The following is a 243,793-nucleotide window of genomic DNA, read 5'->3' as shown; positions in this document are numbered from 1 at the left end:
TCTAAAAGATTAGTCATCATGATGTAACCAAACTTCAAAGTGGGTAAAAGCAAAGGAGAAAAGAAATCCCCTGTTTTATTCAGTTAACCAAACCTAGAAGATGGTGTTTTGGCCTCTTTAGATAATTCTGTTTTCAGAACTACGTTTCGTAGAAACACCCTTCATTTCAAGACCTGATAAGTCCATATCCATGAAGTCTTTTCACTGTCTAACTTCGTTCAAGTTAAGCATGATGATAACAACAGTTACTCCAAACCTCAAGTCATATCCCCCTAAAAGACAAAATATTCTGTCACCATTGCTCAGTGGCCTTGGAATTGTCCTGTCAACAGTTTTAGAGAGAGGGATCTGCAGAACAGAGTCCTGTCAGGATATCCTGTCATTCAGTTAAGAAGGGTTTATTCAGCTTTGCAGTGAAAACTTCCAGCAAAGGCCCCACATTTTGGATTTTTTTTCCTGTCTGAGGGCAAGTTTCATATGCTGTGTTTTTCAGTCCAATGCTTTCTTCAGGAAAAGGAGGGAAGAATCATTTCAGTCTTTGCCTAAGAATGCAGTAAAGTAGGAAAGCTAACAAAACTCTGGACATTTTCTGCCATAACATTATTACTCATGAGTGAAGTTTTCTGAAGAGAAAAAAAAAATCAACAACTTTTCATAATGGGAAAAGATCTGGCTATTTTATTCTTGGTGTTTCCTTTGGTTGCAAAGAGCCTGTATTCACCATCACAAACCACAGATCAGGTAAGAAAAGTCTTGCATTTAATTTTGTATCAATTTATCCAGATAATGAAATATAAATAATCATATAAATAATAACAGAATTGTTCTGTATTATTTTTACTACTTTTATATAGATAGTATATCATATCATATATTGTATCTTAGGGGGAAAAACAGTGAATTGTTTATTATTGATTATGTGCTATTTGCTCTTAAATAAATAGATACCTATCCTCAACTGTGTGTATCACAGAATAGCCATACTGAAATCAGTGAAATTTTTATACCAGCTTTAAAATCTGGCACACTGTTTGCCCAGTGCAAAAGATACCTCTACATCAGGGAAACTGGCAATAGATTATATTTGACACACAAACCAAGAGCAACAGAAATACTAGATTTGCATCATATCAAGAGTTGAAAGCCATTTTGCTACAATAAACAACTCGCTTTATTTTTCCCCAGCAAGAAAAGCTATTTTAGACAAGTGAAAAAACAGCCTAGAGAATTTAGCCACTGTAGAAAATGATAATAAAGTAACAAATTTGCCTTGTGATTAGCAGACTATGAAAACTGATGCATGTATCATGCAAATACAGATTTCATGGATTTCTAGAATTTTACAATGCGTTTTGCAACACATATTTTTTGAAGTTATAATAAGTAAGCATAACAATAAGAATTAGTCAACAAAAAGATGTATTTGTTTAAACGAGGAGTTTCAAACATACAGACCATTGTCCAGATCCAGCCCAGGACCAACTTTGAGTTTGACACCCCTGGTTTAAACAAATACATCTTTTGTTTTGCCATTTGCAAAACTTCATTTTTTATGGGGAAAAATGTGTTTCAGTGAATTAATATCAGCTATCCACAAATCCTACTGCTTTATGATAGATTGCCTGTTGCAAGTGAATCTGTTACACATAAAACCAAATCCCATGGACTTTACAATTACAGTAACTTCCTCTGCTCAACTTTGCAAATCAAGAATTAAAAATCATAACACATGAGGAACACCAGTGTTGAAATAAACCGTTTAGTAAGCATTCTGCACTTAAAATGAACTCTCTTGTTCCTTCAGTGTTAATTTACATAGTTGAATCCATGGGATTATTCATGGGAGTAATTCATGGCTGGATTGAGTCCTTTATGTTGAAGTCCTTTATATCTGGCTTTTATTTGTTGCATAAGAACATTGTTTTAAGTGTATTTTTTTCAGATAATTGAATGGGTTGTGTATTTGCAGACTTGAAGCAGTTTGTGGGTATGCACACATGCAGAGTCCCCCTAACTGGGGCACTACAAAGTCTCCTTAAGGCATGCTCTCCAGCCAGGGAGAAAACTACGGCTCCTACATTATTCCCCCACCCCCAAGGGAACCTTTCAGAGAGATACAGATAATAGAGAAGCTGCTTCCAGTTGCAACATTGGCAAAATCATTTTGAGGTAGCACTCTGTCACTACCACACACAATAGTGGCATCAACTATTGGAGCTGCCTCATTGCAGTAGCAGCCCTCTCTGCCACCCCATTGTTGATACTCATGAAGTGCTACATGTAACTATCCACACATCACATGTGGTGCTACAAAACGTAGCACTACAAAAAAGTTCCTCTTTGAAAGAGAAATATTTCTATGGCAGATCCACCATTTTTGTGGTGCTACAACTGTGTGGACGCTCACTTTTTGTAGTACTACAAAGGCTTTTGTAGCACTACAGATGTAATGTGTCCATGGCTTAAAGGTGATTCCATTGCATCCTGTTCAAGTCCTTGAAAAAATCATTCATGCAAAAAGAAAAAGGATCCTCCTTCTGTTCGCCACTTTTTGAGACTGTCTAGAAAAAGAAATTACACATAAATCAGTAACAGTGATCAAAAACCAGTCTAAACCTGTAAAAGAACAGAAGTTCAGTGTACATAAACCAGTTTCAAAATGGCAGAATCAAGTTTAAGATAGACCCGGATGGATGTAGTATCAGATTTAAACACTTTAGTTTAGACCCGTCTATCGAACTTCTGTTCCAGATCCTCTCCCGACCCAAGTTAGGTCACAATCTCCCCTCCTGCCTTATACCCCTGCCACTAACTCCCCCATACATGGTGGGCAGGCCAGCCTCTGCCCCCCCTTGTCTGCTGTGGCTGAGCTGCGTAGCTCAGCCCCCAGGCTGCCACAGAACTGAGGCAGCAAAATCTCTGCTCCCCAAACCAGCCACAGGGGGTGGGCAAGTGAGGGAACATACCCCCATTTACCTCTCCCTCCCTTGCCTCCCTTCCCTCTGCATAGTGAGGAAGAAACCCCTAAGGGGGGGATCCACTCCCTCTATCTGCCTCCCCCGTTGCTGAGAGGCAGGGCTGGACTGTTGCAAGGGAAATCCAGGGTGGGAGCTTCCCCACCCACTGTGCTGACCCCAGCTGAGGAGGGAGGGAGGGTGGCTGGGGCAGAGGATCCATTCCTCCCTTGCCCCCTGCTCAATGGCTGAGAGGCAGAGGGCTAGTGAGGTGGTGGGGCTAGGGCAATTACAGCCCAGCGGAGCCAGGAAGCATGCGGGAGTGCCCCCAACCTTCTGGCCTGGCCAGCGTAGGCATCTGGTTGCCTTGGCCAACCAAAGAGTGAACGTGAGTTCTGTTCACTGACCGTCGAATCTATGCAGTTTAAAGAAACCTGCATAGATGTGATTGATCGTGCTGCAGCTTTTTTTTTTGATTGTCTGTACTTAGTCTGTCTTAAGGCTAACATGATGGTTTGTTACAGAAATAGGCATATTAGCATTTTTTCATAGACTCAAGCAGAGCGGAATGGGCTCAAAATTAGGGCTGCTTGCAAACGTTAGAAAAAACCCCCCCAAAATGGTGCTTTACTTTAAACGTCAATATAGATTGAATCAGCTATTAGATAAAAGTCCCAAAAAGCCCAGCTGAAGTGCCTGATCTATACAGATGCTGTGGAGCCAAGTCAAACAAATGGACTGCTGTTTATGCTAAAACATGTTTGCTTGGGAGGGTTGTTTTTTTTAAAACAACTGCAAGCAGCCAAGGTGCGTAAGTCCATTCATGTGACTAATAGCTGGACTACAAATCAGGGCCAGTGTGTTTTAAATGAGATTACCAGGAAAATTTGAAAGGTGTGGTCTGTTAGGGTCCTGACACATGTTCAAATTAAAGCTGGATAGAAACCAGCTATAGAGTTGTTACATATTTTTAGTACTAACTTTGTAGCTCGTTGACTCTTTATGGCTAGATAGTCACTCCCGGCTCCATGCTGACACTGCCCAGTGATCCCAGCTTTTCCATGGAGACTGCCCTGGGACCTATGAGGTCAAGACGCACTCAGCCAGGCAGATGGGATGGGGCTGCAAGCAGGCAGGAAGCAGGGTGGGTGGATAGGGCCAGGTTTGGGATCAGAATTGTAGGGCTGTGACAGCACAGGGCCAGAGCAACAGCTCACCAAAACTCCCTAAGTGGTCCTCCAACGCAAATAATTGCCCACCTCTGAGTTACATGGTAATCATAAAATCATAGAAAGAAGGACCGGAAGGAGCCTGTAAGATCATCCTGCCATAGGCAGAAGGTAATGGGCTCAAACGAGCTCAACGAAGTGCTTGTCCAGCCTCCTCTTGAACACTGACAGGGATGGCGACTGCACCACCTCTGCTGGAAATGTGTTCCAGATTCTAGATACCCTTACAAAAAATAAGTTTTTCTGTACATCTAGCCTAAACTTTTCCCCGACTAGTTTGTGCCCATTGGTCCTCGTCCTCCCAGGGTCTGCTTTTCTGAAAAGCTGCTCCCCAGATCCTGGTGTTCTGCATTGACATATTTGTAGGTGGCTATCAAGTCACCCCTCAGCCTCTTTTTACTCAGACTGAACAAACCCAGGTCCTAAAGTCTCTTCTCATAAGGCCTATCCCCCAGGCCCTTGATCATGTGAGTGGCTGTTCTCTGCACCCTTTCAAGCCTGTCCGCATCCTTCTTGCAATGTTCTCACAATCTATCAATACCTGCATGAGGAAAGGAAATCTGATAATGAGGAAAGAACAAATTTACAGACCAGCAGTTCCCAATCTGCTGATCGCTTCAAGGCTGCAAAATTATAGTGAATGGTCCATGAATCACACGATGCCCTCGCCTTTTTCAGCTAAAAGTTTGATGATAAAGGTGAAAAATGGTAAAGGTGATGGTTTGTGAAAAACGTTGGGAGATGTCAAGGGAGTGTGTGGTCCAAAAAGTCTGGGAGCAACTGTAGCAGTTAAAATTTTAATACAAGCAATGACTAGAATTTGAAAGTAGATACATTCAGATTAGGAGCAAATTTTTAACAGAGAGAATAAACAACTATCAGGAACAGTTTTATTAATAGCTGCAGATTCTCCAACCACAGATTTTAAAATCAAGACTGCACATTTTTCTAAAAGACGCATGTTCTTATTCCAATGGGGATTAATTCAAGGAAGTCCTTGGTTATGTGTTATACAGGAAGTCCTTTCTGGCTCTATAATCAATAAAACTAGATGTTTCCTTCTTTCGTCATTATTATTTCAGGGTAAACATGTCAATATGGATGCTGCTAAACAGAGCTTGTTCACCGGGCAGGTGCAGTTGCCTTAAACAAACAGTTCATATTTCCTCACACTGCTCTTGCAATTATTCAACCTTATTTTCCCATCTCTGAGTTGACTCCATCATACCCTCTTCCTTGCAGTTAACTGAAATTGTACTGCACTGCTTAAGGGTACTTAGGAGCTGGTAACTGTTACTTAGAGATAAACTAAGAGGAAAGCATTTTTCCATATTTAGTAAATAATTAGTTTAGAATGAATAACCATTAAATGAGCTTAAATGAGAAAAGGCAATGTTAGATTTTACTACTTTCCTGGCATTTATTGTTGTTTATAAATTGTAAAACTGATTATTTTGAGGGAATTAGTAGGACCAGTTAGACAGAAGGGGAGAGGTACATTCAAAGTAATACGAGATGTCCATTGAAGATCTTTTAATTTTAAATGTGCTTTCTATCATCCATCAATGATACTTCAGTGACAAATATAGCGGTTTTATGGACAATCTCTTACTAAGTCTACAGAACCACTGATTTATTAACCCCAAGACGTCTGCACAAAAAACTCAAGCAGCATTTTCTCTCTTTTGTTTGCCATTTTGTCCCTGCATTTTCTTGCAATAACAATAAACTCTGCAGAGCTAACAACAAGTTTGGAATCTGGGACCTGTGAAGCTAGAAGGGGGAGCCTATCATTTGAGCTAAAGAACTAAGGGCAGGTTTCACAAGCTGTATGTTATAGTCCTGGGTGGCCAACCTGCAGCATGCACGACATGAGTGGCACAGCAGTGTGGGTCACAGCAGACCCTGAAGGAAGCAGGGAACACAGTGATAGGCAGGGCAGGAAGCAGAAAGCAGAGCAGCAGTCAGGCAGGAAGCACAGGGCAGGAAGCAGAGAGCATAACAAAGATCAAGTAGAGGAAGGTGATCAAAACAGCACTCAGGGTGGGTATGGGGCTAATTTGTGACTTACCTACCAAAAGGGTTGATCCCCACTATGATAGCCCATTGCTTTCTTCAGAGAAGGAAGCTGTTTTGTTTTTTCCAAAGTGCCTAAGGGAATTAATTACCCAACCACCCCAGAATGTGATTTGGGTGCCTTATTCCCTTATGTAAGTTTGAAAACTCCGGTCTTAGTCCATTAGCTAGAAGCAGTAGCACTGATAACAGGAAAGCAGCCCTGAGACAAAGGAACTCAACCTCCATTATACTAGCAGAGCAAACGTGTATCTGCTTCCATAGCTAATGATTAGGTTTAGCAGAGAATGAAGATGGTACCTGCCAGCACTGTACTTCTCTGGCCTGCTTGGCAAATTGAAGCCAGCTTCATAATTAATGACCCATTCACTGAGATTCTCTCAGTGGTCTGGCTTTGGCTTCCATGCTGAACTGAGCATATATTGGTATCAGACTTAGTAACAGTGGCCAAAAATATTATCATGTTCCCAGCAGGGATACAGAACATGGATGGCAGGAAGGAAGGAGAGGGATTCAGCTGGCAGAGTTTATAAAGTTCTCCTGCAGGAAAGATTGTGGTAACACCATGTGGTCTGGCCCCATGACCTGTTTTAGCCCTGAAGCAAGCTAACAGAAGTGAAAAAGTGAATTTTAGCTCCAGAACAATGATGGGGATGTGTGGTAATAAAAAGCAGACCGTCTGAATTAAGGTCAAGATTTACCATTGACTGGGAAGATACTTACAAAGCACAGTTGAAAACCCCACCCTAAAGATTTTAACCTATCTGTGTGCTTTTCACAGGCTAAGAAAAGATGTGATGAGAAGCTGCTTGTTACTATGAAAACTGAATGCCAATCTTGTTTTCTAAACCTTGAAATGGACTGTCCTGCTGGTTATATGAAAATTACAAATGGGTCTGGGATAAGAGATTGCAGGTATTTCTTCTGTCAGAATTGTTCAATGCAGATACTGTTAACTACTTTCATTTTCTAACCCCCACCTTCAAAGTGTGCCATAGACTTTTGTGGAGTGAAGATTCCACACAGATTATTTTATATCCAGAGTTACTTTTAAATACAGTTGGTAATGATGTAAATATTGGTATAGATGATATAGAGACAAACTGTCATAAGAAGTATTGTAAAATTACTCCTATAGCTAGCTATTCTGGAGTTACTGTAGCACTGCAGCAATAAGATTTTGTAGTTTGGTTGGTGAATTTAAAAAAAAAAATCAATTTGGGTTAAATTGTGTGAATCTAAAAAGAATAATTTCATGTTGGGGCAAATGAAACATTTTTTGAACCAAATGAAAATTTTTTTTGTTTTTTTTCCTAAGCTATATAACTTCATTGATGTTTTATTTTTTTAAAATAGGTCCTTATCAAAATTAAAATGTCACATTAATTAAAACAAAAAGTTCAAACATTTATATAGAATGTCAAACAAAATCATATGAATTTTTTTTAAATCTCCCCCATCCTGGCCTTCTCTGCCAAATAAACTGCCAAATTAAATCCAATGCCCTTGGTCCCCTTGAAACTGCATTTTTCATACAATTTATCTTTTGCCAAGAGATGGTTTGTCCTGCTTTCATTACAACCAGGCATATCTTGGGGCATGGAGCTCCCATATTTAATTTGTCATTCATTAATCCAGTATCCAAAAATCCTATGAGACAAATACTAAAAAAAAAAATGGAGTTTCAAAATTAATTAGTGATGTCCCATGCTAAGTTAATAATCTTTGTCCAACTTCCTTTATGCTAGTTTAGATTTATGAAATTAAAAGGAACTGTGGAGTATTCATATTACAGATAATAAAATGGCAAGTACATTATAGTAGGGTACAGTGCAGTACTATACTAGAAAAGACTGCCACGATGCTTTTTGACTGCAAGAAAAGATGCTTTTTGACTGCAAGTGGGAAAAATCTCATCTTTTACATGAAAAAATGTATATGAAAACTAAGGCTGTCAACTAATCATGGTTAACATGCACAATTACTGTGTTAATTGCTGTTCATGTTATTTGTTTTTAAACACATTAATCGCAAATGTGGTTTTGAAGCCCATGCCCAGGCTCCACTCCGCCACCATCACTGCCACCTCTGGGCCACCCTGCAGGGCAGCAGTGGCAGTGCAGAGGACTGCAGGGAAATGCAGGCACAGGTTCCGGGTGGCTGCAGTGGGGCTGGGGGGAGGGCCATGCATAGGCACAGACATACAGCTGCAGGCAGCCCTGAATGCAGCCCAGTTTCATGTGGAGCAGCACCCAGCGGGCAAGTCTATGAAGAGGAAGGGTGTGGGGGGGGCACGTGAAGACCCCCATGGTGAGGGAGGGAGTGGAGCAGAGGCAGGGGCAGGGGCTAGGGTGAATGGAGCCCTGAGGCTGGGACAGGTTGTGGGACAGAGCCATGGGTGGCTCATCCAGGGGCACAGAGGGGCTCCTACCACTGTGTACACCACCGGGAGAGGCATGTGCATGGGGCAGAGGCAGGCTGCCGCTCTGGGCTGGGGCTCTGTGCCCCACTGCCTTTGCCCCAGGAGTTATACACTGACTGCACTGCATCTCTTGCCTGCCAAGCAACAGGAGGCATATCATGGCATCACATGGCTCCCTGGGCAATGGCAGTGGGGCGCAGAGCCCAGCTAGCAGTGGCAGCCTGCCACCACCCCACACACAAATCCAGGGGGCACATGCCCCCCTTGCCTCCCTTGGAGGTCCGCACAGTGGTAGAAGTGCCCCCCCATGCCCCTGGATGAGCCGTCCATAGCTCTGTCCCATGACCTGCTCCAGTCCCAGAGCCCCATTCACCCCTGCCCCTGCTCTACTCCCTCCTTCACTGTAGGGTCCTAAACCTGCCCCCCACACTCCTTCTCTCCCCAACACACCTTTCCCTTCACAGACTTGCCTGCTGGGCGGTGTATGTGTGTCTATGTCTGTGTCAGTCTGGCCCTCAATCCCAAGCCACAGCTTCCCCAGCCCTGCTGCTGCCCCTCACTCCTGACCCACAGTACCCCACATCCTGCCAAGCTATGCAGCATCCCCCTTCCCTGGGCTCCACACACCCACAGCCCCCCACACCTTCACAAATTCCCCTTACCCACACACACCCCACATCCACACCAACCATACAAAGTACCTACATAATTTTGCATAACTTTGAGTTTTTCTGCACACAACTTTGAGTTTTTAGCTGTGCAATTAAAATCGTGACTAATTGCAACTAATTGTTCTAATCGCACAACTAATCATGATCAAATTTTTTAATCTTTTGACAGCCCTAATGAAAACTTCCGAGTCTAATTTTAAAGTACAGTTATCTGGCATTAAAAGAAATTAAGGTTACAAACTTCATTTGTTTGTAGAGGCTTTAAGGCTTTTTAAATAGTCTAACGCAACTCCAATCTCTTATGTTCAGGTATTATCTTGCAATTGAAATCAAGACCTACACTTTATCTCTTCCTGGCTGTCGGCATATCTGTACAAAGGAATTTCAACAACCCGAGTGCTGCCAGGGATATTGGGGCCCAGACTGTATGGGTAAGCCCTTTTCTTGCTATTTATTCTGTCAGTGTATAACAATCACTTTTCTTTTGTCACAAATAATTTTCATAACATATGATTAATTTTCAAAATATATTAAGGATAGAACTGAGTGAAATATTTTAGCCAAGATTTTGGTGACTTCGTGCATTGTGTTTTCTGCATTGCTCATTCCCCTAAAAATGGAAAACATTCTAAAATGTCATAATGCTGTGCACTTCAAAAAGTGTTTTTCATGTAGAAATTCCCTTTTCATTTATATTTAAATAAATAAAGCTTTAAAAAAAATCTAAATGAAATGTTATATTTCAGGTCAAACAAAATACTTCATTTGACCCAAAACATTTCCTTAATTTAGCAGCAGCTGCAGAGCCAAGAAAGGCTTAACCTGGCTCTTCATTGCAACACAACTTCTCACAGCAGTGTCCTTCCTCTGCCCTGCTTTGCATCAGCCCGGGGCTGGGAAGGATTGCAGCCCCACCCCCCCCTTCCCCTCCCTGCCCTGAGGTTTTCCCCAGCACATCTGCAGTCAGGAGTGCCACTATGCCAGATACTCCTTGTTTAGCATGTATGCTTCAGAGTAGGGCCAGAGGGGCCCTAAGCTAGGGGTTCCCAACCTTTCTATGCCACGGCCCAGCAAACTGCAGACCGGGAGCGGCCATGACCTGGCAAACTGTAGACCACCATGCGGAGCCCTGCAGCTGGAATTTCCGACCAGAATGCAAGTAAAAATACTTCCACCCCCTGGGCATGGGGGCAGGCACAAACCTCAACTGCAACTTCTGTGGGCCCTGTGGGAGGAGTCCTTGAAGTGATAGGCTACAGGGCCTCTCCACCCAGCTCTGCAGGGCTGGAGTTTGCCAGTCCACAGTCACTTCTGGTCCGGCAGCTGACCCTTCATGGCCCAGGGGTTGGTTTAGAGGCCCCTCATAATGTGAGGCCCTAAACTGAAGTTTAATTAGCTTATGCCTAAACCCAGCACTGCTTCAGAGTCTTATATCAAGGATGGAAAGCTTTCCCCCATGGGTTTAGTGCCTTTCACAGCACTGGTGAACTGGATCACTAACTATTCTATTAGAAGAGTCCTGAGAAGACCTTCACATTTAATAGTTTACAGTTTGGAGTGCTCCATTCATTGCATAATATATTAGCCAGGTATCCAGGTTCTAGCCGTATTGGTCTAGAGGAAAAGGCAATCAGGACTCTAATGTTGCTAATATATGATAATATATTAGCAACATTTCTGGGTGAGGCTAAGTGTTTCTTTCTGTTTTTAGTTAAATGATTCAGGGCCTGATACAACTATCCAAAGTCATGCCACTGACCAAGTAGACAAAAAAATATATATATATATTAGCAGAATCTCATGTAGGAATAGGAAAAGCTATAGGGAAGAACCAACCACACATATTGACAGTACAGTTCTAACCCTAAAAAGAGGGTAATGCAAATTTGCTCTTTTTAACTGAAGTATTGAATCAGACACTAAATGCACAATGGTAGAACAAAGGCAATATAATAGTTAATTAGTTGCACTGTATTCCATGAGCCTGGGTTTGGAAATGGAGACATTTTATAGTATGAAAGAGTTCACTGTGTTCCAAAAAGGACAGTGTCAGAATTTCTGCCCACGTGAATTAGGAGGCCCCCGTTTTCCTTCTAGTAAACTTCCTGGCCATCAAAAAAGAGCAGGGGGGAAGGAGTTTAAGAATCAAGGTCCAGGCATTGTTTCTCCCATCACTTCAGGGTAGAAAACAGCACTTCTCTTTATCATAATCTGCTTAAGAACATTGTCACGGAGTCACGCAGGTGCCCCGTGACTGTGAGGGTGATTGGCAGAGCTGCCAATCACCCAGGCAGCTCAGGTGCCGGTTGCCTGGGTGACCAGCTGGGTCACGTGGCCAGAAGGGGGCAGGGCCCGGCCTTTATAAACAGCTTAGGCCGGAGCCTGCCTCACAGTTCCCTTCTGGCTGCCGCAGGAGCTCTGCGGCTGAGCTGAGCAGCCCGAGGCAAGTGGGGCAGCTTTACCAAACTCACCGGCTGCGATGATGCAGGGAACAAGATCACCTTCAAGGGCAGGTAGATTCGGAGGACCGGGTGAGGCTATTGGGGAGCGAGAAGGCCTCAGCAGGGCCCCCCCCCCAACAGCTTGGGGGGTTCTGGAAGAAGGTGCCAGGGAGGCACAGGCCCCAGGTGCGCGGTATTGGGCCCCAGAGGGGGGCGAGGCCCCAGGTGCGCGGTATTGGGCCCCAGAGGGGGGCGAGGCCCCAGGTGCGCGGTATTGGGCCCCAGAGGGGGGCGAGGCCCCAGAGGGGGCGAGGTACAGAGGCGATAGCGCCGGCCCAATGGCGCCGAGACCAGGGTGGCGGTAAGGCCGGCCCAAGGGCGCCAAGAGTTGGGTGGCGGTGGCGCTATAGGCCCCGTGGGGCGCCAGGTGGCCGAGAGGCACCCGCAGTGATAGCGCCGGCCCAATGGCGCTGAGACATCAAAGTCGTGGCGGGCGAGATTCTGAGGGTGCTACGTTCACCCTAACGTGACGGTGAGTGGCGCTAGGGAGTTTCACGGCCACCCTTAGCTTTGACATGTTAGAGGAAAGTAGTTCGTTCCTATGGCTAGATGAAAAATCCCTGACTAGCAGCACATTTCACCTTTTGCACTTGAGGGTGATGACAACATGTACTCTTAAATAGCACTTTTATTTCCTTGAAGTGATAGGCTACACTGGAACAACTGGTAGTGTTCAGTCTTTCACTCATATGCTGCAGAACTGCAGTGTGGTAAAGCTTCCAAGTTAAATGATCTACACTCTGGGACATTCAATCCAAATATAAACGACTATGCAAAAAAACCAAAAGAAAACAAACCCCAAGTCACTGGCTACAATTCTGCAGATAAGTTGAACTGAATCATTTTTCACTAAGAACTTTTGCTTTTTTTAGGCTTAAAAAAACTAAGATGAAGATAGTCAAAGCTAACTAGTTACAGCTAGAAACCTAAAGCCATATCCAATCGGTGGCCTGAAACAACTTAGACAGCATTTAAAGACCTAAGTCACAGTAAACAGATCAATCTCACCCCAGAGTTCTCAGAACTGCATGAGGCTCCGTGAATCATCAGGCATCCCCATTTTAGCCTGTAGAGTTTCCTAGGCAAACAGCTAGGCACCCATGTCCCACAGGGCACTTCTACTCATGTAATAAATGCTCAGAAAGCTTACTGCACAGTACACTTTCCATGAGTGCACAACTACAGCCATCAGAGGCAAATTTGCTCCTGATGGAAACAGTTCAGTGTAGGAATACTCCTGCCCTGCTCTGCTAATATATGGCAGGCAAGGGGAGCTCTAGACTCCCCTGGGTGCCAGCCCCAGGCTGACAGAGGGCACCAGAGTTAGGCCTGGGCTCTGAGGGGTGAGGGGAGCTGTCCAACCTCCAGGGCAGCTGTCACCTACCCCCACTCCTGCCCCAGGCAGCTGCTTGCTGCCTAATCTCTGCTCTGATCCCTGAGATGGGGCAGGAACAATGTTCCCTGCAACAGGCAACTCCTGGCCCCCAGCTCCAAGATCAGGGCTGGGGACTGAGACATTGCCCCCAAGAGCTGTCTCCTGCTGAGGCTGGCTCTGATTGTGACCTTTCTGGGAGAGGAAGCACACAGGCATTCAGTCTGAAGCGGCCCTCTCTGCTTTGCTCTCCCCATCTTCTCCAAACCAGGGTGAACACTATCTGGGGAAGGCACAGGGAACAGTGCCTGCTCCACTCCTCCCAGTCCCCAGACCAGGGTCTGGGGAACAGGCAGTGAGGAGTTTCCTCCACTCTGCTCCCAAATTGAGGATAACTGGCAAAGCCCCCAGACCAGGCAGTGCCCAGTTTAGGGAAGAGGCAGAGAGTGGAGGTGGCTGCTCCAGCAAAGGTGAAGTTGGGCAAAGCCTCCACACTGGTTCCCCAGACCAAGAACCCTGGTCTAGGAAGTGGGCGGGGAGTAACAAACAGCTGCTCCTCTGCCCTGCTCCTGGTCTCAAGGTGCAGAGCAGAGGAAGAAGTAAGGCCACCCCCACCCACTTCTCACTCCAGGACTTCAGTGTTAGATCCAGGCAGAGGGTATCCCTGCTCCCTCCATTTAGTTCCCAGGCACCAAAAGCCAAATGGACTGAGTCTCATGGCAAATCCATTGCTCTCTCCAGTTACTCCAGTGTGAGGAATGGGTGGGTGCTTTGCTCTGCTGCCCAGGCGAGAGCCTTGCCAAGCCCTATCACCAGCCCTGCCAGCTTCTCCTTGCTCCCTGTACCACACCCCCCACACAAAAAAAGCTGATTTTATTTTCAGTTACTATGCAAGCCCCTCATCTCAAAAACATCAATCAGGACAAAAATATTTTTGAAGGAAAATTAAAGTTATAGTAAATGTGTGACTTTAATATATGATTTGTTTTTTATTTATATTTTAGTAAAATTATATCTTCTGAAAGATTTTGTGTGTGTAGCTCACCAAAACTTGTTAAGTGGCCCACCAGCCGAAATAATTGCTCACCCCTGTTCCAGCGTATCTACTCCACCACACAGCTTGGTGTCATCCACAAACTTGCTGAGCCATTGATTACTACCCTTTGAGCCTGCAAAATCCAGCCATTTTTCTATCCACCTTACAATCCACTTATCCAACCCATGCTTCCTTAGCCTGCTTGTGAGAATGTTGTGGGAGACTATATCAAAAGCCTTGCTAAAGTCAAGGTATATCACGTCCACTGTTCTCCCCACATCCACAGAGCCAGTCATCTTGTCGTAGAAGTCAGTCAGGTAGTCAGGCATGATTTGCCCTTGGTGAATCCTTGTGAACTGTTCCTGATCACCTTCTTCTCCTCCAAGTGTTTAGAAATAGATTCCTTGAGGCCCTGATCCATGATTTTTCCAGGGACTGAGGTAAAGCTGACCAGATCCTCCTCCTTCCTTTTCTTAAAGATGGGCACTATATTTGCTCTTTTCCAACCATCCAGGACTTTTCCCAATCATCATGAGTTTTCAAAGCTAATGGCTAGATGCTCTGCAATCACATCAGCCAACTCCCTCAACAGTCTCAGGTGCATCCCATCTGGTCCCAAGAACTTGTACATGTTCAGTTTTTCTAAATGGTCCCTAAGTTGTTCTTTCACTACTGTTGGCTCCTCACCTCCCCAAACTGTGCTGCCAGTTGCAGTAGTCTAGGAACTGACCTTGCCTGTGAAGACTGAGGTAAAAAAAGCCTTGAGTACTTCAGCCTTTTCCACAACATCCGTCACTAGCAGGGACATCAATCACTTAGTAAGGGACGCACACTTTCCCCTTATTGCTGACAAACTTGTAGACACCCTTCATGTTACCCTTCACAACCCTTGCAAGCTACAACTTCAGCTGTGCTTTGTCCTTCCTGATTTCATCCCTTCATTCCCGAGCAATACTCTTACACTTCTCCCTAGTCATTAGTCCAAGTTTCTACCTCTTGTAAGCTTCTTTTTTGTTTTACTTCATTGAAGAGTTCCCTGCTAAGCCAAGCTGGTCTTCTGCCATACTTGCTAGTCTTCCTGCCCACGTAGCGGGATGGTTTGTTACTGTGCCCTCAGTATGGTTTCTTTAAAATACAACCAACTCTCCTGGCTCCTTTCTTCCTCACACCGGCTTCCCAGGGAATCCTGTCCATCAATTCCCTGACCAAGGCAAAGTCTGCTTTTCTGAAGTCCAGGATCCTTACTCTGCTGCTCTCCTTCCTTCCTTTCATCAGGATCCTGAACACCATTATCTTGTGGCTGCTGCTGCTGCCCAAGTTGCCATCCATTTCTACAATCATCACCAAGTCTTCCCTGTTTGTGAGCAGCAGGTAAAGAGCACGGCCCATAGTTGGCCACTCCAGCACTTGCACCAGGAAGTTGTCCCCAACTCTCTCCAAAAACTTCCTAGATTGCCTGTGCACTGCTGTATTGCCCTCCCAGAAGATGTCAGGGTGATAGAAGTCCCGCATGAGAACTAGGGCCTGTGATTTGGAAACTTCATTAGCTGTTCGAAGAAAGCCTCATCCACCTCATCCTCCTGGTCTCATAGCCTGTAGCAAACATTCACCACAACATCACCCTTGTTGATCTCCCTTCAGACCATAAGCCCTGAGCAATTATACAGCTCTTTTACATAAAAAATTGCAACTCCTCCTCTTCTCTCTTGCCTGTCCTTCCTGAACAGTGTATACCTGTCCATGACAGTATACCAGTCATGCAAGCTAAACTACTAAATGCACAGGGAAAATAAAATAAAGAGAGTGACAGATTTATCAAACTGCTAAAAAGTTTTGCTGGCTGCCAATTGGGGAACAGTCTGGCAGCCAAAAGCATTCTTCTTCCTGTTAAGTTTTAAAATTATCTGGGTTTTGGGCGGTTTTTGACTTTTCAGTAGAATTTGTTTTCTTTATTTTTGCAGTTCTCTAGTTACAAAACAGATTTAAAAAATATCTGGAGATTCAAAAATTAAATAAAAACTGTTGTGAATTAGGGTACCAGAAGTCTGAAAGGTGCTGAGTTCCCAGATATTTCCCATTTTATGTTCAGATAAGTAGATAGAATTCACACTACTTTCTCAGAATATTAAATTGGAAAATACATCTACTTTAACATTGTTTTAAACATACACATCTCTGTTGAACACAAAGAGCTAGATTCTCCACTCTGTTCCATTAGTTTTATGTCATCCTTACAACAATGAAGTATAGTAGTCTTACACAAGTATAAAACTGTACAATAGTGTAGCAACTCAGGGAGTGGTAAATGCAGATCAGTGTCTTCTGGAATATAGCGATCATGAAGAAGTGTTTTATGTAACTAAAGTTGTAGAACAATACAATAATTTGCTGAGTGACTGAAAAAGGGACTGGTTGTCCCTTAATGGTGGGATCAAAACAAGAGGCAAAAGTGGTGGTAATGACAAACGGAAGTGGAATGAAATCAGCAGCTGGAGAATTGTTTTGACAGCAACTTTTAATATGTGATTTCCTAGAATTTTGCTCGAACCATAAATCCTGTGGTCTTCCTCCTTGTGTATTTGCTACCCTTGTACCTTTAACAGAGGTGCTAGTACAGCCAATAGGCAAAAATAGTATATGCATTGCATAGATTAGCTGATTTGTTTCAGTCTTAACCCTAAGGCTAATTTTTACCTGCTAACAAACAGCTTGAAAAACAAGGGTTTCACTAGACACTAGCATTAATATGTATTTATTGCCTTGCCTCAAGTTATTTGATCTCAAATCTCAATACCACATTATGATGCCAATGTGTCTGGTGTATATTGGACTGAAATTATATCTGTAACATACTGATTTGCAAAAGAAACTTACAGCAGTACACATTAAATTATTGATTAATCTTAAAAGGATGGATTAAAAAAATATGGCTTGCAGCCAAAGTTTTCACAAAAATAATGTGTATGCATGTGTCCACCCACTTTATTTGCTCACTACTCAAACCAGGTGAAATACACCTTTATACAGAGGAACAGGACAAACCTCCTGCATCACTAAAACTCTTGAAATCTAGATTAAATTACCTGAATGGTTGGTAACTCTTCTGCTGACCCTTTGAGCAGGAAATATTCCACTCCTACTATGTAGGATCAGGAAAGTCTCTCTACACTATGGAACAGGGTTGCCAACCCAGGAAATTTGTTTTTAATGACAATCTGCAAAGTTTTTTTTTCTTTTTTTCTTTTTTTTACAAGTAACCAATTTTTTTATTTTTTTTTACTAATGTAAATTTTACATGATGTAATTTTTTTTGCCAAGCTTTGCCCTTCTTCCAGGTCCCAGTTAGAAAGGCTGGATTCAAATTTAGATGTATAACACCAACCATAGCAAAAAAAAGTAAAAAAAAGATTGGTTGTCAGTAAAAAGTGCAGTAGAAAAAGTTATTGGGCTAATAACCCTGCTTGATGGCAGCAATGGGTTTACAACATGCTTTCCCAACCCTATGGGTAATCTAGTCACCCCCACACTCTGATGCCCCTGACCATACCCTATGCCATGCTGCCTCCCCCCAGTCTCACCACTCTGGCCTCATTCCCCATCCCAGCCTACCTGTGACCCAACAGTAGCATAGGCAGCCAACAGGATGCAGCAGCAGCATCATATTGCTAGGAGGGATGGGTTCACAAATCTCTGAGAGGCTTCATACAGGAGGATATGTTCCAGCTCAGACACCAGGTGGTGCTGGTGTGCACCCAGTTTCTTTCCAACCAGGGATCTTTCAAGTTCTCATTGCTTAGATTTTTTTTTTTTTTTTAAACAGACATCATGGACTGGCATTTTTAGTCCTATTTTTTACTGACTATCCATAAATTTATGGACAGTCAGAATGGATACCTAGCAACCCTGCTGTGAAGGACAAGAAGTGAAGTTGGGTGGGCCCCCTGAAGGTAAAACAGCACACAGTAGGGCTTCCCTTTTGTACATGCCTAATGCTTTAATAGGGTAAGCTCCAATTAGGCTGGCAGAGAGAAGTTTGAGCAGGAGATTGAAGGAGGGGGTCACAAACTGTACATTTCCACAAAGGAAGAGTTGCCACTGAGATGTTGCGTTTAGAACTGGCAAGAAAAATCAAGGACTTTTTCATGGATAATTCTGACAAAATAAAAATAAAAAACATCATAGTCTGAATTTTCCATGGGGAAAAAATATTTTTTCCATTGAAAATGTGAATATTGGGAAATGCAGCAAGTGCATCTCATTCCTTTCTATGGGTTAGACTTGGTCTCTCAGGATGCATCATGATCGATCATCATGATGAGGAAAGCCACTGCATCATAGGAAATATAATCTGACTGGGAAGTCTGAGACCATAGAGAAGAATGGAACAGGGACTAAAAATTTCAACTCCCCTGAGGCACAGCAGCAGCATATCCAAAAATATCAATTTTCAGGTTTTCAGTACTTCATTGGGGGAAAAAAACAACTCCTGTGGAAAGCAGGTACAATGGAGAAAAAAACACAGTTTAATCCAAAACCCAATTTGCAAACCCAGTTTAACAGCAAATTTTTGACCAGTCTAAGCTGGTTGGGTGGCCTGCACAGACCCAACATAAACACTTTCTTAGAGTGTCTGCCAAGAGAGGTGGATTTCACACCCACCTGGAAACAAAAAGTTAAATTAGCCATATTGAAACCATGCTGAACAAGAAACCTATTTTGTCACCATTTTGTTTATAGTGACAAAATAAAGTAAACAGACCATAGCTGGGAGATGATCTAAATGAGCTGATGTTTTTTTCCAGATATTAACTCAAGGAATTGGAGAAGTTGTATCACATGGGCGCATCTTTTCTAGAAAATGGGGCATCATCCCCTCCTAGTACACACATCAGGAGTACTGGCCAAGAGTTTCTAAACTAAAAGCCTAAAGCTGAGCTCTTAAATCCTTAGGTAGAAACTCAAAGAATGGCCAGATTTGTTGATCAGAAATTACCTATTCAAGTTACTAAGAACTGGGGAAAACAGTCTTCAAATACCAGAAGGTCAATTACAAGAGAGGGTGGAAATGAGTTTCTCTCTGTGGCTGTAAGGGCCAGAACTAGGAGCAATGGCCTATAACTATAGCAGAGGGAATCTAGGTTGAAAATTAGGAGCAACTTTCTGATTATGAGGGTGGTCCAGCATTGGAAGAAATTACCTACAGAAATTGTGGAATCTCCATCATTGGAAGTTGACTGTCTGTACTTAGCCTTCAGGTACTCATTTGAACTGAGTGCCCAAATCCATTGAGAGCCACCATCACTAACGTAGACAAACTTGTGAGTGTAGTCACCATGATTTTTTTGATTTCTCATGTGCTTTCACTCTACAGCATGTCCAGGAGGAGCCACATCACCCTGCAACAACAGAGGGCGCTGTTCTCAGGGTATAAATGGAGATGGAACATGTGCTTGCCAAGTATGCCCTTCCATTTTTTTAATAATATATTGTACAGTAGTAAGAGCCAGGTACTACTGTATATTTAGCTAGAACAGGGAGCATAAAGGGAGAATATTCCAGGAAGAATCTAACAACATGATTTTGTTGATGATTTTTTTTTGAGCACTACTTGCCAAAAAAAAAAAAACTTTAGCTCCAGTACAGAGATCGAAGCATTCATTCATAGCTGTTGTCTTACCTATGCTATCAAAATGTTTCCATTTCTTAGGCAGCTCAGGTTGTCCTATACTTATGCAGGCAGTGTTTTTCCACAACTCTTCCCCTACATTGTCTCCTTCAGACAAGCATTTTAAGTATTCTTTATCAATTAGAGCACATAACTTCTTGTCCTCAGGTTTAGCAAGGTTTTTAGTATTTCATTTTGTACTCCCATCTAATGGGCAAATCTGATGGGTAAAATAAAAGGTCATATTAATTTGATCCACCTCATCTACCACTGATTCCCCTCCAGATTTGCGGAAAAGCACTTCTTTTTTGGTACCTGGGGGTGGGGATGAACAATAAGGCCTAGGGTAGAAGTGAGACTTTTGTTATTTTCTGCTGTCACAATTATTATAGTGGCATGGACAGTCCATTATGTTCTATTGTACCTCTTGATTATATTGCAGCTTGTAGTTTTGTACAAGTATGTAGAGTTTTTGATAAAAGCATAATACCATAGCTAGAAACTAATAGAAATCAAATCAAATATATAAACATCTCAGGGGAATGAAAGGCCAAAAGAAATTTTACTTGAATTTTTTTTTTCCTTGGGGGAGAAAATGTTTCCACACCCCAACTTGCCATCTTCAGTCCTTTCACCATTATAAGATTTTCCAGTGGTGTAAGTCAGGGGGACAACACGGGCACCAGCCCTTGCTGACAAGTTGGTAGGGGGACAACAAAAATAGCAGCCACTGTACTGCCAGTACAGTTACTGCTACCAGCAGCCCAGCTACTGACACTGCCCAGGACACAAGTGCTCAGGCTTGCAATTGAGATTCTCTAATTTTCAAACTATTAGCTACTTAGCTGCTTTATTTCCCTTCTGTGTTCTGTAGGGAGGATTTGGTGGGACAGCTTGTGAAACATGTGCTGGAGATGACTTATTTGGACCCAACTGCACGTCAGGTATCTCTAGTCTAGATTCCTTTTAATGCAGTGTATTAGTGCAGTATGGACTGCAGATTAAATCCTGCATGCAGCATTGTGAAAAATGGAAGCCTTAAATATATTTGTTTTATCACACCATCAACTTAAGATGAAAATTACCCAACAGCCTCTGGGAAATCCTGTGAAAAAGAATATCCTTTGTTTTATCAGACAGTCAAATGAGCTAGAGATTAGAGAAGACTTGGTAGATAAGTGTTGCCTCATAAATCAGGTAGCAAAGATTCCTTCCATATATTTCCTAGCTAACACTGCAATGCCACAGAATATAATCATACACCAAACTGTTACGAAAAAGTCAAATGAATAACATGTCCTTGATGCGTTAACAGTTACTTGCCACAGTACATGGGCCCTATCTTAAATAATCTGTACTAACTTTTGTACTACTGCTGTTTCAAAGGCATGTTTTTTTTTGTAACAGTTGTCCACTGGATGCCAGTGTTGACTCATGTTGAGTCAAAATGAGATGCTTGAACCAATTCAGTATCTTTTAATGTAATTATCTTCAAAGGCAGTTCAAAGGGTCAACTGCATATTTATTTAATGATTATTTGGGGTTTAAGCCTTCAGCCATATCATCAGTTCAGAATTCTCTAAGGTACATTTGCAGACCTGGCAAAAATATATGTCTTTCAAAAAAAAAAACAAAAAACCCTCCCATGTATCTTAGATAATAAGGGACTTAGACAATAAGGGCTTGTTGACATTAAAAAAAAAAAAGTACCAGTATACTGATCTAGTTAAAATGGTACTACCTAGATTATGAATGTAATTATGTCAGTATAAAAGGTATTTATGCCAGTATAGCTTATACCTGTATGGAAAGAGGAATAATCTATACATAGAGGTGTCACATTTGTAATGACAGAACTGTGTCTATCCTAGGGCTTCTACTACAATATGTTCTCTATAAAAATAAAATAGAAATCCATGCCAAATTGAAATAGTTATACACGTAAAGCTTTTACATGTACACCAGGCCAATGGAACAAATCTTCAAAAGGGAGCTTCAAGTGCTGCTTGGAGTTTGTGAATGTACACCTTGGTATATGCAAATGATATGCCACAAAAGTTGTTTAGGAAAGCTTATGCCCAGAAATGACTGGCTACAAACACAGGAAGAACAAAATAAAATCTTCTTCAGTGTGGGGAGTATACAGAAAATAATCTTTAGTTATTTATATGACAAACATTCTCCTCTCTCTGCTCCTTGATATTAGCATATGAACTGTTCAATTTATGTTTGAAAGGCTCAATATTCAAAGCACAGTAAGTGTAGGCCAACCAGATCTTCATCAACTCCCACAAATCAGCTCCTGTAGAACAAAATGCCAGCAGCCTATTGCAGTTTGCAGTTAGGGGATTTAAGCAGCCCATTATCAAGCCCATAAACTAAACTAACATTTGAGAACTGTGCCCTCTGCATCAGGAAACATAGTATTTAATAACAATGACTAAAACGTTATTGGTAAGAAAAAAAGTCACTTGAGAATTCTTTTCAAACCCATGGTGATTTACTAAAACTAATCCATTTCTGCACAGTTTGCAGCTGTATCCATGGAACCTGCAACAGTGGAATTACAGGGGATGGTAGATGCACCTGTTTCTCTGGATACAAAGGGATCAACTGTGATGAGCGTAAGTATAGTGTTTTTACCTCAGAACATATCCAACAACTTCTTTATGGTGATGGCTGATGGCAGCCGAGTACACTGTCTTAACAGTAATGAAAAAATAGCAGCAATATATGTACCCAAACTCAATCCCCATTACATCCACACATGAAAAAGTCCCATAATCATTCATGAAGCATCACCACATCCTCAGTCACCACTAATAATAGTTCCATAACTGTAGGCAACCGGTTCTTGCCAAAGACGCTCTTAAATGGTAAGTATACAACAGTAAGGTGTGCATAATATTCACTAATATGATATTCAGCCATTCTATGACCTTTCATCCTCCTTTTCCAGCACTGCCCAGCTGTGAAGCTTTGCAGTGCCCTGAAAATTCCCGATGTTCGACTTCTCCTGATGATGAAACAAACTTGGAATGTGCATGTCTTCCCAATTACCAGGGAGATGGTAAAACATGTGAACGTAAGTAGCTGTGAAGCCCAGTGGACCCCTTTGAAGAGTGAAGGTATGATCATCTAGTCAGCAATTAATTTTATGTAAGCAAACTAGATGTTGAACAAGGATTTACTAAGTAGGTTTGTGTCATATGGCTTCATGACAGAACCTGTGTCCCTCCATGCAGCCAAATCAGGAGCCAGTGCACCCACCAGATTGGGCCCACTGGCTGAACCCAGCCCACAGATGAACTGGGCCCCACCCATTGAGACAATGGAGCAGAAAAATCGAGCATCATCAGCCTAAATCAAGAGTCCTAAATCCCTTAAACCTGATGAACACCTAAGTTAACATGGGAAGCATAGTGGACAGAGCAATGTACTAAGACTAAAGTAAGAAAATGGACTAAAGCACTAATGCTCAGTCTTTTGGCCCTGTAAGCCAGATGAATGGTGTGGGGCCAGTCCAAACCTCATATGCTAGGATTAAACCAGCATGCCATATATCTTATTGCATATACCTTAATATAACAACTAAGGTAAACTATGGTAAACTACCAGTGATATCAGCACCATTACAACCATCATTTTGCTTTGGTAAAGAGGACATAAGCAACTAATGGTTTATACCTACCTGATATACAATGTCCTTTTAGAGAAGATAAAAATGCAGCTGAAAATCCACGTAGCTAGAGTTAGTGAATAAGCCTTATGCCACCCCCTTGCAGCCTTGCATTCTGGGATTGAGGCCCCACACCACCCTCCCTCCCAGCTCCACACTCAGGGCCCTGTACCACCTCTGTCTGGTCCCTCATGCCACGATTCGGGTCCTGTGCCACCCCTGCCTGGTCCCGTGAACTGGGATCAGGGCCCCATGTCAGCCCCCACCCAGTGCCACATGCAGGGATCAGGACCCCACGGCCCTGTGTCACCTCCATCTAGCTCCACACTGCCCTGTATGCCCAGTCTACCACACAGGGCCACAGCTTGTGGCCTATAGGCCATGTGGCACAGCAACAAATTAAAGCAACTCACTGGCCAGTCCTCCAGGAATTAGCAGTCATGATATAAAGTTATCCAGTGACATGAAAGATATCTGCAGAGACCTCTGGTTCAAAAGGTTCATTCTTTTGAGGGTATTTATTTCACCTCAAGTCACTTCAGCTTCACCTGAATCCTCTAAGATAAAATTCACCAGAAAAGGGGGAAACTGGGGATAGTTTTGATTTTTGTTTAATCGATTGCATTACTGTAGATATAAGCAAGTAATAGCTCAATATGCCAAATTTAAAGATCATCTCTGTATGAGAACAAACCCAGTTTGCTGCTTTGTTAATATAAACACATTCTGGTCTTCTGTCTCCATGTTGATGCTACGCTTTGGACTGCTGTTATAGGCAGATTACTTTATGGGCTCTGTTTGCCACCAGTAAGTTCCAGTACATCTTTGCACTCAGTTATTGTAACTTTGCAGTAACACTCTTATGTATTTTACTATTGTTTTTTTCTCAAGCTATCAACCCATGCTCCAAAGCAGTCTGTGATCCCAGTGCTTATTGCATATATCTTGGGCCTAATCGTCATAAATGCACCTGCCAAGAAGGTTACAGAGGAGACGGTCAAGTTTGCTTACCAATAGACCCTTGCCAAGGAAGGTATGGAAATTGCCCTGCACAGTCTACCATTTGCAAATATGATGGCCCAGGAAAAGTAAGTATTGAATTAGAACCCATGCCATTTCCTAGACCAACTAAGTAGGGCCAAGAATCAGCTCCCCTTCTTGGGAAGCCATTTCACCTACAGGGAGGATTAGTGGTCTAAGGCTCATCTGTCCTGGGTTCCATTCCCAGATCAGGTGGGTGACTTCAGGCAAGTCACTTCACCTCTTCTCACAGCGCATGTGTGTTGGATGGCTGGCTGACCTACTGCAAAGGTTGCTGTATTTCAGTGATGCAGTCTGAATACAAGTAGATAGCAGTATGCTCTAGAACCTCTTTTGGGATGGAGAAGATTGTTCCTACATAGATTATAAATTTGATATATCCATACTGAGTTTAATAAATTCTTCTTTCTAGCACATCTAAATAATTTAATTTTTATTTCAAAGGTTATTATTTGAAAGCCAGTAGTTTTCTACTTTGAAACCTAGAACAGCATTGAATAAATATGGATTAGCTGTACAGAAAGATTTGAAATGTGCATATCTTTGACTTTTGATGTTAACTGTTCAATTTTGGCTCTAGCTTTTGTGATAGAAAAATGCTAAAGTTAGCAATTTTTGTACGAATTGCATGTACAAACTTTTTCTCCCCCTGATTTAGTCCCACTGTGAATGCAAAGAACATTACAGAAACTTTGTACCTGGAAAAGGATGCCGTATGACAGATATTTGTGTGACTAACAACACCTGCCATAAAAATGCTAAATGTACAATGGTTGCACCAGGACAAATTACGTAAGTCTTTTTCCCCTCAGAATCTTACATTAAGATAAATTCTGTTCAGTAAATAAGTCATTAAGGCAAAAGGGATCACTGCAACTCTCATGGGGTTATCCTTAGTTTCTTAATAAAGTTATCAGTATATGGTTTTAGAATATCTGAAACTAGTGTGAGAATAAATTCTTGATATAGCATAGGAAACACAGATATCTAGTGATGGGGTGGAAAGAGAACATGCATATGGATTTGTATTTATATTTCTCATATATGGTCTGATTCACTGTCCATTGAGATCAATGGGAGCTTTCCAATAGCTTCTAAAGACTTCAGATCAATCACATATGGTACTCTCGGAGGTGGTGGCACAATGCATCAGCAAGGAATTATACAGTATGATGCTACAGGTACTATATGCTTTCACTTAATGAAAATCAGTTTAATGCACATCCTTAAAAGAATGTGTGAGGGTTGACTAAGAGACAAGCAGTCAGGACTGATTCACACTAAGGTTAGTCACAGGTACAGTTGTACTGCCAGCTTCCTGAAACTGCTACTGCAGCTTCCCAGGGAAAGTCTTTGTGGAGGGAGAAAGACCAAGGTTGAAGTTTAAAGGTCATAAAATAGCAAAAGCCTGAAGAAGTAAAGCTATTGTTATCTGCATCTCAGACAACCATGCCTTGATGCTGTATGCAAGAAGCTTCAGTTGAGGCAGAATGACAGCTACCTAATATTGCTGGTTATGGGAGGTATATTACATTGGAAGCTCTTTGGAGCTATGCCAAGCAGAACAGCCCCCAGTCCTTTCTTTCTGGCTGGATCATATAAACTTCCCTCCTGCCTGTTCTCCTTTTATCCTTTACTCCCATTTTGGCTCACCCCAAACTGAAAAGCACCAATTAAATTAATTAGTCGGGATTAATTAAATACGGGAGTTTAACTAGCAGTGAGTGATTAGGCCATAAGCTCCAGGCACTGAATCAAAGGGGGACCTCTGATGGGAGCTGGGGCAGGACTCAAGGAGGTGACAACAGCTGGGGTAGCACTCAGGGAGAGACTGGAAGTAGGTCTGGTTCAAAGGAGTGTATCTGAACTCATAGGAGATGTCACTGCTGAGGGAGGAAATGCTGCCAAATTCAATGTTTTGAGACATCCCAGTACCAGCAGGATTTGGTGGCAACGATAGGTAAACTGTGATTTATAGCATAACAACTAAGGTAAACTACCAATGATATCAATACCATTACAACCATAATTTTGCTTTGGTAAAGAGGACATAAGATACTAATGGGTAATACCTACCTGATGTACAGTGTCCTTTAGGGAAGGTAAAAGTGCAGCTGCAAATCCACGTAGTTAGAGTTAGTGAATAAATTCTTAACTCTCATATGGTCAATAAGGGCCAATAAAGACATAGAAATTTTATCTGAAAGAAACCAGAAAATCTAGCAAATAGATGTTCATTTTGGAATGGTCTGACAGAAGCATGTTTTTGCTACAATGGGGTGTGGCTTACAGGTAAGGCTTACCAATATCCCTTGCTTTCACCACATCATGTTGTGCTGGGCTAAGCCAGGACAGACAAGCAGCTACTTTGGAAAGATAAAATTACTGCTGGTCAAATAATGAATAAATGAAATGACAGCTTCATTTAATGAGTTACAGAAAGCTGATGAATCAGTCATTCATAAAATGGTATCTGATCATCTATGAAACTAGTTAAATAATGAAATAAATTTATTTGCAGAGAATGCCTGAGCTCATCAGATGAGTAGCTCATAATGATTCAATTAGATTGACAGTAGTTAAACACTGAAACAAAAGACTGTGGGTATACAATGCAAAAAGTAAATTCTTTTCTTTTTACAGGTGTACTTGTCAGAAGGGCTATGTAGGCAATGGGTTCATATGCTATGGAAATATCATGGAACGCATCAGAGATCTGAACACTGAACTAGAAGGGCAATGGCAAGGAAAGCTGACATCTGCCTTATCACTCATGGGTAGGCCCCTAAATACAAGTACACAGATTTAGTACAAAGAAGGCTCAGTAAAACCATGCCTAATTTGATACTTAGAAATGTCCATGGTCACTAAAAATGCATGATTACTCATCTGGTCCTCCAAAGTATCTAGCAGCTCATTATTTTTTAGTGAAGTATTCTGGAAAACTTTCTACTCTGCTTCAGAATGCCAAGTGATTTTAAAAATAAACACACACATACCAGCAGGGCAGGTTTTGAAATTATGAATGAAATCTCAACAATTTCTGGCTCTTCCTCCTCTAATCTCATCCAGAGCTACCTTTCTAATTGCTTTGAAAGAAAACATCATATTAGAAAGTTCCCTGTGAATCAGAAATTACAAGGAAAAACCACCACAAACCTATGTCAAGAAATAGCAAAATTAGCAAAAAACAGAAAGCTGTGAGGTCCCTGGCCCTAACTGGCATTCGCAGGGCTTCTAGGCTCCTGCTCCAGTACCAGGAGTAGAGCCTTAGGTAGAACAGAACTTGCAGGGTTTTTAGGTACTGACCCTGGATGGTCTAGAATTGTTGTCTGGCCCAGGAGCTGTGGTCTCCTGGGATCCCAACATTAGGGTTGTGCTCCTTTCATGACTACCCCAGAGCTACAAACATAGGCAATACAGAGTCCTCAGCATAGGCAGTGGAAGGCGGGGGCTAACAGGGCTTAGTCCCCTCAAACATGGGCAGCCTGGGCATGTGCTATGGGCAGCTGCAGCAGTAAGGGAGGAGCGTGCACAGAGACAGACAAGCAGCTGAAGACTGCAGGCAACTGGGAGCTCAACCTGGCCGTGTGCAGAGGAGCGCCCAGCAAGTAAATGTGTAGATGAGAAGGGGCATGGGGGAGGGAAGGGGTGTGGAGGGGGCAGATCGAGGCCCCTGCAGATAGGGGGTGAATGGGGCCCCAGGATGAGTCATGGGATGCTTGCTACCCGGGCAGCTCATCCAGTGGTGCGGGGGGGCTCCCACCACTGTCCCCTGGCAGCAGGTACAGGGTATACATGACCCCCAATCTGTGCTGTGCACAGGATGGAGATAGGGTGCTACTGGGCTATGCTCCGCACCCCACTAATGGTGCTCCAGCACCTGTGTGACATCATGTGTCTCCCACTGCTGGGAAGGCAGCGCAGCCAGCATGCAGGAGGCACATAGCACCATGCCACTCCCGGGGCACTGGCAGTGGGGTGCAGACCCCAGCCTGTAGTGGCAGCCTGCCTCCACCCAGTGCATAGATTGGGGGACACATGCCCCCTGTGCCTGCCCTGGGTGTGCATGCAGCAGCAGGAGCCCCCTACACCCCTGGATGAGCTGTCTGGGCTCTGAATGTCCCATGACCCACCCCAGCCCCTGCCCATCTCAGCCCTGCTCCCTCCCTCCCTCATCTGCCTCCCCCCACACCCCTTCTCATGACAGGCTTACTTGCTGGGGGTGGGGCTTGTGTGTGTGCACTTGCACGCGCACGCACTCAACCCCCACAAAGCATCTTTTCTTCCTCTGCCTATGGTCCTCAGTCCTGAAGCAGTTCCTGCTGAACCTTGTTTTGGATTCACCAAAAAATTCATTGAACACTAGATGTTTCAAGAGAATATTTTTACCCTGCTGAGACTTACCATTTGCTGATTAAATAGTTTCATGTGAATCATCTATTTTGCTAACAGTCCAAGTCAGATATAATGAAGCAAGGTAGAGGTGGAAAAAAGAGCTACAAACCATCTATTAGGTAATAATTTAAATCTGTTCACCAAGGCAGTTTGGAGTATTTTTAGTCTAATGTAATGCTAGCAGAAAAATATATAAACAACTGCACAAGTGAGATAAAGCTCTGGCTATTATAAAGCAGATGAGCTGCTAAAGTTGTGGCAGTACTGATATCCTGAATGCTGTAACTATAAAAGGAATGGGAGGGAGGAAATAGCTTAGTTGGAAGTGCAGGTAAACAGGAAGGATAGTGAAGAGATAGTGGAAGAGATTGTTGAGGAGAGAGAACAAAGAATTTGGGAAACAGGATGCTTTGGTCGTGTGTGTGACACAGCATTGTTTTTGTGAACAAGATGAACTGTGAGTTATCTGCAACTGTTTCCTCATGTCTGTTACCTCATAGTGTAAGCCCAATCTAGAATGCTTTTGATTTTGCTCAGTCAGACTCTGCACCAAACATGGCTTGCTTTTGCAACCTGTTCAGAAAAGTTCAGGGGCCTAAGTAAAGAGTGACAATGTTTATCATATATTGCAAGCATCTCATGAGGAGTATAACATACAAATATTGTATTTATCTCAAAAGCTTTAAAATGTGAAGCTACTTTCAAAACGATACCACACACCTGAGTTAAATACCTCAAGGCCAAGAAACACTGCTAAAGATATTATTTGTTTAAATCAATATAATTGTGATAACTTTATTGCATAAAACTATGCAAGATCCTAAATTCTTACCCAGAAAAGAATGAAAATTCTCCATATTTGGCCTCAGGATAAAATATGCTAATTTTTGCCAATAAGCCCATTTTTTTGCGGTGCATGGAGGAATATGATGCATCAGGACTACACACTGAAGGTGTACCCTCATTTGGTGTTCTCACTACATGTTTGCATGACTGCTAACGTTTTGAGATCTCCAAGTCTTGCTATAAAACAAATAATGAAGAATAACATTAATGCAAGATATCTGCTCTCTATTCATTCCTTTAATAGCCTTTTTGATCTATCAGCAGTGAGCTACTGTGATGCATACATGTTAACTGCACAGGTGACACTACTTTAACTGCATGGTAAATTCTTTCCCTCTGATCCTCACTGCCACACATTTGCCTTTCCAAAGACCTGCATTTTGCTTGTTGGGTTCTATTCTACCCAGGAGAGCACATAAAACACCAGCAAACTCTCCCTATGCCTGAAGAAGGGTGTTTGTGCCTGAAAGCTTGCAAAGAACAATTTTTCCAACTATTTGGTTGGAATAATAAAAGATATCACATCTACCTAAAGAACCTTGTCTGTAAAAACAAAAAAGAATCAGCTACACAAAGCAGTTCATGCTGTACATTTTTAAGCCAAACTATGGAGTCTTAAATTGTATTTCTTGAATTTATTTTAGAGTAGACAGTACTTGTAACTATAAGAAGAAAAAAAAGTTCTCCAAGTACCAACATTTAGAGTTATAATTTTAAACCTGTGGAAGTAGGCTTTTATATAAGAAATACTTAATGACCTTAACCTTGGCACTAGTACTATGATATGGTTGTGTCATCATGGGAAGCTTACGTAGCAGTTCATCCATTCGTATGACCTAGCTGCCTGTTCCCTGATATGTGCAGTACCAGCATAGGCAACATCCTCAGAAGCCAATTTTTTTTTAAGTAGTAATTCAGCTTTTCTGCGCAGAAACTAATGCAAGCTTAAGGAAACCCTGTTATCAAGACTTACACTGAGTTCCATGCCATGGCAGCTAGACTATCAAAATACATGTTTTTTGTCTGCATACTGAGTATACGTAGGGATGTTTGGATTCCATGAATAATTTCTTATTCATATTTCAGTGAATCACCAAGCTATTTAGCAGTTACATTTTAATAAACACCGATATTGTTAGTCTGTTGAGTGGGCACCAACAGTGCCCTTACATTGCATAGAACATAGAATATAGAAATCCTGCCTCTAGTGGCTCACAGTATACATTTTGTCTTTTGCTTTTTCCTATAAGAATATGCCTATGAATGGGCTCTAAGTAGTCTGGGACCACTTACTGTGCTATTACCAACAAACAAAGGCTTCAGAGGAATTAATGTAAGTACAGGGAATTGTGGTTGGAGGGGGTGTTTGTTTGTTTGTTATCCTTTGCCAGAAAATCAGATTTCAAATTCCACAGGCAATTATCCCTATCGGGAAATAAAAACTTTTTCCAGTGGAGTTAGTGCTTTTCATACCCATCAAGGAGTCAAAATAATATTGCTCTGATACTTGTAAAAGATTCGAAGGTCTTTATTTATGTATTTATTTATTTTGATTTGGGCCATGATGCCATGCTACTTTAAAACATTATGTTTTGTTTGTATATACTTTATGTATGTTTTGTGTACACAGCTACTTGCAATGAAAGATTAAAAATCAAGACCACACTTCCAAAATGGATGCTTCGGGTTAGGCATTTATGTAAGGCTTATCCAAAACCAAAATTTGAAATACAAAGTTTTTAACCAAAATAATTTGATTCATGTTAATGAAAAATGTTTCATTACTTATTAACAGACTATTTACCTTAACATTGTTTCAAACTGAACTTTTTCAGGTGGGGTGGGCAGGGGTGGGGAAGGAGCTTCTCCCCTTTTAGTCTCTCCTCAGTTCCCCTGACTCAGACAAGCCAGGGCAATAAGAAGGGGAGCAAAACACAATAATTAAAATCCAAACTGTTCTCATTACTTTGGAAAATAAATATTTGGAAGGAAGGAAGTCTGTCAAAGGGAAAAGACGCATTCAACGAGCTGTACCCTGGCATCAATATTTGGGTGCCTAGTAAGTGGCCTGATTTTCAAAGCACTGAGCATCAGCAACTTCCACTCAAGTCAGTGGGATACTCACATGCTTACTGTTTACCATGGGTGTTGTAAGGATGTGATCTACCCCACCTAAGTCAATAGAAGGGCTTCCATTGATTTCTATGGGTCTTGGATCACATACTATACATTCATTTCAGAACATACAGTGTTTGCACCCCACTTGGTTAATTTAGCATATAATCTATTGCAAAACTGAAAACAACATTAAGTTGTCATTTTTTTAATATAGGCTGTAATATATTGAAATAAATCGCTATTGTGTTCCTTTATCTTCTAGAAAGAAGATCTTCTCAGCAACAAAGAGAAAGCCCAGTACTTTGCAAAACTCCATATAATTGCTGGTCAGCTGGGCACCAATGACTTGAATAATACAAATACAATTTATACTTTGACTGGGAAGTCAGGGGAGATATTAAAGGGTGACAAAGTAAGAGCACCTCTAGATTTTGATATTAAAATAGCATCTGCGCATCTCCTCTATATTTATGGAGCTTTTAATTTCATAAGGAAAATGTCAGTCATACCATCTGAGTTAACATGTTGCAGACTGTGAGCTGGCTAGCTCAGGGATGCTCAACCCTTAGCCTGGGGGCTAGATCTGGCCCATGGAGCTGTGTCATCCAGCCCACTGGGCTCCCCAAGGGTCTAGAAATTTGGCACTGGGGGAGCAGTGTTAATTGTCACTTCCCTGCTGCCAAATGCCTGGGGAGGCCAGTGTAGCCCTGTGTGGAGCTGCACAGAGTGGGGCACAACCCCACAAGGTATCGGCATAGGCGGAGGAAGGGGGAGCCAACAGGGTTCAGACTCCCCAAATGCAGGGTAGCAGATATGGCAGTAGAGCAGCCCAGCCACAGACTGCTGCAGCAGGGGGGAAGCAGCACACACACTCAGACACCCTGCACAGCAAGGATCACAGATGGCCCAGCAGGCAGGTAAGTTTCTTTTTATCTGCTTTCTTTATGACTGCCTGGGCTCAGGAGAAGGGCAGATCAAGACCCTCACAGTGTAGGAGGGCGTGGGATAGGGGTAGGGGTGAATCATTCACCTCTGCACCTGCCCTGCTCCATGCTGCAATATGGGGATTTGTGCCATGACCCAGCCTAGTCAGAGCCCCATTCACCCGGGCCAGACTGTGGGACAATCGGAGCCCAGTAGCTCCTCTGAGGTCCGACACCAGGGAGCCAAGCAGTGTGGTGCAACACCATGTGCCTTGCTGCCCAGCCCGCCCAGCAACAGGACGCACATGGCGCAATGCCGCTTTCAAAGATGGTAGCAAGTGCGGAGGCAGGAAGCAGGCAGAGCCCAGCTCACAGCTGCACCCTGCCCTTGGCCCATGCAAAGATTGGAGGGCCATGTGCCCCTCTCTCGGCTCTCTGCCACTGCACTTCTGTAGGAGCTCCCAAGCTATGCCAGGCTGTTCCTGGGGGGTGACTTGGAGAGGGGTGGAGTAGCTGTGGGTGTCCCAGGGGTTCTGTCCCCTCCTGGCCCTTGGCTCCATGCCCCCCAGGTGGGGCAGGGACAGGGTTGGTGTAGGAGGCAGCTGGTGTCGGGGCAGGGTGGGGGGGTGGATTCGTGGGGGCCACTGGTGCTGGGCAATGACCCTGGGTACAGGGGAAGGGGTGGCCGCACAGGCACAGCAGGCTCCAGCTCTGATCCCCATCCCGGGCCCGGCTCTGCTCTGTTCCCTCCCAGTCCCTGCCTGGTTCCAGCCCCAATCCCAGACCCACTCCCTCCCCACCATGGCCCTTTCCCCTCCCCCTGCAGACTTTCCCACAGCGGGGAGCATGTGCATATGCATGTGCATGGTCAGCCCCCCGCCTCCCCCCAAATATCTCTCCCTCCACCTATGGGTATCAGGCCATGGACCAGCCCTATGCCATGCATCCATCCTACAGGAATAAAAGGTTGAGCACCACTGAGCTACTGTAAGCATTACTGTACAATACCCACAGTCCCAATACTGCAGAGAGTCTTGGTGAAGTTCAGGTTGCACTCAAGTCAGTGGCAAAGCTCCCATTAACTTCCTTGCAAACAGAAATTCACCATTAGACTTCTAGTAAGCTGAATGGCTAATAAATAGGCTTTTATGTATTAGAAAAGGTGTTTTCATTTTAGAAAAATCATCCTAAACACAGGGACGTACCTTGGCCTGCACAGCATGCAACCTTCTGCCTCAAGAATGGGGACACTTCAAGAATCTAAAGTCAATAGTATGAAAAATGAAGTGGCGCACTCACTTGGTGATGGAAGCTTAGTATTAAGCCTCAGCATGTAAGAGCAACTAGAGGTCATATTGCAGAACCTGTGACCTACTGGGTCACAACCAGCCCCCAATGTAAAGCTCATCCACAATGAGTTATCCATATAAATAATATAGGGCTGGATTTTTTTTAAAGAGATATGCTAATATTCATCTACTAACAATAATGTGGAATGAAACCAGGGATGACTTGACTCCATAGCTGAACAGTTGTCACTGTTTTCAATGCAGTACACTTACCCATAACCTTTTTAAGAGCAGGTAGTGCTGTTCACAGGCAGCTAATGCTCACTCAATAACTTAAGCCTGTGTGATGACTCAAAGCCAGTTTTCCTTATTTATTTCAGTAGGTCAGAGTCACCTAAGAAAATATATATATAAATTTTAAATGAAGAGTTGTTCCATTTATAACAGGAAAACACAAGTGTAGCCTATCGTTTCAGAGTTTCCTGCAGACTTCAGTACAAAGCATGATCAGCAACATTTTGGCTTTTTTTTAAACAGCTACACAATAAAAGGAAATGGTTTATATGCCCCTAAGGTTACTTGAGTTTATCCATTAGCTTCAATCACATTGTAAATTGTTTCCTGGCAGATTTTTATTAGTGCAAGCCATCAGAGTTGTATTAATGTAAAATTAGATTTTTCCTCTTACCATAAAGCTAATACTGTTCACCATTCTTTTGTCTATTCTGCACTTTGCTGTCTGGTAAACAAGTAATACAGTATGCTGAAGTCACTGGGAGCCTTTCCTTTCCTTTGCTGAGCTTTGGATAAGGCCTGAACTTCCAGATTTAATGGTCCAGGTGATGGCCCTGGATGCACTGTATTGATATAGACCAGGGCTGTCCAACTTCTACCACACACTGCATAGACCAAATGCCCCAACATCACATACAGTGCTGTGGGGACAACCCCCCTGCTACATTGCATGCACAACACCTCCCCACAATGCACTGTGCCACATGCCCTCACACACTGCATGCCCCTTTTACTGCACTGTGCCTGTACCCCCATACCATGCCTTGTGCCCCCCAACTGTACTGCATCACACCACACCCTGTCATGTGTATCCCCAACCCCTTCCCTATGACTCTCTGGTGTGCTGCAGCTGCACTGGCTTTATCATGACACATAGGGTGCCTGAGTTGTCCAAGCCCCCTGGCTGCAGGCTTTCTAAGGTCTGGGATGCCCCATCCAGCTGCCAGAGGTAGGCTCAGACAAAAGAAGCAAAAGGATGGAGGGGGAACCCAGAGACTCCAGTGGCAGCTGCTGGAGAGAGATGGAGGGAGTGCTGGCTAGTCTAGGGACAAGGGGCTGCTTTTAACTTTCCCATGGTCAGATGTGGCCCATGGGCTGCCAGGTGAATGGCCCTGGTATAGACCATAAAGCATGCATATTCTCATTGAACTTCAAATGCAAAAGCTCCCAGGAAAAGGGATTCAAGGAATTCAATATCTATTGTCTGATTTGTTTTAGGACAATCAATTAAAAATTAGACTCCAAGGGGGTAAGAAGAAAGGAAAAATCTTACAGGGGGATGTAATTGCTTCCAATGGAATTTTGCACATTATTGACAAGGCCATGGACAATGTTGAACCAACGTTTGAGAACACTAAAGAGGTGAGGCCTAATATACACAGGTGTTAACTACAGGACTTCCCATTTAAATTACTTTTCAATGAATACAGTGCTCATGAAACATGCCTTATTGACAACAACTGTACTAGTTTCCTCACTGTATCCTGCCATTGTGCTTCAACCCTGACCCTGGCACACAACTTTCAAAGTGAAAGGGGACAGGCAGTTACCATGCCATTCAGATATTTACTTCTCTATTACATGACCCATAAAGTGGTTGGATGTAATGGTGATCTGACTTGTAGATTCGTTTCCGCTGGAAAATGGACTAAAACAACCAATTCATTTAACAGAGCAGCCATTAGATGGTAGAGACTTTAGGATAATTGCCAACCTAAATATATTCAAACCAGTAATCAAAATATTAAAAGCATAGATTCTGAGAAGTGACTGATGGTTTTGGGTCCCTTCATTTTTTAGTGCCTAGCCTCAGTTGCTTTCTTGAGGCAGCTTTTCCTGCATGACCTTATGGCCAGCTACTTAATTTATCTGCCCCTCACTTCCTCATTTGGGAAACATGGATAATGCTACTTCCTTTTTTCAACCCTTTGTGTGCTTTGAGGCTATAGAATATAATTCTTTAGAGTAGCGGTCATATCTTACTATATGAAGTACAATCCCTGCTAAAATTGGGATCCCAATCTCATTCGAAGCCTCTAGATGTCATTGCAACACAAACAGTATATAAAAAGAGCAAACATACTCAAGTCCTTAATGACTAAGATCAGCAGTCAGCAGCTCATATAAGCTATGCACCGTAACAACCCAGCTCTGGTCCAGTATGGGGTAAGGGATGTTAACTGCACCTCAACAGTGGGTGTCTTCACCTGTGCCCAAGCTGGGGCCAGGCAGCTGGGAGCTAAACTCACATTGCCACCACTTCACTTTACCTCCACTCCCCAGCTGCAGTGTGGGTACAGCTTCTAGCTGGTGGGGAACTGAGCCAGGGACAGACAGTTGGAAGTTGCATGAGCACTGCCACCACTTATTCCTGCCCCCTTCCCCTGTTCTACCTTCTAGCTGTAGCACCACCAAGAGGGGACAGCAGTGCTGATGAGCTTCCAGCTGCCTGGCCCTGGTATAGCTCACCACCAGCTTAAAGGTGCATCCACACCACAGCTGGAGGGGAGCAGAGATGCAGGGCACAAGAAAAGCAGCAGTAATGTGCAGAGCCTCCAGCTGCCTAGCTCCAACCCAGGTGCAGGCACAGACAAAGCCCTCCAGCTCCATGGGCTGGATCCAGTGGCTCTGCAGGCTGGATGCAGCCCACAGACGTTATGTCGCCAACCCATGACTAAGATCGGTCCAATATTTGTAAACACTGGTTCATCAGATCCTCTGATGAATATATCTTCTGTTTGTTTAGTGACTTTGTTCTTTAATTTAAATGTAATTCAATATAAATATTAAACAAATATTCTTTTAGGAAACCATAATGTCAGTGCTTCGAGACAATGGGAAATACAGCCGATTTAGATCCTTATTAGAGGTAAGAGCCTAGAAAAGGAATTCTATAAACCTATTTTTAATGTACAAAACTGGTATATAATTTCCCTTTTTTTTCTTTCTTAAAAAAACCTAAAAAAACCCCCAAAAACCACACCTGCAGAAGACTACCCTGGCATTTGCTTTAGAACAGAATGGTGGACCTTATACAGTCTTTGTTCCAAGTAACAATGCTTTGGATAACATGCAAGATGGAGCTCTAGACTATCTCCTTTCTGCAGAGGTATTCATCTTTCGATAATGCAAATCAATACTTTATATTCTAGAATAATAACTTTGATATAGATACATCTAAATTTTTATGCTCCAGGTCTTAACTTACCTTTAACTATTAGGTGTCTTCCCATTTTCTAACATGAGAAACAGATTATCCCACACCTGTCTACAGCATAGGGTTTTTGTAGCTTCCTCAGAGATAGCTGACCATTATCAGAGACACAAGTTTGAACTACATGGACCATTGGTCTGACCCAGCATTGCATCCACGTGGAAAAGGGACATCAACACAGAAGGGATTCTTTACGTGTGTATGTTGCTGAGAACCTATGGGCAGCTTGAAACATACAGCAAATAAAGACCCACCCCACCCCCAAAAATGAAGTGAAAGTGAATGCACAAAAATTCAGACTAGATGAGTAGAACTGTTAGGCTAGGGTGCATGCCATGAGGACAGTATCATTTAGGTTCCTGATCTTTCCAGGGCTCAATTAATGGATAAAATTATTCCTTTCCTGTTGATATCATTGCAGTACAGATGAATTTTGTGTTCTCTCTTATTCTGGTTTTAAGAATAGTCCTTCCTTCATTTGTGCAGGGTTCACGGAAGCTCTTGGAGCTCATTCGCTACCACATCATCTCCTACACTCAGGTAAGTGAGATTGATTTGCTATCCTATCCTACAGATACTCTACATATCTCTAGAAAAGCATTATTTTGGCCTTCCAGAATGATTTCAAACATTCTCCATCATTGAAACCAAAGGTCTTTCTAAGCAGGGCTGCATTGAGCTAAGGCTATGTCTCCCCTGCAAAAAAAAAAAAAAAGAAAGAGAAAAAAAAGGTGCATCTTTACAGAGATTGCTAACAAGTGCAAGGGGTTGTAACCTCAGTGTGTAGGATTAACCTCAACCAACTATCCCAAAGTAAAAATTCTCTGTGTTTTGTTTCCATTAGCCTTGCAATATACACTTCAATGTAAAAAATAATATTTTTGCTATAACAACATAGCTCAAGTGAAAACAGAATATGGACCTGAAACTTCTTAGCTATTCTATTGATGCCTCAGAATGTAACAGTATTGGCTCTACAGAGAGAACAGGAATAAAATGTAGGAAAAACTTATTTTTGTCACTACAATAAGCAAATGCAATTCTGTACTTCTATTAAGAGTGTTACCTGTCTAGTTTTAAATCAGGGGTGGATTTGTTAATATCAAAACAAGTTTCCTAGCTTTTTATTACTTTTTTTTACCAGAGTCAAAAGGGAAGAAAGTAGAGTCCAAGGATGGGGGATCATCCTAGTACTTTGTCTGGATCATTGGCAGAAGGAGTAGATTGCAACTGAGATCCACTAGCTTTTCCTTATAATGTTTTTCTTATTCTTGTTGACAATCCGTTTCTAACTCCTTAACACTTTTGCTTGTTGCAGCTGGAGGTAGCCAGCCTCATCTCAATAGAACGTGTCAGGAGCATGGCTAACCAATTCATCTATTTTAACACAAGCAGCAACGTGAGTCAAAAATACATGAACCTTTCCTGATGAACTTTCCTTTCTCTGATCTAGCCATCCAGGTACTTTCAGCACAAAAAGAAAAACAGTGAACCTCTCAGGAGCAGAAACAAAGGAATTCCTCGCTGAAGTGAATGGGAAATTCACAGAACACTAATCCCAGCTCTATTTAGGAAAGATAGATGCATAATATATCTAGACTGGTTTGTCAGAAAAGCCTCTAGTATGTGTTTTTCCCCCACTAACTACAAATTGTAGTTTTCTATTTCTACTACAAATTGCAGTAATCTATTTTCCTAGATTAGGCAGGACCTGAATGAGGAATCATTGTAGTCTACAGTGATTCCTCATTCAGGTCCTGCCTAATCTAGGAAACTGGTGCATTTTAAATCATGTTCACTAACATCTTTTAATTAGCATTAACCCACTCAGGACCTAGCATAGATGTGCTTAACACCTTAAATAACATTTTCACTTGTCCTAGTGAACCCAAGCAACACATTTTTAAAAGCATTACTTAGGCACTTCATTAACTCATTTAAAGCATACCTCTTTCACTTCTTTAAATATACCCTTAGTTTTTATTCAATAGACAATCAGACAGATCTCCATCAAATTCAAAGGACATTTGTAGGAATAGGAGCAGAGTAAAACTTACTTTGAACCCCAGATTTTGGCCCACTGACAGCCAATTACTCAGAAAAAAGCTTTATGGTCAGAATTCAGATTGGGGCATCAAGATATGTCTTCTCCTATTCCACTTGCCTGGAACCCAGAAATGAGGCAAGGAAGCCACTTTAGGGAGAGCCCTGCCACCACTCATGGTCTGTCCCCAGTTCTGCCCCAGAGCAGGTACCCTACCTCATTTCCCAGTTTGGCATTTGTGGAGTGGTGGTGGCAGCAGGTGAATGGGGCATGCTCACAAGCTGCATCCACAGGAAGGCCAGGGAAGCAGTACAAATGTAATCAGAGGCCATTTGAAATGGAAACAACAATAATGATCAAGCGTATGCAACTTATGAAAATCTGCAACCTTTGGAAAATCTCCAGAATTAATGATGGCAAATATTTCAAATCAAGATGCACTCTTTAAATTAGTGAGCTGCAGATAAGTCAATTGAAACATGGTTGTTTGTGTATGGCATGGTTTTTTCAAAGAATTATCTGAGGTACTTTTAATAAGTGGAGCTAACTGCTGTATTGAACTTCTTTCTATTGTTAACGTGTATTAGCCAAGTTTTTACCTTATGCGGAAAAAAGTAGATTTATATACTTTATTTGCAAAAAGCAGATGAGTTCAAAGGCTGAGCAGATATCAAGGTGCCTGAATGAAACTATAGAGTTCTACCTCTGGCTCTTACGCCAAGGTATTCAGTGGCCTTGGAGGGAAAAATGAGAAAAAGTGTGAAATGTCCATCTGTAAAATGTATAACATCTGTAAAATGGAAATAACACTATAGACCCAACCCAGTGACTCCTGCTGTCAAAAAAAACCAGACTTCCACCATTTTAGTAATTATTAATCAGGCCCTTAGTTAGCAACTTCACAGAAGACCTGTGAGAATTAACCAGTAAAGCTCAGATGCTGCTATTAGATGTATAAGAAAGACATCAAGGAAAGGGTGTAATGTGTATATATATATGTCATCTATTAGAAGAGAAAGAGAAGACTAGGTCTTGTTTTCCTAATTGATAACCTAACAATTTTTAAAAGTAATGACAATAAAATATGCTGGGGTGGTGGTATCAATAGTTTTCAAAGATTATCTGAAATACTTTCATTCTGCAGGGACAAATCTTGGTGAACGGTGAAGAAATGGAAGAAACAGATATCGTTGCAAAAAATGGTCGAATTTACACCCTTGCAGGTGTTCTTACCCCTCCCTCAATTGTTCCTATTCTACCTCACAGATGTGATGAAGAAAGAAGTGAAATTAAAATGGTAAGGAAAGTCAGTACAAAACTCTAATTAGTAAACTTGCTTGCAACGTCAATCTCCTCTTTAGAGCAATATCAAAAAAGCAGCAAAAAAAAAATGGTAACATTTTGGATACTAATTCATTCATGAAATGCACCAACCCTGTTAACAGTACAGCATGTAAGCAGAATATTCACTTGAACAGGTACCTCACCTGGACATCCCATCCACTTCCTACAGCAACCATGTATAACTAGTTATCTTAAAGTCAGGTCAAATTCCCCACCACAGAATTCCACTTATGTATACCAATATGTGGCTACTTGTTGTCCCTTGGCAACCATTTAAAAAAATCAACATTTTCCTTTTAACCAGTTATGCAGAAAATACAGTAGGCAAATAAAGAGCATGGATTTTTTTCAGTCTTACTTTAGATTTTCTTAAGAGATAATAAATGCATATTTTGAATAATTGAGTTCCACCCAGCATGTTCATGATCAGAAGCATATTGCATATTATAAACTAAGTAGCAATCAGATGCCATTGCTGATAAGAGTGCCTGTCAGATTGAACTTATCCTTTGCAATAAACGTGGCTCCGATTATCCAGTATGTGAACATATGCAAGTACATATCTGAGCCAATAAAATTTCTGGCACAGTGAAGATACACTGATATAAACCAATTACAGTTTAATTTAGAATAATCCAGAAACAAAACTCTGTACTAGAACTTCAGTTGAACTGGATAGGCTCAAATTTTACTGAAGGAAACAGCAAGAGTTGATGATAAAAGGTTATTGCCATGGCTAATGGCTAAGTTCCATGTGCTCTCTCTAATCATAAACCTGGCAAAGCTCCAACAGCAATTTCTGGTATGAACACTGAGCAATACCTAACAAACATTAACATTTCGAATCTTTTAAAAGAAACCTGAATAGTGGTCACTTCCTGTATTGATCAATGCACTCATTCAAAAGACAGGCAATTTACAGATAGAGGGGAAGTAAGATCTAAAAGACTCTTGTTATCTGCATAAAAGAAAAAAGTAAAGTTACTTACATCTGTTGGCTCTTAAATTTTTCATGAAGGATTTATGATATAAATTGTTATATAAGATTTTAATTAGGAGACAGAGCACTGGTCCAGGAGTCATAATACCTGCCTAAATGCCACAATGCATTTGGACCTGGATTCTGTTCTTGTTCTTGCCAAATCATCCCTAAGCTTTGACAAACTCCAGAGCCACACTCCAGAGGTGTTTTCAGATGCCACCTGTGTAGGACTACTCCTCTTAAAAGCTGTCACCTGGTTCTAAAGTATAATTGCCCCCCAGTAATAAATAATCTGCCATTGCCCACCCCCAGTAGTAAATAAGCCATTTGTGACAGTAAGCCAAAAGGTGAAGAGTGTGGGTGAATATACTTGTATTTTGGCAGGGTGCAAGAATGATATGGATACAGAGAAAATATTTTTCTCTATTTACACTGTTTATATGCAACAGATCTCAAGGGGGTTATCTAAGGTTGTCTTCCTAAGAGTTACATAAGATACCATCATAGAGAGTGAAATACACAGATTGAGCCAGATCCCATTCTGTTGTAAATGCCATATATTTCCACAAACTTCAATGAATTGCACCAGTTCATCACACCAGCTGAGGCTCCACATGCATTTACGTGTGTGAGTGACGGAGAGAAAATATATACATGCTCACCACTTCCCACTGCAACCTAGATAAAAGTCTAAACAACCCAGCTCCAGTCTGACACAGGCTGGGTGGCTTTTCCTGCGCCCACATTGGGGCGAGACAGTAGGCAGTTGTTCCCACGCCACCACTGCTTCGCCTAGCCGCCTCATTCCCTGGCTGCACTGTAGGTGTAGCTTCCAGTCAGTGGGGAGCTCAGCCAAAACCAAGCATCCGCACACTGTATCCAGGCTGTAGGTGGGAATGTGAATTGGTAAGAATGAATGACAGTCCAAAGGAACCCTGATGAGGTAGGAGTCGCAGTTCCATGAACCATGATAAGTTAATGAAGACAGACAAAAAGAATGAAAACTCCTGAAGATGTATAGTGCAGATATGCCGTAAATGAGTTTCTCATCATTATTATCACCTTCCTAAAATGTGATTGTGTTGTACTGTCTCTATCCAGGGTCCCTGTGTAAAATGTTCAATGGTCTATAGGAGCACTTGTCCAAGGAACTCAAAGCCTATAGTAAGTGACTTTCCCATTGTAAGAAAGAGATGACTGTATTATTTAAACTTCTGTTAGTCTACAGTTTTCTGAGCATTGCATGTCTGATCCACTTTTCCTGTGCAGTCAAGTCAATTTACTTTGTAGGAAATGTCTTGTATCTATAACTCCTGACTATCTTGGGGATCAGAAAATTGATATGGGGTAGTACTATGTTGCAGGAATGCTGTTTTAACTTTTAAGTAAGAGAAGAGAAAGAAGAGTTGCTACAAAAACTGCTCTGAGAATTTAGATGTGAAAAATACAAAGTTACATTAACATTATGCTAGACCCAAAGCTGCCAAAGTTTCTCCTTTCCCTAACAGACCCCAAAATTAATATTTTGCCACTTCCTCCCCCAAATTTAGTGCCATAGGCCCCACTTGTTAGCACACACACACAATTGCTAGCCTCTATCTGGCCCTTCCCTTACAGTTACCCATATCACAACATGACTGGGTGGTTGTGTAGGAAAGGTACAGGTAAGGAGCTGGTTAAATGGACATATGCTTTAGAATAAACAGAAAACTGATCTGTGCACCTCTGAGAGCACAGGCATTTTGGCTGCAAATTTCTCCATATACAAGACTTGGGTATGGCTATGAAGTGATTTGGTTACAAGCATTTACCAATATTTATTGTATATGGGACAGATAGATAGTTATATATTATAGTAAAGATTCCAAAAGTCAAGAAGATTAATAGTTTACTAGAATGCAAAATCTCTTTGAAATATCAAAAGGAACAATGAAAAAAACCCCACAACCAACACTGAGATATTTCACATTGTTCTGTTAAAATATTCTCTAATGTTTTGATTGTATTGAAGTACTGAATGTCTGTGTGAAAATACTAATGTTTTTGATTTACTCATGTTCTAGTCTTTATCAAAAAGCAGATGCGTTTATGAAACCCTGAGCAATCTAGCAACTGGCTGTGCTAGATACTGCAATGTAACAATGAAGGTAAAAAGTTATATATAGTTTGCTATGGTGGGATATATTTAGAATTAGCCATTTTTCTTTGCTAACTTAATTTTTGCAGCTGAATATTATCTGAAGTTCTTCACAGCACATACTTAACCAGCAGGTGGTTTAGAAAAGAATTTCCATAGTTCTTAGAGCAAAAGTATCAGCTATATTTAGCTCTTCTGCTGGTACTTTCCCTTGCATTACATGAAAGAATGTCTTTTCATTCTCTGTGTTTATATCAACTGTATTAATGAGGTGTTGCAGCTGTTACACATGACTGTTCAGGGCTTTTTTGTGGTAAGACTCAAGTTTTTCTTTCATTTACATTTCAAACACCCAACATTTTTCATTATTTCATATGGCTGCATCCATGAAGGACTGTGCAGTGTGATAATTAGCAATACTGGTCAAATACATTTTATTAAAGATTTCACAATGCACTGTACACCAGGTGCAGCCTCACCAGTGCCAGAGTGGGAGAATCATTCCCCTTTATTTGCAAGTGATGCTCCTATTAAAGGCTAACAGCATGTCTACACTGTCTCCATGCTAAGTCCAGGAGCACTGCCAAGAAGCAGACCCTTGGCACTCATCTTGCTCAGCACATACCAAACCCCAGAAATTAGATAGCATAGTCTGTTTGGCATGGTCTTGAGCAGGAGCTGTACTCAGGCTGTCTTAGGCCCACCTTTTTGTTTTTGGTCACCCCACCCATGGCCTCACCAAGTCCCAGGAGCTCCTGGTCAACCTCCTCCTGGCCTTGGCCAAGCGGTCCCTGTACTTGACGAAGGAGGCGGCTCTGGCCAGGAGGATGCCCAGGGACTGCAAGCCCACTTTGCACTAACTTGTCTGTGCACATTTCCAGACAGAGCACCAGTGGGTGGCATCCACCAGCTCCTTGGATACCTTTAAGGACCAGTGGGTGCAACCCAAGGGGCTTTGCTCAGTGTCCCCCTCAGGTGCACTTCTTTTACATTTTAACCCTTTGACCCACACGATGCATTTTGCTGTGTTATTCATTCATTGGCCCCATGTTGTAGGGGCCACTACTTAGTTGGGTGGGCCTTAGGGCCCATGGCATTTGGGTAACACAAATAGATACGCTGTCTTAGGTGTATCTCCTGCGGCTCACAAAGGATCACGTTGAACTGACTACACTGCCCGACTACACAGACCTGAACATACACTCAGGAGAAATAAATGAGCAGGGTGGGCTTCCTCATGGTACTACCCACATCACCATAGACAGTAGTTTTGGCAGACCAGCTGCATCTAAATGCTGGTGTCTGTGGCTCCATGCTAACCACAGAGCAGGGCTATGCTGAAAGTGTACAGTCTGTGCTTGAATGCTTTGATATGTCCCTCCAAGTATTCAGATGAGCAACTAAAGTTTTATATAGTCCATACCATGCAGCAATATTTATTTTATTTCACAGGAACCTAAATGTTGCAAAGGCTTTTATGGTTCAGATTGCAGTCAATGTCCTGGAGGTTTTTCCAAGCCCTGCTCAGGAAATGGACAGGTAAACAAAAGCACTGGCAGCATACTGCACAATGTATACAGTAGAGACTGGCTGAGCCAGGGGAGTCTCCAGAGTCCCCTGAGCTCACAGTACACAAAAATATGACAGCACTTTGAGAAGTGGATGGTCAGCTTATTGTCTCTATCTAGCAACCCAGTGATACAGGGCGAAAAAAGATGGTGGAACCCTCTAGTCTTCTAAGACGGGGCTGTCCAACTTTTGAGAGTTCAGAGGCTACATATTCATTCAGGCATCCTCAGGCCTCCATGCTGTGCCTCTACCCCCTCTCCCCCCCCACCCCCGACACACACACACTACATTGCACTGTACCCAATGGACACCCTGTAAGCCACACTCAGGCTGCAGGCTCCTTGAGCCCCACAGGCCACAAGGCCCCACCTCACTCTACTCTCAGTGGCAGAGGGAAGAAGCAAAAGCTGGAGAAGGGGGGTGGGGGGAAGCCCAGAGAACATGGCAATAAGCACCTAGAAATCCCAGCAGCAGCAGCATAAGCAATGAGGGGAATGGCAACCAGATGGGAAGCCCGGGGTCATGAATTAAGCCCTCACAGGCTACATGTTTTCCACAGACCATAAGTTGGACAGCCTCATTGGTGGACCTAGGGGCAGGGGTGCAGTAACAAGAAAATCCAGTAATTTTCTAAAATTGTGAAGTAGGAGAGAAGGAATGCAGCAGTGGGGAAGAAATACCAGGAGTGTGAAAGTTTACACTAGGAAAAACAAACATTCTCCTTGGATGCATCTACATGTGGGCTTTATTGTGGAACTGACTAATTAGCTCTACAGTAAAGCATCACTGTCTTCATGTGCACCCATATTAGGGTGCAGTAAATTAACTAACTCCACTGTTGGATAGTACTGCCCAGGACAAGTACAATCCTATGGCAGAGTCATTTAGTGTTCCACAATGCACATGTAGATAGTTACCAGAGCTGGCTGGGGCACAAGTGTGCTACTGCTGCCTGGCCCTGCACAGTAGCACCCTCTTGACCCAGCCAACCCCTCCACTACTTGATACTGTGATCGGAAGCCTGGGGCTGACCCCCGAGTCCCCTGACAGGACAGTTCTGCTCCGCTCTGACCCAAACAGTTGCAGTCCCAGGCGCACTTGTATATACTGTGCCCAAGAGCAGCTGACTCTAGCACAAACTGTGCCAGAGTTTATTGAGCCAAGCTAATGGGGGTGTATCTACACATGCAATATTCCTTACATTTTAAAAGAGTAATTACATCATAATACATATAAGCCTGCATCAGTTATGCAACAACTTCTTTAGAGAGATTTATTTGAACAGTTGGATATAAATCTTATCTTTTATCTTGTAGTGTATGGATGGAATGAAAGGAAATGGAACTTGTATTTGTGCTGATGGATTTCAAGGATCACACTGTCAGTTCTGTTCTGACTCTGATAAATATGGACCTCGGTGTGACAAAAGTAAGCATGGCAGCATGTGATGAAGTTAACCTAAGTTCATAAAAGCGTCTGCTCTATATAGATCTTATTATAAGGTGCATATATATCTACCCTGCCTTCAGCATCTCATCCACCACAGTGGACAAGACAGTGTCTCGAGGCTTAACACAGTGTCTTGAGGTTTATTTGTACTACAGTGGTCAGTAGTTGATACTGATATGGTATTTTTGGAAGATGGTAGAGCTAGGCCACAGGGAATAGCCACATTAAGTGCCATCTAAGACAACTACTTGTGGGGGTTAATTATTGTATCCAAGGAAACTGGAACAGGAGTGCTCACCCTCTTGAACTTACTGCATCTGGTTATTGACAAAGGACCTTTCCAAAGCCCATTGAAGGCAGTGGACAGATTCTCACCAATTTCACTGGGATTTTGATCAAGCTTATTAACTGACCCATTTCAGTTAAATAGGTCAGCATCCTTGTAGGACAAGGACCTGACTTTTAAAAGCTTCCCCACAACACTGGGCAATTTTGTTTGATCTATTTAATCATTCAACTGCTTTTGTGAAGATCTGTCATGGCAATTTAAAGATCTGTGCTATAAAAATATATTATTGAATATATATATTTACTATATAATTATTATACAAAATATTGTGGCTGACTATGCCTAGAAGGTGGTTAAAAAGGATATGTATTTGCTAAATAAATGTCGAAAAGAACTGTTGTTCAAAAGACGTGAATTTAAAGAGACGGGGGGTAGATTTTAGGGCAGGGTGAGGAAGGAACAACATGAAATGCATCAAGAGTGTCACATAGGGACATATGCCTTCTACAAATATTTAACTTCATATTCTTCCCCCCCCAATCTATAGAATGTCCATGTATGTATGGGAAATGTAATAACAGAATAGACAGCGAAGGCGGCTGTCTGCCTGGATCATGCAGAAGTGGATATATTGGGAAATTCTGTGATAAGCATGTCATCCCATGTCAGCCTTTTGTGCAGTTTTGTCATGCACAGGCAACTTGTCAGCTCAGCAATGGCATCAGGAGGTAAGTCCATTGTTTACCTGTAGCTAGCATTAGTTGTGGTGCAGTACTATGCTAATCTTATAGTTAAACTTGAATTTTCTGTTTCAAGATAACACTACATAGTAATGCACAAAAACATTAACTATTATAAGAATACTGTGAGCTAAATAAGTACTTCTATTTTATAGAATGAGAAACTGAGGCAGAAGAGTAAAGTGACCTGCTCAAGGCCACAAAGTGAGTCAGCTGCAGACAAGGGATAAGCTTTCAGCAACTATTAATTTCTAGTTCTGTACTCATTTCTACATAGACTTTCATAGACATTAGGGCTGGAAGGGACCTTGGAAGATCATTGAGTCCAGCCCCATGCCCCAGGGGCAGGAAGTCAGCAGGGATCATAGATTCATAGAATCCCAGCAAGATAAGCATCCAGATGTCTCTTGAAGGAGTTCAAAGTAGGTGCTTGAACCACCTCTGGCGGCAGGCTATTCCAAACCTTGGGGGCTCGGACACTAAAGAAGTTTTTCCTTATGTCCAGCCTGAAATGGTCATGGACGAGTTTGTGACCATTCGACCTTGTCATCCCTTGGGGAGCTCTGGTGAACAGATGATACCCCAGATCCTGGTAGGCACCCCTGATAAACTTATAGGTGGCCACCAGATCACCCCTGAACCTGTGTTTTTCCAGGCTGAAGAGTCCCGTGGCTCTCAGCCTCTCTTCATAAGGTCTGTTTTCCTGACCTCTGATCATGCGCATGGCTCTCCTCTGTACCCTCTCAAGCTTCTCCACATCTGTTTTGAATTGTGGAGCCCAAAACTGAACACAGTACTTCAGCTGTGGCCTCAACAAGGCTGAGCTTATACCCAGCTTAACAGATCCAAAGATCAAGGAGCATGAACTTGCAGAATTATTAAAGGAGGCAATATTTTGAAGTGTCTATGTTACTTAGGAACCCAAGTCTTTCGTTTTTTCCTTCCCCCAATGTGTCTAAGTATGCTGAAAGTCAGTAAACCATGAATGCATCTGTAGAGCAACTACAGCTACATACCTTAATGAGACTTGGGTACATCCACATGTAATTGAATCATGCTGAAACACCCAAGTGAGTTTTAATCCAACTAGCTCAGGCAACAGTAGCAAGGAAATTACCACAGCATGCATAGGTACCAGCTTTTATTTTTGCCAGGGGGCGGGGGAGAGGGGCTCAAATAATGGACATATGGAAAGCTTTATGTAATTTAGATTATAACCCTCTTCCTAACGGGGGCCAGGCCCCTCAGGCCCCCAGGTACTTGGCTGTCCTGACAACATGAGCTTCAGAGCAGACTATGCAGGCCCAGAATCCTGGCTAAATACTCAGGCAGGCATAACACAGTCCTGCTGTTGCCAGCTTACGTATGTGTAGATGCATCGCAGTCACCTCACTGCAGATCAGGCAATCACTTTAGAAAATGGAGTTCAGCACTTTTGAACATATTGTCCCTATAAGAGGATATGTCTCTAGGGTTAGTAGTGACACCATCCAGTGGCAGAACTACCCCCTGCCTTGTCTAGTCTCTCCAAGTTTCTCCAAGCTAACATGTGACCTTTTCTGCCATGCCTTGATGAAATAATATTAGAAAGTTAGAGAAAATGCCATTGGAAGCCTCAGGAGCCTCTATTCCTCCTTGTTTCTCTCCTTCTCTGTGCCTTAGATGGTTGCCTCTGTCTATCGACCCCTATGACAAGGGACAGACATTACACATAAACCAATTTAAGTGATCAGAAACTGGTTTAAACCCGTAACAAAACAGATGTTCAGTGCACATAAAGCAGTTTGAAAATGGCTGGAACCAGTTTGAGATAAACCTGGTTGAATGTGGTACCAGACTTAACTGATTTGGCTCAAACTGGGGGTCGGACCTGATGATCTGTTTAGGTCCCTTCCAACTCTAAGCACTATGAAACCAGTTTATTCAATATCTGTCCCAGACCCCTTGCTGATTTAAGATAAACCAGACTCCCCCAGCATCCCAGAATGCTCTCTGGGCTGGGTGGGGCTTTTTGCTATACAGCAGGGCTAGTCTCTCCCCTCTGCCCCCTGGATAGAGCTCCAGCAGACTACAGGCATCTGTCTGGCTTCTCCCTGCTAAGCAGGGATTGTTCCCCCCACCCCTCTGCTTTACACAGAAACCTCTCAGCATTAGCTAGCAGACCATATGCTGGCTACAGTCTGTGCTGTGGGAGACACAGGCAGAAAGGCTTTTTGGAGCTAATCAACAGGTAGCTGGTAATGTTCTTCCTTGGAAAAACTGTTTAAGAGCTTGAAGTAATGGAGAGAGGCTTTGTTTTCTTAATGGGTTGATAAACACAGAGTTAAGGATGATAAACATTCCCTGCTGGGAAGGGGGTTGGACTCCCTCCCTAATCATAGCATCCTGCCAGGCCTGGCCACACATCCCTCAACTCAGTACTGTCAAAGAGAAGGGAGGGCTGCTTTAGTGCCCCCCAGGTTCTAGCCCAAGTCATTGCAGCCATGTGCCTGAATATTTTTCAGTCCAGAAGAGAAGTCTGTGCAGTTACAAACCAATTTAGTCTAACCTGCAAAGATTGAAACAGTTCAGGCTCAGGCTTTTTGAAAGTCTGTCCCTAAGCCTGTATCATTCCTTGCACTACTCAAGTAGCAAGCCAATGCCTCAGTGGCATCAGTTGTGGCCTGCTAGCTGTAAGTGTACCTTAAGTGCATCAGTCATGACCTGCAGCACCCCTTATAGTCACACCCAGGTCTTACAGGTCTAACTCCATCTCCATTCCTTGAGTCTTCCAGCTCAGACGATAAGTTCTGCCTACTCAGGTTCCAGCCCTTCTGTCCAGGCTTCAGCCCCCTTGGCCATAGTCCCCTTTTTCTGGCTGCAGCCTTCAGCCTCAGGCCATGGGCTCTGATCTCAGCTCCTCAGCCACAGCCCACTTTACACCCCTGCCCCACCCAGAGACTCCAGATTCAGAGTGCCCAGCCACCTTGCTGTGTGGCCTCCAAATCACCCCTTATAGGTGCTCCCAAGCCACTGACTGTTACTACATACACTCCTAATTGAAAGTTCTAGCCCCTGTGGGTCAACAGACAAACCAAAAATATACCCTGCTGAATGAACAAAAATAGTTCTTAACAAAAGTTTACCCCACACTCACCCACCAAGAGGGAGACTTATGCTTCCTGATAACAGCCCCAGCTGTTCCCAGAACTGTGCCCACCCCTACCAAGCTTACCTATGCTACAAAACAATTCTTTCATCCCTGACCCTACAGTTCTCCTTCTGTCCTGGAGTCATTTTATATGCTAGCCCAGCTCTACCTGTGAGTCAGCTGATCCCCGACTCCTAGCTCTCACACAGGGATTTTCTATTATCTCCTTTGTAGCCTCATTCACCTCCAGCCAGCTCTACCAAAGGCAGGCCTACACCTGGGATCAGTTTCTACCCCATCAGCAGCTTCTGCACCAGTTTGCAGTCTGTCACTCAGTCTTAGTCCAGAACTGAGCTTCAATGTGGCCTCTGATTAGGCAGCTTGTCTCCCCTACTTATGACACCTCTGGAATGTTTTATCCGTTTCTTCCCCCCCAATCAAGATTCTTTTCTCTACAGAGTCTGGGACTAAGTCTCTTTCCCTGTTCTGTAGCAGAGTTCCCCCTGTCCAAGTCCTTGCCCCTCAGAGCCTCAAAAGTCCAGGTTGTAATTGGGGCCTGTAACAGGGAACCCTAGCCCTGTTACTAGGAGGCAGGGCGGCCCCTTTATGACCGGAGTCATTAGGAACACCAAGTACCAGTAGGGCAGGGGTTAAAAGCCCAACCACACAGCCCAGTCAGGTGACCGGAAAGAGATAGGGCTCTGGGCACATATAAACCCCAGGGCCAAGGTTGGCACGAGTTAGTTCTCTGGCAAGCTACCAAGGGAAGGAGCTCCTGCAGGGAAGAACTACCCAGGAATACTGTGGCTGCCAGATAGACTGTTTACATGGCAAATAAGGCTCCAGGAGTGTACAAGGTACCCAGGGCTGGGAGGCACTTAATACTTAAGGAGCAGTTTGGGGTTTTAAAGAGGCAGAATGTGGCTTGCATGCATCATATTATGTTATAGCTTAGGGGTTCATATTTATGTTGTTTTAACTGGTGGACCAGATTGAAGCTATTGGGGAGTGTCACAGGATAGGGTCCCTAAGGATGGTAGTGTTACCCCCAAGGCCCCTTGACCACGCCAATTCAGCCCAATGGGCATCCTCTATTCTTGTCTGTCACGTCTTGATGTATTTCTATACACTAGGGAGGCTGCCTTCACATCCTGTTGGACACAGTCTTGATGGATTTCCCTGAACCCTGTAGGTCTCATTTCAAAATAGGTGTCCCAGGACAACCTAGCCTTATGGACTATATGCATGGCCAACTACACCTTTACCACGCCCCAAACCTCACAGATAATACTGACGTTGTCCAGTCTAGGCTTTGTTGTAATGTGGCCCCCTGGTCTCGCTCTGCGCCTCACTGGCACCTGGGCTCTCCACAGCCCAGGTCTCGCTCTGCGCCTCCTTTCCCCAAATAGCCTCACCCAAACCGCCTGTCTTCTACAACAGCAAACAAAATACAAGCCCCTGGGCTATAACATAGTACAAAAGGCCAGGGTGTGCTCTGGCCTTCTAAAAGGATCAGGATTCATCCCTGGCAGTAAGTGTCTAATAGGCCAAGGTACCTGTGGAGCTCATGGAGTCCCCTTAACCCTAGGTGCAGCATACCAAGCAGTTGTAGCATCATTTGGCACTTCCTCCCTGGAGGCTCCTTCCCCTCTGGCTGCTAGCAAGGAGCTTCCTTCCTGGCCTCAGCCCTGGGGTTTATATGAGTCAGGCCCTGCCCCTTCTAGTCAGCTGACTGCTAGCAGGTGTGGGCCAACTAATTCATTCTGGCTGCCCTGACAACCAGCAGCTGGGGCTCCCAACTGACTGCTAGGGCTCTCTCCCTAGCAGTTCCAGCTCTTAAGGAGCAGGACACCCTAGTGCCCTGCAACAGGGAAGAGGAGGCTTCATAGGGGGCACACTATGGTGTAGAGCCCCAGTGCTCTAGAGGGTGTAGAGGCAGAGTAGCAGCGAGCCTGAGGCCACTCAAGACCAAGTCAGAATTAAAAGTGCTAATCTTTACATACCATCTGCAAGGCATGGGCCACCGTGGTGGGGAGGTTTGGAATGGTGGATAGCAACCCCTGGTGTTGGGGTATTAAATGAACAGCCTCCTGCCTGAATAACATTATAATTATTGTTCCATCAGGGTGTGGCAGGTGAGACAGTTGGGTGGTTAGCCAAGAAACAGAGGGTCAGACAAACATTGGACAGGCCCAGGGATGGCCCCCGGTCACAGGGCTTATTTGCTTTCTCCTTCCCATCGGTCCTTTCTTAGTGTTAGCCCTGTTACAGTCCCATACATTTTTCTGATTTTTGCCCTTAGCCATACATCCATTTGAATTTGTTGGTAACTTTTGTGTTTCTGAAATAAATTTATAACTAGGGTTGTATTCTAATTCACACCTATCAAGGTGACCCCTATATACAGACATTGAGAGTGGAGGGTACAGCAGGACATATATTACTTTTCATCTCATAGAAATACAGAATAGATCTAAATACATCTAATAATTAACAGATTCCATATTTTTCATTACATGATCCCATATTTCAAAATTTAAGCACTTAAATGGTGTGCATAATTAAGTCAAAGCTATTAATTTTATTCAGCCTCTAAATGGACAGAGAGCTAAAAGGAAAACAGCTTGAAAATTGAATTCATCTTAACTTTACAGCTCTTCTTTCATCCCTGCTGATTTCACTTAGTCCTGTTTTTAATAGATGTGTTTGCAATCCTGGGTATGAGGGAGATGGAACAACCTGCAGTGAAGTAGATCCTTGTGCTACTTTAATTCCAGGTGGTTGCGATATCAATGTAAGTATGTGATTCCTTACCAAATGGGTCACTCCAAAGGAAACCAAAAAAAAATGTTAGGAGGTGCCAATAGGACATATTTGCATAAGTAAATTCTGAAGTTTAGAACCAAACTTAAACCCTTCTCAGAGTGCAAGTTCTTAGCCATAGGACTGTACTGTCATGAACATTGCTATTCAAAAACTGGAAGCCACATAGTTTTCTTAAAGCATTATCAAGATAAGCTACTACACAGTCCTCCTCCAAATAGCAGAACTACAGATTGAAATTTCTCTACAACCCTCATTCCTGTCACCTCCCCTTGTCCCTTCTGTACATGATGAAGCTAAAGCTGTGGCAATGATTTTGCTCTTCTTTAGAGATGGCAAACTAGAAGGAAGACCATCACTAGCACAGGGCATAAAAATGGCATGAAAATAACTTTTCATTTTTAATTTGCAGTTCACATTTCAAGTCCAACGTATTAGCAAATTAAAGTTCTTTCTTACTACCTGGTCATTGGAAGCCTGTGAAATTAATGCTAGTCAGAAAACAGTTAACAGAGCAAAGGTTTCTGCTTAATATAATCCACTATGATTGGCATGAAGGACATATCTATACACCACTGGGTCTCTCCTAAGGACCATTGCACCAAACAACATGCTAACTACCTTCTGAACCTACAGGATTTGGACCAACATATTGCAACATGAGGCATGTGTCAAAAGACTCTCCCAAGAGAATGAGCGTATTAGCATGCACTAAGATGGCTACATTATATTATTTTCAGGAGACAGTGCACATGCTTCACTGCTGCACTCCCTAGATAGTCCTGACATGGTACAGACAGGCCCTGTTTACCCTCTTTGTGGTAGTATCAATGAATAGGCCAAGAATTCAGTTCAGTCCATGGAGAGACCTTCTCGTACCCTGAATATGGTCCCTCTCCAAGTTAGGGTTGAAACACTCCGACAGAGTATTGTAAGTGTTGCCAACCATTACCACATATAGATAAAGGGGCACCTGGATCTCCCAAGGCTGCCAATCCAGGAGTAAAAAATAATCCCCAAAATATCAAAGGGATAAAAAGCTTTCAGAGGACATAGCCAGCATTCCATCCCCTTTCCAGCAGATACCCATGTTCTGAAAATGACAGCTATGGAGCAGACTTGTTAACAGAGGAGGTCCCTACCCAGTCCTACATTCAAATGTTGTTTGATCTCAGCATAACTTGAATTGACATTATTTACTCTGAACATTTCTCCCCACAGGCAGAATGCATTAAAACAGGCCTTGGAACTCACACATGCATCTGTCAGCCAGGTTGGAGTGGGGATGGAAGAGACTGCTCAGCAATTAATAATTGTCTGCTACCAAACAGGGGAGGATGCCATGACAATGCCACCTGCATGTATGTAGGGCCAGGACAGGTAAGTTATGTTCTAATCTTCTTATATTGCCTTGCACTCATTCTATGCTGCCCAAGTCTGCTGCCTATATGCTCCATTCAACAACCTCTTCCACTTCCCTCCATGTATCATCCTCCGTACACCCTCCACACCCAGAACTGTCTGTCATCTCGTATCCCAAATAACTGCCCTCCTCTCTGTTCTAAACCTTGCCTTAAATGCTCATCTGAAAACAATGTCAACATTGAAATCCCCCATTGGAAAATTCCAGACCAGCTCTAAGGAATGAAGAACAGTTCTTTTCAATGTAACAGGCTTACATCAGGAGATGCCAGTTTGTCAAAACTGATGTGTTTTACAAAAACCTCTCTCTTTTCATAAACTACCAGATGAACCACAGGCAAAATGCCATTGGAAACTTGCTTTGTTTCTGGCCTCTTCATCTGCAGGCCTGCTGGGAAACATGGGTTTTTAGAGTCTGCTGTTCTAGGGAAACTTCCCAGCATGGATTGCACTGGAGTCTAGAAACCAAGGGCTTCTGAGGTCTGTGGCTTGGGCGCAGACCTGCCACAAGACTACCAGAAGATAAGTTGTGCTAGGTTGTCAGAGGTCTGCAGTTCCTGAGTAGCTTCACCAATGGATTGCCTCAGTCTCTAGGGCCCATGACAACCTTGCCATGTGGAGTGCTCCAGAGCCATGGACTATGGCTTCCAGCATCCCTGCTGTGGGTCTGGTATCCCAACAGCCACTTCAGTAACTGGGGCTCAGCTCCTGGCTGCACAACAGGTAGTCTGGAAATCTAAGAGCTCCATTTTGAGCTAGGGCCCTCAGGGCTTCAAAACTCCTTCCCATTAGGAGCCAGGAGCTCAAAGCCTCCAAGCCCCACAATTCATAGCAATGACCCTGAGCACCCTGGAAGATCCATCCCAAGGTAAGGCCCTCCAATTTTAAAGCTTCCTGTTGCACAGCCAGGAGCTTAACAAACCTGATGTGAACACTGGCTGTAGCTGGAGTTCCGGGACTCCCCACTATGCAGCGTAGGACTCCCCTAATTATTTGAGGAAAGCAGGAGGAACAGCCCTGGAGTCAAGGCATGCAGCAGTAGGATGAATTTCAAAGAAATTCACCTACCATAAGCCCTTCGGTAGGTGCTTAATAAAATTCAGGTATTGAAGTCAATGAAGCTATGTGGATAAACACTAAGCCATAGTGTCTAAAATATGTACCCTGTTTTAATCACTTTAATTTATTGCAACATTTTGTTGGAACTGTAGAATGACTGTGAGTGCAAGGAAGGATTTCGAGGGAATGGAATTGAATGTGAACCAATAAATTCTTGTTTGAACCAAAATGGAAAGTGCCATCATCTGGTGAGTTAATTAATCACTGAACAAATAATTCAAGCATGCATGTCTTTCTCCACGTATACCAGGAAACAATATTTCTTCTACAGACATAAGAACAAATGGCATTCCCCTGGAGCCAATGTTCTGAACTCCACACTTGGCTGAGTGCATAAAAACATCTTTCAGTGTCAGGTGAAGTTACTACAAATATACAGACAAATCCTTAGATCCTTCATCAGTTTTTCCACTGAGGTCAGTTACTGTTTTTCTGACTTGGAGCTAAGGAAGAACTGAGTAAGACCCCCAAAATTAGAGTTAGATTAGCTTTCCAATGCAAGACATTCTTCATTAGATCTGACCAGAACAAGCCAGGCACAGCAAAGGCAGCATGACTTGTGCATGCCTTGTTCTGGTCAGACCTGATGACCCTGGTCATACCTGATGACTTACAATTGAAAGTGCATTTAACTCTATCCCAAATACACAGTTTATCCAACGAAAGATATTATTCTAAGAAATCCTTGCCTCTCACATTAATTTCTAGACCATCATGGCTACAACATCACTTGTACACTATGCAACAATTAGGAAAGCTACTAAAACCCCAACTAATAGAAAGGTGGTCTCCATCTTTTCACTGTCATGTATGGGATTCTTTTAATCAGCACAGCAAAGTGAAGATACAATGACATTTTCTGCTGCTGTTTAATTGCAGAAACTCTGTTACCATAAAATCAGGCAGCAGGACATGCTTTTCTCCCCAAGGTAGATATGTTAAGTACACTGAAGGCTTTATTTGGAAGGAAAGTAAGTAAGGTCCAGTCTGCTTATACCAGACAATTCAAATACACCTTGGCGTACCCTCCCAGCATCTCTTGTTATGATTTTTCCTCTCTGCACCAGAAGCATCTGCATGATAGCTCGGAAGAACATTACAGGATCCTTCCAAATAGTTTCTAGGGTCAGAAGGGACCTGAGTAAATCATCTAGTCCGCCACCCTGCCATGGCAGGAAAGAGTACTGGGGTCAGACGACCCCAGTTAGGTGTACATCTAGCCTTGTCTTAAAGACCCCCAGGGTAGGAGCCAGCACCACTTGGCTTGGAAGTTCGTTCCAGATCCTAGCCGCCCTGACCGTGAAATAGCGCCTCCTGATTATTTAGCCTGAATCTACCTTCTGCCAGCTTGTGACCATTATTCCTGGTCAAGCCTGGTAGTGCTCAGGGGAACAAGGATTTCCCCAGTGCCTGCTGGTCCCCTCTGACTAGTTTGTAACAGGTCACTAGATCCCCCCTCAGCCTTCTCTTACAGAGGCTGAACAGGTTCAGGTCCCGTAGCCTCTCCTCGTAGGGGCTGCCCTGCTGCCCCCGATCATGCGAGTGGCCCTCCTCTGGACCCTCTCCATGTTGTCCACATCCCTCTTGAAGTCCTGCGCCCACAACTGGATGCAGTACTCCAGCTGCGACCTGACCAGTGCCGCGTAGAAGGGGAGGATCACCTCCTTGGACTTGCTTGAGACGCATCTGTGGATGCATGACAAGGTATGGTTGGCCGTCCTGACCGCATCCCCACACTGCCGGCTCACATTCATCTTGGAGTCAGTGATGACTCCAAGATCCTTTTCTGCCTCTGCACTGACGAGAAGGGTGTTCCCCAACCTGTATGTATGGTGCTGGTTTTTCCTCCCCAGGTGCATCACTTTGCACTTGTCGGTATTGAATCCCATCCTGTTCTCATCCGCCCACCCCTGTAATCTGTCTAGGTCCAATTGTAGCCTATTCCTCCCTTCTAGCATGCCCACATCCCCCCACATCTTAGTGTCATCAGCAAATTTGAACAGGGTGCTTTTTACCCCCTCGTCCAAGTCACTGATGAAGATGTTGAACAGTGCAGGCCTGAGGACCGAGCCCTGGGGGACCACGCTGCTCACATCCCTCCAAGTCGAAAATGACCCATCCACCACCATTCTTTGGGTGCAGCCCTCCAGCCAGTTGGCGACCCAATTGATTGTGCAGGTGTCAACACCACAGTCCCCCAGTTTCTTAATGAGAACAGGGTGAGAGACCTTCTGAAAGTCCAGGAAGACTATGTCCACTGCTACCCCTGCATCTAATGATTTGGTGCTCTGATCATAGAAGGCCACCAGGTTGGTCTGACAGGACCTGCCACTAATGAATCTGTGTTGGTTGCCCCTAAGCATGATCTCCCCTGCTGGCCCCTCGTGGATATGCGCCAGAATAATTTTCTCAAACAGCTTGCCTAGGATCAAGGTAAGACTAACTGGCCTATAGTTTCCCGGGTCCTCCTTCTTCCCCTTTTTTGAAGATGGGAACCACGTTGGCCCTCTTCCAGTCCTCTGGCACCACTCCAGAGCACCACGAGTGCTTGTAAAGCCGTGCCAGGGGTCCTGCAATGACCTCAGCTAATTCCCTTAGTACTCTAGGGTGGAGATCGTCCGCACCAGCTGACTCCCCTGGGACTGCTCTTCCCAGAAGATGTCCGGGAAGTTCAGGTCCCCCATGACTACCACATCCTTTGACTTCACTAACTCTGTGAGCTGACCTAAGAATTCCTGGTTGAGCTCTTCCCCTTGGTTGGGAGGTCTGTAGTAGACCTCCACTGTTAAGTCTCTTTCCCCTTGACTGCCTTGTATTCTAACCCAAAGCACTTCAAAGTGCCCTTCCCCTGATTCTTTGTTAATTGATGAGGATGGGTATTCCTCCTTAATGTGAAGTGCCATGCCCCCACCTTTCCTTCCTATCCTGTCCCTCCTGTACAGCCTATAGCCCTTGACATTCAAATGAAATGTGCTAATGCGCATAAACAGATTTTCTGTTAGAACTGGTTATATTATTTATTGCAAATAAGTTATCTGATTAACTAAGCCATTCATTCTTGTTTCTGAGTTATATGGAAACAGATTTGACTTGTATGACTTTGTGATGCATAATCATTTACAGTTCATGCAATTTATAGATTTTTCACTAACTGTTCTCTGATTGTTCCCACTTTGTGGTAGCTGATTGGTTATCTAAATTACCAAGCATTGCAATTGTATTCCAAGTGAATGAAATGCTTTGTAATGGGACTACAAATGTTCTGGTTTGGCCTGGAATATCCTGTTTCCTATGCACAGATGTGTATTCACTCAAGCAGCAGCATTTCACAAAATGTACATAAACTTCACTTGACACTGAAAGATGTTTTTATTTGTGTAAATATGCATGACAATACCAAAGGAAAGATGTAGCATGGATATGCTTGGAACAAGCAGAGGTTTGAATACTTTCATAAATTCTGGTTAGCAGTAGTTACTCAGTCAACTCTGCTAAAGAGAAATAAAATGAAAACAGAATTTCATCATTCTGCTTAAGGCTTCAGATAGTGTCACCCATCTTTTGATGATTCAGCATCATTCTTATGGTAGTCATGAACTTTTCTTTTAAAAATCACATGAAAATATTGAATATTAATATGATTTGCACAGAGGCAGAGTAACCTGAGTTCAGCATCCATTTACTTCATTTGGAGTTGTAGATGATCAGCACTTCAGGAGTCAGCCTCTGTCTGCTAAACTAACTTGTAAAGGCCAGTTTCAAAGCTGGAAGGAAACACTGTGATCATCTTGCCCAGCCTCCTCTATAGCATGGGTCACAGAATTTCACCCAAGTGATTTCTGTATCAAGCTTCTATCGCTCAACCAAACTTATCTATCATAAGGTCCTAATTCAAATAAGTGCTGTATTTCTCACAAATAACTCACATTTTCACTAAAACCAGCTAGTGAAATTAGGGTGCACAATATATTAAAAAAAACTGGATCCCCACAGTCTAGAAATTTGGCAGCAGGAGAGTAGTGGCAGTGTTAGTTGTCACAACTCTGGGAGGGATTGAGCTGTAGCCAGGTCAGGCCTAGTATGCAGCTCCAGATACAGTGCGCTGGGTCAGACCTGGCACATAGCCCCAGACTCAGTGCCGATTCAGATGAGTTTGAACTCAGCAGACCAGGTCAGACCTGGCACATGGACCCAGGTTAATCCACAGCCCCATCCAGTGCACAGGGCTGGCAGGAGGTTCTGGAATAGGCTTGGCTGCCTAGCTGCTGCTATTCAGTTACTACAAGGAAGATTTTTTTTTTCCTTCATCCTGCCTCTCAAAAACAAGGTGTGTATTATATACAGGAGCATGATGTATGCAAGAAAATACGGTAGTTACATGCAAGGTTCCCTCTAAGGTGCACACGTGAGTGGCCATGCACAACTAAAAGTCTGGCCGTGCACCGACTTTTCAAGGCCGCGCACCAGGAGAGGAGCTGAAGGTCCATTCCTAGGCAAGGTGGGGGCAGGAGCCTGACGCCATGTGCCTCCTCGCTCCCCAAGGTGATGCAGGGGAGCAGAGCAGTGTCCCAGAGCCAGCACAGCCTCACTTGGGGCAGGCAGTGGCTCCTCCCCAAGGTGAGGCAAGGCAGGGATGGAGGCTGGAGCAGGGGGCCACCTCTGGAGAAGTGCTCCACTCCCCGGCCCCGATGCGGGGGAGTGGAGCACTTCCCTGGAGCCGGGAGAGCCCACTTCAGCCTCTCAGCTCCAGCCCCCAGCCTCTCAGCTCCAGCCTCTGGCCCACAGCCTCTCAGCTCCAGCCCCCAGGTCCCAGCCCTCAGCCCCCTTTGGTAAGTGTCCCACACCTAACCAAGGTGGCATGCTCACGGACTGAGGCAGCACGTTCATGCTCCTTAGAGGGAACATTGGTTACGTATACACCTTTAAGAATATATTTAAGTCCAATTGATTTAAATACATTTTACAAATGTATTTAAGTGCTTCCCAGCATGTGTACTTTCTGGAATGAAGGGATTTTTTAGTTACAGGCAACCCTTGCCATTCAGGGGGGATATGTTCTCGTATTGCCCCGTAAATGGTGTAATCCGGGAATAAGGCACTTCGTTCATGAACACCATCTGCATTCATGATCTCGGTGCTCCTGGCAGCTTGAGGTGGGGACACTGCTGCTCTGCCGGCAGCGGGAGCACAGCAGCGGCAGCAAGTGCAAAGCTCCCGAGGAGCTCCTTTAAGTGTATAAGAAGCAGGTTTGGCATTCGTGAATATTTGAAACCATGAATGCTGAACCCGCAAATAGTGAGGGTTTCCTGCCTATTAATCTTGCTGTACTACAACATTGCAATGTGTTTTATTGCAATATATTGCATTGACAACAGCCCACTGAATTCTTGACAGCGTGGCAAATTTAATCTTTACCTCTCTCTTGTTTTAAAGGCAACTTGTCAATTTGTCTCTTCTGGTGTCTGGAGCTGTGTGTGTCCAAAGGGCTATGAGGGTGATGGCACTATGTGCTACGGAAATGCAGCAGATGTAAGTAAGACAGGAGTCCTTTGTCTGAGTGCAAGATCAACTTCTTGGATGTTTACAGTGATCTTAGCCAGAGAGAGACAGCAAAGTCATTTCTAATTTTCATCATAAAATTATGCTGACTGCAGACAGTGTTCCTGCCTGAGATTCTTGCAGGTTTCAGAAATGATTTATTATGTTTAAAAACAAGCTAGGAATTTCCAAAAGGCCTGAAGGGGCTGGATACTTCATTTAGTGAAGAAGGTATGTTTGTAACTAGTTTTGTACTGGATGAGTGAATAAAAATGTGTCAACGTTCTCTGCTTTTTTTACACACTGGCAGCTGTAAGAAATGGACTCTGCATTACCCTTGCTCCACCTCCATTTTTTCCTCCCAACCTACACTACATTAAAAAAAACAAAGAAAAAGCATGAAAATTCATTTAGAATTCCACCCTCCAGGTGATAGAAAACAAATATCTGTCCAGGGAAATACTGCAATCAAAATGAAGGACTGCAGTAAACAAGTTGTATAGCAACAAAGAAAATCTCATCAGCCGCTAACAACAGCATAATTTTTCTAGGACTACAATCCACAGTGGCTGCTAAAGATGTCTCATTTGCAGAAATATCCCCTAAAAGATTTCCATCTTTGGTCAGCATTACAAAAAGGCTATTTGTTATTTCATTAACTGTTCTTTATGTGATGTTTGCATTATGGCACCATCTGGAACCCCGAGTCCTGTACCATTATACAAAGTACTGGCCAAGCACAGAACAAAAATTACTTCTCTTTTGATTTATGTTTTGAGATTTGCGTTCAGTTCCCATTCCCTAGAAATAGAAGTCCTGATCCTATTCCATCCATTAGGTGCCCAAGTGCAATCCTATTCCATCATGTTCGAGTTTCTGAAAAAACAATGCATCCACTTTGTAACACTGCTGCAGCTTAGCCCTAAAACAAAGCCACAAAAGCCAGCGAAGAAGTGGAGGATAAATGTTAACATTTCTTCAAGGACTCAAGCTAGGTGGCACAGAAGCACATTTAGAGGCCTAATAGGTAGAATAGGAGTTTGGGACAAAATTAGATATCTAACTTTAAGCCTAATTTTCAGTGAAGCTGAGTCTTCACAATTCCCACTGAAACCACAGTGTACCAGAAAAGCATTACTGACTTAAGTGTGATGGTTCAACAGCCCCGGTCTCATTCAGTACAGACGCTGGAATGCTGCATCTCTATGCTCATAAGCTAAGACAGGCTCATTGTATTACTACAAGCTACCAATCATCTCTTCCTCATGTGCAAACGTCTGTATCCTAGATGGTCATTCCTTTTTCTCTCTTGTATCAGGAGTTGTCTGCTCTGTCAGAGGCAGCTGGATTTAACCAGTGGATTGATGTAAGTATAATTTTTGTTTGGATTTTATTAGTATATACACATCTGAAAAAAGTGCTAACTTTTTAATCTATAGAAACATGATGTTCCCATTGGCCAGCTTGTTTACTGATGTTGGAGTAGACAGAATATGTAACTCCAGGCCAAAGTTGGGGTTTTGGAAGATGGGATGGAGTGCACCCTCAGTAAGATGAAATAGGATGGAGTGCACCCTTAGCAAGTCTGCAGATGACACCAAGCTGGGGGGAGCAGTGGATACGCTGGAGGGTAAGGTTAGGATTCAGAGAGACCTACACAAATTGGAGGATTGGACCAGAAGAAATCTCAAAGTTCAGTAAGGTCAAGTGCAAAGTCCTGCACTTAGGATGGAACAATCTCATGCACTGGTACAGACTGGGAACCAACTGGCTAAGCAGCAGCTCTGCAAAAAAGGACCTAAGGGTTACCATGGACAATAAGCTGAATGTGAGCCTTCTTCACAACAAGGCGCACTGTTGGCTAACACAATACTGGGCTAGATTAGTAGAAGCAGAGTTGCCAGCAGACCAAGGAAAGCGATTACTTCCCTCTATTTGGCACTGGGGAGACCACATCTGGAATAGAGTGTTCAGTTTTTGGGCCCCCGCTACAGAAAGGACATGGACAAATTGGAGAGAGTCCAATGGATGGCAACAAAAGTGGTTAGAGGGCTGGGGAACATAACTTATGAGGAAAGGCTGAAGGAACTAGGTTTATTTAGTCTCGAGAAGAAAAGACTGAGGGGAGATTAAATAAAAGCCTTCAACAAGTTGAAGGGTAAAGGATGGAGCTAGACCAGAGTGGGCAATTATTTGGGTCCATGGACCAAATAGGCAGTTTTGGGGAGCTGTTGCAGGCCAGTCAGCACATACCTTAGCCCTGGAACAGCCCAAAGCCCATGCACCCTGTGGTTTCTCCCACTACCACCAGCGCCCAGCAGTAGCTGAGTGCACAGCCCTAGTCCTGCCCCACCCCACACCTGCTCCAGACTCATCCTGGCCAAAGCAAACCAGCTCCAGACCAGCTGGGACCCACGCACGCAGCCCCAGCCCTCCATGCGCTTGCTCTGGACTGGCCTACCCATGATGAGTGTTGCTGCAGAAGTAGCAAGTGGGCAGAAGCTGCTGCTGGGCATGGGGTGGGGGAAAGCAGCCACCTCCCACTCACTGCTGCTGGGCCCCTCTTGCTGCGGCCACCCACACCCAGGCTGTCCTGCGACTCCTTTCCACTGCCACAGCTGCTCTGCTGGGTGGCCTGAAGTGGCACTGGTGGCAGTGGTGGCAGTGGTGATTGGTGGTGGGTACAGGCTCTGGGTGGCCACAGCAAGAGAACCTGGCAACAGGGAGGGGGAGGTAACCGCTTTTCCCCCACATGCAGCCCAGGCTCTTCTGCAGCTGCCACCACTGCTACTCATTGTGGGTGGGCAGGTCCAGAGCAGGCATAGGGCAGGCCAGAGCTGGGGCTGTGCTTGTGGGTCCCAGCTGGTCCAGAGTTGGTCCACTCCAGTCAGAGTGGGTATGGGGCGAGCCAGGCCCGGGCTAGGACTATGTGCATGGGTTCCCCACGAGTCTCCAGGGGATCGGGGCTGGAAGCAGTAGCCAGAAGGCGCTGCCACTGCCTGGGCTGCCTAGAAACAGAGTGCAGCTGAAGAGCCGCCCCAATCCTGCTGTGTCTGGGAGCGGCAGGACAAATGGCACCTGCGCCATGTGGGACCAAGGGACCCACCACAGGCTGGACAAAGTCCCTCTGTGAGCCAAATCTTGCCTACAGGCCAGATTTTGCCCACCCCTGAACCACCGTGTTCTTGGTGGTGGCAGATAACAGAATAAGGAGCAATTGTCTCAGATTGCAGCAAGGAAAGCTTAGGTTGGATATTAGGAAAAACTTTCTCACTAGGAGGGTAGTGAAACACTGGAATGGATTACCCAGAGAAGCTATAGAATCTCCATCCTTGGAGGCTTTTAAGACCTAAATAGACAAAGCTTTGGCTGGGATGATATAGTTGGGCATGGTCCTGCTTCGAGCAGGGGGCTGGATGCGATGATCTCTGAGACCCTTTCCAAGCCTAATGTTCTATGATTCTGAGATTTTTGGAGGTGATAGGTTTTATTATACCAAATGTATGGTTGGAATGAAATTCTTCATTATGTCTTGTATTCAAAAGCTTGCCTAACTTTATTCCAACCATGCAGTTGGTCAAATAAAAGATATCACCCCCCAGAAAAAAATCTTAGCCTCTTACATAATTCCTGAACCATCATGGCTACATCATCATTCTAACACTACCAGGCCAAAGGTGGTCAAATTTCTGCACCAAGTCCAAATTTCAGCTTTAAATGCAGTTGGTATGTAAACCTCCAAAGACAGAGGATCCATTGTTAATGAAAATGGAGCAACTGGGAAGTTACATAGCACTGTAAGTCCTATGTGTGGCATAAGGTTCAGCTCCTTGGGAGCTCCCTACAGAAAATACACAGATGACAATGCAGGCAAGACATGAGCAGGTGTTCCTACTTTGGTAAGAAGGTTGCAGGACAATTGGGGGACCAACAGCTGCAAGGGACTCCACAGCGTAGGGGTATGGGACGAGGTACATTTGAATCTTACCCCTCATTTTATTACAAATGCCCCAAAATTAATTCTTCTGTTTCAGGTCAAACTAAATAAGTTATTTAAAGGCCCCTAAATGGGAGTTTTTTCCACTGACTTCAGGAGACTATGGATCAGACCCCAGTGTATGCAGCAACTCTACCTGGAAGCTAATGCTCTGAGGAAGGGAGAGAGACTCTCCCTGAATCAAATAGTATTTTATAATGTGAGCAAAACAGGGAGGCATCTCTCTGTGTGGTTTTAACTTCACATGTAAGCAAGAATGCTAATGTTTATCATTTTTCATACTTAAATGCTATTTTTCCTACAGATTGGGAGGGTTAAAAAGGAGAAATGGTTATTGTTATTTCTACTCTTAAATACCTGGCAGGAGACAGTGATGGTGACTAGAAAGAAAGATGCTGGTGAAGATAAAATTCCCAGCTATTTTAGACAGTCGATTTGCATATATTCATTCCCCATTTTTTTACACCAAAATGACAACACAAGTGATGAAGGAGCACCAGAAATAGATTAGCTTCCAGGCAGCCCAGCTAGGGCAAGGCAGAACCTGAACATATTGTTCTATGATATTCTGCAAGAGTGAAAAATGAAAGGTTTTGGAGCCTGAAAACTCCTTTCCACTTATACACTGGGGTCCCAGGGAGGTTATTTTGGGGGCAGCACCCATGTCCTCACTATTTGTCCTTCTCAACCTCCTCTTAACAAATCTAAAACCAAACACTGTTACATGGAACACAGCCATCGACTCTGCAGCCTGCAGTAGCCCAGAGCAGTATGTTAAATCTGGGATAGGTAACAGCACCTAGAGGAATTTAGGCATGTAACAGCAACTTCTAAAAGCTCTGTTAAATGATACAATCCTTTGTCAAAATTAAATGAGGTGGTAGGTGGATTTTCTGTTTCATGGTTACCAACCTTTTGGCCATGTTTCTTAGATACTTCTAATTACCTTTTCTGGATAGTTTAATTTCAGTTCCTAGTAAGCAGCGATTATGGTATGTTTTTAAGAAGACACACAAAAACCTAGAACTCTTGGTTCCAAAATGTTACCTTTTATTAGACCAACTGGGAAATCGCAAGAAAATTTGTATGTCTTGTCTCAGGCCAACACGGTTACCAAGTACACCCCTGAAACATGTCTTTAAAGCATTCAAAACTATAAGTAAATGAGTTCAAGTAACAAATGTGGAGTTGACTTGCATTGTGGGCATCGCAGGAAAATTAATTTTGGGAATACACAGCATTTTTGCCCTTGAAATGTTGAAGAATATTATGTAAATCAAAGGCTAATAACTGCGTTATCCTTCATTCCACACACTTTTGTATGGCTCTGTTTATATCCTTTGGGTCAAGCCATAGTTCAGTGCAGTGGTTCTTCCTCCCCAGGCCGATGACATAGTTTTATAGTTTCTAGGGTCGGAAGGGACCAGAGCAGATCATCGAGTCCAGTCCCCTGCCATGGCAGGAAAGAGTACTGGGGTCAAACGACCCCAGCTAGGTGTACATCTAGTCTCCTCTTAAAGACCCCCAGGGTAGGAGCCTGCACCACTTCTCTTGGAAGTTCGTTCCAGATCCTAGCTGCCCTGACCATGAAATAGCGCCTCCTGATATCTAGCCTAAATCTACCCTCTGCCAGCTTGTGACTGTTATTCCTAGTCACTCCTGGTAGTGCTCAGGGGAACAGGGACTCCCCCAGTGCCTGCTGGTCCCCTCTGACTAGTTTGTAACAGGCCACTAGATCCCCCCTCAGCCTTCTCTTGTGGAGGCTGAACAGGTTCAGGTCCCGTAGCCTCTCTTCATAGGGCCTGCCCTGTTGTCCCCTGATCATGCGAGTGGCCCTCCTCTGGACCCTCTCCATGCTGTCCGCGTCCCTTTAGGGATTCTGTCTGATAAAACAGAATTATCCACATACAGTGCCCCATCAAAAGGTCTCCTGCTTGCACCTATTTTTGTCTATAAGGCTTAAAATAGTTTGCAGAACAAGTGATTGTATCCTTTTTACTTCACTGCAGGAGGCTGCAATCAACTCAGTGCTATCCACAACTCCAGATCTAACTGTCCTCGTACCTTCTCTTCAAGCATTTGAAAACATGGACCAAGATGAGAAAGCCTTTTGGATGTCAAAGAATAACATTGTAGCCCTGCTGAAGTACGTTAATGAAATGTCTAGCGTGTGCTAAATCCATTTCTTGAAATGAATTGTTTTTATTGCCAAACATAATTTTGATTTGAAGACTTACAAGCAAGCAAAACAGTTTTTCCAGCCTTCAGGATTCTCCTTTGGTTACATTGCTATCAATCTAGTTACCTCACTGAATACAATTACTTGCCATTTGTATTGTTTCAGTACATTTAGAGACCCCAGCCATGATCAGAGTATAACATAAAGCAGAATGTTATACACCTAGCAAACATTTTCTGATACACAAAGTATGTTCATTTGAAAAACTCCAGGAAAGTATAAATATCTTTGTCCCATAACATTAGAATCCAACTGAATTTCCTTTTAGGTATCACATATTAGTGGGAGCTTATACACTTGCTGACTTCCAGAATTTGTCATCCTCTGATGCACTGCCAACATCTCTCCATGGCAAATTCCTGCACTTATCAAAAGAAAATGAGGTAAGATAACCTGCAAAATACCTTAACATCATATTTATCTCCCATATGGTCATTGTTAGTAGCTGTGGTATAAATGCACAAACCCATGCATGCTCTTACACTTAAAGATGCCTAATACCTAGGCAGTAAGTGTATTTCTCTAGAATAGGGACAGCCAGTCTGTGATGCACAAGAGGGCACAGGCAGCACAACAACAGATAGGACAGGAAGCAGAGATCAGGCAGAAAGCACAGAGCAGGGAGCAGAAAGCAGAGCAGCAGATTGGACAGAGGAAGGGGATCAGAGTGGCACTTGGGGTCGTGGGAGGCTAATTTGTGGCACTCCCACACTCAAGTATATGGTTGGAATAAGGAAGGCACAATTCTTAACTTGAAATGAATTTACGACAAGGCACATTGAGCAAGTGTAACAGGCAGTATTAGGGAAAGGGGAAAGAGGGTGGTTAAAGTAAAAGTAACAGGCTCAAGCAGTTACATAAGCTGGCTGTATGCACAGCTTGATGGCGCCGAACTAATTGAAGGTATTTTTAATACTACATAACTAACGTCAACTGTCCTTAACAACCCCTCAAGCTAACTTTATTAGTTGGCTGCTTTTATCATGGAAGTTTCCGGGAACACACACAGTTATACTGAATCTCTTTAGCCAAGTATCCATGGAGGAAGGAGTTTAAGTAGGTTCCCTGAAGATAATTCCACTAGATCAGTAAAGCCTTGAAACATAGAAATGTATAGACTTTACTTTTCAGAATTACCTAGGGATATGTGGTGCTTTTACAATGCAGACCATAATAGGAGGTGGTGTGTAGAGAAACCACTTCAGAAAACAGCAAGAGGAATTTGGCCTCAGAGAGGCTCAAACCCTCTGGAGGCCCCTGGTTAGCGTTAGCAGAACAGGGACTAATTTACTTCATCATTTATGTAAAAGATCCAGCATACTCCCACCCTGGGTGGCCAAACAGCTTGTCAGGCCAGCATATAAGGAACACATAGCCATGGTGCCATCTATTCCCCATGCAATTTGTTCACTAGGAGCCATCAGAGCTGCAGCCCCTCTGCTCTAGGACTGAGATCCTGGGCAGCCCCCCACCTGGGTTGTGAAAGACAGCAGAATATCTACTGCTTTTCCTGCAGCTGCTTGCACATTAGACCAGGGCGTAGAGCCTCAGTGAAACAGCACACATTTAGGGAACTGATATAATTCTGATATAAAAGCAAACCTTATTTTTTTGTCCTCTTTCCAGAACATAACTGTCGAAGGAGCAAAAATTGTGGTTGGTGATATTGCTGCCACCAATGGAGTCATACATGTCATAGATAAGGTACAGGCCCATACAATTTAAGGATCTTTTCTGGAGATCCTCCTAAGCAAAGCAATACACTTGGTGCAGGAAAACAGCCAACAGCTGTTGACAAATACTGTCTGATATATCATTTTATCCAGTTTCTGATCCTCCAAAATGCAAGCCCCACATATATAAATGCTCTGATATATTCTGTGTGCTTAATTTGTAGGTTCTGATGCCCCTCATCGGTGTGAGTGGCATGATGCCAAAACTGCTGGCCCGCTTAGAACAGATGCCCGATTACTCCATTTTCAGGGGCTATGTCATTGCAAGTATCCATATAATTTTCAGAATAAAAGTGGTTCCCCAGACTACTTGTTTTTGGAGTAGTCACAGAACATCATGACAAGTTGTTTTTGCATCTTTTCCCAACAGCAATATAGCCTGGCGAACGATATAGAAGCAGCGAACAGTTACACAGTTTTTGCCCCAAGTAACGATGCAATTGAAAGTTACCTCCAAAATAAAAGGACTGTCACTCTGGTATGTATAATTCACAAAGCCTTGTCTTATTGCCATTACAGTTCCAAAACTACTAATGCAGCACTAAAGGACTGGAAAGGGAATAGGTGGGTTGCTTTTGCAAAAATTCAGTGAAGTAAGTTAGTTTTCTTTTAAAACCAAAACAAGTAGGTGGGAACAAATCCAGGAAGCCTTTTCCCCCATTTACAGGAAAACTCCAGGTATTGGTCTTGAATTTTGCCCACCTCTACTTGAAAGTACAGGTATCACAATATCTAGCAGATTTCATCAGCAAATTGTTATAAAAAGGAGATCAGCATAGGAACGTAGGACTGAAAGGAAGCTCTCACATGTTTTGTACTGGCAGGAAAACCAGTAGCATAACTTAGGGAGTGCGACTGGGTGCCATAGCCCTCTAGGCTACCTTTGGGAGAGGGGTTACAAAAATAGCTGCTGCCACAGAGCAGGCCTGCTACACCTTCGAGGAAAATGGATTCAGACTACCATCCCTTCCATCAATTTATCAAGCTCCATCTTAGGACCAGTTAGGTTTCTTATTTATTCATGGAGAGTTTATACCCTTTTTTTTTTTTGGTCTCATGCCAACATTATACTTAAACTTAAACAGCTCGTCTCCCTCTCCCTTGTTTACCCAATTGGTATATTTATAGATAGCAGTCACATTCCCTCTCAGGCTGTGTTTTGCTAAGCTAAACAGATGAAGATCTTCTAGTCTCCTTTTGTTAGACAGACTCTCCATTCATCTGATCATCCTAGTATCCTTTCTGAACACTGTGTTCCAGTTTGAATTTATCTTTTTTTTCTGAACCTCGGAGCCCAGTTATTGTACACAATGGCACTAATGTTTCCCTGTCTCCTATGTGACTACTTCACCTGACGTATCTTATCCACAGTATCCTCAGTACAGAAGCCTGTGTCTCCTGAGCCATAGGCCAATGCTTTCTTCACTGGAGCACATTGCCTCAGTAAAAGGGTTAATTCAGGAACATGAGCCTAAGGACACTCAAATGATTTCTTATTACTAAGCTGATTACAATATCATGGTGCAACACTATTATTCCTGTGTCACCTCCCAGAAAAAGCATTTGAAATGGTATCCCTTAAGAGCTGCTTTTGCAGCTTTAAAAATCCCAAACTAGCTTTTAAAATATTAATGAAATACATAACAGAGCAGCTAAGCACACACACCAGTGTCAAGGCCCTCCAGCCTCACAGAGCTGAAATGTGATTCTGAAAACACTTACGTATACCATTCAGTTCATGCCCAGTCAAGTCTGTTCACATAAATGTTTCCAGTATCAGGCCTGTAGACAGCAAAAAGCTTCATAGGTGCTTTCTGTCTTTAAATCAGACATGTAGTGTGTATAACTCTGCTGGCTTGGGATTTTTAAGAAGCCAGCTTTTTTATCACAGAAATGGAAAGGCTTGGGACCTGAAGCCCACTTTATCTGCACCCTGAAATGGAGGAAGAAATCTTGGATAAATGGCTTTAACTTTGGCCCATCTTTACAAATCAATTATGCAAACAGAGAACAGTGGCTTTTCCTTTCCACCATTCTCTCATTTTTCCTGTAACATATACAATCACATTTTTTTTCTTTTTGTTTTGAAGGAATTCCTGCATTTCTGCTATTGCATCTTTACCTATAATTCTCCTCTCGGCTGTGATCCCTGGTGGCTCGCTTTTGGGGTGTGGCAAAGGAGAAGTAGGAAGTGCTAACAAAGCTGTGTGCCTCCTCTTACCTAATTAGCTGGCCCTTTCAGGCAAACTCTACCTCAGGAAGAGGAATCAGGCACAGTTCAAAGGCTCAGTCCCTGTGTTCAGTTAAACTAAGATGTGGCCCAACAAAACACTGGTTAGAAAAGAGGGATTTTGTACTCTGCTGAGGAGAGAAGACTGAAAATACTTTCCTGCATTTCAAAATTGGAGGGATAAGAGCTGATTTTTCAATCCAAAGTGCCCAGGTTAGGAAAATGAAGTGTCTGAAAATAAACCAGTAGAAGCCAAACTGGTGGAATTTAAGGTCATTTGTACACACCACAAAATTGGCCTTTAAAGCAGCTTAATGCCCTTTTCACTGCTTTAGCTGTGCAGCTGTTTTCACATGTCCATGGCGTAATGCGCTTTAATGGTGGGCTGTTTGCACATGTTGGTGGCGTAACGTGCATTAAATGACTTTGGGCCACAGACAAATAAAACATCTCCAAGGTGGTTTAGTTTCCCATGGAGGAAAGCACTGGGCCCCATGGATCTCAGGTGAGCCTGATCTGTTTTTCTTTTCTTTTTTCTACCTGGAGTCTGTCTGCCTGCCTGAGCTACATGGGGACCTGGGTGCTTCCCTCCACAGCTGCGGTGCCCTCCAGGACCACTTGGGCCAGGTGGGTGCAGGCGGGTGCCTCCTGGGGGGCACCACCACTGCCACGGAGGGAAGCATAAATGCCCCCCTGTAGCTCAGGGACCAGTCGCCCCACCAGCAGCTCGCCCTCCCCTCCCCACCACTGGAAAGGCAGGTAAGGGTCAGGCCCAACCCTTGTGTACATGCCACGGGGGTTTACTTCACCCTTAATTGAACTGGTGTTTTTAAAGATCCACTGCTTCAATTTAGGGAGAATTAAACTGAAGTAAACCCCCATGGTGTGTACAAATGCCCTAAGTTAACACTACTTCACTGCATGAACAGAGCCAGTAAGATAGTAAACACTACTGATGTTGGAGTTTGGGGTCATTGTTGTCACTGAAATGAATTTCTGAAAAGGCTAAAGAGTGGGGAATGGTACGGATCTTAAGATGAAAAATATGGTGGGGGGGAGGGTCTAAAAAACATACTGTATATATTAGCCTTCAGCACTGGTGAGTGAAGACCGAAAAAGGCATTGTAGGGAGCCCTGCAATACATTTTGCAGGTATAAAATGTACGATGCTTAGCTAGTCTCCTTTGGAAGGAGGAAAGGGAGGAATAGACTCAGCTGCTGAAAAACAGGACGGTCCTACTAAAAGGAAACCATCCGAAGTAAGATTTTCAAAAAAGCCTATGTAAATTAGGCTCCTAAACCTAGAGCTGGTTAGAAAATTTTTAGCACAAGAAAAGTTAAATAAAATAAATAATTAATAAAATAATTTTTTTCCATCAGAAAAATTAATACAAACCCAGAATGTTTCAGGAAAAAATATCTTACTTTGGGCAGCACAGAAAGATTTTCATCAAACCTCTGCCAGGTTTTCTGTTAATTTGCTTGGCAGTTTCCTCAGGAAACTGAGCTATCAAGGTCTATACCAGCCCCACCATGAAGGCTTCCTAGAAGCTATATATTGCAGAACTTCCAAGGGTCCAGGACAGCTTTGCTTATGTGGATTATTGCAGTGCAGGACTCCTATGATATTTTCAGGCTCTGAAACTCCAGGGCAGCATTGCTGTAGAGATGAAATAGTTAAAGAGCCTGAAGTTTCAAGATTCCCCATCACAGATCCAGGAGAACACAGGCTCTGAGAGCTTTGGTTATAGCAGGAGCTCCACTCCCAGCTCTAGAGTGTGGAAGCGCTGGAAGCCCCTGCTCTAGCTAGAGAGCTCAGCTCTGCAGGAGGAGGCCTAGAAACCATGAGATTCCCAAACTCAGCTGTAGGGTCTCAGGGCTCTTAGACTGTTAGGTGTCCACCTCAAAAGTCCCTGACTTTGGCAGTCTCCTTGGAGAGTCCTCCAATGTCAGAGCAGCCATTTCTATTTCAGAAAAATCAAATGGAAATGACATATTTTTTCTGACACTGCCATTTTCAGAATTTCCTTTCTGCAGGAAATTTGAAAAATTTTGGTTTTCTTTCTGAATCAGAACATATTTTTGTGAAATGCCCTAATTTCCCTCAGAATATGAATTCTGATTGCTGACTAGCTCTGTCTTTGCTCTGTTTTCCAAAGCGACTTAATGACCTAGGAGCCTGACCTTCACAGATTTTTATTAATACTGAGGTTCCTAAACCATTTAGAAGGTTTTGAAAATTTTGCCTCAGTCTCACTAGACCAATGCTAGGGGAACAAGCCAGTAAACTGTATATAATAGTGCATTTGTGACCATACCAAAGGCATGCTACAAAGCAATTCTAGTAATATGAGGCAAGGCCTGATGACACACACACACACAATCAGTTACAGAATCAGAAAATAATTTGACATTTCCTTTGGAAAAAAAACCAATTTATTCCCCTGATGAGAGAGAGAATGGTCATTTTAAAAGTGTTGTTCCCTGGTGAAAATAACCTTCATATATAAAAACATATATAAATCAATATAAACAGATTGCTGAAGCAAAAAGAAACAAGCAACTGGGCTCCCCCTGTATCTGCAGCAGGGAACTGGGTTGGAGGGTGCCATGTAGACGCCTTCCACACATGTAATCTTCTGTCAAATAAATTAGTTAAATGCGGGATCTATCCCAAGAATCATCTGGGTAACTCCAAAATCTTTAGGCCAGGCTTGTGCACAAAACTACACTATTGCCATAGCAGTTCAGACCAGTAGTTTCTCTATTTCAGTAACTTGTCTATATCATTGGTCAGTACCATGATGTTTATACAGTGAAAAGTGCAAAGAAGCCCCATAACTTGCTCGTGGAGAAGTTATTTCCAAAATCTAGGCAGTTAATGCTTGATTTATGTCTTGAAGCATCAGAGATTGTACCCTGCATGCATCTGATACTGTTTTGTGAAAAGTACTTCACCCAATGTGTTTGTCACCTGAAAGCACCCATGGTAAATTATTGGCAAAAGTATCAGTGGTTTAATTGCATCTTGCAGGATGAGGACCAAATCCGATACCACATTGTCTTGGAGGAGAAGCTCTTGAAGAGCGACATGCACAATGGCATGCACAGGGAGACCATGCTTGGATTTTCCTATCAAGTGGGATTCTTTCTCCAAAATGACCAGGTGCTGCTATCTATAGTTAATTTAAATTGTCTTCTCTTTAGAAATCATAAGATTATATGACTATAAGAAGTGGCATCCTGGGTCAGCCCAGTATCAGGTCTCCAGCGGGGGCACTAGTGGATGCTTTAGAGGGAGATCATTGAATCAAATATATCTAGCGTGATCTATCCCCTATTCATTACCTTTCCTGGTATCCAAGATAATTAGATTAGAGATGCCAGAGGAAACAACTCCAACCATTTTGTTCAATAGCTATTAATAGATTCATCATCCATGAATCTGACTAGTCCTTTTTTGAACCTAGCTATACTATCTGCCTCTGTCTTAATTGATTTGCAAACAGAAAGAGCTATTGACTCAACATTACCTCTGAAACCTTTACTGTCACAGGAATTCCACTCACATGCCATGTCTAGACACAGCCTACCTAATTTAAAGTTATAGTGGAAGTGACCTTCAATTGGATTTAAATTATGCTGTTGAGATTTAGCTTCTGGTTGTATAAGGCATGATGGTGGTGTTGCGTGTCTAGTGACTGCGGGCTTGCATTGTAAAGCAGCCATTAATTCTATTTCTTACTGCTTCTGCTACTGGAGATTCTGTTTTCATTTGAAAAAGTAATACTATTTATTACTTTTAATACTTTCTTATAATACGTATTACTATCTTATTATACTTAATACTATTACTTATAATACCTTCCATCTCTGGAGATGGAAGTGCTTTGCAACATGGATGAATTTACCTTCACAACACTTCTTTTGACTCATGAAGAAACTAAGGGTGCCTGTCAGCATGTGGGGATGTCGCTCTGATATGTTGTAATTGCAACATGTTGGAACAGCATCCAACCATGCACCCTTAGTTTTATCCATGTTGCAAAGCACTTTCATCTTCAGAGATGGAAGGTATTAAAAGACCACCAATAAATAGCATTACTATTTCAAATGAAAACAGAATCTCCAGTAGCAGTAGGATGCAGAATTAATGGCTGCTGTACAATGCAGGCCAGTAGCCACTGACTAGCTAATTAGCATGCTCCAGCAGCCTCCGTGTCTCATGTATTCAGCATCCCCACGCTTCAAAATGACAGCAGGGGCACTCTAACTAAAGTTCATAGAACTAGCTTTAGTCAAAGCACCCCCTACCACCAATTTGAAGTGCAGGATGCTGAATATGTGAGATACTGCAGGTGCTTTAATTAGTGTGGCTCTCGGGGCCACTCTAACTAAGCGCTCCTCCAGTCCTGGAGCACATGTAAAGATGCTCTAAGGCACAAGAAGATGAAGCAACCTACCCAAATTAGTACTGAGTAGCCCTGGTCTCCTTTTTCTGTCCTGTGGTCTCCTCCATAAAATGACTCCAATTCAACAATCAAGTACATTAATAGGGTGTGAGCATGTCCTTAGCATTGCCCACATTTTTAAGTGGTTGTTTGAATAGAGTTTGTTACTGAATGATATCCTTTTTCTCCCTCCTGCATACATCTCCTGCCCAGGGCACCAAAAATGCTAGTTTGTTTCTAAGCATATGTTTTGCCTCTAACTGTTAATGTTACTGCTGAGTAGTTAACCTGGTCTACTACTTTCTAACTGCCTTCATTTCCTTAACAGCTGTACATTAATGATGCACCTATAAATTATACAAATATTGCAACTGACAAGGGTATTATTCATGGATTAGGAAAAGTCCTGGAAATCCAGAAGAACAGATGTGATATAAATGACACTGTGATTAAAAACGTAAGTTGTGTCCTGTTAGAGACAGAAGTCCAGCGTTGGAGTTTGTAGCAAAATACAACTAAGGCATGTTGGATATAGTGTACTGTATTTGCCAGGAGAAAGTGTTTTGGAGTTTCCACAACCAAACCCTACATAGCTTTGCCATCCTTTAAGCACTGCTTTGATTCTGCAGTCAACTTTTATCAAAAACAATAGTGATATCACAGTCCACTGTGCGCACCATTTTTCAGGCCATCGGTCTAAGCCTAAATTAATCCACCACCTTAATAAATAAACAGTCTGATTTTATCTATACTAAAGAGTGAATGTAACAGTCTCCACTTTCAGGGATGGCTACAACGTCCCCTGAGAACCACCCCATTCCCATTTCCCCTATCTGGCCTTCCCCTCTCTTACCTTACATGTCTTAATGTCAAAAGTTAATAGATTTGGGAGGCTGCCTTCAGATACTTGAAGTCTGGCTTTTGGTGCCTTGCCCTGCCCTCCTTATTGTTAGGCTGTCAGTCTGTACATCCTCACACCTAACTGGAGAAAGGCTCGCTTGCATAGTAAAGAGATTTTACTATGCAAGGTTCAAGCCTTGCCCAGTTTAAAGAGACTTACATTTAAATTTAAGTGAATGAAGTTTTGGAGCTTCTGTTGTTTTCTTTGGAGACTATCCCACCATCCAATATATTTCACTATCAAAAAGATTCTTCTAGAAGTTCACATTAAGCTTCTCTCAGTCTAATACCAAAACTCTACAGTATAGAGTAGACCAGTGGTGCTCCACCTATCTGCCCAATGGGCAAGATGAGTGGTGCAGAGCTGGCCTGCAGGCAGGATGCAAAGTAGAGTCTGAACATGGAGTCAGTCCGTGGGTGTAGTCTTGTGCACTGGTGCAATCCTGCATACTGGATCTGGCCACAGCACAACCCCACACCCTGATATGATCCTTATGGTAATCCAGACCACAAGGCTCCCCACAGGTCTAGAATTTTGGCAGTGAGGGAGGGGTGGCAGTGTTAATTGCTGGAGCTCTTGGAACAATTAATTCTGCTACTGCTTCCCTGCTGCCAAATTTCCATACCTGAGCGAAGCCCTATGGGCCAGATGACATGGCTCCGTGGGCTGGATTTGACCTGTGGGTTGGAAGTTGAACACCAGTGGTATAGATCTTTGATGTCCTTGGACAGCTTTTGTCTCTCCTGGGCCCCTAGTTCAGCAAAGCACATAAACACATTTCATTAAAATCAGTGGGACTTAATCACATCATTCATTAAACAGAGATGGTCTTCAGCGTGTATTTAATTGCTTTGCTGAAGCAGAGCATAGCTGAATCCACAACATTATCATATGGTGTATCAGGGGAGCCTTATGTGCTCTAGTAGCTTGTCATTGACCTTGTGTCACAGAGGGCACAGCGCTAGGACCAGGATCTGAACTTGGATTTTATAAGGGAAACTGGAGCAGGACAATCTCTGGCTATTGGAGCCTCCACTCTTTTCCACTCCTGCTGAGGGTTATGAACTCCTACAGTGTATAGGACTTCCTTCCTGGAAAGTCCAGTTCTAACGGTAATCTTGAATGTTCAGAATAATAAAGGGGTTTCATGTCCCCTAGCTCCTCTGAGGGCTAGATTAAGAAACAGAGCTTGATGATATCTGCAGGTCATAAATCATGCATGTACCCATGTATTCTTTCTTCATTAACCATGTATCCTTTGCATTTCTTAAGGAAAAGTGTAGTACATGTTTGTTTCGATTACTCTGCCCTCCTGGAACTAAAGCAGTAAGTATTTTACAATTAATGTTAGTAATCAATTAATTTCATGATGAAACCAAAGCATACATTGTTTATGTAATTTTTAGACAAATAAATTTTTAATGGGCTCAGTTTATCCTTGGTATAAGTATATATTAATTTGAGTAGAATTAGATCAATTATGTGGCCTGTCTCTTTCATTTAAACGATTTAGACCAGTGGTTATCAACCTGGTTTGACTCAAAACACCCGTGGGAAAATGGCAGCTCTTAGTTTTCACCCATGTTTTTTACTATAGAATGCTAATAAAACATTTCTTCAGTTGCAAAAAACTCAGAAAGAGCACAACAGGAGTGAGTGGTGCATAACTCCAGGGGAGGCTCATGGTTCTGAATCTGGACTAGAGACTAGAGAGAGTTGTTTCTCCAGGAGAGTTCCCAGCTCCCAATGCTGTTTTTACAATTTATCCAAAGACTGTTAAAGCAAAATGCAGAGCTTGCTCACTGCTCAAGGGGTGGGAGTGTTGCCAGACTGCAGCCCTGGGCTAGCACTCTGAGGAAAGGGGGACATGGGGGGGAGGCACATGCATCTGTTAATGATACAGAGCTTTTCACTCTCCCGCTCTGCTTCTGTATACTGTCTGCAGCAAACTGACAGGCCAGGAAGCTGGGGGAAGGGGGGGAGCTGATAACAGTGTTTATCACCATTATCTTAGTATTTATTGCCCCATTAAGAAAACAACAGAGAGACATTACCAGCTATCTGTTGATTCAGAACAGACCCAGCATGTGGTCTGCTGGCTAATACATAGACAGCTCAGCAAAGGCAGAGGGGAGGGGGGTATCTGTGCTTAAAAGAGAGTGGTGATGGGGAGGGAGGGGAGCAAACAGCTCTTTTCAAAGGTTTCCAAGGAAGGATATTAAGATACCTGTTGATTAGCTCCAAAAAGCCTGTCTGCCTTTGTCTCTCCCACAGCACAGACTGTAGGCAGCATGTGATCAGGTAGCTAATCCGGAGCTGTCTGCTAAAGCAGAGGCATTGGGGGGGAGGGGGGGGGAATAATCCCTGTTTAGCATGGAGAAGCCAGGCAGACATAGAGGGGAGAAGCCAGCCTTGATGTGGAACAGAGAGTCCCACCCAGCCCAGAGAGCATGCTGTGGTGCTGCAGATCTCTGGTTAAACCAGCAAGGGGGCTAGGACGGACATTGCATAAACCAGTTTGAGCCAGATCAGTTATTTATGAGTTATTTATCTAACTTCTTGTAATTATAGTCAGGCAGGAAATCTTAGAAGAAGAGGCTTTCCCAAGATATATGGCATTTCCTAATTATGTCAAAACCTAACAAAATGCAATACAAGCCAATACAAAAGCAGCTATCAAAACAGTGTTTTGATATTTCCTTGTCAGAATGGAGAAGCACAGAAATGCAGTGGAAAGTAAAAGCAACTGAACTGAAAAAATTATAATGTTCAAACCTGGAAATATTTCCAGTTCAAATTTTGACCAAGGATGACTACTTTTAAGTTGAAATGTTTTTTCTCAGGGACATTGGGTTAAATTGAGTCATTATGGTAATAACCAGTTTGTATGGATTAAAACTTGTTTATATGACACTGAGTCATGATGCAGTTATCTTTTAAATAGGTAGGAGAGAAGAAATATTGCATCTATACAGAATACTATAAGGGAAGAGTATCCAGTCATATTGGATGTCAGACCACATGCATGAAGACTGTCATTGTGAGTATTCCCTAACGAATGTCTTTTTTTAGCATATGTATCATGATTGCATCGTAGAGACACAGCCATGGTCCAGGACCCCACTGTACTAAGAACACAGAACAAACACAAAACAAAAAGGTAGCCCCGGCCCTACAGTTTAATAACCCTCTCAGTAGGCCTCACTACAGAAAGAGGTCCTGGTCACAGTGCCTGGCCAAAAGTGTAAGAAGCTTCTGACAATTACAAGACATCAGCAATTAGGAATAGTGCAGGGCGAGGGCTGGAAGTTGAGATTAGGTAATAACCTTAGCCTTAAACTGAAGGAGGAGTTTGAATCTTCTCAGTAGTAGTCCCTACACTACAAGCACTGAAAAGGTAAGAGAGGGAAAACTGACTACTCCCCATTGCATTCCTCCTCACCTTCAAAGCACAGAAACTGAGCTTTCATGGCATCCTCCCTTGGGATGCTGTAGCTTTGCACAGCTCCCTGCACATAAGTAACTGGGGAGTGACTTAAAAGCCAAAACTTCACCTTTTGTTATGTTGTCTTTCTTCTTCAGACGAGAGGATGCTGTGCAGGTTTCTTTGGTCCACAATGCCAGCCCTGTCCAGGAAAAGCTGGAAATGCCTGCTTTGGAAATGGCGTATGCATGGATGGTGTTAATGGCACAGGAGAGTGTAAATGCGATGAGGGTTTTAATGGAACAGCATGTGAGACCTGTAATGAAGGCAAATATGGCCGCAACTGTGACCAAGGTACTTACTGATTCTAAACTACATGGGTACCTTCCCAAAACTTGCCAGCTCTGTAAGAGAAAAGTCAACCAACCAAAAGTCTCTGACATTGGACAGAGTTTTAGTGGCTAAATGATTCAACTCTCTCAACCCTCAGTGTAGGTGTTAAATAACTTCTTACCTGTACTAGTATCAATCAGAACTAATTCCATCAAGTCACCAGAATTATACAAGGTCAATTATATTGCTTTCACACACGCGCGCGCGCGCACACACACACACACGCTTGCACACACACACACACACGCACACACACTGAGCTTGAAGAAGAGAGAATGTTTGCAGGGTGTTAAGAAAATAATATATCCAGTATTGCCAAACCCAAGTATTCAAAATCTTGAATCGGATCCCAAAACCTCATTGTCTGGTTTAAAAATTAGGAGATTTAAAAAACAGCACCACCCCACTAACTTTGAAGGTTCTTTTTAGTTGCCTTTTTGAAGGGATTGTTTGTTTGTTTGTTTTAACCAAGTATTGGGGTCACTTTTTCAAGCTTCTGTTTGCAGCTATGAGAGCTAGTTTCTTACATGTTTCCATTATTAACGGAAGCTGAGACTCCCATTAACACATATCACAAGACTAGAAGTTAAACCACAAGACTGGGCAAAAGCTTATCCCACAGAGGGCACGTCTACACATGTGCCTGGTTACTGAGCAGTAATTGCCTGAGCAGTAACCACCAGTACTGCAGAGTCCCAGCATCACATGGGTCATTTCCAACCCTACTGCACAGTAGCAACAAGCTATTGCACAGGAGCTTCTTGCTACTGCTTAGTAGTAGTGGCTTCATGGTTTGTGCATGCCAATGCTAAGTTGCCATAGAAATGAACGACATCACTGTAGCTCCTCGCCATGGCAACATAGCATCTCATGTAGGCATACCCAAAGCATAGTTTAAAATTAAGATGTCTTGCCTTTAGCTTCCCAGGCAAGTGAAGGACAGCTTCTCATTCCCTGGCACAGCTGGACTTTCACCTTTCGACCAGGGCAGCCCTGGTACTAGTCTCAAAACTTCCATCTTTCAAACGCCTCATTTTACCCAATTATACTGGGCTAGTTTCATGCACAGGATTGTAATTGCTTCTTCTCTTTTTCTAATAGAGGTGTTTTCCCTCTACCATGCTTCTCACAGCAATTCTCCACTTATTAGCTCTGCTTGCATGACCTACATGCACTACCTTCATGTAGCAGCTCAGGAAAAGCTTTTCTCTTTTCACCTCTCACCAATATGATTTCCAGTTAAAAGTCCTGCATGGAGGCAGTAACTTGAAAATTATAAGTTAATTTTTCAGATTTATTCTCTGCTAAGTGGCAAACAAACACCAATTGCAAACACTCTTCTAAATAATTTACCCCCAACTTAGGGGTTTATTTTCAAAGGCGCAAAAAAAGGTTACATACCCCAGGTCCATTTGTCTTTGAAAAGTTTCTACTGCAAAGCAATACAACCCTTGAAATATACATAATAGACGTATCTACGTGTGCAATTAGCACGGAGCAATAAACCCTGGCGCATATCACACTGGAGTGTATTGCTCCTGGGCACTGTGTTTGAACATACGCCCAGTACTGCGGCAGGTTGAGCCAGGTCAGCACAGCCCTGGCTAACAGGGGGCACAAGGAGCCAGAGATTAGAAAACAAAGACTATGTGGATACAATACATTTGGAAAATCCTTCTAATGTTTCCATTGTTCCTGTACTCTATTCACAGTATAGATTCAATTAATGGTGCTCAACCTTTTTGCCCTGCAGGCCAAATGGACAGTACCCAGTTGGTCTGCAGGCTGGATCCCAACAGTGGGCCTCATCCATCCATGCAGGGGAGGGGAGAAGGGAGGAAAGAGAATGTGGTCCAGCCCCAACCTGGCCACATGGGAGGACAGGGCATGGCCTGGCTTCATCTGGCCATGGAGGGAAAGGGGGCATGTCCCAGCCTCAATTTGGGTATGTACATGGGGAAGGGGGATAGCCTGGCCTGATCTGACTGTACAGAGGAGGTTGCATAGCCCAGTCTAGACATTTAATGTGCTGTCTAGACTATATGAGGCTTTTAACTTGCTGTGCCGTGCTTGGGAATTCAGCAGCAAAGGAAGGGTAGCAGTTTTAATTGTCACTGTTCCCCCACCACCAAATTTCTCAACTCCCAAGGAACCCTGCAGGCCACATGCCATGGCTCTGCAGGCTGGATTTGACTCGTGGGCTGGGAGATGAGCATTCCTGGATTAAATGATTTAATCATATCTGCACATTTAGAATGTCCTTGTGTCCATGGGAAATGCAACAGTGGGACTGAAGGCGATGGCACTTGTGAATGTGATGTTGGATGGAGAGGTGTGAGATGCAACAGTGGTAAGTTTCTCTGAAGAAGTCAGCATATTTTTCAGTGTATCTAGAGCAATAACCAGCAGAAAATACATCTTAATGTAACGTGTACTTGAGGTTCTCACCTAGAACAAGCAGCTTCTCAACACTATAAAAAGGCCCTCAGCCTGCCACAGAAGGAAACATCCTTATTTTGCTTTCTGTTTTGTATATAAGGAATTAACCACCAGTGTTATGGGGAATAAACTCATGGCTTAGAAAAGAAAATTGATTTGGAAAAGCATAGACTTGCAATGGGACCTGAGTAATTAACTCCCTGTGACTCTTTTTGGGCTGCAGGTCTACATGCTTAACAGCAGCACAAATGTAAGGCATATCAGTCTAGATTGGAGAGGTGCTATATGAAATTAATAGGTTAGATGACATAGAATCTTTAATACCAAACTACCAGGCAGATGTTACAGAGAAACACAAAAAGTACTGTTGCTCACCAGCATATGGAGATGCAAGAGAGAAAATCAGTAGCTAGTAGCCCCTCATGAAAACACAGTATGAACTAAGTGAGAATACCAGTACACCAAGGGTCTGTACACATACCCCGGTGTAATTTACATCCAGTTGTATACTTGTATAACATAAACCAGGATCAGGAATGGACTGATGTGCAGCTATATTGGGGTAGTTCCCACAGGAGGCAGTCATTACAGCAGCTCACTTCTAGATGACAAAAGAGCAAGTAATGACCACTTTGCCACTTTAACAAACATCTACCCCAGACTGGATGTGGACAGATGAACCTTATATCTGTATAACTTACACCAACAGCATTTTGTCTCTCATTCTTTCAGAGGCAATTACCCCCCACCCCCAATTGGGTGAAGATGCCCCAGCTTAGGGGGTTTGTGTTGTCCATCTGCTATTTTTTTATGCAGTGTAATACTGATGACACAGTACATCCCCTAGGGATGAAATGCATCTTATGCATCAGTCAGCACAAGGCAGCTATGTATGCACCACTGAACTCTCACTAAAATTTATTCTGGGATCTTCTAGTGACATTTCAGTTATGCCTAGCTCCTTTGCTAGCCCCCTGTAAACTGTGACTTCTATCCAAGGCTGCTAGAGAGCAGAACAAGATTTTAGATAAGATTTAAAATGGGAAAATGAAATTAGGCACAGTACAATGAGTTAATGCAGCCAGTTTCAATACAATGCTTGTTCAGTAGGCTTTACAGAATAAAAGAATTAAGAGAAATAGTACAGCTCCCTTCCTTTTACTAGATTAACAGTAGAACTGTCTGATGGGGGATAAGTCAAGTAGTAGGTAATGCTGAAGATAACTTTTGTAATAATTACAATTAATCCATAATTTAAATTGCTTGGAGGTTCTTTCATTCCTTTAACTCCTGTATCTCATATTGTTGATTAACTATTAAGTGGTTTAAAAAGGTGCTTTTCTCCCATATTTAAAAAATAGGTAAAATACCAGCACAAGGCCAGTGCACCAATTACAGACCACCTAATGCCCCCAAATATGGTTTAAGTGGTGCTTGGGACAGGTATCCCAGTATATAGGGATGGATTTTTCGGAACAGAAGGCTGGATACTGCCATTTGATTCCCAGTGGGCATGTCTACACATACAATTAATGCAACTAAATAAACTGTGGAGCAATTTGCAATGCATTAAACTATTCCTAGGCACAACATCTACACATGCACCCAGGACAGAAGCAAATTGAACTGGAAGGAGCAATTTAGGCCAGAGCTGTTCCTGATCCGTGCAGCAACCAGAGGGAGCTTCAGGCTCCAGCCACAGCTGCCCAGATGACAGTTTGGGCTGGCAGAAGGCACAGGGGCCAGCTTTAGGCTCCAGCTGGGAGTGGCAGTGTGGCCCAGGATCCAGGGGGCAGCCCCAGGCTGGCAAGGGACATGGAAGGCCAGGACCAGGCAGCAGGTGCATGTGTCAGGTGGCAGCGGAGCTTACTGAGCCATAAGGCTCCTGCAGCTGCTGAGCCATGTGGCAGGGCAGCAGGAAGGATTGTGGCCCTCTGCTGGCTGGGCTGACCAGATGCACATTTACCCCCAGGTCAGCATCTACACGTGTGTTGCTGCACAGTAAATAAGTCCACGGTAGGCTAGTTCTTGTATTTACAAGTACTGTCCTGCTGTAGAGTTTATTGGTTTCCTGCAGTCTAATAGCTCTGCATGTGTGGATGCAAGACATTTACTATGGAGCTAATCAGACAGTTCCACAGTAAGCATCTCGTGTAGCTGCACCCAGTGAAAAGTATCTTAAACCACAAGTAAATCCCAGTGGCTTCTATCAGTTTTCTTGAGAGATAAATGTAAAACTGTATGCCTTTGGAGGAGAGTGAAAGGGAGTATTTGAAACAAGATGGTAAAAGGATTTATCGCTTTAGAATGTTGACTTGCAAAGCTGTAAAAGTCTGTGTGGTTTCTCTCTTTCAGAAATCAAAGATGATGCATGTAACAGAACATGTCATACCAGTGCAAAGTACGTATAAAATCCAGTCATGTAGGGGAGGGACAAATAAAATTTTAAAGGGACATAGCTGCCCCTGCACTAAGCACTTGCTGAAGAGAACCCAGTGAGTCACCATACGCACAAGAGAAGACTGGTCGGGACATCTGAGGTTTTTGGAGAGTAAGGAAAGATATTTTGAAAGATCACTTCACGTGTACAGACTTAAGGCCAGGAAAACAGGATGCGAGAAGACCTCAAAATCTTTCAGTGATCTGTTTTTATTTTCCACTGACCACTTCATTTAAATATTTATCCCATCTTCTGTTCAAAATTATACTCTTAGATCAGCACAGAGGAGTTCTATGTATGTTTAAAAAAGCAGGACGCAGTCCTGGGCAGCCTTGTAATCTGCTGAGTGCAGACATTTGCTCTATCTGTTCTTTGTAGATCATAACAGGTGTTCTTTTAGCTGTATCAGCCAGATTTACAAATACAGTCTTTAATTTGAGGTCATTAAATGTTTTGATGCCCAACTTTGCGCCCCTATATTTCTAGACTGCAAAAAAACAAGGTTTGCATTCAAAAAAGGACACTTTTGCACAAGTCATGAGAAAACAGACATGAAATTGCTAGCTTGATAGATGGCAAGGATGTCTGCAGGGCTACAGCAGACACTTGGATGCTTAAAATTAGAGTGTGTTGTAAAGTCACTGTGAAATGTTGACATTCCTTCATTTTAATTAATAGCATTGTTATAACAGTGTCATATTTCAAAGCTGCTTGTCCATTCGGTTTTATGAGCATCACATTCAGAAAGATGTGGTGGAAGAATGATGAAAATACAGAGAAAGTGCTTATTTTTGATGTAGCATTTTTTTCTTTTCACTATTCTAGCTGCTTTCTCCAGTCTAATAGTAGTGCATATTGCAAGTGTGCAGCTGGGTTTAAGGGGAATGGAACATACTGTACAGGCAAGTAGATTTTGTTTTCTACCTTTTAAAAGAATGTGCTTGAAGTACTTGATGTTCACTGTGAAACAGAAGTGCTGGCGAGAGATGCATGTTTTTATATACATGAATTGAAAACAGGATTGCTGCCAGTTTACTTCAAATGAATAGATGGCAACAGGTGCGGATTCACAAAAGCAAAGGACAAATCTTTGAGATGTGGTAGAGTGTGGCTAAAAGGGAAGAATGGGGAATAAGGAACATATTGTGCACAACTGGAGCTGGGTTAGTTTGGGAGTGACAAAATCTGGTTTGTGTCTGTTCTCTGTTTCAGACAAAGCCTGTTGAATATAGGCTGATTTGGGGTACAATAGCACTTTCAGTCAGTTCTGCAGTTAGTCTGTTTTCTGAATGGATGCACATTTTCAGATGCTAAAATAAAACTACTTAATGGAGAATTTAAGAAAGAGGCAACTGCGGTTAATCCCAGGTGTTCTTTTGAAAAATTGACATGTCCAGATTTATGACCCAGATTGTTTCTTGCTACAGTACATGTAATTAATGTGATAGTTGCCTTTCCTAATCCTTATCTGATTAAAATAGTGCCCTGGAGAACAAGGGAGTGTTTGTCTCACCATAATAGGGAGCAGTATCTGAAGTCAAGATCCTGCCACCCGTATTCTGGATGGATATTTGCTATATCCTAGTGGCAGAAATCCGAGAGCCAGTTTAATCTGCTACCTAGAACTTCTCCATGTATAAAGGGAGCTCTTGGTGGTGCAGAGCTGACATAGTGGCTCTATGCCAACCCTTCTTGGTTTCTGGTGTAGAAATATTCCTGAGCAGAAAGGATTATGAGCCAAAATACCTCTGCATTATGGCCATTCAAACTTCCAGAAGAGCTCTTTGGGGTCATGGGCATCAGGTTTCTGCATCCCTACACACCTATCTCAGCAGAGCCCAGCCCAGCCCAGGTCACTGTCAGGGGCCCAGCATTTTCTGGAATTGAGAAAATGGCAAGAATTTCCATCTGAATAGTCAAAGTACTACACAGCCTAAACATACTGCCACCCATGTATTTATGCCATTTTGACTTTGTGTCAATGAGACTTCTTCCTAGAAGAGGGATGACTGATGCCATAGGACTGTCCATATTAGAAATATTGTATTCTACTGTAATGGCTGAAAATACAACATCTGACACTAGCGCTGTGACAGCATTTTTTTAGCATGAATTGAATACCACAGGACTTCTGTTTTTATCAGAAAAGCCCATTGGCCCAGAAGGAAATGCTCACTTCTGTCAAACCAGAGGCTGGAATTTTGATTCCAGAGGTTCAATCTCTGACTTACTAGACTGGTAGGTGCAAAGCGCTCTGCCCTACAGACACGTGCATCCCCTTGGGGAAACTCAAGGACTGGACACTCATCCAGACATCCTGCAAAGCAAGATTGTTTAAGTGTAGAGGTAGGGAGCAAACTATAGAAAACTTAGGAGAATCCCTATGTTCCCATGAAAACTGTGAAAGCCTTCTCATTTATTTTTCTTTGTCACATGTAGCAATGAGAGAAAGGAATTTTGGAAGAACAAATGATTCCCACATTAGAAATGCACTTTTTTCTTTTCCTGTTGTAACCATTAAGAAATAAATTGGACAATGCAAATTGTTTCTGTGAACTCTTAGATCAGAAAGGTTTGTTTATGAAATGTCATTGAATCTATTTGTATTTAGAGTTATTTCAAATTAAAAATAAACAAATCAAATACCTTACGGTTTTCTGTCTCCCCTGTGATGCAGCTATTGATGCATGTGAAATTGGTAATGGTGGCTGTTCTGTCAAAGCGGAATGTAGAAGAACCACCCCTGGGAACAGAGTATGCGTTTGCAAAACTGGATACACTGGGGATGGAATAGTCTGCCTGGGTAAGTGCAAACTGTATCAGTGGTCCTGTCATAAACTGGAGAGGTAGTACTGGCATGTCTATAGAACGCATATCCCATATATATTAATACCCCTTAGCATAAGCAAGGGAAGCCAAGGATCCCTAAAGAGAAACTGCTCTCTGCACCTTTTGCTTTGAAGCAAAATGCAAAAGACTTTTAAAAGAAAATCATATCCATGGAAATGCAAAATGCAAGACTCACCATAACTAACAATTCTTCTGCATTAATAACTGTGAAGATACCAGAGATCTGAATCCCAACAAAAATAACTATTTCAGGATCCTAATGCTAAACTTACTGAAGTCAAAAGCTTCCATTGACTTCAATGGGCATTTTGTGCCAAGTAAAAAGACTTACCATATTAAACCTCACAGAAAAAACATTCTATGAGCAGTATTGTCTGAATGATTACAGTCCTTGCCAAAAAAGTTGAAAAAATTATAAGGTGCATATTAAGAAGCAAAAAGAATCATCTTTATCTCAAATCCACAATCCTAGTACACTTTACATTACACAGGCCATTAAGTGAGAATGTATAAATCATTCAGATCTTTCTGGTTGTTTTTGTTATATAAAGAAATCAATCCCTGCTTGAAGAACCATGGTGGATGTGATAGAAATGCAGAATGCACACAAACTGGACCTAACCAGGTAAGTAATGTGTCAGGGCAGTCATATAAGATTAGTTTGACCATTTCCAGTCAGAACTAGTGAAAAAAATTCTGATTTTTTTTTTTCAGAAACTGGATTTTTGGTATGACAAAGTAGTTTGTGTGAAGTGTCTGCTTTCCTCAATAATTTTCATTTTCTTGTTGAAACCTAGAAAAACGTGGAGAAAGCTAAAAACAAAGCTAAAAAAAATTGACAGGAAATGTAATTCGGAGGAGAGTCTTGATTAATCTATATTTTTTAGCAGTTTTCATCTGAAAACAGAGCTAGAAGCCCTGAGGAAAAACTTCCATTAGCACAACTGGCATCTCTGGTGCAAATATCAACCACTATGGCTCTGTCATTACTGAAAACAGAGCAATGGTAGCTACAGCCATTCAAATGTGTTTGAAGCTAGTAGTGTTTAACAGTTAGACATTATAATTCAATGATTGTAAGTACAACATGTTTACAACAAATTATTAACTAATAATACTACAGTTCTACTTATTGACATTTGTAATTGCCACTGATTCCTGAAAGTAAGTTTAACTGTATAACTGAATTACTTATTACTGTGTTTCTAGTTTAGTACTTCAGACATGCTTCAGTAACTCTGGGCCAGACTGTAACTGTATAATCCAGCCTGCATAAAAGGAAAATATAGGAGCAGGGCCAAAAAGACAATGAATGTGAGTCATAGTCAGGTTCATTCTTCCCATTTGCTCTAGGAGGGAAATTATCTGTATCAGTCCTTTTGCTAACACAGAACATTTACTCCTTCATCTCAACTGTTATGCATGGGACAGCTCATAGTGGGGGGTCTGAAACCACCCATCTACACTGAAGGGGTTGTGGCAGCCCAGCAGTGGCTATGCTTTTTTCTAAGAAGCCCCGCAGTTGACCCACCTGGAGTAATATGTTTAATACTTCTATCTTCTATAAAAGTCTACAAACAGAGGATTAATTCTAAACCTGACTTGCCTGTGCTTCCCCAAAGAATTAGGAAACAGAACTTGTGGTACAGGTGATATCTTTTATTAGACCAACTAAATATTTGCAAAAAAAAAAAATCTTTATTTGCAAGCTTTCAGGCACACTCACCCTTCTTCAGGCATAGAGAATGCAAAGGTTGCAAAATTTCTCCTAGGTGGAAATGAAAATTCATATTTCATTAATATTCATTTCTCATTCGTATTCATTTCCACCTAGGAGAAATTGTACAATCTTTGCATTCTCTGGGTGTGCCCAAAAGCTTGCAAATAAAGAATTTTTTTTCCAAATATCTAGTTGGTCTAATAAAAAAGATCACCTCTTTCATGACTCCTTTTGCCTGTAGACCAATAAGGCTACAACCTGGCTAACTTCACTGTGCTTAGGAGTCTAGTCAATGATGCACTGCAGGCTAAGAGTATTGGCAAGATGGGAGTCCAGGAAGGGTGGTCATGAGATGCTCTGTTCACCAGGGCACCTCTTAGGGTAACAAGGAACAATGGTCACAAACTGGCAGAGAGCAGATTTAGGCTAGATATCAGGAAAAACTTCTTCACGATAAGGGTGGCCAAAATTTGGAATGGGCTTCCAAGGGAGGTGGTGTTCTCCCCTACCTTGGGGGTCTTTAAGAGAAGGCTGGGGTCATCTGACCCCAGGACTCTTTCCTGCCCAGGGCAGGGGATCAGACTCGATGATCTGTTGAGGTCCCTTCTGACCATAACATGTATGAATCTATGAAACCTGTATCCTCAAAGAGTTAGGTCATTTATTAACGTATATTTAGAATCTGAGTACACTAAATAAACTGCCATTACTACTTGGTAGTTTTAGTTTCTGATACCTGAATAATACCTCAAAAAGTATTATTTCATAACATGAACATAATGTAATGAATGCCCCCAGACTCTAAAATGACAGGTATTAAGTACAACTATTAAAGGAAGAACAAGTAATTTCATTTAGCCATATTAACTTTTCAGCTGTGTGGTAACAGCATGCAGCAAAGAAAAAATCATAGTGTAATTACAATAAAAAATGAATATGACACTGTTGAATAAGAAAATGCCAGTAGCAACAACAGAATGAACAAAATATTTTTGTTTTTTGTAAAAGTATTTCATCACCTTAAAAAGGTTTTGAAAAAAGTGTCCTAGTTTCTTTCTTTTATTTTTATTCAAAATAGTGTGACCTGATTTACCAATTTAAATAATACGGATAAAAATGGAAGAGGAGTTGTGTTTTCAGCTGATATTTGAAATGGAAACACTGTAGGCGGTGAGATAGAGGCCATTCCCAGATAGCCAGAGCTCCAAAAGAAAAACAAGATAGATAGATGTACAAGGACAGATCCTTAGTCGGTTTAAACTGGCATCGCTCCATTGAGACCGATGGGGCTACAGTGGCTTACACCATCTGGGGACGTGCCCCAGAGGGGTGACGTGCCGGTAGCTAAAGAAAGGGAAAATTACAAAATGGTTCTTACTATACAATGGGATTCTGCATTCTTTTTTCCCTTCATTTGGCATGAATATCAGCCTGGATGATATAAAACAAATAAGATTAAAAGCTACTGTGATCAAGTTTCATGTGCTTTAGTGTTAATCTGGCTCCTGTCTTCTCCTGATAGGCAGTGTGTAATTGTCTGAAAGGCTATTCAGGGGATGGCAAAACATGCACGTACATCAGTCTGTGCTCAGTGGTGAGTAGCTTTTTATATCTGTTCATCATTTAAAATTTTGAAATAACACCAATGTGCTTTTGAATTGACATGCATTCAAGCCTATCTTAGAAATGTGTATCTTATCCCAGCTAGGACCCCATTTAGGAAAACATCTAAGCATGTGCTTCAGTGCTGTCACCATGTAATTTGGGCTTTTTCGGTATCAGGCTTCCATTACAGTACAGTTTAGTGTTTAGCCTGTTCCAAGTTTTTTCCAAGGTTAGCAATCCATAGAGCTAGTGTGGTTAAGGTACCCTGGTTTCTATATACAGCTGAACAACCATAAGGAGTGATGTCACCAGCATCACATCTGGCTGCCATTATTCCCCAGCTTGAGTGACAAGTTTACCCGTTTATAGTTGGGTTACCTGCAGACAGTTGCTGTGAACTCAAGTGTTTAAACTCAGGCCTCCAAGGTCACAGCAAGACATATAAACTACTCTGCCACTACATACACCACCAACTTGCTTACTGGATGTACAAAAAGAGTGTGAAATCATAGCCTTGGACAGACACTGGTTCATTGTGAGTAAATATGAGCGGAAGCTTTCCTTGTTTCGCTACAGGTGTTTTCAGTTGTTGCTGGAACTGTTTTTAAAACCCCACTGTATAAAATGCTTTCTATTTCTTGAGTACTAGTTTTTTAAGAGAATTCTGTAAGTGCTGCTGTTAGGAGACAAAATTAAACAACTGGGTTGAGATAGTAAAATGGGAAATTAATGAGATGAAAACCAGTGCCTCATCCCTGTTAGCTTATTGGCTCCCCTAGCCATGTACTACTGCGGGGCAGATTCCCTAGCTTGCAAAAGGAAGGTAGCACAAAGTAGCTAGTGAACTCTTTGCTGGTGTAAAAGGAAGAAGGAACACTTTGCACTAACTCCTCCAGTGGCATGTTGTCCCACAGGTAAGTCAGGCCTGCCCCTGTGTCTGCTGAATTAGAGAAATGCCATTCTACATGGGCTGGGCTCAATCAGATTGGACAGTCAAGCCCTTTCTCGTGAAATTACCCCAGTGAAGAGAGTTAGCACTAGGTCTGGGCACCATTTGCTTCCACTTAAGCCTTAGTCCTAGTGCTGGCCCTTGGTGTAGAGTTGAATTTTGCCCAAGAGGTGTTATTGAGTATACATGACTCAGACTAAACTCCCATTTATATTTTCCCTAAATACACACTGCAAGAGAAAGCTATAGGACACACACAAGCATTTGCTTATTGATGTTGGAGGAAAAATCTTCAGTATTTAAAACTAACACATTTTCGCTGGTGTGTCTGCACTGGTGGGCATAATGTAGTGTATAAAAACTGCTAGCAACCTAGTTTAGCAACCAAGTTCAGCTGTAAATGAGCTAGTTCAGGTACCAGAATCATACAAAGTTAGAGCTGGCAGGGACCTCAGGAGGTCATCTAGTCCAACCCCCTGCTCAAACCAGGACCATCCCCAAGTACATCTAGCTACAGCAGCAGAGCATTCTCTACAGTCTAATTTGCCCTGCTACCCAGCAGTCCACAATGCAGATATACCCACTGAGCTGTAGGTGTTAACCTTTTGTCACCCCTTGGCCTGGCCTGTCAACAGGTTATTTCTCCAAACTTCAATGGCTGCACAAACAAAACACGCAAAAAATAGAAATCAAAAGCAAGGTGAGGGGTTGCTGCATATGTTTTTGTGTGGGATTTATCCCACCAGCTTCTCTTCTACTTTTCTAATTATAATGCTGTTTAAAACACATTTTAAAAAAATGTTTGTACCAAAGGTTGCCTTTTGTCAATTATGCAGTATGCCAGTCCAACTATAATGTCGCCAACCTCTCCATGGCAAAGCCCCCCAGAAAATTTTGAATAAATGCGTTCCCTTTCCATCAACCTGACTAGAGCAACCCAAATAACCAGTGCACATACGGAAACCTTACTGCATATGATCAGAAGTATGCTAGGATCCTTTCAGGCAAGATCCTGTGAGGGTGCAGCTCAGGATGGCTCTCCCACAAGAGGTCAGACTAAATGAAGTCCAGGAAGAAAAAGTCCAGGAAGCAAGCCAGGTTGCAGTCTAAAGATCAGATTATCTCAGTTATTCTTGTACCCTAATTCAGGGCTGTACTCTGGCCCAGTGTAGGCAGGCACAGTAGTACACCTTGTACACAGATGTACACCTTGCTGGGGTCGTTTGACCTCGGTACTCTTTCCTGCCATGGCAGGGCGGTCGGACTAGATGATCTACTCAGGTCCCTTCCGACCCTAGAAACTATGAAACTATGAAACAGTGGGTGTAAAAGAGGCTGGAAAATAGACTGAGCAACTGGGGATACCTGTACTTCTCACATCACACTTCTCAGCACAGGGCCAGCTGGAGATGGAGAGCTGGGATAAGAATGGGGATGTGCTGGAGAAGGATTTGGCAGCTCAGTGTTCCAGACCTAGGGACAGAAATTACACATAAGCCAATACAGGGATCAGAAACTAGTTCAAATCTGTAACACAACAGAAGTTCATTGCACATAAACCGCTTTCAAAATGGCTAAAACCAGTTTAAAGATAAACCTGGATGAATCTAGTATCAGACCTAACTGATTTAGGTTAAATCAGTTTATTAAACTTCTGCCCCAGATTCCCTCCTGATTTAAAGTTAACTCACAGTCCTCAAGCATCCTAGAATGCTTTGCACCTCCCCAGCAACCCTCCCCCACTCCCATGATGGGTAGGCTATTCTTGGCCCAAGCTGTCTGCTCCAGCAGAGCAGGGAGGCATGCTCTAGTGCCTGGGCCACTATAGGCATGTGGTTGCATTTCTAGAATAAGAAGTGCATGTCTCTTCACTTGCTTATAGGTTTAATCTATGCATTTTAGACTAACCTGAGAAGATTGAATCAATTCAGCCTTGGGCTTTTTGACTGTACTTAATCCAGGTGTTTTGACCTACTAACTACACAGAGAGCAATGTACAACAGCCATAAGCTAGAGCATTTGCTGAAGTCTAACCAGCAGAATCCTAGACTTACAGAGGTGGTGTACAGTCATTTGTGGCTCCCTCCCCTCTTCAGAAGAGGTCAGAATTCTCCAGGTCCCAAAACTCTCCAGACCCCAGAAGTCTCAGGCTCCAAAAAGAGGCCTGCATGGAAATCCTTTGGGTAGTAGTAAGTCATGGCATGTTATAGTGCATTGAGGAGATAGGAAGAAAAAAATGGATCATGTGCTTTGTGTAAAGTGTCAATAATTATTCTGAAAACTTCTTACCATTTGTGGAAATGTCATCAAGTTTGGGTTTTTTTGAGTAGCATGTGGGATTAAGTATTTCCTGTCTGAATACATGAAGATGAAGTTGTGACAAACTAAAATTATTTTGGCAACACTATGCACCAACTAATTAGATTTTGTTTGGTGTTCGTGATCTAATAAGAACAATGGTGGCTGCAGTGAATTTGCAATCTGCAATGACACAGAGCTGACAGAGAGAACCTGCACCTGCAAACCTGATTATATTGGGAATGGATTTAAATGTCAAGGCAACATCTATCAGGTAAACCATAACATTCCTTTACTGCCACAGAATAGGTTTCAAATAGTTATGTAAATCAATAATAATCCCTTAAAACAGGGGCAGGCAATTATTTCAGGCAGAGGGCCACTTACTGAGTTTTAGCAAGCTGTCAAGGGCTGCATGGGTAACCCCATGCCTTGACAGATGCCTTGCCCCCTGGTCACCAACTTCTGACTGGAAGTCCTGCCCCCTGACCTTTGCCACTAGAAGTCCCTCCCCTTGGCCCTGGAAGTACTCCTTTCAGCAAGGTGTTTTGTCATCTCAGAAACAGAAAAATACCAAATTATATTCTAAAAAGCGAATATCTAAAACAGTCATTAATTTGATTTCAAAAACATATTTTTTCTCCTAGTGTACATGCATTTGTGTAGTGTACATAGAGGTCATTGTATACAATAGCTTAATATGAAGTCTTACTCTTGTATATTGTTGGGAGGTATAGGTTTGTGGGGGACTGTGGGTGTGTGGGTATGTGGGGTGTAGGGGAGGCTGTAGGTGTGTGGGGGTGGATAGGTGGGGTGTGGATGTGGGGTGAGGGAGCATGTGGATGTGTTTAGGGATATGTGGGATGTGGGTGGGTATGGGGTTTGTGGAAGGCTGTATACGGGGGGGGTGGCCGGTGTGAGTGAGGGTGTGTGGGGGTCTATGTATGGCAGTGCAGAGGGGGTGTGGGTGCATGTGTATGGTGGGATGAGCATGTGGAACACCCTACAAACACACACACATACAGCGTCCTTCCCTACACACACGCGTGCGCACGCATGCACACACGCGCACACACGTACACACGAGATGCAGCTGGGAGCCAGGTAGTGCTGGAGCAGTACCAGGGCAAGAAAGCAGGGAAATGGCTAAGGGTAGGGTGGGGTGGGGGTGGGCTGCTGCGTCCTGCTGATGGCTCCCCCTGGGTCCAACTGCCCCTGGCTCTTGTCATCTTTGATAGACACCTGGGAGCAAATAAATATTTTCTAAATTTTTTAGGGGCCCTGTGAGCCAGGTACAATGGTCTGGTGGGCTGGATCTGCTCCACAGGACGTATTTGGCCCACCCCTGCCTTAAAAGTGTGTCAATTCTGCTTAGATAAAAGATATGGTTACCTCAGTATTTACTTTTCTCTTCAGTAACTATAAAGAATACCTCTAGTTTATCTGGTATATTTTAATGTACAGCTGCTGTATGTTAGGTAGTTTGTGAACAATCAAAAAGGCCTTGTAAATTGTGGATGGGACTAGAAGTGAAGAAATGGCTCCTGTTTTGCCATTGAACTTCAGCACATATCATTCGGGGCTAAATTTTTCAATGCACCAACAATTGTTAAGTATCTCAGCATTGGATGCCCAGCTTCAAACACCCACAGCCTCAATTTCAGAGATTTTAAGTTCCATTTCTTCAGCTGACCTGAACGGAAATTACAGTGCTCAGGGCACCTCTGAGAGAGGTATACACCACAGCTGCACCAGGTAATAGCAGGAATGCTTCCAAACATGCCTACCTATTCCTCCCTCCCACCCTCACTCACAAACTACAGACTTAGACATGTGCCAACAAGACTGCCCCAGTCATTTCCAGTGACTGCTACCAAGGTCACTAGAAACCAAGATATTGAGAAAAATCATGAGGAGACATTTATGAAGTGGCCTCACCACTGCAATGCCAAATTTGGAGCATGTGCAAGAAAACAGGCAAGCGGTATATTTTTGGAAGCATCATCTCCCCCATTTGCACAGGCCGTATAAGTTGGGAGAGACAAGGTCCTGAACTTTAAAAAGCAAAGATGCCTCCTTCCACATCTAGCAACAAAAGGTCCAGAACTGAAAAGGTAGAAGAGACTTTATGTTATCAGCAGTAATATCTCAGAGATGATGTCCAACACACATTTCCTCCTCAGTTTATTTAGCATGAATCTGGTCTTTACCTGTTAAATAAGAAGCATCCTGAAGTTGTCATTAAGTCATTCCCTTCCTGCTTTTTTCTTCGACTTCATGGATGCTAAGAGATGGCTGCGTGTTACTTCTTACCATTCGTCTTCTCTGTGTACAGTCAGTTCTCTTATCCCAGGGGTGGGCAATTATTTAGGCCCAGAGGCCACATAGGGACTTTGATGAGCTGTTGTGAGCTAGATCAGCACCCCCCCGCCCACTCCCCCTCCCTCCCCACCCCAACAACTCACCAAAACTCCCTATGGGGCTTTGGGCAGGCAAAGAACAGTGTTTGGAAGCAGGGCAGGTCAGGGTCACAGGACCAGGTCACAGGGCAATGACAGCTCTGAGCCAGGGCCCAGGCCAAGCTCCAGTTTGCTCTCTCCACACCTGTCTTGCGAAAGGGGTGGGGAGAGTTGGAGGGGTTCAAGTACGGGGGGGGGGAGGCTGCCTGGGCACTAGGTTCTAGGAGCCAGCCAGAGGGAAGGGGAGGGAGGGCAGGCATGGGAGGCCCATGCAGCAGAGCTCACCTAGGTGGTATGGTCCACAGCTGCCCCCAAAGCATGTCACATGGGGCCAAGCCCCAGCCACTCGTTCCCAAGCAGGCCGCACTGCGCTCCCACACACTTGCTCCCACCAGCCCAGCCTTGGACCCAGCCCCAGCCAGTGCATGCAGCTTCTGGCAGGGCTGTTCCCAGTGCAGCCACAGCCAGCCAAGTGCTGCTGTGCTCCTCTCACCTCCAGCGGCGGCTTATCTTCCTGCTCCTGCACCTGCTGCACTGCTCCAAGCAGGGGGGAGCTTCAGCTGGGCAGCTTTAGCCTCAGCACAAGGGGCTCCAGCTCCCAGCTGCCTTTTGCCCACTCCACCCACCTAGAGAGATGAGCAGCCACCTGCGGGTGGGTGTTGAATGCTGGGACACATGCTGAGCCTCACATGCTGGGGCAGGGGCCACCCAGCTGATGCTTCCCCCCTGCCTGCCCAGAGCAGCACAGCAAGGGCAGGAGGAGGAGTCACAGCTGGAGGCAAGAGGAGCAGAGTAGTACCCGGCCAGCTCCATCTGCACTAAAAACAGCCCCTCCAGAAGCTGCCTATGCTGGCCAGGGCCTGGACAAGCAGACGGGAGCACGGTGTGGGCTGCCCCAGCAGGAGTGGGTGGGGTTTGGCCACATGCAGAGTGCCACAGGAGCAGCCGTGGGCTAGACCCAGTCAATTGGTGGGCTGAATCTGGCCTGCGGTCCATATTTTGCCCACCCCTGTCTTAGCCCCTCCTTCAGAGGTCAGACTTCTTAAATATGTTCGGTAATTTTTCTTTCCTTTTTGTTGAAAAATTTTAAAATGTTTAGCAGCCTAAAGCCTGAGACTTACCAGAGGGCCTCTTCAAACATGTACAAACATTTATCCTCCTAGTCGTAGATGTACTGTCTCTTTCTATTATTAAGTACAGGCCAGTAGTTGTCAACGCACAGCTTGAGACACCATTACAGGAATGTGGGCCTAAGGAAGAGTACTGTGATATCCAAAAGCTTGTCTGTGTCTATACCAACCATACAGTTGGTCCAATAAAAGATACCACCCACAACACTTCTTGCTTCTCACATACCTCCTGGACTATAATGGCAACATCACCTCAACACTATTAAAGGAACGTGGCTTTCCAACAGTATTAAAAAGTTACCCTGAAAAATTCAGATATTTTTAAAGTGTGCCAAGTTGGGCAACCCAAATCACTAGCCATTTTTTTTAAATGTTGACATATATATGTAACTTTCCATAAAGATCCTACTTTATGCAAGACAAAAATGCCTACTCTTTAATTCTGGGTCAGCTCAAAAAAAGTGCATTCTGCATTTTACAGGGAGTTGGATAACGTGATTCTCAAGGTCCATCCCTGGCTTCTGATTCTGTGATCCTCTCCAGGTTCTAACCTGCAGTATTGAAGTTTTGTTTGGTGTTATTGGGTTTTCATAATAATAACAACTATCAAAGAAAGAAATGGAGTAAGCTGACACATAGCTGGCATGACAGCAATAGTAAGAACATGTATGTTACTATTCTTAGATTCTCAAAGCAACTGCTTTTTGAAAAGCTAGTGAGATAAGGGATATCACGAGCCAGTTAAGAACTACAGAAATAATGCAAATGGGTACTGTATATTCTAGACCAGCAAATTTCCTTTCTAAAACAAAGACTGCTCTTTCCCCATTATATGCAATCATTATATTTATATTCCTCAAGCAGAATCCTAAATTCACACATTTCAGTTAAAGTGTTCTATTATTCTTGGTTGCAGGAGCTTCTCAGGAATACAAATACTTCCATGTTTTATTATCACATGAAGGTAGGAATTTTTTTAATTATATGTTTATTTTTGTTGCCTTCTCTCTTGTCCTGAGCTCATAACCTAACTGAGTCTGATTTTGGCCGCTTATTATTGACCTTGGAGACTTTCAAGAAGAAAAGGTGTTCTGCTGGTGACTCTACTCCTCAACTCTCTTTAGGGCTGGAGTCATCATGCACTTGTACTGTGTTATCTTGGACAGAAAACTGAGGTTTGCCCACTCACAGTCAGTGACCCACTGGTTCTTTTCACTTCCACATTGGGATGTGGACAACTGCATTCTGTTTACCTGCTATACTTTTGAGTGTACATAGTACTTTTCATCACCTTTCTGAAAACCTGTAAGATGAGGTCACATGCTTTTAAGTAGCTCCTGTGTGCTCCTCCAGTTACGGCAGCATTTCAACAGATGGTGATGCAATTCTTTTAATGTAAGCATCTGTATGAAGACACTCCTAACCCATTGAACTGGACACTGAACTGTTAGTAAAGAGGCCTGTGTTTTATTTCCAGCTCTGCCTCTGTCCAGCTGTGTAATCTTGAACAAGTCACTTCACCTCTCTGTTTCCCTTTCATTCTTTGCCTTTGTATCTAGATTGTTGGGAGAGATTTCTCTGACCAGTAGCTTCCAAAATGGGGGTGGCTGTCTCAGTTTGAACATTAAAATTATACACAAATGCATGCATGGAGGAGTGTGTGCGTGCACACATCACTATAAAAACACTTCTGGACTTTTCTAAGCAAAAGGGTTATCCTCACTCTATTGCAAGACCTGCAACCTTTCTGCCTTGCTACTGAGCCTGGTTTTCCCTCTCACTTTTCAGCACTCCTTGTTCATTGTCATAAAGACAGGCAGCATATAACAGAATAAATTGCCATCAAACAAAAGAAGCTGAGAGAGCATGATCAGGCAAATCCAGCAGATAAAACAATTTAAAACCTGCAAGGGTAAAGGGATTGAGAAGGGACAGTCCACATGGCAGCAGTCTATTTTTCTTGCCCTCGCATTTCCTTGTGGTGGGATGAACATAGGATTCAGTGTGAGGCAGGTGGTGAGCAAAAGCAAGGTGGTGAGCAGTTGGAAGTCCAATTCAACAGAGGACAAAACAGAGGCCCCTGGTATATCTTGAGGTCCTAATCGCCAGTACAGTCTATCAACTGTAAGTATCCACACCAGAAGACAGGCGGGTGATCCAGGCTGACCTGGACAGGCTCAGCAAATGGGCAGACGAGAACCTGATGGTGTTTAACACCGAAAAATCCAAGGTTCTCCACCTTGGGAAGAAAAACCTGCAGGATCCTTATAGGCTCGGCAGTGCTATGCTGGCTAGCACTATGGAAGAAAGAGACTTGGGCTTCATCAGTGACCACAAGATGAACATGAGCCTGCAATGTGATGCTGCAGCTAGTAAAGCAACCAAAACGCTGGCTTGCATCTATAGATGCTTCTCAAGCAGATCCCGGGACGTCATTCTCCCCTTGTACTCGGCCTTAGTGAGGCCGCAGCTGGAGTACTGCGTCCAGTTTTGGGCTCCACAATTCAAAAAGGATGTGGAGAAGCTTGAGAGAGTCCAGAGAAGAGCCATGTGCATGATCAGAGGTCAGGAAAGAGTCTTTATGACGACAGGCTGAGAGCCATGGGGCTCTTTAGCCTGGAAAAGCGCGGGCCCAGGGGTGATCCGATGGCCACCTATAAGTTTATCGGGGTGACCACCAGTATCTGGGGGAACGTTTGTTCACCAGAGCGCCCCAAGAGATGATGAGGTTGAATGGTCATAAACTACTACAAGACCATTTCAGGCTGGACATAAGGAAGAATTTCTTTACTGTCCGAGCCCCCAAGGTCTGGAACAGTCTGCCAGCGGAGGTGGTTCAAGCACCTACATTGAACACCTTCAACAGCAAATTGGATGCTTATCTTGCTGGGATCCTATGACCCCAGCTGACTTCCTGCTCCTCAGGCGGGGGGCTGGACTCGATGATCTTCCGAGGTCCCTTCCAGCCCTAATGTCTATGAAATCTATGAAACTGGGTAGAACTGTGCACATTAATTTCTGCTCTTTTCTTTTAAACTTTTCAGGGCCTTGCTATCAATGATCTCACAGGCTCTGGACCTTTCACTGTGTTTGCACCCAATAAAGAAGCATTTGTCAATGAACCACAAGTAAGTCAAGGACAAAGGACTTCCAGTGAGTCAGCTTTCCATGTTATTCTTTCCTTGCCTTTTTACTCTTTCATTTCTTGCCTTAGGCTAAATACTGGATTACCAGTGGAGTGATGCCCCAAATCCTTCGGTACCACATGGTGGCCTGTGCCAGACTACTCTATAATGACCTCACAACAACTGCAAATGTCACGTCTCTCCAGGGGGATCCCATCCAAGTCAACTACTCACAGGTAACAAAATGGTTAAAATTCAACTGCTAAAGCAACACAATTGACCACTTTCATTTGGCTTTTTAAAATCAAACTGTTCCCTTTTTCCTTCATTTCGTTTTACAAATTAATAAAAAATAAGTGCATTCAATAAAATACCACCCTGATGAATGTAAACCTCTCCGTTTACTATGCTAAGTCTCTACTCTCCAAACCCTCAACTCATGTATGAGCAATCTTTCCTCACTTGGAAAGTTCCATTGACTTCAAAAGGATTACTTTTGTGACTAAATATTGCAGGACCTAGTTCTAAATTATGAAGAATAGGGCCTTTTTGTTGCAGTGCTTTGCAAACAGTGTGTTAACATTATCATGTTAAAGGTATTTGATTTCTATGTCTTCTTTCCACACATTTCCATGGAAAACACTTGTGTTACCTTTTCAGAATTCACTGTATTTGAACAACAAAGCGAAGATAGTATCCAGCGATGCTGTTGGCACAAATGGTGTGATCCATGTCATAGATAAAATGCTAGTCCCTCAACATATTCAGCAGTTCCCCACAGGGGACTCAGGCACTAAGCGGGTATGTTTAGTTCACATACATATACTTTCCAGTGATATCATTCTGCCTTTCTAATCCAAGGGTTTCTATCTAATTTTTGTTAGCCAAAAAAAACCAACGTTACCAAAAAAACGTAATGCTGTGATAAAGCTCCTACCAACAGTAATCAGCATAGTTTTCCATTGCTGCTCGTTTTAAATTATATCAATGTTATATTTAACATTCATCAGAGAAATACATTTATATAAAGCAGAGCATCTGTCATACAGAGAGCATCTGAAAAAAGACCTGAAAGTAGCTTTGAATTCACAATGATGAGCAAACCAAAGTTAACATATACATATTAAATGTAGATGTAATTTATTTCCCTGACAAGACCGTAAACTCACTGAATGCTTTGGTCATTCTAGGAAAGCCTTAAAATGGTTGCAGCCAAACATGGATACATCCTGTTCAGCAACTTGCTAGAGGTATGAATATATGAGTCAATGACCTGTTGGCACAGTTTTAAATGTACACAGTTTAAGAGTCAAATTGTGGAACTGGCACAGTACCTGTGAGACTAGGCTGTGTGCAGTGTGACATGTGGACTGGCTGTCATCAGATTATGCAGTAGTCCCAACTTGCAATATGCTTGTCTTCCACTTGGCAGATCTTCATATTCATAAATCCTCCCCATACTTTGGTCCTCTCATGTCTCTCTCTCTCCCTCTGGGCTCACAAGCCTTGAAGACCCATAACTGCCTCAACTATAGCCTTCCATCTCCTCATATGTTGTACCACAACTATTTGGCCCAGCTTTTCAAAAAAGCATCCATTAGCTAAGAGTCTAAATAAGCGGCCTGGTTTGCAGTCAGAGATGCTGGATACTAAAACACATTTGAAAATCAGCTCACTTATTTTGAAGGCTGATAGAAACTTGAGACATCCACTTTCTTAAATCATGACTTTTAGCACCCAGGGAGGGAAAAAAATGCCATTTACCAAGAAGGCTCGGATGTTTTCAATGTTCTCACTTCTTTACCAATTTACTGGTAGCTACAGTACAAGTTTCTGTGTGAATCCTTTGTATGGGGGCAATTGCAGAGACAACGACACTTTCACACACATTTTTGGTGTGTTCCAGGATGCTGGTTTGATGAGTTTAATCAACGATCCTATCCATAAGCCAGTCACCTTGTTCTGGCCTACAGATGCAGCTATCAGAGCACTGCCACAGGAACAACAGGATTTCCTGTTTAAAAAGTCTAACAAGGACAAACTGGTACAATACCTGAAATTCCATGTCATCAGAGATGCCAAGGTGAAGTCCTTGCAAACATTTCCAAATGACTCATAATTGCTAAGATTCTGTCCCTCCATACCAAACCTCCTTCTCTGTGATTTTTTTCTTCTACAGATTTCAGCCTGTGATCTCCCTGGCTCCAACTCACTGAAGACCCTTCAAGGTTCTGATCTCAGTGTAAAATGTGGGGATAATAATGATATTGTAAGTGTTTAATGCACCAACAACACACATCAGGAGCCCTCATGGAACACCCTGTTTGACCTAGATATGGCTCTTGGGATCCACTAGTGCAGACTCCTCTTAGCCTTTTGTGGAGCCCTCTAAAGGCAGTGGTCATTCTGAAGTCAACGAATTTGTGAAGTGGTCCATATTAGCCGCTCCTGGTACCCCAGCTAATAGACCCAAAAGATGTTTATTTTTAATAGAGTAGATGGTTCATTACCCTTTTGAGCAATTATTTTCTTTGTCATGAGACAGTATTTGCTCTAAATGACTGCCTGGTGCATACCTCAGAAAGAAAATATCATAGTGTCATCATATGCAACACACCACAATAAAATGAATAAATGCAATGGGAATATAATTCTGAAAGAAACATCAAGAGTTGCATATATACAGTAAGAGCTATATTTTATAAATTATTACTGCAGAGGTCCAAACAGTAATTAAATGCACAAATTCACTGTTTTGTGTGTGTAATTACCTATTGCATGTCCATGGCGTATACCAGAGATGGACAACCAGGGCACCAGCCCCAGGTACTGACTTAGATAGGGTTCAAGAATGGTAGCTGCTGCCTCTGTCAGCCTGACTGCCCACAGTCACTACCACCTTTGGTCACCATCACTGCCTTTACTACTGCTGCTACCTAGGCATAGAACATGCTATACCTCTGCCCCAATGAACTGACTTTTCTAGTACCTGTCTCTGAAAATATGGCCCTGTGAGAATATACACATGGGGTCATGATTTCTCTTGTCAGTGTTGTGATGGAGCACAGGACATACCCTTGGAGAAGAGGGGAATCATGGGGTAGTGATGTCTGGCCCCATTGGCCATGATAATGGTGTGAGGGGGTCTAGCTGTCTGGGCCCCTTATAGAGATCAGGGCCTGCACAGCAAAAAATGTTGTTGCAGTATCTGAAGAGGTAATTGGCTTAATTCCTGGAAAAAGTTGCAGAGGGTCTTAACCAGGCATTCAGTGAAATTAGCTCTTTACACTGTGACTTTCTTTTCTGGCCTCTCTCTTGCTCTCTCTCTCTCAGGGGGCTCTTTTTCTGAATGACAGAAGATGTAAGATCATGCAGCGGCACCTGGAGTTTGATGGTGGCATTGCATATGGCATCGACTGCATGTTAACAGACCCTACCCTTGGAGGACGATGTGATAGCTTTATCACTGGAAATTTCACGGTCAGTCCTTTGACTCAGGTTTTTTTCCCTTGAGTCAGATCATGGTCCCACCAAAGTCAGCAGTACCATTTCCAACAACTTCAGCACAATCACAGTAACCTTCTATGGCTAAAATCTGGCTTTATATATCACTTTGTGTTTGTCTGGTGGACTCTGACTAGCTAAATGTACACTAAAAAAACTTCAAAAAGAACTCGTAGGTACAGCTGCACTTACACAGAGGAAAAGGGGGGCTGGGGACTAGGTCAGAGCTGACTGAAACATGTCAGCTAATTCTACATCTTTCAGCCATTTTTCCTAGTCTAGACAAGCCCATCTTATACAAATATGACCATAAACATAGCGCAAAAATTCTTTTGCCCTTTTGAATAATGCAAATTGAAGTTCTTACCCATAAAAGGGTGGTATTAGTATCCTTGAATTACATAAAGCAACTGTCTATAAAAAAATAAAGCGATCCTCTACCTAGTCTGGAATTGACTCTAACACTAGCCAGTACCATATCCCTTCCCAGGCAGATGTTTAAATGCATCTGAGGCTATGTCTAGACCGCAGACTTAGCATGCAGTACCTTCCAGAATAGAAGCGGTGTCACTGTCTTCTCACAGAGCCTAGGTAGCTAAAATAGCAAATGTGGTCACACTGTTTCTAGTTTATAAGGTAGTGAATGCAGAACACCATGGTAACAATTGAGGGTGTCCCTGCTAGCCATGTTAAGTTTGTGAGCTGAATGTGCAGCAGCATGTAGGGAGACTTCTTGCTGAACCTAAATGAACTCCAGAAAGCAGAAGGATTTTATATCTGTGAATTTTTTGGTATCTAGTAACTAAAAAAAGAACCAAAACAAAAAAACCATCATAGTCTAATAAATTGACTAGTGATTTAGATACCCAATGGGCATGTCTACACATACATTTACTACAGTAAGCATTTTGTAGGCTGGCATCTACACATGCAGCCATTAAAGTGAAGTAAAACTGTGTGCGGACTGATTTGAGTCTAAGTTAGTCCCAAGCCAGTCCACACATACAGTGTTACTGCACGGTAATGAGTCCACACGTGCGTTACTACACAGTAACTAATTGGGCATTGTGCAGGTATCAGATTTACACCCAAGTCATCTTAAGTTGCCATATTTATTTTACAGTAAGGGCATGCATGTACAGACATGCACCCTTACTGCGCAGTAATTTTCAGTTACTGTACAGTAACCTAAATTACTATGCAGTAAGTGTGCATATATAGACACACCCAATGTGAGGCACCATAAAGTAAGGCTGTGCAAAGTTTCAGTACCTGATTCGATTCGGCAGAGGTTCGGCCTGATTCAGTGGCTGAATCTCTGAATCCGAATCAAATCAGAGGACCCTTTAATCTCTCCCAGTCGAATCAGAACCCTGCAAATCAATTCAGAAAGATTCAGAGATTTGGACATAGACGCAGCTTTTAATGTTTTTTCTACATACCTCTAAGTAGCAGGGGCTCATGAGTGCTGCAGTGCTGGGGCAGATGGAGCGTCCCACAGAAGCATGGGAAGCTCCCCACCGTACTCGGCAGCAGATCCAGAAGTGGACCAGAAGCACTTCCAGTCCACTTCCAGGTCCACCTGGGAGCAGCTGGGGGGCCCCCACACGCCCTCCCAGCTCAGTGACTGGTGCCTCCTGGGTCTGGGGGGGCATTTGGGGTCCCCCCATGGCTGATCCCTGAGCCAGGGAGGTGCGGGGAGGCCCCCCAGCATACTCCCTGGTAGACCCGGAAGTGGACCAGAAGTACTTCCTGTCCACTTCTAGGCTCGCTGCCAAGCACACGAAGGGACCCCCTGCGCTCCTGTGGGAGGCACCATGTGCCCCAGAATCACACCAATCATGAGCCACGCCTGGTACCTCAAGGTATGTAGAAAAACATTTTAAAGCTGTCTATGTCCAAATCACTGATTCTCCGAATCAGCATCAAATCTTCAGATTCAGATTCGGTCGAATCAAATTTGGGACAGTGATCCAAATCAGGGAATAGAATCACTGTCCCCAATTTGGGCCGAATCCAAATCCGAATCAAATAGGACCGGCTTCGCACACCCCTACCATAAAGGAGTCTAATTTTCAGGGTACTCATCATGAGGCTCTGGTGAAATTTTCTGAATGACTAGTTTATCTGTGAAAATTGCTGTTTTGAAGTGACTGCCTATTTGCAGTTTCAAATTTGGCAAATACTTTTGGCCCCTAAAATATTTTTAAAATTTCTAAAAAGTTGAAATCTTTCATTTCAAAATTTTAAAAATAAATCATTTTGATTTTGCATGTGCAAATAACATTTTGAGACCAAATTTAACTAAATTTAAATGCTAAAAGGTTAAAAAGCCCAAATGAAGCAAAACATTTCATTTGATCTAAAACAATTTCAGTTAGGAAATATAATTTTATATCACATCTACAAAAACTCAATTGCCATTATTTTTTTGTTTGATATCTAAACTGAAATATCAGTTATGTGCACAGCTCTGCTTCATATTTTCTGAAAAAAATCAGTCTCCTTAAAGTATCTCAAATTACACTTATAGGGTGCCTGTATACAGGCCAGGAGGCTGCTCTAATGCACTGTAATTACAGCGTGCTGGAGCAGGCTCAATCAAGTCTGCTGCAGTGTTGTAATTACTGCGCTCCAGTCAGCCTCCACATTTCATGTATTAGTGTCCCCCACTTAAAAATTTCCACTGGGAAATCTCATTTCTCTTTCATTTCATTATATTAATGCATCCGTTTTGTTCCTTTTCCTCTTAATTTCTCCATTATATCTCTTTGGGAAAGCTTGTGTGATCTATATAAAAAGTAATAAAAATGAGGATTTTTAAAGATATCTTTCTCTCTCCATTCATTTTACTACCTATGTAACAGCAGATGCTTTTCTGATACTTTCAAACAGCTTGTTTTTGTTGCTATTTTTAACCCCATTTTTCCTTTCCATGACAGGGGGATTGTGCTGCCTGTTACAGTAAGATTAAATGCCCTACTGGGGCTAAGCCACAGGTAATACTAATACATTATAATATTAATTCTAATATTACATTATAATATTTTTAAACCAGTCCAACCCACAGACCTCCATGCACTGTACAAATAATAAAATTACATATTTTGAAGAACAAAAGAGATGGGGGAAATGAGATTACTTGATTAAAGCAATCAGGGCCAAACCGTTTCCTGAATGAATGAAGTCAATAGTGATTGATAGGTCAGACCTGAATGGATTTTGTAAGTGCTCCAGTGAAGTTTGGAGCAGGCTATCACATCAGTCATTCCACATGAAGAATTAAGGTAAAATATTATGAAGCCAGGAATTACAGAGAATTTGGTGGTCCTGTCTTTGTGTTTACCAAACATCAGAAAAATCCTATCTGATTTTTCTATATAGATCTCAGGTATCATTTTGTCAAGGTAAACTCTGCCCCTAGCTTTTTTTGTGGATAAATAATTGAACCTCCAGGGCCACCCACTTGATCAGCATTACTTTTTAAAAAAATTAATAAGTTAAAATAATCCACAGAACACTGAATTGCTTGTATTTTTATCATCTTTGTGCTACATTGGGTGTTGTTTAGGGAGGGATCCAGAAATGTACTTATAAAGCCTATGGAAGGAGTATAGAAGGTTGTCGTCAGGACTGTTCATTGGTGATCTGGATTGCAAAGTGCTGCAAGGGTTACTTTGGGCGAGACTGCCAAGGTAGGGTTTTCCTCTTGTTAACTTCTGCAAAAACTTTTTGCTGAGTAAGAACCACAAGGTGACAAGAACAGGAGCTGCTATGCATGATATTGAATACTTTACAGTATAAATATGCTACATTAAGTACTTGAAAAAGGTGTTGCAGTCATGACTGTGCACTGATTAAGACTGGCAAAGTACAAGGATAAGGAAGAGGAATTATGTCAAACTAATATCACCTTACAGCTGTACCTGTACAGTGGTACAGCTTTTAGAGCCTGGGACAATATATCTGTGTGCCCTGTCTGTAAAACAGGGCAATGCTGTAGAGAACATTCCAATCTATGCCTGGATATGAACATTACTACTTTTACAATCCAAATATTTAAATATGCTCATAAAAAGATTTAAATGTTTTTCCAGCAATTTTTAAATTCCAGGTTAATAAAATGAATTTTATAGGGTAAATATTGCTTTTTTGTGACACTACATGGAGCCACTTATCTCCAGTTTGAAATGGATTTTAAAACAGACAAAAGAAGTAAGATCCAGACCATGTGCCAGCACTGAACACATGCTAGAATTCATCATTTCTTCACTGGCCATGTATGCATCTGGTATGAGTTCAGAAAGCATACTAGTGGGGTACTAGTGGGGTTGGAGGCCTACTTCGTTTAAATTAGCATGGGTTTTGAAAACTGCAGCTGCACAGAATCATTTCTAAGGCTGTTTCTGGTTCTTCTACTCCTAGGTTCCCAGCCTTCTCTCAGCTATATGAGGGTGAATGCTGGGTTTCATGTGTTTGAATCCTACCAGGTTTGTTTTTTTCCAGTTTGCTGGGGCTTTGCCCAGATTGGACTGCCAGACTGAGGCCTTAAGAGATTTAGGAATACAAGGTTTTGTGTTCCTAAATTCCTGAAGTGCATTTGAAAAATCTGTCTCTTTTCTCTCCCAAAACACAGAGTGGACCACAGTGGATCCATACAACCCTATGCACTTGAAGGAATTGACTTAAGTGCATTTAAAAACCCCATCCAGAGACATTAGGCAATAACATTTGTATTGTCAGAAAAAGATAGGTTTTACTGGAAAACAAACAAACATCTGAATACAAAGCTGAGCAGGAAGTACTTGACTAACTAGCTTTATATCCTTTCTAGCCTGCCCCGGTGGGCCAGAAGCACCATGTAATAATCATGGCTCATGTAAAGATGGATACACAGGAACAGGGGAATGTACATGTAACCCTGGCTTCAATGGGACTTCATGTGAGCTGTGTTTGCCAGGACGATACGGCTTTTCTTGTAAACGTATGTTCCAATTCCATTTCAGAATCAATATCTGAAAATAACCTTTTCCTTTTTTGCTTTTAAAAGTAAAAGGAAATGTTTTTATGCATCTTTCTTTGCTTTTCCCTTCCACAACTGACAGCTGGTGCAGTCCTCACACTGTCTAAAAATCATTTCCAGGTATAAAACTGGCACACGGCCTTAAAATAGAGGCTGCATGAGACCTTGGTGGAGAATGGACTGTGTGTTGATCACTGGCACCAGGGTGAATTCCGTCCATTCTACCATCATTTATAAATTTCCATTGGACTTTAATTAGAAAGAGATTGAGGCTTCACTTCTTTCTCTGTCTGCAGTTTAGTTTAACCAAAATATACCTTCCCTGTTCCAGCCACAGCATGAAACAGGATAGATTTAGGAAAATATTGTTAAGATGCATACAAAAAAAAAAATCAGTATGTTGGCCTTCAAGGCCCCACTTTATATTTAGCAAAATATATGGTTACAAAAGCAAAAGACATGGTTACAAAAAGTAAATGATTTAGGCACCTGGCCGACCTTCACTTAATGTCACAATGGGATCCATTCCCTGATCCCAACAACTGGACCTCATGCCATATCAACACATGCCTGGCAGGCAGTGCAGTTGTTGGGACTGGGGATCAGATGCCGTTGCACCATAGCTATTTGCCAGTGCGGGGGGAAACCAGGATTATGATCCCAGGCTTCCCTTGCACCAGCAAGTTGAAAGAGAAGTGCCTGCTGGTCCAGCCAAAGCCTACCATCAGCTGATTGTAAGCTCTGATACCCAGGACTCCACTGAGGACTTAAACCAGCTCTTGTGCAGCAGTCTGGGGCTGGAGTTGGTTTGAGTCCCTGGTGCAGTGAGCTGACAGTTAGCTGATCACTTACCCCAGCTGAGACAGCCCAAGGTCTGGTTCAAGGCCCACAATTAGCTGATTGTCAAAACCCTGGGTCCAGCAGCTCTGGAGCTTTAAACTAGGTTTGGCAAGCTGGTCAATTGACTGCAAATTGTTTGACTGGGCAAAGATTATAGCAATTTTACAAAAAGCAAAAAAAAAACACCAAAAAAACCTCCTACTTTTTTTGTAGTTTTCTAGACAGAAGTATGTTGGTTTGTTTTTTTTATTGTTTTTGACACATTTCTTAATAGAAAATTTGTGCTTTTTCTGTGTATTATTTGGACCTATTGGCAACTTTTTACAATATTTGACAGGTCAGTTGACTGAACTTTATTTGACTGGTCAAATACTCAACCTACTTTAAACCCTGCTAGGAGCTTCTGATCCTCCACACCCTGGCAGTCTGGCCAGAGCTGCTGGGTGCAGTGCTTAAACTTCCTGTATGCTGGGAACCAGTGTGGGGCATAGGCGGCTAGATTTGGCACCTGCAGCTAGGGAGCAGAGGGCTCCCAGATTCCCAGCTGCTACTCCCACAGGTACCCTGGGAACTTTAAAAAAGTTGGGGTTCCCAGCTGCATTTCTGTTTTTTAAAAGTCCAGGCCATAGTAAGCCTGACATCAAGAAGATGCTCTCTGATGTCAGACTCATGGCACACCCCACCCCCCAGCCTGCCTCCAGAGGTCAGACAGGGATGTCAGGTCCAGAACCTGGTGCTGCCTCCAGCCCAATCCCAGTGATCAGGTAGGGGACTGCTAAATCCTGGTCCCTGGCAATGTCCCAAGCTGGACCCCTATGCTCAGCTGAGCTTCAGGACCCATCATGGTCAGCCCCAATATGCCACACATTCAGTGATACAAGCGAGCAACCATTATACATATCTTTGTGGCACATTTGCCATATTAACATGCCATAAACTGGCTTTAATGGATGGTCAGCTTACTGTTAAAGGTGCAATTAATACCTTGATTGTAACTTGTGTCAGGGCCTGTAGGGCACAGGCCAACAAAAAATCACAATTGTAGTTCCCCCAGCTATGGGCTTAAATGAGACTCCCTAGATGCATTGAACTTGTGACCCTTTACAAGGGGAAATTTCACTCTAGAAAATCTCAGCACAGTGTCTGCAGTTGAGAAACTGATCAAAATACCAGGGAATGTGACACCAAGTCTTTCATGCTAAGTCACCAGGTCTCAATCTAACCCAGTTTGGTACTGACTAGTGCTGAACTAAAATATACGGTTATGAATTCAGACAGCCTGATAAAAATGTAGCAGCTTGCCAACTGTTGCTCCACAGTATGGAAGCTTATAACTGTATATAAACCGTGGCTCTAATATAAAACTTTCACATTTAGGAAAAGAAGGGTCAAGGAGGACTTCATAGATTTCATAGACATTAGAGGCTGGAAGGAAACTTACAGGATCATTGAGTCCAGTTTCCCCTGCCATAGACAGGAGGCCTGCTGCAGTCAAATGATCCCAGCAAGATATGCATCTAAATGCCTTTTGAATAAATGCAGAGTAGGTACTTGCACCACCTCTGGGGGAGTCTGACCCTGGACACTTGGACTGTAAAGAATTTTTCCGTATGTCCAGTCTAAATCGGCCTTCCAGAAGTTTGTGGTCATTAGACCTAGTTATCCCTTGTGGATCCCTGGTGAACAACTGTTCTCCCAGATCCTGGTGCACCCCCCTTATATACTTATAGGCTGCCACCAAGTCCCCCCGAGCCTTCTCTTCTCCAGGCTGAAGAGTCCCAGGTCCCTCAGTCTCTTCTCGTAAGGCTTGCTCTCTTGGCCTTTGATCATGTGGGTGGCTCTCCTTTGGACTCTCTCAAGCTTATCCACATCCATCCTGAAGTGGGGGGCCCCAAACTGGATGCAATACTCCAGCTACGGCCTTACCAAGGCCAAGTAGAACAGACTTCTAGCTCTATATTCTTGAAGGGTGCATATTTCACTTGCTTATAAGAATCCAAAACCCTTTACAAATAGACATTAAAGAGTTAAATCTTGTCATTATTGGGGTTTAGGGCCTTTGCTACTGACTTCGGTTTGGCCAGAGTTTCTTTCACAGAATCAGAAATGCTTATAAATCAAAGCCCACATCCTCACTTTCCTTTGTAACAAAGGATATTCTAGTCTAGTGACAGGTACAAACAGAAGATAAAACTTCTTTAAACATCAAAACACAAAGAACCCCTAACAGTAAGGTTTCTTTAAAAGGTAGTAGTTCCATAACTTGCTGCACGGCACAAACAAGGGAAGAGTTACTCACGGTGAAGTAATATACTGTGTCCCAGGTTTCAAAACATAGGGAAAAGCAGGTGGAACCCACGCTATAAAAGTAACAGAAAATGTCAGGTCGATCAGGAAACATGAACCAGGGCTGTGTAAGCAGGTGACTTTAAGGAAAGGCTCAAACCCCAGGTTTGGCAATGTTGACAATCAAAAGCCAATCCTACGCTTCTCTCCAGATACAGCTGCTCACCGAGTCTCTAGTTTGTGACTGCTCAACCTCTGCATACAGTCTAGGAACTCACTCGCAAAACATCCCAGCTGTCAAGCTGGTCTACCCTTTTTGTATCCCCACTGGCTAAAGGGTCCTTGACCAAGTTGAATGTAGCTGGCAGCTGTTCAGCCTGGATCTCCAAAATAGGCTATTAACCCATTGTTGCTGTGGTCCAATGTGAAATTCATTTTCTCCATCACAATGAGGGTCTATATTTATTTTCTTGTATGCATTAAGTTGACACTTGTTAATGAAAATGCATTCTTGCTCATTTGTACTGTAATAGATGACCTAGGACATGCTTCTCTAGGGAAATATTTTCCTTTCCTAATTATTCTGTTAACAATCAATCTGCCTTCCTTTTACAGCTTGTGAATGCACAGCCCATGGACAATGTGATGAGGGATATTCTGGATCAGGACAATGTTTCTGTGAGACTGGATGGACCGGCCAGTTCTGTGATACCAAACTAGGTCTGTCTTATCAATGGAATCTGTTGCATCAGACAACAGATTACAGCATTTCCAGCAAGTTTAACCTAACTGGGGTTTTCACAGAGAGAAGGCAGTTTAGAAGAATAGGTTATTGACATCAGGAATCCTGGCCTGTGCAGGATAAATGCTGAGCGAATGTATTGCTTTGGGTGTCAGCAAGACAGGAACTTACGAAATGTATTCTGCCAAACTATACCATCACTGAACTGTACCTGAAAAAGATCTGCTTTTCCTCTAAAGCTGGAACTTTGTGAACCAGTTTGATGAATGACCATCCAGTGCATAAGATAAACTAAAATTAACAGTTAATACACTATCATAGAAGTGTCTGATGGGAGCTCAACTCCATTTAAACTAGTATTGATTTAGAAGACCACATATGGAGGGAAATCTTGGTCTATGCTGGTACTAACTCATTTACTTCAGTAGTTTCTAATTCTTTCAGTCAGCTGTATTCTGTTCACTGAAGTTGGACTTCAGAGGACTGAACTCCTAAGGAATTGAAGCAGAGTTGGAGTGTTGCTGTAGTCATGACAGTTAGTCCAGGAAATCTGCCAGAAGCAAGGGGGTTTTTTTGTTGACATCTTTTATGAAGGAATTGAAGGGGTTTCAGACCTGACCTTGCTAATACTGAATTATAATCCCTTTGAAATCAGTAATAGAATGTCCATCAGTAAGGTCTACCTAGCTGAGTTAGGATTTGTAGCTTTTTTAGATAACACTCCCACAACTATTCCAAACTATGATTTTCACTTGATGTTTGGATATATAGGATCCATTAGGTGCTGACCTCAGACTGCTCCCAATGCCAGACTTAACTACCAGGAGGATCTCTGCTTCCTTATATTTGGAAACTTAGGCAACTAAATGGGAAGCTGACAGCAGCAATGCTGGGGATTTTCATTAATATCAATACCAGCCAACAAAAGCCTGACTTGACAGTGGCTCGGTTTCACTAAGCCAGTCCATCTCCCTGCTATGTGGGTCTACACGTGATTGGCAGCTACATTGCTGTAGCACCGTGCTCCCCCATTGTAGTATGCTGCTACAGTGATGTAGTGGCAAAACCTAACCATGTCCCACACACACAGCTCAGTATGGACAGTTACTGCACCATGAGTTAGTGCTTTCTTTTGGAAGTATCAAAGCACGGCGCCACAGCAACACTGCCATATGGCGATGTGTAGACACGCCCATGAGCACTAGGCGGTATTATGCTGGGTAAAGTGAATCTTTTCTTGGGTTCATGAATTAACATGAAATGTATACAAGTTCTCCTTTCATGATGAGATAGGAGTATGTTTTAACTACAGTGCATCATTTTCATCACAGCTCTTTTACATTCCCAGTTTTGCCACCCACATGTTCACCTAGTTGTTCCAGTAATGCTGTCTGTCAAGAAAACAATCTATGTCAGTGTAAGCCATTTTATGAAGGAGATGGAATCACATGTACAGGTGAATTCTCTTATATCTGTTAATGTACAACTATTAACCAGGAAGAAATGCTTGCAAAGAGGGCCCTGAACCAAAATCTACCTTCAGAATACAGAGACAGACAGACAGACAGACTTTGACTTTTAAGAGACGTTTATTCCGGGGAGGGTGACAAATGTGGGGCAGTAGATATCACATACACGTTGGTCCGAGGATCTGGGCCTCGAGGACAAGGCCTGGGCTCATGGCCTGCAAGGCCTGCCCTCACAATCTAGACAATAGAACAGAAACACAAAGAACAAAAGAAGTATTGACAGATATACAAAAGAAAAAAAGAAAGAAACAATGTTTATATATTTTTCTTCAAAAAGTATGATGTGATTGTAATGGGACTTCCCAGGTATAAGTTAGGCAACATTATAGGCAATTGTATTTGGGTATGCAAGGACTTCAGCATTTTCCAGATAAATAATTTGTTTGCAACAGTCTTAACTTGATGACTTTAGACAAGAGATTAGTGGCTGTATTACTTGAGAAAACATGTTGTTACTGGCTAGATCAGGGCTGTCCAACTTTAAAGCAGCCAGAAACCACATGCCCCAGGTCTGCACACCATAGGGGCAGCATTAGCAGGGGTTACAGGCCACCCTACACTGCAAGCCCCACATATGCAAGAATGTGTAAGCATGTCCCCCTCCCTGCCCCTGCTGTACCATGTGTGCGAGCAGACGCTCCATCCCCTTACACCATGCACATGGCTGCTCTCTTAGCCCCACTTCACCACATACATGAGTAAGCATTCCCCCAGAGATGAAGTGCCACACTTACAATACCTTCAACTTCCTGTGGGTTCCCCAGTGCCACCACACCACACAGGTGCTCCTGATTGCCAGCACTGCAGGCCAAACTGTACCGTGTTGTCCTGCCCCCTGGGGCAGAGCCATGCAACAGAAGCCAGGATAGCCCTGAGACCCTTGCTGCTGCTGCAGCCATAGCAATAAGGGTAATGGAAGCCTGGTAGGAGCCTGAGTGGGGTACACCTTAACTCTTGTGTGGTGCCAGTAGGACAGCCCTGGGGGCTAGATCTTCTCCTCCACAGACCCATAGATTGAAAGAGGATATGGCACCAGGGGCTCACTCTCTATAGAACCTACAGAGGGTCCCCTGGAAGGAAAGTATGGTCAGACACCGAAAGCAGTGGGTAGGATGGAGATAAGACCAGAGACAATACATATTATTACCCTCACCTCCAAGCAGACGTTAGCCAGAAAATGTAGTCTCCAAGGTCACTAGGAACCTCCATGGCCATGGAGTCTGTCATACAGTTAAGAAGCATTGAAGACATCAGCACCAGTGCATATCCCAGCCTCGGAGGAAGCCTTGAGGAGAGCCTTCTGATATTAGGATTTTATGCTAGGGATGTGCCCAGAGGCTGATCCCTAACAAATGTAGAGGTGGCCCAAGGACCTTACAATCCAGTCTGTCAAAAAACATTCCAAACATTTCATAGAACAGTGAAGATCTAGAAACAGCATTTCCCTGGGGAAGAGATGTGCTCTTGGAAAGTTCTCCAACTTCTGTGTTTTCTTATTGCTTTGCAGCTGTGAATCTTTGTAAACAAAACAATGGCGGGTGTCACAAGAATGGAAAATGCACACAAATCGGTGTGAAAGTCTTTTGCAGCTGTCAAAAAGGATACAAAGGAGATGGCTACATGTGCCTGCCTATAAACCCTTGCGCTGATGGATACAATGGTGGTTGCCATGAACATGCCATTTGTACAATGACAGGACCCGTAAGTTTGAATAGAAGCCCTCACTTTTAAGCCTAAGCTAATCCTTTTGGGGATCAAAAGGAGTCTTTCCATTGACTTCAGCAGGAGCTGGATCCAACCCCATACCTCTCCAATAACTCTCACTTTCAGATACATCACTCATTTCCATCCCAACCTACTTTCCACATAATTTTAGGTTCTCTGAGATTAATACAAATTATATATATATTATTAACAAAAATACACAAACAGGGAACTGAGGTGAGTTCTTTACCAGAAAGCAAGGTCAAATTAATCTGGAACTCAGCCATGGGTCACAAGGTCTGCTACAGTGGCCACTGCGGCGACAGAAGCAACAGGGATTCAGTGGCAATGAAGGGTCTGCAACACGAGGTGTGGCAGTGGCAGTAGGTTGGGGTGAGCGAGTCCGGGAGCAATGGTCAAGGTCACCGCTGATGGCCATACCCAATGAAGGCAAAGGGCCCCCAATTCTGTGGAGGGCCAGCCTCCCCCCAGTAGCCTGGCAAGCCAGTTAAAGAGGCTATGCAGACCAGATCCGGCCCATGGGCTGTATGTTTAACATTCCTGCCCTAAGGGAATGAATCCCACAACACGAGTATCCTCCGTATATATTTTCAGGTTCCTTCTTTTTTGAGTATTTCCATCCTACATGTGACCCCTTGGCTTATTGAGAAATATGAGTGTCCTGGAAGAGATTGCAAATCTTCCAAGAGTGGTTTCATTTCCCAGTTTGTTTCAATCAGTAGTTTAATAAATTCCTTTTATGGTTCTGTATGTAATCCTCTAATTTAATTCTAAGCGATTATCATGCCTCTTTATTAAATCATGTGCAAGTGTTCAAAGCACACTCTTAAGTCATGCTTGTATTCTTAATATAGCCAACCAGCAAGTATATGGTTAAGTGGTCTGCTTAATAAAGGTGAACGTATTTGTGCACTGAAGCAGTTTCTTGAATGATAATTTGTAGTAGTTTTTACTCAGTATTGTGTTGCCACTTCTCCATTTGTAAAATATTCTGTTTGGATTTTTTATTCTCTCTTCTATTAGGATAAACGGAAATGTGAATGTAAAAATAACTATGTTGGTGATGGGCTGGACTGTACTGTGATGCAACTACCAGTTGATCGTTGTTTGCAAGATAATGGGCAGTGCCATGCCAATGCCATCTGTGGTGATCTTCACTACCAGGGTTAGTATTAATATCCCAGGCATAGATCCATCAAGGTGAACCCCTCCTTCCTTTTGGTGTCTCATTAAGGGCACTAGTTTCTGTATGGCTACCCTTGCCTATTTAGCAAGTCACTTTTGAATAATAGAATGTAATCAAGTGATTAAACATGTCCTTATATGCTTAGTGAAGGTGGAAGCAACAGGTGGAAGGAATTGTTACATACTAGCTATATTTCAAGAAAGTGCCTTCAAGATTGTTCACACTGTAAAAGAAGAGTTTCAGTTTATACCAAGATAGAGAATGGACAAACTATCAAATTCAGGGAGGTAATAGGAGGTGAAGACTTACTTCAAAGCATGATATGCAGTGACTGTTCCTGTATTAGCAATTACCCCACAGTAAGTGAAAGGTAAACTGGGGCAATTTAACTCAGAATTGTTCCAGCTTAGCTTTCACTTGCCCTGGAGTAAGATTTTTTTTCCTTTACTTGCAGATGCCACCGTTGGAGTTTTCCATTTCCAGTCTCCTCAAGGGCAGTACAAACTGACTTATAAAAAAGCAAAAGAGGCCTGCGCCAATGAATCAGCAACAATAGCTACATATAACCAGCTGTCATATGCTCAGAAGGTGACACAGTGCTGAACTAGCAGTGGACACAATATATATTATATTTAATAGCTACTGAGGGATGAAAAGAATCAGTGAGACTTAACTATTTGAAAGTTGAATGTCCCAGAGGTCATACACTGAATACCATGGGTGCTGACAGATGTACAGGCCCCCACTCTAACTCATGGTACTTTGCATAAAGTGCCATGAGTTAGAGCGCCCCCCGACCTGCAGATGTTCACCTGTTGGGGCCGGAGGGGGTTCAAGCTCCACTTTGGAGCTGACTGAACCCAAGGAGCCTGCCTACAGCCTCTCTCCCCTGTCCCCCACCCATTCCCAGCTCCAGTGCTATCTGCAGGAACAGAGGGGAAGGGGCGGGGGAGGAGCAAGCTGTGGGGTGGGGTTTGCCCAGCCTGAGCTTTAGAGGGGGCTGTGAAGGGAAGTGACACATGGAGGGAGTCCAGTCCACCCGCCCCACTTTTAGCTCAGGCCAAGCAAACCCCAACCCACAGCTCACTCCCCTTTCTCTCTCCACCTTCCCTTCCTACGGACAGCACCGGGGGCCCAGTCCTGAGTGTGCAGATTGACCCTAGGGAAGACAAGTTCCCCAAAGTGCTCTGAAGTGGAGTGCCTTCATCTGATCCCACATTTTATGAGGGTTAATTTGTCACATGACCAATCACTTTTAAAGCACTCTGCAGCCATGCATGTGTGTCATGGCATGGCTGTAGAGCACTTTTAGGGGGCCAGTTGCACAACAAATATAACTTCTGTCTGTGCACTATGGGCCAAATTTTATTCTTCAGCACAGGCATAGAGTTCTCACTGACTTCAAATGAGGACTATATGCACACTTCTGAAAACAGGATGGGGTCTTACATATAGGAACTAAAGCCCTGACAATCTAGCAGTGGATATCATTGCTACAGAGTAGGGCTGTGCGAGGCTTCGGACAGAGCTTCCGATCTGGAGAAGCTTCGGCCGCTTCAAGATCTGAAGCAGCACATTCAGGTCGAAGCACTGCCTCGTTCAGCTTCCCGAAGTGCTTTGGAGCTACCGAAGCTTCAGAGCCACCTCGGAGATCTTGCCATAGGGTATAATGGGGAAACAATAAAATGTCTATAACTTCGTTGTTTTTTGTCCGATTTGGATGAAATGTTCAGGGGTGGTAGACTCTGCAGAGAGCATGCATCCTGCCAAGTTTTAAAAAGATTAGTATAGGGGTTTGGGGGGGGGGGAACCGCACCCCAAATTCTTGAAAGCAAAACTCATGTCACATCTAGGCATTACAACATAGCGGGGTGAAAACTGCAGGGCTGGTAGCTCTTACTGAGGCCACAAAACCTGCCAAGTTTCAAGAAGATCAGTGTAGGGGTTTTGGGGCAACTGTACCCCAAATTGTTGAAAGCAAAACTCCTGTCATGTCCATGTATTACAATACAGGTGGGTCAAAACTGCAGGGGTGGTAGCTCTTACTGAGGCCACAAAGCCCACCAAGTTTCAAGATCTGTGCAGGGGTTTCTTACCTTCATTCCTTGCCATAGAAACATAGCCAGACAAGAGAAATCACAAGACATTAGAGTTCTTATTCGTCAATATTAAATGATGGTTTGAGAACTGGAAATACTGGCAAGAAAATGTCTCAACTATGCTAACTTTATGCCTGATTCTCCTTATTCTGAAAAAAAAATTGTAAAGCTCATGTTTTTTATTACAAATTCCCATCATGGACATTTTTTAAACAATCATCCCTTACGACATTATGTATATGCTTTTTTTTCCCCTCAAGGCTGTCCAAGATTTCCTGGCTGCTGTAGACCTAGGGTAGCCATTTCATCATGATTTTCATTAAGCATGTTCTAGGTTACAGAAGAGTGGAGTGAGAAGGAGTTTTGCAATTGACTTCAACAAAATAGGAATTTCACCTTGGATTTCTGAACAAATAGATTTTAAATAGCATGTCATATAGGAATAAGCCAGGAAGATACTGTCCATTTGGAGTTCAAAATGTAGTGAAGAAGCCCCTTATTTAGATGGGAAAAAAAGATAACAGCAAGATGGAAACCTGGGCCATGTTCAGAACATCAACCTTCTTCTGGGGCCTCAACAGAACTCGAGGTTCAAATAACTCTGAAGGTTGTGAAGTTTCAGATCCAGCTTTGAACTCTGCATGTCAGTCTTATCCATGGTATAGATATTTCTTCTGTGACAGCAAAAGCAGCAGTAGCACTAGCTTGTTTCAGTAAATATTTATTTCTAAAATTTAACTAGGTCTGTCAGCTCTTCTTCACCACTGATTTAAAAAAAAGCTAATTCCTGTAGTCACGTCTGATTGGTTGGCTTTTTACATACAAAGGTATCCAATTGTGGCTAACTTCTCTATAGGAGTGTCTACATAAGACACTTACTGCACACTAAACTAATCAGCTTGTAGTAAACATCTTGTCATCTACATGTGCACCCCTATTAGACTGGAGTAAACTAATTTATTCTGCAGCAGGATCATACTTGTAAATATAAGTACTATCCTGCTGCAAAGTAAAAAACTCCACAGCAGCAGGCATGTAGATGTTGTCCTAGCCGGCTGGGGAATAAGCCAACTGCCTTCCAGCTAACTCCACACTGAAGCACCCTCGTACCCCAGCCAACCCTTCCACAGCACATTGAGCTGGAGAACAAGCCTCCAGATAGCAGGCTGACCCTCAGGGTCCTCTGCTGGCAGGGCATCTCCAACCCAGTTCAACGTGCTGTGATCTGGGGCGCATGTGCAAACAAAAATAAACTCTGGAGTTTATTGCTCCTGGGCATACGTTCAAACAGTGTGCCCACAAGCAAGAAACTCCAGGGTCTGTTGCTTTGCATTAATTGCATGTGTAGACGTACCCTATTACTCCGATCCTGCTCTGAGCTCTATGTAGAAAAGACCCTCCCTGTGACTTCATGAAACTCCATAGACTTTAGGAGGGCTTCACACAGCTGCAGCAACCCCACAAAACAGAGGTAAGCATAGGAGGGGGTTGTCTACAGGCCATTTCTCTAAAGAAAAAAAAGAGCAGCTGAAATACAATTCAGTTTTGGGCAAAGAGCCATCAAAATGCCTATGCCCTCAAATAGGAGCAATATATAGGTAATATACAGATGTTATAATGGCCCTACATAGAGGCAAGTGCTTGTTTCATATACAGCACACTAGATGGGTCAAAAATATCTTTCTTCTGTGATTTACAGTAATATTGTTTGTGTGTTGGTTACAGGCAAGATACCACCTCTGCTCTGCTGGCTGGTTAGACACTGGAAGAGTAGGTTACCCAACTGCCTTCTCTTCCCCAAACTGTGGATCAGGAGTTGTTGGAATAATTGACTATGGGCCTCGAGTCAACCTGAGTGAAACCTGGGATGTCTTCTGCTACAGAGTCAAAGGTAGTAAAGCCCCTGTGTCTAAGTCTGTTGAGTCAAAAGATAGCAACATAATGATTTCCAGCAACTTTAAGTTTGAGAGATCACAGCATAGTAGGTGCAGGAGGTTCTCTCTTTTTGAGCTAGGCAAAATTTTTTAAATCTAGAAAATTATTTCTCTTGCACAGAATGATTTCAAACAGCCTCCTGGATCAAAACTGTCATTCTTACCTTGCACTCTAACAAATTTGTGTCTGTATTTTACAGAAGTGAACTGCACATGTAAGCCTGGCTACGTGGGAGATGGCTTCATGTGCAGTGGAAACCTGCTTCAAGTCTTGATGTCCTTCCCCACTTTCACAAACTTTGTGTCGGTACGGATTAGAAATGCAGTGTTTTGTGACACACAAAACAGAGCAGATGTACAGTAACAAATACCCAACTGTATAGGCATGCATCTAAATGTACCCAGGGCTGTCCTTTGTCGGGGGGGGCAATTGGGGTGATAATCTTGGGCCCCACGCGTTGGGGAGCCCTGCGGAAATGGAGGGCGGGAGGGAGAACAGAGCAGGGTGGCCGCAGCCCTGCCCCTCGCAGTGTTAAAGGGGCCTCACACAGGCTGATTTGCCCCAGGCCCCACACCCACCTATGGTTGTCTCTGAATGTACCCCTTCCCTGTATGGGCATGCATGCGCACACACACATGCACACACAAGATAATGTGTGTGTGGTATGTGACTCTCTCTCTTTTCTTACTGTATGAAAATATAAATAGGAGTAACAAAGATACAACAGGAAAGCAGGACGGAATGATCTAAATAAAGGCAATTTAAAGTGCGATTTATAAAAAAAAAAGTGTCTTTGGTCTGGCTGAGACTTTGTAAAATCAAGTTAAAAAACACATTCCTCATGACATCCAATTAAAAAGTATAATTAACTAAATATCCAACAGAGAGCAGATTCTTAAAGTGGCACAGCAGGTAGAGTGTCTAATGTGAATTTTGTCATATTGTTATAAGAAGAAGAGAAAGCATTAAAACTTAGGGTCCTGCTTAGGCAGGCAGGCAACTCTGCTCATTTAATGGTCTCATTGACTGTAATAGGCCTACTTAGGTCCTTCAAATTAGGTAAGGACTTAAATATTATAAGTATTGTAAGCTTAAGTACTTATAGCAGCAGGGGCTAAAAGTGTTTTTAAATAAAGCTTTTCACTTAGTAACTTTGTCACATCAAAATTGCTTGTGTGAAAATAATTAATTTTTTATTTTATTTTATGCAGTATGTAGTTAGCTCATATCACAGTAACTCCACCAGAATCTAGACTGTCCTTCATTAAAAATAAACTTTGTTTCTTCCCAGGAAGTTCTGGCTTATTCTAACAGCTCCAGGAAAGGGAAAGAGTTCCTGAAATACCTCTCAGACTTGTCAATCCAAGCCACTCTCTTCGCGCCGAACAATAATGGGCTAAGAGAAAATGAGGTGAAGGTCTATTTTTTCCTTTTCTTTTCTGACATTAAAAGGCCATTTTAAGTATTTATGAGTTTCAAAAGTATGTTAAAATTTAAATTAAAATAAAAATTAGTGAATGTAAAGTGACAAACCTAAAGATTTTGGTGCTCATGCTACTACTGAACAAGGTCAATGTGTTTCTTTGCTATCTTTCCATTACCTAATGATGAATGAACAAAGTATGCTACATTGAAACACATTGCAAGACACTTCTTCCATTGAGCATTTTTTTGTTATCACGTAGATAAATCCTTCCAAGGTGAGGTCAGCTCTCTCTTATCTGCAATTGCATCTGTTGAGAGAGTTGTTAGGAACATTTTTTGCAGATTTATAGCAAGTACCCCATACTAACACCGTTGAAAGGAGGCTGCTTTTCTGCCTGGTATGATAGTCTCCATCTCAAATTTTGCTTTAAAATTTAAGGGCAATATCCTGGCCATTTATAAGGCCAAGATTTCATCCTAAGACACAGGTTATCCCATAGTGATGAACTAGCTAAGCTGAAACTGGCACATTTCCTGAAACTGACCCAAAATGTGCTCCCTTTTTTTTTGGTTAACATGGACATATGTCCCTGTTTGTTTGTTTGGGCTGTGATTTGAGTGTCAATGCAGCTCCTCACTCCTGTAGATGACTGGGCAAAGAATTAAAGCCTCATGTCCAGCCACTGTTTGAAGTACTATGGGAGTAAGAGAAACATGATCCCATATTAGTTTGGGGATTTCCCTAAAGATGCCTAGTCAGGTAGTATGAATGCTGCAGCTGGGATGACAAATTCAAAAATATACCATAGGAATTTCCCCTAGTGGTAAAATCAGGTAGGCTAATTGGATGCATTAACGTTCCCCTACTTTACCCCTCCTCTTTAGACACTTTCTGGACGAGACATTGAATATCATTTGTCCAATGCTAGCACAGTGTTTTACGAAGATCTGGCTAATGGAACTACTCTTCAAACCCGGATAGGGAAAAAACTTTTAATTACCCGCAGCCTCAGCCAGGATTTTCAGCTCCCTACAATTAAACAGGTATGTTTTACACATGAATCTTTTCTCCATCTTCTGCTGTGCCTACAGTAGCAAGGGACTGGTCTTAATTGTTCAGGCAGTTAATTCAAGTTTCATGTCTTATAGTCCCCAGGAAACCAGGATTTCCAGAATAGGTAATCCAGGATTTAGAGACAGGATTCTGACAAGGAGACAACTTGAAGCAATGCAGGGAAAAAAGTTGGTTGGCTATTGAGCTAGAAGCATCTAATGGTGGGATGCTGGTTAGGATCCAACTTTCAACTCAGACTGGCAAATTAACTGGAGACACCAGCATGGTGGCTGAAGGGGACTGGAAGATTACCATTCAGCTGCTCAAAAAGTTTAATTTAAAAAATACCGACTGAAAATAGCATTTTGCCACAAAATAATGGTTTGCGTTAATTTTATTTCAGTGAAAACTACTCTTTTTTTGTTGTTTTTTTTAATTGAAGAGGTATTTGAAAGCACACACTCTAATAAGAAGTGTTCACTTTTTGATTAGCTCAAGCTTCCAAGGAATGTGTATCTGACTTTCTTTGACCAGAGAAATAAGCCAACCTGATGTGGGCTTCTCAAGGAAGACAAATGATTAGATATAAATGAATAGGGCAGGGGTGGAACAAATTGCTCTCATCCCCTTCCCTGTCCCCAACCCTCTCCCTTCTCTTCATTTGACACTGACAATTACAGTACACAACATGAGGATTTTTTTAATCCAGTATGGCCTATTGCACAATTACATATACAGTCATGACACAACCATTGTCTCAGCACAGTACTAATACGTATCATGTATTAAAATTGTAGTTCTTTCCACTGCCACTTTTTTCCCTTGACTGATATTTGACCTAGAAAATAATCCCTTTTACAAAATCAGCTTCTCCATCTCTCTCCCTCAGCAAATCAGAGAGAGAAAATTCCCAGGCCCTGTGGTCAGAAGAATTTTACTTCCTTGTTTAAAATCCACCAGGAAAATCTATTTTCTTTTCTCCTTGATTTCTGTAGAAAACACTCGAGACTTCACATGGGGATGAATGAATGTGTTCCTAACACTAGAGTGCGCCCCTGTCTGCAATATGTCTACTCCAACATGCACCACTACATCACTTCAAAGGTGGTTGGGGGATGAATGACAATCTTTCTAACCAGCCGAATTAAACAAGTGGTCTCCATAGTTCTTCCGTGTCCCTACTTACAGCAGCACCCATGAGAGTGGAAGATAAATTAAATGAAATGTCTAACTCCAGTCAGCTAAACACTTGCCTTTCTATAGCCAGCTTGTTTTTCAGTAACATTACAGAACAGTCTCATGATGCTTTTTGAAGGCTTTTAAAGTGAGCACTAAAAGGGATAGAAAAAAAATGACAGTTTTTGAAATAAGGGATTACAGGAAGAGGTTTCCAAGCTCTAGTAGAAACATGCTTCAGTGGTAGTGTTATAGCTGCATAGGTAAAACTGAAAAAGGTGTTCATCCAATCCTGCTGCTGCTGGCACACAGCTGCATACATGTTCACTGTGAAGAAAGCTGAAGGTAATTTGGAGGACATGCAAGGACTAGCATCCCCACCTTCTTAGGCTATAGAAACCAACATTTCTCAGGAAGCAGCTGGGCCCCTAGGCTGCCAGAAAAGCCTTCATTTCAGAGCTTTGCTGGGCATGTCCTCTCTCTCGTAGTAAGCCACAGATGCTCTGGTCAATTCTTTTTTGCCAGTACATACATGAATCATTCTTTGCTGTGTTGTAATGCCAGAAAAGCTGTCACCTACTTAAGTGCAAGATCATCCACAGTGATTGCTATCTGAAAGGAGTTTGCTGGGGTGCAAAACTCAGTATATAAAGAAAGTAGGAAAATGGTTAAAGGCCTCGGCTTCAGTCTACAACTATGCCCAGAACATGTTGTGTGGGGCAAAAAGTTGTTTGCATCTTCCTGCACCTGGCAAAGCCAGTATACCTACAACACCACCAGCTGTAGGTTGTCACCACTGCTTCCAAGCTCCCCTGGTAAACCTAGACCCCACAGATGTAGGAAGCTGGACATATGCTATCTAACCACACAGAGAGAATCACCAGCCAGAAAGATCCATCCTCTTTGTGCCATACAAACCAGAATAAAGGGACTTGGAAGAAGCTCAGCATTGTTGCATGGGAATCCGGGGCTCCACGCATTTGTCAGGTAGATTTAAAAGTTCTGGGGGTGATAACAGGCTTGATGGATTAATCTCCTGTTACTCCTCCCATTCTGTTTCCAGATTGCTGAAAAGCTATCATGCAATGCCTATTTAAGATCTGTCTTAAATGAATTGTCTGCCTATGTCCTTAGACCAACACAGCTACAACCTACACCCTTGAATTGGCTAGACACCCACTTCAGAGCATCCCCAGCCTGAGGTGTAGCTTCAGCACAGACAGCAAAGTTATAGGACACAGAGGGCTATGTGATCCCTCCAGCTTAATGTTGAGGTACGCTGGCAGGATGGCATGGAGGAAGATTCCCTGTTGCTCTGGTTATTGCACTTGTTCTGTTGATAAACAACTAACTTTACTATTGAGCCAGGCATAAAAATGTGATACAGGCAAATAGTGACTGAAGTCAACCTGCTGGCTTGTGAGACCACAGCCCCGCTCCTGCCAGTAAATTCTGTTGTAGAAAAGCCCTGGAAAACTGGAGTGATCCTGGGCAATGGCATCCTGTAACCAGGCCAGGTGTTTGCTTTCAGCAGCTGTATGGTCACACAAGAAGCTGCCCTCTCTCCAGTCTCTGAAAAACCTGAGAGAAATAAGTTTTATTTTAAAAAGTGCCTCTGTTCCTTTTGTTTTCTTCTTGGCTAGGAGACCAGTTTTGTGGATGGAAGAGCTATTACTGAGTGGGATATAATTGCTTCCAATGGGATAATCCATGTCATTTCAGCACCTTTAAAGGCTCCTCCAGTACCTGTAAGTTGTTTTTCCCCCCCTTCTTTTCTTTTCTAAACTTCTTTCTGGAGTTCATTGCTGAAAATTATGAATAATTTGTTCACAAGATCTACCTCTAGCACCTTAAAACCTGGTAATTGCTCCTTTGGGGTTTTTTCCCTCTTTTTGGTTACAAATTTTCCTTTGAAAGAAGTTGAAAGCTTTAAAAGGTTTAAACCCTGAGGACAAGTTTACCACTGGAGCTCTTCAAAAATGCCAGTTCTAGAAACTGAAGCATTGCAGAACAAGAACGCATTGGGCCTTTATAGATGTGCTCTGGGAGGTGGGGAGGGAGGGGGCTCTTCAATAAGCACAGCTCTGAGAGCCACACTAATTAAAGCGCCTACAGCATCACACGTATCAGCATCTCCCATGCTGAAAAAAGGTGGCAGGGGTGCTTTAACTAAAGCTCTAATCAGCTTTACACATGATGCTGGAGTCAGCTGGAGCACGGCAATTACCACACTCCAGCAGACTCACTGAATCAGGTCGGCTCCAGCTTGTTGTAATGATGTGTATTAGGAGCCCTTGTTCCCATCAGGACTTTTGACAAGAAGCAGGCAGGTTGGTTTCCAGTCAGGTGGGTCAGTGGGTGGGCTGGCTCCCTAGCTCCCTCAGTAGTCCAAGCTGACCATCCCTCTAGATTTGGTGTGCAAGGAGGGTATATACACACACATACTAAGCTGGCCTAAAATAAAGGAGACTTAACTAAACCAAATTAAGTTAAGCCATATCATAGCATACACATATACAGCTCCTTGACATGGTGGCAGCCATCTTGTAAACTAAGCTGACTTACCTAATGTGGCCCAAGATAAGATACCTCAGAGGTGTATTATCTCGGGCTGCATTTATACCAACTCTGCTGCACATATGTTTATATTCTGACAATTAAATCAGCTTTAAAAAAGTTAAGCCAGCTTAACTGTCAGAAAGTTAGTACATGTCTATGCACCCAGAGGAAGGCCACCTGGTGTCCAGCCTGTTGGGAGTTCAGGTTGCTCTGGCAATTCTTGAAAGTTCTAGTTTGGACAGACTAAAGTTTCTGTCCCATGGAACAATTTGCATCAACTTTTCATGCATTTTAAATCTGAAATCATCATCAAAATATTTCAGAAAAATAACTTTAAGTGGAAATTCCAATTCCGACACTACTGTAGTTATCAAGTAATCATGTTCAGAGCAAAGAAAACAAGTGTAGTGCAAGGTTCATGGATGCTCTTGGGCCCTCATCTTGGTGTAGGCAGATCTGACACTTTGAGCTGTTTTGGTTGGAGTGTTACAGACAAAGGACTTCTATAAAAGATGCATTACTTTACCTTAACTAGTAGAGCGGAGGGGGAGAGGATGAGTTACACCACTCTAAGATAGGTTACGTGGAACACCTCTATTCCCCCCACAGTTCAGATGCAATCACACCATTCTAGACATATTTTACCAGTGTATTTTATTCCTATACAAACAAGGGAATAAAGCTTAACACCACAAAGCAATTTTATACCGATACCAGTGCATCCATACCAGGAGTTATACTAGTATTTTGGTAAAAGGTTACACTGCCCTGACACAACACTTATGCTGAATCAGCATGTAGCCTAAGATTGTACCATTCCACTGCACAGAATCCCAAATACAAACTAACTGCGCTCTAGAAAGTTACATTCCCCCCCACCTGTGGTAAAACTGGCTGATGGTAGGGTTTTTTCCTAAGAGAGGACCTCCTTTGAAAAAGGGATTGGAGTATTACAGTGAGCAGCTTGGTATTTTGTTACAAAACACTTTCCTTTGTAAGGCGCTTAGATCTACTGATCTGCATTATCATTTCTACCCAATTCAGTTAAACAGCTTAAGTTAAATAGTAGGGATAATCTATTTTCATTCCCAGCAAATTTCAAAGGGTCCTACCTCATCTCTTTCTTTTGTACATTGGAAAGGTCTCATTCACATTCACAGTGCACCAGTCCCAAATCTCCCTTTAGAGAAAGTAATTAGCTTGCTACTATCTCAGTTGGTTTCTGTGTTCCCTGAATGTCCCTAACCCCTCTTAGTAGTTACTATAAAAAGAGTTCTGAGGGCACCTATTGATGGTTGCTAAGACCAGATCACAGGCAAATGAAACCTCATGCTTCCATCTGTAATTGAGCTACTTGTGACTTCAAGGTAGAATTGGTGTAGGAGTGGTGTGTGCCTGCTCACAAAAAGAGGGGAGATCTGGACTGTTTTGTAAGGACTTCTAAAAGAAAAAATTGGCTGTCATGTCCAAACCACAAGCACCGCCACCCAAAGTATTTTTTCCCCCATTTCTGCTGTTCACCCAGCAAACTGAAACATATCCACTGACGCTACAGAACTCTGGCTCTGTCATTGTGGGAGGCCGGGGGTACAGGTGTATTTGTTGTATTGATACTTAACAGTCAACCTTTTTGTTGTTTTTTTTCCTTCTTCACTACCACCCCCCAGGCCCATTCCCTATAACTAAACTTGGTTTGCAAAAATCCCTTCTAGCCTGCCATCTCTGGAAATGCAAAATGGCATGGGAGAGGGGAAAAACAGGATTAAAAAAGTCAAGTTTATAGGAAATTTATAGCAGGTGCATTGTAGCAGTATGTCATGTTGTGTGTCACCCCATTTCACTAGCTAGACTGGCACTAACATATTGTCAATATCTTTAAAAAGTCTAGCTGTGTTATTTAAAAGTTGTATGACTAAGAATAAATTTCCAGATGACTTAGCACCAATAACTGGGGGGGGGTTGTCCCAGAGCAAGTTTAATCATTTGTTTGTTTGTTTTTCGGTTGTTGTTTTTTTTAACTAGGCCATAAAGCTAAACACTTACTAGGGAAGCATCAGAATCAAACCCTCCCCACTTCCACCTGCGCCAACAAGAACAAAGGATGGTCAGCAGTTTGTCTAGATCACCTCTACTTTGGCAGGAATTTTCAAAGCAACCTCAGGAAATTAGGCATCCACTTCTCATTGGAATTTGAGTGCATTAAACATATCAACCTAAAAGGCCATTTATAGAATTGTCAGTAATTTCTTCACAGAACGCAAATATTCATGAGTAGAGTGGATGGTGCTCCATGTACCATTCATCTAGTTAAAGTAGGGTAAAAAGGGACCTTTTTTTTTTTTAAATCACAATCAGGAGATTTTTTTCAGGGCAGTGTTTATGAAGCCAGCAAGGCTGAGAGGGGGACATTGGTGGGTGGGCAGGCTTTTGTGCCCTGGAGAGGTCACTCCAGCTTCACTTTATTTTCAAGCAAGGATTCCCTTCAGTGAGGCAATGTCTCACTCAGCATAAATCTATAGTCGTGCAAGACAGATAAATGCCTACTACGAAGCTGTTGGGTATCCAGGGTGTAGCCATATTGGTCTAAAGAAAAAGCAATCAGAAGTTGTGGTAGAGGTGATATCTTTTTATTAGACCATTTTTTTTCCAAAAATCTATTCTTTAATTGCAAGCTTTTGGGCACAAACACCCTTCTTCAGGCATCAGAGAAGAGATTGTAAAAGTTCTTGGTCTAATAAAAGAACCACGAGTCCTGGTTACCATGAAGCTGGAAGTTCAACTAGAAAAGCAAGTCAGGGCCTGAATAGTGTCACTGTCTCCTCTGCAGCCCTGGAATTCTTTACCAAAACAATGTTTTTCTACACGACTCCGCTTTTGAACAACGCTCAGCAGAGCTTCCACAATTCACCATCTCTGTCTCTCTCTAACTAGCATTCTCTACATGCTGCATCTGGAACAGGAATCTTCTTTGCCACCATCCTGCTTATTGGAATCCTGGTATTTATTGGGTACACTTACTTCAGATTCAAGAACAGAACCAGTGGCTTCCAGCATTTCAAGGTAGGAGACAGGAAAGAGGGTTGGAGTTGACTGTGAGCAGGGATCAGTATCTCATACCCACATTATGAACAGCTATGCCTGAATATATGATTTCTATCCACTGACATCTGTCTCCAGTAATCCTTTTAAAAAATATACCTATGCACTTCAAGGTCCCCAGAAGAGGGATGTTTGATTAGCTTTGCTTTTGTGAATATTAATCTGCTCCTAAACAGAGATGCAAAAACTCTCAGGGGAACTGTAATAAACAGCCTTGCCTGTACAAATCTGTGACCTGCACAAGGAGACTCTCAGTACTGCTTCCCAAAAAAAGACAGGTCAAGAAATATGCAGTCTCTGCTTTCTAGGCTAACAAGGCTGCTCCCCCCAGCTGCTAGACACTAAACATGAAAGAGGTGAGTAATGACCTCTTGAAAACCAGGCCACATGCGCTGTGGGGAAACAGCATGCCCACTTGTCTGACCCAGAATAAATCTGCATTTGCTGGGGATCTGGTCATTCCAGAAAGACTCCATAAGGCGCAACAGACTCGCCTAAAACTTGTATTCTCTAACAGCCATGACACAGACACTAAGGGCACTGACAAGCATACAGGTCCCCACTCTAATTCCTGGTGCTCCACATAAAGTGCCATGAGTTAGAGTGATTTCCCCACCACACCCCCAACAACGCTGACTCAACAGATGTTTATCTGTTGGGCTGGGGGAAGAGGGGGACAGAGGCAGGGGAGGGAGCCAATATAGGGGAGGAGTTGGCTGCCTGCAGACTCTCTCCCCTAGCCCCCCAGCTCTGGTGCCGTTTGCAGGAAGGGGTGGGGTATAGTGGTGGGTGAGCTGGGATTTGCCATACCTGAGCTGCAGGGGGATGAGGAGGAGGCTGGGAGGGCTCCAATCCACCCACCCCCCATCTAGCTCAGGTCAGGCAAACCTGAGCTCATAGCTCCTCCCTCCTCCCTTCCTGCAGACAACACCAAGGACAGGGATGGGTTGCATCAGCCAGCCCCGATCCTGCTGAGAAACTGACCTAGGGAACAGAAGTTCTCCAAGGCGCTCTACTTTAGAGCACACGTCACATCATAGAAAGCACTCTACAGCCATGCAGGTGGCTGATCGTACAAGCGTCACTTCTGTCAGCATCCTAAGGTGCTACAGAGAGAGAGTTCATTTGAAAGTCTAATTACGGTTTCTTACTAGAACCTGTTCTCTTATCCCCATATATTTTGCTGTTAAAAGACATTCCTCTGAACTTGTCCACAGCGTTTATTTGAACTACCCTTCGATAGAAAAAAAAAAGGCTAGAGTTTTTTAAACATTAAAGCATTTGCTATGCTTCTGAAACATTCTTAGAGGAAAAATTGTAAGAGTCAACTAAAACCCTTCCTGCACATTTCCGTCAGGTGAAACAAACCAGCAACAATAGGGGTGTTCCGTGCAGGTTACCCAAAATGGGGTAAGAGTGGTTGAAAGAGTGTACAGGCAGTCATTCTGACACCTTGTAAAAACACAAGGTGAAAGCATCAGTTAGTTCATTAGAAAAAAATCTTCCTGGAGATAGTCACGAGCTCCTCTCCCTTCTAACCCTGTATACAGAACACGTTAACTCTTTTAGAAATGCCAATATTAAATAAAGGGAAACATATTTCAAATAGGGTAGTATCCAAGACTGGAGTGGAGCTCCATTTGCTAGACACTGTTCCTGTGCTAACAAGCATCTGCAGACAGACAGTGGGGGAAGAGAGGAAGTCCAGAACAAGACCACTTGCCCAGTAATCATACAACAAAGCCCAAACCAGAACTCAGGTCTCAATTCTACACCTGGCGCACTAGCCCATACTGACTCCAGACATAGCAATATAAATTATTTAGTCGCATGAAGCACAGCCAGGAGTGAAACTCTGAATGCTTCATTTGATAACAGAATGATGGAATCTAATTAGATGTATATGGTTTTCTGCAGTCTATAGATGACATTGATGCAACAGCACTGGACAATTCACAGCCTTCAAACATTACAAATCCCTCATATGAAAGTTCTACTGTGACTGCTCCACCAGAACCTACCTATGATCCATTTTCTGTAAGTATTCAGTGTGGTTTCCAACTGTAGTAGAGAGCTTAAGATCACAGAAAGAGTAGATAATTATACCAAAAATACATTAGTTTAGAACTGGGAAAGTATGTCCACGCTTCTTACATAGTTACCTACTGCTAACTGTGCTGCCCCAAAAATAACACTGTGAATACTAGTACCAGAACTGCAGGCTACTAGACCAAATCTTGCTCTGCAGAGGGACTCCAGTTAAAATACTGGTGGCTGGTAGTGATTTGTCTATGTGGAACATCATTCCCTCTTGCTACAGTGGTAACAAAAGATGAAAAATATGTAGAATACACCTAATTTTGAGACCAAACTCTTTACCTCTCCTAGAAACCATGTTACAAACAGGAATTTTCACTCAACATTTTTCTTATGAGACATGCATACAGCTTTTGTACAAAGTATTTCTGATAAATGTGATGCAACAAACATGGACAATGTTTGTAACGGAAAGGGTCATCCCTAGGGGTGTGCAAATTGGGGCAACTGTCCTGGGCCCCACGCTTTGGGGGGCCCTGCAGAGCTGGGTGGAGTGGCTGTGGCAACTCCACACCACCACTGCCAGCTTCGCATTCAGCTGCTCACTATCCCCTGGCCCCCTGCAGCAGGGGGCGGGACCCAACATGGGCTGATTTGCCCTGGTTCCTGTCCCCTGCTTGGGTTGGCTCTGGTAAACAGGAATGGGGGGCACTATATATGCACCCTAAAAGACTTGCAGGGAAGAGAGTTAAGACGACCAAAAGGTAAGTGGTGTGAATCCTTATTGCTCAGTTCAGAGCATACAAGCACAAACTTAAATCCCATTGACGCCTTTGTTGACTTCAACGGAATGCAGAGTTGAGGACAATTTTCCTTTGCCTATTGTTTTATCATGAGCATAAAGGGCATAAATTCCTTTCTGGATGCAAGATAAAGCATCTTGGCAGGATATCTAGTCAAGAATTTGAAGTGAAGTTTAAGTTTTGGTCTAGGTTTTAGTTTTCCTGGTGCACGTGCAAAGTATACACATACAGCAACTCACTGTCAGATAAAGCATATATTGGACAATACTGAGTCAAAAACTGAATTTAAAAATTTATATTTTACAGGATTCTGATGAACAGCAGCTTGTGACGAGTGGTCCTCAAGATCAGTTTTGAAGACTGAACTTACAGAATTAGATTGTGAAATGCTTGTCTATGGGGTTTTAAAAAAACAACCAACACAACCCAACATTTACTGTGAATCATCTCCAAAATGATCAAAGTACATTTAAAATAATCAATCACACCAACAATTTAAGTTTAAAACTTGAATTGTTCATTTGCCTTTACGCCTTCATTTTGTTTTGGGACTGAAGTAAGTGTGAATATTGAGAGCCTAAGTTTTTAAAAGGGAAAGTGACTGAACAAAGAAAGCAGAAACTAATGTTCCTTTTCTGTCACTCTGTCTCTTTCCTTTAGTTTAAACTGTAGCTCAGGGCGTTATGAGATAGTGAGTTGGATTATACCAATATATAAGTCAAACTTCATATGTCAAAATGCAAAAATATAAAGATCGGAATTGACCGACCAGAGTTAAGCAGATCCCATTCTTCTCCCTCAAACATATCAAACTTTAAGGACATAGCATTTGCCAGAGAACAGCCCAAGATGACTGTTTCCCAAAGCCCACCTGGCAACTATTTCACAACTCATGCCCTTGTATAACAGATATTACCTCTTCAAAACACACAGGCATTCCGGCCATTGACCTTAATTGGTATATGCCTGCTATTCGTTCACCGCTATAGCTCCGTTTTGTCTTGGTGTTGAATCTAGATGTGGTAAACACGGAGCTTAAGCCAAAAACACTTAATAGCATTAAGACATTCATTTTTAAAATTGTTCGCTTTTGTCATTACTGTTCTTCCTTATACAAACTGAAGTAAATGAAGATGCAAATATGGTATATGCCTGGTTTCACATTATTCAGAATTTGTCATCTTTGGAAAGGGGAGGAAATACTTATCATATCAGAACTAATAGGAAATGTAGACCATGTATGATTACTTGTTAGAAAAAAAAATTGTTCACCATCTGTTCTGCCTTTCACATTCATCTTAAGAGGTTTGTAAAGAGTAAAAGTCATCCTCTGCATTGTTCATATAGATTAAGTTGATACAAGTACCCTACATTTCACATAAAAGTGTTACATGGACAATAGCTGCCACCTTTTTTAGGTACACTATATCAAAGATAGCCTCCCTGTTGGCCATTGATATCAAATGTTAATTCTGACAACACATATACTGGTATTATCTTCTACAATGACTCATTTTTATAGCAAAGTTTTCCTTTATGAAAATATCCCAAGATGCAGGTTATACAAATAAACCTCATATGTTACAAAAGCCGCATCGGCCCAGTGCTTTTTGATGCAGCAGATCAAGCGTAAGTATTGACATCCTAAGTTTAAAAGCATCGGTGACTGAAGGACGAAGCTGGAAATTAACATTCTTTTTGTCATTCCCTCTCTTTCCTTTTCCAACTACCACCATTAAAGAATAAGAAATCCCACTTACACAGTTAATAAACTTGCCAGTTTCCCATCCATATTGTCCTTACTGGACAAATAAAATTGAAGACTCTTACAGGAACAAAAAAAGATAAGACACATGAACATTTTTATTGTGGCAAAATTAAATAGTTTATCATAATGGTTACACTCTTATACAGTTTTACTAACCAAACTTTATTTTTCCTCTAGATCAGAAGATTAAATTTTCTGGATTACCAATTTAGACTAGATATAAACAATTCACCTCATTTTGATGTTCACCTGAAATAAGCTTAAAAAATTAAAAGGGACACTGTCCTTTAAACATGCTGTAAAATCTGCGTGAAGTCAGCAATGAAAGTGTTAAAGAAGTAATTAACACAGAAAGCAGAACTACATAGTTAAAGAGCTGAGGCAGTTAGAAAAACTAAACATTTTTAAAGTTATGCCAAAATAAGAAAAGTATTCTAGCACTGAAAATATAAATGTGAATACTTAATAAACTTGTCAAACTCATATTTTACTGTTTGCTGAAAAATATGAATCCCCCATCACTAAAACTTGTGTGTAGTATATATTAAAGAAATTATGCAATATGCTAAAAATTTAAACTTAACTGTTCTCACAGCTCTCAATAGCTATGAACAATAATATTTTACTGAATTATGAAATTAGACTTGAAACAATGCACAGTACAGATTTACTAACAGAACCTTCCCACACAATATCTATTTAATTGTTCTCGTTTAACACATGACTAGTATATCAGGACTGACTTTTAAACCAAATTTAAAGAGACTAAACATTAAGTGTCAACATCAAGAGCATAAGCACCAAAAAGTTGTGACAATGCACAATTTTTAAATATGACATTCACCATTCAGTCAGATGGAAAAAGCATAGTGCCTTCATTGCTTCATTAACTAGTTATACTGTAGAATACAATCATTGGAAAAGTGTTTTGAGATCCCTGGAGTATGAAAGATGCTATGTACAGTACAATCAAAGTTTCTGTTCTAGCTTAGCATTATGACAATAAAGTCCTGAAAACTAAGTTGGGGATTCTGCCACCCACAGATTTCAGCATACAAAATAGATTTCTCTTAAAGAGATCTTGTATAATCTCGGCAAAAACACACCTGGTAAAGCTAAACTAAGGATCAATGGAGATTCATCCTCCTCCCCATCAAATTAAAACTCATGCATTTCAAGGTGAGAGAGAGAGAGAGAGAGAGAGAGAGAGAGAGAGGGGGGGGGGGGGAGAGAGAGAGAACACTTAGGGTGTTGTTCTTCAGGCTTGGAAAACAAGCTCAAGAAAACTGTGAACAAGAACATCATAACCAACCTCCAGGTCAGCAACAGATTTACTTCAAGCATCCAGGACATTTGGAATTATACAAGCAGTTTTAAAATACATCCTTCACTTTGCAAACATGCTTTTTAGAATTTGAAAAATATTGCATGTGAAAAACATTCCAGGCACACAAATATTAATGAGTGGAAAAGACTGGGAGAGGTAGGGGACAGGGGAGAGGAGGAGGAAGGAAAGGGAAAAAAGAAGAAAAACCAACTTTTGGTCAGCAAAATTTCATTTACCTGATGATCATGGTTGGAAGCAAATTATGCCCTAAAAGGAAATGAAGAATAATTCTTGCTGTATACAGTTTGCTAGTTACATTTTCAGATACTACTTAAAATTTAGAAACTTTAACAGATAAACTATATTTTTAAAATGGTTGAATTTTGGCAGGGGGTCAGACTTGATGAACTGCTCAGGTCCCTTCCAACCCTACCAACTATGAAACTATGAAATTGAATCAAACTATGGAGGTCCTAAAATGGTTGGGTAGGGAAGCACTGATGAGAGAAAGCTCTCTTTTGGTCACAGAACAGGAAAAGACCCTATATAGAAAACACTTCTCTAGTGGTTTAATAAAGTGCCTGTTTCAGGAAACATGTCATAAGATGCTTCCTTTGTGCGAAATACAGGTAAACTTCAGTTCAGTCTTTGAAACATCAAGAACTGTACAGTGTGAAGTTCCTGCTCATCTATTAACATAGGACATCAGTACTTTAAATAAATATTCTTGCTTGTCCATACAGTCACAGTTATTTCACTCCATCCAATTAGTCTCTCACCTCAACTTTGACAGTTGACAGTTTTAACCAAAAAATTAATTGGATATTTGCTTTTCAGTTTTCCTTGTCTTACTTTTTAAAGTTCTTTGGCCAGTCATGTACATCTTTTGAAATGTCAAAGTTTACATAAAACCATTTTCATAAATACATATAAAACATTATAAGACATCAGTCAACAATGGAAAAAAGCTGCATGCTGATTTAGTGTTCAAATGCCGTCTTTTGTGAAGAACTATGGTTCCCAGTTTTCAAAAGATGCATAATTCCACATACCAGAGGGCAGGTGGTTCAGCACTTTCTGAAAATTATGTTAATTCAAGGTGCATTAAGCTGACCACAAAAGTTAAAAAGTATTATTAGTCACACTTGTACATGGACAAAGCTTACATTTTCTTTGTCATGGGTGGAACAAAGTATGATGCTATGCTAACATAAATGCACACAGGCAGAAAAAGCAGCCTCTTAGCTATGAATCTCAGAGTATGTCCATGACTGCAATCCCTATTGTAACTGCAGTATTTTATAGAAACACCTGAGCTACTTCTGAACAAACTAGCTCAAAGGTGTTTAGGTGCAGCACTGCACAACTCAGTGCAGGGTTGAACACCTGCCCCAGAACTTACCACAGCCTAAGGCCTGTGCTGAGCTCTATGCTATGGAGTCTACATTCCTACTGGTTCCTGTACTAGCTAATTCAAAGCTAGCTCAGGTGCAGTCACTACAATGCACTGCAATGCAATCATTGTTGTGACTGAAGCATAGGCCTGCTCTCTGTAGGACATGATTAAAAGCCATTATATTTTGAAATATGGCAAGGGAAGTTACTAATACTACACTATACCTGACCCTCCCACCTCACAGTCAACCAGACAATAGTGCTCCGAATTAAAAAATGAACTTCAACATTTTCCATCGTGTCAGAATATAATCAGAGTCACCAGCTGGAGCTCCAGTGTCAAAAGGAAATAAACCTTTTTGTCTCTGTAAACCAGAAGGATGCAGAGAGGAGTTTTGCTATGGGGAAAAAAAATCTGTTTTTCCAGCTAACATTCTTGAAGGTCAATGTTCCCCTCCATGTGCAAATGTAACAAAATCCACCTTTAAGAGCAGTTACACACAGAGAAGAGAAGAGGACAATAATGCATAAATTCTTGGTCTGTTAATGTAGACCAGTTCAAGAGAGGCAACATGGATGTGCAAGATGAGTGTTTCTCAATGCTTTTAGACTGAAGGCACCCCTTGGAAAATGCCAGCTCTTAGCTTTCACAATGATAGAACAACTCTTCTGTTGCAAGTAACTCAGAAAGACCACAATAAATCAAAATGTTGATGAAATTGTGGGTTCCTATTTAAAATCCCTGGTTTTATCTTGCGAATCATATGTAGGAGTTTGCACACCTAAGAGTGCTAATATTCGATGGCACCTTAAAAGGGTCTCATTGCACCCTAAAGTGCTGCAGCACCCTTGTTTAGAATTACTTCACTAGATGCTTTACAGAAGGGCATCTACATTCTGATAAAATGAGTTGGGTAGATGCACTCATTGGTGGGAAGGACTAATGACACTGATGAACAAGCCCAGCACTCATTTGATCTGAAGCATCTCTTGTAGGAAAGGTATTCTGAATGTACCAGTACACAGTTGATCTGACCAGGTAGGAAGCTCATGCTGCAAAGGAGTCCTCCTTGGATAAAATGTGTAGTTGGGATCATAGTTCAAGAGACAACTGAGTGATGCCATGTAAATATCAGCAAATCGAGACAACCGCCGTAGAAAATAGGTTGGATTCTGGTCGGTTCTGAATAAGCTCCCAAACTGTGAATTGAAGAAGTTCTTAGTAGTTTCCCTGTCACAAGAGGAAAAATTAAGAAAAAGGAGAAAGGAAAAAAAATAAGCACCTTTTACCAGCTACTACTAATTCAGTGGCATCTGAAATTATCAGAACTGGTAACATAATATAGAAGTACAGTAAAATCTCTGTTACCCAGCATCCCAAGGGTAAAGGGATTGCCAGTTATATAAGAAGTCCAGTAACTGAAAACCTCCAGCAGCCATATGCAGAGTGGTGGCAGCACAGGGTAGCGAGTGGTGGCCATTGCCGCCACGTGCAAGCCACTTAAACTCACTTCAAAAAGTTTCCCTGACATTCTGTTACTTATTTATTAATAATATTAAGAATCTATCCTAAAAACTTGATCTTGCTTCTACGGAAACAAACATCAAAATTGCCACTGACCTCACTGGCATTACACAAAATCTTAAGTGTGTCAGATTTCTGATTTTTGGGGGGCTGGAGGAAAGGCTTTTGTCCTTGTCAAGTTCTTAATAATTCCCATTTTTCCAGGATATGGGAGAAAGAAAAAGAAAGGAAGCCAGAGTCATCAGCTGGGAGTTATCTAGCAATGACCAACAGAAGTAATTGTTCCTTGCTCTCTTGTCCCACCCATCACTGAGTTGTAGCCTGTTTGTGACCTCACTGACTCCCCCCGTACGACAGTTGAGAGTTTGGAGAAACACCGTACCAGCTGTTAGAAGTCTCTTCATTGTACCAGCTGTTGGAAGCCATAACCCTGCTCCCCAGCTTCTTTAATGGGTTCCTTCTCCAAAATGCACTTCCACCTCCAGTTTCTTAAAAAAAACTATATACACTGTAGAATGAGTACCTGCAATGATACCTGCTAAGCTGCAATAAATTGAACCATATTCCCTAACCTACCCAACCAGGAGCTACTTTGACCAGGGCAGGGTGGGTCTCTTTTACCTTCCCCAATCTAGCAATAAGGGAAGTACATTCCTTTCCAGTCTCAGTCCCATGCTGACAGCAGGACACAAAACCTGGTCCTGATGTGATCTTGCTGGAAGGAGTTGCTCATCAGGGTATGAGACCACTCCAGTGGGCAGGAAAAGTAATTATATACAACTCTGGTGTGTAAGGATGATGGCTTACCTGAGCAACTCTCAGCTCAGGTGAAGACCACCCTGCCTTACTTCCCCACATAAGAAGGAAAAGATCCCTTAAAAGGAGACAAGACCCCTTTCTTCCCATTTAACCAGACAAAGCCTTTCCTTCTGCCTTGAAGTTGCATTCCTGCTTCTACAAATCTCACTCTTGAGCTCTTGCATTCCCTCCCATCTACCCCGGTCACCATTTTTCCAGCTAAAGAGGACTGGCAGGACGCTTTTTGGTTCCAAAGGCTTTCCTACCAATGCTCTTTAGCCAACTATTACCATTCTCCCTCTCTTTTGAGGGAAATGGGTTTGTTTGCATCCTTTAAAAAATGTGAACTCCTCCCCCACAAAAAAAAAATATCTGATGTCAGATCCTATAACATTTAAGAGAAATTTAAGTGCTGCTCCCTCAATTCAGAAATGTGGTTTTGAATTAAGCATAAGTTGATCTATGGAGCTGTTAGCAATGGGTACAAATTGAATATGGAAGAGGCACAGAGAAACACAGAAGAATTTGAGACTACAAAATCAGGACTGTGCAGGGTGAAAACAGTATCAGGGTAACATCAAGCTATTTGTGTGGGACCAAGATCATAATGTACATATTGTGGAGGTAGGAGGGAGAAAAACCACGACAAAGCTCTGCAGTTGGTGTGCAAGTTCACGGGGTCTGTAAAAAGAGACAAAAACTGCAGAAGAGGTAGATAGAAGATAGCTATGCATCTCATTTCTTTCCTATCGGTAACTATAACAGAGGATATCAGTTGCTGGGGAAAAGAAACTGGGAAATTCGAAACCAGAAACCTACTGAAGAGGTTGATATTAAAATTTTCAAGTTATCATTAAGAACACCCAAATATAAGAAAGTTCATTTCTTACCTCATTTCTTTTCTTTCCTTTTTCCATTCTTCTAAAACTATTTGAGAATCTGGATCTCTATGGACCTGAACAAAAAATATAGATACTAAGTAACTGAACATGCCATTTATAAAAAAGTGCTGCTTGAGAGAGTCTTTGCACACTGGAAAAAAAGTCTGAAAGCGAGCAAGCATCAAATGCAATAATCAAAGAAAAGAAATATGCAGAAATCTGTTATGCCCTACCCACCAAACACAAGCTGAATGCCATGGTACATACACAGATTCTTTTACCAACAGACTTGAAGAAAGAGTTTTTGCCAAGTAAGCTTTAAAACACAACATTATTTTGTTGCTTTTACTTCCGTTCGGTATATTTTGAGACCCATTAGAACCTGTGAAGAAACTAGCTGAATAAATTCAATCCTTCTTGCAATTTTTGTTCATCTACAATCAGATTTAAAGGCTTAAATGTAAAAGACATAAAATCAGACAGAAAACACTTGTAACCTGACTTGTAACTTGAAGAATTGGCTGAATTCCCTCTGCTAAATAAAACCTATTTAAAAGCACACAAACCTGCATGTGCTCCAGTAATCCAGTCAGGGTTTGTAGCCAGGTCATGGTTTGAATGTATTTCTCTGTGTTCATGATTTTAATCTCTGATCGTAACTCTGGAATAATAGCACCAGTGCGCCAGCCATGCTTCAGAGTCAAATCCTATTTACCAACAAGGATAGCAAAATGTAAATGAAAAATTTCTTACAATTCTTTAGCCATACAAGGGTATCAAATTAATTGCTTCCTATATGTAAGCAGAAATCCAAAGCACGTGATTGTCAGGCCCTCCTAACAATACAATATTTTTAAAAATACACTTCAAATTCTGCTTTTCCAAAGTCAGAGGACTGATTCTGGTGGGGCAAAGGAAACTTCCCATTGTTCAGTGTCACAGGGTACCAAGTGCTCAGTTACCCTGCTCTATAGGCAGTCTGCCCAGCTCTCACCTGCCACACCACGATGTTATACACTGGTGTTAGTTTTTATACAGCGTGCAAAAGGCTGCCCTGATCTTATAACAACCAGGGATCCAAGTTTTCCATTTTCCATGGAAAAACAGAGAAAATCCTAGATTTTTTCCCCGCTTTACCAAATGCAAACACAGATTTCTCATTTTACCAAAGAAACCCACAGATTTTGTAGTTTTGCTATGAGACCTCTACAAGCTGTCAGACTTCCAGCCTGCAGGGGGCTGGGAGACAGTGGGAGGAGGATGGTCAGGCAGAGGACACACTGCACACTGCCCTGCACACTGGCCCGTGGGAGTGCACGCAGCAGCAGGGAGCCAGCCCCCCCTCCCCGCCCCCCAAGCCTGCAGCAGGGGAGAGAGCCAGTCTCCATGCTCTGCTGCACTGCAGCAGCCGCCACCTCCTGCCGGAGGCAAGAGGCTGCGGACACAGGTCCCTGGCCCCATAGCCCTGCAAGCTGTGTGCCCCCTCCAGCAGGGCTGCGGGGGGGAAGGAGGAGAGTAAAGTGAGGGGCTTTTCATTTTAAATCACGGATTCAGGGGGGGGTTAATCAGCGAATTTGTGATATTTTAATTGGGGAAAATCAGGATCCCTGATAATGATCACCCGGATTGTGGTCCTGGCCATATGTGCCAACTGCATGGCTCCATACCTTCCCTACGCCATGCCCGATGCCTCGCAGATGGCATCCTTACAGACGTTCTACCAATTGGTGATAGCGCCCCTCACTAGGCCTTCTGACCCCTCATCCCCCCTCAGCCATACTCTGGGCCTTGACACCTTTCACACAGCCCCTTCCTGGGCTACCAGACCCTTGATCTCCCTCTCAGCCCCACTCAGGTTGCCAGACCCCTCAGTCTCTTCTACAGCCTCTCAGACCCCTAAGTCTCATACAACCACTCCCTGGGCTGCCAGCACCTTTTGGTCCCTCGTCCTGGACCATTTTAGTTCTTTACTCTCCTGGCTGTTTTCCAGGCCCTCAGACCCACCCAGTCCTGCACTCTAATCCTAGCCCCTCACTACGCAGCTGGACCCCTCTGGTCCCACTATGCTCACTGGGCCTCACTGTATTCAGCTCAGGCCCCTCAGGCTAAGCCTCACTATGCAGGCTCAGGCTGATCTCTCAGGCCCTGCATCTAGCCTGCTGGGTCCTCTGGACCCATGCTGTCCTGGTTTTGCCTGGCCAGTGCTTTTCTTTTGGGGTGTGATCCCCTAACATTCCCCTTCTATGAGGTAACCCACAAGCAGTGGGAGCTGAGGTTTTCTGGAGCCCCATCCTCGCCTTTCCCTGGAGTGACCCATGTGTGCCTGCAGTGGGGTTGCCCCACCACAAGCAGCCCTACCATGCTAACCAGCGCCAGTAGGGTGCAGTTTCAGATCTTACTTAGGACTCATCTTCAGGCCTATCTGATCTTACATGTCCCTCTCTGGGCTCTCCCCTAGCTGTCCTATGCCCCTCCTGGGCTGCTAGACACTGCACACCCTAGCCTTAGCTCCATCTTTCCTCTAAGTCCTCTGTCTCTGGCCCCTAGCTCACTCTTGGACCCTGTCCTTGATCCTTCCTCCTCAGACAGCCTAGCACCAGGCATCATCATCCTGGGCTGCCTTCTGCTTGACTTCTCCCTCTCAGCTGTGGCTGCCCCCCACAGGCACCTTTGGCTTCTCCTAGACTCTGGCCCCACCTCCGGGCCAGTCAAGATTCCAGACTCCCAGTTCTGGCAGTCTTATGGTGGGCTATTTCAATCTTTGGCCCACCCTGGGCCCTGACCCCAGCTTGGACTAGCTGAGGTTCACAGGGTCAGTCCCCCAAACAGCCAGCCCTCTCTTCTCTGTGGGCCCGCCCTCTTGGACTGCTCCATAGATCACTCCCCTTCTCTGGACTCGCCTGGAGCTCCCAATAGGTTTTTCTTAACTGCAGCCCCTTTCCTTCTGTAGGCTCATCCAGGCCCCAATAGGCTCCCATGCCCTGCCACACTCTAGTTTCACCCAGGTTCTTCCTTAAGTCTCTCACACTTTTGGCCATTCTTTCAGGGTTCGCCTAGCCCCTCAACAGGCCCACAAAATTTCAGCCCCTCTCTGGGCTGGCCTGGCCTCCCACTAGGTCCCTGTGCACTCAGCCCCTTCTTAGGGCTCTGGACCCTACATCAGATCCCCAGGAATACTCTCCATCCCCTAGTTCCTACCCAAACCTCTGGATGTCATTCTCCTTGCTGGCATTCAGGAATGGCAGCCTTCCTGCTGGGTGATGTTTCTTCACCAGCTCTTAAGATGTTACTGCCAGACCTGCTCTCAGGCTCTGGGCTTACACCCATCCATCCTCCAGTCAGGTAGCTCCCTGTCAATAAGGTGACTCCCTTGATCAGGCCTAGCCTCACCTGCTGGCCCCTGGATTAATTAGGCCTAACCCCACCTGTTGATGGCTGAGCAAACTGCTGACCTATTAAAGTGGCACACCAAGTGCCCTGCCACACACTGCATCAAGGAACTCTACTGGCATAAGGTCAGAGGTATCAGGGGAGTGTACACAGCTGGGCAATGCTCCACAGTGTTCATGTACTTACCTCCCTTGGCATAACAGACCACAAGACACTCCCCCTATTAGCTGCTAAAACTTCCACAATTGACAGGTGTTATCATGAGGCAGCTGCCACTAGTTCCCTGTGCTTTCTCCTTCTCTGTGCCTATGCAAAGTACAACTGCTCTTCTTTTTTTTCTCTTTGGTCCAGATTCTGCTAACCTTAATACTACATGAGTTAAACCCTAAACAGAACAAGATAGAATGGAGGGTCCTGACATTTTCTTCCATTGCAACATAGTATGCAAAATACTGAAAACCATAGGATACGGGAAGTCACAAGACAATCTTAAGTAGCAATTTAAGCCAACTGCCTCTATCTTACTGCACAAATAAGATAATCTTACTAACCTATACCTTGATGCCACAGCTTAACTGTTCTTTTATTTGTTTTATGTGGCTGCCCTTGATAGCACGGCAAAAAACAAGATGTTGTAAGTAGTGACAGGAAGATTGCTTCCTGTAATTGAAAACAGAAGCTCATTCATTTCTCATTACAAATGCTTGTAAATGTCATCCAAATCAGCAATATGCTGTATGGTAGGACATCCACATTTATTCTCGGTTAAAAATGAGGCACCAAGTATTTGACTCAAGAATGAGGGCTTACATTCCTGTCCTTGACAATTTCGGAACAAGCTCAAAGCTACACAGCAGGTGCTAGATAATATAATCATCCTTCTTTGGAAGCTATTTTAAGTTTTCTCAATGCTTCAAGCCACTTTTCTGTGAAATTTTGTTAACTTCCACAAATTGCACTGGTTTAAAATGTAATAATTAGGAACATCAACATGAGAGCTTCTTGTTTTGAATTGCTTTTCAAAACAAAAAGCAACAGGTTTTTTTTCAGGAAATAGCATTAGGAAAATAAATTGCTTACTGCCAGATCACTGTAAATGTGGTCACCAAAATACAGGACTCTGGAACCCCTCCAGCCAGTAAGCTTCAAAAACTCATATAAGTTACCCTGCAGAACAACAACAACAAAATATGTATACCAAAACAGCATCCAACATTCCTGTTTATGAACAATGAGAAAACATGTTTAAAAACAAATTTAAAAACCACACTGAAACACTTTGAATTCCACATTATACATACCATTTTTATTACAAAAATGTACATAGAATATGTATATTACGTATGAGTATATCGAAAGCCCACAACAATCATTCCATTAGTCAAATAATTCTCATCCACCGTTTAATCTGATTTAAAAAAAATTATGAAGGTTATGAAAGACTTAAGATTCTGGCAACTGGAAATTAAATTTATAAAGACAATGAGAGAATGTACTGTAAGTGTACATACCTGTTTATATATCTGGCCTTTCTGCAATTTGTGAATTTTGTCCCAAAGCAACACTCCCCTTTCATTCACCTTCCGAAAAGGTCTTAAAAAAGAAAGATAGAAACGTCTGTCATGCTTGTCACAGTGCTGAAGAGACTGCTTCATCATATGCCAATCTTTCAGCAAAAGAATCAGTTTAAGTTTTAACTAAGGCCTGATAAATCTAAATGTATTTTATAACTACTGGGCCTTGATTTATAGCAATAGACAGCCAAACATTATCTTGTATCTTTTTCATATACATAAAATATTATATATACAAATATAAAAAAGTTAAAGAAACTTTGCTCAGTTGTTGTTTTCTCTTAAGTTCCATAACTAGCTAAAGTAAAAGTCTCAGGGTTGGCAGTATGAAGCTACTACGTCAACAAGTATTAACTCAGAAGGGAACAAAAAGAAAATTGGGAATGACATATAGATGAGATTCTTTAATACAGGGATATAAGTTGTAGCCATATTGGTCTAAGGGTATAGGCAGGCAAGTTTCTTTAGGTAAATCCGGTATCTTTCATCAGATCAACTAAAATAGTTGCAAAAATTCTTTGCAAGTTTTTGGGTACAAACATCCTTCATCAGGCTGAGGAAGCATCCCCTTCCCTCACCTCCCCACCCGCTTCTCACCCCCTGACTGCCCATCAGTGAAAATGCAAATTGAGGCACTCTCACATACTGGCCTCTAGATTCCATTCTGTTCCATCCAGAAAGAGCACAAGCCAACTGCAGATGCTTCCTCAGCCTGACAAAGGGTGTTTGTACCCAAAAGCTTGCAAAGAAAATTTTTTCCAACTATTTCAGTTGATCCTTTAATATAGGAGTGTCAAAGACCCAGTATGGATCCTGAACCAGCTGGGGCAGGCGCTGCATATGGTGAGGGTCCCAGAATGGGTACGTGTAGTGGATCCAACATGGGTGGTAGAAGAGAGCAGGGGGGTCCATGGGCCCATGGACTAGCCTCATGCCACTCATCCTGCCTGGGGAGCCACATGAGTTTAATACCCCTGCTATGTAGATGACTGTGACATGTACATATAGGGAAAGAACATGTTCTGAAATGTAACATTTCCCCCTCTTCCCTCCTCCTACCAAAAGGAACTGACTAACTGAATCATACTGCAGCAAAGGAAGACTACTGCCCCTAAACAATATTAAGTGTAAAGGAATTCAGGCTTTCTAAAAAAAACCAAGAGAAGGCACACCAAGTTGTTTTACTTTTAAGACCTGCCTGCCCTAACACCAGTGATTCTTAACAATAACATTTACAATGAAAGCCCTAAAAATGTGCTGAGTTCCCTAAACCTAACTGAAAAAAAGGAAAGCATTCAAGATGTGATAATCAGGAAACAGCACTCCCTCACTCCAGCAGTCCCATAATAGATATCTGAAATACAAAGCTGGAAGTTGAGGCTCCAGAGGCTTGTATTCTTACATTTTTCCGTGACTTTGAAAAGAAATTGTATCTGATGAAATCTCGCTTATAAACCTCCATAAATACAATTTTATACACAGAGTAATATATCTCACACCCTTACACAGAGTGGATTCCTAGAGCCACACTGGACTGGCAAAATACTCACCTTCTCTTATCATTGAAGAAGTTTGGCTTGTCAGCCTGTACAATGACAACATCAAAAAGATCTCTCCAGTCCTTTCCAACTATGAACTTCATACCCTTGTCCCTACAGAAAGCATTGCAGCATTAATGAAATACAGCAGTAGTGAGCTAACATTTACGATAACACAGAACACAATACCCTCATTTTTATGTTTTAGAAGTACAGTTATGTGGCAGCTCACTTACACAAAGCTACTTGGACTGTTTGTGATGAGAAACATTTTCTTGCCATGGTCAGCCAGCTTCGCTAACACTGCACGGGTCTGCTCAGCATAGCAAATGTACTTTTCTAGTAAAAGATATTAAAATTCCATAGAACATCAATTCAAAGAGAATACTTGGCTACATTCACAGAAAGCCATATATATTTAATTAGGAAAATCTTATAAAATAAATGTAAAATGCCAAAAAACTTCATTGTATTGCAAATTGTAGAAGGGAGATGAAAACTAAACTGATAATTAAAACACAGAGAAAAATTATCCATGTTTAATCTCACTGGTACTTACCAATATCTGCCTCAATTGCTCTGTACATTATTCCTTTGATGTGTACATCCCTAATTGAATCCTGTCAGGATAGCAATACAGCATTAACAGTAAAGACCAAAGAAAAACATCTTTTGAAATCTGAATACTCTATTCACTTGTACCATGCAAGTAACTTTCTTTTATAACAATTATTCTCTTTGAAAAAACAGACTGGAAAGAGAATAATTAGCATAGACTAAAAAACAAAACAAAAAACAAAAACAAACAATTTATTCCCTTGAGGTGTTCACTAGCTATACGTCACTATTGCTCTATAAAGCAGCTTATCTTCCAAGATGTTAATTTTAAGACTTCCTGGAAGCATGTAACTTGAAGCAGCAGGGTCAATTAGCTAAAAAAAAGATTGCAAAAAGAGAACCCTAAGGGGTAACATGAGGCTAAAACCCTTAGGAAAGCCCCAGTTACACCAAATTTCTGTTGAGCTTTGGAGTACAATGCATTCCTCTCCAGCAGAAACTGAAATCGTAATCAGACAGCTTTTCCAGTTAGGATCACTCTCAACTACCCTGTCATTTAATGAGATTTATGAACAGACAATAATAGCTAAAACCTTAAGAAACAAAACTAGAATGAACTTTAAAAGCATTTGGCTGGTTTCCTCGTCTGGATCTATAACACACTTCCTAGTAATACAGCATTGCTACCATTTTGTCACTGGTGTAAGCTACAGTCCAGGTCCTGTCAAAAGACAACACCAAAACTTAAAGCCAAACAAGAAAACAAAAAACGATGGAGAAAGAAGCTAGAGAAGAGGCAGAGCTTTGGAAACTTCAGAACTTCTGCCAAAAAAGTGATAGCTAAATAATATAAAGTTATTTGGGAACTGTAGAGTTTGCCAAAATGTTTCTCATCCATTAGGGAAAGTGCAATGGAATGTACAGTTAAGTTTACCACTCACATACATAGCTCAAGAGATGTAGGCTGTCTTAAAAATTGTAAAAATGGGTAGACTACAAAAATAATAATGTTAAAAAAAAACTGTAAAAAATAACTAGAAACAACAGAACTGCCTTCAAGAGGAAAGAACACGAACTTCTCTGGTGCTATATTCCTATGAAGTTATTCCTTATTTCCTCTTTATCAATTTGAGTCTTTTCCAGGTACTTCTCTAGGAATTAGGAGGGCTGAAGAGCTCCACTCAAAGCTGCCATAATGGATAAGGTGTGTGTGACAGGAGGTGAGGCAGGGGGTTCTAAATGCAGACAGTACACATGGATACTTCAGACTGGAAATCCCATTTAGTATTATGCTGCTTGCTAATATGGAACAGCATCCAATGCACATATTTAAATACTGATCCAAACTTTCTCTCACAAGAATGAGTCTCTTGAATCTAGACCTCCTTCCCAATCTCCTGTCAACAAAGTACCACTCAGAACAAATCCCCTGCAGCCAACTATGTAAAACTGTGGTTCCATAACAGACTTAACTAAAGGAGAAACAGAGGGTTCAAGCTTTTTTACAGCCATAAAAATACAAGTGGTGGAAGTGTCAGCAATCTCAGCTAAAACTGATACCTTGACATCTTTGTACAGATGAACAGGCTCATAGTCTATGTTGTTCTTCAGAAAATATTCATTCACACAAGAAAGGAGAGTCATCTCTGGCAGAGAGAATATATCCATGAACTGTTTCATTGTGTTTCCATGTGAGCTCTGCAAATAAAAAAAACCATCTGAAATATTTACCAAAATGAAGTCCTATATAGGACTATACAAATGTACTTACTTCCATTACTTAAATCAGAATTATTTACACTAACAAAAGGGAAACATCAAACAACCAAATCAGATGAAGTTAAAACTGTCCAACTTTTAACCACAAATTCTATGGATGAATAAGGATACTATTTCATTTAAAAACACACACAAACTAGGTGGGGGGGGTTTGTTTTGTTTTGGTTTTTTTGCTGTTTAAAAGGGGCAAAAAAAAAAAAAAAAAAAAAATCAAGTGAAGGTTCTTGAACGCATTTGTCAAGAAGTTTGCAATCTACATCCCCTCCAGAAAAGGTACACAGTATAAAGACAAAAAATGATACGACAAGCTAACAAAAACAGACTACAATTTCAGAACATTTTGCTTCCTTGAAGTGAGATGGTGAAAATCAAAAAGATCTTGCAATAATGACTACACACTAAAAGGAACACACAGTAATAAAGGTTCCAACAATTGGAAGACCTCAACCCAACCACTCTCAAACCAACCCCTCCCCTCAAAAAATATGTAGAAAGCCACTAGACATGCTTGGCTTGAGGCTACATACAGGCCAAGACCAGGCAGGAAAAAAGCAAAAACAAACAAAATCCCCCCCAAACCTTCTTTAAGACTATGCCATGAGGAACACAAAACATTTTTCAGGATACTCACATATCACAGTCTAGTTTTAATGCCTTCTGACAACATTAAAAGGGAACGTGTCAGCACCACTCATTGACCCTAAAAGGGTCAATACATCCCTCCCTAGCTAAATGAATTACTTGGTGCAGACACAAAATGACGGACCTACCACTCAACACCAGCCCTTTTGGTGTTACTAAGCTGAGCTGTGTGAAGGAACAATGGGGAAGCCCCTTCATCTTTCTATGCTTCTGTTTCCCATCTGTAAAAGCAAGGTGATAATCCTTGCTTTCTCCCACTCTTTGTCTACCAATTTAGACAATAAATTCTTTAGGGTAGGAACTTATGTTGTGTTTGTACAGTGTATAGAGCAAAGTACTTGGGCATTACAGTAATGCAACTAATAGGAATATTTAAAAAAAAAAGAAAAGCAAGTCTTATATATGATTTCCATTTGTTTTCTAAAAACACAAGTAGTTGATAACTTTTACCTTTCCATAAAAGTCACTCATTTGTTCCAGAGGGACATGGGATCCATCGTACATTGCAATGACTTCTTCATCCGGAACAACACTGAGACCCCTGGCAATACCAATATTAATTTCAGTTCTAAAGTTCATCAGATATTTCAAGCAATTATTGCATGATAGCCTGTCTGTACAAAAACAAAAACAAAAAACCCAACAACTTGGGCCCCAAACTTCCTAAAATACTAATACTATATCAGAGGATCTCACGGGTTTCATAACTTACAGACCAAGCTGTTCCTTAAGACAGATTCAGATCTTGCCAAATCACAAACAAGTAACACTTTAACAAAGTTGACGCACACAAAACACATTCCAATTTTAAGCTCTTTTTTCTTTCTTCAAAAAAAAAAAAAAAAAAAGCCTATTAGCTTCCATTAAAACTACCCAGGGCTTGTAAAGAGTAGATGGAGCTTCTAGTTTTTCAACAAAGCAATTCTCTTCCCTGTCTTTGTTTCATAAGGCATTGATAATGCGATAGTGTTTAAACCAGATTATTCTGCGGTATGACCTTGAAAGACCGAGGGGGAAAAAATGGAACTTTTATTACTAAATAAAGTTTATTTAGTAATCTCAATACAATTCAGTCTCATTGAGTTTTAAATGATAATTAAAGGATTTGTGACAAATGTTAAATACAAACTCATAATATGAAGGGGTAAGGATGTCCTCATTTGTCTTCACAATTCCCAAATGGATCATTATTTAACTCTTATAGGTTTTTCTTCTTCCAACTAACACCCTTTATTGGAGCGCACTGGATATATCAATACACCTCAACATCTGGGTCTTGTTTCCAACTCTCCCCCAGATTTCTTGCAGAACCTTATGCAAGGCAGCTGACTTCAGTTTCTTCTCTTACCTTAAGTGCTATGAGGCTTAATAACTACTGACGATTTTTTAAAAAAAATAATTATAGATTCTATCAGTATTTGAGAATGGAATGCACTACTGGAAACAAAGTATTTGATATTATCCATTTTGCAGCAGGGTTAAGGAACATGAGACATTATTTGCCCAAGGTGCATATAGTCACTAACAGAGCCAAGAATGGAACCAGTGAACAGTGATTCCTGTTCTAACCCCTGCACAATTTTGCCAAGTGCTTTTGAGAATGGGTCATTCTTGACCTGGAAGGATGTGGGCAGTGGAGTCCCCCAGGGCTTGGTCCTTGGGCCCGCACTGTTCAACATCCTCATCAGTGACTTGGATGAGGGGGTAAAAAGCACACTGTTCAAATTTGCTGATGATACTAAGATGGGGGGGGATGTGGGCACGCTGGAAGGGAGGAATAGGCTACAATTGGACTTAGACAGGTTACGGGGTGGGCGGATGAGAATAGGATGGGATTCAACACTGACAAGTACAAGGTGTTGCACCTGGGGTGGAAGAACCAGCAGCATACCGACAGGCTGGGGAACTCCCTTCTCGTCAGTGCAGAGCCAGAAAAGGATTTTGGAGTCATCATTGACGCCAAGATGAACCTGGGCAGGCAGTGTGGGGATGCAGACAGGAAGGCCAGCCACACCTTGTCATGCATGCACAGATGCATCTCAAGCAGGTCGAAGGAGGTGATCCTCCCCCTCTATGCGGCACTGGTCAGGCCGCAGTTGGAGTACTGCGTCCAGTTCTGGGCGCCGCACTTCAAGAGGGATGTGGACAGCATGGAGAGGGTCCAAAGGAGGGCCACACGCATGATCAGGGGGCAGTAGGGCAGGCCCTACGAGAAGAGGCTACGGGACCCAAACCTGTTCAGCCTCCACAAGAGAAGGCTGAGGGGGGATCTTGTGGCCTGTTACAAACTGGTCAGAGGGGACCAGCAGGCATTGGGGGAGTCCCTGTTCCCCCAAGCACTACCAGGAGTGACTAGAAATAACAGTCACAAGCTGGCAGAGGGTAAATTCAGGTTAGACATCAGGAGGTGCTACTTCACTGTCAGAGCGGCTAGGATCTGGAACCAACTTCCAAGCGAAGTGGTGCTGGCTCCTACCTTGGGGGTCTTTAAGACAAGGTTAGACAATCACCTTGCTGGGGTCGTTTGACCCCAGTACTCTTTCCTGCCATGGCAGGGGGTCGGACTTGATGATTGGTTCAGGTCCCTTCCGACCCTACTAACTATGAAACTATGAGTACTGCAAAATAGAACACTTGGGAATTATCAGACACATATAATTCCAAGCCAACCGGAAAACTACAGGTGTCTGTGAAGTACGTGATCAGGGTCATTTTAGATAATTTCTGAGACATGGCAGTGCCCAAACCTTAACATGCAAGAAAAGTGAAGGTTGCCATGGAATCCCAGCTATCACCACAGTTTATACCTCAGCTGTGCACATACAGGGTTTCTTTCGTCCAGTTCAGAGAAGGGCAAGTTATGGCTGGTCTACACCAGTTTTCCCATTACTGCCAGTGCAATATACAAGTAGCATACAGTAAAGCATTGGCGCTGATGTTGCTGAGAAATGTCAGTACAAATCAGTAGGCCTGCGTGAAAGCAATCCTTTTGCTTTGGATTCAGCTGATTCAGGGGACAGCGCTTCAATTTGGTGATTCAAATCACTGACCCGACTGGATTCAGCCAAATCTGATTTGGAGATTCAGCTGCTGCCGAACCTCTGAACCAGGCAGCCCAGATCCATCCCCTGCCTGCTCTCCCAACCCAGCAATGGCTGCCCCGCCAGCCCCAGCTCCCAGCACTTTTTTTTTTTCCAAAGGCAGACTCACTGGGTGCTGCCAGGTGCAGGGGGGGCTCACACTGCCTCAACACTGCATGGGGGGGCTCACACTGCATGGGGGGGTTCTGCACGAGCCCCCAAGCCTCACTCCCGCTGTCCCAGCCCCCCCATGGCTGCCCCCCCTACCATGGCTCCAGCCCTCCAGTGATGGGTGATCCCCACTGCCCCATAGGCGGTTCTGCACAAGCATGCCATAGCCCTGGCAGGAGTTTTTCCTGTTTTTTTCCCAGGGTTTTTCTTTTTCTTTTTTTTCCTCTTAAAGGGCCAGAGCTGGGGTAGACAGGGCAGCCATGGGTGGGGGTGGCTGGGGGGCTCACAGCACATGGTGTGGGGGGCAGTGGGGATGGCCCCCTCACCCCCACCCCCAGCAGCACCCAGGGAGTCAGGGCTTTTTTTTAAAGTAGCAGGAGCTGGGGCAGACAAGGCAGCCACAGGCAGGTGGGGGGGGGGGGGAAGAGGTCCATGGGGGACCCCTGCCATCCCCTCCCCTAGCCCACCCTCCCCCACCCCTACTTACCCACTTCAAGTCCAGCTGCAGTGGGCAGGGACTGCCAAAAATCAAAGCTCTCCAAATCTTTTCTGAAGATTCAGAGAGCTTTGAATCTATTTGGACCTTTTAATTGGTCCCCTGATTAGATTCAGATTTGGAGATTTGGTCACTGAATCAGCCCAAATCTCCTCCAAATTGAAATCACCACCTGAAGCTTTGTGCAGCCCTACAAATCATGCTTTAAAGAGATGAAATGAGCATGTGTCAGTATACACAGGATACACACAGGCTGCATGTGAAGATAAAACTGAACAACTATGTGATAAATTCACTACATAATGCACTACTAGCTTCAGCTAGCCTCTGATCTGACTAGCCAGCACTTCAAGTAATGAAAAACAATATTTATTTAACCTGCTCTTTTTTTTTTAAATAAATAAAATCAACCTGACAGAAAATCATTGCTTCTCTTCAGAGGTACACTAGGCCAATTTTCAAGATTAGCAAAATTACTGATTGGTGCACTTTTTCCTCCTACACAAGTTTCTTGGCCTTAAAATCTCTTATCTCACTGCACTGCTAGCACAGAATTAAGACATTAAGAACCCCAGTTTTACTTTGCTCAATGAAACACAGTGCTGGAGCCAAAAATTGCAATCTTTGTGCATAGAGAGCTTTGAAATTGCCTCCTGGAAAGGAAGATTAATTTCAGGCTTTACAGCCTTCTCAAAAGGACTCTGAAGTTACAAATTTAGGTAAAAATATTACTTCACATTATTTAGAAACTTTCCTAAACATCTGAGTTCACAGAAAAATAAAAGCAACTAGTTTTAGGGATAAAAGGATATGTGCTAATATTTCACATACAAAACATGCATCATAAAGACTATATTGGTATTCACCGAGCCATGTGACACCTCTCACTGATTTGGAACTTGACATGCAGTAAACGTGATGATAACTACATTAAATTTACTATATTACATGATGTCTTGTACTCTCTTGAGAGTAAGCGTGACAAACCTTATTACAATAGAACTGATCATGTAGTGAGATTATTCAAATGACCTATGTACCAAGTGAGTTAATTGGCACAAATATATTGAGAGGAAGGTTCTAAAGCTAAGTTTGAATTAACAGCCCTAAAGAGAAGGCACATTCCAAATACACTGTGTTGATTCTTTCTACGCTGTTATGCATGAACTACATGGGGTCCATCACAATCAGTTCAAACTTGACCTTTCTGGCTTCAGAAAAAAAAGGCTTTCATCTAGTGAGCTAAAGCAGGGTTCCCCATGTTCTCTTTAAAATGGCACACCATGCATCACTATGCTATCGATGCACAAGGTTTTTCATTGCACAACTCACATCATAGTGAGGTCCATTGATAAATTCCCTCTGCAAGTGTGGTCACATAGTGTCCCACTGGCAACTACTCGCATATCAAGTTAACACTGAAGACAACGTTAGTGTATTTTTAGTAATCTTTCAAAGCAATTTAGCAGCTGGAAATAACGGAAGTCAGCACTATTTGACTAGCCAGCTCTTCAAGACCTGTATGGCAACCTAGGTGCTAGAGAATTCATTCTTGTAGTTCAGCTAAGAAGCACCCTTTTTTGCATTAATGCTTTCCAGAGGACTACAACACAACTTTACCCAAGTGCATTCTATTATATAGCCAGTACAAATTTTAAGTAAGCTGTAACTGAAGTGTCCAAAGGTTTCATAAATAAAAGTGTACATAAATATATACAACTAAACAATAATTTCACCTACCTGTATACTGTTCCCAACTGGATATAATGAAAAGCATCAATTTTCATTAATAATGCCTTGAACACAAGAAAAAATGCAGTTTACACATCATAAAAGCACTCTTACATTCAATTATAAAAACTATATTCATTTTATCTGGTTTTCCTCAAAAACAGGTAGTCTAAATCAATTTATTTAAAATCTGTTTAAGAAGCAATTTTGTCAAAGGTTTGCATTTCAAGCTTGCCAGACTGTTAGAACACCATTATTTTCCAATTACATGAGATTACTCATGAATAAACAACTTTCCCTAACAATACTATCCAGTTTATATTTATTCTGCCACAAACTGATTTGCCATTAAAAAATTACAAGAGCTTTAAAAATAATGTAGATTTCTACAAAGGAGAATAAAGAAGAGTTTGCCTACATGTGAGCATTAAGTAATACATTAGAAAACATATATAAAATGCAACACTTCTTTTTATAAGCTATGTATTTAGTGCTTTTTAGTTATACTTACCCGATGTACATCATAATGAAGTCCTCGTATTGCAAAACTGGGATCATAATCATACTTCCTTATTTCTGCAGGATACTAAAAATAATGACAGTTATTTCACAAACATACATAAATCAAGAACCAATTTTTCCAAGTCTAAAAAATCCTAGCCTTCCACATTTGTCACTTTCAGTATTCATTAAAGCATGCCACTTAATCTACCAGTGACATTCATATGGAATCACATACAGCTCTGGTACAAGAACGGGAAGAATAGCTGGAAAAAAAACCTGCAGATTAAATTTTCAAATATAGATGTTTGATATTAGGTACTTTGGGTGGCACAATTTTCAGAGGTAGTAAACATACATAGCTCCACCTAGTTTGTTATTTCTCTTCATTGCTTCTGAAAACTGGGCCTTCCTTGTGCCGATCAAAAAGGCTTCACCACGCTTTATTGCATAGGCATGGACCAATGGTGCATGAAACAGAGTCAGACACCTGGATACAAGGCTTAGTTCTCACACAGGCTAAGTACAGACCTCCCCAGTGGAAGGGAGCAGAATGCAATAATTCTGAAGTCAATGTACATTACAGGTACTTAGTGCCTTTGGGAAGAGGGAAAAAACCCACACATGGACACGCACACAAAGCTGGCCACATATTAAGTACCTAAATACCCATTTTGAGGCACCCATATTTGAAATTTGGCCCAAATTAAAAGTATTTCTAAAAAGAAACAACAATCTCACCAAGCACATTTTAAAAGATATTTTATCTACTGCATTTTATAGGCTCTTTTAAATTTTATTTCTGAGGTGAGTGCTGAGACTCATAGCTTACTCACTTCATAAATGCTCTCAAATGGAACTAGGTTCTTGTCTGATGACATTTCCAAATTACAATAGTATTTTCAAGCAGTTACAGAGGGAATGATGCAGTGCCCACTGAAATTAACAGAAATATTCCCTACAGGCACTGAATTGGGCCATCTGTGCTTCTGCAGCTGTATGACACAGCAGGCTGCAATGCTTTGAAGTGATATGCATATAATTGCACAAACCAATAGTTATATCTGCAAGTAACTCAAGACAAGGTTCAGCTCATGCAATTTTTACTGAACAGGTTTGCATTCTTTACACAGACCTGTCCAGACAGCCATAAAAAGAATTTTCTTGTTTGCTACAGAACCTTGTTCATCAGCAACTTTGCACCTGTTCAATCATTTATACAATAACATAAAATCCTGCATAAAATCTAATGTAATAAAAATGCAAGTAATACTTAGACATCCACCATGTTATGCCCTGGAACTAGTAAGCTTTACACATCTCAACTACAATGGAATAGGTAGTATCTACAGGCTTAAGCATTGCCTATCCTGGTGAAAGAACTCATCTGCTTGGTAAAAGTTAAGCCAGGATAACAAAAAACAGCATTTTTTCTCTTGCCTGCCTCATTTTTGTTCTGCAAGAGCAAGATGAAAAAAGGAACTAACAACAATTAACTTTCTATTTTAAGCTATAACTATTAGTGTCCTGGAGATGTTGTGCACTGTCACTTTTGTTTCTGTTGCAAGTTAACCAATATGTGCTTATTCTTTACAAATAGTGTTTTATGCTCACACACATGCGCATGCATGCATAAAATCAAGTAACATATCCCTAAGTCATGAACCAGGCACTGTATTAAACTTCCTTCCTAAACATCATAGTCCAATGGCAATATACATTCTATTTGCTCTCGTCTCTGTGCCTCCTTCACAGCATTTCTATTTATCAGAATGTTCCTTACCCCACTCATGTCTACTTCATTCTGGGTTTTTTTGGATTTTTAAAATTATCCTTATGAGTTTTGCAATTCCATCTACCTTCAGTCTTTGACGACTCTAAGTTCAGAATTACCTAACGATTTAATTAACATACTGCTTACTTATTCTTCCAGGTCATTTATGAAACAAGGCTTGTAGTTTAGTACTGAGGTTGCCCAACAATTCTTGGTATAAGACCCTGTTTTCAGCTGTTACAGCTATGCCAAACTAGCAGTTTGGGATGAAATTTTATCTGCTGTCTGCTACAGACAAGGAGAAAGAGAAGGGGCTTTTGCCTTTAAAAAAAAAAAAAAAAGGTGCAGCAAAAATGGTTCTGCTGACAGCTGTTTCTGAGGACAAGGCTATAGAAAACTATATTTTGCCCACGTTAAAAAAAATTCTGGCAACCTTCTATTTGAAAAGCTCTTGTGCCTACCTTACAGCAGGGACCTGAAATTTGCCTGGGGTATCAAAGATGTGCTGTTTGCCCACACAGAAAAAACACTTTATTTAGGTCAAGTTATTACAAGTCTTTGAAAAAAAATGATCACTCACATATACCCAACAGGCCTTTCTTAGATTTTACCAGCTAAGTTTCTGAAAGATGCAATCAGTACAAGGCAGGCAGCTGTAGGCTATGCTGGGCCTGGGTGCAGACACCTGAATTTCGAGCCAAAAGCCTGATCCTCCCAATGACTCCCACATAGCAAAGAGTAGTATTCTGCCCGATTTGAATAAAGAGGAGGTTGGAAAGGAAAGGGGGATGAGTGGACCCCAAGTGGAATGGGTAGTCTGGGACCAGGGCCCTTGGCAGATGTTAATTTATTAACACAATGGGATCAGAGGAATTTTATAGTGGAGCCCAACAACTGCACATCCTGCCATGCCTCCATGCTGGGGTGCCTACAGCTGGGCTTCAGGGAGCTCCCGGTTCCCCAGCTGCCCATGCCAGTCGTGGCATCAGGATGCCCAGTAAGGCTTTAGATGTCCCCATGGGAGGAAGCTGAATAAGGCTGAACAGACTCTTCATTTTGGCATTTTCTAACTTCAGAGCACTTGATTTTTACATCCTTAATAATAGTCTTTAAAATGTATGCCTGGGCATGCGTATAATATTTAGCCAAATTGTACACCAATCCCTGTCGCAACTGGGTACCTTCCTACAGTGTCAGGTGTACCCTGCAATCAGACACAAAGTAATGATAAATTACACTGTCTGGGGGCTACCAGTTCTCATGGTTAAATCATAACCAATCCAATCTGAATTAGCAGCCCAGGCAAAAAAGTTACGGTACTATAAAAAGTTATGGTTAAGTTCATTACATCTACTGTAAAACCTCAAAACAATCCTCCAGGGAATGTTTATTCTCATAAAATTCTAACTTCTAATATCCATTCTGCCCATCTCAGAACTTGCAACTTCTAATATACTAGCCAGATAACACTGTCTCAGTCTATTTAGAAGAGGGTTAATTCTAAGCAAGAAAGACCATAGGGTTTGTCATCTAAGAGACTCTCCACAGGGTAATTCTGATGCTGCAACAAAGAAAGGTCAATAAAACCAATAAGAATATATGCAGCTATAGCAAATGTTCCATAATGGAGTTAGAATAAATTGTTTTCCCTTGGGCTAAACAAAATATATTCCAATGGGAAACTACTAATTTTAACAAGTAGCTTCAAGCTTTAAACTATTTTGCCAGTTACAATGGGCAAGGAGTTGTCAATTTCATGCTTCCTTCCCATAGATAATTTTATTGTAGGCGTAAGATAACCCTCACACATGGTACAAGATTCATTATCACTATAGTCCTGATGTCTGCAGTGCTTTCTTGGCTTTCTTCTGTACAGTAATTTCAGTTTCTATTATAAAAACATAACATGAATAACACTTGTTTATTCATATTGCATAAATTACCTCCCAAGTGTTGTAAAATATTAGAAGGACCCTAGCTGTTTGTGTTCATAGTGCCATGACGTTTTGTTTGTTACTCAGGAGATATTTATAGATGCTTATATATAGCTGTTAACCTTTGGAATGAAATACAGTATTGGAAATGCCCAACACTACACTGCCCATGCAGTCCATCTTAGGTCACATAAAAATAATATTCCAAATAGAAATTAACAGTTGTATTAATAATAGTGCAAGAAGCACCCTCTCCTAAAAGTACAACCAACTAAGAATCCCCACAATCCTATTAGGAAAGAACATTCCTAATATCTAAGGGCAAAATAGAAGGACGGAAGAGTCTTCTTTCCAGATCCTGAACTACAAGCATTCTGGTGCATTACCACAGCCAAAACTGACCCAGCACCTTTGTGGTCTTAAAATAGCTGGTATACAAAACCTGGTATGAAGGAGTCAACGTGAAGGCACATCATGAGGAGCTGAGCTAAGGGTCTCTCAGATTAGTTCCTGTTGCATTCTTACAAGTAGAGAGGCATATTGTTGTTTCATTTAACTTACCCGATGTTCATTAATAAGAAGATCCCGAGCAGCATTAAAGATCAACGTGTGCAAATGTTTAGAATAGAAGACCAACGTGTAGTCATAATCAAAGCCATAGATTTCAATGTCTGAAAGACTCATTTCATTGTTGGAAAAAATAGCATCTGGATTTAGCAAGTTACTCATAATTGATGGAACCAAATCTACAGGAAAAAAAGAAAGTGTATTAGTATTTCAGCCTTATGCCAAGCGTAAGCCAATCCCATTCATAAGATTAAATCCTAAACTTGATATTTACCGTTAGAGATTTCTAAACATAGGCAAGTGATTATGGAGACACTCAAATCATTTCATTTTCATACAACTAAATTGAGTGTTTGAGGTTATAGAAAGTGCCATCTATATATATTTTTATTAAAATATCTTGGCAATCCATGATATTATTTATACAGCAGACATACTTTAGCAATATGAGCAGCTGTGTAACAGGGAAAAGATCTGTTTCAAGACCAAACCTGACAAAAATCCCCGTTTTATATACAATGCATGGACTTAATAAGAGTACATGTTCGTGTTGGCTTTGCTTCTAAAATTGGTCTTTGGTATTTACTTCTAGTTTCATCTCCTGTAATAGAGGCCTCTTTGGTACCATTTTTTAATTAATTTTCTAGCCCACACCATCCCCCCTCTTCGTCCCTCGTTCCCCCAACCATAAAATACTTGTAGGACTGCACCTTTATCCCCTTCACAACTTGTCAGACAAATAAAAGTAACGCAGCAGATTATCATTCTTTCCAAACAGCACTTCAGTAAGTATCACTAGCCCATTAACCTCTCACCAGTCCTGACGTGCAAAAATGTTCTGCTTACTTTGGGCACCAGTGCATCCACTAAGCTCACATTACCTCTGTTTTTAGAAGGACATTTCTCTTGATGTTTTTTTTCCAGAAAAGATCACTTCTCACCTGTATATTAATACTGTAAGACTCCATTACCAACCACACCATTAACATTAAATGTTAGATGTCAGAAGTCTACATTTGCCTTATTTATAACATTTGGGATGCCTATACAAGAGGCTAATACTACTTGCCCCTCAATGGTAAAGCATAAAGATATTCTTCATCTCTTCCTCCTCCCACAGCATCATACAAAGCAGTAACTATCTTTCAGAGCTAATAAAGGCCGGCAAGGAAAGAGAAGCATTCTTCATGTTAAACCTGTATTTCTGTTGGTAATTGGACACAGTCTCTTTAGAAAATGGTTATTTTGCCATAAGAAACCTAACTTGAGAAGTCATATTTAGGTAAACACCCTTCATGTAGAGAACAGATGCAACATATGCTGTCCTTTTGAAGCATTACACACCTTTCCCTTAAAAAAAATAACAGTCTGGACAGAAGAAATGTGTTTGGCCATTTGAGATTTGCTAGAAAAACAACTATCATTTTGAAGACCTGTCCCCAGGTACATGGGAAGGCAAGAAATTGCTTTTAAAAAAGGTATCTCCTAATCCAAATGCTGTTCTGCATTAGATGAGTGACTACATTTAAAAACTTTGCAAAGATGTCCCTAATGGAAAGGTAGTATATTGAAACATCATAACTTTGCCAGGCCTTTTTTTTTTTTTTTTTTCCAAACACACCCAAATGTATTTGGAAAAGAAAGGAGTGGCAAGTTTATTTACATTTCAGTTTTCAAAAGAAGTGCACTATTGTTCATTCAAAATGATTCCAGACCATTTACCACATCTATACTGACATAAAAAGCTCTATCAATCACTGAAAGGCAGCCATTTCAAGGGTGTAAAACAAGCCAAAAAAAAAAAAAAAGACTAGCAACTATGAAGCAGTGCATAGCACAAAAATACACAAATGAAGTAAAAATACCATACCCTACACAACCACTCACATTGGTACTAAAAGTAGCAGGGCAAAACTAATCAGATCGGGATGAGCATACCTTAGACCAGCAATTCGCAACCAAGTTGCCATAGGACCCTGATGTGCCTTGAGATAATACCAATGTGACTTCACAAAACCTAGAGATTTCAAATAGGAACCCATACTATTAAAAACACTCTGAGTTATTTGCAACAGAAGAGTTGCTCTATTATTTTTCTGTAGTCAAAAAAAGAGTGAAAACAAGATCTGGCATTTTCTGAAGGATGCCTCAAGTCTATCAACGGGTGCCTCACATCTAAAAAAAGGTTAGGCTATCACTGGCTTAGGCTATCAAAAAGCACCACAGGATCTTCAAATAAGCCAGTATTTAGGTTTAAGTGACATACAAAAATAGTATTTACTTTTATATTGATATTGAAGAGAGATATCGTTATTGCCGATTTTAGTAAATTCTCTAGACCACCAAGTCAAAGTTCATTTTCCAAGTTAGACATTTGACAAGGCAGAGTCCGATTAATGACTGCCTGCAAAAAGAGATATTATAAACAGGTTGTACGTATTAACTACTTTAGCTGAATGGCATATGCCAAACCACGTATGTAATTTTGGTCTAAGAACCAAGTCAAAACCGTTAAGTCATCTTAATACCAAAATAAAAACCGTCAGACATTTGAAATAAGATAGCTCATAACAAAAAGTTCTCAACTCCTAAGTGATCTCAGAAATCTTTCCCCCTGCCTCTGTTCCCACTCATGTATCTGCAGACTTCCTGATCCTTCATATTAGTCTGTATCTTCACATCAGCACTGGGTGAACAACTCCTTTAAATATTTATTTGAGCATGGCTTGAAACAAGCATGAATAAATTATTCCAAAACAGCTGAAGAAAAAGATACAAAATTGCGTATGGAGCAGATGCCTGTTACGTTATAGGAAGGTTGCTTTGGGGACTGCAGGTGTTGGATGGGAAAACAGTGAAAGTTCTTGTGGAGCCTTCTGGATTTATTGTGTATCCCAGCTGCCTGCAACTGAGGGGGGACTGGACTCAGTGAACTGGGTGGTCCCTTACAGACCTAGGTTCTAATGAAAGACTGATATTATCCACAGAATAAGATCTTAGGCAGCAGCAAGACAAGCTTCTCCACATCTGCCAACATGCCTGCATCACAGCACTGAGGCACAGTTTAATCCCTGTACCCATTTAGCCATGGTCCTTCCCAGCAAAGTGTGCATAATAAAAGAAAAATACATCATCATCACCTGGATTAAATCCACCAAAATAAATGCACAGGCCGAATAGCATCAGAAAGTTGTTATCAGTCACTATGTTTGTAGCTCTCAGATGGTAAGTCATAAAACACTTCAAAAACCAAGCTTTTAAATAATGAGTCACTGAGGGCACTTAACCTTAAGCTTCTGGTTTTACCTGGCTGATAGGAAGTGGCAGGGCCCTTGTTACTGATCTTTAGAAAACTATCCTGAGGCAGGGTAATAAAACTTATTTCTTGTATGCATTTACCTCTTTGCTTCAATACATCATTGCAATTTGCCAGAAGTGAGGAAAATCCCCTGAAGAATTCTGAACAGTTATCTGAACAACAGAAAAATAAATATCAACTACACTTCACTCCATTCTACAACTTCGGAAATCATCAGGTTGGAAAGGACCTGAGCTAGATAGCCTTCCAGCATGAATGAATATAGGAGACACTATATCTCTACATTATCTTTGATAAGTGCCTATTCAGCCTCTTTCTGAAAACTTCCAGTTAAATTCGCCAGTTTTCCTGAGTAGCTTGTTCCACCGTCCTGGTGTTCTGACAGTAAGATGCATTGACTTGTAAAGGGGTTGTTTTTTCACTGCATTTTAAACCCATTGCTTCATGTCCTGCTTTCTGCAGCAAGGGAGAACAGTTGTTCTCCCTCTTTATGGCAGCCTATCAAATATTTGAAAGCTTCGATCGCGTCTCCCTTTTCTCCAGGCTAGGCATACCTAGTTCTCTCAACACTTCCTTGCACGCTTAACCCCCATATCTTTGTCTCTTGCCTATGCACCTTCTCCAGTTTCTCCAGGTCCTTCTTAAACTGCAGAGCCCAAAAACACACAAGAGTTCTGAGGCTTAACCAGTACCAAGTAGAGTAATACTATCACCTCCTGTGTCTTACATACTATACTCCTGTCCTGCTAACACGGCCCTACATTGCATTTGTTTTTTGACAACTGGATCAAACTGCTGGCTCACTTTGACTCTGTGACCCACCACAACCTCCAATCTCTCTCAGAAACACTCCAGGCTAGCCATTTACTGCCCATTCTGTATTTATATGTTTAGTTCCCCTTCCCTAGGCATAGCATCTCGTATGTCTCATGTTCATGTTGGCTGAACAGTTAGGGGGTGGGGGTGAAGAGAAAAAAAACCTCTTTACAGGAAAGGTCTCAAACCCCCCCCCAAAAAAAAAACCCACACGCAACTATTTCATTAACTCATTTTTGCTTACTGAATTTAGTTTTGTCCAAGATTTCCAAATAAGTGCATTTAAAAGTTTTACTCGCTCTGAGCTGCACCACACTGAAATGTTGCCTTTCAAGGTGCTTTTCAATTCAGAAGTCATTAAAATGGACTAGAGTTGTCTCAGGATTTGTACTCCGAAAAATACAGTCTGCCTGGGCAATGCATTTCCAAACACAGTTTACTATTGCATCTTCAGGCCATCTATTATTTTTAACATTTTCTTCTCCAAGCATTATCAGAATGAAAATTACCCAACACTTAAACAGCAGATAACAGTGAAAACAAGCCCTGTTAGTTTGCCTGATGATAAGTCCACCCACATAAGAGCCATTCATACTGAAATACTTCCTCTGTTGGGGAGTCAAGTAGAAGACTTCAGACTCCCAGAACAATGCCACTTCACACTTTGGCCATCTCCAATTAGCTGCAGTAACTGTGGTTTGCATAAGCATGTCATAACCAGACAGATTCAGAAATGGAACAGAAAATAAAGAAAGAAGATTCTGTCAAACATACAGAGGGCGCAGCCTGGACCCCACTTATTCCAGTTTTGCTATATGAACATACAGTCTCTGAAAACTTGGTCTCATCCCCTGTGCCAGAGCAAACCTAAGACTAGCTGGCACAGGGATCTCTAGGAAACAATCCATTTTAAAATGTGCTTTAAGCAAAATACTTTGGACTGTCATGGAGGAGAGAGTGGCAGTTAATCGTGTCAAGTCTAACGTCAATTGGAAAGGAGTAAATTGGAAAGAGTAAATTTGCACCTTAGACTACCCAAAGCAGATCTAGATGCATAGCGGGTGCGTCTACACAACTTGCTATATCACTGTAGTCACGAGCCGTAGCATGTCACTACAGTGATGCATTATCGGTAGGCACGAACTGTGGTGCCAAGCTGGGCAGTGTCAGGAATGGGCAGTAATGTTGGTTACTACACAGTCATTTAGTACTCACTTAAGGAAGTACTAGATAACTGTGCAGTAACAACTGTGCAGTCCAGCGCACGTGTAGACGCGTCCACAGAGATATATGTACCCAGAAGTAGGCAGATACCTATCCAGGCGTGGGAACAGATCACACACACACACACCATACACACTAAGGCTGTGAGAAATGGCACTGTTCCATTTCACCTTGAGTTTCAAGGTTTTGACAGAACAGCGTTTCGTATTGAATTTCATTTTGATTCAAAACAGCTGTTCCGTTTTGCTTTTTCCAAACAGTGAGGCTGTTTTGACGTTTTGCTAGATTGGCCAGGGACGGGGAGTCAACCCAGCTGGACTGACCTCCATCCCCAGCGCTATGGTTGAAACTTTTGAACTAGCCTGGTTTTGTTTTGAGGCTGTTTCAAAGCCCTTTGTTTCATTTCAATTTTGCTGTTTCAACCTTGAAATGAGTCAAAACAGCGTGGAAAGGAAACGGCTGGTGAAATTTCGCACAGCCCTAATACACACACCCTCACATACAGCACTGTACCTAGACTCCTAGGCCTGGAGCTTAGTATCGGGCTCCCTTCACCAGAGAGAATGGATCATTATTTTCACCACTTTCAGGCCTTTCTGTTTGCCCGTGCCCAGCCCGGCCCGGATACCACACACCATACACAAGGGCACCTCCTTTCACAGCACCTGATGAAGTGAGCTTCAGCTCAGGAAAGTTTTTACATCTCTCACGAGCTCAGACGCCCTCCCTGCCCGGGCCGGCTCCCCTGAGGTGAAGCCCCCTTCACCGGGTGCTACCAAAAGCCACGCCAGGGCGAGGGGGGGGCGGCCTGCGACGTCACAGCGGCCCTGCCCAGCCTCCGAACCCTGACCGGCGGCAGCGGGACCCACGCGGCTCCCCGCCCGCCCTTGCCATCAGGGCACCTCTGGAGCCGCAGAGATGCCCGCACTCACCCTTGGTCACCTTCTTGGCCTCCTTGTAGTGCGACCACAAGTAGCTCTTCATGTCCGGGGGAGCCGCGGGCGGCGGCGGCTGCTGCTGCAAGGGGGCCAGGGTGCAGAGGGGGCTTGCCCGGAGGGCGCCCGCCCCGCCGCCGCAGCCGCACAGCCCGGCGGCAGCCGCCCGACCCGCCCCGGCGCCCAGCGCCACCCGCACCGCCGCTACTGCCATGGACTGGGCGCGTGCGACCGCGACTTCTCCGGCCCGCGGATCACAGCCGCCGCCAACTGAAGTCACTTCCTCGGGCCCCGCCTTCCCCGCTGCTCCCGGGGGGTGGAGCCAGCCGGGCCCCGCGGCTGAGAGAGGGAGGGACGTGCCGCCGCGGTGGCCTCGTGGCTGCTGCAGCCGCGCAGGGGACCTGCCCCGCCCCCATGCCGGCGGAGGAGGTTGGCAAAGCGCAGGGGCCTTTGCGGGGCTGGAAGGCGGGAGCGATGGTGGTCAGCAGCCCTATGGGGCTTAGCCCTGCCCAAGTTGCACGCTTCCCTTTTCTTCCATCCCAGAGGAGCAGGGCTGCGAGGGGCCTCAAGCGTAGTCCAGCCCCCTGCCTCAGGCAGGAAAGGGCTTGTGTGCCCCCCACGGGATCGCTGTGACGTGGGGGGGGTCTCCTCTCCTCCCCCTTCCCCTCACTGGTACTGTGCTGAGCACAGCCTGCCAGGAGGTGTGTGTAGAGTCCCCTAGTAGGGCTGGAAGGGACCTCCAGAGGGCATCTAGTCCAGAGGCGGGCAATTATTTGGGGCAGAGGGCGACTTATTGAGTTTTGGCAAGCCATCGAGGGCCACATGACAGGCAGCCCAGGGCAGAGTAATATTCATTTTCTAAAATTTTTAGGGCCCCTGCGGGCCAGATAGAACAGCCTGGCGGGCCACATCCAGCCCCGGGGCCATGTTTTGCCCGACCCCGATCTAGTCCCATCCCTAGCCTAAGGCAGGAGCATCCATCTCCAAACCATCGCATACAAACCCCTATCTGAACTGTCCATGAGACCACAGCAGTGAGTTGGAAGGGCTGCTGAGGGGGGAGTTGAAAAGGGAGGTGTGGGGGAAAGAAGGGCAGGCAGTAAAATCATGAGGGGACTGTTCAGACTGATCTCTTAACATATTCATCTTAATGCATAAGCAAAAGAGTTTAAGTAATTTTCTTATACAAATCTAAGTAATCTAATCCAGGGTTGCTCAACTCCTGGCCCCCAGGCCATGTCATCCAGCCTCTGGAAAGGACCTCAGGAGGACATCTCGTCCAACCCCCTGCTCAAAGCAGGACCAGCCCTAGCTATCTCATCCCAGTCAAGGCTCTTATAAACCCCCAAGGATGGAGATTCCACCACCTCTCTGGGTAACCTGTTCCACTGCTTCACTCCCTACCTAAGGACAAAGGTTTTCCTAATATCTAATCTAAACTTTCCGTGTCGCAATTTAAGACCATTGCTCCTTGTTCTGTCATCTGCCAGGATTTTGCTCGTGTAAAGGTGAACGCAGCTTCCGGTTTTCTTATAACCCCTCTCTCCCACAGCTACAATTGTAAATACCCTTTGGATTCTATGTTTGTATTTGTTCTAACCACACGCACAATGCTCCTCCTCCTCCTAGCCTTTACAGTAGGATGTATAGTGATAGCTACATATGTGTGCCCACAGCCACCCACAAACAGTGGGGTGGCACTGCAAGCAGGCCAAAAAGATGACCAAGGGTGAGTGTAGGGCAGGCAGCAAGTGCAGGCAATGCCCCACCTTTGCCCTGGGCATCTCTGGGGCACCAGCACCATGTCCAGAGGTGCCCTGATGACTAGGGACATGGCAGGCTTCCTCAGCCCGGGGGAGGGGGGAGATGAGAGGCAACTGGTCTTTCATAGCCAGGTGCCTTTGAGGGGAGGGGGGCAGCTCTTGGGCTGTGGTGCAGCAGCCACTGCCCTGTCCTTATTATAAGTTAACAGTTTTTGTGTTCAAACTCAGTTTCCCCAACAAGCTTGAATGCAACCTTCTCAGTCAACTTAAAACCCTTCTTTCCCTGTCTGCACAGCTATTTAATTCAGTTTAGCTAACTTGGGTTAGCAAACTTGAGGGAAAAGCAACCCTTTTCTGCTGTAGCATAGACACTGATTTCATCTAAAAGCAACTCTGTATTGGCCAGGTAAACTAGCCAGCACAGAAAACCACACTGCCATGGCTAGATTGCTGGCTAATTCAAGCTAGTTTGGGTATTGCTACACCGCAGCCACTTCTGTGAATAGTGTAAAACAATGGTTCAACTTGTTTAAACCTAAGGGCCCCACTCAGAAAATGCCAGCTCATTTTCACTCTTTTTTGACTCCAGAAAAATAATAGAGCAATTCTTCTGCTGCAAAGAACTCAGAAAGACTACAAGTCAGAATGTTTTTAACACTATGGACTCCTTGTGTGAAATCTCTGGGTTCTTCTTCTGAATCCTGTTTGCACACCTAACAGTACTGGCATTGCGCAGCACCTTGTTGAGAATCACTGAGACATGAATATAGAAAAGACAATGAAGCAAGTCCAACTTTTGATTGAAATAAGGACAGTCAGAACTGTTCTACCTATACTGAGAGACTTCCAATTACCTTTGACCTCCTTTATTATTTTATTGTCAAAGATTAATTTATTTTTGTAACAGCAAGTGAAACACAGTGTGGGAACCAAGTTACCAGGCTGCACACAACTTCATACTTTCCCTGTTACTCAGACCTTCCATTGTGCTGTGTAGCAGATGAGGCTCCTTTTTGCCATAATACCAAAAATTACGTCAACAATATAAAGGCTTTTTGTTCAGCCAGTTTAGCTCAGGCATCTATACACACCTGTTCCAACTGATCTCTTAACATATTGATCTTAATACATAAGCAAAAGAGTTTAAGTAACGTTCTTCTACAAGTCTAAGTAATCTAATCAAGGCTTGCTCAACTCCTGACCCCCAGGCCATCCAGCCTCTGGGAATGCTGCAGGCTAAACTAGGTGTGCAGGGTGGTATGGAGCCCAATCCCACTGGGCAGGACTGGACAGGGACAGTGCAGAGCCCCGGAGTTCAATCCTGGCACACGAGACCAAATAAGAGCAGCATGGGGCCTCAAAGCCCAATCCTGGTATCTGGGCAAGGGCAGTGAGAGGCCCTGGAGCCTGGTCCTGGTTCACGGTGTCCAATCCAGCTAACACAGACCAGCCCTTTTTTATTCACCTGCCTTGTATGGCCAAAAGGTTCAATGCCACTGGTCTAAAGACAAAGTTGCTGCCAGAGTTCCCTCTCTGAAAGGGACTTCATCCTTTATTTCCTCTACATAAAAATTGAGAAAAACCTTGGTGGAAAAAGAATATTCTAAGGGCAACATTAGTGGGTAGACTTCTAGTGTGTCTGCTCTTCTCATTTGAGTTGCAACTTCCTGAAATCTCATAGTCCCTCCCCCTTTATATAAAACCTTTTCCTACCTTCCTTACAGCAGCAGCAGTACATACAGTAAGTATGGACTTACAAGATATGCTGTTATTTATGGACACCAGATATGGCCTTCACTAAAGAAGCAGGCAAAGGACACTTATCTTGCTAGTAGGCCTGTGCAAAGTGGCTAGTATTTGCTTCAGATTCAGCTGATTTGGGGGACAGTGATTCGAATCACTGTCTCAATTCGATTTGGCCAGATCTCCAAACAGGGCAGGCCAGGCCCATCCCGTGCCCCTCTCCTAGCCCAGCAATGGCTGCCCCAGCTCCTGGCACTTGTACAAAAAAAAAAAAAAAGCTCCAAATCACTAAGTGCTGCCGAGCAGGGGGGGCAATCCCTGCTGCCCCCCACTGCATGGGGTGCTCTACATAAGCCCCCCCCGACACCCTGCCTTACTCTGCCAGCCCCCCCAGGGGTGCCCCACACGGGCCAGCTCTGGCCCTTTAAGAAAAAAACAAAAAAAAAACCCGAAAAAACCCCAGGACTCACCACTCCTGCCAGAGGAGGACAATGCCTTCTGCCCCATGCCACGGGGGAGGTTCTGCATGAGCCCCCAAAGCCCCAAGACTGCTGCAGGAGTAGTGAGTCCCTGGGGCTTTTTTTGGGTTTTCCCTTTTTAAAGGTCCGAAGCTGGCCTGGGCAGGGCACCCATGGGGAGGTTTGGGGGGCTCATGGCAGAGCTCCGCATGCAGCATGGAGGGGAAGCAGATATTGCCCAGCAGCACCCAGTGAGCACTGGAGCTTTTCTTTAAAGTACCGAGCTGGGACAGGGGTCGGGGGGCTGGCAGGGGTCTCCCCCATGGTCCTCTCTCCCGCCTCTAGTACTTACCAGCTCAGAGTCAACTGCAGCTCCCTGCTGCAGCCACCAGGGACTGCTGGAATCATCAAAGCTCTCTGAATTTTTTGAATCGATTTGGACCTTTAAATTGGTCCCCCAATTCAATTCGGATTCGGAGATTCAGCCACCAAATCAAGCCAAATCTCCTCCGAACTGAATCACCACCCAAAGCTTCGCACAGCCCTACTTGCTACTATGTTGTCTGGCATGCTTGTTATTGTAATAATGGATCCTGCTAATAGACGTTATTATAACTCATTGAAGTAAGACAAGCTAAGGCAGCGTTCTCTAACTTTTGAGACTGGGGGCACATTTCTTTCTGGGTTAATAATCGGCAGCACACTTGACTCTTACACCCAAAAGGGGGGGAGGGGAGGTGCTTTTTTTTTTTCAAAACACATAAATTATTCCATTCCCTACCAGAGGAAAATATTGTAGTGCTGAGATGTACTGCTAAAAATTACACCAAATACATCTTTGTTTTAGCAAATGATAAGTTTCTATATCAATGGTTTTCAACCTTTTTAGCCCCAGGGTCCCCATCCCCCACATAACTTTTTGAATGTTGTGACATCCAGTTGAAAATCACTGAGATAGATCTAAATTCAGAAAAGATATAGAGGGGCCTTAAGGTTAGAACATGTTGAGGATCGCTGATCTAGCTGGTGCCACTTAAGGGCAGTAGGGACAGGAGCTCACCCTGCTGTGCCCTGCTATTTCCACTGTCTGCCTCCTCCCAACCCCTGGTCTATGCCACAGGGGACAAGTGCAGCCCCCACTGCTAAGGCTACCCCTGCAGGGTCTCACATGTTGGAAAGTACCCCTGCTGTAATGCAGGGGCAAGGCAGGCTGCAAAACATAGCTCCATCTGTGCATCTGCCAGCCCACCCACTCGCAACAAAGCACGCTGAGAGAAGGAAGGCAGTAGTTCCCAGAGGAGCAGCCATAGGCACCTCTTTAGTAGCTGGCAAAGGTGCGGGCCACAAGAGGGGAGGATAAGATCATTTACCTCCTCACACAGGGAATCTCACGGCATATTTCAGTTGCTCTCCTGGCACACTAATGTGCCACAGCACATCTGTTGGGAATCACTGAGCTAAGGGAACAGAAGCCTGTGGTGGTTAACTTGTACAAAGGTGACGCTAAGCAAGAGGGAAGAAAGCCTGGCAACAGCAGTATTTCAAGGCAAAGACCTTTGCTGGTCTTTCTTTTACCGAGAGAATAGTAGAAGAAAGGCCACATTACTCTCTTTTGCTGCAGCAGCATCCTCAGATGGAAGCCAGGAAGCCTGAAACAAACGCATCATTATCAGGACTTCCAGGTAAAACCAGAAATAATAAAGAACAACTTCCTGAGATCAGGAGAACCAGTGAAGACCATTCTGGACCTTAAGTGTGGCTGTAGGTCTCCAACTCCTAATTAACCACCTCCAACAAAAGTTAAATGACAGCAGAATAGAACTGGACAGCTACACTAGTGTAACAATGGGCTAAACTAATTTTCTGGTGCAACTCAATTGAAAATCATTATAAACTGGTACATTGTTCTTTCACTATTTACAAAGAATCAGCCCCCAAGACGGTTTCCAAGTACTAAAAAATACATGTCTTGAGAACAATAACCATGTCAAGTGTGTGACCAACCTGACTTCAGACAGGAATTTCCCAGGGGAATGCTAACAGCAAAAGCAAAACAGGAGAAAACGATTATATTTTTCTTCCAGTCAGCAAAGACTCTTCTCATTCAGAGGTGAGTAGTCTGAGAGAATTAGGAAGCAAGTGGCATATGTCCCCTTGAAAGAAACTAATGCTAAATTTGCAAGGTTATTGCTATTAAAAGTTTAGATAGATAAACTAGAAAGAAAAGCGTAGCATAAGGATTCAGCACAGTAAGACTTGAAGGATCTCTTTCTCTGATGCTTTGAACTTGATATATGATTCATTTCTAGCAGTGGGATGTTTCCACTGGAAATGATGCCAGGAGAAGGAGCAGTACAGGCACTCAGCCTACAATTGCCCCTTTCCATGGCTCCCTGTGCCTTCTAGAGACCAGGGTGACCCCAGTCTGGGGAAAACACGGAGAGCAGCAGGGCAAAGCTCCTCAGTCTGGGCACTTTGGTCTGGGGAGAGGATAGGGAGCAGCAGGGAGCTGCTTCTCTGCCTGGTTTGTACCAGTGCCCAGGAGCCAAGTATAGCAAGCAGCACCTGCTCCTTAGACCAGAGCTGCAGGAAGTGGCTGGTGCTCTGCTCTCTTCACAGATACTGGGAGACAAGCAGAGGAGCAGCCTGGCAATACCCCCTGTGTACTCCTCTTGCTGGAGATCCCAATCAGGAGAGTGGTAGGATCTTTTTCACCTCCCAAACTGGCCTGGGAGAGTACTAGAGCAGCAGGGCAATGCTCCCAACCAACCAGTCTCTGGTCTGGGAAAGAGCATGGAACATTTTCCCCGCTTCTTTGCTCTGCTCCCAGACCAGGCCAGGAACAGAGCATACTGGTGTTCTTTCTTACAAGTGAAATCCTCTCATAAGAGAGATCTTCCAGGTTGAGACCTGGAAAAATCTTCTGGAAAGGGTATATCAATTGCCACTCCCTCCTCTCCCCAGGAGAAATTGAGTGAGCACTTCTACACTTGTCATTTCTACGAAGAGAACCACTGGTAGACAAAGGCTTGGCTGGGATGATATAATTGGGGCTGGTTTTAAGCAGGGACTAGATGACTTCCTGAGGCTCCTTCCAATCCTAATTTTCTATTATTCTGTGGTTCTATGAAATATAATGCCTGTAATCAGAATCATTTGACACTCATTTGGCAGACATGTCCATGATTATATAAGATGTAAGGTAGTGAAAAATTCAGTCCAAAATGTAAAAATCCTTGAAGTACTGGATTTAGAAACACTTTACTTGGGTTGCTGTCAATTTTCTGTTAGCCTGAAGTGCCCCTAATCATTAGGCCTCCTCACATGACTGAAAGTTCCATATGACTAAATGTTTGTAGGATTAGTCCCAGAGCTTTAAGGACTGTTCTCATTAGGGTTCAGAGAACTTACTTTTACAGTGTTTGTCTACAGGTGATGTATTTTACTTGATTGCAAAAAAACTTTACTTTATCCTATGCAATTCTGCTAGCTACAGCATCCTCCTAAAGGACACACAGCGTAAACTTGCTGCAGAATGCAGAAAACTTTTTGAGGTTAATGGGTCACTCAAATGGATCAAATTATACAAGCTCCAGTACTTGCAGGATCAGAACCTGTATGACTATGTGAGTCATCATTATTTAAAACTATGATGATATTAAATGTCCCTTCTCTATTTGGCCCCAATTCATAGCTCAAAAGGCAAATATTGGATAAAATACAGCAACATGATCTATTATGGTTTCATTTTCTTCAGGGCACATACAAGACCAATGAGGATACACCCTTTGTCCTACCAATTGGTCCACTTATTAAGCAGCACCCAGTTATTTGGTAAAAAGAAGAATAAATTAATTTAAAGTAACATTACTACTTAAATTAACATAGATATCTGGAAATTTGAAATATGCATTTGAAGTGAAGCATCTTTTTTCTAAAAGCTATTAATTTTTAAATGCTGCTTATTAAGACCGCAATCAGTTCCATCCAAATGATAAGATATTGGTGGGGGGTGAAACGGGCCCTATTCGATTAAAATCGGCCTGAATCAGGGACAGTGATTTAATTTGTTGATTCGGATCACTGTCCCCGATTCAATTCAGCCAAATACAAATCTGAAGATTCAATGCTGGTTTAGAGAATTAGCAATTCAGACAGACACAGCTTTAAAAGTTTTTTCTACATACCTTGAGGTAGCAGGCACAGCTCATGATTGCTGTGATGCTGGGGCACATGGAGCATCCCACAGGAGCACAGGGGGGTGCCACATGCTCATAACTACTTATGATCCACTTCCAGGTCCATTGGAGCTCAGTGCTAGTCTGCAGGACCCCAGGTGCCCCCCACAAACCCCGGAGGCACCAGTCGCCAAGCTGGGAGGACATGGGGGACCCTCCCCCCCACGCTCCCTGGAGGACCCAGAAGTAGGCCAGAAATGCTTCTGATCCACTTCTGGGTCTGCTACTAAACACACTGGGGAGTGCTTTGTGCTTCTGTGGGACACTCCATGCATCCCAGCATCTCAGCACTCATGAGCCCCTGCTACCTAGAGGTATGTAGAAAAAACATTTAAAGCTGTGTCTATGTCCAAATCTCCAAATCTCTCCGAATCGATTCAGAGGGTTCCAATTCAGTTTGGAGAGATTAAGGGTCCTTTGATTCGATTCAGATTCAGAGATTCGGCCACTGAATCAGGCCAAATCTTTGCCGAACTGAATCAGGGACCGAAGCTTCACACAGCCCTATAAGATGTTATAGCTAGTGTGCCATAAGAATATACACAGTGTTTTACAATACATAAAAAACAAGGACCTTCCCCAAGATGTTTACAGAATAAATGAGACTCATATGATATATATCACATAAAAGGTCAAAAACAGAGATTTAGATATAGTTGTGAAGTCAGCATAAAAAATGTAACACAGAAAATAGTCTTTCAGGCTGAAGGAGGCTGTTTGGTGCACAGTGAATGAGAGATATACATAAAAGAGATGAAATAAAATCACAAAGTGTTTTTTAGTATGTGCCACATTCTGCCCTAACCTATACCCTACATAGTGGGTGCATCTACACATGCAATTAGTGAAACTGAATAAACTCCAGCACAATTTGAGCTAGATTAAACTAATCCCAACACCATCATCTACACATGCATTTCAGCACAGTAATTTACTCTGCTATCAGATAGTACCTGTATCTGACAGAACTATCCTACACTGGAGTAAATTAAGCTATTGTGCCCTAATTGTGGCACATGTGTAGACAGCGACGCTTTACTGCACAAGAAAGTGCACGTGTAGACATACCCAACCTCACTGAAGTAAGTAGAATTATAGAGGCTGTAAAACAAAGGCACTGTTTTAAATTAGAGAAATAAAATGTCAACATATGCATTAAAACATTAAATGTATTTACTGCTGAGCCAATGGTTTTGTGATGAGCAATGCATCAAGCAGAGAAACCTTATAGATCCCCTGATCCACAGTTTCTAGTGACATAATCAAGGGGTCTGTTCATAGTAACCAACTGATGTATGTCCATATGTAAAACACCTTTGCAAACTTCTAAAATACATTTCATATAAACAAAAGTGTGTGGCACATATGATCATAGATACTTAATCACATCACTATCTAATTTGTTTTGTTTTTCTTTTCTTTTTTGCTTATGTGGAACATGGATTCCATAAAATATTAATCACCTCCTATAGTCTGCTGAGCCTTCTCAGATTCCATAAACTTTACTAATGGTTGAAGCCACTTAGTACCTCCTGAGACTGGTCAGTTTGTAAAGTTATTCACATACTTATGTGTTTGCAGCATCAACACCTAATGAGTTAAATTCATAATATAGCCTTTAAGCAAGAGCAAAGTTTGAACAGACAGATCCTAGTTATTAAAACCAAACCAAAAATACAGATGAAGTGAAAATGTCTAATGTAGCTGCTATTGCCTAATATTCCAAATAAAGTAACACTGTAAGCAATAAAACTAGCTGACAGATTGTATCATGTTCTGATTTATTACAACTGCTGGACTGAGCAAAGACTGGGCAAAGGTTAAGTAGGAGCAAACTGTTGTGGAAAGAAGGCTTAACGCTGCAATCTAGTCCAAAATTCTCTAACTTGACATATGTTCTAACTGCATAATTATAAATTAAAATATATTTAGCTTTTTGTCTGAAAAGCCCTTTATTTACTGAGGCTGAAGTTATACTATTAGTGAAACTGTCATTTTTAGCGTGCTGATCTTAGTAATAAGATTTTTAAAAATATCTTTCCATGTAGGACTAAAAGGAGCCTCTTTAAATATGCTATCAATTTTTCTTGGCATATTCACAGAAATCACGGAAATCATAAAGAAGTAGGGCTCGAATGGGCCTCCACAGGTCATATAGTCCAACCCCTGCCTGAAGCAGGATCATCCCTATCCAAATCATCCTGTACAAATCCATAATCCAATCTCTTAGTAAAATTACTGTCAGCCCTGACACAACAAAAGACAACACCCTAACCTGCCACAGGTAAAGCAGGGGGACCATCGCAACCAACATCCTGCTTCTTCAAACAAAAGATACGTTCAAGAGATCTCAGGAAGAGGGTCAAACCTGCCACTACAGAGGAAGGCAAATGCCCCAACCATAGTCCATACCAATCTGACCAGGGGGCAAAATTCCTTTCTGACATCAAAAACAACAATCACTCTGACTCTGAATAGAGGGGCAAGACCCTCTAGCCAGGAACCGCTAGCTTTAAATCCCAGCAGGAACACTGGCACACACCAATCAAAATCCCCAGCCTTGGCTGCTGGCAACACCCAATGCCTCTGAGGAAGACTTAAAAACAAAAAAACAAACGAACAAACAAACCACACACATCCTGACATGCTTCACAATGCAACTGTATCTGGATTTTCTGGAATGATGCAATTCTGTACTTACGGCACTTTGAAGTTTAGTAAAACTGCTGCTAATTAGAAATGCCACAGTAAAACAACTCAGAGATCTGTGCTAAATTTGGTCTGCAAAAGTTTATTTTTCAAATGCAGGTATCCAAGTTGTAGTCATATTGGTCCAGTCCTGATTGCTTTTTCAAATGCAGGCACCCAGTGGTATTTCTTCCTTCTGGCTTTTATATGCAGAACCTTGGTCTACTGCCATGGCTATATCTTTCATATCCCTTCAACAAACTGAAAAGAGTCTGTGTTAGCCAGGAAGTATTTATAGGAATTAGAATTCATATAAATTATTGTATGACTTAGAAATTGAAGAAAAACACTCAATTTTGAAGGTAAGAGTGTAATCAGGACCTGGAAAACCTATTCCTATATTGAATGATCTGTTCAATAATTCTGTTGTAGTTTCACATTTTACTCCTCACAAATACAATTTCATTTTCCATGCTGTATAAATCTAAGGTGAAACATATATTGGGGAAATAATGTAGAGGACTACAGCTACTTAATTCTGTCTGGCTTGCATCTGCCAAGCCCTCTGGCCAAAAAACACAACTAAGTGATCAGATTCTGTGCTAACCAAAGCAGAACAACTCAAACGTCCTATCACCTCTAACATCTGAATGCCAAGTGAAATCCTTCCAGCCATTTCATCAGATATACAAATCACCTGCCAAGGCACTTCGGCCACTTCCTCGTTGGAAGCAAATGCCACAGGAATTTTGTGCCTGCTGGAGAGGCCTGAAAATCAGGATAGTGGGTAGGCCAAATAAAGCAGTAATCCTGCTAACTGCTTACTCACTATAGCTGCTGTAAGGACCAGACCAGGTATGAGGCCCAATAACCTACTAATGCTAAAAGCAAGACCCTGATAGAAGAAACTTGCTGTTTTAAACTGCCAAGTATACACAATTAAATGGGCTTAAATGATCAACTCTTCACCTAAAGGCAAGTCTGATATTGTGAGGGTTAAATATCTTTAATTTCAGTGCTTGAGCTCAGGACACTAGCCCTAGTTTACACAGGTTGAGAATAAACTGAAATCTGGCCAAATTACTTTATATTTATTGTGCAGCTAAGAGCCCAATAATCAGCAGCAGCTAAAGAGTGCACAATACACCTCAAAAATGAGTGAAGGGGGTGCCTGTGTGTGCAAAGGTAAATAGGAGTATGGAGGCAGCACAACCCTAGCAGCCTGGAAATCTGCACACACTAATTTACCTTGTTTTTTAGTAATGGCACAAAATACTGTATGTGCTTCTGGTTGATGTAAATATCACGGTTCGTTTCTTTGGAGGCTCATTGAATAACAAATCCTTAGGCACACATTGTTGGTGAGACAAAAGGTATATATTTGCAAATAGGGTCAGAGGGAGAAGACAAAAGATCAAAACCCTCTGCCCCCGGGCACAATCATTAGCAGGCTTTTATCCCCTCTTCTGGCACGTGTGCAGAAACAGGAACTCTTACAACTCATTTCTGGTTCATACAAACATGCATGAGAATACGTCAGATCATGCATCCCATGTGTATTATAATTAACTACTTAAGTATGCGGGGCGGATAGGCTTAATATGTATTAGGTTATTGCGCGTGCTTAGAAGGGACCCAAGGTTACTCAAGGTTCAACCTGAAGGCTAAAATGGCAATTACTCTTATCTTAGCCTAAGAACTGTGGGAGCCATGAAAGAAAGTGTGATTTAGTGTAACAAAGAGATAGTAAATTTGCAGAACAAAGAGAGAGTGATACCTTAGTACAAAGAGCTCTTGGAGTTTTTCCTTCAGTTTCCAACCCCCCCCCTTCCCTCTCTCATTAAGGAGACAAGGAGGGCTGGCAGCCATGCTTATTCAGAGGACAACACTATTGATGGGAGCTAACAGCTATTGATAATGCATTTTTAATAATATTTCTAACAATATTCCCCCCTCAAGATGCTTTCTGATCTTTACTTCATTTGGGCATATCAAGATAATTACGAGGAATTTTTCTGAGGACCATGACTTTTGCTACAGTCTGTGCTTTTAGAGGGACTGCTGTGACCTGCATTCCTTCTACTGTGGTGGTTATCAATCTAGTAAGACAAGGAATGAGACAAGGGATAAAAATCAAACCAGTTAGAGCACACAAAAGCACAAACCCTACTTTTTTCCACCAGGGTCCTCCAAATAATTCAAACCACCAGTCCTTATTCCATGTGGTTTCCCACGTTTGTATTGGTACATGGGCTATTTTTCTAATCTCTTTGGCAATCTCTAAGACCACCTTCCCGTTATCATCTATTTGGAGGCAACAATTAGAAAGGTTGAACTTTCCACAGACTCCGCCATCCTCTGTGAGTAAATAGTCTAAAGCCATTCGATTTTGGTATATGGCTTCCCTCATCTGAGAACTTTGTCGGGCCAGCAACTCGAGAGCAGTGGCGGTCTGGTTAGTAATTACTTCCAAGACTGCCTGCAACCGGATGATTCTATTCAGCATATATATTGGTGTCCGGTAGCCCCAACTCCCATCATTAGCCCATGTAGCTGGTCCATAATACTCAATAATCCTCTGAGGAGGCCACTCATCCTCCTTCCACTTTTGGGAGCCACCCTGTGTCAAACTTACATCAATACTTCTCTTGGCCCTGTTCCAATCATCATACAAAGAGACTCCCAGCTTATTTCCAACCTCAGATGGTAACAAAAAGAAAGATGGTACAATTACTCCAATATAGCAGGTTCCTGTCCACCCTCGTGGTAGGACCGTATAGGCACGCTTTCCACAAATCCAATAATGTCCTTTTAGGGCTCTGTGTTCCCCTCCCAAGGCTAGGGGGTCACGGCTGTGGAAAAGAAGGGGATAGTATTTGGTGCCCTTATGCCCTAAAGGGCCAGTGTGATAGTTACTCAGTTTAAACTGACATTTCCATACGCCATCTTTATCCCTATACTCGCACTTGGTTATTTCATTTGTGTCATTTAAGGCACTCCAATATGCATTAAACCTTGCCACTGTGCCATTCAGGTGTGCCCATTGCCACTTATAGATGTAGGTAAATCGTTCGCCTCGGGCCTTTTCATATGCCTGACATCTGGTAGGGTCAGGATCGAAAGGTAATATTCTTGTCCTTTTGAGATTTTGCATCTGTGTGGAGATTGGGAGCCTAACGGCAGCAGAATTCCATTGATCAGCATACTTGCTGCATACTCGGGCCCATTTTAATGTCCATGTACACTGACTATGTCCCAAACTCCTTCCTGTACCATTACTGCTAATACAGTACTCTCCCAATGCCACTTGGGAAAGATCCCAGCTGTGGTTCTCATCCCATTCTTGACCAGTACTCTTAACATCTGCTTTGTCACTGACTAACCATTTTGGGGCCAAAGGAAAAGCCCTCCAAGGCCACTGTTCTCCGGCCTCTCGGAGCCCCCCACAGGCCCAGCAGTTGGTAAGATTAAAAGTACTTGCAATCCTCTCCATCATATCAACATACAAATTTGTCCCTGGGGGAGTAATTTGGGAAAGCGGGGGCATAGGCCAGTGGCTAAGGCTATGCAATCCTGCTTCTTTCATTATGCAGATAACAACAAGGCACATTAAAATTCCCACCATATTTTCCCTTTTACTTTCTGGACTAATTTTCTGAACTTTGATTAAGCCGTCTCAGGCACACTTGGAGATCACCAGTAGGTTCACAGCTCCACTTGCTGGCTTCTTGTTCCGAAGATGACTCAGCTTCCGGAGTGAGTTCGTCTTGGGAGTTGTTGTCCTCTGACGCTTGTGGATGTCGTTTCACACGGGTATGGTGTATCCAACGGTCATGGCCAGCGATCTTTACAGCGGTGTGGGTTGTTAGAAGTACCTGGAAAGGGCCACTCCACCTCTCAGTCAGAGGTTCCTTTTTCCACCGCTGCACCAAGACCCAGTCTCCCGGGGAGAAGTCATGTACCGGTACGTCTAAAGGCAGGCGCTGAAAGGAGGCTGCATACCTGTGAAGAGAAAACAAGACAGACTGCAAAGCAATAACGTACATATGAAGCTCACTATTACCTAATTCAAAAGTTACATTCTCTCGCATCCCAGGAGGTAAGACTTGAGGGGGCTTGCCAAACATAATTTCATATGGGGTCAATTTAAGGCCCCGTCGGGGAGTGTTTCGAATGCAAGTAAGGGCGAGCGGCAATGCTTGAGGCCACTTAAGACGTGTTTCAATACAGATTTTGGTGAGCAAAGTCTTTAAAGTCCTATTCATGCGTTCCACTTGTCCTGAACTCTGTGGTCTCCATGGTGTGTGTAATTTCCAAGTAACCTTGAGAGTTTGCGCGACTTCTTGAACCACTCTTCCCACGAAGTGTTGTCCTTGATCCGACTCAATGGACTCAGGCAGGGAATACCGTGGAATGATCTCCTGCAACAAATACTTCACTACTGCAGCTGCAGTGGCAGTCCTGGTGGGCCAGGCCTCGACCCAACCAGAGAGCTGGTCTACCATGACAAGTAAAAACCCGTGATGTCCGAACCGTGGGAGCTCGGCAAAATCAATCGCCATGCCTGTCCAGGGTACGCTGCCCAGGGTCTACCTCCCATTGGCACAGGGGGTTTCCTTCGGGGGTTTACTTTCTGGCATGTGATGCACTTGGTAGCAATGCGCTGAGCTTCTACATATAGCCCTGGAGCTACTGCTTGGCGGATCACTAGATCACCCATGGCCAAACCTCCCATATGGGTTCTTGCATGGAGCTGTTGCAGCACCTCCCGAAGCAATGGCCTGGCTATCATGACTTTCCCTCCTGGTACTATCCACCACCCCTGGGAGTTCTTTTCTGCACAAGCTCTTTGTGCAAATTTATCTTCTTCAGGGGAATACTGTGGGACTAAATCTTGGATGTCTGGCCATATGGCATGGGACATGGCCTGCTTGGATACCTCCTCCGCTTCTCCCCCAATAAATGCAGCTTCCTTTGCTGCTGAATCAGCCTTTGCATTTCCAAGCTTATGCTTTTCCTCAGCAGCCTTCCCATGGGCCCGCACATGAATGACTGCTACCTCTTTAGGCTGGTGGAGTGCCTCTAGTAGCTTGATAATCTGGGGGCCATTAGCAATTTTATTCCCAGAGGCCGTAATGAAACCCATTTCTTTCCACAATAGTCCGTGTGCATGGACTGTAGAAAAAGCATAGCGACAGTCAGTGTATATATTAACCCGCTGGTCTGTCCCCAGCTGTAATGCTCGGGTGAGCGCAGTGAGTTCTGCGGCCTGTGCCGACCATGAGCTCGGTAATGACTCCCTCCATACTACCTTATCCAAGGTTACCACTGCACATCCTGTTCGTCTTTTTCCATCGATGACAGAGCTGGAGCCGTCTACGAAGTATTCAACATCTGGGTCCTCAATTGGGTCCTCAGCAAGATCAGGTCGCACCTGTGTGGTTTGATTCAGGACCTCAAGGCAGTCATGCATCGGTTTTCCTGGCTCCAGCAGCAAGGTTGCAGGGTTTAAGGCTGTAGTATGTTTGAAAGTAAGTCCTGGATTAGAGAGCAAAAATATCTCATACCGTGATTGTCTGGAGGGGTTAAGAAATTTCCCTCCCTCAGTCCCTAGGATCTGGGGAACTCCATGAGGAGTGAGTATTTCCATATCCGCACCCATGACTATCTTCTGGGCTTCTTCAACAACCACTGCTGTGGCTGCCACAGCCCGAAGACAGGCTGGCCACCCGAGTGCAACTGGATCTAGAACCTTTGAGTAATATCCCACGGGTCTCCAGGTCGGGCCCGATGGCTGTGTCAGCACCCCTGATGCAACCCCTCGATTCTCATGAACATACAGTCGATATGGCTTTTTACTGTTTGGGATGGCCAGGGCAGGGGGCTGGGTTAATGCTGCTTTAAGCAGATCAAAGGCATGCTGCATTTCTTTATTCCATTTCCATTTAGTGAGACTCTCCTTAGTCAGTGAGTCATATAGTGGTCTAGCCTTCCCACCATAATCTGGTATCCATAGTCGACAGAACCCAGTTAGCCCTAGGAATGCTCGTAGCTCCTTGGGTGACTTAGGTGGGGTTAGACCTTGGATTGCCTGTATGCGATCTGCACTCAGGGCTCTGACTCCTTTTGAGAGCTTATATCCCAAAAATGTGACTTCAGGCTGACATATCTGGGCTTTCTCTCTAGAAACTTTATATCCTTTTTCCCCCAGAGTGTTTAGGAGTGACCTGGTGGCTTCCTCACAGAGCTGCAAGTTTGGGCTTGCAACTAGCAGGTCATCCACATACTGGAGGAGAGTCACTGCGGGGTGTGATCCCTTCCACTCCTCCAAGTCCTTCTGAAGGGCAAGTCCGAAAATATGAGGGGCTGCTACGAATCCTTGTGGGAGAACTGTCCACATGAGTTGGGCTTTATGGAAGGTGTCTGGATCCTCCAATTCAAAAGCAAACAATTTTTGACTCTCTCGGTGAAGGGGAATAGAGAAGAAAGCATCTTTCAAATCTAGCACTGAAAATATTTCAGCTTCCCCCGGTACTTGTGTCAAAATCGTATGAGGGTTCGGGGCTACAGGATGGTCTGAAAGGACCTTCTTATTTACTGCCCGTAGGTCTTGGACCAGTCTGTATGAGACCCCATCTGCCTTCGGCACTCCAAGGATGGGGGTGTTATAGGGTGAGGACCCTTCCACTAGCCATCCGTACCTCTTGTATTTCTCTATTAACGGCTTGAGTCCAGCTCTGGCCGCTCGGCTGAGTGGGTACTGCTTTACCCGAACGGGCCCCTCCCCATCCTTGAGTACGATCCTTACCGGGGAGACGAACTTAGCTCGCGCAGGGGTTCCATCAGCCCATACTGAGGGGTCTACTCCAGTCATGTGATCTTCTGGACTTACTGCAGGGCGTCGGTCCTCCAGGAGAGCCATCTGATAGTTCGAGCTCTGCTTGACAGGTAGCTGGACCACCATCTGATCGTCTCTGAAAAAGATCTCAGCTTGCAATTTTGTGAGTAAGTCCCGCCCAAGGAGTGCAACCGGGCAACTTGGAGAATGCATAAAGGAGTGCTCAAGCAAATGATCCCCCACTTTGGTGAGGAGTGGTTTACAAACAGGGAGTCGGGATTGTGTTCCCTCAATCCCTTCTACAAGTACATGCTGTTCACTAGTTCCTGCACAGGGGGGTTTTTCTGGAATCATTGAAAATGTAGCCCCAGTATCCACCAAGGCTTCAAAGTTTTTGCCACCAACCCTAATGGTTACCATGGGATCTTCTCGGGCTCCAACCCGAAGGGTAGTGGTCTTAGATCCCTGTCCCCTTCATTCTGAATCCTCACCCTTGTCTTCTGCCCGCATGAGGTGACCTCTCGGTTCCCTCTCTCTCTTCTCCTTCAACTTCGGGCATTCCCTTTTCCAGTGTCCTTTCTCTTTGCAATAAGCACAAACGTCTGCTCCCACTCTTTCTCCTTTCCCCTTCTGCATCCCAGCCTTCTCAGAGTTCCCTCCAGTTATAGCAGCTGCTAGTGCTGCCATCTGTCGCTGAGCCTTTTTATCCTCCTTGCGCTCCTGCACTTGCTCACGATTCCCATACACCTTATATGCAATTTCCACCAGCTCTGAAATCGGTTTCCCAGCACCTCCCTCAGTTTTCTGTAACTTCTTACAGATATCAGCAGCAGATTGACCAATAAACATAAGATTTACCATGCGCTGGTTATCTGGGGCTTCTGGATCCAGATCCGAAAACCTGCGAAACGCCTCATACAGCCTCCCAAGGAAAGCTGAGGGATCCTCCTCTTTTCCCTGTCTCACTTCATACAACTTAGACAGATTGGTAACCCGAGGCACTGCCTTTCCCATTGCTTCCACTATAATTCCCAGATACCGTGCACTCAGCTCTCTGCCTTCGGCAGTGTGATTATCCCATCTCGGCTCTTCTACAGGGAAGGTATCACGCAGAGTACGACCAGCAGCACCCTCTAACTCAACTCTGGCTGTCGCAATACGTTCTGCTGTACCTAACACTAATCTCCTCTCCTCCGGGGTTAGGAGGGTCTGGAGCATCATCTGGACATCAGCCCAAGTGGGTCGATGAGTCTGCCCAATAGATCGAAACAAATCCCTCATCTTTTCAGGGTCTTCACGAAAAGAGGGGCTCTGATTTTTCCAGTTAAATAAATCTGAAGTGCTAAATGGGGTGTAGACAAAAGTTGCAGTGCCTCCTTCCCCAATAATTTCTCTCATCGGACAGTTCAACACCGGCTGTGACTCTACAGGCTTGCGCAAATAATAACCCTTATTTCCTGATTCAGATGAGGCACTTGGCTGAGGCTCACGCTCTAACTCATTAGGTATGCCTTGGTACGTCGGTGGTGGTCTCTCTAAGGGAGGGGGCGGTGGTGCAGAAGGACTGGATGCCGAGGAGGCGTCTGACTCATCTTTGCTACCCGACAGGGCAACCGGAGCACGGGTCCGGTACTCAGCCAATTCAGAATCCCCCCCCTCATTAGACTCAGGAAGTATAGGCGCCCCCGCCCCGAGTCTTTTTCTTAACAAGCATCACATGAGCATCACATGAGACTTTACTAAGTAATTCTTAATCCAAGGTGGCTGATTTTGAACCACCCACAACCAACAATCAATATAAGGAAACTGATTCCAATACCCATTTTGCATAACAATTTCATGGATAGCTATCACTTCTTTTAGCACAAAGGATCCTCTCGGGGTCCAGTGGACCCCAAATGTTGGCCACTCGAGTTGACAAAACTTAGTTAACCTTTTTTCATTTTTATTCCGTAATCGGCCGGCCTTGCAAATTTATTAAAATGACGTAATAAGCACTTTAGAGGGGTATCCGTGTTTTCTACACGGGAGCTAACCGTACCCATTTTGCCCACAAAAGTGCACCCAAGGCACACCAAATACCAAAAAGACCTTTACAGCAGATGATTTACCATGAGAACATGCACACCTCCTGCTCCGGACCCAGAACCAAATTGGGCAAAGGGAATTCGTATACTCACTCAGATACCCCAGAGATCTCGATCCAAAGCCAAAAATGTGTACCTGGAGACTCCAAAAAAGAACAAAATTTGCATAGGAGCCCTTAGTGTTCCGGATGTCCCGGCTCACACCTCAAGCCCCCCCTCAGGGCGAGCCAAAAAGAAAGGCTCGGCGCGCAACCCCCCCAGGGGGGCAGAGACGATGCGCCGACGAACTCCGGAGTCACCAAAGAAAGCCCCACGTTGGGCGCCAATTCTGATGTAAATATCACGGTTCGTTTCTTTGGAGGCTCATTGAATAACAAATCCTTAGGCACACATTGTTGGTGAGACAAAAGGTATATATTTGCAAATAGGGTCAGAAGGAGAAGACAAAAGATCAAAACCCTCTGCCCCCGGGCACAATCATTAGCAGGCTTTTATCCCCTCTCTTCTGGCATGTGTACAGAAACAGGAACTCTTACAACTCATTTCCGGTTCATACAAACATGCATGAGAATACATCAGATCATGCATCCCATGTGTATTATAATTAACTACTTAAGTATGCAGGGCGGATAGGCTTAATATGTATTAGGTTATTGCGCATGCTTAGAAGGGACCCAAGGTTACTCAAGGTTCAACCTGAAGGCTAAAATGGCAATTACTCTTATCTTAGCCTAAGAACTGTGGGAGCCATGAAAGAAAGTGTGATTTAGTGTAACAAAGAGACAGTAAATTTGCAGAACAAAGAGAGAGTGATACCTTAGTACAAAGAGCTCTTGGAGTTTTTCCTTCAGTTTCCAACCCCCCCCTTCCCTCTCTCATTAAGGAGACAAGGAGGGCTGGCAGCCGTGCTTATTCAGAGGACAACACTATTGATGGGAGCTAACAGCTATTGATAATGCATTTTTAATAATATTTCTAACAAGGTCAAGGTAAAGTAGCCCACGCAGAGCTCTATGCTGCTGTGGTTAGACTGCAGCCAGTACCCAAGTTAGCTCATACATAGCTAGCTTGAATATCTCTACAGTATACTACTGTTTGCAGTGTGAATATATCCTAAGTAATCTTTGTGCTCTTATAACTTGAGATCAGCTGTGAGCTAGTTTTATCCACCACCATGAGCTTAACTAACCCAATGGTGCTCAAGCTTTTGGTCCTGCAGGTCAATGGGTGGCCTGTGGTCAGTCCACAGGCCAGATCAAGCCCCACATGCCAGGGCAGACAGGGCCCCGTGGCTGACCCTTGGCTCCAGGATCAGCCATCACATCAGCTCCGCATCCTGGGTTGTACCCTGGCACCCCACACTGCCCCCAAGTGCCAGAATCAGGCCCCACATTGGCCCTGCCCTGCACCATGTACCCGGATCGTGCTTTGGAGCCCTGCACTGCCTCCTCCCATCCCCAGGATCAGGCCCTGCATGCCGGGATCAGGTTGTTAGAAATGGAGTATTGTTAGAATATTGTTAGAAATGGAGTGTTGTTAGAAATGCACAGTTTGCATCTCGTACCTGATAAGCAAAAACCCTGCCAAGGACTTTTTTTCCTTGGCTAGCTTTGCTACAGTTTTTCTTATGCTAAATCACTCCCTCCCCCACACTCCCCCTGGCTTTCTCATGCAGATTACAGAAGCTAGAATTCAACTGACTGTGTCCTTGAAAGGGGGGGGGATTTAAACTCTTGGTGACCTAAAGAACTTTCTGAGCATGCGCAATTAGCTGATGCATATTTGCTTATCCGCCCTGCATACTTAAGTAGTTAATTATAATATACATGCGATGGATGAAGTGACATACATGTTTGTATGAAACGGAAATGAGCTGTAAGAGTTCCTGTTTCTGCACGTGCCCAGGAGGGGAAGGATAAAAACCAGCTGAAAAAGTTCCTCAGGGGTTCGGAATAATCTGAGTTCTTTGACTCTGCTCCGACCCTATTTGCAAATACACCTTTTGTGCTGCTAATAAGTGTGTGTCTGAGATTTCTTCGCGTGCCTCCAGAGAAATGAACCACAATTTTTGCAACAAGGTTCTGGGACCTGGTGTCACCCTTGCCTGGCCCGACATGCCAGGATCAGGCCTTGGCAGTCCGCAGTGCCCCTACCTAGCCTGGTGTGCTGAAATCAGTCCCTGTGTGCCCAATCTAGTGCATAGGCTCTAGGGCTCTCCCACAAGTCCAGAAATTTAGCAAAAGGGGACTAGTGACACCACTCCCTGACTGCCAGATTTTCAGACCTATGGAGAGCCCTGCAGGCTGGATGACATGGTGCCAGGGTTGGATCTGTCTTGTGGGCCAGGGATTGAGCACCCCTGAACTAACCTAAAGGCTTCTGTACACCAATTACTATTGGCTCCACACAACCAGGAAGGCAGCAAGGTTACATGCTTTTTCGGAAGGCCACAGGAAGGAATGGTGTTAAAGAAGGTATTATGCTGCCTCTGTGCCACCAGCAAATGCCCTACACTGGAGCAATCTTCCTAGGGTTAGTGGTATCAGCTGTGCAACAGAGAGCAGCCCTAACAGAAAGGTAATGGGAGCCCTCATCTTGGCCTCACATGTTCAGAATTCAAATCCTATGACCTGTCAATGAGCCATGGAAGCAGGCAAGACACCAATATCTGTATCATCAGCTAGTAGGGCTTTGCTGACAAGGTGAAGCCACCTGAGGATCTGGTATCCAGCTAATCACTTAATTGCACAGAAGTTACTCTAAACAAATAAGAAGAGTTTGAAATAAATAGTTGTCAAGCAACTGAAAATGGCAAATTTAATCATGGCTCAAAATTCTTGTAGTACCATACTGCATAATGAGTTTTCCTCAAGCTAATTTAAGTAAGGAATCAGTGAAAATAAATTTAAAGTACTACTTAGATTTTATACGCATGCTTTTTTACTGATCCTAACATGACTTAAACTCACCAAATGGTCTTGTGCTCTTGCTAAAAGGTTACTTTTGCCACACAACTGTACCTAATACATAAGGATTCATGGAAAGATTTTTCAGTCATACAAGAATTCCAGTCTAGACCTTAGGAGGATTTTTGTTTGATTGCTTGCTTTTCAGCTAAAAACAAAAACTATGGAGAATAGCTAGATATTCTGTATAAGAATAGAAATATCAAAGACATTCTTTCCTGAACAGCACAAAAATATATTAAGGTTTGCCTCCAAACATTATTTTTTTCATGAGCAGTTTGCTTGCATGTCTTTACATTACACAAAATCACATTAAAAGAATATTGTAAGGCTGCACAGACAAGCCAGCTAGAGGAGGTTCAGTGCAGGTGGAATTATTAAGAAGTTTTTGCTGCTAACATCTAAGAAGTCTCTTCTGAACATGTGTGACTTTCAATTTTTCTAAGATGTATAATGTGGCCAAATTTGGGCAGATTTCCACAAGAACTGCAAAAGTTATTTTCCTGACAAAGCCATTCATCAGCTAAATTTCATATTCCTGGTCTGAAGCATGGAGGTATAAGAGCTTCTCAAAGAATCTAAATTTTTGATTATGGACAAAACCCTGTATATTTTTCCTAACCGAATTCTTAGAAGTGAACTGTTTTATCTGAAATTAAAACAACCAACAACAAGACCCTTAAGTCAATATCCAACATGAAAAATTTCAAATGTATAAGCAACTGAAAACAGGGTTTTATAAGAAGTATTAGGTAACCTTAATAATAGGTGTGCATCCAGCCCCTCCTATACCTACTTAAAAAGAAAAACATAAGGGCAAAACATTCTCAGAATCATTTGTGGTGGGTTTACCGATAACTGCCCGATGTGTCGGGGCTCAGAGACTCTTTAATGTGATTGGTGGAGCCCTTCCACCAATTAAGCAATTGCTGAGGAGGAGCTTGCCCCGCCCCTACCCTGAGGCAGAGAACCTGGACCTGGCTGAAGCCTGCACCTTGCTTCAACCTGATTGGTCCATTTGCAATCCAGGGGCAAACCTTGCAATCCAGGGGCGGATCCTCAGTGGGTATAAAAGAGCAGCATGCCCAGCACATGAGTGGCTGCATTGAGGGATGGAGAAGAGGATGAGCAAAGAAAAGATAGTGCGAGCTGGCCAGCGGGGCAGAGCCAGTGCCTTGAAGAGCCTGAAGACCCTTCTTTATTGGACGGGAGCAGCCAGTAGCTGCACCCCCAACCCCCCACTAAGGAACGCGGTGTTGGTGCAGGCAGTGCTGTACAGAGGGTTCAGGAGGAACCAGGACCCTGCAAGCTGCTTGAGGCAGCTTGGGTCTACAACCCTGGGTGTGCAGCTAGGAACGCTGTGCACAGGTCAGTGCATGGAGAAGAACCCTAGAAGCCATTCAAGGCAGCTCGGGTCTGCAGCCCCTGGCTCAGGGCCAAGTAATTGGTGCCGACAGGGTGGCATAGAGCAGTCTGGGAGGGATCAAGACCTTGTGAGCCACTCATGACGGCTTGGGTCTGGGCCCCCTGACAAAAAGCCAGCCACCCAGTGAAGACAACACTGCACAGAGGGTCCAGGAGTGGACCGAGCCCCACCCAGTGTTGCACAAGGCGACCTAGGCCTCCAACCCTTAGCAGAAGGCAAACTCCCTGGGAGCACATGACGGTGCTCGGGGTTCCAAGTGGGCAAGTGACCCAGAAGGAGTCAAAGGCCCAGGAGGCTTCTGCCAGCAAGGAGCAACATGTCTGAGGGGCCAAGAACCACTCAATCTGGACCCTGAGTCATGAGTTGCTGGGGAAAAGGATTCCCACAGGGGAGGGGAAATTCCTCCTGGCATGGGTGACTGGTGCCACCTTAGTCAGGGGGGACACATGCTCCCCCAGTGACCAGTCAGTGACTGGGGTGGTCCCCTGTGGCCAAGCTTGCTGACTCGAGGGGATGTCCCCCTGTGGCAAAATTTACCGACCAGTGAGTGGCCACGGCACTCCCAAAAGTGGCTACGGCACTCCCGGAAGTGGCCACGGTGCTCCCAAAAGTGGCCGCAGCACTTCCAGAAATGGCTGTGGCCTAAGTCCGGTGCTCCCACTCCCCAGCTGGCTCTAGCAGCTGGTGCTCCCACCTGCCCCCCCTGCCCATCACCTAAGCAGGGAGTACGGCCAGGCAGGGGGTGCACCAAAGTTCTCAGGGGGTGTACATGCACCCCTGTGCACCCCCTACACATTGCCACTGCCTCCTAGTTAGTAAGGGGCTCCTGGAGGTGAGGTCCCAAGGGGAGAGGGCCCCCTCTGAGTTTATAGGCTTCATTGGGGGTTGCGGAAAGCCCAAGGGGCATTGTGGCTTTCCCCTCCCACTAGTCACTGGAGTGCAGCTAAGGCCTTAGGAACAGCCTGGGCCTTGGGGACTTTTGAAGAGTCAAGTTTATTTTTGATGTTTATGTGCCTTCTATTTTGTGAGAGAGCACCTCATATTTTGTAACACTGCCTCTTATATGTTGTGTATTTTTATAATTGTATAGTGGTAGTTTAATAGTGTGTAGAATATATGACTCTTAACTGGGGCTCTGCTGGGACCCCTTCCTTCATACTTACCTATGCTTATCTGTTTCAGATCAACTGCTTACCCATGCATTGTTTGATGTTTCTTGAGATGGTGTAATCTTTCAGCCTTCATTTGTGGGATACAACGCTATATGACAATTGTATATTTGTGTATATACGTTTCTCAGTATCAATTTCTTTAGATTTTAGATATCTTAATAAATCTGTACATAGTTAAGTATTTTTGTCCTGGCCTGACTCTATAGGGAATAGAGGGAACTGGCTTACATTTGCAGGTCCCTCTTGCAGCACTCCTACCTAGTCACCCATCCCTTCTTTTTGGAGAGGGGAAAACATATTTGGGTGCACCCAGGTTACAGATTTTAATTTCTTTTGGACTGACAGCAATACTTTTTAACTCAAAAGGATGTCAACGTTTATGAAGCTTCAAATAGAATATCTCTCAGAATGTTTAAACAAAATGCAACCTTGAGCTCTAAAAAAAAAATGCTTCAAAAACAGAGACTCTAATATGACTAAAATTTGAGCTTGGTTACTCTTAACACCAAACCCACTCAATCTTTCTATAACCATATGGTGTTCCAAGTCACCGCTTTGTTTACAGTCCGTGAGTCTGCAAAATATCAAAATGTATCATCCTACCAGGGTAGTACTGGTATATGTTTCAATCTTCTGTGTACTCTCAGAATGAAAGAAGAAAGCAGGGCAGAAGGACATCATGACCTGCATAAACATATTTCCATGAATCAAGAAACAGTTAATAAAGATTAGTAGGATGCATCTCAGTATATCTGACTACAAATAGTGCCAAAACTGATGTCTAATTTTACTTCCCGAACATGAGCATTTCCCTTTAGCAAATCTTTTAAGCTTTAGTCTGAAAAATCCATTTTTAAAGCAGGAAAATAGCATCAATGCAAACTAAAGTTTTCAAGATTTATGCATATCAAAATAAATGTATAACACCAGTCTATTAACCCTTTCTGTATAAGAATGCTATAGATTGTGTGGTTTGAAAACTGGTTAAGTAGGAAATGATACTTCATATTTTGATAACACTTTTCATATGAAGATCTTAAAGCACTTCATGAAAATTCAGGAAGCCACAACAAGGGTGAATAAATTTTATACCTATTTTAAAGATAGTGATTTAAAGACAAAAAAGGCTACGTTCTTTTTCAAAGTAAGCAAGTAAGTCACAGAGCTAGAAATGGAACTCAGGAGTCATTGCTAGTCCCTTGCTTGCATAAAGTAGTGTCTCAGACAAACAAAAAGGGTATTTCTGCTTGGTCCTGGAAACATTAGGAAAAGTTTAATGTAGCTTAAACATGTAGACTATTGACAAATAATTCTAAAAGTTTGGCAGCCTCTCCCAGTGCTTCTTAATTTGTTGTTTTGCATAGCCATAAATCATTGCCTTAATCAACTTGCATAACATTTGTCCAAAGAACAAAGCAAGTTATATAATGATTCCAATGGTCCCCAGCCTGTGTCATCATCACAGTCCCTGTATACAAAAATAAAAAGAACTAGACGATAAACTTTATTTGTGGAGCAGTAGACAAGCCTCTGTAGAGTCTTTGTCTGGCTCTCTAACTAACTTGCTACTTAACTTAGCTAATGACCAACTTCCTTAGTCTCCTTTTTCGTTGGGGAACATTTTTAAATTAAAACTTCTATCACTGCATCTGTGGCAAAGTAGTCCAGATGTTCATGCCAGTTTTCCCAGGATAAATCATAAAGAAGTTTCCCAGATAAGAGGTATGTGGCAGGAGTATCACTACGGGAGTCTTTCTAGTGGTGACTCCGCCCTCCTGTTATGGGCCAGCTGCCTGCTTACTCGCCTGCCATGCCTTGATCTTAATTGGTTGAGTGATGTAACTAGCGGGAGGCTCCCCACTTTATATGCCGCAGTGCCAGGGGGCGCTATCTGCAGCTCCTTGTCCTCCCCTACACCACAGCCCAAGCCTCACAGATGGTGCCAACAGGATTTCTGACCTAGGCCTTGTTGTGATTTGGCCCTCTCCATTACTTCACTGGGGCTCCTTGCTGTCCCTCTTACTCGGGGCTCCACACTGCCCCTCTTCACTCTGGGCTGGGGCCAAACGCACCCCCAAGATGCTGCGCCCTCTCTGGCACCAGGACCCCCATGCTACCGCGGAGTCCCTATAAGGCTTCCTCCAACCCCTGATAGCCTCACCAGGTCCTCCGGTCAAACAGTAAACACAAAACACAAAGCCCCTGGGCTATAACATAAAACTAAACCATCTGGTCAACATGACATTCAATCTCTACCGGGAAAATACTCCAACCCATGGCAGCAACCAGGGGAAGCTCATGCAGTCAATCTTCTCCCTTCTCTCCACACTGGCTGAGCTCCGCCCTCCTTGGCTGCCAGAGGGGAACTGCCCTCCTGGCCTTCTGCCTGGGCTTAAGAAGGGCTAAGCCCTGCCCCTTCCTGTCAGCAGGTTTTGCTGGTTGCCCCAGCAACCAGTACCTGTGTTGCCCTGGTGATTGGCAGCTGTGCCTCTCCCTTCTCACCGCTAGGGGTCTCTCTTGAGCTGTTTCTGTTTTCAGGCGCAGGGCACCTAAGTGCTCTGTGACACACCTCCCCCGCTTTAACTCCAAACTCACCGAGCCGAGTCTTTTCTTCTTTCACCAGGTGCTCCATCCGCCTGGGATTCCCCTCTCAGCCGTTTTTCTCCAGCACCCGGCCATTTAGGTATAGGAGGTGGAGGTTTTTAGGCGCCTCCTACTCGCCTTTTACCCAAGGTGCACCGTGTGGGATTTATTGGGAGTTACCCACCACAGGTAGTCCCCCCACACTAGCCAACCTTGGTAGGATGCCGCTTAGGCCAGTCTTCTCTCCCTGTTTTAAATGTTCATGAGCAAGGCTGGAACCTGGAGGATGAGGCTCCAGCCCATCCATGAGGATGGCTATGGGCAGGGCTTGTTCTTCTGATGGAGGCGGCAGGCACATTATTATCATTGTTGGGAGTCAGTCTCCCTGTTGCCTTCCTGTCCTGCTCCAGGTCTTGACTTTTCTTCTCTGGTTGCCTGACCTACTGGCCCCCCCCGGGAGATCCCAGAATCGGAGGGGTCACTCTGCCTCCTAGCAGCAAGGTTAGGGCCTCTAAATATATGCCTCCTTCTCTTCTCTCTTGTCGGACGTCCTTCTGCTCCTCCTGGCCCCTCTTCTTCCTCATACTGTCTCGAAAGAAAGTCAGCATCTCTATTCTGGGTTCCTGGGCAGCGTTCCACCTTAAAACAATACTGTTGAAGGCTAAGGACCCACCTCATGAGTCTTGCGTTGTCTGTCTTCTTACTCTGCAACCAGCGCAGGGGCGCGTTATTGGTGATTGTGAACTTCCGCCCTAATAAATAATACCAGAGTGTTTCAATGGCCCATTTAATTGCTAGACACTCCTCAACCATTGCATAGCTCTGCTCCAGCGGGTGTAGCTTCCTGCTTATGTAGGCTATAGGATGCTCGGCTTCTCCTTCTCTCTGAACCAATACTGCACCGATAGCCACGCTTGACACATCAGTCTGCACCAGGAAAGTTTTGTTAAAATCAGGTGTATACAAAAGTGGTTGCAGGCATAGCGCATCCTTCACCGCTCAGAACGCCTTTTTTGCCTCCGGTGTCCATCTTACTTTGGTGGGAGCCCCTGCCTTTATCATCTCCGTTAACAATACAGCCACATCTGCAAAGTGAGGTACAAATTTCCTATAATAACTGGCCAGCCCCAAGAAGGCCCTTGCTTGTCTTTTGGTACAGGGCACCTGATACCTCCGCAATGCCTCCACTTTGCTCACCTTCCCACTTCCTACTAGGAACCCCAGGTATTGCGTTTCTTCCTTTCCTATTGTACATTTTCTGGGATTGGCTGTCAACCCCACTCTTCTCAAGGCTTGAACTACTGCTCTCAGCATGGCGAGGTGTTCATCCTAGCTCTCAGTATATAAAATAATATCATCAATATACGCTGCGGTGTAACCCCCATGGGGAGACAACACTCTGTCCATTAAACACTGGAATGTAGCCGCAGCTCCATGCAACCCAAACGGCATGCCTCAGAACTGGAAGAGTTCCCATGGGGTGGCAAATGCTGTTTTTTCCTGATCTTCGGGTGCCACTGGGATCTGCCAGTAACCCTTTGTCAGGCCTAAAGTGGAAATGTAGTGAGTCTGCCCAATGTTTTCCACCAGCTCGTCCACTCTGGGCATTGGATAAGCGTCAAACTTGGCCACTGCATTTACTTCCCGATAATTGAGGCAGAGCCAGATTTTTCCATCGGACTTAGGTACCACTACGATGGGGGACTCGCTGTAGGACTCGCATATTATACCTTGCTCCCACATCATTGCCAGCTCCATTTTTATCTGGCCCTCGAGTCGCTGGGGGATCCGTCTCCAATTCTTACATATCACCTGGCCCGGAGGAGTTTTTATCCGGTGTACCACACCGTGAGCTTCCCCCGGGGTTCCCTGGAATACATCTTCGAATTCCTTGACTAGCTCGGCAGCCTGTCTCCTCTGTTCTTCTGACAGGCGCGGGGCCAGTTCTACGTCACCCGGTCCACTTTCTTTTGTTAACGTGGGTCCCAACTCTACTTCCTCGGGATGAGGGGCTAAGTACATACACTCCCAGTCCTCCTACTTCTTTAACATATTGACGTGTGTCCCCGGGGCCGAGGTAACAAGGGACACTTACCTGAAGCCCAGGACAGGAGAGATGCAGAGCCGGAGGGAGAACCAGCGCGGCTCGTTAGCCGCATCTTCGTACAGCTGCGGCCAGCAGCTGACGGCAGCTTCAGATGCTGGCCGGGGGATTTAAAAATGGCGACTGCCGCTCCGGAGGATAGCCCGGGGATCAAGCAGCGGTTAGGGCCAGCGACGGCGCAGGATCCCCGAGACAGGCAATGCCGAGCCGGCATGCCGGATGGAGCAGCGACCCAGAATGGAAGCCCGACGCCGGGGACGCCAGCAGATTGACCCAGAAGCAACAGATCAGGTGAGCGACTGAAGATCGGGACGACCCAGGAAGATTCCGAGGACCCCAAAGTAAATTCCGAGACGGTAGGTGCGGGCCACGCCGAAGAGGGGCGAAGGACCGAGGACCACCTGGCTGGAGGGAGATGAGGGCGGGATCGCCGCCAAGACCAGCGGACATCGGTTAAAAGAACAGGAGTGGGGCAGCCAGAGAGCAACTAAGGTGAATCCCTTCCCCCACCATTCAGGCTAATAGGGATCTGGTGGAAGGTCAGCAAGGTAGTTAGGACATCAGTAACTCCAAGTGGGGAGTGTCGCACCGGGTGAAGGGCTTGTGGCATGGGGTCTATAGAGGGTGCAACTGAGGCACCAGTGCAGGCTACTGTGAAGTGGTCGACATTAAGGTAGGAGTATCCCACAGATTGTGGGATCGAGTACAAAAGCCATGTGAGAAGCCTGCAGAAGCAGCACAGAGCAGGCACGGGGAAGTGGAGCCCATAGGTGGTGTGAGGCCGGGGTGTAGGGGTGGCAGAGCCCCATGTGCAACCGGCGGACCAATCCTGGGCCACAGAGGGACCCGTGAACTAGCCCCGCCCCACTGGGAAACAACAAGTTGTGGCAGGCGAGAGCGGGGTTGGCAATGTGGGAGAACGAGCACCCACAGTAACAAATAGGTCCGGACGGGGAGTAGCCACCAACCAGGAGGGCAGAGCTCCCAGGAGCAACACAAGAAGGCCCGTCGGGGACAACGTGGTATACTTGCTTCTTTTTTTGCTTATCTATCTGGTATTCCTCGTAGTCTACAGGCCCCACTCGGCATGTGATTTCATAGGGTCCCTGCCACTGGGCAAGTAACTTACTCTCACTGTCCGGCAATAGGACCAACATGTGGTCCGCCACATCAAACTTCCTTTCCTGGGTGCCTTGGTTGTAGTGTCTTGCTTGCCATTGCTGGGCTTCTCTGAGGTTTCCTAAGACCATGTTCCGATCCGCTTCAAGGCGTTCCCAAAAGTTGGATCACATATTGGATGATGTTCTGGTCGTTACTCTGTTGTTCTTTCCACCTCTCTTTAATCAGATCCAGGATTCCCCTTGGTTGCCAGCCATATAATAATTCAAAAGGTGAGAACCCGGTGGAGGCCTGGGGTGCCTCTCTTACTGCAAACAACAAAGGAGGTATCATTCTGTCCCAACTTTGAGGGCTCTCAACCACAAACTTTTTCAGCATCTGCTTCAACGTCTGATTAAAATGTTCCACAAGCCAGTCTGTTTGGGGATGATACACGGCCATCTTCAGCTGTTTAATCCCCAAGGCTTTACTCGCTGCCTTAAACACACATGATGTAAAGTTCATTCCCTGATTGGTCAGTAGTTCTTTAGGAAGTCCTACCCGGGAGAATATCTTCAAGAGCTCATTCGCCACCTTTGGCGCAGACACTCTCCTCATTGGCACAGCTTCCAGGTACTGGTTTCCCGTGCTACTTCGGGGAAGCGGCCCGACAATGTCTACCGCCACCGTCTCAAAGGGAACCTCTACCAGAGGCATCAGAACTAAAGGAGCTTTTGCGGGCAGCCTTGGGTTTGCTTTTTGACAGACAGGACATGAAGCGCAATATGTTGCGACTTCCCCCACCATACCTGGCCAATAAAACCTTGCTCGAATGTCTTATCCTGGCCTAGATGCCCGCCCATGGGGAGCTCATGAGCCACCTTCAACAAAGCTCGTCGATACCGCCGCAGGACCAACAGCTAAGCAACCTCCTCTCCTTCTGGCTTCCCTTGCTCGATCTGGTATAGGAGGCCGTTCCTTACCTCGAACCTTGGGGTTGTTCTCATCAGTTCCAGCCTCAATACCTTATCGTTTCATCGAGCAAGGTGTTCCTCCAGTGCCCACCAAAAGTCCGTCTCTCGACTCTGCTCCAGTTGAAAGTGTTCGTCTTCTCCCAAATGGGCGATATCCACCCTCTGTCCCGCTCCCTTTTCAGGAGGTGGTTGCTCAGTTTCACCCATGAAACCCTCTGCAGTCTCTTTGCGCCTCACACCCACTATTTCTTCTAACTACTCCAGCCAGTCACAGCCCAATACTACTAGGTAGGGTAAATGTTCTGTGACCCCCACTAGCATCCGGCGGGTCGTATTGCCTACTCGTAGGGTGACCCTCATCCTGTCAAAATTGAGGGGGCCCCGCACCAACACTGCACCCTCACACGATCCACTCTTATCTCCGTTGCCAGTAACACATCGCTCCGCACCCCTGTATGCACTGAGCCCGAGTCCAGCATAGCCACTACTCTTTTTCCCTCTATGGTTACTTCTACCACCAGTGTGGGCAGCTCATCTCCCGCCTCACAGCCAACTCGGGCTATGTAGCCACACATTCCTACCCACATTGTTGGGCCAGGTCAGGTCAGGTGCTTCCACCTTTTGTTGTCCCTCTGGTTGATCCTGTGGGCCTTGTACCGTTTGGTGTGATCAACCCAAATCTTGTTTTCCTGACTCTGGGCCGGGGGTTCACGTCCGTTCTCGTCTCTCCATGTAGACCCAAGGGTTCTCTTCTTCATACTGGCAAACCAGCATCTTATAATGCATACTGCCGCATAAACCTTTCCCGGCCAATGCACCATTATGACAGGAGCATCACTACAGGAGTCTTTATAGACGTGACTTCACCCTCCTGTTATGAGCCAGCCGCCTGCTTACTCGCCTGCCATGCCTTGATTTTAATTGGTTGAGTGATGTAATTAGTGGGAAGCTAATGTTGTTGTGATTTGGCCCTCTCCTTTAGTTCACTGGGGCTCCTCACTGCCCCCCTCTCACTCGGGCCTCCGCGCTGCCCCCTCTCACTCGGGGCTGGGGCCAAATGCAGCCCCAAGATGCTGCACACCACAGCCCAAGCCTCGCAGATGGTGCCAACAGGATTTCTGACCTGGGCCTTGTTGTAATTTGGCCCTCTCCATTACTTCACTGGGGTACCTCGCTGCCCCCTCTTACTCGGGGCTCCACACTGCCCCTCTTCACTCTGGGCTGGGGCCAAACGCACCCCCAAGATGCTGCGCCCTCTCTGGCACCAGGACCCCCATGCTACCGCGGAGTCCCTATAAGGCTTCCTCCAACCCCTGATAGCCTCACCCGGTCCTCCGGTCAAACAGTAAACACAAAACACAAAGCCCCTGGGCTATAATATAAAACTAAACTGTCTGGTCAACATGACATACAATCTCTACCGGGAAAATACTCCAACCCATGGCAGCAACCAGGGGAAGCTCATGCAGTCAATCCTCCCCCATCCTTGGCTGCCAGAGCGGAACTGCCCTCCTGGCCTCCTGCCTGGGCTTAAGAAGGGCTAAGCCCTGCCCCTTCCTGTCAGCAGGTTTTGCTGGTTGCCCCAGCAACCAGCACCTGTGTTGCCCTGGTGATTGGCAGCTGCGCCTCCCCCTTCTCACCACTAGGGATCTCTCTTGAGCCATTTCTGTTTTCAGGCGCAGGGCACCTAAGTGCTCTGTGACAAGGTAGTAACAGTTTAAACTGGGATTTTGCAAAGAACACCTGTACAGTTAGTCTAGGATTGTATTGTTGAATCAATGGCAGAAAAGCAGCACTCCATTCAGCTGCTCACTAAATCCTGATTAGATGAGTGATATGTGTACACAGCTGTCACGGAGGCACTGGGGTGCTCCGTGCCTGAGATGAAGAAGAGGTGAGCTGCCAGTCACCAGGGCAGCTCAGGTGAGGGTTGTCAGAGCTGCCAATCATCAGGGCAGGGCAGCTGTGGGTTGCCAGGCCAACCAGCTGGTCAGGTGACTGGAAGGGGGCAGGGCCGGGCCCTTTATAACAACTGAGGCCTGGGCCCAGTAGCAGTTCCCTTCTGGCAGCCGCAGGAGTAGGAGTAGGAGCTCTGTGGCTGGGCTGGGCTGGGCTGGGCTGGGCTGGGCTGGGCTGGGCTGAGCAGAGCAGCCTGAATTGGTTGTGGCAGACTTGTGGTGCTGACTGGCTGCAATAATGCCAGGGATGAGAGCCCCTTGACGAAAGGTAGGGTTGGAGGCCCTGGTGGGGGCTCAGTATTTGTGTTGTGAGCAGGAGGCTCTGTGTTTTGTGTTGAAGCCAGGTGGATTGCATTGTGCTACAGTTACACCGGAGGACTGGGTGAGGCTGTAGGGGAGAGAGGAGGCCTCACGGGGGCTTCCCAGGAGGTTGGGGGTTCCCGGTGCCCATTAGGGGCACAGTGCCACAGCGGGCACAGCATAAGGAGTGCCAGGAGGGCGCTTGCTGAGTGGGGGTTGTAGCCCCAGCCGCGAGAGGCGCGGCACAGGCCCCAGAGTGGGGCGGCGGGCGCGAGAGGCGCGGCACAGGCCCCAGAGGGGGGCAGGCTCTGATTGATAAAGACCCAGTAGGGTCGGGGAGGCCAGGTAAGGCTCCAGCTGCCTGAGCCCAACCCGGTATTCTTGGTAAAGACCCAGTAGGGTCGGGGAGGCCAGGTAAGGCTCCGGCCGCCTGAGCCCAACTCGATATTTACCAGTAGCAGGACATTGGAGTGAATAGTAGGAGCTAGGGCAGCGGCGATGTGCCAGGCCCAGGGGCGCTGGGAACAGGGCGGCGGCGACGCGCCAGTAACAGGGCGGCGGCGACGCCCCAAGCCCACGGGCGCCAGTAACAGGGCAGCAGCAACGCGCCAGGCCCAGGGGTGCCAGTAGGAGCCAGACAGTGGAGAGACAGGCCTGGGGCACCGGTAACAGGCCAGTGGGTAGGAGCCCGGCCCAGGGGGCGCCAGGCGGGCGACGAGCCCAGGGTGCCAGGGAGGGAGCACCTGAGGGGCAGGGGACTGTACAACGTCCCACGAAACAGCTGCGAGGCTTGGGGTGTGCTAAAGGGGAGGTTTGGAGGCACGCATACCCCTTGAGGGAGGGGCACACAGAGGCACCCCATTTGGAGTAGGGGCAAGAACACACATACCGTTCACTAGGGGAACAAAGGTAGCCTCCCATTTAACCTATTAAACAGCAAAGTCATGGCGGGCGAGGATTCGAGGGTGCCTAGTCCACCCTATCATGACGGTAGGGGGCGTTAGAAAGTTCACGGCCGCTCCTAGGCCCCACTCCCTCACAACTGGTGCATTGGCCAGGAATTTGGCCATACACGGGGGTAGAACCTGTGACCCTATAGAGGGGAAACAAACCCAGGAAATTAGGGCAACACTGGATGTAGGAGTGGGCATGGATACCCATTGCTCAGGCTGCTGTGGGAAGGTTGAGGCCCTGGAGCAAGTAGACCCAGTTTGGGAAGGGATAGCCCAGGGAGGGGTCATGGAAGACCAGGGGTCAGCGGAACTTCTGTGGCAGTTGAGAATGGAGGAGACCCAGGAACAAATAGTTCGGCTCGAGCAGGAGCTAGAACTGGAAAAGGAACAGAGGGAAAGTGCTGAGGCGAAATCAGCTACCCTCGAGCGACACTTGTCGACAGGTAGAAAGGGCGGGGCGGTGAAAGAAATTAGACGCCTCATAGCTAGCGAGGCAGAGCGGACTGCAAGGGTAGAACGGATGGTGGCCAGTGAAATGAAAAGGAGCCAAGACAGGGAGTACAGGCTGTGCCACATGCAGGCGGAGCTGGGGAACTGGAGGGACCAGGCTCTTGAGGCTGGAAAAATCCCCATGCGGGAGCAACGGGACTTACAGCTGAAATTGGAGGTCTCGAGGGACCTTATAGCGACCTTACGGAAGGAGCTCCAAGCTCAAGGGGAGCAGATACAGGACCTCAGGAAGGACCGGGAGCATTGGCGAGAGAGGTGCTTGGGGTCTGAACAGATTGTGGACCAGTTCCAGGAGGAGTTAAGCCTGAATCATGTTCAAACCGAGGAGTCTAGGAAAGTGTGGGAACAACAGCTAGAAAAGATGAAGGCCTATATGGAGGAGCTGGAGGGGCCCCGCAAGCCCTAGAAAGAGAATTCACGGGCTGCAAGAAGGAGAATGACAAGCTGAAGGGGCAAGTGCAGAGTCTGCAGATAGTAAGGGACCATTTCGAAGATCAGACCCAAACACAGGAGGCTCTCCTAGCAGAGAGTCAGGGTAAGATAACAGCCCTCATTGCAGAGCAAGAGCAGCTGCACCAGCAATTACAAGCCCTGAGGGAGGAGCTGCAGAGGCTTGAGAAGGATGATCGGAAGTTCTCTGAGGTAGGCAGCCAGACGATCAGGGAAGCTCCACAGTTCCCAGAGGTGGAGAACAAAAAGGAGAAAGGTACTCAAACAACTGGGGAATCTCCCCAGTTCTCGGTGGTCAGGAGAGAAAAGACAGAGAACCTTACAGATCAGGGAGTACAGACCCTAGGGACCCCAGCTAGCCTCAGGAGTAAGCTGGAAACTCTGGAGAGGCAGTTAAAAGGCTACCTAGAGGTCACTGAATTGGAACTCCAGGAGAGGGGTTCACTTATGGCAGTTTTAAGACAAACTGAGGCCCGCGTGGGGGAATTCCAGGCGGCACTGGCACAAGGGCTAAAGGAGAAAGAGCTCCCTGGGACCAAACCCCATGCAGTCCCTAAGGGAGAAATGGAATTCGGGCTGCGGGGGAAGGACACCAGGGTGGAGCACCCACTTGAGGAGAAGTTAGAAGCCCTGCTCCAGGTGACCCAGTCGATCCTTCTTGAGTACCGGGAACAGAGGTGGACCCAACGGCCGGTCACCCAATCACGGGGTCTGGGCCCCTCAGAACCACAGCTAGCGACGACCATCCAGTCACAGGGCAAGGGTGGCGTGCAGGGAGTCTCGCTGGCAACCCGAGACAACCAGAAGACGGGGGTCAGGACCAGGAGAGTGAGAGCAACCCAGAAGGAAAAGGGAGTCCAGCCTCCTGGTATAAGCAGGGAAAACCGCTCAGCGGGGTGTGGGCCAGTGTTTGAAAAAAGGCCATATTTATACATGGCCGGTATTCCTGAAAGGGTTACGTGGAAGACCCTCAGGAATCGTATAGAGGTGGAGGTAGGAAAAGTGGCCTTCGTCTAGAGGAAGATACACGGGCCAGGGCCGGGTCGAATTTTGGAAGAGAGAGTGTTGAATTAAAAAGATCGTGGTTCGTTTCTCGGGAGGTGGAAAAAAAAACCTTTCAGCTTCAGACACACTTTATTAGCAATACAAAAGGTATATATTTGCAAATAGGGTCAGAGGGAGAAGACAAAAGATCAAGTCCCTCTGCCCCCGAGCATAATCATTAGCAGGCTTTTATCCCCTCTCTCCTGACCACGTGTGCAGAAGAAGGAATTTTTACAACTCATTTCCGGTTCATACAAACATATATGTAAACATGTCGCTTCATACGTCCCATGTGCATTATAATTAACTACTTAAGTATGCGGGGCGGGTAGGCTTAATATGCATTAGGCTATCACGCGTGCGTGGATGGGATTCAGGATTACTCAAAGTTCAACCTGAAGGCAAAAAATGGCATTTGCTCTTATCTTAGCCTTAGGAATTTGGGGCCATAAAAGAAAGTGTGATTTAGTGTGACAAAGAGATAGTAAATTTGCAGGACAGAGAGGGGGTGATGCCTTAGTACAAAGGGCCTTTTGGTGGCTTTTCCCTTCAATTTCCACCCCCCCCCTTCCCTCTCCCATTAAGGAGACAAGGATGGGTAGCAGCTGTGTTTTTCTTTTTTTTCTAAATCTGCTATTGATAATGCATTTTTAATAATATTTCTAACAAGAGGATGCCCAAAAGGCCCAGAGATGTAAGTGGGCAATATGGGGCAAACTTCAAGACATCCAGGAGGATAAGAGGAGAAGAGAGCCCTGGAGAATGACCCAGAAGGAAGGACTTGGGGGTCCGAGAAGAGAAGGGAGATCGCAACGAGCAGGCGGAAGAGCAGCGGGCCTGGTAGGCAATTTACCAGGGGTAGCTAATGTGGGGGGGCTACCTGTGGCGGGTAAACCCCAGTAAGTCCCACACGATGCACCTCTGGGTAAAAGGCGAGTTGGGGGCGCCTAAAAACCTCCGCCACCAAATTAGATGCTGCTGAGAGCCTGAGAAGAGGAAGCCCCAACGGAATGTCCCCCAGCGAGGGAATATCTCACGGAGCAGCAGAAAGATCCCATCCCCCGGTAAGCCGAGAACTTAAGGGGGGAGGGATGTCATGGAGGCACTGGGGTGCTCCGTGCCTGAGATGAAGAAGAGGTGAGCTGCCAGTCACCAGGGCAGCTCAGGTGAGGGTTGTCAGAGCTGCCAATCATCAGGGCAGGGCAGCTGTGGGTTGCCAGGCCAACCAGCTGGTCAGGTGACCGGAAGGGGGCAGGGCCGGGCCCTTTATAACAACTGAGGCCTGGGCCCAGTAGCAGTTCCCTTCTGGTAGCTGCAGGAGCAGGAGCTCTGCGGCTGAGCTGAGCAGCCTGAATTGGTAGTGGCAGCCTTGTGGTGCTGACTGGCTGTGATGATGCCGGGGATGAGAGCCCCTTGACAAAAGGTAGGGTTGGAGGCCCTGGTGGGGGCTCAGTATTTGTTGTGAGCAGGAGGCTCTGTGTTTTGTGTTGAAGCCAGGTGGATTGCATTGTGCTACAGTTACACCGGAGGACTGGGTGAGGCTGTAGGGGAGAGAGGAGGCTTCACGGGGGCTCCCCAGAAGGTTGGGGGTTCCCGGTGCCCATTAGGGGCACAGTGCCACAGCGGGCACAGCATAAGGAGTGCCAGGAGGGCACTCGCTGAGTGGGGGTTGTAGCCCCAGCCGCGAGAGGCGCGGCACAGGCCCCAGAGTGGGGCGGCGGGCGCGAGAGGCGCGGCACAGGCCCCAGAGTGGGGCGGTGGGCGCGAGAGGCGCGGCACAGGCCCCAGAGGGGGGCAGGCTCTGATTGATAAAGACCCAGTAGGGTTGGGGAGGCCAGGTAGGGCTCCGGCCGCCTGAGCCCAACTTGATATTTACCAGTAGCAGAACATTGGAGTGAATAGTAGGAGCTAGGGTGGCGGCGACATGCCAGGCCCAGGGGTGCCGGTAGGAGCCGGACAGCAGAGAGACAGGCCTGGGGCACCGGTAACAGGCGGGTGGGTAGGAGCCCGGCCCAGGGGGCGCCAGGTGGGCAACGAGCCCAGGGTGCCAGGGAGGGAGCACCTGAGGGGCAGGGGACTGTACAACGTCCCACGGAACAGCTGCGAGGCTTGGGGCGTGCTAAAGGGGAGGTTTGGAGGCACGCGTAGCCCTTGAGGGAGGGGCGCACAGAGGCGCCCCATTTGGAGTAAGGGCAAGAACACACATACCGTTCACTAGGGGAACAAAGGCAGCCTCACGTTTAACCTATTAAACGGCAAAGTCGTGGCGGGCGAGGATTTGAGGGTGCCTAGTCCACCCTAACGTGACGGTAGGGGGCGCTAGGAAGCTCACGGCCGCTCCTAGGCCCCACTCCCTCACAACAGCAATTATTTTAAAAGCTGCGTTTTGCCCTAGCCCCCGGTAGTTGGGGCTTGGGAGCAGAGTGGGTGCACATGTGCATCCAGTGGCTTTGTTCTGGAACGAACACAGACACAACTTATCCAGGAACAAATGTAACATTTGTTTCAGACCTTGGTGTCAATCAAGACTACTTTAACTGACCTAGCCCAAGCCAGAAATCGATTTGTACAGCATGTCAATATGAGAGTATCCACATTGGTGTTTGATCCTGTTAGACAGAACTACTAAATCCACACCTAAAGTTACATCTGTGCAATTTCATATAGACAAGGTCATAATGTAAATGAAAATCACTCATTGTGACTTACGTCTTCCTGTAAAACGTCTGTTTAAAAATGTATTCCCATTGCTCTATTTTCTGTTTGAACCTTAAAATATATCACAATTCTCATCCTTACAATTTATTCCTGTTCTTAAGTAAGCTTCAGTGCTGATGCTTTCTGTGTCCAGAAAATTTTGTGCAGAGAACTTCTGTTAACTTTATTGTAATTCCATGAATTGTCTTGATGTGAAATCATTCACCATTTCTCAGCCTTGGAAAAAACAGATATTAAAAGAACACCTCAGACACTCCATTAGTACAGCTTTTGCTTCAATGCCCCTCATAAAATGGCCTTCACTAGACACAGCAATATAGCTTTATTCTTTCTATAAATGCAACTACTGTCTAGTGAGGTAAGATAATGAGAATGAACTCACATGCTACTTTGAAATTATGGCCTAGGGTAGAACTTGCCATCTTAAGTTATTTGCTTCATAAAGCTGCACATTTTGGTACAGGACTATATGTGTCTGGAAATTTAAAAGCAGCCCATGCCAAATTTTGCAAAGTATAAGCTCTCAGCAAGTTCACAAAAGGTGCTAAAGTTTACCCACCTACCTTGTGACAAAGTCATCTGTGTTCAGCAGGACTTGAGGACTGCCACTTTTGGTACAAAGGATGTGCTTAAGAGGATGCAAGCAAGTATAAATTGAACCCATCCCTTGCCAGCTTGTAAAAGCTAGTTAAGGGAGAGTGGGACCACTGCTGGCGGGGTTGTCAGTACCTCCCTTCAAGAGGGAAGGGTGCTGGATGTTAAGTCTACAATTGCCTGGTCCATGCTCAGTAAACCATCACTTGACACTGACTCCCTAGCCAGCTATTGCTCACTCTCTAAACTCCCCTTTTTAGAGAAGGTCACTGAAGGTCACCCAACAGCCTCAGGTCCATCTGGATGTGATCTGATTCCTGGACCCCTGTTGGTCTGGCTTTTGCCCTGTGCATGATTGCATTCATGACCTTGGTTGTCAGTCTTTGTTTGGAGTTCAACAGCGTAAATGGTACCCTGCTGATCTGCTGTACAGCATCTTCTGGCAGCCTTTGATACAGTTGACCATGAGTTGCTGATAAAGCTTTAATGTTGGGTATTTCCAGGACCACTCTAAATTGGTTTCGCTGTTTCCTAGCAGAAAGGTCCCAGAGGGGGTTGATGAGCAAGAACTCATTGTCACCTCAGGGCATTCCCTTTACCTGGAAAAAATTGGGACACCTACCATTCATGGGGTTCAGCCTCCCCTTATCACACAGGTTTGCAGCCTTTGGGTGGTCCTGAATTCTCTGCTGCACCTATATCTCCAGGTGGTGACAATGAATAGGAAAGTCTTTCACCAGATCCATTAAAGCTATGACACTTCCTTTCAGATTTTGAGCTGGCCACCAGCACCCATATCTTCATAACCTTGAAGCCAGGCTACTGAAATGTGCTCTATATGGAGCCACCCTTGATGACGAAGTGCATGAGGTACAGTATGCAGTAGCCCAGCTTCTTTATGGGGACTGGGTTACCAGGAGCACGTAACTGCAATGCTTTGGAGTCTGTGCTGGCTCTCGGTAGCTTTCTGGGCACAATTTAAAGTGCTGCTTTTGACTTATAAGGTCCTAAATTGTCTGAGCCTTATATACCTAAGGGACCACCTTCTCCATTATATCCCATTACAACCCCTAAAATTAGCCAAAAGGAACCTCCTCTAAGTATCACCAATGTGGCAAGTTTGCTTGGCAAAAACATGTGAGAGGTCATTCTCTGTAGTCCCCACTCAGCTCTGGAACTCCCTCCTCTTTGACACTCACACGCCTGGACACTGTATGTCCTTGCTTTCTGGGCAGGCATTTAGCAGGCTAAGCTGAAATATTGTTTAGGAGGTGTTTGCTTTATACCTTTATAATTTATTTTAATAGTGCATGGATTTTTGTAAAATAATTTGTTCCTCCTGTTTGTTCTCTTGTTTGCTAAGTTATTCTGCTCTCTTCTGTAACAGCATTTACATATATAAATATTACTTAGTCATTAAAGATTGCAAATCTTGGGCCAGACGCTCAGCTCTACTGACTTATTGATTTCAACTAACCTATACAAATTTTATATTAGCTGAAGACAAGGGTCCTAACTTCCATTTACTCTTATTGATGAATATGGATTAAACAGACGTAGCAGTCAAAAAGTAATTTATCAACAGTTACTACACAGGGAGAACCGTTTTTTTTTTTGTTTTGTTTTGGGTTTGTTTTTGTTTTTTTTGTTTTTTTGTTTTTGTTTTTTCCCCATGGTTTTCTTTTTTCTTCCTAGGTCAGAAAATAATGCCAGGATCTCAGCTACTATTGCATGCCATTAAATGATGGGAGGTGTGATAGCAACTGCTGCAATGCATTCATACACAATTGATGTTGTTTATCTTTGTTCCTAGGAACTTACAGAATGAAAAACTAAGCTTCTGGAAGTAGCCCCTTTCTGATAAGAAACATTCTTAGCACTCTGAATTATCTATACAGGCGGGATAGAACGGGGAGGAAAGGTGGGGTTGTGACGCTCTACATCAAAGAGCAATACACATCCTCAACTAACAGGATGGGGTCAGAGGAGGGGCAGGCTGAAGTGCTCTGGGTCAGAATACAGGGGGGTTGTGGGGAAAGGGACTCAATGGTGGAGGGTCTACTACAGACCACTCAACCAAGGGAAATAGCTGGACCGCGAATTCTCAGGTCAGCTTGCAGAGGCACTTAAGGCAAGGGATGTAGTCATCATGGGTGATCTAAATTACCCAGACACATGCTGGGAGGAGCAGTCAGCCAGGTTGGACTGCTCACAAAGGTTCCTTGCTGAGATACAGGACCTCCACTTAACCCAGAAGGTGCATAGTCCCACCAGAGGGAATGCCCTGCTGGACCTGGTACTGGCCACAGACAATGACCTGGTGAGTAGACTCCAGGTTCTTGACCACCTGGGCGACAGTGATCATTGGCTACTGGAATTCACCATCCAGTTACAGGGGTGGGCGAATCAGAATAGGATGGGATTCAATACTGACAAGTGCAGGGTACTGCACTTGAGCAGTAAGAATTGGCAACATATATATAGGCAGGCGAATTCCCTTCTCGAAAGCACAGTGGCTGAAAGAGATCTTGGAGTCATGATTGATTCCAAAATGAACATGGGCCACCAGTGTGGGGATGCAGTCAATAAGGCTAACCGCACCTTGTCATGCATCCACAGATGCATCACGAGCAGGGCCAAGGAGGTGATCCTCCCCCTCTATGTGACATTGGTCAGGCCGCAATTGGAGTACTGTGTCCAGTTCCAGGCACCGCACTTTAGGAGGGATGTGGACAGCATCGAGAAGGTCCAAAGGAGGGCCACTCACATGATCTGGGGACAGCAGGGCAGACCCTACGAAGAGAGGCTACAGGACCTGAACCTGTTCAGCCTTTACAAGAAAAGGCTATCTGATGGCCATCTATAAACTTACCAGAGGGGACCAGCGGAGAATGGGAGAGACCCTGTTCCTCCAAGCATCTCCCAGAGTAACAAGAAATAACAACCATAAGTTGTTTAAGAGTAGGTTCAGACTAGACATCAGAAGGCACTGCTTCACAGTCAGGGCAGCTAGGATCTGTTACCAACTTCCATGGGAAGTGGTGCTGGCTCCTACCTTGGGGGCTTTAAGAGGAGGCTTGACAATTATCTAGCTGGGGTCAAATAGCCCAGTATTCTCTCCTGCCCAGGGCAGGGGGTCGGACTTGATGACCTACTTAGGTCCCTTCCAACTCTACATTTCCGAATCTATGAATCTCAAGAAGAAGTGATGACTCTATAACAAAAATCCCACTGTGGGATTTGGGACAAGTCATGTCACTCCTCAGTCCGTGTCTCAATTTGTGAAATGAGGATTACTGATTTACCTAATCACAGAGTGGTTTTGAGCATTAATTCATGAGCACTTCCTCAACATTTGGAACAGGTAAAACACCAGAGGAGTGCTATGTATTATGCATAACAAGAAATAAATAACCAAGTTTATTCAAAGGTTTCTTCTAATTACATAAAATTCTCTAAGGTTGTACCCTAAAAAAGTGAAAAGGAACTGTGCGTTAAAGGTCTGCCCACCCTAAATATTCACTGAAACCAGTCTGAGTTGAGAACCTCCAAGTATTCAACATCTTGCCATGTCAAGCTCTTAAAAAATTAAAACAAGCAACTGTGAAAGCTTCAAAACATCCCAGCTCCTAGGAATCAGTTTGTCGCAGGACCCTCCCATGCCCTGCTCCTAGAGGGTTATAAACTTAAGGGGGGAGGTGTGTCGCAGTGTACTGAAGTGCCTGCTCCTAGAGAAGGACAGGTGTTGGTTGCTGGGGCAACCACAAGGGTCAGCTGACCAGGAGGGGGCAGGGCCTGGTCTATATAAACAGCCCAGGCTGAGGCCATAGGCAGTTCTCCTCTGGCAGCTGAGAGAGTAGGAGCTCTGTGGAAGCAGGTAGTTCCCCAGTTTAACATCGAAGGGTGAAGGAGCACTGTTGAAGCACTGCAGCCTATAGAAGCCGAGGGCCTGAATCAGCTCCCATGTGAGGAGATCGGGTGGAGGAAACCCTGCTAGGGATTTGAGAAGATAAACTACCAGATGATTTAGGGTCATGTTTCAGCCAGGAGGCTTCATTTGAGTTACAGCCGATGGGCTTGTGTTATTCTGTTTGTTTGCTTGTTTGTTGTTAATACCGGAGGACTGGGTGAAGCTGTAGGGGTTGGAGGAGGTCTCATAGGAGCTCCCCAGTAGCATGGGGGTTCCTGGTGCCAGTGAGAGAACAGTAGTCAGGGGGTGCACTGACCCCAACCCTGAGAAGGGGGTTCAGTGGACTGAAGGGCCAGGTAAGGCCAAGGCCGCCTGAGCCCAATTGTGGGAAGCCCCAGTGGGGCATAGGACCCGAGAAGGGGGTCTGGAGGCCAGGCATGGCTACGGCCATCTGAGCCTCAATTGTGGGAGCCGTGAGGCAAGGCCCCAGTGCGGGCGGCGCGATCGCGGAGACAGGCCCCAGTGCGGGCGGCGCAATCGCGGAGACAGGCCCCAGTGCGGGCGTGAGCACGAGCAAGGCCCAGTGGGCAGTGTTGTGCGGGAAAAACCCCAGGGAGGGTGATCGTATACAGACTGCGAGGAAAAGGCCCAGGGCGGGCAGCAGCTGCGGGAAAAGCTAGGGAGTGCCCGTGAGGGTGCATAGGCAAATAGTCCAAAGGGGACGCACAAGAATAGAAGCCCAGTGAGGACGTGCAGGAATAAGAACCCAGAGAGGGCGCGAGCATACGGAGAAGCCCCGGAGAGGGCGTGAGCAGAGAAGCCCCGGAGAAAGCGAGCATACAGAGGAGCCCCAGAGAGGGCGCGAGCCCAGAGAGAAGCCCAGAGAGGGCAAGCGTACGGAGAGGCCCCGGAGAGGGTGCGAGCTTGGAGAGAGATGGGCCCAGAGGACGTCCGCAAGGACGCGGGCAATATTAAGTTGACCCAACAATGTCCGGTACATCTGAGAGGTTTGGGGCATGGTATTAGGGGTGTTAGGAGCCATGCACAGCCCATAGGACTGGGTGCACCAAATCACTCTACACAGAACAGGGACCAGGATAAATAAGAGCACCGTGTCCAGGGGGACAAGAAGGCAGCCTCCCTTAGAATACAGATACCATCAAAGACGTGGTGGGCGAGAACGAGGGTGCTTGACAGACAACTTGGCACGGTAGGGGGCGCCAGAAGAAATCACAGCCGCTCCTGGGTCCCTGCCCTGTAACACAGTTAACTAATCATATTTTCACCAATATGTAATACAGGCAGTCCTGGACTTACAAAGTTTCAAGTTACAATGTTTTGCACTTACATTTATAAATTGACACCCTGTTTCAACTTTATGACATCAGTTTTGACTTAGACCACTTGATCCAATGCAACGCCATGCCAGTGAACAAGTTCGCTGCATCACTCATCTCCCCTGGAGAACATCTGTCCAAACTTCCTTGGACACTTTATTTAAGAAAGCAGACAAGACTCCAGAAAAAAGAAGAAATCACTGCACCAGGGTAGCCTTCCCCTTTAAGGACCAGAATGCTTGTGACCAGAGACTGCTGAGGCCAGAGAAAGTGATTATAAAGCCAGCAAGTGACTGAGGGCTAGATCTACAAAGGGATTTAACTACAGGAAGAATAATCCACAGTCCTGATCTATGTGCTTTGGTTCCTTCTAAAATACATGGGTCTGAGACAGAAGTTTTATAAACTGGTTTGATCCAAATCAGTTAAGTCTGATGCTATATTCAAACTGATTTATCATAAACCAGTTTCAGCCATTTTGAAACTAGTTTATGTGCACTGAGCTTCTGTTCTGTTACAAGTTTAAACCCGTTTCTGATCACTTAGACCAATTTATGTGTAACTTCTGCCCCAGCCCTGGACAGTTAGCTGCTCAAGGATGGAATCCACATGTTGAGCAGGGAGCTGACTAAAATACCCAATAGGAAAAGCTGAGGATATGTGGATGTCTAAAATACTGGCTGGGATTTTGCCTACTTCCCCCTTCCATAACGATGTATCACTCAAGATGCACAGACTTAAACCTTCAACTTAAGGTAGGTGTCCAAGCCCTTTCTTGAAGAAAAAGAGGAAGAAGAAGAAGTATGATTTGAAATGCCAATAGCTCGGTAGTTAGAGCACTAATTTAGAATGTAAAAGGAATCAGAACTCATGATAGAGGTGATATCTTTATTATTTATTAGAACAACTAGTTGTTTGGAAAAAAAAAAAAGTCTTTATTTGCAAGTTTCAGGCACAGGCACCCTTCTTCAGGCATAAGAGAAAATATTGTAAAAGTTCTCCTAGGTAGAATGAAAGTTCATATTTCATAGGAGACTTGAAGGTGTGGTAAAATCTCCTGTTTGGAACAGTTCATTTTTCTAGTTTACTAGTTATTACGAATTGAGGATGTGAAACCCAACATCTGTTCATTCTTTTTCCCCCTCAGAGGACCAAACCCATATCTTCCACAAGACTGTCCTAACCAACAAACTAAGCACTGTTCTGGGGTGGAGGATAAAGGCACTATCAAGCTGTTCTGGTGTGCCTACTTAAAGAATCCCTGGGCCAGAGAGTATGCATGCCGAAATGAGACCACACCATAATGGCACTTACCTGGGAATGGAGGACTTGGGTTCCAGTCCCTTCTCCTATAACTGTTTATGAATTTTATAGATTGGAGCCAGGAAACAGTAAAAAATGTCAAGTACCTAGTGTCAGGGTTGACTGAAGTGTAGGCAGTCAGATCTAGTGATTCAAACAGGGCAAGAGTCACAGATTTATCAGAATGCAAGCATAAGACTTCTTTTTTTATATATATTTTACTGAATTTTTATACTGGATCAGGTTTTTGATACCTAGCACAGCTGGTAAAATGACAGTGAGTATCTGATACTGCAGAGATCACTTGACAATGAATATCAGCCCAAATTAACCTAACAGATATTATGCAAATATTTAAGGGACACAAAAATAATGTTTGTCTGGATGACCTGAAAGCGTTCGGCTAGTCTGATGTACCTGTTTACCAGTTTTTTGCTCTTGCTCATACCCTCATACTCTTTTTACTCTACTGTACTGGAGTCTTTGTAAGTCATTCAATGGTAGAAGTCCCAGAATATTTTGCACATTCTGGTCATAAGAAAATCCTTTCCACATCAGTCCTATTTCAAGACATAGCTTTTCCTATGCTGCTTTGCATTCTGAAAAGCATGTTTGTTGCCATAGTTGTTTCCAGATTCATACTGCAGTCAAAATGATTCATGTCAGCACACACTGTACTCTCCTTTTAGACCAGCTGTATTTCCCAAAAAGAGTAAGTTTTAAGACATGTCTGTGCAAAACATTAATGTTTAACAAAAAAGTGAAAGTTACTCTGCCTGCAATAAGACATTTTTTGGGCTGTACTGTGATCTTAGGCACAACCTTGAATGAGAGGTAGAACGAAAGCCATATCATCCTGGGTACAGCCCTAGGAGGTATGACTCAGGCACTTGCTATTGCGTCAGTGCTTCCTGCTTCATCTTTGTTCCTAAGGGCAGTGGTTTATTAGTGGCCTACACCCACTGTCTGGCCAGCGAGGATTAATTTACTATTTAAGCAAATGTATGGGTGGTAATAACAAAACTTCACCCTTTCCTCCCCCAACCCTGTTCACTTCCCACCTGTTCTAGGAAAGCCATATTAATCATCATGGACAAGGTCCCCACTGTGCCCATGAATTAATTGTTTGTGGGCCTGCTGCTACCCTGCAATAAGTGAAAATTGAACTGTGTTAATTTATCCCTATTTTACTGAGGACTACACTGTCCTGGTAAGAGCAGGCACACAAACAATTATTGTGAGTCAATTGCTCCATGGTAGGCCCCTGCCCCATTTAACTTTTGCAATTTGTTCATTTGTCCACAGCCCAAGGAAGCAGGAAATATTACTTGCTTCTATAAAAATATGTAATATTTCAGGTCAGTAACACACAATATGAGTCAACCCTTCTAACTGACTAATGCAATAGACAAGAGAGGGCATGTGAGGACATAAGTACAAGCAGCCTCTTGGGGAGGCACTCTAACTCATGGCACTTCACACACAGCTGGCAACTGGCAACAGTGGCTAGGTGAGAGGAAGGAGGGAAAGATCCCCCTGCCATGCAGGCCCCTCCAACTATCCCTGCTGGGGTCTTGTGGGGAACCAGACTGAGCCAAAGCGGTGAGGGACTCTGTTCCCCACCCCCGCCCGAGCTCCAGGCATGGCAGCCACAAGGTTGCCGCTGTCAAGATGCTTATGCGGGGAGCAGGGAGTGGGGGAAGGAAACCCCTGCTGCCATGCGTGCCCTCCTCAGCTACCCCTGCTGGGGTCTTGGGAGGAGCTGGGCTGGGCCCACGTGGTAGGGAGGCCTCCCTTTCCTCCCTCTCCCCCGCCCCCCACAAGCATCTTGACAGCAGCAGAGGCTGCTGCACCTGGAGCTGGAGGGAAGTTGGGCGGAGGAGAAATTAGGCCCCTCTGCCTCACAGGCCCAGCCCAGCTCCTCCCAAGACCCTAGCAGGGGTAGCCAGGCCAGGCCTATAAGGCAAGGGAGGGTGTTTCATGCCTCTGCCCACCCCAGCTTCAGGCACAGCAGCCATAAGGCTACCGCTGTCAAGATGCTCATGTGGGGGGTAGGCAAGGAAGGGACCCCTCTGCTGTGCAGGCCCAGCCTGGCTCCCCGCAAAACCCCAGCAGGGGTAGCTGCGGTGGGGGGGGTATGCATGACAGGTGGGCTCTCTTCCCCAACTCCCTCCACCCACTATGCGAGCATCCTGACAGCGGCACAACAGGGGAGGCTCCCTTCCCCCATCCCCACCCCCCGCATGATTGCCTTGACAGCAGAGGCTGCAAAGCCCAGAGCTGGGGTGGGCCAGGGGGAAACAGAGGCCCCCCTGCCTCGCAGGCCAAGCCTAGCTTCACCCAGAACCCCAACAGGGGTAGCTGGGAGGGGCACATGTGGCAAGGGGTGTCCCTTCCCTCATCTTTCTCCCTCCCTCACTGCACAAGGAGACAGAGGTTTTCTGTCTCCTCTCTATTACAGCCCCAGAGGCAGGGCTGGGCTGGTGTTCACTGTAACAGGGAACCCTAGCCCCATTACTAGGAGTCAGGGCAGCCCCTTTAAAGCCAGAGTCTTTAGAAACACCAAGAACCAGGAGGGCAGGGGTTAAAAGCCCAGCCACACAACCCAGTCAGGTGACCAGAAAGAGATAGGGCTCTGGGCACATATAAGCCCCAGGGCTGAGGTTGGCAGGAGTTAGTTCTCTGGCAAGCTGCCAAGGGAAGGAGCTCCTGCCGGGAAGAACTACCCAGGAACACTGTGACTGCCAGATAGACTGTTTACATGGCTAGTGAGGCTCCAGGAATCTACAAGGTACCCAGGGATGGGAGGCACTCATTACTCAAGGAGCAGTTTGGGGTTTTAAAGAGGCAAAGTGTGGCTTGTATTATTCATATTATATTATAGCTCAGGGGCTCGTATTTATGCTGTTGTTTTAACCGGTAGACTGGGCTGGGGCTACTGGGGACGAGGAGCCTTCATAGGGGGGCACACTACTGTGTAGAACCCCAGCACTGGAAAAGGTACAGAGACGGGGCTACAGTGAACCTGAGGCTGCTCAAGGCCAAATCAGAATTAAAAGGGCTAGTCTTTACATACCATCTGCAAGGCATGGGCTACCCTGTAGGGAAGGTTTGGAGCAGTGGATAGCAATCCCTGGTGTAGGGGTAGTAAATGGGCAGCCTCCCACCTAACATCATAATTATTGTTTCATCAAGGCATGGCAGGAGAGAAAGGTGGGTGGTTAGCCCAGAAACAGAGGGTCGGGCCAACACTGGACAGGCCTGGGGATGGCCCCCTGTCACACTCACAAAAGTTATTATTTCAGTGAGCACCAGTCCAATCCACATAGCCACATGAGATGCAGGTAGAATTGCTCAAAATTAACCCTCACAGGAAACCTGAACACAGGTTCCCTAAGGCTCTCTGCCTTAGAGTGCCCCTGTCTAATACTTCATCGGACAAAGTTTAGATTTTCACATGCTCGGCCATTTTAAAAGTGGTCTGCAGCTGTGAATGTTATGTTATGGCTATTGTGTAGAGTGCTTTCAGGGGCCTCATCTTACAAAAAAAATGTAACTTCTGTAAGCACCCTAAATTCATAGATGTTTTTGCCATCTGCCAACAAAAACATCAGAAAATGCAGAGATACTTATTTTCTCTGATAAATGGCCAAAGGCATTTGGCAGGGAAAGCTGGAAGACAGAAATAAACTGAAGTAATAAGAATGATCAAAACTGTCCTTGGAGATGGTCAGGTATTTCTCTAAAACATGGACCCTACACAATTACTTACTGGCATAACAGTAATTTAATACAAGTCTTCACCCCAGTTATCAACAAGAAAAACAAAAAAGTCCAGCCCACACATTACTGACAGGTTCTAGCTAATACCTGTTTTACTTGGTTGCATATCATGCTATAAAATTTGCTTCAAATATTTGTTATTCCTTCTGTTTAAAGTGACACCTAGTGATAACTGTTTAACAGCCTGACCTCCCCCATGCTGGCTACCAGCAGCACATCATTTGTCTAAGCCAGTTGTTCTCAACCTTTTTAGACTTCAAGGCACCTCTACGAAAATGCCAGCTCTTAGATTTCACTCTCATTTTGACTATGGAAAAATAATAAAGCAATTTTGCAGTTGCAAAGAACCGAATTGAATGTACTTTACATCATGCTCCGAGGCTAGTCTGCTTACCAGCTTCTGCAAAAGTTACATAATCTGCTTGAATTTGCAACTTTTTTTCTCCAGTGCATAAGATCTTTATAAGTACCTTTGATACCCCATTGAAATGAGACACTTCCACTGAAATAATAACATTGGTGAATTTAATTACTTTGGCCCACTGTTTAGTGCAAGTCTGACTTAAATCACTTAACACTGATTTACACATGCACTTTAATGAACAGTAGAGTATTTTACTGTGTATTAAAGTGTCATATAAAAAACCATGACATTATGCTAATACTCATTAAAATAGTCTACTGTGCATTAAGCCTCACTAAAAAAACATGCAAATGTGTTACTGATACTGTGCATTAGCACAGTCTAATGCACATTAATTTAGTACCTCACATTGGAGGTAGACATGTCCACTGTTTTCAAAGCCTCCAGCTCATCAGCCACGCTTGTGACTATAACTTTACTTTTGTCTCTCATCTGCTTCACAACATGTATAATGAGTTGTTTATCTCATACATCATGATCAAGCAAACAACTGCAGAAGCATGTCTGATAGCACTTGTCAGTATTGGATGAGATTCAGCTTCATCTGAAAGACATGGCTGGCATTTTTAATATTAAATATATGGTGCTATCAATAATAAAGATAGTAACATTGTATTTCCACATTTTCATAACTTTAAAAAAAATCTACAAGTTAGCTAACATTTTAATAATGAAATCCTATTGCAATTCTTCAATATTGTGATTTCTTTTAAGTATTTCTATATATGTTTTAAATCTTTTCAGCAGTAACAAATTCATGTGAATAGTATCAAACTATGTCAGCTTTTGAGATTAAAGTTCTCTAGCCACAGAACAAGCATAGTTTGCCATTCCCTGACATTCCTCAAGGGCAGGACTGAGGTATGCAATGTACTTTCTAATGGAAGATTAAATACATTTCGCACTTTATTCTCTCTGTTTTCTTACAGAGCAGCAATGTTAAGCAGCAGCTACATTGCTAAAAATCTCATTATCCTGAGAAACTGAGATGTATGTTGTAAACACTGCCTCATAGTTGCTGGGTTAGTGACAACAATCTGACAAAGAAGCACAGAGCAAATGCCATTGGTAATGACAGCCACTGGCAGGTAATTCTATAGTGCTTTGGAAGACGGACTTGACAAATAGTATCAAACCACAGTCATTCTGTTGCCCAAATTTGGTGAGGTGAGTTAGACACTGCAAATAGAGCTGCAGCACCGCAAAACCAGTCTGTTTTCTTCTAGGCACCTCTCACCAGGACAGCCTGAAATGTCTACTTGTACACCAATACCATACAATCCTAGCGCCATCTAGCAAGCTCACAGTGTATACTGCTTCAAATTAAGGCTTTCCAAATACCTCTGGGGCAAACTCCTAACTAGCAAACTCCATGGAGTTTGCATCAGCTTATACCAGCTGAGGAACCAGTTGTAAAATCTGTCTACTTCATTTCAGTATCTGAATGGGAGCTGAGATACTTTAAAAATCTGCACCCACATTCAGGGCTGACCCGTCCTATCCTGTGGAACCTGTAGTCGCAGGGAGCACCGCAGCCGAGGGGCCCCTTGCAGCTGTGAATGCTTCAAATCAGTGCCGATGAAAAGTGGGGGGTTGTTGCCACAACTCCATGTTGCCGCTGCCACCATCAACTTCTTCAGCTGCTCGCCACCCCCACCTCCCCGCACAACACAGCCGACGCCACCTGCTTCTTCACATCAGGGGGCCCCAAAACTATATCTTGCTGGGGGCCCCCAAAAATTGTGGGCTGGCCCTGCCCACATTTATGTCCACATGTGAGCTCCTGAATGCTGAGTTCTATTGAAATTCTGATGCCAGGACTATACTGCACTATGTTATTCTTGTTAATCAAAGAAATACAGGAACCTAGACCCTTTTTGTTCAAACTACATTGACCTTATCTTTCAACACTGTGTTAGTTTATCAGGCTTGCTAATTGCACTCTGTCATTCACAGTGTTCTACTTCCAGTTTCCAGCTTCTTTAACACAACTGTGCTGTTGCTCTTAATAACTAATTATGAGGAGTAATCAAAGCTTTAATCATTTCCAGACTTTGTAGCTGGAAAATTATTTGATACATGTTAATATTTTAAACAATCCTCCTTATCTCTTCTGACTAGATTTGTGTAGTGGTACAAGACAATAAATGCAAATGGTGCTCCTATTCATTCCAAAAACTTTGCAAATCTACTCTAGGATGACAGCACTTTAAAAAAAAATAATAATAATCCCAACCTACTTAGCATCCATTAAGTTCTAAAAACTTGAACTTGATGTATAATACTCTTATGATTGCCCAGGAAAGTTTTTTCAACTCAATTTCATAGATTTCACATGAGGACTGGAACGGACCTCAGGAGATCATCAAGTCCAGCGCCCTGCCCCAAAGACAGGAAGTCAGCTAGGGTCAAAAGATCCCAACAAGATAAGCGTCCAAACACTTCTTAAGCCTATATGTATTTGACTCCACTGGGGCTGTTAGGATAGTGTCCCAGGGAAGAGTGGTGGAAAGGACCCCAAACAATAAACACAGACCCCCTGGGATGGGAACCACACATAAAAAGAGAAGTAAACACAAGTATAACACAAGAAAAATACTTACTGGCAACAGGACCCGCGGCACAGCTGGAGCAAGGAAAGAAATCCATGCAGGTTATAAGCTGCGCCTTCCTCCAGCTGAAGCCGGCCAGTGATGTCGTCGGCAAATCACTGGCTGGTGAGGATAAAGTGGACCACTGGGGAAGGTGGTGGGGGAGAGAAAGCAGAACCGGAGAAGACACCGATGCCAGACACCACCCGGGATACTTGTGAGGGAGAGTAGGAGCCGGCGGGCTCCGAGGCTCCCTGCCCCGGCGCAGTCGTGCTGATACCTCACGCATGAGACCAGAACTCTGGGTCGAAACTCCCCTCTTCCAGGTGTATGGAGGAGGAAGGAGCCGAGACGGCCAAGGCCGGCATAAAGGAGGCGCTGGCATCAGACAGGAGGACGGCGGAAGAGGAAGCAGACAGCGGAGGAGCTGAAGCGGGCAGGAGTACACTCGGACGGATGCAAGCTGTCCTGCGGCACGGCAGGACCTTCTGGGGTAAGGGTAAGCCCCGGCAGGGTTTTTGAGCCCGGGCAGCGGGCCCGGCAAGGCCGTGAACTGTTTGAAGCGGCTGGGAGCGGCTGGCACCCGGCAGGAGCCCGGTACCGTATAAACTGTAATATAAGGGCAATCCCTGACTGTGAAGCCATAAAGGGTGAATGGCTTCAGGAAGCCCTAGTGAGGACGGAAGGGCACAAGGGGAGTTAGGAAAGGGGTTCAACCCATGGCAGACAGGGTAATATTGGAGGACATCTGCGGAGGACTGAAGCAGTCTACACACTCCAGGGAATCCCTGGCCATAATCTTTTTGTTTTCTTTGCGTTTCATTTTTGGACCTTTGGGACTGTTATGTTAACACGTTAACCGCCCAGATCGGCGGTCATCACCTGGTGGTACGGGCGAGGGTGTAGGGGTGGCGGAGCCCTCATCAACGCGGGACCCCAGGAACTCAAGGAGTCTCACTTTTGGACTGACATGCACTGGACAATCTAAACTGAACCAGAATTACAATCAAAGTCATGGCAGGCGAGTCAGATGCATGCAAACCTCAGGTGAGCGGCCCCTTTGGCAGGCGGGAAGCAGTCCCGACGCGGGGAGGCGGTGGTTACCCCAAAGAGCCGTACCCCCCCGACAATACTCCCTGGGAGAGAGAGCCAGCACGGGCTCTCTGATCCAGTGGAGGACAGCTTGACGATAGGGTTGAGCAGTCAAAAGAGGCTCTCGGTGCCGGCAAAGGCAGCAGCACCAGAGGGATGGGATAGCTGGAAGAGGGTCTCTACACCATCGAAGGTGGGAGTGTCAGGGGCACCCAGGAGGTGGAGGAGGCTCTCCCTCCGGGACGGACAAGATGTGAGCAGCAAGAGGGGCTGCAAATCAAGACAGCAAGAGGCTGAGTGTCGACTCTTAATATAAGAAGCAGCCAGGTTCTTGGGGAGGTACCACGAGGCACTGGAAGAGGAACGTCCCTAACAGCAGGGAAGAGGAGTGGTGCCACAGACCTCACAGGGCAGAGTGAAGAGGGAGATGACCTGGGGTGATAGGCCACAGGCTACCCCGGCCACACATAGGACCTAACCCCAAGGGGGTTCATAGAGAACAAAGGCATTCTGTTACCATAGCAGAAGGACCAGTGAAGGCACCGTACGGGTTCTTCGCAATGTAGTTGTGTTGTTTCTTTTGTTTCCCCCTTTTTGGGGGGGTTGAGTAGGGCAAAGCAATGCAAACTGGATAGCTGCATCAGAGCTCCTTTGTACTCCACCTTTGTCTTGGGGGCATAGGTTAGGTGTTGTGACCCAGGCAGAGTCTGCCTCGGGACAGGAGTGAGGGATCGTGGGGAACTCACAGCTAACTAAGTGAGTCACCTTTTAAGGAGTAGTACCCAGGATGGGAGAGGGCTATGAAGGCTACTGAGCCCAGGAGTACGACAGTATCGGGAGTATGGCCAAGAAGATTCAGTGACCTGCCGAAGGTTGGTATGAGGCTGAGGTGTAGGGGAGATGGAGCCCCACAGACAACCGCCAGACAGACTCCCTGCCACAGAGGAACCCTGCGTGGTCAGTCCCCCTGCTGGTATAACATTCAAAGTCGTGGCAGACAAGACTGGGGGAGGCCACTCCTGGGATAAACATCTATTCACCAGCCTACAGGAGACCATAAAGCAATCACTACCGGGCACTCAGGACAAGGCCGCACGTGACCGGATGTTCAAGGCCTGGCGGGCACAGGTAGCAAAAGACTTAAGTTTGTCATATCTGAAACAATTTTTAACTGAACCTTCCAAATCCAGACCACAGCATAATATAAATCAGGGGTGGCCAACATGCAGCATGGGTGTCACAAGTGCTATGGGCAGCCTCTCTGTGTCGGGCAGCAGATTGGTGAGAAGGCAGGCAGCATAGTGACAGATAGGGCAGGAAGCAGAAGGCAAAACAGCAGATTGGGCAGGCAACACAGGGAAGGAAGGAGAAAGCAGAACAGACTGGCAGGGGAAGGGGATTAGAGTGACACTTGGGGCAGGTGTTGGACTAATTTGTGATATGCCTGCCAAAAAAGTTGGTCCCCACTGATATACATGATGTAAAGGTAAGATGCCCTTGATATGCCATAAAAATATCAAAACAGCTGGTGATTACATGTTATTTGAGAGATTCTCAAATCTTTTCAGCTGTCTCTCATTTTCATATGCCAAGGTAACTCCTGATATTCTCCAAAAATAGTTTTGCTCTTGGAAGTACTAAATTAAGACGTGATGTTCTATCAACCTGGCAGCCTTAGATAAGGCAACAGTAGAAGGAATCAGGAGGCAATCTGCAGAGCTGTGCTGATGGTTAATTTGGACTACAACTCCCAGAAATCCCTGGGGCCCAGAAGGCAAAGAAGAAAGGAAGGGGACAGGCTGAAGTAAGAGGAAGAGAGTAGCATACAGGAACCCAGACTGCTCTACACACAGAAATGCATGGTGGAGCTGGATGGTTGGAGCCCGGGTGGCTTATCCGGGTTTTTTTTCTATCTACCTTCTGGCAACAGCTTTTGATCCGGTCTTTAATAAGTCCTAACTATAACTCATGCATCAGCATGCTTTAAAGTATTCACTATGACACTGAGATTCATTTCTGTGTATTGCACATACATGAAGCTCAAATGCAAAAATTGCTAATTGTAATGATCCTAAATTTAACTTACATCTGCCTTGAGGGACCAAGAGAGCTTTATATGGTATTGATAAATGTAGCTGAAAGATGCTTATTAGTATATCTTTGAAAGTGTTACAGAGATCCAATATCTGAATTTCTGGACGTGCACCAAGTGATTTGTAGGACAATCAGAAGTCATGACAAACATGCAATGAGATTATAATGAAATGCATGTCATAAAAAAAATTTTACCAAGTAAAAAAGATATAGAGAAAGTAATACAGGTATATTAATGGCTATATTAAGTAATTGATTAATATTCATTGGCTTATACCTATCTTAACATAGTCACATCACCTAATGTGTACCTGTACCTAGCCTTCTACCTGACTTCAGACTTACACAGCTCATTACCTCTCTCTACATCACCCTAAGGATGAATTTTGCTGGTGACTGATAAATACAGTTAAATCTCTTTCACATGGAAACTCTCTCATTCTTAAAAGAAACCTACAGTGAATGACTAAATGTAGTAATAAAAGTAATTGTTAAAAAGCAATAGACTACAGTCAATTTTAAGTAACTTCTCACTGCCAGAATTACCTGTTTTTTTCATAGAAGAGCAATCCTGCAGTCCACTAGGGTGTGCTACAACCCCACAAATACGAGAGCTGAACTAACAGTCTATTCTGTGTTTAGGAGAATAAATCACTGTGTTAGGCTTTTCTTTAGAGAAATTAAAAAGTCATTTCTAGATTGTGAAACAGAAAGCAAGAATTCCATCACTGGGAATAGGTACTTTCAACACCAAATATTATTTCAGTTTGAAAAGAAATCTATTGGAAAAACACAAGGCTTAATTATTCCAACACTAAACTACAGTTGCATTTTTTTTTTTAAGGAAAAAAAGAAAAATAGCAATTCATCTCTGTGTTGTAATTTCAGTTAAATCTTTTCTGAATCTTTTCATCTGAAATCAAGAACAGTCATACATGACAATTCATGTTGTGTGTCTACTACACTAAACTATACTTGTCTACTTTATGGTCTTCAGTACCAGTAGCCTAACAATAAGGGACAAGTGGGACATGAACTCTGGGTGCTACCTAGAAGAATGGGAGCTCTGGAATGGATTTGAAGGTGGGCACCTTGCCCTCCCATCCCCCTACTCCCACACATATGCATACATTCCCTGCACCTTCCCTGCAGAATCTTTAGTTCCAGCTCTGGCTTTGGCAGCAGAGATGATAGAGCAGCAGCAATAGTGCACAGTGTAGGAACAGCTGTTGGGGAGCATGGCCAGCCCAGGCTTGCAGTGCCACCACTAGCATGCCCTGCCCACCTGGGCACCATCCCAGGGCCTACTCACCTGCCACAACTTGTTATTTGAGGTTACCTGGAGGTGTTGCTCAGTGCTTTTTCTTTCAACCCCAGGCACCTCAGCTGGTATTTCTTCTGTGAGGCTCCTCCTCCCCTGCACTCCAGCCCATCCTAGGCCTGTTGGCACCTGGACACGTACCACAATACTTTGTGAGATGTTGCCTCGCATTCGCTTGGGCCCTGCAAGACCGGTGCTGCCCTCGCAGGGATTTCTGAGTCTGCATTCATTTACATGTGATGTACGGAGCCAAAGGGATACCAGATGGTTTCCCTCCACTGGTGTGTCCCATAGATCCCTGTTGGACATCCTTCCTCCCATCCTGGCTGCCTTCAGAGTACCTGTCAGCGTTGTGGTATATGGGCAGTTGCTTGATCAGGTCCGCATCTTTCATCTCGTTGGTTGTGGCTCCCAAGCCAAAACCTGCTCTTTCTTCCACAGGTTCCCACCTGTCTGTGGCCTCGTGCCTCAGGAAGGATTCCTGACTCTGGTTCAGCTGCAGCAATAGGAGCCTGTCAGTGGTGAAGGGGAGGGGCTTTTTTCCCCCTCACACCAAGTAGCAGCTTCTGTCTGGCCGCTGCTCAGCATGGGCAGGTGAGCCCGGGCTGTGCGCAGTTTCTGGCTGGGCTGGAGCTGGTCCGCTCTGCCAGGCCAAGTCCAGAGTGACTGTGGGGTGGGCCAGGGTTAGGGCTGTGTGTATGGGTCTCTGCCAGTACCATGGGGCTGAGACCAGTGGCAACAGAAGTAGCCGCCACTGCCTGGGCTGCCTAGCAAGGTAGTCCAGCTGAAGCTCTGCTGTATGTCCACAGGGTACAGCATGACATGCCGGGGCCACACAGCACCTGGGCCAGACAAAACTAAGGCACCCACTGCAGGCTGGACAAAGTCCCTTAGGGGCCATATCCAGCCCGCGGTCCATATTTTTCCCACCCATGTGCTAGACGACAATCAGAAAGATGGTTGAGGGGAGAAAGGGGAGGTCCAGAACACCAGTCACATCCTTCCTGGGAAAATGCCCCTGCCCAAGGCTATTGTGGCTACAACATGGGAGGCCTTCCTCATCCACCTATATTTTAGGGAATTTACACTCAAATATGTATATATAGATGGAGCTTTATGCTTCACTGTGAATTAGCCTATTTTGATATTAAGGCATCACTTTTAAAAGTGCTATTTAGTTAATGCATATTAAAATAAGCAAATGAATATTGTCACTTAAAAACCGCGCTGTTTATTTAATGCGCATTAAGATAGGCTGATGCATATTTTCCTACTACCTCACAATGAAGGATACCTATACACAAGTGCAGAGGATGTTCCAACATGCTGTAATTACAGTGTGTTCTAACAGACTTGATTAATCAAGTCTGCTAGAGTATGGCAATTACTGCGCTCTAGCTAGCCTCCACAGCTCATTTATCAGCATCCCCACACTTCAAACAAGTCAAACAAGTTTTAAATAAAGTACCCACACTGCCATTTTGAAGCACAAAGATACTGATAAACAAGATGCTCTGGGTGCTTATCAAGCCTGGCTTCCAGCCACAAGAAGCCTTCACAGTTGGTTTAGTTTAATCAACAAATCCAGGACACAATTTTCAAAAGAAACCAGATCCTGAAACATGCTGATGCCCTGCAAGTTACACTGACTTTCGGAGTGATGTGTTCCCATTTCTCAGAACATGGCCTTCCTGCATGACCCTACATAGTGCTGCACACATAGTGAAAATTACTAAACATCTTCCACTTCCCCTGAAGTCAAGAGGAATAGATGATATTCATCAAGATTTGACCCTCTGATAGTACAAAGACACTGAACATGAGATGCTCTGGGTGCTTTAATTAGAGCATTAGAGCAGCTCTTATTAAAGCACCATATCCCCCTAGAGCACATGTATAGATGCAGAGAGGTATTAGATTTAATGCACATTAACTAAAGTACATTAATACATGTGTAGATGTGCCCGGTGTGTGAGCAACCTCTTTAAATTCACTGTTATAGGTGATGCATAGGGGCGGTACATGCCCCCCCTGAGATTGGCCCTCGCCCGCCAGAGTAGGGGGTGACAGCTGATGCCCTCCCTGAGATTGTGGGGGTGCCAAGAGAAGCACCAATGGCACTTCTGGCAGTGGCAATTGCCCACTGGGACCCCCCCCCCCCAGGTCGGTGATTGGCCACTGGGAGATTCCCCCCAGTCAGCCCCAGCCCCTGCCCTAGTCAGTGATCAACACTGGTGCCCCCCCAGTATCAGGAGGCACCAGTCACCCATGTTCACTGTGGCTGAAACTATGGATACCCATCATGGATATGCATGGTGGTGTTTTCCTGAAAACTGCAGGAATATGAATCATTTTTACCTGTCTGTACTTGGAAATCCTCCCCCACCACTTCTTCTGATGTCAATTTCTACCACTATAGGCATTCTTGCTGTCACTTTTCTTTTAAATAAATATTAGCAGCACAGGTGGTAAACTATACCTCATTGGTGCCATCCTATAATTTAACAGAAGTATATATTAGGGGTCAGCAGCCTATGGCCCACAGGTTGGATCTGGCACACAAAGAAATGCACTCCATTCTGCATTTTACCAGTGGCTGTTGCAGCCTAGCTGTGGGATGCAGCCTGAACTCCACATTCTGCGTTTTACTAAGGGCCTGCTGAAGAGGGGTTGGGGCAGAGGAGCTCAGTACGTGACAGCCCTGGCCCCCATTGGAAAGAGGGCTTCACCTGAAATGCATAAAACTTTCCACATGTCCATCATCTTAGCCTCCTCACTCTCTGGCAAAATATAAGTAGACGCCTGTGGGTAGGAGAGAAAAGGATCAGTCCCTCTACACTGAGTATGAACTGGGACATAGCAAGGGATAGGCAGCTCACAGCACTGCCTGGGCGCATCCACACATGCAAGCACGTGCTTGCAGCAGCTCAAATAGAAGCGGTGCAAATTTGAGCCGGGGCTTTTTGCTTCAGCACACATGCTCGGACATGCACTTTGTTGTGGAGCAAATTGTGCCACTTGGGGCACAATAACCCTGCCTGGCTCCTCCCGGATCTTCAGCCAGGGGGAGCTAGAGCCCGGGGCCAGCACCTGTGCTGTCCCCAGCAGTATAAAAAGCTGCTCTGTCCTGGCCCAGCAGTATAAAAAGCTGCCCTGGCAAGTAGCTCAGGGCTACTAGCTCTCAGGAGCTTCTGGGGCCCAGCCAACTGGTACCTGGGGACACTACCCCTTGTGCCAGCTGGACTGCTGAAGCAGCCCTGAGAGTTCCCTGCACCCTCTACCCACTGCAGCAGTCTGGCAGTGGGGCTGCTGCCTGGCTGTGACCTGCTGTGCACCTGCCAGACTTGGATGGGGACTGCAGAGCCAGTAGAGGCATCTGCCCCTCTGGGCCAGCTGCCAGTGGACTGCAGTTGCAGGGTTGGCCTTTGTGTGGCACTACTGCCATGTGTGCCCCTGCCTGGCCATCTGGGCAGCTATCACCCGGAAGATGTTCTGGGTGTGGTGGCCTGCTTTGAACTGTCAAAGCATGTCCTCCTGGCCCCATTTGTCCAGGAGGTCAGCCACAGCCAGATGGGTCCAAGGTGCCAGCTCTGAGCAAGCAGGGTCCTGCCACTGGCCTCCCTAGCAGGAATTCTGGTGTTCCCTATTGGAAAACTGAAAAATCCCTGATAAAAAAAAATCCCAAAGTCACTCTGTAAAATACCCCCAAATCCATGTTCCTCCACAAGTAAAACAAAAGACCACTGTAAAGACAGAGAGCAAGAAAGAGACAGTGATCAGTTGGACAATGTTTTATTGATATATCTTACAGTGTTAAAGCAAGTCTCTTATCATAATAATAAAGTGAACTCTAAATACATGTTTCATGAATTCATGAATACATGTTTTGCTGCACTCCCACAGGGTGATGGTCCCCACACAGGGGTATGGCCCCCCAAAGGGGGTTCAGCCCCCACACAAGGGGTTTGGGCCCCAACAGGGGATTTGGCCCCCCAACAGGGGGTTCAACCCCCAAACAAGGGGTTTGGCCCCCAACAGGGGGTTCAAGCACCTCACAAAGGGTATAGCCCCCCAACAGGGGTTCAACCCCCACACAAGGGGTAGGGCCCCAATGGGGGCCAAATGGCCCCCACAGGGCTACCACCCCCTTGCAAGGCCCACATGCCCCACCCCAGCCCCCAATTGCTGCCCCACCTGGTCCCCATCCCCACCAGTTGCTGCAGCCCCCCAATGGCTGCCCACCCAGCCCAACTCCCCCAGACCCTCCCAATGGCTGCCCCACCCATCCTCACCCCACCAACTTGCACCCCCAGGCCCCCATGGCTACCCCCACAACCCCAGGCACCATCACTTAAAAAAAAACAAAAAAAAAACCAGAAAAAAAAAAAAAAAAAAGCCTCTGCTTACCTTAGAAGCAGGGTGGGGGGGGCTCCAGGGCCTCCTGGCAGAGGCCCCCAGGCAGCACAGGACAGCAGAGGGGCAGGAGGGCTCAGCTGGGGCTGCTGGGGCTGTCAGCCTGCCCTGCACTGTGCTGGCAGGGCCCCAGTCAGCCAGATGGCAGCTCCAACTGCAGTAAGTGCCGGGGGTTTTTTTTTGTTTTTTTAAGTATGGGGTGGAGGGGCAGGGAGGGGGTTGGGGATGGGGCCAGCCAGGGCAGGTTGGGGGCCTCAGGGGGCTGGCAGGGGGAGGGCCAGCCCCGGCAGGGGGAGGGGCCTCGGGGGGGCTGGTGGGAGTGGGTGGGGCCATCGGAGGGTCCCCCCATGGGTCCCCCCTCCTCCAGCCCCCTGACCCCTTACTCACTGGCACTGGAGCCCTGGTGCTGAAACACATGACCTCACTGGCTGCGTGTTTCAGCACCAGCGAGGGTGAAGGGGCCAACCATAGAGATGCTCTGGCAGCCAGAGCGTCTCTATGGAGGACCCAGCCTCTGGTTGCCTCAGGACACATGGTCAGGGACTGTGCCCTGCCCTGCTTTTTTAAATATCAATTTTTTTAGACCCCTGGATATCCAGGGATCTAATTTTCTCCCACACTGGAAGTTCTGCAGCAGCGGGGAACATTTTTTTGTTCCCACATGTGCCTGTTGCCCTGCCTCAAAGGGGTTTGAGTGCAGGGCAAGAGGCCATATGAAGTACACTTCTGTTATATAATACAGGACTGGCTAGTCAAGAAGAGAAATTAACAGAGAAGAGTAAGATTTTCCAATTCATATGTGAGAAAGCAATTCAGTGATACAAAGGCAGTGGCTTTTGTGTGCTGTCACAACCAGCAGGGCAGCAAGCACTGCCCAGTACATCATGACTGCCCCAAGCGTGGAACTGCCATGCTGCATCTCTGCAAGATACAGCCAACAAAAGAATATTGCTGTAAATCAATATATGAAAGACTTCTGCTTTTATGCTAAGCTGGTTTTGGTCTGTTGTTACCTCATCACCCAATGTCCGTGTCCTTTCTTCTTCGTTTTGTCCACTTGTTGTATCCTATCGAACTAAGTTAAGGTCCTTCTGCCACAGACTTGACAAAAATCTTCTGAGTGAAAATGTTTAGCCTTCATTGGGCGCATCTGCACATGTACTTTAATGTGCAGTAGCCTATTTTACTGTGCATTAGAGCGTTACAGCGAGAACCATGCTAATATTCTGATGCACAGTAAAATTAGGCTATTGTGCATTAAGTGTCACTAAAAAAGCATGGACTTTTGCTACTGTGCATTATGGTAACCTAATGCACATTTAGTTAGTATCTCACATTAGACCAACAGCAAAATCTCATTAATGAACCTGTAGGTGCATCCACTGAGTAATATAATTAAGAAAATCTATTATTTATAATTGGAATAAGCAAGCCTATGAATCATGTTGTCACATCTATGTGGTATTGTACAATAATCATAGTCAGTTAGGTAGCTGATATAAATTGCCATAGTTTCCTAGCTGATTTTAGCAATGTTAACTCTTACCAGCTAAAGGTCCAACCAAGAACATGTAAATGCCATCTAGAAATAGTGCTTCCGTTGCAATGACTGGTGTTGCCAATCTAGCAGGAGGAGGGAAAACAGAAGTGATACTGTTAAACAACCCTAAGCACTCTTTGAGACAGATTCTACACTGGTGTGATAGGCAAAATGACACCCAAGCTAATGGGACTGTACCCAGTTACTTCAGCAGTGTACTTGGTTATTTATCATCTCTTTTTTTAAACAAAGCACTGAAGTTTGTGCTTAACTTTAAGTAAATGAATAGTCTTTTTGGCTTCTGTTAAGCATGCATTTAAATGCTTTGCTAGAGCACACCCCTAAAACAATGAATAAAAGAACCAGGTCAAAACTGGAGTAAAAAAATGCAGCAGATGCTATAACTTGCTACTTGCTGTAGTTGTCCATTTGAGGTAAATGAACTTCAGTTGTAGAGAACAGCAATAAATATCATAATAACTCTTAAATCATTTGAGAGAAATAACAACTATGAAATTATGAAATGATATTCTCTGTGCAGACCGTCATTCTCTTCCAGGCCAATATAACTGTAAACATAATGTTGCAGGTGTTGATCTCTAGTAATAGTGACACTTAAAAAGCTTTCAGGATTTGAAGACAAGGTTCTTTGGGTAAATCTGCTATCTTTTAGTAGACAACCCAAATAGTTGGAAAAATTCTTCTTTGCAGGCTCTCGGGACTTGCAAGTCTTTAAACACCTCTAGGCTGAGGAAGCGTCTGCAGCTGGTGTGTGCTCTTTCAGGATTTGAAGATTTTTTTTGGCAAATTTGTATAGTGTGGTTAACGTATCTGTGCCACAAAGATTCCTCTAGATTTAAGTTCTTAGCCTCAGATTTTACCTTTTGTGTTGAAACTCCTGAAAGCCCATTCCTTCCAGTCATTCAAGTATTCAGTCTGTTACAAGTAAGCACGTCACTATAAAGTAATAGATGCCCTGAAGACTTCAGCAATAACTGAATAGCTGTGTGTTCAGTGTGATGTACAGATTTTCAGTCAGAGAGTAGTGCCTCCTAATTTTCATCTCCTAAGCAAGCCATGGATATGGATGGTGTCCTTCCTGACTTCTTGCATCAGAGGGCCACCGTAAACTCAGAGGTCTATGTCAAGATCCTGAAGAAGCTGAAACACTGCATGCAAAGAGCCCATCCTGACAGTACATCTGAGGTGCTGTTTCTGCATGACAATGCTCACCCACACACAAGCTTGTACATACAGAGGCAATCTTTTTGTTTGGATGGACTGTGCTGTCCCATCCCCTGTGCAGCCTGGCAGGTGAAGGACAGACTGTGAGGACTCTCTCTCCAATCTCTCAATTCTAATCCTCAAAGGGAATTTGCAAAACACCTTTTGTAGACAAGCCTACAAACTTCATTTCATAAATCTACTGGATACAAGAAATCATGGACTAAATGTAGACATTGGATTTATGGCACATCATAACCTGCTCACCATCCAATAATTCCAGGTAACATCTCTACATTTTACCAGCTATATTCCATCGTATTAACATTCCCCACCCCCTCCCTGCCCCACCCTACCCCCAACCTGTCTCAGACCTGTTGTTTTCCATGGCCTCTGATCCTCACTACCACGTATTTGCATTTTCACAGACCTGCATTTTGCATATTGGCTTCTATTCCATCCAGGAGAACAAAAAACAAATAGCACTCTCCCTATACCTGAGAAGAGTGTTTGTGCCCAAAAGCTTACACAGAACAATTTTTCCAACTATTTAGTTGGTCTAATAAAAGATATCACATTTATCCAAAGAATGCTGTCAGACTGTGAGGGCGACATTTCTGAGATGACAGCAAAGTGATGGAGGCTGTGAGACAATGGCCGTGGAACAAAGACAAGGACTTTTAGTGCTGGGATACAGTCCCTTGTTCAACAGTGGAAAAGGGCCAATGACAGAGAAGACTATGTTGAAAAATATCTGTGGGATTTACAAATTTGCTATGCAAGTTTAATACTTTTTCAATAATATTTGATGGAGAAGGCATTACTTTCTGACTGATCCCGATTGATCTGCTATGAACAGCAGCCTTCTAAAAGATTTAAAAAGAAACATTTTCACCACAGATTTTGAAGGGATAACTTAAGCCCCAGTGTTTCAAACACTAAATATTAAATATGTGTAAGCCAATTGGTTTCATTAGAACAATTCACGAACTAAGAGTGAAGCATGTGTATCTTCCACAGATCAGATTTTTGGGACCAATTCTTGAAATATGCTTGGTAATCCTGTAATCACTGAGAGCCAAGCCAAAAAAAGGAATTACTGTATTTACTCAAATCCAAGATGAATTCCCCCTCATCCCCCTAATCACAATGAGGGACAACAGAGCCTTGTCTTAGATCCAAGTACTGGCCCAGGGCAGGCAGTGGTTCAGCTCCTGCTTCCGCCCTGGGCTTGGGGCCAAAGCTGGAGTTGGGCCACTGCCTGCTCCAGGCTGGAATGGCTCATGTCGTTGGAGAAGGGGCATACAGTGGGGAAGCATGGGAGAAGACCACACGGTGGGAGACCTGCATTGTGCAGCTTCCACGGAAGCACAGGGCAAAGGAACAGAAGTCCCATGGTAGAAGAAATCAAAGCCCTGCTGGCAACACCACCTGCACAGCCAGGATACATCTGCACCTACCCGGGCCCTTTCACTTGACCAGCAGGATAGATGAGAACACAACCTGAGCCCCGGACCCCCGCACTCTTGCACCCAGTGCCCTGTAGTCACTTTTGATATGCTATGGGTCTCCCCTGGCAACATCACTGGTGCCTGCATGGATAAGCAGGATGGGGTAGTAGTCAGAGGAACAGATGAGCCTCCATAGTCCCTCTGTGACATCTTGGATCCAAGCAAGCATCAGACTTCCCGAGACAACAGGTCAAGTCAGCAGATTGCTTCCTCCGTCCCACCACCACAAATTGTTTCTCCTTGGTGACAATCATCTCAATCCTTCCCACCTTGGTGAGGCCTGGCCTGTCTTCCTCTACCAATGGAAGGTGCTCCTAACCTCTCTGTTGCTAGGGCTGCATATCTGCTCTCCAGATAGACTATAGGCAGAGGTGAAGATCTCTGCTTGCTGCCAGAAGTCATAAGCCTCCGGCTTCCATGCTCTTGGGTGTCCATGTCCTCTCTCTTCTCTAGTGATACCTCTGGCATTTCTTCCTCCACAGTCCTAAAGGTCTTTTCCAGCACTGAATCAATGAACACCACATGGTGGAAGATACTTCGGAGCCCCACCACTTCCCCTTGTAGTTCTCTTGCCTGTTCCCTGAGATACACAACCAGGAGGCGCTGCTCACACCACAGGCACTCCCTGACCTAGCTGTAGTGTTCCCTCTAAGCTGTGTGGCATGCATGGCCATGCAGGTGCGCTTGGCAGCGCAGCATAAGCACACCGCACAGCTTAGAGGGAACACTGCATGACCATCACTGGAAGGAACCTGCAAGCTGCAGTTTCTACAGCACCAAACCTAGACTTGAGTAGAAGCATTGATGGTGAGCAGTCCTATCTGGGCAGAAGCCTCAGAGGTGCAACCAGAGGCAGGGACAGTGGCTCTGGCATTGCAACATCCTCCAGCCATTTTTCTGGATCTCTTAATCTGCCTTCTCTCTCTTACTGCTCTGCTTCCAAGCACAGCTTCCCTAGAGAGCTTGCCTGGAAGCTGGCCTGTTTATTGCTTGTTGGCCCCAAAGGGTTCCTTTTTTTTCCTGCTCCCTCACACCAAGGTGAATGGCTTGCCCCTCAAAAAAGGGGGGGAGGGGCACAAACTACCTGCAAACTGCTTACCCTGTTTGCAGCCCCTGGTCACCTAGGGAGTCTCCTTTTATACACTGCTGGGCCTGGACTGGTTCCAACCCCTTGTTAGGGTTTCTGACAGGCCCAGGTAGCAATCACTCAGCAATCAGCAATCACTCAGTCAGTAACACTCCCAGCTTCTCAAAGCCCAACAGTGTCCTGCGCTGCAGCCAGCTGGGGTCCAGGAGCGGACCGAAGAAAAGCCAGCACTGACATGGATGTAAGCGCATGCCAGCACCAATTCACTGCCTGGGGCAGCGAGACACAGATAAAAGCCCCGTGCTCCAGTCCAACTCCGGGACCGGAAGGAAGTCCCTGGCAGTCTAGGGCAGGCTGCAGGATGAGCAGGGAAGAGGCAGAAGACAACCAATGATGGCAACCCCCAAATGGGGAACTACCTCTATCAGCTGAGTCAAGGGAGTTCCCCCAGACATCAAGAGGGGGGATGTGGGTGCCCATCTGGGGAGTGGGTCAAGAAGAACAATGATAAGACCAAGGAGGAACAACACGGACGGTTACCAACATCAACGCCGGGTCCAAGCAACATTGATGCAACAACAGGTTGGTGCTAGATGGGGGGTAGGGGAGTTGGAGCCCCAAAATCCTTGTGCTACCAAGAGACCATAGCTAGACACCACTGAAGCGGGTGTAACATCAGTCCCTGAGAGAGAGGTTTCCATCAAAGACGCGGCAGGAGAGAAGCTTCAGTGGATCAGGTAACTGGTTCCAGGACAAACTGTTGGCCCACAAGCCTGCAGCTGGCCCAGGGCAGCCAGAAAAGCCTAAGCAGGGAGCACGAGACAGGCACAGCTGGTTACAGGGGTGTAAAGAATAAAAGTTTGGGCTGTAGAGCTGTCTCTGACCTCTTTTATCAGTAATCTTCTGTGGGTAATACTAATACCCTACTTGCTAAGTAGGAATGGAGGACCAATGAAAAGGGTAATCATTTAAAGAATTATAACTGGGACCTAATTTTATGTAACCACTAAGCAAATTGTAATTGTACCTTAATTCTGAGTCTAACCTTGCAGAAGAAATCTCTGTCATAAACAAGCTGTAGTCTTGTCTTTCTAAAAGCCATACCGTCCCAAGTTTGTGGTAACATTGCAATTTAACCCTCACCAAAGAATATATTTGAAACTTTTGCTCTGATATATATTATACCTAATATATTTATAGTGTAGAAGTCCTACATTTGTCACTTTTTCTCGGAGCAAGACATATACTCTCATATGTATAATATGAAGAAGCTCTCAGTTCCCTTTCTGATATAATTATATTTTAGTATTTTATTGTTTATGCTGTGGAGTTAACTTCAGCAAGTCCTATAAAATATTTTCTTGACTGTATAGCATGGTCATGGTTACAATGGCTGCAGGAAAAGAATAAATCCTGGGTACATGCCTGGAATTCTGCTCAATTTGAAGGCAAGAATTCTTGTGGGTAATATCGTTTATTGGACCAACCGTATAGTTGATATAGACACAAACAAGCTTTCAAGTATCCCAGTACCCTATCTCAGGCCTCTTTACTCAAACACATCGTTGTTAGGTTGAGTGACCAGGTACACAGGTAGAAGATGTAGTTTTCCTAACCTAAAGAAAAAACAGAGTCCAAAACTGAAAATCTTATTTGATATAGGAGTAGCTGATACTTAATTCCTGATGAAATGACTTGTGGCATAGGAATGTGTGAAGAAAATTCATTGTTTTAACCATTCTTGCATTTAGTTATAGCTTAAGTGACAATTACTTTGAAATACTCATTAATTGCAGGATTTCCTTTTTTATATTTTAAACTACTTAGCCCAAAACATTGTTAGAGCTTGTCAAACAACGTGTGGGAGGGTGCTCATGTTCCTCTCTCCCCTGCTTTTACTGTGACATACAGTGACCTTGATCTTTTGGATATCGTTCCTTATAGCTGTGGCTGAGAATCTGTAGTGGTGATTATGGGAATTACTTAGGCTAACAATTAGCTGCAAACACAGGAGACTGGAACTGATGGCCCAGGAGAGCCCTTCCAGTCCTATGTTCCTAAATTAACATATTTGTCCATTTTCCCTCTCAGCTAGTTCTTTCAATTTTACTCCGTAAAGTACTGATTGAGGAAACAGGAATACTATGTCTAGCTGATTGCTGTCAACTAAATGAGTTTGGAAGAAATTCAGGCAGAAAATCATTAGCCCTCAGATTCATATAATAAAAATAAAAGTTGCATTTGGCAGTCCAAACTCAAGGTCCTTTGAAAGAAAACTGCTCAGACTCCCTTATCGCAGCCAAATATGTCTATTTTGTACACTCTGACATAAAGTAAGGTATGTTTATGTTTATGCCTTTATACATAACATTTACTACAGACTTCATGTTATCTGTCAGCTAAGAAAAAATAAAATGTTGCTAAAGAGAACTGTTTCTGTTGGGTTCCTTTGAATTGACATTAATGAATAATGGCTTTGTTCTATCAACCTATGGCCCAGGAGATGAATTCAGCCCACAAAGAGATTTGATCTGCCTGCAGAGCTCAGATATTAGTAGCAATCTGGGGACTGATGGTAGCGGCAGCAGCAGTAGCGAGTTGGCAGCCAGGTTGGAAGCATGTTGAAGTCTGAAGCAGCTAGTTCAGAAGTGGTTGGTGGCTCACCTTTGGGGTCAACTGCACTAATTTGGCTTGCCTCTCCTGGAAGCTGCTTACTGACCCCTGCTCAATATTATGATATTCCCAACTTCTAGAAATTCCAGTGGCCCAATAAATGCATGAATTGTTTTTCTGAAACATAAACTTCCTCCTAAAGAATCAGACTAAGGTTCCAAAAGCTCTCTATGCTCTCTCTCCCATTACCAACAGGATGCAGCACTTAATGTATGTTTTTTACAACTGTATACATATGATTGTCAGAAGTATACTTGCTTTATTCTAAGTAAACTGAAGAACTGTCAAATGTCAGTACTCTTTACCTTGGAAAATGACTGACGGATGATTCAGCATCTGAGAGAGAATGTCCATATTCATTGCAAATAGGACAAGTAGCAAATGAATCTGAGTTTTCAAAAACTGCCATTTCATTAAAAATAACTTAAGCTGGTTTGAAGCTAAAAAATACAATAAATGTGTTCAGAAATATGTCCACGGCCATTAAGAAATATAAGAAATAGAAATAATTAGAAATCGCTGCCAGAAGACCAGTTTAAAAAAAGTCTTTCAAAGCTCAGTGATAAGAAATAAAATTTTACTTGTATCAATATCACTACTTAACTCAAACTTACATTTTGCCTTTGTATTGTACAATAAACTGGACTTTTATGGAAGTGAACACTTCTAAATGCAAACAATATAATCTAAGCAAAGCTATCAACATTCAGGTACCTTGTATGTCAGATTATTCCCTGACCTCTAAAACCAAAGGACTAAACATTATGTTTCATAACTTTCCCATTTTTAGCAAAGTTGATTCCACTGTCTTGTAATTCTTAGAAATAAGTAAACCCATTGCACGATTTACATCTAAGGTCTTGGTTTAGCAGAACAAGCAGAGTTGGTTTGAACCCTCAGTCCCATTTTCATTCAATCCAAAAGTTCAGAGAGGTTTAGAAGACTGATTTTAATTTACAGTCCCTTGGAAAAATGAGCTGCAAAAATAAAACTCCCATAAAATCTGTTAAAAATAGAATTGTATTCACAGATATATACATAAAACAAATGTGTTTTTTTTCTGTTCTGTGACTTCCCCCTTGTCCTAGTTCCATAGCAATTGTACTCTTACTTTAGGAAACATATAGATAAGATTTAAGAGAACCCAGCCCCCAGACTGTTTTAGAAGAGCTCTAGAGCTGTCAAACCTCCTTTTTATCCCTAAGCTTCTGTATACCTAACTTATTTTTCCAGACTCTGAAAAAGGACCGCCTTTTTGTAGGGGGTGCATCGCCACACTCAGGGAGTGCACATGCACCCCCTCCCTACCTGTCGTCTCTGCTAGCTCTTCACATTCATTGCAGATTCCAGCACAATCTCACAATCTGTTATTAGTTCTGGCCTGGAAACCTGTGAAAATGTAGTTTGTAAAAACAACCACCCCATCAGCAAACAGCTGAAGAGGGATACATGGCAGTCATCACTGGATTTCCATTTCAGGTTGGCCACCTGAGGCTGATGGGCCACCTGAGCCTTCAGCCCCAAAGAACCCAAAAAAGGTTTGCGTCAGGGGTCATAATTAGCTAGTCACAGGCATATGTGCCATGCCAGCTGCAAAACTGGAGAAAGGACAAGGAGGTCCCAGCCTGCAGGTAACTCTTCCCAGTGGAGAGACCTGCAACTTCTGTGGACAGACTGCAGCTCGAGGATTGGACTCATTGCTGAGTCGTAGTAGCGATCATCCTTGTATCAAGAGACTGCCCCCGATGACACGCCAGCAGCCTAATTTCTTAAAACAGAGGTGTCAAACAGAGATGCCTCCAGGCTTTCAGAGGGGCTGGGAGCGTGGGGGTGAAGTCAGCAGGGACGGGCCCCAAAGCCAGGTACAGGGCACAGAGCCTCACTGGGGCCACACCACCACCCTGGGAAGAGCTTCTGATGGATCTCTTCAGAGACGGGGTCCGACAAGCCCGTTTTAACAAGCCTCACAGCAGCAGGCCATTTCCCAGCATTGCCAGGTCCTAAATATGAAATGATCATATTGGGAGCTCACAAACGATCATATTTGCTGAAAAACTAGTGTACACTGAAAAATTAGGCAAATAAGCTGCAAATAAGTCTTCTTCTCATTTACTTTGTATTGCTTGCTATAAAATTGCCAGTGAGTGCGAACTGCGTCATTAAACTGAAGCATGTCTTTATTTCGAGGCGAGCAGTCATAAAAAAGTTCTGACAGCAAACCCAAAAGACGGTTAAAATTCTGAGTGACTTGGATTGCCTCAAAAAAGATCGTACATTGTTGAAATTATGGTACAAATACGAAAATTATCGTACACCTGGCTGCCGCTGCCCTTGCCTGCCGCTGCCTCCTGCCCCAGGCCAGGGGCCTGATCTCAAGTGCCAGAGCTACATGTGCACTACTGCAATCCTGAGTGGGCACCGAGACCACAACTCCCAGCATGCTCCGCGGCAAGGGCAAATTGCAGTTCCCATCAGGCCTCGCGGCGCAGGGCCACTAAGGCTGGCACATGCGCGCTGGGGCGGCGGCTGAAGAAAGTATCTGCACAGGCAGCACGCGCAGCTCCCCCTTCCCGCCGCGGCACAGCTTCCCATCAACCCCCGCACCAGGCCGTGGGGCTTCCCTCATTCTTTTGCTTCTTTGCAGCCGACTTCGCAGGGAGAGCTGGGGCCACAAACCGGAAGCTCCTGTTGCCTTAGTAACTGTCTCCACGGTAAACATCCCGGCCACCCCCGGAAGTGGTTCGCGGTGACCTTCCCGCATGGAGATTTTAATTCATTCCGACCTTACTCCGGCTCAGTCACGTGATCCCACGCCCTAGACTGACGCGTGTTGAATATAAATAAATAAATAAATAGCCCACGTCCATGTTAAACCCGCCCTCGAACACAATTGGCCCCATCTACTTGGCAGCATCCAATCAGGGCCGGCCACGCTCTGCCTGCAGGAAGCCGCACATGGAACGCTCCGATTGGCGGCCGCGGGGCTCCGCCCCACCTCCCTCGGCTTCCCATTGGCTCCGTGTTTGGCGTGGTGCGCCCTGATTGGTGCACGGCGGAGGCCGCCCCCTCCCCGCGGGAAGCGACGGTGATAAGCCGGGGGGCAGGGCTGGGCTGCGCTGGTCTAGTGAGGTCGGTGGCGGCGGAGCGTGGGGTCTGCGGGTAGAGTAGCCGCTACTTTCGGGGTCGCGTGGGCGTCGCCATGAAGCTGCTGTGGGGGGTCGGCCTCCTCGGCGTCCTGCTGCTCGCCGGTGAGTTGCCCGCGGTTTCTGGAAGCTTCTCACGGGGTCTGGGTTCCCATGGGGAAGGGGATGATTTTCTCCCCCCCCCATGTTGCCCCGCGAGGGGGAGGGGGGCCGCTTGGGTCGGTGCTTATGTCATTTTGGG

General features: G+C 44.1%; 4 protein-coding genes across 8 annotated transcripts in view; 2 read left to right on the top strand and 2 right to left on the bottom strand.

The window, feature by feature from the left end:
* The first annotated feature begins 430 nt into the window (after positions 1–430).
* On the top strand, positions 431–138,703 carry STAB2 (stabilin 2). Its single transcript, XM_090043223.1, has 69 exons — positions 431–741; positions 7,041–7,174; positions 9,662–9,783; positions 19,633–19,718; positions 20,801–20,870; positions 22,455–22,550; positions 22,886–23,011; positions 24,497–24,693; positions 25,305–25,438; positions 27,290–27,423; positions 31,141–31,223; positions 32,271–32,420; positions 35,733–35,876; positions 37,321–37,383; positions 37,504–37,623; positions 38,215–38,268; positions 39,047–39,127; positions 40,917–41,069; positions 43,200–43,262; positions 44,162–44,245; positions 45,688–45,774; positions 47,121–47,232; positions 48,090–48,270; positions 54,113–54,206; positions 55,457–55,615; positions 56,869–56,964; positions 62,210–62,305; positions 63,633–63,680; positions 68,321–68,457; positions 68,819–68,933; positions 70,177–70,254; positions 70,448–70,546; positions 70,654–70,761; positions 75,548–75,679; positions 77,293–77,421; positions 79,138–79,191; positions 80,810–80,905; positions 81,448–81,643; positions 83,937–84,032; positions 86,477–86,522; positions 87,387–87,463; positions 89,239–89,364; positions 89,963–90,036; positions 92,654–92,725; positions 96,138–96,257; positions 100,489–100,536; positions 102,617–102,700; positions 102,787–102,933; positions 103,358–103,498; positions 103,888–103,947; positions 104,604–104,780; positions 104,877–104,966; positions 106,031–106,177; positions 109,144–109,200; positions 109,773–109,896; positions 111,036–111,185; positions 114,966–115,070; positions 116,441–116,548; positions 118,129–118,322; positions 119,370–119,511; positions 119,987–120,120; positions 123,357–123,522; positions 123,766–123,872; positions 124,858–124,977; positions 125,877–126,035; positions 128,865–128,969; positions 132,712–132,840; positions 134,797–134,916; positions 136,026–138,703. Exons 1-69 carry the CDS (start codon positions 658–660, stop codon positions 136,074–136,076), a joined length of 7,671 nt encoding a protein of 2,556 aa, XP_089899349.1. The 5' UTR covers positions 431–657; the 3' UTR covers positions 136,077–138,703.
* NT5DC3 (5'-nucleotidase domain containing 3) lies at positions 116,663–169,854 on the bottom strand. Of its 4 annotated transcripts, none has more exons than XM_090043224.1 (16): positions 169,440–169,854; positions 163,143–163,327; positions 158,884–158,958; positions 158,382–158,437; positions 153,345–153,435; positions 152,034–152,171; positions 150,475–150,535; positions 150,152–150,254; positions 149,928–150,029; positions 148,315–148,396; positions 147,884–147,970; positions 143,980–144,120; positions 143,423–143,487; positions 141,226–141,440; positions 139,051–139,081; positions 116,663–118,136 (listed from the first exon to the last, which is right to left on the bottom strand). In XM_090043224.1, the coding sequence occupies exons 1-16, from the start codon at positions 169,654–169,656 to the stop codon at positions 118,115–118,117; spliced, it is 1,671 nt and encodes a 556-aa protein (XP_089899350.1). In that variant the 5' UTR covers positions 169,657–169,854; the 3' UTR covers positions 116,663–118,114. The 4 variants fall into 4 exon arrangements, with proteins under 4 accessions (XP_089899350.1, XP_089899353.1, XP_089899352.1 ...); XM_090043227.1 differs by lacking the exon at positions 116,663–118,136 and adding an exon at positions 137,563–138,651 and having other exon boundaries at positions 169,440–169,848; XM_090043226.1 differs by lacking the exon at positions 116,663–118,136 and having other exon boundaries at positions 137,563–139,081; positions 169,440–169,853.
* Positions 169,855–181,789: 11,935 nt separating this feature from the next.
* Positions 181,790–224,011, bottom strand: LOC149866259 (endogenous retrovirus group 3 member 1 Env polyprotein-like). Its single transcript, XM_090041092.1, has 2 exons — positions 223,467–224,011; positions 181,790–184,334 (listed from the first exon to the last, which is right to left on the bottom strand). Exon 2 carries the CDS (start codon positions 183,955–183,957, stop codon positions 182,311–182,313), a length of 1,647 nt encoding a protein of 548 aa, XP_089897218.1. The 5' UTR covers positions 183,958–184,334; positions 223,467–224,011; the 3' UTR covers positions 181,790–182,310.
* A 19,487-nt stretch (positions 224,012–243,498) lies between these two features.
* The window catches only part of HSP90B1 (heat shock protein 90 beta family member 1), a 14,145-nt gene continuing 13,850 nt past the window's right edge, over positions 243,499–243,793 (top strand). For both annotated transcript variants that reach the window (XM_090043202.1, XM_090043201.1), the window contains exon 1: positions 243,499–243,657. In XM_090043202.1, the coding sequence (XP_089899328.1) occupies positions 243,609–243,657 (49 nt within the window). In that variant the 5' untranslated portion in view covers positions 243,499–243,608. The remainder of the gene's footprint in view (positions 243,658–243,793) is intronic.

This window comes from Crocodylus siamensis, chromosome 4 (genome assembly GCF_052110815.1).
Source record: "Crocodylus siamensis isolate JL-2025a chromosome 4, ASM5211081v1, whole genome shotgun sequence".
Classification (NCBI taxonomy): domain Eukaryota; kingdom Metazoa; phylum Chordata; order Crocodylia; family Crocodylidae; genus Crocodylus; species Crocodylus siamensis.
This window is presented reverse-complemented; position numbering and strand designations above follow the sequence as displayed.

Bases quoted from the DNA above. Each gene is read 5' to 3' on its own strand.
- STAB2 (XM_090043223.1), top strand. From the start codon at position 658: ATGGGAAAAGATCTGGCTATTTTATTCTTGGTGTTTCCTTTGGTTGCA. The intron at 20,871-22,454 runs GTATCTCTAGTC...ATTTCTGCACAG, and splicing joins TGGACCCAACTGCACGTCAG to TTTGCAGCTGTATCCATGGA. The intron at 103,499-103,887 runs GTATGTTTAGTT...TGGTCATTCTAG, and splicing joins GGGACTCAGGCACTAAGCGG to GAAAGCCTTAAAATGGTTGC.
- NT5DC3 (XM_090043227.1), bottom strand. From the start codon at position 169,656: ATGGCAGTAGCGGCGGTGCGGGTGGCGCTGGGCGCCGGGGCGGGTCGG. The intron at 153,436-158,381 runs GTAGGTGAAATT...TGGTATTGCCAG, and splicing joins CAGTTGGGAACAGTATACAG to GGGTCTCAGTGTTGTTCCGG. The intron at 150,255-150,474 runs GTAAGTACCAGT...ATCTTTTACTAG, and splicing joins AGCAATTGAGGCAGATATTG to AAAAGTACATTTGCTATGCT.
- LOC149866259 (XM_090041092.1), bottom strand. From the start codon at position 183,957: ATGGTGGGAATTTTAATGTGCCTTGTTGTTATCTGCATAATGAAAGAA.